We start from the raw sequence: 288,358 nt of genomic DNA on the forward strand, positions 1-288,358 counted from the left end.
ACATTTTGAATTAATTTAGTCTTCTGCTCTTTATGTTTCACCCTTCTACACCAGATTATCAGCTATTATCAAAAACAGCAGGATTAATAGTATCCCAGTCAAACTGCATGCCTGGTGTGATTTTTAATGCAGCAACAGCAACAAATATGCAATAGGTGTTGCTTATTCCACAGAAAATAGAAATTTGGCAATGATGATAAAATCACCTGCAAAATATAATCCTGAATTGCCTCAGTTTGGTTCAGTAATAATAATCTCACTTCTTGACTCATGAGGTTGTTGGTGTAAACCTATTCTCAAGACTAAAACATACAGTTAATGCTGAATCATTGCTACATATAAGGAAGTGCTGGATTCTCAGAAGAACCATCCACGGTTGATAAATGACTGCTTGTTTAGATGGTTTTTAATAAATCTATTGCACCTTTTGAAAAGGAGGGAATTCCAATGACCTATTCGATGTGCATTTCTTGATCGATCCTCAAAACAGATTTTAACATATATCTTGCTACTAATTGTGGGATCTTGCTATGTGAGAAGTGCTAAAGTCCCCTCATTCATCATTACAACTTAAAGTAATTCATGTTATGGGATGCATTTTGAAATATTTCTAGGAGATTTGTTGAGGTGCTATGGAAAAGCAAGTTTTGAAAACTATGCAGTTAATCCACTGAAAAGTCAATGTTTGAAAGTTCAAAGAGCAAAGTATGTAAAATTACTCAGCAGTCTACTGTACTATTATCTGATTTCTAATAATTGGTAAGAGATTATTATCCCATCAGCTCAATCACCAGAGATCTTACAGACAATTAAGTGTTGGCAATAAGTACACGATGATTGCCTTTTTAAAAATCACTCATAGAATGTGTGCATTGCTAGCAAAACCAGCATTTGTTGTCCATGCTAATTGCCCTTGAAAAGGTGGTGGCGAGCTGCCATCTTGAACCTCCAATCTATGCATTGCAGGTGCCCCCACAGTGCTGTTAAGAAGGGAGTTCCAGGATTTGACCCAGCCAAGGAGACAGAATGGTGATATAGTTCCTAGTAAAGATGGTATGCGACTTGAAGGGAACTTGCAGGTGATGGTGCTCCCATGTATCTTCTGCCATGTCGTTCCAGGTAATAAGTGTTGGGGGTTTGGAAGCTGCTGCGAAAGGAGGCTTGGCAAGTTGCTCCAGTGCATCAGAGAATGACGCACACTGCTGCTATTGTGTGCTGTTAGCGGAATATTTAAAGTGGTCAAAGAGGTGCCAATCAAACATGTTTCTTTTTCTTGAATAATTTCAGCTTCTTGAGTGTTGTTGGAGCTGCACACACACAAGCACGTGGAGGGTGTTCCCGCATACTCCTTACGTGTGCATTGTGATGGTGGATATTCTTTGGGGGTCAGGAGATGAGTTGCTCACTACAGAATTCCCAGCCTCTGACCTACACTTGTACTCAACTGCTTTCTATGGTAGCAAATTCCACAGACTTACCATTCTCTGGATGAAGAAATTTCTCCTCATCTCAGCCTCAAATGGTTTACCCTGCATCCTTAGATGGTGATCCCTAGTTCTGGACCCCCACCATCGGGAATATCTGGTCTGCAACTATCCTGTCTAGCCCTATTAGAACTTAATTAGAACCTCTAGCAAATATAATCCTAACTGACTCAGTCTCTCCTCGAAAGCCGGTCCCCCCATTCCAGGAATCAGTCTGGTAAAACTTCATTGCATCCCCTCTATAGTAAACATTTTTCCTCAGATAAGGAGCCCAAACTGCACACAATAATTGCAACAAGACATACATGCTCCTGTACTCAAATCCTCTCACCAACATGCCTCCTTCACCACCTGCTGAACCTGTATGCTTACTTTCAGCGACTAGTGTGCAAGGACACCCAGATCTCGTTGTACATTGCCTTCTCTCAATATAGCCATTCAGATATTAATCTGCCTTCCTGTTTTTGCTGTTTGTCTTGCCTTTGTGATCACAACATACCTGGGCAATTTTCCACATTGCTGGGTAGATGCCGGAGTTGTAGCTGCACTGGAACAGCTTGGCTAAGAGTGCAGCTAGTTCTGCAGCATGAATCTTCAGTGCCACAGCTGGGAAGTTGTCAGGGCCCAAAGACTTTGCTATATCCAGTGCATTCAGCCATTGATATTATGTGGAGTGAATCAAAGCTGCTGAAGACAAGTATCTGTGATACTGGGTATATCATCAATTCAACACTTCTGGAGGTGGTTGCAAGTACTTCAGCCTTGTTTTTTGGACTGACATCATGGATTGCCCATCAATGAAGATAGGGATATTTGTGAAACCTCCTCCTTCATTGAGTTGTTTGATTGTGCACTACCATTCATGACTGGGTATGGTAGAACTGCAGAACTGTGATTCAATCCATTGGCTCAAAGATCACTTAGCTATCTATAGTATACTGCTTCAGTAATTTAACATGCAAGTAGTCCTGTACTTTTTAGGTATGCCTGGTGCATCTGGCATGCCCTCCTGTGCTCTTCATTGAACCAAGATTGGTTCTCTAGCTTGATGCCATTGGTAGAATAAGGGATAGGGCAAACCATGAGGTTACAGATTGTGGTTGAGAACAATTCTGCTGCTGTTGATGCCCCACAGCACCTCAGAGAGGTCCTGTGGGCCATCAGAGGCTTGGTTATGAACTCTCAGGTTTGTTCTGAATCTGATGTGATGTGAAGATGGAACTTTTTCTCCAATACTGTTCATTGGTAACTTTCTGTCATGGACATACAGCTGAGACAGGTAAGATTGGTGAGGATGAGGTCAAGTATTTTTTTTTTGGCTCTTGTTGGTTCTTTCAACACCTGCCTTAGACACAGTCCTGCAGATAATTCCTTCAGAACTCAACCAGCAGTGGTGCTAACAAACCACTTTTGGTGATGGTCATTGAAGTCCTCCGCTCAGAGTACATTCTGTGCCCTTGTCACCTTCAGTGCTTCTTCCAATTGATGTTTAACATGGAGTACTGATTCATCAGTTAAGGAAGGGGAGAGAGCAGGAGGTGGTAATCAGCAGGAGGTTTCCTTGTCCATGTACAATCTGATGCCATAAGACGCCATGAGGTTCAAAATTAATGTTGACGACTCCCAAGGCAACTCCATTTTGATTGTAGCTGTACCACCACCTCTGGTGGGTCATTGACTGTAAGGTATGAATTGGTGAGTATGGCTATATAAGAAATTTGCATGAGTTTTTTATGGAACAGCTCTCCTAATTTTCTCCCCTGATGAGGAGGACTTTGGAGGATCGATTGGGTAGGATATGCCTTTGTTGCTGCCACTTCCTAGGTCGATTCCATGTGCCCTGATTGTGTTTTTTCCTTATTTGGCTTTTCTGTAGAAATTTAATACAGCAGGCTTACTTGGCCATTCACAGAGGTCAGTTAAGAGTTAACCAGATTGCTGTGGGTCTGGAGTCACACGTAATCAGCTAGTTCAGGTCCGGACAGCTGATTCCCTTCCCTAAAGGACATTAGTGAACTAAATGCTTTTTAACGACAATCTGGTAGTTTGATGATCACTATTGACAGTGACAAGGTTGACCCGCGCTCCTTGAAATCTGGCCTCTTGTGCATATTCAATTTTAATTGCTTTCTCAATAATGGCTGTGTCTTCAGTTGCCTAGACACCAAGCTCTGGAATTCCCTCTCTACACCTCTTTGCTTCACTAGCTTCCTTTAAGAGACTCCTTAAAACTCGATGACCAAACTTTTCATTATCTTAATATCGATTGACATGGTTTGGTGTAATACTTTGTTTTATAATGCTCCTGTGAAGTGCCTTGGGACATTTCAATATGTTCAGGGCACGATATAAACTGTTGTTTTTATTCATGAATTGAATTTTAAGTTCCACCAGATCTCCAGAGCAATTATGTTCAGCTGCTCCAGCAACATTATCAGTGTTCCACCATTCCCAACATGCACATTAAGTGTGCAAAAACATGGATTTCTGCAATCATCAGGGAAGTTCGTAACATAAGGAAACCTTTAACATTTTTAATTTCTATGTATAATCTTCTTTGCTGGTCTGCTTAGATTTAGCTTGCTGAAAATCAAACCTGCAAACTTCTTTGCGACTGGGAATGTTACTGGGGTCAGTGTGCCTTTGTGACATGGGAACTGCACAGAATCTCTGTACCTATTTTAATGGTTTATTCAAACACTTGACATCAATGCCAGACTGTTAGCTGGTCTGAGGGGTATCTGTTGCCCATCATCTGTCCTAATGGCTGTACAGTTTGATGTGATGATTATTCCTAAAAAAAATGTAATTTAGTAAGGAATTAGATAAGTCAGGAAGACATTAATATGCTGATATTTTGGTTGCATCCTTGTCTACATGCTTGTTTCCTTTGTTCAACTGGCCAATTAAATGAAATGGATTTTGTAACTAGATAACAGTTTTTTTCTCCAAAATCTATTAGAAGGGCATCATTGGAGCTACAGGCATTTGGTGGGAGCTGAAGGCTTTTTCTACTCCTTAAAGTTTCTGCACATTGATAGATTTGTTTCATTTTGGAAGATAAATTTGAAATTTTCTTTCTTCTGCTCAAACTTCATATCAAGGGAACATATACTCCTTGATCATTAAAGAGAAACAGAAAATACTGCAAACACTTAGCAGGTCAGGTGGCATCTGTGGAGAAAGAAACAGAGTCAACATTTTGTCAGAACTGGAAATAGAGATGTAACAGGTTTTAAGCAAGTACAGACGAAGGAAAGATGGAAGAGATTTGGAGGGGAATCGTTGGTGAAAAGGGGAGCAAAGAATAAAGGGCAAAGTCACATTCATCAATTCTTTTGAACAAGACTAGAGGTGGGGATGGGTGGAGAGGTGGTGGGGAACAATGTGGATAAATAGTTTCATGTAAAGCTAGCATTAAGGGAACTATTTATCAATGGTTTAATATTTTTATCACTTTCGATGTGAGGAATAATTTAATTTCAACTGTTACTTTGAATAAACCTACGCTATAGTTTATAATCTAGACTATTCTGAAATAAAACAGAAAGCACTGAAAAAGCTCAAAATGTCAGGCAACATCTTAGGAGTGATAAACAGTTAACATTTCAAGTCATTGACCTTTCATCAGAAGTGAAAAATGGACTCTGTTTCCTGCTCCATGGTGCTGCCTGACCTGTTAAGTTTTTGCATATTTTCTGTTCTTATTTCAAACTTCCAACATCTTTGTAATAGTGTTTATTCTAAGCTTACTTCTCTTTTATATTGCTACTGTAAATTTGAGAAGTCGTGAGAGGTTGATAGCAATATACTGCAGGTGCAAGATATCGGTGCAAGATATCTGAAATCAAACAGAAGACGCTGGAAACTTGGATCAGGTCAGACAGCAATGGTGGCACAGTGGTCAGCACTGCTGCCTCACAGCGCCAGGGATCCAGGTTCAACTCCTGTGCAGACTCCACACTGTCTGTGCGGAGTCTGCACGTTCTCCCTGTGTCTGCGTGGGTTTCCTCTGGGTGCTCCAGGTTCCTCCCACAGTCCAAAGATGTGCAGCTTATGTGGATTGGTCATGTTAAATTCCCCTCAGTGTACCCAAACAGGTGCTGGAGTGTGATGACTAGGGGATTTTCACAGTAACTTCATTGCAGTGTTAATGTAAGTCTACTTGTGACTATTAAATAAACTTTACTTTTACTTTACAACTGTGGAGAGAGAAATAGAGTTAGGGGAGGAATCGTTTCAACTTAGAAGATTCTCAGATGTTGGGACCATATACGGGTCCTGAACTCAATGGTGTCTGATTCAGGCCCACCTGCCCAATATTTCTGGGGGCAGCCAATTAACGGGCCACCCCTGCAAACTCTTCTATTTAAAAATGGCGGATGTGCCTCTCAGGTGAAAAGGCCAAGTGGAGCATGTGAGGCTGTGGTTGGATGGCAGCCGCACCAGGAGAGGTGAGCACTGCTAATGTAGGTGGGAGACTGGCACCCACTGACAATTTCTTCAAATGTTAAAAGTGCATGTGACTACAGCTGCCAGTGGTCACCAGCGTGGCCTCGCTGGCCTCTCAGCATGTTACTGACAGACTGTCTCCAGGCATCTGCTTTATTTCAGTCTCAGTAGGGAGCCCGACTGCCAGTGGGAAGGTCCTCTCAGTGCCACCAATTCGCTCAAATTGGAGACTTAATAATTAACCAAAAGAGAAAATGCTAGAAAATCTCAGCAGGTCTGGCAGCATCTGTAAGGAGAGAAAAGACCTGACGTTTCGAGTCCAGATGACACTTTGTCAAAGAGAGACATACGGAAATCCTGTCGGAGAGAAGAGCAGTACTTCTTCAAGGTAGACATTCCTGGAAGAGAAGTGGCAGTGAGTTAAACACTGGATAAAAGCAAATTACTGCGGATGCTGGAATCTGAAACCAAAAGAGAAAACTCTGAAAAATCCCAGCAGGTCTGGCAGCATCTGTAAGGAGAGAAAAGAGCTGACATTTTGAGTCCAGATGCTAAAAGAGAATAATTAGTTTCCTGCTGCTCCTGCAGAGGTAGCCTATGCCTGACAGACTCTGCAAGGTCACTCAAAGGCAGGACGCTTCAGGAAGCCACCCCGATGTGACACTTACCTGATTTTACTCCCAGACCCGCTTCCAAACTGCTCTCCATGGGACTGGGCAGATTATTTTCAATGTTTTAGGTCAATAACCTTCCATCAGAATTGGAAGAGGTTTGAGATAAATACAACCAAAAACCAACCAGATAAATACTCTGGTTACAAGACCAAATCAGAAGCTGGGTTTTCATTGGTGAGTGATTCCCCCAAAGCCTTTTCACCATCTACAAGGTTCAAGTCAGGAGTGTAAAGGAATACTCTGAACTTGCCTGGTTGAGTGCAACTCCAACAACACTCAAGAAGTTTGACACCATCCAGGATAAAGTAACCCGCTTGATTGGCATCCCATTGATCACCTCAAGCATTCATTTTCTCCATTACGGGCACACAGTTGCAATGACATGCACCATTCACAAGATGCACAGCGGCGACTTTCAGGCTCCTTCAAGTTCACCTTCTAAACCATTGAACTTTACCACCTGGAAAAACAACAATAGTCGATGCATGGGATTGCCACCACACAAAGTTTCCTCCCCAAGTCGCTCACCATCCTGGCTTCGAACTATATTGCATTCCTTTGCTATAGCTGGATCAAAATCCTGGAACACTCCTCCTACCAGCAATGTGGGTGTATCTACATCATAGGAACCGCAGCAGCAAAGGATGTGGTGCATCACCATCTTCCAAAAAGTAATTATGGATGGACAAAAAAGGTTGGCCCACATTCCAAGAATAAATAAAAACAAAACAGCTTTTAAGCAAGTCCAGAAGCAGGGAAAGTGACAAGACAAGAGCAAAAGGGAAAAGTCTGTGATATGGTGGCGAGCAGGAGTGATTAAATGACAGGTGCAAGGCAAAAAGGAAGTGAAAGTAGGACAAGGCTAGAAACAAAAGATGGGTCAAGAAGTTCCATATTATTAGTCACAGTAGATTAACAGATGGGGAGAGGAAACAGGGATAGCCTTCCCAAATAGAGAAGGCCCTCATTAGCAGAGAATGTGGTCAGTGAAAGGCAGGTAGACTCCAGAATGTGGATGTCTTATAGAGGATCCCCACTCCAAGTACTAGCCCACACCTCCCTCAAAAACATTAGGAAAGGGCTCTGTCCAGTAAACTAAACATAGCAACAAAGTTTCATGTCTTTAAGAAACACTATCTTACCAAACTGTATATATACAAAGCCATATATATTTTTTAAAAAGCTATATTTCAGTTTGTAGGAAGTGAGGGGTTTACTCTAATTTAAGTCTGAGGACAAGAGAAATATGAGAGTAATGATATTGAGGCAAGGCATAAGAGTAACGTTGAAGAGTAACAAGGTCATTGAACAAATACAGCTATAAAACAGAAGTATAAAAGAGGATTTTTAAAAATACAGTAATACCTACTAAAGACTAATTAAATCACCTGTGCAGTGATGGACAGAGAATCCAAAATAAAATAGTGGAATTGGACAGGGAGATTGTGGCATAGTGCTGTTGTCACTGGACTAATAATTCAGAAATCCGGGGTAAATCTGTGGGGATCTGGGTTCGAATGGTGAAATTTGAATCCTATATTTAATCTGGAATTAAAAGTCTAATGATGACCCTGAAACCGTTGTCAATTGTAAAAATCCATCTGGCATCCTTACCTGGTCTACCTGTGACTCCAGATCCATAGTAATGTGTGGTTGACTCTTAAAATGCCCTTTGAAATGATCTAGCAAGTTACTGAGTTCATGGGTAATAAATGCTGGTCCAATATTACTGCCTCTGCCACCATTGTGGCCAAGAGAAGGCGGGAGCAGCTCTTGACAGCAAGTCTGCCTAACTCTGGGAGGCAGAAATCACACTCTCAGCTCTTTAAGGCTGCCCACTGCATGTTATCGCTGCGGGTCAGCCCTTTCTAAAGTTGGTGAGCTGCCATCTGACTTTTCAACTGGGGGAGGGGTGAGCAATTCAACCCCTCCCCCCCCCCCCCCCCCCCCCCCGACCCCTCTCCCTCCACCCCCTACATAAAATTCACCCTCAATGGTTCAGGTCAATAAGCTTTCCTGCGAAAACTTTTTCCATTTCCATTCCAAACAAATAAGTGCCATGCTAAGGGAATTATCTAATATTGCCAGTATATCTTTTGCATGTGTTCTCATCTGAAAGAAAAGCTGGGCTATTCCTCTCCCACTCCCCCCCACCCCCCCCCCCCACCCCCCCACTCCCACCCCCACCCACCTGGGGTCCCAGCCAATATTTCCCTTCAACCAACATCCAAACAGATCAAGTTCAATTTTCCAGCCATTCATGCCAGCAGGATTTTCCAATCCCGCTGCAATGAATGAAGATTTGGCGGAGCGCCAAATTTTCTGTCCTCACTTGCAGCGGCGGTGGGCGGGCCGGGAACAATTGGAAATTCCCAGCCATTATCTGGTTATTTTCACACTGCAGTTTGTAAGAACTTGCTGTTGCAAATTGGTTGCTATGTTTCCTACATTACAACAGCAAATATGCTTCAAAAGCACCCTCAAATTTAAAAATAAAAAGCAAAGTGACATTTCAATTTTGAAAATAAATCTGTGCAAACAATTCAGTGAGCAAGTGATATATTTCTGGGGCAGGTTTCTGGTGGGTGGCACGGCGACACAGTGGTTAGCACTGCTGCCTCATGGTACCAGGGACCTGGGTTCGATTCCCAGCTTGGGTCTTTGTCTGGAGCTTGCACATTCTCCCCGTGTCTGCATGGGTTTTCTCCGGATACTCTGGTTTCCTCCCACAGTCTGAAAGACGTGCTGGTTAGGTGCATTGGCCCGAACAGGCGCTGGAGAGTGGTGGCTAGGGGAATTTCACAGTAACGTCATTGCAATGTTAATGTAAGCCTTACTCGTGACTAATAAATAATAGAACATAGAACATCGAATCCCTACAATACAGAAGGAGACCATTCAGCCCATCAAGTCTGCACCGAGCACAATCCCACCCAGGGCCCTATTCCCATAACCCCACATATTTACCCTGCTAATCCCCTAGCACTAGGGTCAATTTAGCATGTCCAATCAACCTAACCCGCACGTCTTTGGATAAATAAATTTCCCAGGGAGACAGCAGAAATAAATAGTATTGATTTATTCAAAATAAAATTAGATGGGTTTTCTTCAGAAAATAACATTTTGGGATACAGTTAAGCAATTTGAGACAATGGTATAATTACAGCAAGTTTCAGATGAATAGGTGCCTTGCCTCATATGTGGGTGTGTTCCAGACTAATTAACAGAGGTTACTTGCAATAAATATTCAATAACTCTATTCTGTTGCATCACACATCTACCAGTTAAAAGTGAATTTGATGAACCTGGGTCTTTTTACATGTAATAGTTTCTTCATAATAGGCTAATCAGATCTTTACTTACCTAGCAGTAAGCTGAATACTTATTCTTCCACATCTAACCTCACTCTGCTGTTCAGGACCTAATTCGCAGAGACACTGCACTCCTTTCTGCCACCCACTCTCTCATAAATAATCTTCTCCTTCTCCCCATCAATTCAACTTAACATCCATTTCCCACTATAACCTAATTAAGTGAGAAGTTTCTGCACCTTGTTCAATTAGGCACCCTTCCATCCATATACATGTGATACTCTCTTTCATTCCCCACCACAAAGTCATCTCTGATTTCCCCCTTCAGTGTTTCCAGATTCCACCTTCTTCCCTCTTCTCTTCATCACCTATTTCCTACTTCATTGTCATTCAGTGTCAGCTCCTATTACCATCAAATCCCCAGCTTCTTGGTCATCCATTCCACTTGCCGCTTTACAATGTTCCATTTCCCACATACTAGTTTCACCAAGGGCATTGGGTAATCCATTGGATTATAGTCTATGCACACCCACAGTGCTGTTAGGAAGGGAGTTCCAGGGTTTTGATCCAGCGATAGTGAAGGAATGACTATTTGATTCCAATCAGGATCGTGTATGGCTTGGAGGGGAACTTGCAGATGGTGGTGTTCCCATGTATCTGCTGCCCTTGATCCTCTAGGTGGTAGAGGTCACAGATTTGGAAAGCTGCATGAGAGATGCTCTATGGCCACACACTGGGACTCTCACATCGCTGTATGCAGGCAGAGGTAATCCTGCAGACCATGCTTTGACAGCTCATACATTCAGAGAGGCTTTCCTTTCCGAAAGAAGCAGAGACAGCAGACCCAATTAAACCACTGAACTAGAAATGCATGACCAACCACATGCTGGATGCTTCGTTAGAAATAGCCCAGTTATAGAATTTGCACATTTAGTTCTACTGCATGAAAAAAATTGAATAAAACCCTGTGTAGAAAGGCAAGTTAATCTGACAACACCTGGCAAGGCCTGAGTGAACAGAAAACCAGATGAAGAACTGCCATCTGCTGCAACAACATGTTACCATGTAGAATAGGGCTGGCATATCCAGTGACACCAATAAAACAGCAATGAGACAGTATTAACAGATGTGAAGCTCAAACATGGCTCCATTGTTTGCAGACAAGGGGATAGTGCTCGGAAATCACATTAAGAGAAATTCTCCTAGCAATTATTTCAATAGTAATTTACAATACTTACAATAATGCCTCCAGCATCCATCAAAAAGTGTTATTGATCTGTTCATGACAATAATGGTAGGAGTGTCTGCTGCAGATTGTGGATGCCCTCCAGCGTATTGTGTGGCACTATCACTATGCTAGATGGGATAGATCTACATTTCGATTGTTGTGTACCACTTCTTAACCCTTTCTTTTCCTCCTTTGACAAAGGTAACTAATGAGTTTGCACATCCTTTGAATTTATCAGAAAGCTTTCAAAACTTTTGTCCTCTTTGACATTCACCTCAATGGTCGCATTCCCACAAAATTTCATTCACACAGAATTTTCTGTTTCCATCGCTAGGGTGTTCCTTATGACTGTCCAATTTTGCAATTGAAACTAAGCAAGCCCACAATCTCAACTGCTCATTCATAATTGCCCTAAGAAAGTAGTGATGGGAAGATGGTAGATTTGATCTTGTTGGAGATGGCCATTACCATGACTTGCACGGCACAAACGTTACTTACCATTTATCAGCCCAAGCCTGAATGTTGTCCAGTTCTTGTTGCAAATAGGAACAGGAGTAGACGATTCAGCCCATCAAGCCCACTCTGCCATTCAATGTGTTTATGGCTGGTCCTCTATCTCAATAACATACTCCCACTCTCTCCCCATACTGCTTGACAATTTATTGTCTAGAAATCCATCTATATTTTTCTTAAATATATTCTCTGACTTCCCCTCCACAGCCTTATGTGGTAGAGATTTTCACATATTCACCAGAAGTAAATAAATTTCTTCACATCTCAGTCCTAAATTACCTACCCCACATCCTGAGGTAGTGACCCTTTGTTCTAGACCCCCAGCTAGGGGGAACATCATAACTCATAGAATCATACAGTGCAGAAGGAGGCCATTCGGCCCATTTAGTCAGCACCAAACAAAATCCCATCCAGGCCCTATCCCCATAACCCCATACATTTACCCTAGCTAGTTCCCCTGACACTAAGGGGCAATTTAGCATGGCCAGCCCACCTAACCCGCACATCTTTAGACTGTGGGAGGAAACCGGAGCATCCAGAAGAACCCCACACAGACATGGGGAGAACGTGCAGCCTCCACACAGACAGTGGCCCAAGCCGCGAATCGAACCCAGGTCCCAGGCACTGTGAGATAGTGTGCCACCATGCTGCCCTCATCTCTGCATCCAATCAGGATTTTATACCTTTCAACGAGAAAGGACTGCTTCAGAGTCTGAGCAGTCGCGAATGGTGCTAAATATTGTGCAATCATCAACAAATGCCCCCATCTTTGACCTTATGATGGAGGGAATGTCATTGATGAAGCAGCTAAAGATGTTTGGGCCTGGAACTTCTGCAGCAGGGTCCTGGGACTCAGATGATTGACCTCCAACAACCAGTCATCTTCTTTTATGCGAGGTAGAACCCCAACTAGTGGAGGGTTTTCCGTTGATTGGTTTCAGTTCTGCTAGGGCTCCTTGATGCTACACTTGTTCAAATGCTGCCTTTATGTCAATGGCAGTCATTATCGTCTCACCTTTTGAGTTCAGCTCTTCTGTTCATGTTTGGAGCAAAGCTGTAATGAGTTCAGGAGCTGAGTGGCCCAGGTGGAATCCAAACTGACCTTTAGCGAGCAGGTTATAGCTGAGCTTGTGCCATTTGATAACACTCTCGAAGACCCTTTCCGTCACATTGATTGACAGTAAACTGGGGTAGTAGTTTGCAGGGTTTGAGCTGTCCTGTTATTGTGAAAGGACATACCTGGGCAATTTTCCACTTTGTACAGTAGATGCCCAGTGTTGTAGCGGGTGTAGCAGATGATAATCAGCAGCAGGTTTCCTTCTCCGTGTTTGACCAGATGCCATGAGACATCATGGGGCCCAGAGTCAATGTTGAGGACTCCCAGGACAACTTGCTTCCAATGGCATACCACTAGGAAATCATCTCTAGTGGTTCTGTACTACAGGTAGGATGGAACATACCCAAGGATGGTGATGGTGGTGTGTGTGGGATATTTCCGTAAGATGTGATTGCACGTGTATGACTATGTCAGGCTAGTGCTTAACTGTCCAATGAGCATCTCTCCCAATTTTGGCACACGCCCCCTGATGTTAGTCCAAAGGACTTTGCAGGCTGGTATTTAATTGTACCTAAATACCATTTTTGGTATTTAGGTACAATTAAATGACGAGGTCTTTCGAGAACATAAAAGAAAAACAGCAATAGTTGCTCAAAGGCTAATCATTTATGAAGTTTTCAAATTTTTTATATTTAAAAATTATCCTTATGCTGCGATGATGGTTCAGAAGAGTGTTTTTTTAATTGAAATTTCAATCAAAAGAAGAAAGGGAGTGGCTTTGATTAAGGTGAACAGCAATCAGTCATGGGCAGCATGGTGGCGCAGTGGTTAGCCTCACAGCACCAGGGCCCCGGGTTCAATTCCAGCCTTGGATGACTGTCTGTGTGGAGTTTGCATGTTCTCCACGTGTCTGCATGGGTTTCCTCCAGGTGTTCCAGTTTCTTCTCACAGATATGCAGGTTAGGTGGATTGCTAAATTGCACCTTAGTGTCCCAAGGTGTGTAGGTTAGGGGGATTAGCGGGGTAATACATTGGGTTACAGAGATAGGACCTGGGTAAGGTGCTCTGTTGGAGAGTTGCTGCAGGCTCGCTAGGCTGAATGGCCTCCTTCTCCACTGTAGGAATTCTATGATAATCAGAAGGAATCCAAGAATTGAACCCAATCTTTCATTGGGTATAGATCATTTGAACAGAAATTTGAAAAGCTCTTCTATCCTTTGACTTCAAAAACATATATCTTTTTCTCTATATCTGTTTTTCTAGGTCAACTAAGAAGCCACAGTTGTTATTAATCACAATTTTCTGTTAAGGAAATCAGCTATTCATATTGTAATGACTTTAACAAGGTCCATGAGGTGGACCTGTTAGAAAACGAGCTCTCTGTATCGCTGTCCAATCTGGGATTCCTGCAGAGGTATATATGGAGCAGTATCATGGTTACTGGCACTCAGGGTGTTTACTGGGAAGTACCTGTTTAATCATTACTAACACTTGTAAATAAATGTGGATTTGGTGAAGGGACACCTGCCTCGTGGGAGTTATTTCAAATATTTTAAATATGGACTTGTCTGAAATTAAACTTTGTGAAAAAGAACAAAAAAAACCCTTAAATCCCCACAAGGAGGACAGACATATAACTGATTAAATTCGTAAACCTATGCTGCATGCGCTTAGCATAGGAAATAAAAAATCTCTTTTCAAATGTTCTGGTAGAAAAACCATTGTCAAAACTCAGGCTTTTAAAATGAACTGAGACCTTGAAGTAAAAGGTTTTGCTACAGACCTACTCAAATTAGTCATTCAATTTATATTCAAGCACTTCACAGAAAAAAGAAAGAATTGCATTTATATAGTGTTCATTATGACCATGGGACATCTCAAAGTGCTTTACAGCCAATGAAGTACTTTTCGAAGTGTACTCACTGCTGTAATGTAGGACACGTCAATTTGCACACTGGAAACTTGCACAAACAGTAACATGATAATGCGAAGATAATCTCTTTGTGTGATGCTAATTGAAGGGTAAGTATTGGTCAGGCTATTGGAGATAGATTCCCTACTTACCTTCAAAATAGAGCCATGGGATGTTTTATATCCATCGGAACAGTCAGATAGGGCTTTTGCCAAACCCCAGGAGCTCCGACAGGCAGCAGCACTTCATCAGTCACTGGAGTGTCAACCTTGATTTTGTGTTCAAGCCCTGGAGTGAGACTTGAACCCGAAACTATAGACTCAGAAGAAAAGATACTACCAACTGAGCCTCAGGTGACACTTTACAAATATACATCAACACGGGAATTCTACCGCCCCGCCCACCATGGGAATCAGAGCAGGCGAGGGGAGGACAACGGAAAGGTCTGCTGACGTCAGGTGGGATTTTCCGGTCTCAGGTCGAGCGAGGCCATAAAATCACGCCTCAATTGTTAGATGTGAAGACACGATTTGACTGTTTCAACTGTTGGCTGCATTTGCACATGTGAAGTGTTAGCAACAAAGTGATTTGCATGTAGATATAGATCTATATTCAGGAAGAGGATCTCATATTTATCTACCTTCCACATAGAAGTGCATCATACCAGAAAAATGAAGAATTACATTTCTAGAGCACATTTCGCAATCCCAGGACATTCCAAACACTTCACAGCCAACGAGTAATTTGTGAAATGTAACACTATTAGTGTCTGAAAAGTAGAACAATAATAAAATGGGAATCTGTGATTTCAGCATGAAGTCAGCTTGATGTGTTATGGTGTTGCCTTAAGTTGCACAGCCATAGACAGTAATGTTTCATAGAACATGGATATAATGAACATTACCTCTGGTTGGCACAATGGTTAGCATTGCTGCCTCACAGCGCCAGAGACCCAGGTTCCATTCCTGGCTTAGGTCACCATCTATGCAGAGTCTACACATTCTCCCTGTGTCTGCGTTGGTTTCCCTTGGGGTATTCCAGTTTCCCCCACAGTCTGAAAGACGTGCTGGTTAGGTGCATTGTCCAGTCTAAATTCTCCCTCAGTTTACCGAACAGGCCCAGAGTGTGGCGACAAGGGGATTTTTACAGTAACTTCATTGCAGTGTTAATGTAAGCCTACTTGTGACTCTAATAAATAAACTTTGGTTTGCTGTTCATGGTTGACTTGATCCACTGGCTGGTCCCTTGTGGACTAATGCTTGGCTATGCATGCATACATTTTAAACATTACTTGGACGGGCCTGTTTCTGATTGCTGCACGGCTACGCACCTACAGCTCAACGGATCATTGGAAGTAACTTTGCGCAACTTGCATCTGGGGTGAATTCAGAGAAGCCCTTTTTCTTATTGACTCACAAGGCGGTCAGTGTGAATAGAGCAACTTTACTTGACCAATGTCAATATATTATACATTATTGGTGAATAAGTTTGCCTTAAGTTTTACCATTAAGTGAAGAAAATAATTCTGTCTGCGCAAAAGCTCAAGTTCATTAAACAAGAATTGAAAAACTCCCCTTCTCCATAAAGGAAACGTGATGGCAGATAAAACTGTTGTAATCTTCAGGAACAGATGAATTAAAACAATTTTAGGAAAAAGATTCAAATACAGTTTTCAAATTGGTCTACCTAAAGTGCCTGGTACAATAATGGAGGTCAAGCCTGAAACTGTGATACTTTGTTTGCAAACTTAAGAACAACAATATGATGGACTTCAACGGGAAGGAAATGAAAATCACAGATGCTCATGGGTTCGAAAGGGTCAGATGTAAAGAATAAAGTTCAAATCTTGCAGATAAATAAAGCCTCCAGGCATCTTTCATGAACATTGACAACATCAAAGGTTCTCCAATTTAAATAATAAAATGGGAGTTGATGCCAAAATATTGTATGTTTTCAAGAAGGAGTTAGATATAGTTAGATATGGAAGGAGTTATATATAGTATCATTTTAAATATAATTCTTGGGGCTAAAGGGATCAAAGAATAGGGGGATAAAGCACGACAGCTTACTGATTATGGATGATCAGCTATGATCATAATGAATGGTGGAGCAGGCTCGAAGGGCCACATGGCCTACTCCTGCTCCAATTTTCTATGGGTCAAATCTTGCCAGAAAATGGCAGGTGTTGGTTCTGCTGAAAAAAACCATATGCTTTCTCCTCAGATCGTGCAACACTCTGTTACAAAAAAAACAGGTGGATGTGTTTCATGCCTTCATGCAGAGGGCGGGGCCACGACATGCCTGCAAAGCCCAGCTGCACTGAGATTGGAATTCCTTGTTTAAAGGGTGCCCCGATCAGACCAAAAGGGAACCTCATCCCACCATCCTACCAGGAATCTGAAAAGGCAGATAATGTGCTCTATCACTGTGGAGCACCAGCACGGATACCTCATTCAGTCATTGAGTGAGTTGGATGTCTCTGAAAGTACTGATGCAACAGCAGCAAGTACAGCAGTAGACAGCTGGCCAGGGGCCGACGTCCTCTCCCAGCTCTGCTGAGCAGTGCAAAGATGAGGACCAGGGACTTAGCTAACAAAAGAAAACTGCTTGCATCTCTCAGCAGGTTACAGCAGATATTGGAAGGTTTGTCAGGAAGTTTCAGCTTGAGTCTTTTTTGTCTTTTAAAAAGCGTTTAGACAGTTACATGAGTAAGATGGCTACTGGGGGATATGGGCCAAGCGTGGGCAATTGGGATTAGCTTAGTCGTTAAAAAAAAGAGCAGCATGGACAAGTTGGGCCGAAGGGCCTGTTTCCATGTTGTAAACCTCTATGACTCTATGAGTGCTGGAAGCCAAGAATACTAGACATCAGATCAGCAGTCCTGTGGCACGGGAGATTACATCATCATGGGTCTCCCATTCATAAGCCCACAACTAAAAATGCACCAAAACCATCTGTTTTTGTGAGTATAATGTCAAGTGACAAAATATTGATGAGAACATCAAAGTGAATCACAGTGTATTCCTGGTTAGTCATTGTCTTTTAGACTCCTGTCTTTTGCAAAATTATTTTAGATCCAGGCCTCTTCAAACAATTCTGCTGTCTGAACACTGGACAAAAAGAAACCCAGTGCCAGATAGTAGGCAAACCAGCTAAAGATCGGAATTTTCTGTGTAAGACCGGACGAATGGCCATCCTAGTTTCAGCTCTCTAGCTGAAAATATGAACCAGTCTGCTTCAGCCTTTGTGGTGCCACCTTACAGAGTATCAGCACCCAATCGTCACTTTAGCTAATTGATGCGCGACAATCAAGCACGTGGAACAAGGCTTCTGTTATTGAAGGCTTTTATTATCAAACAATGGAACTAACTAACACGAGTACACCAGTTCAGACTGGAGGGGTCCTGCCGGAGCAGAGGGTCTTATACCTCTCCTCCGGAGGCGGGGCCCCACCGGGATGTGCCATAATAACATTTACCACAGGTAAACACCCTAACCCAACAACATTATACAACCCCCACAGTGACAACACCCTAACCCAACAGTAACATAAGAACAACCCCCAGTGGTAACCAACGATGGTTCACCACACTAATGTATACACAGGGCAAATTTGAACAAATAGTCACATTCAAGTCATTGTTAACAGCCTTTGCAGCTTTTATGGAAACTAAAATGTGTGCTTTGAAAACTCTGGGTCCAAACCTATGCTCTGTACTTGAGAGGTCGACATTCATCTTGAAGAGATTGGTGGAACAATTTGGTATGGGATTTCACACCAAGTATCATTCTTCTTCTCCAGTCCCCCCACCTCTCCCCACTCCCGCCATCTATATATCAATGGAAGTGGTAAGCCCCAGCCCAATGGAGTAACAATGACCCTCTCTATATCAGCTTCCTCACACTCCCTAAACTAATACCAAACATAGTGCATGAAAGTCAGCTGGGCCAGACTGCTCTGGCAGCAGCTTAACTACCATAGTAAGCAGCTAGGCATTCACGGCTTCAACTCCTAAGAAGTCCCCGACACAAAATACCCCACATGAGTGAAAGCAGCCTTCCATCAACTTTGCTTAAGCCACTGGCCAAGCACATTGTCAGAGTAGTAGCCTTCATTTAAAATAACCACTAGGGGGTTGACAAAAGTATTCATTAAACTCGTATGTGTGGAATTAAAATCAACACATACATCACATTTGGAACTTTGGTCCAAAGTTGCTTTTCATTACAGTATTTGTGTCAAAATAGAAGCAAATTACTGCTGGTGCTGGAATCTGAAACCAAAAGAGAAAATGCTGGAAAATCTCAGCAGGTCTGGCAGCATCTGTAAGGAGAGAAAAGAGCTGACATTTCTAGTCCAGCTGGCCCTTTGTCAAAGCTAAAAGACATAGAAAGTGGGAGATATTTATACTGTAGGGTGAGGGAATGAAAGATGAGTCATCGTCACAAAAACAAGGGGAAAGGCTGCTAATGGCAGTCCAGAGAGAGGATAGAAGGTGTGAATGGCCAAATGGCAGAGAAGCTGAAATCAGAAGGTAAGCTGTGACAGATGAAGATGTGGGGGAAGGAAGGAGATGGGTGGGAGAGAGGTAAAATTGAAAAAAAGGGGGGAAAAGGGGAAACAAAGGGGGAGAAAAGGTCAGGAAAGGAATAAAATAGGGGGAAAGACTGGGGGCGGAGAAAAAAAATAAAGACTGAAGAAATAAAAGTACAAAATAGTTAAAAATGAAATGAAAACAAAGGGGTCAAAGTGGGGTAGAGCTAATCATCTAAAGTTGTTGAATAATGGGGAGTCTGATGCAATGATAGTTGTGCTTTAAAGCCCTAACTGCAATAATAGATGTATATTTTATTTGTCACTTGTATCTTTTGACAGTCCTATTTTCTCAAGAGTTCAAATATTCCTCTGTCACAATATAACATTCCATACATTTTTCCAGACTCTCCACATCTTGATACAACTTTATAAAACATTGGTTGGGCCACAGATGGTGTATTGAGTGCAGTTCCGGTCGCCTTATTATTGGAAGGATGTGATTGCACTGGGGAAGGTGCAGAGGAGATTCACCAGGATGTTGCCTGGGATGGAAAGTTTCAGCAAAAAGGAGAGACTGGATAGGCTGTCGGGGGGGATTTGATAGGGGTACACAAAATTATGAGGCATAGATAGGGTAGATCGTAAGAATCTTTTCCCCATGGTAGAGGTGTCTAAGAACAGAGAGCATAGGTTTAAAGTGAGGAAGAAGTGGTTTAAAGGAAATCGGAGGAAAATATTTTTCACCCAGAGGGTGGTGGAAATATGGAACATGCTGCCTGTGAGGGTGGTGGAGGTAGGTACTCTTGCAACATTTAAGAAGCATCTGGATCGCCAAGGCAAAGTCGGCTATGGATCAAGTACTGATAAATGGGATGAGTATAAATTGGTATTTGATGGTTGGTATAGACATGGTGGGCTGTAGGGCCTGTTTCTGTGCCGTATGACTCTCTATGACTATTTATCTATGGACATTTAAGTAGTGGTTTATGAAACAAGCACCACAGTTGACATTATTTTGCAAAACTAAATACATTTCTTCAACCCTTCCACTAAAACTTTACAACATCCTTTGCAGGTCAATTCTTTAATTGCGTTTGTACATTTCTGATAGATCCCTGATGATATACATGACTATCAGTAGGTGTATTTGCATGGTGGCATTGCTAAAGACAACAACTCACTAAATAGGGACATGTTAGCACGCATTCAGATATTGTATCCTAGTGCAGCGTCGATGATTTCTTCCTTCGGTTCATTTTTATAATCTATTATTACAGACAGAGTGAGAGAGAACTGCTGAAATCTCTGTTCCCTTCCCAAACATCTGCATTCAGTAAGCTTTTGACTGGAAGATGTATGTGTGTTTTTAACCCCTGAGTGTGTGGACAATTTAAATAATCAGCCGCTAACTTTTCACATTTTTAAATACAGAGGACTTTTATTTACGCGCTCACCCTGAGATCTTTTACTATAGCACTCACTCACACACAAACAGACCCAAAATAAGTATCACTGAAGAGAATAATGCAATTTTAATTTTTAAAAAGTTCATAATTCACAAGAATGCTTTGTTCTGCAAAACTACCTGAAGGCCAATTTAGGTGAATTCTACAGCCAAAGTCATATGTCAGAGTAATTTCAGGATTCTCTCAAAGGTATTGACTTTCTATAAGTTACAAAGTTAACTGCTTGTAGTCTCATTGCCAGGCCAGTATGCTGAATTAGTGGGCCAACAGGTTTGGAGACCTCGTGATGTTATAGCAGTTTTTGTTGAGGTTACTGTCCTTTTTGCTGCTGCTTTCTTTTACTTTCTGCAGCCAGCATTTTAAACCTTGCAAAGGGACAAACATGGCTGCCTTACCTTCATTATGGCAGTTCCTTGTCCAAATACGATAGTGGCCTTGGGTTGATTAGCCACATCCTGGTTTATTGGTTTATGACATTCATCTTGAGGGGGTTAAGACCCATTCAATTCAGGAATGTCTCTTGATGGTCTCAGGACTTTTGCAGTTACCACTTAAAGTTTATTTATTAGTCACAAGTAAGGCTTACATTAACATTGCAATGAAGTTACTGTGAAATTCCCCTAGTCGCCACACTCCGGCACCTGTTCGGGTCAATGCACCTAATCAGCATGTCTTTCAGACTGTGGGAGGAAACCGGAGCGCCGGAGGAAGCCCACGTAGATACGGGGAGAACGTGCAAACTCCACACAGACAGTGACCCAAGCTGGGAATCGAACCCAGGTCCCTGGCGCTGTGAGGCAGCAGTGCCAACCACTGTGCCACCATGCTGCCCACTTTTTTGTCTGGATGTGACTGACCTCTGTCTCGGTTAGACAGTGGGGCAGTTTTTGAGTACGCAAGTCAGGCCTTTTGCGGTTACCTTTGCTGCAAATTGGTTTTTCTTCCTAAAAATGGCCAATTTTAGAGACTACATTGAATAAAGTTATTTTCCTGAAGGTTAGGAATATGAAATGTTTTTAAAGGCATAACATCTGTGCTTTTAATTAGAATGGTTCTCAATCTAAGGTTCTGCACCACCAGGGGTCCATGAAATCTAGCAAGCAAGAGGCTGAAAGAAAAACACAGGGGGAGAAAGGAAAGAAGAAAGAAAAGTTTAGCTTTCCATTTTGTACAAATTAACAGCAGTCTGAGTTCATCTTGCACAATTAGCTGACACAATGTTAGGTTACTAATCTAATTTAAAAAAACCTACCCAAAGACATCTGTTACCGGGCACTCCCTTCAGCGTGACATTTCTCATGGTAATGGGCACACTGGCTACCGTGGTTTTCAGCGGGTGATGCCTCATGTCAGCAGGAGAAGTGGGAAAGTAGGAGGCCAGCTACTGCGGTGATACTTTGATACACTTGATTTGGTATCAAGCAGTCAGCAAGTGCCATTGCGATGTTGCCTGGTCTGCTCAATATTTCCAACATTTTCTATTTCATCTCTTGTGGGTTTGATTCTTGTAGTCATGGAAAAACTGTCAGTTTGACTTGGTTAAATCTTCTATTCGCTGTAATACTGTAAATTACTTGAATAATTAAATAAGACTGAGCCCAGGATTTGCATGTCTTTAAAAGGCATGATGTGGAGATGCTGGCATTGGACTGGGGTAAGAAGTCTCACCACACAGGTTAAAGTCCAACAGGAATCACGAGCTTTCGGAGCGCTGCCCCTTCATCCACTCACCTGATGAAGGAGCAGCACTCTGAAAGCTTGTGATTCCAAATAAACCTGTTGGACTTTAACCTGGTGTCGTAAGACTTTTTAAAAGGCGCGGTGGCACATTGCTTAGCACTGCTACCTCATACTACCTGTATGTGTCAGCATGCAGATTGGCCAAGAAAAATAATAGATCTGAGGATTGGGAGCAGTTTAGAATTCAGCAAAGAAGAACCAAGAGATTGATTAAGAAGGGGAAAATACAGTACAAAAGTAAGCTTGCAGGGAACATAAAGACTGACGCTAAGAGTTTCTATAGTTACGTGAAGAGAAAGAGGTTAGTGAGGACAAATGTAGGTCCCCTACAGACAGAAATGGGGGAATGTATAATGGGGGACAAAGAAATGGCTGAGCAACTGAATACATACTCTGGTTCTGTCTTCACAAAAGAGGACACAAATCAGATGCCAGAAATGTTGGAGAATGCAAGATTTAGTGAGAGGGAAGAACTGAGGGAGATCAATATTAGTAGAGAAATGGTACTGGGAAAGTTGACGGGATTGAAGGCAGATAACTCCCCAGGGCCTGATAATCTACATCCCAGAGTACTTAAGGAAGTAGCTCTAGAAATATTGGATGCATTAGTGGTCATCTTCCAGGATTCTCTAGACTCTGGAACAGTCCCTGTAGATTGGAGTGTAGCGAATGTCACTCCAATATTCAAAAAGGGAGGTAGAGAGAAAACAGGGAATTATAGACTAGTAAGCTTAACATTGGTGGTGGAGAAAATTCTCGAATCCATTATCAAGAACTTTATAGCAGAGCATTTAAAAAGCAGTGGCAGGATCAGACAGAGTCAGCATGGATTTATGAAGGGGAAATCATGCTTGACAAATCTGTTGGAATTCTTTGAAGATATAACTCGTAGAGTTGACAAGGGGAACCAGTAAATGTGGTATATTTGGACGTTCAGAGAGCGTTTGACAAAGTCCCGCACAAGAGATTATCGTGCAAGATTAAAGCGCATGGGATTGGAGGAAGTGTATTGAGATGCATAGAAAACTGATTGGCAGAAAGGAAACAAAGAGTAGGAATTAATGGGTGTTTTTCAAATTGGCAGGCAGTAACTAGTGGGGTGCCATAGGATTCGGTGCTGGGACCCCAACTATTCACCATATATATTAATGATTTGGATGAGGGAACAAAATGTAACATCTCAAAGTTTGCAGATGATACCAAGTTGGGTGGGAGGGTGAACTGTGACGAGGATGCAGAGATCCTTCAGAATGATCTGGACAGGTTGGGTGAGTGGGCAAATCAATGACAGATGCAGTATAATTTGAATAAATGTGAGGTTATTCGCTTTTGAAGCAAAAACAAGAAGGCAGATTACTAACTGAATGACTGTAAATTGGGAGAGGGATGTGTGCAGCGGGACCTGGGTGCACCAGTCACTGAAGATAAGCATGCAGGTGCAGCAGACGGTAAAGAAGGCAAATGGCATGTTGGTCTTCATTGCGAGACATTTTGAGTACAGGAGCAGGGATGTGTTGTTGCAACCTTGGTGAGGTCACACCTAGAGTATTGAGTGCAATTTTGGTCATCTTTTCTGAGGAAGGATGTTCTTGCTCTCGAGGGAGTGCAGCGAAGGTTTACTAGGCTGATTACGGGGATGGCGAGACTGATGTATGACGAGAGATTGACTAGGTTAGGATTGTTTTTGCTGGAATTCAGACGAATGGGGGGGTGGAAATCTCATAGAGACTTATAAAATTCTAACAGGTCTAGACAGGATAGATGCAGGGAGGATGTTCCTGATGGTGGGGAGTCCAGAACCAGGGGTCACAGTCTGAGCATTCAGGGTAGATGATTTAGGATGGAGGTAAGAAGACATTTCTTCACCCAAAGAGTGGTGAGCCTGTGGAATTTATTACCACAGGAAGTAGTTGATGCCAAAACATTGAATGCATTCAAGCGGTGGCTGGATATGGCACTTGGGGCAAATGGGATCAAAGGTTATGGGGAAAAAGCAGGATTAGACTATTGAGTTGGATGACCAGCCATGACTTTAATCAATGGCGGAGCAGGCTCATAGGGCCAAATGGCTTCCTCCTGCTCCTATCTTCTATGTTTCTATGTCAGGGACCCAAGTTCGATTCCAGCCTCAGGTGATTGTCTGTGTGGAGTTTGCATGTTCTTCCCCTGTCTACATGGGTTCCACCAAGTGCTCTGGTTTCCTCCCACAGTCCAAAGACGTGCAGGTTAGATCGATTGACTGTGCTAATTTGTCCCTTAGTGGCTAACAATGTGTAGGTTAGGTGGATTACCCATGTTAAATGTGTGGGGTTATAGGGACAGGAAAGAGGGAAGGCCTGGGTGGGATGCTCTTTCGGAGAGTTGGTGCAAAGTGGGTGGGCCAGATGGCCTCTTTCTGCACTGGTTTTATATTCTCGAGAATGTCATGTTCAAACGAGTAATCTATAGAATTGGAGGGAAGGAAACATTTAAGTTTATTGGAGATTTTTTAATGAATTAAACTAGTAACCGATTTTGAGCTCATTAAGCATCTAAATATGGTGAGACTGCTCTTGATATGTCCTGATGTGGAGATGCCGGCGTTGGACTGGGGTAAACACAGTAAGAAGTTTAACAACACCAGGTTAAAGTCCAACAGGTTTATTTGGTAGCAAAAGCCACACAAGCTTTCGAGGCTCTGAGCCCCTTCTTCAGGTGAGTGGGAATTCTGTTCACAAACAGAACTTATAAGACACAGACTCAATTTACATGAATAATGGTTGGAATGCGAATACTTACAACTAATCCAGTCTTTAAGAAACAAAACAATGGGAGTGGAGAGAGCATCAAGACAGGCTAAAAAGATGTGTATTGTCTCCAGACAAGACAGCCAGTGAAACTCTGCAGGTCCACGCAACTGTGGGAGTTACAAATAGTGTGACATAAATTCTGATTCTAGGATCGCATGATAAAGACTCAGGAGGAAAAAAGCAGAAATATTTATGTGAAATAGTGTGACATAAACCCAATATCCCGGTTGAGGCCGTCCTTGTGTGTGCGGAACCTGGCTATCAGTTTCTGCTCCGCGACTCTGCGCTGTCGTGTGTCGCGAAGGCCGCCTTGGAGAACGCTTACCCGAATATCAGAGGCCGAATGCCCGTGACCGCTGAAGTGCTCCCCAACAGGAAGAGAACAGTCTTGCCTGGTGATTGTCGAGCGGTGTTCATTCATCCGTTGTCGCAGCGTCTGCATAGTTTCCCCAATGTACCATGCCTCGGGACATCCTTTCTTGCAGCGTATCAGGTAGACAACGTTGGCCGAGTTGCAAGAGTATGTACCGTGTACCTGGTGGATGGTGTTCTCACGTGAGATGATGGCATCTGTGTCGATGATCCGGCACGTCTTGCAGAGGTTGCTGTGGCAGGGTTGTGTGGTGTCTTGGTCACTGTTCTCCTGAAGGCTGGGTAGTTTGCTGCGGACAATGGTCTGTTTGAGGTTGTGCGGTTGTTTGAAGGCAAGAAGTGGGGGTGTGGGGATGGCCTTGGCGAGATGTTCGTCTTCATCAATGACATGTTGAAGGCTCCGGAGGAGATGCCGTAGCTTCTCCGCTCCGGGGAAGTACTGGACAACGAAGGGTACTCTGTCCACTGTGTCCCGTGTTTGTCTTCTGAGGAGGTCGGTGCGGTTTTTCGCTGTGGCGCGTTGGAACTGTTGATCAATGAGTCTAGCGCCATATCCTGTTCTTATGAGGGCATCTTTCAGCGTCTGGAGGTGTCTGTTGCGATCCTCCTCATCCGAGCACACGTGGAGCAGTTGAACCAGGAGCGCTCCTCGTCACAATGGATGTCTCAGCACTCTACACCAGCATCCCCCATGACGATGGCATTGCTGCAACGGCCTCAGTGCTCAGCGCCAACAACTGCCAGTTTCCAGATGCAATTTTACATCTCATCCGCTTCATCCTGGACCACAATATCTTCACCTTCAACAACCAGTTCTTCATCCAGACACACGGAACAGCCATGGGGACCAAATTTGCACCTCAATATGCCAACATCTTCATGCACAGGTTCGAACAAGACTTCTTCACCGCACGGGACCTTCAACCGGTGCTATACACTAGATACATCGATGACATTTTCTTCCTTTGGACTCATGGTGAACAATCACTGAAACAACTCTATGATGACATCAACAAGTTCCATCCCACCATCAGGCTCACCATAGACTACTCTCCGGAATCGGTTGCATTCTTGGACACGCGCATCTCCATTAAGGACGGTCACCTCAGCACCTCACTGTACCGCAAGCCCACGGATAACCTCACGATGCTCCACTTCTCCAGCTTCCACCCTAAACACGTTAAAGAAGCCATCCCCTACGGACAAGCCCTCCGTATACACAGGATCTGCTCGGATGAGGAGGATCGCAACAGACACCTCCAGACGCTGAAAGATGCCCTCATAAGAACAGGATATGGCGCTAGACTCATTGATCAACAGTTCCAACGCGCCACAGCGAAAAACCGCACCGACCTCCTCAGAAGACAAACACGGGACACAGTGGACAGAGTACCCTTCGTTGTCCAGTACTTCCCCGGAGCGGAGAAGCTACGGCATCTCCTCCGGAGCCTTCAACATGTCATTGATGAAGACGAACATCTCGCCAAGGCCATCCCCACACCCCCACTTCTTGCCTTCAAACAACCGCACAACCTCAAACAGACCATTGTCCGCAGCAAACTACCCAGCCTTCAGGAGAACAGTGACCAAGACACCACACAACCCTGCCACAGCAACCTCTGCAAGACGTGCCGGATCATCGACACAGATGCCATCATCTCACGTGAGAACACCATCCACCAGGTACACGGTACATACTCTTGCAACTCGGCCAACGTTGTCTACCTGATACGCTGCAAGAAAGGATGTCCCGAGGCATGGTACATTGGGGAAACTATGCAGACGCTGCGACAACGGATGAATGAACACCGCTCGACAATCACCAGGCAAGACTGTTCTCTTCCTGTTGGGGAGCACTTCAGCGGTCACGGGCATTCGGCCTCTGATATTCGGGTAAGCGTTCTCCAAGGCGGCCTTCGCGACACACGACAGCGCAGAGTCGCGGAGCAGAAACTGATAGCCAGGTTCCGCACACACAAGGACGGCCTCAACCGGGATATTGGGTTTATGTCACACTATTTCACATAAATATTTCTGCTTTTTTCCTCCTGAGTCTTTATCATGCGATCCTAGAATCAGAATTTATGTCACACTATTTGTAACTCCCACAGTTGCGTGGACCTGCAGAGTTTCACTGGCTGTCTTGTCTGGAGACAATACACATCTTTTTAGCCTGTCTTGATGCTCTCTCCACTCCCATTGTTTTGTTTCTTAAAGACTGGATTAGTTGTAAGTATTCGCATTCCAACCATTATTCATGTAAATTGAGTCTGTGTCTTATAAGTTCTGTTTGTGAACAGAATTCCCACTCACCTGAAGAAGGGGCTCAGAGCCTCGAAAGCTTGTGTGGCTTTTGCTACCAAATAAACCTGTTGGACTTTAACCTGGTGTTGTTAAACTTCTTACTTGATATGTCCAACAACAGTTTCTACTGAATGCAATCTGTAAACTGATGTATGCCATTAACAGCTAACCTTTAACCACATTAAAGTAGTTCACTTGGCGCACACCATATGTTACTGGAGTTACACTTAACGTTTATCTCTAGTTTACCTGTTTTGTCTCACCATCATCTACATCAGTGAACTAGTCCTCAAAGTGCCACTAATTATCTGTTTTCTTACAAATATTGTTAAAGCACATGCAATACTTCTGTATTATGAGTATTATCTGGCTTTACAGTTTATATGTGGGGGATCTGTGGCTACTCATCCATTGAAAAGAGTTCCTTCAACCAAAAAGTGTGAGAAGCCCATCAATATTTTTAGCTAATTTAGTAAAAACCGTACATGTCCTTTAAGGGAAAAGGTTAAACGTTATTCTAGAAACTGCAAATTGTTAAGTAGATTCTTGACATCAATTTTCAAATCGCTAGATCCAATTATTTGGCTCAATATTCCATAATGCAAGTAGCTGTCAGCAAATCAAAGGTCATGGCAAAAAAAAAGTTTCTAAGATGCTTGTGACATTCAAAATCCTCACTGAAATGAGGAGGGAACAAATGAGAATCTGGTCAGTATTTTTGGAAGATCCGGAAACACTTTCACAGATCATGGACCTTTGCACAGATCAAGGAGAAAGAACATTAAAGCTTACCTCATTTGCAATGAACCGCCCATTTCCTCAACACCTTTTTAAAAAACACATATGAATACACATTAAAATGTAACATGTTAAAGCAGTACAAAAGACTAAGGATGCTGGATATCCAAAACAGAAACAGAAAATTCTGGAAATACTAAACTAGCCTATTGGCATCTTTGGAGAGAGAACTAGTGATCCTTTGTCAGAATTTCATGATCAAGGGTCACGGAACTGAAATGTCACTGCTGGTTCTCACTCCACAAATGCTGCTAGCTCTGCTGAGTATTTTCAGGATTTTCTGTTTTTCTATGAAAGCAGTCCTGAGAAGAATGGTCAAAATTCCCAAAGCCTGACAATGGTTTTACAATTATAAGACACCCATTCCTCTGGACAAAGTCCTCTACTCTGTAACAGCCGTGCATCTGAGTCACAAGATTCCAGGTTGAAGTCCTACCCCAAGGAGTACAAGGAAATCAAGGCTGACACCCTGATGAAGGAGTGCTGCAGTGTCAGAGGTGCCACCTTTCAGATGAGACATAAAACCGAGATCCTGATCTCGCTGTTTGGGTGGATGTAAAAGATCCCATGGCACCAATTCGAAGAAGAGCAAGGGAGTTAACCTGGCCACTATCTATCCCTCAATCCACATCACCATTAATCAATGAATTATCTGGTCATTAGCAATTGCTGTTTGTAGGAGTTTGCTGTGTGTGGACTGCCTGCTCCATTTACTATATTACAACAAGGATTACACTTCAAAAATATTCATTGACTATAAAGCACTTTGAGACATTCAGTGGAGTTTAGAATTGTTATTTCAATGCAAGTTTTTTTCTTTCTATATACATGACCTGAAAGGTAAAGAGTTAGCTATTGTGACCAGAGTGGCTTGGTTGGCCAAGAGTAAACTTTAAAAAGAGAGAGAATCTGATCTCTTTTAATCAAAGCTTTGAACCTACAAATGATTTCCCTCAAGACTAAAGCCACTGGAGTACAGGACACAATGAGGCGGATAGTATATGACTCCAATTACATATTTTGTGTTCCTGTATCAAACCCCGCAATTTTTTTATGCTCGAGTGTTGAGATAGCATCCTAAGCAATGGGGTGTAAGAGAGCAAATGTTAAATTGCATGATTATATTACTAATTATGTAAAAATGTAGTCTGGAACGACCTAGAGAGAATGAGCAACAAATATTCAGAACAGCAGGAATTTATCAAATGTTACATCCTGCCTCAACCAATCATGAATCACTGCTGTCCAACATGTTTGGGGCTGGGATTTTCCGCATCCCCTGCGGTGTGTTTTGTTGCGCAGAGACAGTGTGCCATTGACTAGCAGTGGGATCTTCCTGTTCCCCATTGTTTGCATCCCCCTCCACCCCCGCTTGGGAAACTGTGGCAGGGGGTGGGGGCTTGCCATCGGCAAGACCAGGAGATCCTGCCAGTGGGAATGGCCAAAAACACTGCCTATGGTCTCTTAACAAAATGACTAAACATTATCAGACACACTTTCAGTATTATTGTGATGGTCACAAATATAAGAGCAATGTACAATGAATATTAACTTTTCTCTGTGGTGTTAAAAATGCAGTTTGAATTTCAATATTAGTGGGATAAATCACAGGATCACATCTAAGAGTTCCTGCAAAATGAAAGAAAGGATGCGGTACGGTGGCATAGTAGTTAGCACTGCTGCCTCACAGCACCAGGGACCTGGGTTTGATTCCTGGCTTGGGTCACTGTCTGTGTGGCGTTTGCACATTCGCCCCCGTGTCTGCGTGGGTTTCCTCCGGGTGCTCTGGTTTCCTCCCACATTCTGAAAGAAGTGCTGGTTTGGTGCATTGACCCGAACAGGCGTCAGACTGTGGTGACTAGGGGAATTTCACAGTAACCTCATTGCAGTGTTAATGGAAGCCTTACTTGTGACTAATAAGTAAACTTTAAACTTTGAAATGTAGGTGGTTATTACCATAACTAAAGGTCAGCCCATTTACGTAATAGTAATAAATAAATACCCACCTTGTTGTAGTTTCTTCATTCTTCGAACAAAATGGACACTCCATGCAACTTAGGAATAAAGCTCAAGTTCAGAAAGTATTTCTGAAATAAAAGCTTATAAAGAAATTCTGCTGCACATTTTAAAAAATTCATTTGCTGGATGTAGATATCATTGGCAGTGCCAGCATTCATTGTCCATTCCTAATTGCCCTTGAGAAGGTGGTGGTGAGCTGGTGGTCTTGAACCATTGCAATCCATGTTGTGGAGGTACACCCGTGGTGCCATTAGGAAGGGATTTTGATCCAATGACAGTGAAGGAATAGCAATATATTTCCAAGTCAGGATGGTGAGAGGCTTGGAGCAGGACTTCCAGCTGGTGGTGTTCTCATGTGTCTGTTGCCCTTGCACTTCTAGATGGTTGTAATAGATGCAGATAGAAATATGACACTGCAGATAACTGATGCTGCCCTAGATCTCCTATTTCCATATCATATAAAGTCCTAGTACATACTACACAATGGTTACTTCACCCTGAGCTCAACTTTAAAGATTCATTTAACATTAACTTCCCCTCTCCACAGTGTAACTTTATTATAAGGGATTTCAAAGTAAAGAAGAAAAAAACAAAAATTCCTTTGTTCTGTCACTATAACATGCCATCTGACTCACTACCACAGAAATGGCTTTGTTCTACTTGGAATTATTTGCACATTCCCTGCAAACATGGATGTGGGATAAAATGTTATTCTTTAATCGGACTTCAAAAGTTTTTTGGAAAGTGCAAACAACATGGGACTACAAAAATATCACATTCTGTGTCAAATGTTTTCCAAAACAATCTTCAAATGGTGTTTTACTGTCGCCAAACCAAATGTTTTTAAGTCAACAGAGTGTCTCCAAAATATTCAGTTCCTTGCTTTAATTAACCACTGAGGCCCTCATGGGAGACTTTCTAAGAGTTACTGAAAAGAACCACAACTTTTGGACATGCTTTTTTTTCATTTGAACATTTATATAAAGTTTAGTTATTGTAGTTCAGTGTCTCACTTCTGAATTTCATTCATTTTAGCCTGTGCACATTGGCTGGTGATGTGCTAACTTCACCTTTTCATGTGGAAATAGAAGATATTGGGCAGAATCAGCTGGAATATTGTGTACAGTTCTAGGCGCCACACTTATAGGAAGGACGTGAATGCATTGGAGAGAGTGCAGAAGGGGTTTACAAGAATGGCTCCAGGGATGAGATACTTCAGTTACGAGGATAGATTAGAAGATTGGTACTGTTCGCTTTGGAGAGAAGAAGGCTAAGAAGAGATTTGATAGAGATGTTCAAAATGATGAGGGAGCTGGACAGAATACATCAGAAGCAACTGTTCCCACTCGTAAATCAAGAATGAGAGGGCACAGATTTAAAATGATTTGCAAAAGAAGCAAATGTGATGTGAGAAAAAACTTTTTCACACAGTGAGTTGTTCGGGTCTGGAATGCACTGCCTGAAAGTGTGGTGGAGGCCGGTTCAATCAAGGCATTCAAGAGGGCATTAGACGATTATTTGAATAGAAACAGTATGCAGGGGTACAGGGAAAGGGCAGGAGAGTAGTGCTAAATTATGTTTCTTGTTTGGAGAGCCGGTGCAGACACGATTAGGTAATAATTTCCTGCCTGTTCTGCTGCAAGAATCTGTGAGTTCTTCATGGCTGAACAGTGCAAGGTCACATGTGGTTAGCCATAATGGAAAATACTCCCACTTCTTTGCTCGCCATCAAAGTTGGACTCTAGAATAGAAGATTCCATGCATTGGATATTCTGTATGTTTCTCTAGTAAGTGGATAAGCCCAATGTTTAAAATTCATTCGTGGGACATGGGTGTCGCTGGCTGGCCAGCATTTATTGATGTGGAGATGCCGGCGTTGGACTGGGGTAAACACAGTAAGAAGTTTAACAACACCAGGTTAAAGTCCAACAGGTTTATTTGGTAGCAAAAGCCACACAAGCTTTCGGAGTTCCAAGCCCCTTCTTCAGGTCACCTATCGGGGAACACTTCAGCAGTCAAGGGCATTTAGCCTCTGATCTTCGGGTAAGCGTTCTCCAAGACGGCCTTCACGACATACGACAATGTAGAATCGCCGAGCAGAAACTGATAGTCAAGTTTTACACACATGAGGATGGCCTCTAACGGGATCTTGGGTTCATGTCACACTATCTGTAACCCCCACGACTTGCCTGGGCTTGCAAAATCTTACTAACTGTCCTGGCTTGAGACAATTCACACCTCTTTAACCTGTGATTAACCCTCCCTCCACTTGCATTGCCTGCACCTGTAAAGACTTGATTACCTGTTAAGACTCACATTCCAACCATTATCTTGTAATTGAGTTTGTGTCTATATATGCCCTGTTTGTGAACCCAACTCTCCACTCACCTGATGAAGGGGCAGTGCTCTGAAAGCTCATGCTACCAAATAAACCTGTTGGGCTTTAACCTGGTGTTTGAGACTTCTTACTGTGCCTATCCCAGTCTAACGCCGGCATCCCCACATCATTCCTCAATGACATGAGTGAACCAGATGGGCTGTTACAACAATTGACAATGGTTTCATGGTCATCAGTAGATTCTTAATTCCGGATATTTTTTACTGAATTCAAATTCCACCATCTGCCGTTGTGGGATTCAAACCCAGTCCCCAGAACATTAGCTGAGTTTCTGGATTAATAGCCTAGCGATAATAGCAATAGGCCATCATCTCCCCTCATTAATTGATAAGCCTGGACAATCTAACCTGTAAGTGGCGCAACTATGGATGAGGATTCCAGTTCATAGCAGACTTGCTCAGTTCACGAAAACTGTCAGCTAGCTGTGAAAACAAGAACAAATGTTGAAAAAGCCTGAAGTACAATTCCCACCCCGACTCCAAAGAAAACTACATCCTTGTAGCACCATTGGGGGATGCTTACGATCACTGCTTGGAGAACATTTATTTTTAAAATAAAGATGGCTCTAAATAGTAAGCTTCTTTATTCTGCATCCTCCAAACACCAGAAGCAGAACAAATTGAAACCAATTTGGGAGGGCGGGGGGTGGGGTAAGGAAGCAAACTCTGCAGTAAAGAAATTCTAACACCAGCTGTCAGGATCAATCTGCTAAAGACAATATCATATGTTGCAGTTACATCTGAATAGTAATGTTTAGTAGAAGGCAGTATCAAACTTACAGAAAAAGCATATATCTGCGCAAAGACGGGTGGCAGGACAGAACATAAGAACTAGGAGCAGGAGTAGGCCACCTGACCCTTCAAGCCTGCTCCGCCATTCAATAAGATCATGGCTGATCTTTTCATGGACTCAGCTCCACTTATCCATCCGCTCACCATAACCCTTAAAGTTAAGTTTATTTATTAAGTAAGGCTTACTGTTACTGTGAAATTACCCAAATCGCCACACTCCGGCGCCTGTTCAGGTACACTGAGGGAGAATTTAGCATGGACAATGCACCTAACCAGCACGTCTTTCAGAATGTGAGAGGAAACCCGAGCACCCGGGGGGCACAGATCAGCTCGATAGTCAATATCTTTTCCCAGAGGTAGGGGAGTCTAAAACTAGAGGGCATAGATTTAAGGTGAGAGGGGAGAGATACAAAAGTGTCCAGAAGGACAGTTTTTTCACACAGAGGGTGGTGAGTGTCTGGAACAAGCTGCCAGAGGTAGTAGTAGAGGCGGGTACAATTTTGTCTTTTAAAAAGCAGTTAGACAGTTACATGAGTAAAATGGGTGTAGAGGGATATGGGCCAAATGCGGGCAATTGGGATTAGCTTAGGGGTTTAAAAAAAAAGGGCAGCATGGACAAGTTGAGCCAAAGGGCCTGTTTCCATGCTGTAAACCTCTATGACTCTATGACCTGGAGGAAACCCACGTAGACACAGGGAGAACGTGCAAACTCCACATACACAGTGACCCAAGCTAGGAATCGAACCCGGGTCTCTGGCGCTGTGAGGCAGCAGTGCTACCCACTGTGCCGCCCTGCCACCATGCCGCCCCATAATTCCTTTTACTGTAATTCCTTTACTGTTCAAAAATTTATCTTTCCTTGCCTTAAAAACATTCAATGAGGTAGCCTCAACTCCTTCGCTGGGCAGGGAATTGCATAGATTCACAACCCTTTGGGTGAAGAAATTCCTCCTCAACTCAGTCCTAAATCTGCTCCCCCTTATTTTGAGGCTATGCTCCTTAGTTCCAGTTTCAACCGCCAGTGGAAACAACCTCCCTGCTTCTATCTTATCTATTCCCTTCATAATTTTATATGTTTCTATAAGATCTCCCCTCATTCTTCTAAATTCCAATGAGTATAGTCCCAGTCTACTCAGTCTCTCCTCATAAGCCAACCCTCTCAACTCCGGAATCAACCTAGTGAATCTCCTCTGTACCCTCTCCAGTGCCAGTATATCCTTTCTCAAGTAAGGAGACCAAAACTGTACACAGTACTCTAGGTGTGGCCTCACCAGCACCTTATATAGCTGCAACATAACCTCCCTGTTTTTAAACTCCATCCCTCTGGCAAAGAAGGACAAAATTCCATTTGCCTTCTCAATTACCTGCTGCACCTGCAAACCAACATTTTGTCATTTATGCACAGGGACGCCCAGGTCCTTCTGGCACAGCAGCATGCTGCAATTTTTTACCATTTAAATAATCGTCCATTTTGCTGTTATTCCTGCCAAAATGGATGACCTCACATTTACTCCATCTGCCAGACCCTTGTCCAGTCACTTAAACTATCTATCTCCCTCTGCAGACTTTTAGTGTTCTCTGCACACTTTGTTCTACCACTCATCTCAGTGCCATCTGCGAATTTTGACACCCTACACTTGGTCCCCAATTTCAAATCATCTATGTAAATTGTAAACAATTGAGGTCCCAACACTGATCCCTGAGGCACACCACTAGCCACTGATCGCCAACCAGAAAAACACCCATTTATCCCCAGTCTTTGCTTTCTGTTAGTTAACCAATCCTCTATCGATGCTAATACATTACCCGTAACGTCATGCACCTTTATCTTATGCAGCAGCTTTTTGTGCAGCATCTTGTCAAATGCCTTCTAGAAATCCAAATACACCACATCCACTGGCTCCCCTTTGTCCACCAGGCTCGTAAAGTCCTCAAAGAATTCCAGTAAATTAGTTAAACATGACCTGTCTTTCATGAACCCATGCTGTGTCTGCCCAATGGGACAATTTCTAGCCAGATGTCTTGCTATTTCTTCCTTGATGATAGATTCAAGCATTTTCCCCACTGCAGAAACCAACCAGCCTATAGTTATCTGCCTTTTGTCTACCTCCTTTTTTAAACAATGGCATCACATTTGCTGTTTTCCAATCTGCCAGAACCATCCCAGAGTCCAGCGAATTTTGGTAAATTAATGAGCGCATTAGCTATTTCCCCCACCCTCTCTTTTAGTACCCTGGGATGCATTCCATTGAGGCCAGGAGACCTGTCTACCTCTAGCCCCATTAACTTGCCCTCATTAACTACCTCTTTAGTGATAATGATCGTTTCTAGGTCCTCACCTGCCAGAGCCTCCTTGTCATCAATTTTTGGCATGTTATTTGTTTCTTCCACTGTGAAGACCGACACAAAATACCTGTTCAATGCCTCGGCCATTTCCTTATTTCCTATTATTAAATCCCTCTAAAGGACCAATGTTTACCTTAGCCACTCTTTTTCATTTAATATATTTATAGAAACTTTTGCTAACTGTTTTATAATCCGAGCTAGCTTACTCTCATAATCTATTTTACTTTTCTTTATAGCTTTTTTCATGGCTTTCTATTGACCTTTAAAGATTTCCCAATCCTCTTATTTCCCACTAATCTTTGCCTCTTTGTATGCATTTTCTTTCAATTTGATACCCTCCTTTATTTCCTTAGATATCCATGGTTGATTATCCCTTGTCCTACAGTCCTTCCTTTTCACTAGTACATACTTTTGCTGACCACTGTGAAAAATTGCTTTGAAAGTCCTCCACTGTCCCTCAATTGTCCCACCATAAAGTTTTTTCTCCCAGTCTACCTTAGCCAACTCCTCCCTCATCCCTTTGTCGTCTCATTTGTTTAAGCACAAGAAGATTGGACAGAATATAAACAACAATAAATAATGACAAAAAAATTACTAAGAAGGGAAAAATTGGAAAACGAGAGAAAGCCAGCTAGAAATACAAAGATGGACAGCAAGAGTTTTTATGGATACTTAAATAAGAAAAAAATCAACAAAGTGAGCACTGGTTCTGTAGAAAGCGACTCTGGGAAATTAATAATGGAAAATAAAGAGATTGCAGATGAATTAAACTGGTATTTTGCATCAGTTTTCACTATAGAGAATATAGGTAACTTCCCAGAAAAAGCTGCAAATAAGGAATTGGAAGGGAGGAACTCAGGCAAATTACAATCATCAGGGAGATGGTACTGAGCAAATATCTGGAGATGGGGGCTGATAAATCCCTGGGTCCTGATGGACTTCATCCTACTGCCTTAGAAAAAGTGGCTGGTGAGATAGTTGATATGTAGGTTTTAATTTTTCAAAATTCTCTGGATTTGGAGAAGGTCCCATTCGATTGGAAAATAGCAAATATAATTCCTTCATTCAAAAAGGGAGGGGTCCAGAAAGTAGGAAACTACAGACCAGTTAGCTTAACATCTGCCATACGGAAAATATTGGAAGCTATTGTGAAAGATGTTATGGCAAGACACTTTATTGGAGTTTTTTAAAGGAGTCATATGTGCTGTGGATAAAGGGCTACTGGTGGATGTACTATACTTAGATTTCTAGAAGGCATTTAAGACGATGCCACTTGAAAGGATATTGTGGAAAACAAAAGCTCAAGGTTTGGGGGCTCACATGTTGGCATGGATTGAAGATTGGCTAGTTATCAGGAAACAGAGGGTAGCCATAAATGGGTCTTCTTCTTGTTGGCAGGTTGGAATGAATGGTGTGCCACTGGGGTCTCAACTTTTTACAATTTATATAAATGACCTTGATGAAGGGACAGAAGATATGATTGTGAAATTTTCTGATGATATAAAGCTAGAAAGTAATTTGTGAAGAGTACTTAAGGAGGCTACAAGGGGACATAGTAGGTTAAGTGAGTGGGCAAAGCTCTGGCAAATCGAGTATAATATGGGTAAATGTGAAATTGTCCATTTTGGCTGGAAGAATAAAGAAGATTATTATCTAAACAGTGAGAGATTGCAGAGTCCTGAGACGCAGAGGAATCTGGGTGTCCTAGTGCATGAATCACAAAAGGTAGGTACAGCAAGTAATTAGGAAAGCTAATCAAATATTATCATTTATTGCAGGGGAATAATTGAATATAAAATTATATAACCCTCTTATAACTTTTAGATAATATAAAAGTTAGGAGGTTATGCTTGGGTTTTACAGGATATTGGTGTCCACATTGGGAGTTCTGTGTACAGCATTGATCTCCTTATTTAAGGAAGGATGCAAAATGTAAAAAAACAGTTTCAGAGAAGCTCCACCAAACGAATACTAGGAATGGGCTGGTTGTCTTATGAGGAAAGATTGGATAGGCTAGACTTGCATCCACTGGAGTTTAGCAGAGTAAGGGCTGACTTCATTGAACATATAAGATCCTGAGAAGTCTCGACAAGGTGGATGTAGAGAGGATATTTCCTTTTGTGGGAGAATCTAGAACCAGGGTCACTTTTAAAAAATAAAGGGTCACCCATTTAAGACAGAGATGAGAAGAAATGTTTTCTCTTAGAGAGTATTGAGTCTTTGGAACTCCTTTTCCTCAAAACACAGTGGAAGCTGAGTCTTTGAGTGTTTTCAAAGCAGAAGTAGATGGACTCCTGATAAACAAGAGGGTGAAGGGTTGTTGGGGTAGGTGGCAGGTTACAGTTAGGTCAGCCATGATCTTATTCAATGATTAAACAGGGCTGAGTGAACCATTCCTAACTCATTTGTTTGTACGTAAATGTGTGAGGATTGCTCTGCATTATAGCCTTGCATAGGTTTTCAATTAAGGCCTTGGGAAGTGCATGAAGCAGCTATGGATCCGGTGGAGTAACCAGTAAGCTATCCTCTGGGCTTCCTTCCTGCACTTTGGTAGCAATGTAAATGGATTCATAAATCTATCTGATTGTGTTACTTACCTCACCCAACTTCACTACACTGTGTGCATGACCTCACAACTCAGGGATATGAGTATCTAGAAATTAAAATGATGTTCTAACTTATGTGACAATGGATAAAATAATGAGGTAACTTCTTTATCCAAAATCAATTTGGGAAGAGAATTTAGACAAAACCTACAAATAAAGCCCAAGGATACTTTGTCAGGATGGCAGATTAAAGAACAATAGAGACTTTCAAATAAGGCTGTTTAGATCACTAATGCTCTACATTTGGATGATGTCACCAAGGGGCAACATGTACATGAGAAATAAGATGGGTCTGAGGATTGATTCTTATACATCTTAACCCAGCCCAATGCCCCGCTCCTCCTGCTATCCCCGTAACCTCACGCATTTACCATGGCCAATCCTACTCAACTGCACATCTTTGGTCTGTGGAAGAAACAAGAGCACCCAGAGGAAACCCATGTAGACACAGGGAGAATGTGCAAACTCCACACAGTAACCCAGGTCAGAATCGAATCCGGGTCCTCAGCACGGTGAGGCAGCACGTAGTCCTCGACCTTTATCAACAGGTACAAGGTGTTGCTACCTGTGTGGATGAGGAAGAGGACTTCAGGGTGGTTCATGACGATAATCAAGTGGTGGAAGTGAATTGGAATGTGGTATTGATAGGAAACAATACATCTCAAATGTACTAATTCATTCACCCTGTCCCTGCCTTAATTATCTTACTCCCATATTCCCAGTTTAAAATATGACCAAAACATAACCCACATAATATATTACAATATTTTTTGATATGTCCGTAACAGCAGAAACTGCTTCCAAAGTCTTAGAAATCACCTCTAAAGCAGTGATAGCATGCTTGTGAGCAAAAGCAAGGAAGCAGTTGGTGCAGTTCAGTATTTAAAACCTATTAAGCCTGTCAATTTCAAAGTTAATTCCAAGAGTTGTGCTCTTGCCTTGTTGACCCTGCTGAGTTTTGGACAGCTCCTGAAACCTGTGCACTGGCAATTAAAGCCAGAATCCAAAGTTGAATGCTCAATTGGCTTTTTATGTATTTTAATTGCAAGGTTTCAGGGACTTCAAAACATGCTCAGAGCTAAATGTAGAAATCATGGGAGTGGGAACACAGAGAGAAATGATGAGCACTCAATGCCATGAAGAACAAGTGCTAAAATGGGAATTTGTGGCAAGGAGGTACTCCTGTCTATACATTCTTCAGCATCCAGTGGCTGTTCTTCCTTTGTCAACAAGCTAGGAGATTGTAACTTGCTATTTTTCTTTATGTGTAAACTAATAACTAACCGACTAATTAAATAAGGTTAGACAGACATGGAAGGAATGGTGGCGTGCTGTGAACGCGACATGTGGGAATCTGTGAAATGCTTTGTAATCCCAGAATACCACATCTGTGTCTGCGGCTTACGTAACTTCGCTCTGAATTGCTGAATGGGTGTGAGTTGCAGACATTGCAGAGCATGGGATGGGGGTGGGAGTTTGTCAATGGTCAGACACAGGGGTTTATGCCTGCGAGTCAAGCAGATTTCGGTGATCCGGCAGATGCAAGGTGCTTGTCACCTGTGTGGATGATTCGGATGACTTCAGGGTGGTTCTTGACAATATTCAAGTGGAGGAAGTGAAAGGGAAAGAGGTATTGATAGGCGATAATGTAGTCGGATACTGTTTTCTGCAGTCGCGATAGGGAACTCTTAAGGTTGTGTTGCCTGCTCCAGTGCCAGGGTTAAGAAGATCTCCTAGTGGCTGGAGATGAACTTGCCGAGTGGGAGAGGGAGGATTCAGTTGCCCGGTCCATGTAGCAACTAACGATTAACGCTTCAGATTGTTGTTACTGAGGAAAGAAGTTGTCTCAGAAGATCATGACATGGAATCAGAATGGGTGGAGATTAATAGCAATAAATCAAAAATTACCGACACAAGTAATTTATAGGCTCCTTTACATAGTTGCACAGAGCATTGGAGTGTGTGACAAAGACAATGGCCAAATCCTCCAATGATGACAATGGGCGAATGTTGAAGAATCCGCCACTGCTGCACGACAGGACCCATTTGAAGTCCTGACATACATTCAAGAGCCGGAAAATTTAAACTTTCGATGGGCTGCTCTGTGTTGCCTGTGGCCCTCTGCGAATATCTCTTATGCTGATCCCAGTGTCAAAAACGTGGGCTACATCTGTGCTACTGAACCCAGATGCTTCCCTAGAATTGTTACACTGCTTAATCTCTGGTGTAACACCAGTGATTAAGAATGCAGCTCAACCCACCATCCACCCTCACACGGCCACCCACACCACCCCACCCCCCCCCCCCCCTCCACATGCATCCCTCCCCGCAAACTCCCAACCACCACCTGACTGACTACCCCTAAACCTCCCCAACCTGACTGCGCACACCAGCAATCCCTCACCGACTCAACTTCCCCGAACAGACTGCCTACATGTGCGAGTAACCTCCCACTCATTCACCTACCCACTGACAAACGGCTATATTGCAAAAAGGGGTGTGTCCTCTGAGCTGCTCCTCGTCACTATTCCTCTTTGTGGATAGTAACGCCAAAGCATCGCTGCTACAGCCAGGACAAGCCATGGCCAGAAAGACACAAAAAGATCTGAGTGCAGCAGTCTTGAGTCAGTCAATGGCATCGGTGCTGACTGCAAGATCTGCACCAATGTAATTTTTGTGGGGGGCTTTAATCATAGAATCCCTACAGTGCAGAAGGAGGCCATTCGGCCCATCGAGTCTGCACCAACCACATTCCCACCCAGGCGCTATTCCCGTAACCCCACATTATTTAGCACTAATCCCCTGACACTAGAGTGAATTTTAGCATGGGCAACTAACCTAACCCGCACAACCGGAGCACCCAGAGGAAACCCACAGACACAGGAGGATGTGCAAACGCCACACAGACAGTGACCCGAGGCTGGAATTGAACCCGGGTTGCTGGCACTGTAAGACACAAGTGCTAACCACTGTGCTGCCCTAATCTTCACATAAATGGGACTGATCAAACTGATGGTCGAGGAGCTAAGTTTGTGGAATGTTTTCATGACAATTTAGTGGATCAAAACATTGTGGAACCAACTGGAGGTATTAAGCAGGTTAATTGGTTATCTTATTGTAAAAGATCTGCTGGGAACTAGTGATCATGGTATAATTGTTAAGTTTGAAAGCAACACACTAAGCATTTGCACTCCTTATTTAAGGAAGGACATTTTTGCCTTCAACTCATTACAAATGTTCACTAGGTTGGCGCCAAGGTTGAGAGGATTATCCTATGATAAAAGACTGAATAAATTGAGCGTATATTCTCTAGAGTAGGATGAGAGGCAATCTCATTGAAACATACAAGATTCTGAAGGGGCGCGACAGAGTACACTCAGGATAAGGGGCGAATCATTTAGGATTGGAGATGAGGACCTTATGAGGCCAAAGTTCATTAAGCTCCAAAAGAAACCAAAAGCCCCAGTGTGTTCAGAACACAGGATAATAAGCCTCATCAGCAACATGATGAAAATTATACCAATAATTATTTTGGAAAAAAATAACCAGTCTCGAAGCAGAGACAGATGGTGGTCTGTCAGGATTCAGACCAAACAAAAGGACAACAGAGGGCATCTTTAACTTGAGTAGTCATTGAAAGATATTTGGAAGTGCAAAAACTTATGTATGGCTTATAGACTACGAGAAGGCACTTGATAGAGTACACCATCAGAAAATAAAGGAGTTCTAGAACAAGAAATTGATAGAAATGATAAAAGGATAATTCAGAGTATGTATTGGAATCAATTAACAGTGATGAAACTTGATAGCGACTTGTCAGATAGCTTCCCAATTAAAAGAGGACTGTACCAGGGATGTGTAATGTCCATTGAAGTGTCTGAGATATGGAAGATCTACCAGGGTGCAACATTTGTAACTTAAACATCAACAACTTCAGATATGCAAATAACACTACACTGATTGCAGAATCAGAAGAGGGAATACAGGAAATTGTAAACAAAGTGAAAGGAAGAGTATAGAAGAAGAAAATGGATCAAGAATGAAAGTGAAGATCAAAACAAGTGATAAGCAGAGATCCAACACCAGAAGTACAAATTGAAGTAGACGGGCAAATGCTGGAAGTGAAAACATTCACATACCTTGAGCAGATGATGGCGACATGACTATGAGATTCAGAGGAGACTGAAGATAGCTAGGAGCAGCTTTGTCAGAATGAAGGACATGTTAACATCAAAGAAATTGAAACTTTGAAAATGAATGCTGAGATCTTACATTTTGTCATCCATATTATGTGCCTCCAACAGGTAAGGAAAGATTGAAAGAAAACAAAGGAGAGAAGCAGAGGAGAAAATCAATTATGGATATAATGGACTGAATGCAGTTAACTCGCATGGAATGTGTAAGGGCAGTACAGAGAGATGGAGATCCCCCCGTGGCAAAAAGAGGACACCAACAAACAAACGCCAGAGTTATGGATGCTCCATCACTGAATATAGTTTAGGGCTGGAATGGACAAATTTTGGTGTCTCAGGGAATCAAAGAATATTGGGAGTGGGACGGAAAGTAGATCTGAAGGCCAAGATCAGCTGAATGGCAGAGCCGGTTTGATAAGCAGTATGCTTCACTCCATCTCCAATTTTGTGTTGTGTTCATTGGGTTGCTAGCAGCTTACTTTCAATTTGGCAATTTATTTTGACATTTTAACTCCCCTTGTGCACTGACACTTGCCTGCCTCTTCTTGCAGGTTAAAATTCACCCCAAGCCCCTTTCACCTCTTTTGAGATGCTCCTTGAAATCTACCCTCACCTATTCTAATATCATGTGATTGTGTCAAATTTTGTTTGATAAATATCCTAAGCCATTGCATCGGAATGTTAACTGTGTTAAAGGTGCTATATAGATTCAAGTTGCTGTTGTTTTATATTCTTGCATAACTTACTTCATGTACTCTTGTACAGACTGTAGACTTCCTCAAACTTTTTGATGACAGGCGGCACGGTAGCACAGTGGTCAGCACTGCTGCCTCACAGTGCCAGTGACCCGGTGTTGTACCTGTTAATTCTCAGATACTTTCGACCAGTTTGCTTACTCCAAGGTTTTACCCTGGTGCCCTTATTTGCAAGATGGTCAAAAGACAAACACAAGTAAAGGTTCAACAAGTTTATTAATAATAAGACTATTAACCCTTAAATTACCCACATAAAATAAGAGGATACCCCAGATTCAAGTAGACTACCCGCAAAGATGCTTTGGTTAAAACTGCAGGCTCGATTCTCTGAATCCCTCTGGTCCGTCGTCACGAAGGTGAATCTCGATGGCAGCTTCTTCCTTCCTTCTCTGGTCAGTCTTCCGGATGGTCAAGGCCACCTCCCTCATCGGGTCTTCGCTCCTGGTGTGTCTGAAAATGTGTCCCTTTATCTCCCTGCTTGCTTGCCTTTCCAGAAACTTCTCTGGCCTCCGGCCAATGAGGTCCCAGGAGGGGGTTCCAATACCCAGTGGGTTTCTTGATGTCTGCCTGACAGGACACCAAGGTCTGCCCCCAGGTGTCCATCTCCATGCTGTTGCTTACATGTAACCTGTTATCAGATAAGCTAACTGCAGGAACTCTCGGTGACAGAAAGTCTGGCCCGATCTGGGCTTCTAACAATAGGCCGATGCATTTCAATGGGGTGCAATGATCTCCTGCTAAGTATCAGTAGAGTGCAACGACCTTTGATGAGCGATCGATGGGTCAGGCCCAGACATGTTTGTGTACTTGTACAATTGGTCTGCCCAAGGTTTGACTGTGTTAGATTTTAATATGCCCAATTCTTTAATTTAGGATATCCAGTTTTATCAGCCTTAAAACTAGGCCCTGTTTATATTACCACACCAGGTTTGATTCCTGGCTTGGGTCACTGTCTGTGTGGAGTTTGCACGTTCTCCCCGTTTGCGTGGGTTTCCTCCGGGTGCTCCAGTTTCCTCCTACAGTCCAAAGATGTGCGGGTTAGGTGGATTGGGCATGCTAAATTGCCCCTTAGTGTGAGGGGGACTAACAGGGTAAATACTTGGGAGTTATAGGGGATAGGACGTGGATGGGATTGTGGTCAGTGCAAACCCGATGGGCCAAATGGCCTCCTTCTTCACTATAGGGATTCTATGTTGTCTAGGATGCCCAACACAGGAAGAACATATCATTAAGGTTACAAAAAAGCCACCAATGTGCCACAATGATGCAGATCCTGGGGTTTTGTTCAAATCAGGAATGAGAAGCCACATAAGACACTAACTGCAAGATGATTGTTTTTATGCCTGTGGCCAGCCTGTTTTCAGAACTAGGATGCACTCTTACAAAATACAATATGAAAAATGCTTTGCAGAAAATTGCCACAGAAAGGAAGCATAGTGAAGAAAACCATTTTATTGTAGATAGCAACAATCAAACCAAATATCTGCTGATATTAGATCCTGTATTCTCACTGCAGTTAAACATCATTTTGGATCAATCGGGCAATCTGAACGTAACAAGATATTTAGCTGGAAGGTAATTCAGCTTTAGTACAATAATTACAATAAAGAAAAATGTACAATTGTGAAGGACAATTCTTTACATATTTTGGGATGTTGTGAAACATCATGTTAGTATAATTCAAGATGTAACTAAAAACAAAAGATGTAGCATATTTTAAATTGAAGGAGGTATTCATAAACGTTAACACATCAAAATGCTTCATTGTGTGACTTAAGAATTTTGTCATGCAGATTTGTTCATTATTTCTGAAATACAAATCAATTTATCCACCATAAGAAAAGCAAGTTGACAGCAATACATTTGACACAGTGCCATACTGTCCTGAAAGTTCTCTCACTGGCAGCTCCTGACAATAGTTCATCATTTGCAAGTTTGAATGGTGATTTTTTTCTTCAAGTTCATGTGGATGAATCTGTATTCATATCCCTACACTGTGGAGGCAAACTACCGTCTCTTCAGTACACTGTAAATAATTAAACATTCAAAGCTAATGCAATTTTTAAAAAATATTTAATTTCATTTTCAGAGATGAGTCTTCTGCAAGTTTGAAACCAGTGATATTGGCAAAATTCATACTCATTGTAAATTATTTTTCTAACACATGTTAAAACAGTCCTTAGCACAGTTATGTGGAAGCCTCGAGGAATGCTGTGCAGCATCTTAAACACTGATGGTATACAGCTTCAAAATCCGCTTCATTTCCCTGGGAATAAGAAAATAAAGATTAAAAACACACCTCCAACAGACATAAAAAGGCAAAATACTGCAAATGCTGGAATCAAACGAAAACAGAAAATGCTGGAGAAACTCAGCAGGTCCGACAGCATCTGTGGAGAGAGAATAGAGCCATTGTTTTGAGTCTGGATGACCCTTCATCCTCCATCAGACATATTTACTATTAGCACAGAAAAGGGAATAGAAAATAAGCACACTTGCATTCTGGATTTTTGAATATTTTAAATTCTGCAACATTCCTAAATTATATATATATATAAATAAATAAATTAGAAGCTTTCACTACTTACATAATAGGGATCTTGTATGATAAGATGATTTTGTGGGTCAAATGATCCAAGAAGTTTTATTTCGGACTTGTAGTTCTTCACTTTGTCAGCCATCCTTTTTAAATCCCTGCAAATGTATTAAATATAAACTATATTTTCCCAACACGTTTAAAATGGATCATTCAACAATATGTCTAAGTTCCCCCCACCTTATTCTTCAATATTGGGAAACAAAAAAAATGCATCGATTGTACATAACTTAGCAAACATTTTTAAAAAAACTTTTGAAAATCCCATTTTCCCGTCTGTTGGGCAATTAGTTTTCTTTGGGAAAATCGCCCCCACCGTTTGCCTTCTTTACTACCTGCACGCTTATTTTCATCGACTGATGCAGGAGGACACCAAGGTCTCGCTGAGTATCCACCTCTCTTAGTTTACACCCATTCAAATAATAATCTGTCTTCTCTATTATTGTTATCAAAGTGGATAACCTCACAAATGTTGCACCCAGTGCTTGGCTCCAAATGAATGGCAACTAAATTGTAATTTTGTATGCACAGTTTATAGATAATAGACCAATCAAGAAAAGATTACATGCATTCTATTCCTTTGTCAAGGTACATCTATCCAGGCTTGGTTCTCTTGTCACCATGAACAATACATACATGTCCCAGCCCAATCAACTGCTCTCTGTGGAAAATTACTAAGGGGCAGGATGGAAGCTGAAAAATCTTTGTACCATGGAGCTGCAGAATTTCCTTTCCTGCTTCTCTGTATTCTTTCATGATTGTTATGGTTAAGCAAATTTTCTCACCACGAGATGAGTGTGATTTTTAAAAATCCTCCTCCCAGTGTTTGAACATACTTGAATGGCAGGCTTGGTAGGTGCTGTCGAAGAAGCTTTGGTGAGTTGCTGCAGTGCATCTTCTAGATAGTACACACCGCTGCTACCTGTGTGTCAGTGGTGCTGGGAATGAATGTTTGTGGATTGTGTGCAGGCTTTGTCCTGCATGGTGTTGAGCTTCTTTAGTGTGATTGGAGCTGCACTCATTCAGGCAAATGGAAAGAATTCCATCACACTCCTGACTTGTGCTTTGTAGGTGTGGACATGTTTTGGGGAATCAGGAGGCGAGTTAAACTCCACAAAATTCCCAGCCTCTGACTAGTTCATGCAGCAGCAGTATTTACATGGCTGGTCCAGCTCAGTTTCTGGTCAATGGTAACCCCCAATATATTGATAATGCGGAATTCAATGATGGCAGTGCCACTGAATGTCAAGAGGAGATGGTTGAACTCTCTCTTGTGGGGAGATGGTCCTCGCCTGGTGCAAATGTTACTTGCTATTTAGCAGCCCATGGCTTCTCTCACATTGCCAAATACTTGCCACTCACTCAACTCGGGGAGTTTTCCATATTGTCAGATAGATGCCAGTGTTGGAACTGGACTGGAACAGCTTGGTTAAGGGTGCAGCTAATTCTGGATCATAAGTCTTCAGTATTATTGTTGGAAGGTTGTTAGAGCCTTCAGCCTTTGCAGTATCCAATGTGTTTAGCTGTTTCGTGATATCACATGGAATCAAATTGGCTAAAGGCTGGCATTTGTGATGCCTGGGACCCGAGGAAGAGCCTGAAGTGGATCGTCCACTCAGCACTTCTGGCTGAAGGTGTCTGCAAATGCTTCACCCTTGCACTAATGCTGGGCTTTCCCTTCATTGAGGATGGAGATATTTGTGGAGTCTTCTCCTCCAGTTAGTTTTTAAACTATCCATCACCATTCATGACTGGGATGTGGCAGGACTGCAGAGCTTAGACCTGATCTATTGGTTGTGCGATTTAGCATGGTGGCAGTGCCGCACAGCATGATGGAGGGTACCCTCTACGTGAAGACAGAACTTTCTCTCCATAAGGACTGTGTGGTGGTCACTCCTATCAATACTGGCACAGGGAGTTTAATTTCTTTGTAGGTTTCGCAGCAGCTTGATACAGCCGAGTGGCTTGTTAGGCCATTTCAGAGGGCAGTTAAGAATCAAATTGCTGTGGGTCTGGATTCACATGTAGACCAGACAGGTAAGGATGACAAGTTTTTTTTCCCTAAAAGGATATTTGCAAACCAGATGAATTTTTGCAGCAATCAACAATAACTATGACTGAGACTAGCTTTTTAATTTTACATTGTACGAACTGAATTTAAATTCCACCAGCTGCTGGTGGTAGAATTTGAACCCGCATTTCCATGACATTAGCCCGGGCCTTGAGATTATTCTCTGTGACATTACCACTATGCCACTGTCTCCCCACCAAAGGGAACTTCTATGATAAATGAAAGCTGTGTGTCAAGTGTGCCATTAATAAACAATTTGTAATAAATGTAAACTGGAAGTCTATATCAATTAACATAAGGAAACAAAAATCTCAATTAAAAACCTGAAGGGCACTTTAAAAAACCTGACTCAATTATAAACGATCACACTTTCACCAAACTAGGGCATCTGTTAAAAATTAGGACAATGGTTGACAATATTCTACTCACTTCAAATTGCTTTCATCCATGCATAACATGTAATCAAATGTTAAGAAGTCATTCTTAGTTACCTAGGAAGTAAAAAAAATACTTTAAAAAAAAGTCTGATACTTTTTACCCATTATGTACTGTAACGAATCATTAAGTTTTGATTAATGACCAACAGATAAGCTATTATGTCTTGACGAATAGATCAATGAAAAGCCAGTGATAAGCATTATTTCAATTTGTAAACTAATCATTACTGTCAACTGGCATTGCAAAGCAGAAATTAATTTTAAATGATTTCTCATCAGATCTTGCCAATGCCAGGTAGATATTTATATTAATCCTTTGGTGTCAGCTTCAGTTCATTTTCACCACATGTAATAAGTTATCAATTCAAGTTCCATCTCAGGACTTAATCTTGGCTGATACTCCTGTGCAATACTTGGGGAATGCTGCATGTCCTCTTTTAGATGAGACATTTAGATGAGACATTAGATGACTGTTGCTTTATCTGGACACAAGATTCCATGGCACTATTCAAGGAGCAGAGGAGTTCTCCTGATGCCATCATCAACACTTATCACTCAATGAACACCACTGAAACAGTTTAATTGATCAGTTATTGCACTGTTGTTTGTGGAATCTTGCCACACACAGATTAGCTGCCACCTTTCCCTGCATTACATAGTGACTACCCTTCAAAAGTAATTAATTGGCTTTGTAGTGTGTCACAAAAAATGCTTTATTTCCTCCTATATTACTATATGTTACTGCAAACAAAACCATACCAAAATTGTGCATGAATACTGGTTAATCTCTTCTTTTTCTCACGCAATCCCTCAGGATTAAGGATGACTTACTTCCATTTCGGGGTGTGGGTCCCGATGTGACTAGAAAGTCTAATGCTGGATCCATGCACACTGTCACAGGTGGGGAGGTAGTGTTTGAGGTGGTGGGTGGGATGCTCAAATTCTGTTGCGTTCCTTCCGCTGTTTGCCTCCACCTTGGTCTGTCAGAGATATTCAAAAAGGTTGGCACCATTGCGGTTGCTTCTCCTCCAGTTTGTGCGGTCTGGAGCAAGAGATTTTCAAAAATTTGTGGGGATGTTACATTTTTTTAGGGCGGCTCTGAGGGCATCTCTGAAACATTTCCTCTGTGATCTTGGCAACCACTTGCCAGGAAGCAGCTCAGCAGTGAGCTTGTTTTGGGAGTTTTGTCAGGCATGTGGATAATGTGGCTCGCCCAACGTAACTGATTAACCATAACTAGGAATGTTAGCCAGAGACAGAACACTAATATTGGAGCGCCTATCCTTCCGCTCAATTTGCAGGATTTTGCAAAGACATTGCTGGTGGTATTTCTCCAGGAATTTAAAGTTTCTGCTATACGTTGTCCATGTCTCTGACACATACAGGACAGTAAGCAGCACTGCAGCATTGTAACCATGAGCTTGGAGCTGAGTTTGAGATCTTTGTCATAAAACACTCTTGCTCAGATGGCCAAAGACTGTGCTGGCACATTGGAGGTGATGTTGAGTTTCACCGTCGATGCCTGCTTTCACTGAAAGGAGGCTTTCACGGCATGGGAAATAATCAACACTGTCCAACGGTTCACCATGAATAGTTATACTCGGGAGGGGTAGAGGAGCTAGGTTGCTCAGTGGGAGCAGGCTGTTAGAGGAGCTTTGTCTTCTGGATGCTGGTTAATCTATGATCTTGGTCGAAATAGGATTAATGGTAGTACAGCAGGAAGATAATTCTAAATTTGATGGACTGTAGAGCCATGTTTTAAAAAGAAAACAAAACAAATTAAATTTAGATACAAGGAGTTATCCTATTCAAAAGTTTCTCTTTTTTTAATTGTTATATTGCGCTCTCATTTCACTTTTCAAGAGTACATCAAATGTCTACTCAGCCTTCACAGTTCAGGTACAAAAACAGGCATTGTGGCAGGATTATGCAGTTTCTTTCTGTGTAGCATTCTGCCAAGGAAATCAACCCATCTGCCACGAACAGTCATCCTGCTTTTGTTGATGCTCAACTATTTCAATGTGTTCATGGCCTGCCTCCTATTCTTCAAAATACAAAGCCAAAGGCAGTGGTAACGTGACAAAAAACAAAAGATGTACCTAGGGGAGAGGTGAACAGCAAGATCTGAACAGTTGTCCAAAAGTAAAAGGAGATTAGAGAAATGAGAGAGAAAATATCTACCAAGCCAGCAAAGAAAAAAACAACAAAATGGGCAGTGGAGTTTACAATCTAAAATTGTTCAACTCAATGTTGAGTCCAGAAGGTTGTAAAGTGCCCAGTCAAAAGATGAGGTGCTGTTCCTTGAGCTTCCCTTTAAGTTTATTTACTAGAGTCACGAGTAGCCTTACATTTACACTGCAATGAAGTTACTGTGAAAATCCCCCAGTTGCCACACTCCGGTGCCTGTTCGGGTACATGGAGCAAGATTTTAGCATGGCCTAACCAGCACGTCTTTCGGTCTGTGGGAGGAAACAGGAGCACCCGGAGGAAACCCATGCAGACATGGGGAGAATGTGCAGACGCCGCACAGACAGTGACCCAAGCCAGGAATCAAACCCAGGTCCCTGGTGCTGTGAGGCAGCAGTGCTAGCCACTGTGCCGCTCCATTTGCATTAATGAAGATGCGGTCATTACCAAATATATAAATTTTTAAAGCATACAAGAACTGAAATAATATGCTAAGTCAAGATTTCCAAGACTACATCATTCTTAAAACACTGGTTGGAACTCAGTTGTTGCAGCAGCAGACATGAAGTGGGCAGCTTTACTGGCGGAAACAACTGTCTGCCTACAATCATGTGGCAGTCAGCCAATAAACAGCAGAGATGCAGAACTAGGCCAATTATGCAGGAAGGAAGCTTCTTAAGGTGCCGTCAATTGATGGCACAGGAGGTCGGTGCACAAGTTTTAAGCGGCACTTGGAGATGCCACTTACAGGGCAGCAGATGTTTCCGAGGGAGGTAGGACTCTGCAGAACAGACTTCTAAGACTCAACATATTTCTTTCCCACTTAACCCATGCTCGTCACCCAGACCGAATTACTTATCCTGATCTGCGTCAAGAAGGGAGTGTCCAACTTGCATATGACTGAGACCAGACAAAGGATGGCCCCATGGTTCTGTGATCTCCCTGCAGGCTTTCCTCCAGGCTGCCAAGGAACAGCAGTCTCCCGTAAGACCAAGGAAGCCTGGATGGAGACTGCAGCAGAGGTTAGCAGTCATGGAATCTACAAGCGTAAACAGATACTAGGTACAGAAAAGCTAAATGGATTCCACCTCACCTTCAGGGTATGTTTGTTGGAACAGTTAGAACAAAAATTATTGTTGTGAAGGAGTGCTGTATATTCGATGGCCGACAACTTAGAGGAGCTAGTTGAACTGATTGAGAGCAAGGCGGCCACGCAATCATGGACAGCAAAGGAATGCAGAGAGGAAAACATAGGAGATCTTGAGTTGCCTCGGGTGTCAACCACAGGGTAGGAAGGAGACATGTGTTAGCTTATGAATAACATGAACTTAATTCTGTCTTCTTCAGTACAGGTCTTCACATTCCTGAGGGAGCGCCTGCCCCATCATCCATGACTCTGCCATATGTCACAGGGCAGGAAGAGGGCAAGGTGCCAACATCCTTCTCAGTGCCCCTCCTCCTTTGGTCGTCAAGGACATGCCATTGCACAAAAGAGAGAAGAGGAGGAGTTCCAGTCTGCCTCTCCTGGGGCTCTTCTCAGGTCACTTCAGGGATGATGCCAATGATGCACCCTTGAACTCCAGCAGAAGAGCATTAACACAGAATCAACACAGGTGTGGACTGAGTGAACCATGGATTTGTTGAAAAAAAATTCCGCTGCCTGGACTGTTCTGGCAGAGCTCTATGATATGCAGCTCAGAGGCTCTCTGGGATTGTGCTTGCAATGCTTTGCATATCATTTTCAGTGGGCAGGTCCTGAGTGGAAAGTCCATGTTGCCCAGAATCCATCAGTATGGCGGCCTCAAACCGCTGTGCCGCCAGAGAGTGGAATGGAACGCAAGCAAGAATGGAACTGAGCAGGCACCTGTAGGATACATCTCCAGTGACCACACACAATTGAACATTAATGGAGTTGAAACCCTTTCTGTTGATAAATGCTGCAGGCTAGTTGCAGGGAGCCCTGATTACCATATGTGCAATCAAGGGTCACCCTGCCCCTCCCCCCGCTACTTGTGAGGACTCTGAATCCCAAAATTCTTTCCGCTTGACTCTCTGGGTTCGTCTTGCATTGCACAAATCTGGTCCTCTTTAACAGAGCAAATGTCAGTGATGAGTAGCTGCCTGTGAGATGCTTAACATGTCCCCAATGGAGCCCACAAAGGAGCCAGCTGGCAGTGATATTTAATGCCACTATCACTTTCAAAGCCACAAGCTTTCAGTTCCCTTTAAATCTAGCAGTGCACAGGTCAGTGGCAGCCTCCCAAAAAATTGACAATTATTGCTGGCATCAACTTTCTGACATCTGGTGGGAGCTGAGGTAAAACCTGTACAATCTGGGATGTCGTAATGACCTTTATCTGACTGGCACCTGGCTGGTTCCCTTTAATCACCCTCAAAAGTTTGAACCAGCTGCAGGCTCTTGATGGCCTCCTGACATTTGTGTACCTGGATCCTGTTTTAGTCCCTCTCTGCGTTGCTCCTGCTCCATCTGGGCTTCAGGGACACTGAGTGGATGAGCCCCATGTTGGCTCTGAAAGCCCTGGCAAGGAAATGTTCCCCATTTGGTCCCTGGCCTTCAGGAAACACCGTCACCTGTGTTTGAAGTGCCTCTTCCACAGTCACCAAACTCCTGCAGCCAGTTAAATCTGGTCTTGCCCTCTCAAAATGATCCAAATTGTCATGAGATGATGATCAACTGTGTGGCACTGACCCTTCTCATTCTCCACGATAAATCACAGCAACTTCATCCCTTTTCAAAGAAAATGGCTAAGTTGTGACAGGCAGCTCCAAAAACTTTCACCTGTTCACTGCCAGCTTTAAATGGTTGTGGAACCAAATGCTCAAAATCTCATTTAATTTGAATCGTAATGTTAATGAGTGATAATAGTATGCAAAGACATGGAAATGACCTTTCTACCACTTGGTGACGGTATTGCTTCCTCCCCATTGGCAGGATAATTCGGGCCCTTCATTCTGAAGAACTGGCACAGCACCTCCCACAGGATTCAAAGGTGTGTGCTTGGCCAACCAATGGTACAGCAATTATGATCAGGAATGCATTGGAAGTCAGAATTAGAGAAACTCATGAGTATTGTGAGGTGGGAGGAGATTACAGAGATAGGAAATGGCATAAAGGATTATAATTTAAAAATCAAGATGCTGCTCAACAGGGAACCAATGTAGGTCAACGAGCGCATGAGTGATAGGGGCTTTCCAGCCAGGAATGCTATTTATGAAATAGATTGCCTTGTAGTTTGAATACATGTCAAAATATTACCGTTTACCAAGGCTCTGCAGTCTTGGAGCTAATGTTTAAGCTGAATTTGTAAAATATATAAACCATAATCCTGTCTAAGTTACAAGACCTCCACTTAGCTATGCTAATGTCGGAAGGATCTAAGGTTGTAAATTGCACAGCAAGGAAAAAGTATTAATGTTTTCCTTCGTTCAGAGGTACAAGTTGTTGTCCAATACCACTGTGGCTTCCGATAAAATAGGCTTGCTTTTCTTATATTCTTTTTTTTGAAGTTTGAATTTATACAGTTTATTTTAATGTTTCATTGTTTCTAGTTTTTATTAAATGATGGAGTAACTGACTGGACAATTTGATTTGTTCACATATTCGCTAGATAGGTATGAAAAACTTGTCACTACCAATCAGCAATGAAGGAACCGTATGAAAAATTACTTAAATTACTTATTTCCTCACCGTGCATCCGCAATCTGAAAACAAAAATAAATTAATTTGATCACTCAGATTATTTCACAGATTATATCTCTAGCAGTGGTGTGTCAGCATTAGAGTATGTGATTTTGCATTTCCATTTATTGAAAGCCAATTAAAGCCCACAAAGTGTACAAAGGTGATGCCATGAAGAATTATAGTCACATAGGCCAGGATTCTCCCATCCCGCTGCGCAGTGGGCCGGCAGAATCCCGCAACGGGGTTTGTGCAAGCGTTCACACTCCTCTTGCATCTCCCAGCGCCGGGTTTCCGGCAGCATCTGTTCTGTGCTGGAAATCAACGGGGAGATGCAGAGCATCAAAATGATCATTTCAATATCATTTGAATGTCATTAGCGGGGCTGGGACTGAAGTCTCCGAGCCTGCTAGCATCTCCCACTCTGCCAGAGTATTTCATTCCAGCAGAGATTACACTAGCTCCTCACTTTTGGGTTGCTAGCGGCCCGACCGCGCTGGAGTGAAAGGGGTAATTGGGGGCCCCCCAGAGGGTTGGGCAGCAGGGAGTGGTGCCCCCAGGGCATTGCCCCATGGGCACTGCCAGGGTGCCAAAGTGCCAATGCCACAGGGGACCTTGGCACTGCCCATCAGGCATAGGGCCGTGCCAAGGAGGCTGGGCCTGATGGGGGTGATCGGGGGGTCCCGCTGCCACTCTGCAGTCGGGATCAGTGGGGAAGGAGAAAGGCCAGCGACAGGGGCGGGCTGGGGGGTGTCAACCCCTCCAGCAGGCTGACCAGCGCCCCTCCCCACCACTTATCCCGTCCCCACTCGCCCACCCCAGTCGCTGGCCTCCCTCCTTCCCCTACCGATCCCGACTGCAGAATGACAACGGGTTCCCCTCCCCACTGATCGGCCCCTAGGCCCTGCCTCCATATCCCCAACCCACTTAGCACGGCCCCATGCCCTATGGGCAGTGCCAAGGTGCCCCCTGGCATTGGCACTTTTCCCTATGGGCAATGCCAGGGGGCACAAGCTGGCACTGCCAGGGTGCCAATGCCTAGGGGGCACCCCCATCTGACCCTCTGGGGGGCCCCCACCCGACCCTCTTGGGGGGGGCGCCCCATTTCCCCCCTTCACTTCAGCGGGGTTGGGCCGCTAGTTCCCCGTTAATGGGGAGCTAGTGTAATCCCTGCTGGAGTGAAATACTCTGGCAGGGTAGGAAGCTTCAGTTCTAGGCCCGCTAATCACATGCAAATGAAATTGAAATGACCATTTAAATGGTCTGTGCGTCTCCCTGCCGATTTCCAGCGTGGAGCAGATGCCACCGGAAATCCGGCACTGGGAGACGCAAGTTTGTGCGAAGTGAAGTTCAACAAAATTATCAAGTGTCAATGACAACCAATACTCATGCTTTCTGATACATTTATAATTATTTTTCTCGTCCAGTTTAGGCTGACTTTATTTCACTCTGCACATAACAAAAAAACGAATTATTACTGAAAGTTAGAGAAAACTGCATATTCACTTCTAGATTAGGATTGAAGGAATGCAAAACTGATGGGATTAAAATGCTCTTTTGGCGGTTAAGGGTTCTCATAATTAAAAACAAAATACAGTTTAGACAGACTTGGTCCACTAAACATTGCAGTTTCGAAAGCAATATTCATTCGTATCAGATTCGTAAAATTGTTAGGTATTGCCTGGAGAGCTACTGTAAGTGATTCCCTTGTGGGAGGAGCACCCCCCTCCCCCCCTCCCCCTCTGTAGTCTTCCTGCCAGTCTCAAAATTGATACCCGGTGAGCCTCAACTGAGGTGAGGATAGGTAGACCACCCTAACCCTCCAGGTGAGGGCAGCAGAGCGGCAAAGGTGATTGGCGGTTGCAGGTCACATTTGCATAAGTGCAGTCACTGCGACCAGAAGGTGGTTTGTGGAGGAGCTGCTGTGAAGGGACAGTTAAACCCCAAACACTACTTCAGTGTTTCCCTCCCTACCTCATCCTCTAACCAAAACAAAAAGTCGGCAGGAGGACCAAAGCAAGGGACAGGTGAGTTGAGATTCTTTTATCCTTTTACTTGTATAAGGGCAATATGGCAGCTAGGGCAGTGGCATGCTCCTCCTGCCAGATGTGGGCAATTAGGGAGCAATCTAGTCTCCCTGACAACTGTGTCTGCAGGAAATGTGTCCAGTTGCAGCTCCTCACAGACTGCATTGTTTGGCTGGAGCAGCAGGTGGATGCATTGCGGCGCATACAGGAGGCAGAGAGTATGATAGACACTAGTTACAGGGAGGTTGTCACACCACAGGTTCGGACAGGTAGATGGGTGACCGCCAGGAGAGGCAGGCAGGTGGTGCAGGAGTCTCCTGTGTCCATTCCCCTTTCAAACAGGTATATCGTTTTGGATACTGTTGAGGTGGATAGCCTGTCAGGGGGAGATACCAGCAGCAGCCAGGCCTGTGACACCACAGTTGGGTCTGCTGTGGGACAGGGTTGGGCAAAGAGCAAGCGAGCAGTAGTAATAGGGGACTCCTAATTAGAGGCACAGACAGGCGTTTCTGTGGCCGCACTCGAGATTCCAGGATGGTGTGTTGCCTCCCTGGTGCCAGGGTCAAGGACGTCTCTGAGCGATTGCAGGACACTCTTAAGGGGGAGGATGAGCAGCCAGAGGTCGTTGTACATATTGGTACCAACGACATAGGTAGGAAAAGGGATGAGGTCCTGAAGTGTGAATATAGAGATTTAGGCAGAAGGCTAAAGTGCAGGACCTCGAAGGTAGTAATTTCAGGACTACTACCGCTGCCACGTGCTAGTGAGAGTAGGAATAGGAGGATTAGGCAGATGAATGCCTGGCTTGAGAGCTGGTGCAGGGGGCAGGGATTTAGATTTTTGGATCATTGGGATCTTTTCTGGGGAAGGGCTGACCTGTTCAAGAGGGACGGGTTACACCTGAACTGGAGGGGGACTAACATCCCGGCAGGGAGATTTGCTCGAGCCACTCGGGAGGGTTTAAACTAGTTTGGCAGTGGGGTGGGATCCAAAGCAGTAGGGAGACAGAAGAGAAGTTTGAGGACAGCACAGAAGTTAAAGAGAGCACACTAAGTAGTAAAGGCAGTGTCAGTAATCCTAGTAGCAGACAGATCAGACAAAAGCAAGACATAGAGCAAGGGAAGTCCAGATTAAACTGCTTTTATTTCAATGCAAGAGGCCTGACGGGCATGGCAGATGAACTCAGGGCATGGATGAGTACATGGGACTGGGATATTATAGCAATTACTGAAACATGGCTAAGGGAGGGACAGGACTGGCAGCTCAATGTTCCAGGGTACAGATGCTATAGGAAAGATAGAACAGGAGGCAAGAGAGGAGGGGGAGTTGCACTTTTGATTAGGGAAAGCATCACGGCCGTACTGAGAGGGGTTATATCCGAGGGTTCGGCCACTGAGTCTGTATGGGTATTACTGAGAAATAAGAAGGGGGCAATCACTTTGATAGGGTTGTACTATAGGCCCCCAAATAGTCGGCAGGAAATTGAGGAGCAAATATGTAAGGAGATTACAGATAGCTCCAAGAAAAATAGGGTGGTAATAGTCGGAGATTTTAACTTTCCCAACATTGACTGGGACAGCCATAGTATTAGAGGGTTGGATGGAGAGAAATTTGTTGAGTGTATTCAGGAGGAATTTCTCATTCAGTATGTGGATGGCCCGACTAGAGAGGGGGCAAAACCTGACCTCCTCTTGGGAAATAAGGAAGGGCAGGTGACAGAAGTGTTAGTGAGGGATCACTTCGGGACCAGTGACCATAATTCTATTGGTTTCAAGAGAGCTATGGAGAATGATAGGTCTGGCCCAAAAGTTAAAATTCTAAATTGGGGCAAGGGCAATTTTGATGGCATCAGGCAGGAACTTTCAAAAGTTAATTGGGGGAGTCTGTGGGAAGGCAAAGGGACGTCTGGTAAGTGGCAGGCTTTCAAAAGTGTGTTAACCAGGGTTCAGGGTAAACACATTCCTCTTAGAGTGAAGGGCAAGGCTGGTAGAAGTAGGGAACCCTGGATGACTCGGGATATTGAGGCCCTGGTCAAGAAGAAGGAGACACATGACATGCATAGGCAGCTGGGATCAAGTGGATCCCTTGAAGAGTATAGAGGGTGTAGGAGTAGAGTTAAGAAAGAAATCTAGACGGCAAAAAGGGGACACGAGATTGTTTTGGCAGGTAAGGCAAAGGAGAATCCAAAGAGCTTCTACAAATACATAAAGGGCAAAAGAGTAACAAGGGAGTAGGGCCTCTTAAGGATCAACAAGGTCATCTATGTGCTGATCCACAAGAGATGGGTGAGATCCTAAATGAATATTTCATATCAGTATTTACTGTTGAGAAAAGCATGGATGTTAGGGAACTTGGGGAAATAAATAGTGATGTCTTGAGGAGTGTACATATTACAGAGGTGGTGGTGCTGGAAGTCTTAAAGCACATCAAGGTAGAGAAATCCCCGGGACCATATGAAGTGTATCCCAGGACATTGTGGGAGGCTAGGGAGGAAATTGCGGGTCCCCTAGCCAAGATATTTGAATCATCGATAGTCACGGGTGAGGTGCCTGAAGATTGGAGGGTGGCAAATGTTGTGCCTTTGTTTAAAAAGGGCTGCAGGGAAAAGCCTGGGAACTACCGACCAGTGAGCCTCACATCTGTGATGGGTAAATTGTTGGACGGTATTTTGAGAGACAGGATCTACAGGCATTTAGAGACGCAAGGACTGATTAGGGACAGTCAGCATGGCTTTGTGAGTGGAAAATCATGTCTCACAAATTTGATTGAGTTTTTTGAAGGGGTAACCAAGAAGGTAGATGAGGGCAGCGCAGTTGATGTTGTCTACATGGACTTTAGCAAGGCCTTTGACAAGGTACCGCATGGTAGGTTGTTGCATAAAGTTAAATCTCTTGGGATCCAGGGTGTTGTATCTATATGGATACAAAATTGGCTTCTTGACAGAAGCCAGAGGATGGTTGTAGAGAGTTGTTTTTCAAACTGGAGGCCTGTGACCAGTGGTGTGCCTCAGGATCAGTGCTGGTCCACTGTTATTTGTTATTTATATTAATGATTTAGATGAGAATATAGGAGGCATGGTTAGTAAGTTTGCAGATGACACCAAGATTGGTGGCATAGTGGACAGTGAAGAAAGTTATCTCCAATTGCAACGGGATCTTGATCAATTGGGCCAGTGGGCTGACGAATGGCAGATGGAGTTTAATTTAGACAAATGCATGGTGATGCATTTTGGTAGATTGAACCAAGGCAGGACTTATTCAGTTAATGGTAGGGTGTTGGGGAGAGTTACAAAACAAAGAGATCTAGGGGTACATGTTCATAGCTCCTTGAAAGTGGAGTCACAGTTGGACAGAGTGGTGAAGAAGGCATTCGGCATGCTTGGTTTCATCGGCCAGAACATTGAATACAGGAGTCGGAACGTCTTGTTAAAATTGTACAAGACATTGGTAAGGCCACACTTGGAATACTGTGTGCAATTCTGGTCACCCTATTATAGAAAGGATATTACTAAAGTAGAAAGAGTGCAGAAAGGATTTACTAGGATGCTACCGGGATTTGATGGATTGAGTTATAAGGAGAGGCTGGATAGACTGGGACCTTTTTTCTCTGGAGCGTAGGAGGCTGAGGGGTGATCTTATAGATGTCTATAAAATAATGAGGGGCACAGATCAACTAGATAGTCAATATCTTTTCCCAAAGGTAGGGGAGTCTAAAACTAGAGGGCATAGGTTTAAGGTGAGAGGGGAGAGATACAAAAGTGTCCAGAGGGGCAATTTTTTCACACAGTGGGTGGTGAGTGTCTGGAACTAGCTGCCAGAGGTAGTAGTAGAGGCGGGTACAATTTTGTCTTTTAAAAAGCATTTAGATAGTTACATGGGCATGATGGGTATAGAGGGATATGGGCCAAATGCAGGCAATTGGGACTAGCTTAGGGGTTTAAAAAAAAAAGGGCGGCATGGACAAGTTGGGCCAAAGGACCTGTTTCCATGTTGTAAACCTCTATGACTCTATGACAACTGTGGACAGGTCGCAGACAGATGGGATGATAGGAGGAAGGTCATCTGGGAAATGTTATGGGACACCTCTGCCCAGTAAACCCTCCGGCAAGGGACTGTAAAACTCTGCCTATGGTTTCTTGGGACAGGATGTAAGATTAACTTGCAAGAGATTTAGGACATCTTAAAGCAGCTCTTGTATTTGAATCAATTTTGACTACTTTGAAAGGTGTGACGAAATGCTTTATAAATGTAAGTTGGCTTTCTTGTTCACATTAGTTCTTCCTTTTGAATCTTTTAGAAAATACAGCATGGAAACGAGACTTTTCTTGGGACAGGATGTAAGATTAACTTGCAAGAGATTTAGGACATAAAGCAAGAGATTTTTTATTTTTACACAGAGAGCAGTGAGACTGTAGAATGCACTGCTAAATTTCATGAATGAAAAGAAATCGATGTCAATATTAATTAATGAGGAAAGAAGAATGTGAGAGCAGGACAGGCACGTGGGATCCAGAGTACTCCTCATAGGGAAAATAATCAACATGGACTGGATGGGCTGAAAAGTCTCGTTTCCATGCTGTATTTTCTAAAAGATTCAAAAGGAAGAACTAATGTGAACAAGAAAGCCAACTTACATTTATAAAGCATTTCGTCACATCTAAAGTAGTCAAAATTGATTCATATACAAGAGCTGCTTTAAGGTGCAGTTACTGTTATTTTGGGAAAACCCTGATAAAAAATTTACAATGTACAGATCCATTAAACATCTTGGGTTAGTGAAGATACTGATTAATTGATGTAGAAAGTTCATAAAAACATGAGCTTGCAATGCTCTTACCTTATGAAAAATTGCCTATGTGTTAATGAATATTTATATAATAAAATGAAAAGCCTTGCATTTATATAGCACTTCTTATGGCCACCTCTCAAAAGCTTTATAGCCAATGAAGTACCTTTGAAGTGAAGTCAATGCTGTAACGCAAGAAATGCGGCAGCTAAATTTAGCACACAGTGAACTCCCACAAATAGCACCATGATGATGACTGGATTGAGGGATAAATATCAGCCAGGACTACAGGGATAAAACATCACATTCTGGAGTGTCAATTTAAGGAATAGAATTCAGAATTGGGGAGACAATGACATAGTAGCAATGTTACTGGAGAAGTAATCCAAAGGTCCAGGCTAATGTTCTGCGGATCTGGGTCTAAATCCTACCACAGCAGCTGGTGGATAAAATCAATTATTAAATTTGGAATATAAAGCTAGTTTTAGTAATGGCTACCATGACAATGATCCTTGATTGTTGTAAAAACCATCTGGTTCATGAAATCCATTTCGAGAATGAAAACCGCTGTCCTTCCCCAGCCTGCTTGAGTCCAGACCCACAGCAACTTGTTTGACTCTTAACTGCCTAGCAAGCTACTTAATTGGAGGACAATTAGAAATGGGCAACAAATATTGGTTTGGCCAATAATACCTACAGCCCATGAAAGTATTAAAAAAACATTTTTTAAAAAGTACTCGATCAATTTTAAGAGCACAGATGTACAATAACATAATTTAACAGTTACCACAAAACCAAAACATGAATGATTCAAGCAGACACGAATGATGAAACTACCTTGAAAATCAGTTTCAAAAAAGATTGCTCTTAGAGATTTAACTAGATGGAACAATTAATTTAGATGTATGTACTTTGACAACGACATATTCTAATCATACAACTTATAATGGTATTTTCAGTCACGTGCTTAAAAAGATATGAAAAATTAATTTGTGAAGTACAAAGAAACTCTCCAGCAGCAGAAAATACCAAAGCAACAATATCCATGTGACATGCACCTCTTAGAGTCATAGAGGTTTACAGCATGGAAACAGGCCCTTCGGCCCAACATGTCCATGCTGCCCTTTTTTAAAAAACCCCTAAGCTAATCCCAATTGCCCGCATTTGGCCCATATCGCTCTATACCCATCATACCCATGTAACTGTCTAAATGCTTTTTAAAAGACAAAATTGTACCCATCTCTACTACTCCCTCTGGCAGTTTGTTCCAGACACTCACCATCCTCTGTGTGAAAAAAGTGGGCTTCTGGACACTTTTGTATCTCTCCCCTTAAACCTATGCCCTCTAGTTTTAGACTCCCCTACCTTTGGGAAAAGATATTGACTATCTAGCTGATCTGTGTCCTCATTATTTTATAGACATCTATAAGATCACCCCTCAGCCTTCTACGCTCCAGAGAAAAAAGTCCCAGTCTATCCAGCCTCTCCTTATAACTCAAACCATCAAGTCCCGGTAGCATCCTAGTAAATCTTTTCTGCACTCTTTCTAGTTTAATAATATCCTTAACTCTTAACTAACTATCCCATCAATGATGCATGAAGTCTGACCACCAGCCAGAATTGCAGTTAAATTTTTATATAATTTTATAGCCTTTAATGGACACAGGAAACCTCTGCATTTTAGAAGGGTACAGTATGTTTGCATCATATAAATCAAGGCTGTGTTTCCACTAATTAAATCAGCATGATTTGAGCTCAATCAGCTCAAAAAGGGCACAATTTCTGCAATCTTTCATGTTGGTTCAATCCACTTTGCCAACATCCCAGTTCATAGGAATCACTTAGAACTTGTGCATGAATAAATTGAAATGAACTGAAGGCAAGGCATGACAGTGAAAACTGTCGTGAGAAAGAAGTCTCCATAAATCAATTTGCACACTATTCAGGTTGAAATCATTCAGTGCTTTTAAAACTTATGCATTAATAAATTAAAATTAATTTAAATCAATCTGATTTATGATCCTTGTAGAGGCCATAACTTAAGAAATTTGACCTTCCAGGTAATAGCAGAATAGATGATATGACAAGATTTCGTGAGTTAAGACACTTAGGGTGGGATTTTCTGGCCACAGTTGCTCCAAGGCCAGGAATTCCCGCCCAAGGTCAATGGGCTTTTGGATGGTCCCCATGGTGGATGGAACGGGAAAATTCCACCTTTACTGTACTATAGAAGTACTATTGACTGAACAATATTTTGGTACGCAACTTGTACTTTTACTACAGAACTGAATTTAACACAGCTAACACAACCTACTCTCAGATATGCTACACTGGTCTTTAAGTAGACATTCAATTCTCCCAGAATCAGTCCAAAATTATTCTGAGCTCCTGAGTATTTACTTGTGGTGATCTTCTTTTCCAGCCTGGAAACTTAGCTCCAGGACTGTCCTTCATAGTCCAAGTTTTCCCTCCAGACATCTGCCTCTAACTATAGCTCGGCACCTCTTCCAGCTTTGTTTTATCTGCTCACCAATTTGGTATTTACAATTAGAGTGCAAGCTTCCGCCTGCATTCCAGTGTGGTGAACCATAGAGATTTTAATCTCGAGCCATGCTTTCTCTCTCTCTCCCGGACTTGGACAGACTAATGGTGTCTATGAATTTTCAGGCATATCTTTTAAAATCTTCTCAATCCAAAGCTCATTTCCATGGCAACATAAATCACATGGCCTTGTATCCAGGTGGAATTGCTGATCAACTATCTTTCATCTTATTGGAACTAAACAGACTGTTTATAGCACAATTGTTTCCAACCCAACATTCTCAACACTTTTCTAGGACTTGAGACTCCCAGTCTATCCACTGTTAGTACACACACTTCTGCCATTATCTCCAAATACACCTTCCTCCCAGTAAAACAATCTGGGCTCCTTTAATCCCCAACAATTAAACCGCCTAAAGGCTTACTGTTTGGCAGGTCACATAATCCTGTCATTTTACTTTAAAAACAGTCCCAAATCATGATCGTACAAAACCCAGAATTATCACACACTGCTCTTAAGGCCAGGACCAGGGCAGTAAAACGTTTGCAGAAAAACTCTTACTATTTGATCTTCAGTCTCACTCTGAAGGAAAATTCTCTCAGTGGATTTTATAGGAAGCCCCTCTCAAGATGCTCAAAACCTGATTGGCATCACTCACATTTAATAATCCATATTTGTTTACACTGCTTTGTTGCATTGCCTAAAGTAAATTTTAAATGTGGGATTATGCAAATTCACTTAGGTGGAAACTTAAAGCAAATGTTTTTTGCACCCAAAGTGCAAACTCGATACTCATACTGTTGTGTTTTTAAAAACAGTGCATTCTCTGACTCTGACAAAAACCTTTTGCAACACTGCTCAAAGTAACAAGTTAAGATGCGTCAGTTTTACTTCGAATATCATAAATACCTGTTTCTGTGTCTCAAAACATATTTGAAGAGATGCACTAAATTTAGAATTAAATGGAAAAGTTCAGAATTTACTTCAAAGTAATTCCAGTCAGAAATAAGCTGCTAAATCATACATGTTTTTGTGCTGCAAGATACAAAAAAAGTGCTAAAGAGTTTTACTATCATGTAGCATTTGCGACAGAAAATAGGAATCAGGCTGGTACTTTTTCCAATGTAAACACAACATATGCAACAAGCAAAGTTAATTTGCCCCTTCACACTCCCTTCTCCAAAGTATCATATTTCCCTACAACATGCTGGAACTATGTTGTAGTTTTCATCTGAAGGCTCACATCTGAAAAGTATCACTAGAAAAACAAACTTTTTCCAAAGAAGGTGCACTCCAAAGCATTCAACAGCAATATTCTTTCAGATGTAGGCCGCATTTGCTACGTACTCCAAGCATTTTTCATTCTGGACACATTGTGTATGCTGGAAATTCACGCTTCTTTTAAGTTTTCCTATATTACAAACTCAGTTAATTTATGATGTGAAAATGCTGGCGTTGGACCGGGGTGGGCACAGTAAGACGTCTCACAACACCAGGTTAAAGTCCAACAGGTTTATTTGGAATCACAAGCTTTCAGAGCGCTGCTCCTTCATCAAATGAGGTCAGCTTATTTAATCTCCTGAGCAGACAAAGCTCTGTAAAATCTCTGCTTAGCCCTTCAAAGAAAAGAACTTGCACTTCTCTAGCATTTTTCACAGGATGTCCCAAAGCACTTTATAATCAATAAAGTTTTGGGAAGTAGAATCTTTGTAACATATAAAGTGTTGCAGCTAATTTGCATTCAGCAAGTTCCCAAAAAAAGCAATGTGTTAGTGACCAGAACGTTTGTATCAGCAATGTTGGTTGAGGAATAAAAACTGACAAGGACACCAGAGATTCTTCTTTCAAGTAGAGCCACAGGATCTTAATACACCTACCAGATATAGATGAGGCCTTCGTTTCAAGTCTCATCTGAAAGGTGACACCTCTAACAGTCCCGTTCTCACTTAGTACTGCACTGCGAGTATCAGTCTATATAGCTGAGTTTAAGTCTTTGAGCATCTGACTCAGAAGCAAGAGTGCTATTTATTGAGCCACACTGACACCATAATCTAAATCAACCAACATTATGCAATCCTATATTTTTCCAAGCACATTTAAAGAGTATGCACTGGAAATGGTGTGTGAAGTATTCAATGTTATTATTGACATTAATCAATCTAGAACATTTTAAAAAAAACAGACATTTCATAAGTTAAAAAAGGCTGGTTCGTCTACCTGTCTTGCCTTATGTGTTGTCTCAGTGCCATGCTGTCTTAAACAGTTTAGAGCCCTTGAGTCTGGGGAGTTCCCAACATTGAAGTCAATTACACCAGCACTGTCTATCATCCACTGTAATAAGAAAGAAAATTGATAGCCCACAATAAAACAAATAAAAGCTGGGATACAGTACCTGCCTGGCAATATGATTCGTGGTAATGCCATGTTTCATCAGACAGCTCTGGCCCCGTTGGTCAGCAGGATTCCCTATTTCATACGTTGATGTTGCTGCACTGTCTATTTTCCACTGGAAGAAATACAAGTGCCATGCTGTTTGTTTCCCCATGCAGTCAGTTTTAATGATTATGTTATCAATTATATGAATTAAGATTTAAAAGCGGTATTAACTCCCAACTTCACAAGAACCAGGCTTCAATATAATTATTGCACTAACTTGATGAAAGTCCAAATGATGACATTTTCATTCAAATGCAGCAATTACCACAATAATACACCATTATATTGAACTTAACACTTAAAATCATCTGAAATACAGTGGAGCCCCGATTTAGCGCGAAATCGGATATAACGCGGTGGTGTCATCAGACCCGTTTTTTTCCACTAATAATTGGCAAATTTTGCGCAACCCCGATTTAGTGCGACCCCAACCATTGTGTTATAACGGAGCTCCACTGTACAAATAGAATTACTGCAAACTTTGTTCAGACAAGATTGTGACATGAATTTCTCCCTTTAAAAATATATTAAACAGTGATTTGCTGCTGTCCCAACATTACTAGAAAACACACCAGTGTGCCAAAGCATGTTTTTAAGATGTATAAAAGTTAATTGAAGATTTTGTAACATTTGAAACATATTTTATAGCTCTAGAACCACAAAATACTGAGCTAAAATGTATTTGGATTCCTTTCTGGAAAAAATAAATGAGGTGATACAAGGAAACACTTTGAGGTGTTCACTAAATGTAAACCACAGACAAAAATGTAAACAAAGGTAAAAGATACAACTCTGAGGTAGTTAACTGGCCGGGGGGGGGGGGGGGGGAGAAGAGAGAGAGAGAGAGAGAGAGAGAGAGAAAAGAGGAAAAAACACTTTGCAAGACCTTGAATTGCTTTTCAACATTAACAGCAAGGATATTCAAGAGCAATGCCATGGACATGATTAAACATGGTTTTTAAAAAATTAGATTTGGAATGCAAGCTTCATTGTAAAGGTCAACATTTATTGCCAATTCCTAATCGTCCTCGATCAGTTGGACTCCTTTCATTCTTTCATGTGGTGTAGATACACTCAGTGCTGTCAGGGAGGAAGTTCCAGGATTTTGACCCAACGACAGTAAAGCAAGTATAGTTCCAAGTCAGGATAGTGCATGGCTTTAAGGGGAACATGGAGGTGGTGGTGCTCCCATCCACCTACTGCCCTTTCTTCTAAGTTGCAGAGGCTATGGATTTCAAAGGTGCTTACAAAGAAACCTTGATGAGTTACTGCAGTGCATCTTGTAGATAGTACACACTAGTATGCCAGAGTGGATGGATTGCTGATCATGAGGGCTGCTTTGTCCTGGATAGTTTGAATGTTGTTGGAGCTGCACTCATTCAGACAAGAGAAGAGTATTCCAGCACACTTCTAACTTGTGCCTTATAAATGGCAAACACCCGTTGGCTCCTCAAACCACAAATTATCCACCACAGAAATCCCAGCCACTGACCACAGGTCAGCTTCTGGTCAAAAGTAACCAATAGGCTGTTGATGGATTCAGCAACGGTGATGCAATATAGCCATTCCTCCATTATTGCTGGGTCAAAATCCTGGAACTCCTTTCCTAACAGCACTGTGGGTGTCCCGACACCACATTGACCAGAGAGGCTCAAAAAGCAGCTCACCACCATCTCCTCAAAGGCAATTCGGGTTGGGCAATAAATGCTGGCATAGCCAGTGACACCCACATCTCATGAAAGAATAAAATAAATAGTTCCAAGTCAGGATGGTGTATGGCTTACATAAGAACATAAGAACGTAAGAAATAGGAGCAGGAGTAGGCCATCTAGCCCCTCGAGCCTGCCCCGCCATTCAATAAGATCGTGGCTGATCTGATAGTGGTTTAGTTCCACTTACCCGCCCGCTCCCCATAACCCTTAATTCCCTTATTGATCAGAAATCTATCTACCTGTGTCTTAAACATATTTAACGAGGTAGCCTCCACTGCTTCAATGGACAGAGAATTCCAGAGATTCACTACCCTCTGAGAGAAGAAGTTCCTCCTCAACTCTGTTCTAAACTGACTCCCCCTTATTTTGAGGCTGTCCCCTCTAGTTCTTGTTTCCTTTTTAAGTGGAAAGAATCTCTCCGCCTCTACCCTGTCTAGCCCCCTTCATTATCTTATATGTCTCTATAAGATCTCCCCTCAGCCTTCTAAATTCCAACGAGTACAGGTCCAATCTACTCAATCTCTCCTCATAAGCTCCCCCCTCATCTCTGATATCAACCTGGTGAACCTTCTCTGTACCCCCTCCAAAGCTAATATATCCTTTCGCAAACAAGGGGACCAAAATTGCACACAGTACTCTAGTTGCGGCCTCACCAGTACTTTGTACAATTGCAGCAAGACCTCCCTGCTTTTATACTCCATCCCCTTCACGATAAAGGCCAACATTCCATTTGCCTTCTTGATCACCTGCTGCACCTGCAAACTGAGTTTTTGTGATTCATGCACAAGGACCCCCAGGTCCCTCTGCACAGTAGAATGTTGTAATTTTTCACCATTTAAATAATAGTCCATTTTACTATTATTCCTTCCAAAGTGGATAACCTCACACTTGTCAACGTTATACTCCATCTGCCAGATGCTCGCCCACTCACTTAGCCTATCCAAATCCCTCTGCAGACTTTCCGCATCCTCCATGCAATTCGCTTTCCCACTCATCTTTGTGTCATCCGCAAACTTTGTTACCCTACACTCGGTCCCCTCCTCCAGATCGTCTATGTATATGGTAAACAGTTGAGGCCCCAGCACCGATCCCTGCGGCACGCCACTAGTCACCAACTGCCAACCAGAAAAGCACCCATTTATTCCAACTCTCTGCTTCCTGTTAGATAGCCAATCCTCAATCCACGCTAACACTTTACCCCCAACTCCGTGTACCTTAATCTTCTGCAGCAACCTTTTGTGAGGCACCCTATCGAACGCCTTCTGGAAATCCAAAAACACCACATCCACCAGTTCCTCTCTGTCAACCGCACTTGTTACATCTTCATAAAAATCCAGTAAATTCATCAAACATGACTTTCCCTTCATGAATCCATGCTGCGTCTGCTTGATCGAACCATTTCTTTTTCCAGGTGTCCTGCTATTTCTTCTTTAATGATGGATTCCAGCAATTTCCCAACTACAGACGTTAAGCTAACCGGCCTGTAGTTACCCGCCTTTTGTCTACCTCCATTTTTAAACAGTGGCGTCACATTAGCTGTTTTCCAATCAGCCGGCACTTCCCCAGAGTCCAGCGAATTTTGATAAATTACAACAAACGCATCTGCTATTACTTCTGCCATTTCTTTCAGTACCCTGGGTTGCATTCCATCCGGGCCCGGGGACTTGTCTACCTTTAGTCCCATTAACCTACCAAGCACTACCTCTTTAGTAATAGTAATCATTTTAAGGACCTCACCCCCTACAGTCCCACGACTGTCAATTTTCGGTAAGCTATTTGTGTCCTCTACCGTGAAGCCGACACAAAAAACTTGTTTAAGGCCTCGGCCATTTCCTCGTTTCCCATTATTAAATCCCCCTTCTCGTCTTCTAAGGGTCCAACATTTACTTTAACTACTCTTTTTTGCTGGCATTTGCACCTGCTGTCTTTTTCCTTCCAGGTGGTAGAGGTCATAGATTTAGAAGGTACTGTCAAAGGAGCCTGGGAGAGTTGCTATAATGGTAGATGGGACACACTGCTACTACTGTGCATCAGTGGTGGAGGATGCAAATTCTAAGGTGGTGGATGGGCTGCCAATGAGCTGCTTTGTCTTGGATGGTGTCAAGCTTTTTGAGTGTTGTTGAAGCTGCACTCATCCAGGCAACTGGAGAATATTCCATCACACTCCTGACTTGGTGAGAAGCTCTGGTGAGTTAGGTAATGTACTCACAACGGAATTCCCAGCCTCTGACCTGCTCTTGTAGCCACAGTATTTATATGCCTAATCCAGTTCAGTTTCTACAAACATAGGAAATAGGAGCAGAAGTAGGTCATTCAGTTTCGCATGCCTACTCAGCCATTCAATAAGATCTTGGCTGATCTGTTTATGTTACGTTTCACATTCCCCATCTACCCCCAATGATTCCTTTGCCCAAAAAGAATTTATATCCTCTGCCTTAAAAGTATTTAGTGATTCTGCTTTCACCATCTCTGATCCAGAGAGTTCTAAAGTTGCATAATACAGAAAAAAAATTATCCTTATTTCTGCCATATAAAGGCAATCCCTAATTTTAAAACAGTTCCCCTCGTTTGGGACTTACTCATAAGAGGAGACATCCTCTCAATGTCCACCTTGTCAATACAGTTCAAGATCTTATATATTTAAATCAAGTCACCCCTCACTCTCCTGAACTCCAGTGGAAACAAGCCCAGCCTTCCCAACTTATCCTCATAAGACAACCTGCTCATTCCAAGTATCAATCTAGTAAACTGCCTCCTTTACACCCTTCCTTAAATAAGGAGACCAAAACTGCACACAGTATTTGAGGTACAATCTCACCAATGCCATGTATAACTGAAGCATAACATAGTTAATTTTATGTTCAATTCCTCTTGTAATAAAGGGTAGCATTCCACTAGCCTTCTTGATTACACGCTGCACCTGCATACTATCTTTTTGTGATTCATGCACGAGAGCGCCTAAATCCCTCTGGTCCTCAGCATTCCAGTCATTCTGCATTTAAGTAATATTCTGCTTTTTTATTCTTCCAGCCAAAGTGAACAACTTTGCACTTTCCCACATCATATTCCATCTGCCAGATTTTTGCCCACTTACCCAACCTGGCTATATTCATCTGCAAACTCTGTACATCTTCATCACAACATATTTTCCTACCTATCTTTGTATCGCCTTCAAATTTAACTACCATGCCTTCGCTCCCCTCATCTAAGCCATTGATGTAAATTGTAAAAAGTTGAGTTCCCAGCACAGACCCCTTGGCCCATTTATGCATACTCTGTTTTCTACCAGCCAGAAGTTTAACAACACCAGGTTAAAGTCCAACAGGTTTATTTGGTAGCAAAAGCCACACCATCTACCATCTATCATTCTACCAGCCAGCCAATCTTCAAACCAGGCTAGTATAATAACCCCTACACCAAGAACTTTTAATTCTTTCCAATAACTTTTGATATGGCACCTCATCAAATTCTTTGTGGAAATCCAAATATGGCATGTTTGCAGGTTCCCTTTCATCCACAGCCCATGTTACTCCTTCAAAGAACTCCAAAGCAGTTCAGAGAGCAAAGGGATGATAGGGGGACGGGACTTGGTGTGAATAGACGCAGGCAGCAAAGTTTTGGATGACCTCAAGTTTTTGGAAGGTAGAATGCGGTTCACCAGCCAACACTGGCTGGAATAGGTGAATCTAAAAATAATGAAGGCATGGAATGAAGGTTTCAGCAGCAGTTGAGCTGAGGTAGGGCAAAGACAGGCTATGTTACAGAGGTGGAAACTGGCAGTCTTAGTGATGATGTGTATATGAGATTGAAAGCTCATCTCGGGGTCACCCAAAGGTTGAGAACTTGAAGCTTAATTGCTGAATGTCGTGAGACAGAGAGATGGAGCTGCTCAGGAGTGAAGTTTGGAGCATGGCACCGAAAATAATTGCTTCAGTTTTGCCAATATTTAATGGAGGAAATTTCTACTTATTCAGTACTGGATGTCGGATAAGCAGTCTGGTAACTGAGCAACAGCAGAGTTGAGATAGAGGTGGTGAGATAGAGCTCAGCAACATCAGCCTACATATGGAAAGTACTGCTGTGCTTTCAGAACATGTCACAGAGAGGCACCATGTAGGTGAGACATTAGAGGAGGGGGGAGGCAGGGATGGAGCACAAGGATAGACCTTGTAGGGAAACCAGAAGGAACAGTGTGGGAGCAGGAAGAGAAGCCATTGCAAATGATGCTCTAGCTGCAATTAGAAACAAAATAGGGCAGCAGAGCTAAAGGACATTGGAATATTGATACACAAGTGATTAAAAGCAGCAGAAGTTTGATATAGCCATAAGGAGTACAAACAAAAGCAGATAGGTAACCTTAAATTCATACAGAACCTAGGTTAGGCCACACAGAGTGCTGTGCACAGTTCTGATTTGCATAATACAAAAAGATTAAAACATTGGAATTAGCGTAGAAGAGATTTACGAAGATGTTACCAGAATTGGGAAGATGCAACTATGCTGAAAGATTGATCAGGTCGGGGCTCTTTTCACTGGGAAAAAGACTAAGCAGCCCAAGAGAAGACTTGAAAACCATGAAGGTTTCAAACAGGGTGGATGTGGAAAAACTCTTTCCAAATGTGGATCAGTCCACAACAAGTGGGCATCAATATAAGTTAGCTACCAATGATAGGAACATAAAGTAAACAATTCAGCCCTTCGAGCCTGCTCTGCCATTCAATCAGATCATGACTGATCTCTCCCTGGTCTCAAATCCACCTCCCTACTTGCTCCCCATATCCCTTTAACCCACATTTTAAAATTAGAAATTATACCTATCTCCTTCTTGAAACCATTTAATGATCAAGTAAAGAACTTGGGACACCTTAGGCACGGTGGCACAATGGGTACTGCTGCCTCACAGCATCAGGAACCCAGGTTCAATACTGGCCTTGGGTCACTGTGTGGAGTTTGCACAGTCTCCCCGTGTCTGCGGGGGTTTCCTCCAGGTGCTCCAGTTTCCTCCTATGCTCCAAAGATGAGCGGGTTAGGTGGAGTGGCCATGCTAAATTGACCCTAGTATCAAGGAATTAGCAGGGTAAATGTGGGGTTGCAGGAATAGGGCCTGAATGGGAATGTGGTCGGTGCAGACTTGATGGATCAAATGGCCTCCTTTTGCACTGTAGGGATTCTGTAATTCATTTCCATAGAAGATGGCGATGATATGGGACTCTGCCATATGGGATGTTTGAAGCAGACATTATTGACAAAAACTGGAATAGGGGAACAGTGGGACAAGGTGAGACAAAGTAATTAGAGTGAGAGGAGTTGTGTGTAATATTAACAGTGACATTGGATCAAATGGCCCATGTCTTTGCTACAGAATCAATACAAGAAAATGCTTTTGGAAAACAATTAGTAAAACAATTCTTTACTAATATTGTGATTAACAAGTACACAATATGTAAAGTACATACTTGTTACATGAAGGATTGACTTTCACATACCATAATTTTCATTGTATTATCAACAGTATGAAAATTAAATGCAAGCTTGAGACTGTATGACAATTTCCTGTGTTGAATAAAATCAGAAATCCTCATGTGTCCACTGCCAATAAATACAGCAGTGCAGATTCAGCACAGAGTGATAACAGGGAAATAGCATGAAGCATGATTAGTGACACAGCCAACTTATGCTCTTGATTTGGTCACTTATGAAGGATTATTTATTTATTCTGAATTTTTCTGAAAAAGTGAGCAGGACTTACTTTGTTTATGATACCCCGGTCTGTTGCCAGCTTTCTGAAGATAGCTTCAGCAATTGGAGATCGGCAAATATTTCCTTAAAAAGGAAGAATTTTCTGTCAATGAGTTTTCTGTCAAATTTTATAAGTTTATACTTTGCTATCAAGTATTGTGCAGTTTTAAGAACTTAGAATTCCCGTACTCGAGAAGAGCTAAATAGATTAATGGTTTGCATGCAATTCAATACACCTCCATTGCGATGGATAATTAAAATACATGCTGAAACAAAGTTTCTGAACAGGGGTGAACTTGTTAAGCAGTATTTTTCTTTACACTTAGCTTCTATAGATAGAATCACTGCATAAACCATATAATTTCACTCACAACAAGAATAACTACTGTACTATTAAAGAGCCAAAATCAGCAGTGTGTTTCCTCAGCACAAATCTACCTCAGACAAAGCCAAGTGTGGTTTACAACTCATTCTACATTCAGATGTTGCCGACTTAATAGACAGGATGAGACATTTTACCACCTACACCATTTGGTGACAGGTCACAGGAATAGGACGCCATTTAGTTCCTCAAACCTGTTCCCGCCAATTGATAAATCAGACCATAGCAGATCTTTACCTTAAATCTACCTACTCATCTTTGATTTCTATTCTTTGACATCTTTGCCTACATTCTCTATTGGGTCTAAAGTGTTCCTCTATATGCCAGAGCCATCTTAAAGGGACATGAAGAATTCAATTTGTGAAAAATGCTTTATCACTTTTCTTTATGGCAGGAGGGTTGGTGACCAGAGGAGACAAATTCAATGTATAAAGTTCAGAGAGGATGTAAAGAATTGTTTTTTTTACATAGCAAGTTGTGATATGGAATGCACTGTTTAAAAGGGTAGTGGAAGCAGACTGAAAAGCAACTTCCAAAAAAAAACTGGATAAATACTTTAAACAGATAAATTTGCAGGGTCTCGGGGAACAACTTGGATTTATATATCTTTAACATAATAAGCCACCCCAGGGTATTTTACAGATGTATTACCAAACAATGATGCAAAAGCTTCCTGATGTGGCATCATCAGGGCAACTGACCAAAAACTTGGTCAAAGAGGTAGACATTTAGAACATAGAACAGTACAGCACAGAACAGGCCCTTCGGCCCACGATGTTGTGCCGAGCTTTATCTGAAACCAAGATCAAGCTATCCCACTCCCTATCATCCTGGTGTGCTCCATGTGCCTATCCAATAACCGCTTAAATGTTCCTAAAGTGTCTGACTCCACTATCACTGCAGGCAGTCCATTCCACACCCCAACCACTCTCTGCGTAAAGAACCTACCTCTGATATCCTTCCTATATCTCCCACCACGAACCCTATAGTTATGCCCCCTTGTAATAGCTCCATCCACCCGAGGAACTAGTCTTTGAACGTTCACTCTATCTATCCCTTCATCATTTTATAAACCTCTATTAAGTCTCCCCTCAGCCTCCTCCGCTCCAGAGAGAACAGCCCTAGCTCCCTCAACCTTTCCTCATAAGACCTACCCTCCAAACCAGGCAGCATCCTGGTAAATCTCCTCTGCACTCTTTCCAGCGCTTCCACATCCTTCTTATAGTGAGGTGACCAGAACTGCACACAACATTCCAAATGTGGTCTCACCAAGGTCCTGTACAGTTGCAGCATAACCCCACGGCTCTTAAACTCCAACCCCCGTTAATAAAAGCTAACACACTATAGGCCTTCTTCACAGCTCTATCCACTTGAGTGGCAACCTTTAGAGATCTGTGGATATGGACCCCAAGATCTCTCTGTTCCTCCACAGTCTTCAGAACCCTACCTTTGACCCTGTAATCCACATTTAAATTAGTCCTACCAAAATGAATCACCTCACATTTATCAGGGTTAAACTCCATTTGCCATTTTTCAGCCCAGCTTTGCACCCTATCTATGTCTCTTTGCAGCCTACAACAGCCCTCCACCTCATCCACTACTCCACCAATCTTGGTGTCATCAGCAAATTTACTGATCCACCCTTCAGCCCCCTCCTCTAAGTCATTATTAAAAATCACAAAGAGCAGAGGACCAAGCACTGATTCCTGTGGCACTCCGCTAGCAACCTGCCTCCAGTCCGAAAATTTTCCATCCACCACCACCCTCTGTCTTCGATCAGATAGCCAGTTACCTATCCAATCGGCCAACTTTCCCTCTATCCCACACCTCCTTACTTTCATCATAAGCCGACCATGGGGGACCTTATCAAACGCCTTACTAAAATCCATGTATATGACATCAACTGCCCTACCTTCATCAACGCACTTAGTTACCTCCTCAAAAAATTCTATCAAATTTGTGAGGCACGACTTGCCCTTCACGAATCCGTGCTGACTATCCCGGATTAATCCGCATCTTTCTAAATGGTTGTAAATCCCATCCTTAAGGACCTTTTCCATCAACTTACCAACCACCGAAGTAAGACTAACCAGTCTATAATTACCAGGGTAATTTCTATTCCCTTTTATTAAACAGAGGAACAACATTCGCCACTCTCCAGTCCTCTGGCACATTCCCCGTGGACAGTGAGGACCCAAAGATCAAAGCCAAAGGCTCTGCAATCTCATCCCTTGCCTCCCAAAGAATCCTAGGATATATTTCATCAGGCCCAGGGGACTTATCGACCTTCAGTTTATTCAAAACTGCCAGGACATCCTCCCTCCGAACATCTATTTCCTCCAGCCTATTAGCCTGTAACACCTTCTCTTCCTCAAAAACATGGCCCCTCTCCTTGGTGAACACTGAAGAAAAGTATTCATTCATCACCTTGCCTATCTCTACTGACTCCATACACAAGTTCCCACTACTGTCCTTGACCGGCCCTAACCTCACCCTGGTCATTCTTTTATTCCTCACATAAGAGTAAAAAGCCTTGGGGTTTTCCTTGATCCGACCCGCCAAGGACTTCTCATGTCCCCTCCTAGCTCTCCTAAGCCCCTTTTTCAGCTCATTCCTTGCTAACTTGTAACCCTCAATCGAGCCATCTGAACCTTGTTTCCTCATCCCTACATAAGCTTCCCTCTTCCTTTTCACAATTTAGGAGCATTCTAAAGGAGAAAAGAGAGGCACAGGGTTTATGAAGGCAATTGCAATGTTTACAGCCCTGACAGGAAAATTGGGCGGAGAGGTGGCAGATGGAGTTTAATCCGGATAAATGCGAAGTGATGCATTTTGGAAGAAATAATGTAGGGAGGAGTTATACAATAAATGGCAGAGTCATCAGGAGTATAGAAACACAGAGGGACCTAGGTGTGCAAGTCCACAAATCCTTGAAGGTGGCAACACAGGTGGAGAAGGTGGTGAAGAAGGCATATGGTATGCTTGCCTTTATAGGGCGGGGTATAGAGTATAAAAGCTGGAGTCTGATGATGCAGCTGTATAGAACGCTGGTTAGGCCACATTTGGAGTACTGCGTCCAGTTCTGGTCGCCGCACTACCAGAAGGACGTGGAGGCATTGGAGAGAGTGCAGAGAAGGTTTACCAGGATGTTGCCTGGTATGGAGGGTCTTAGCTATGAGGAGAGATTGGGTAGACTGGGGTTGTTCTCCTTGGAAAGACGGAGAATGAGGGGAGATCTAATAGAGGTATACAAGATTATGAAGGGTATAGATAGGGTGAACAGTGGGAAGCTTTTTCCCAGGTCGGAGGTGACGATCACGAGGGGTCACGGGCTCAAGCTGAGAGGGGCGAAGTATAACTCAGACATCAGAGGGACGTTTTTTACACAGAGGGTGGTGGGGGCCTGGAATGCGCTGCCAAGTAGGGTGGTGGAGGCAGGCACGCTGACATCGTTTAAGACTTACCTGGATAGTCACATGAGCAGCCTGGGAATGGAGGGATACAAACGATTGGTCTAGTTGGACCAAGGAGCGGCACAGGCTTGGAGGGCCGAAGGGCCTGTTTCCTGTGCTGTACTGTTCTTTGTTCTTTGACAGCTTAAAAGGCATGGGCACCAATGGTGGAGTAATTAAAACCAGGCAAGCTCAAGAGTCCAGAAGTGAAAAGTGCAGCTACCTCAGAGGATTGTGAGATTGGAGGGGATTACAGATATAGGGAGAAGCAAATTAAGGGTTTTAAAATTAAGGATGAGAATTTTTAAATTAAGACACTAACTGGGAACCACTGTAGGTCAACAAGCACGGGGTGAATGGGATTGGGGTGAATAAGGACAGTGGGTAACCTCAAGGTTACAGAGGATAAACTGTTGGAGGTAATCAGAAACGTGTTGAAATAGTCCAATCACCTGATAACCAAGGCACAGACCAGGGTTTCAGCAGCATTGATCAGGTCAGAATCAAGAAGCAATGTTCTGGAGTTCAAACAGTGTTTTGCGATGGTGCAGAGCTCGCGATGTAAAAAAATGAAAACAGAAAATGCTGGAAAATTTCAGCAGGTCTGACAGCATCTGCGGAGAGAGAATAGAGCTAATGTTTCGAGGAAGGGTCATCCTGACTCGAAACATTGGCTCGGTTCTCTCCCCCAAGCTGCTGTCAGACCTGCGGAGATTTCCCAGCATTTTCTGTTTTTGTTTCAGATTCCAGCATCCGCAGTCTGTGTGTCAGTCTGTGTGGAGTTCGCACGCTTTCCCTGTGTCTGTGTGGATTTCCTCTGGGTGCTCCAGTTTCCTCCCATAGTCTGAAAGATATGCTGGTTAGATGCATTGGCCATGCTAAGTTCTTCCTCAGTGTACCCAAACAGGCACCGGAGTGCGGCGTCTAGGGGATTTTCACAGTAACTTCATTGCAGAGTTAACATAAGCGGTGACACCAGAATGGTACCATTTAAACCCTGTTAACATGGAAACAAAGAAGATAGAAGCAGGAGGAGGCCATTTGCGCCTGCTCCGCCATTCATTACGAACATAGCTGATCATCCAGCTCAATAACCTAATCCTGCTTTTTCCCCCCATAACCTTTGATCCCATTCACCCCAAGTAATATATCCAGCCACATCTTGAATAGATTTAATGTTTTGGCATCAACTACTTCCTGTGGTAATGAATTCCACAGGCTCACCACTCTTTGGGTGAAGAAATGTCTCCTCACCTCCGTCCTAAATCATCTACCCTGAATCCTCAAAACTGTGACCCCTGGTTATGGACTCCCCACCATCGGGAACATCCTCCCTGCATCTACCCTGTCTAGTCCTGTTAGAATTTTATAAGTCTCTAAGAGATGCCCCCTCATTCGTCTGAACTCCAGCGAAAACAATCCTAACCTAGTCAATCTCTCCTCATACATCAGTCCAGCCATCCCCAGAGTCAGCCTGGTAAACCTTCACTGCACACCCTCGAGAGCAAGAACATCCTTCCTCAGAAAAGGAGACCAAAACTGCACACAATATTCTAGGTATTGTTGGACTTTAACCTGGTGTTGTGAGACTTCTTACTGTAATTGCAACGACACATCCCTGTTCCTGTACTTGAAACCTCTCGCAATGAAGGCCCACATGCCACTTGCCTTCTTTACCGCCTACTGCACCTGCATGCTTACCTTCAGCGGCTGGTGCACAAGGTCACCCAGGTCCCGCTGCACACTCCCCTCTCCCAATTTACAGCCATGTTAAGGGCGAGACAACCCTGTCCCTCCCCCTCTGGGTGACCGCAGGCAGTTAGAGAACCTGAGACTGGGACAGGTGTCGGACATCCGTCAGCCCACTGTCAGCCGCGCGATGTCATCGTCACTGGTCACATGACTCCGCGAGAGCCGTGGTGGGCACAATAGTTCACCCCCCTCCCTCCCCTTCCCCAAGGGGCCTCCCCGGGCCGTGGGGTGGGGGGGAAGCAGGCGCCGCACTCACCCAGACAGACGAAGAGAACCGACTGCTGTCGATCCGCCATCTTGCCCGGGTCTTCCCAGCACTCCACGTCATCAGCTTATGTCTATACTCTTGCCTGCCTGCGCCAGCAACACCGTGCTTCGCTTCGCCCGCTGGCTGGCTGTGCATTTTAATTACTCTAATGTTTCTACACTCGGGGAAATGTGTTAAGATCAGCCACGTCGTCGAGGTGCGGACGTGTCCAGATTTCTCGGCACATCCGCAGACAGCTACTCCAGAGGTCCATTGGGAGCCCATTAGGAAGTGGACAGGTGCAGTAGTTCAGGTAAACTCAGAGAGAGCCACATTAGGATGACATTGTCACAGCTCGCACTTAGAGCTTTTAGCGGATCATTGTTTATAAAAGTAAGTTTATTTACTTCTGCTTTTTAAAAAAATCATAGATTGGTACACATTTTGGGAGAAACACCTGGTGTGGCTTTTCTCAGGTGTAATGTTTTGTGAGGCAACGTGTATATCGGGTTCTACTCCTGGCACAGTTGACATTGACACATCATTTCATACAACCACAGAATGACAACACTGTGGCAGACCATTCAAGCCACTTGCCCAGGCTGACTTTTTGAAAAAAGTTACCAATTCATCCCTTGCTCTCTCTGTCCATTCCACCGCTCCACCCCACCCCGCCTTTCTAGCACTTCTCCATTTTGAAAGTTATTATTGAATCTGCTTCCACCACCCTTTATGCATTCTAGATCATAACACACCATCCTTTCATCAAACTCCCCTCAAGTTCCTTTGACTTAAATCTGTGATCTCTTGTTACTCACTATTCTGCCAGTATTTGCTCTTTGATAATTCCATAAAATCTACTTATAACCTTCCAGACTCCAAGAAGAAAAACCTACATTTCTCTAATCTCTCTACGTAAGTGAAGTTTTCATCCTTTCTAAGACGTGTCTAGCATTTACACAATCTAGTTGGATCCTAACCAGCGATTTCTAAAGATTTAGCATGAGTGCCCTCTCCATATTCTCTGCTTCTATTGATTATAAGGCTGTATGGCTCTTTTTTAAAACAATGTTTGTGACTTGTGAATGTATACCTCCAAGTCTGTAGTCCTGCATCCTCTTCAAAACTGGACAATTTAGATAATTTGCCTTTTATTTTTTCTTCCAAAATGAACTACTTTACACCTTCAAATATTTGTCCTGAGAATTTCTAACTTTAAACTGAAATAATTTTGTTATAGACGTATTGAAGGCACATAGCAAACAACATTGTTATGTAAAATCTCTGCATTTGGAATCTATATAAAATGGATGATGGTTGAGAAAAATTATGGTATTGAAATGTATTTTGTTTGATTTGTTCAAAGTGTACAAATAAATATTAGAAATAAGCAAAGCAGACTTACTGAGAAGGTGGGTGCTTTTTCAACTTGTATAAGTAATTCGATCATTGAAAAACATCAAAATAAATGCTTTTATATTTTCTATGATTTCTGGTAGTGAAAATAGTAGGAATCAGTGAAAAGTATGAGAAGATATCTTGGCTAAAAATATTATTGAAGTTAACTACTTAATAAATTGTTGAATAGAAGAGTATTCCATATTTAGGGAATCCTTGCTTTTGGGGTGACTTACTGAAGCAAATTAATTATAGGCTAATTCTGGGCTCACTTGAAATTTGATAAGATCATTATTCAATTATGGGCTGGATTTTATGCTTCCCTACTGAGTTTGAAGATGGGGATGTACATGTAAAATCCAGCGGATGGCATTGCTGCCACTTACCCACTCGCCCCCGACCTGTCTGAAATCTTACAATGAGTGAGGAAGGTGTCAGGCAGCCTGCCTGCCACTTAAGGTCCTCATCCCAGTGCCACAGATATTTTATCCACAGAGTCTCTAGACTGGACTTACCTGTGTTCCTCACTGTGGTGAGGGTGTCTGTAGTCCCAGTAATGACCATCATTTCCGGCTAGCGCTGTTGGGATGACAGAACTGCCAGCCAGTCAAATTTATCAGCAGCTCTCAAAGGTGAGAGTTTCTCCGACTTTAAAACAATTAATGCAGCTCTTGGTGTTAAATTGTGGCAGCCAACAGAATTGTGGGTAAGCACCCCTCCCAAACCTTTTTTGGTAAGGAGCTGGGGATGGTGGTGCCCCATAAAATACAGCCCTGCATCTCAACAAATAAGAAAACATAAGGTCCACATATTTTTTAATGAACATTATTATTAAATTTTTAAATGAAGGTAATAACTTGATAACTGAGTTATTTCTTTAGACAAAAAAACACTGAAATAATTTTCTATTATTTCAATTCTTTCTCATGGCTATGATTTCTGATCTCTTGTGAATCTTCATTGTATGCTCTCTATAACTTTACTATTATTTTTATAATGGAATGATATAAACAACAATTTTATATATAATTTAATGTAGTAAAATGCTCTAAGGTGCTTTATAGATGCATTATCAACGTATGATCAAACCACATGGTGGGTCAGGTGACCAAAATCTTGGTCAAAGAAATAGGTTTTAAGGAGTGCCTTAAAGAACGAAAATGACGTTGAAATATAGGGAGGGTATTCTTGAGCATGAGACATAGACAACTGAAGACCTGACCATCAATAGTGGTGCAATTAAAATTGGGGATACACAAGAGGCCAGAATTAGAGGGGTGCACATTTCTCAGGGAAGTTGAGGGGCTTGGGGAAATTAGAGATAGAGAGTTACGAAGCTATGGAGGGATTTGAAAACTAGGATATCCATAACTTCAGTGTCCTAAACATTGCCTAGTTCAAATTTATGATAGTCACTTTTCTCTTGTGGACTGTGCGCTGGTGTATAGAAGCCTCAAGTTATATTGGCTTTTATTTATGGTTAAGGAATATGTTGCTTGCATCCAAAGGCCCAAATCTTCACCATGATGAAGAACCTTTCCATCATGGCGAAAATGGTGGAGATGGCCGAAAATCATAAGTCATGCACCCAAACACAGCAATTTCCATTTTCACAGGGACGGAAATGGGTGCAGGGCTGATTTTATGCACGCGCATTTTACAGAGACAGTTGGCCATTTAAATTGTCAGCTGCCTCCTCTCAAGTGGGATATTGATATCCTCTTGAGTATGAAACCTAAAGTTTGTACATGCGACCAAGTAAGAGCAAGTCTGAATTTTGTGGCAACAAAAACAGGAAATGCTGGAAAATCTGAGCAGGCCTGACAGCATGCTGTCAGACCTGCTAAGATTTTCCAACACTTCCTGTTCTTGTTTTAGATTCCAGGATCCACAGTAATTGGCTTTTATCTGAACTAAGTGGATTTGTTTGGATAGACAGAGCACCCCTTTGGAGCGGTAAGATATTCCTTTGGATCTGGTCCTGGGACACCTTTGGTAGAGGTGTCTTTTTCTGTAGGTAAGGTGCCCTTTCGAATTGTTAGAAGTATGCATGAATGTACATAAACTCATTAATGGTCAAGCCTATTAGAACTGTAAACAGAACTGTCAAAAAATCTGTCAAAAGTATCTAGAGGACCTGTCAAAATTGCCAAGCGGACCTGTCAGGAGGCCCTGTCAAAAGAAACAGTCAAAGAGCTTGCCAAAGGGACCTGTCAAGATATCAAGGCATTTAAGTTCTGTCGTTTAAAACTTTGAAATAAATTTGTGGGTTTTTAAAATTACTGCATGCTATTTCGCTCTGTCTGTTGACATAAGCCCGAGGGCCTCCATTACTGGAGTAGTGCTGCATGACTGATTTCACAACCATCCATTACCACGGAAGGGTGCTTGCCATTGCACAGCTTGATTGACAGCTGTATTGGTTATGGACTCTTTGAAGTGGCACTCTGAATTCTAGTGCTTATTTTTAGAAGTGATTGTGCACCTGAATGAAATGTAGAATAAGGTTTATGTAGTTGAAAGAATGTAAATGTTTTTTTATGAATGAGGCCTCGCAGCAGTGAGGTTGTCATTGCCTTTTCTCAATTCCTCCAACACAGTGCATATGGAGTTTATGGGAGTATACAATTTTTGTACTCTATCAATTCTTCTTCGAAGATTTCCCACTGTTGATCTTGTGACCTGTTTGCTAATTTTTCTACTAAGGATTAGATTCATTTTTACCTTCTTCACCTTTTTAGTTTCAATTGGCATGCACCTTTAGCTTTCACTCATTGCCAACCTTTCCTTCACATGTTTAACTTAACTATGTTCCAGTTTTTATTTCACAGTTTTTTTTGTTACATTTAATTTCCCCAACTAAGTAGGGGACAATGTTTCTTTCCTTGGGCTAATATAACAGTGATTTAGGAGCATTTTTGAATGCACTCTATACCTCACTTCAACCAATATATTACTTTATCCTTTGTTTATCTTAGGATAGGGAAAATAATCGAATGCTTTTGCTGTGCTGTACTTGCATGTGCCTCTGCATTGTTTACAAATCTCCACCACTATCTCATCTACACTGTTTGGTTGGTAATGCAAATGGAGAATTGTATCATTTTCTTTTGTAATCATTTGGATTTTGCATTTGCTGCCCGAGTGGATTTTTTAATACTTATATGGCGGCATAGTGGCACAGTGGTTAGCACTGCTGCCTCACAGCGCCAGGGACCTGGGTTATTTCCAACCTGGATGACCGTCTTTGTGGAGTTTGCACATTCTCCCCCTATCTGTGTGGGTTTCCTCCCACAGTTCAAAGATGTGCAAGTTAGGTGAATTGGCCATGGTGAAAACTAATTGTCCCTTAGTGTCCCACGATGTGTAGGTTTGATGGATTAGCCATGGTAAATGTCTGGGGTTACAGAATAATGGCAAGAGAGCCTGGGTGAGATAGTTTGTCAGAGAGTTGGTTCATTTAATGGGCCGAATGGCCTCCTTCTGCATTGTAGGGATTCGATGATTTCTCTCAGCATTTTTTCTTGACAAGAGACATGAAACCAGGGGTTTGCAATGGTGAGTTGCAATGCATATTCATAAGCAAAAGCAGGAAGAACTTCATAGTGATATTCATAGGTAGCAAATTTGATTCAATGGACCAACATCCTCCATTTCACAGATTTACAGCAGCTATCTGAGAAGTCAGTCTATGGTTGTCAATGTATGTTACTTTCTATCCATTGGCCAAAAGGAATAGGCTGTAGGCTCAAAGCTATAACCAGAAATTGTGTACGATGTTTTCTAAGTTTAGGTCAACTAATTTCAAGAGCTGATTGAGGGAAGGTGAGTCAAACTAGAGGGGATGAGCCAAATTTCAACTAGCCAGTAAGTTGCATCCTTATTGTGTAGGAAGATTGACTATTCTCATTGTGAAACTGTATACTATGTGTCACGAACCTGGCTGATGTTAACTGCAAGCGTGTCCCAAATTGGATACACCGGTTTATTATCTAGTATAGTTTTGTCGACAGCAACAGTGTAAGGGGACACATGTGATAACTAGTGAGAACAGCAACCAGCCCAGTCGTAGTATATTATTGAAGATTATTTATTACAATAGACATATGTAGACAAAGAGGACTGATAATCTAAGACAGTTATGTACAAGACTACTAATCACATTCACACAGTTTAAGTAGAAAATATCCTTCTGAACCAAGGTACATTTATATGATGTGAACTTCCCTCTTCCCAAACAGCATCACTTCAAGAGATCTATAAGTAAAGGCCAGCTTATAGTTACCACCCTGTATATGATTGAGTAGTTATTCTGGGCAACGTCTTTTCTTGGTTCAGCGAGGATATGGGTTTTAAATGCCTCCATGAAAGGTGTTTTGCACGCTTGCTTCTGGTCGGCTAACCAGCATTAGTTTACAGTCAGTTCACTGGACTCTGCGCCTCAGGCTGCTCACTGTATACCACCTCTCTCCTTCCACAAAACAATTATATAATTATTTCACTTGAAGATACTCTCTGCATATTTAGCTACCTGTCCTCTCGGCTTCTGTTGGTTCTGATATTAGCAAATGTTTGTCTTTCCTGAATGGTACCATCATCTCTCGTCTTCCTAAAGTATTTCCTATTAATCATAGAATCCCCTCAATGCAGAAGGAGGCCATTCGGCCTGTTGAGCCTGCACCAACAACAATCCCACCCAGGCCTTATCCCCGTAACATAAGAACATAAGAAATAGGAGCAGGAATAGGCCACCCGGCCCCTCGAGCCTGCCCCGCCACTCAACAAGATCATGGCCGATCTGAAGCGAATCAGTTCCACTTACCCGCCTGCTCCCCATATCCCCTAATTCCCTTATCGATCAGAAAACTATCTACCTGTGATTTAAACATATTCAACGAGGAAGCCTCCACCACTTCAATGGGCAGAGAATTCCAGAGATTCACTACCCTCTGAGAGAAGAAGTTCCCCCTCAACTCTGTTCTGAACCGGCCCCCCCTTATTTTGAGGCTGTGCCCTCTAGTTCTGGTTTCCCTTCTAAGTGGAAAGAATCTCTCCACCTCTACCCTATCCAGCCCCTTCATTATCTTATATGTCTCCATAAGATCACCCCTCATCCTTCTAAACTCCAACGAGTACAGACCCAATCTGTTTAATCTCTCCTCATAAGCTACACCCCTCATCTCCGGTATCAACCTGGTGAACCTTCTCTGCACTCCCTCCAAGGCCAATATATCCTTTCGCAAATAAGGGGACCAAAACTGCACAGAGTATTCCAGTTGCGGCCTCACCAGTGCCTTGTACAGTTGCAGCAAGACCTCCCTGCTTTTATATTCTATCCCCCTTGCGATAAAGGCCAACATTCCATTCGCCTTCTTGATCACCTGCTGCACCTGCAGACTGAGTTTTTGCGATTGGTGCACAAGGACCCCCAGGTCCCTCTGCACAGTCGCACGATGTGATTTTTCTCCATTTAAATAATATTCCAATTTACTATTATTTCTTCCAAAGTGGATAACCTCACATTTGCTAACGTTATATTCCATCTGCCAGATCTTCGCCCACTCGCTCAGCCTATCCAAATCTCTCTGCAGACTTTCCGCGTCCTCCACGCAATTCGCTTTCCCACTCACCTTCGTGTCATCAGCAAACTTGAATACCCTAGATTCAGTCCCCTCCTCCAGATCATCTACGTAAATGGTAAACAATTGAGGCCCCAGCACCGATCCCTGCGGCACGCCACTGGTCACCAACTGCCAACCAGAAAAGCACCCATTTATCCCAACTCTCTGCTTCCTGTTAGATAGCCAATCCCAAATCCACGCCAACACCTTACGCCTAACTCCGTGTACCCCAATCTTCTGCAGCAACCTTTTGTGAGGCACCTTATCGAACGCCTTCTGGAAACCCCATATATTTACCTGACACTAATTTAGTATGGCCGATCTACCTAACCCACACATCTTTGGAGTGAGGGAGGAAACCCATGCAGACATGGAGAGAATATGCAAACTCCACACAGTCACCCAAGGCCAGAATTGAACCTGGGTTCCTGACACTGTGAGGCAGCAGTGCTAACCACCGTGCCATCCAAGCAGGATGATGTATTTCTTTTTTGGTCTGTCTACACCTGCTATTTCATCATTGGGATTCACATCCTGTGAAATACCTTTTGAAATGCTGGTGACTTCTAACCTTGTTACTGGGATTCACATCCTGTGAAGTACAGGATTCGAAAACCATAATGCCATGTAACCAGGTGATGGGTATTCTCTAATTGTAATTGATTGAAGTGTGCTTACAAGAGTGACCATTTATGCTTCAGATTTAGCACAAAACTCCAAACATTGTAGCCTCCTCTCATTATTTTCTTTTTCCTCTTTTCCTACTTGCTTGTCACTTTTGCTTTATTTTGTTTCTGCATCCTGTTTTCTTCTTTCCCTGCAACATTAGATTAAACCGTCTTTGACATAGAACATTACAGCGCAGTACAGGCCCTTCGGCCCTCGATGTTGCGCCGACCAGTGGTACCAATCTAAAGCCCCTCTAATCTACACTATTCCAGTATCATCCATATGTTCATCCAATAACCACTTGAACGCTCTCAACGTTGACGAGTCCACCACTGCTGCAGGCAGGGCATTCCACGCTCTTAGTACTCTCTGAGTAAAGAACCTACCTCTGACATCTGTCCTATATCTCTCACCCCTCAATTTAAAGCTATGTCCCCTCGTGCTAGCCAACACCATCCGAGGAAAAAGGCTCTCACTATCCACCCTATCTAATCCTCTGATCATCTTGTATGCCTCTATTAAGTCACCTCTTAACCTTCTTCTCTCTAACGAAAACAACCTCAAGCCCCTCAGCCTTTCCTCATACGATTTTCCCACCATACCAGGCAACATCCTGGTAAATCTCCTCTGCACCCTTTCCAACACTTCCACATCTTTCCTATAATACGGCGACCAGAACTGTACGCAATACTCCAAATGTGGCCGCACCAGAGTTTTGTACAGTTAAGAAGTTATCCTTTTAGCTGGGAAACTAATCAAAACTATATTTGGATGAAACCTGTCCTTTTTGTTTAAGCTTGCTCCTGTTCCAAAACTGATCTCTGTGTCTAGGAATGATTTCACTTGATAGTTTATGCATCTGTAATCTCAAAAGGTAATGGATGGATTTCAACGAAAGGTGGTGCACCTATATAGAATATGGCCCAAAGAAGAACCAATTAGTTTTTGCTGAAGATGCATATCCTGGAATTTTTTAAAGGATCCGTCGATATTGGGAGCTCGAGAACATTGACTTTTTTTTAACAATGCTGTGGGTTTCATTTAGAATGTTGTGGATTGCCTCAGCTGCTGTGGTGAATTTGTCACAGCTGTCAAACTGCAAGCAGAGTTTTCAGAGCAGCTTGTTGGATGTTCATTGGCGTAAAGTCTCCTCAGTGAAATGGAAGCTCTTTAAGAAAAAAATGATGCTCTGTAACTACAAAACTGAAAGAAGAAATCAATCAGGCAGTGAAAAGCCTCAAGAAAAAGCTGTGTAATTATAATAATGTTGAGGTAACACAGCTTGTACTTTTGTCCCTATTTGTTTCCTGCAGAGGTTTTCTTTGTTTTCAAAGTTCAACATTATAAAAACCTGACATTTTACTGCCTCTTGTTTCCTCTCCTCTATCCCTTACCTTTCCTCTCTTTCTTCCTTTTTTAAGGTTCAAAGAATACAAAATAAAAGTTGCATCAGGTCTACAATTAGAATACTTTACAAATGTTCTGTTTTTGAAACAAAGGCACACAGTGTGTAAAACGGGGTCCCATTGTTTTTCAAAAATATTTTAAAAGCTCTTTGTCATAATTTGCCATGAAAGAAAGGAATCCATGAAATCCAATGCCATGGCTGGAATAATGCATCTTGAGATATTTGACGTACTGGGATCCAAATCAACTTACACTTTAGTCTCTGGTCTAAAATAGCGAATCTAAGTGCACACTTTTAAAGAAGCTATGGCCATCAAACATTTAGAAGCAGTTCAGGCAAGAAAAGCACAAATAATGTTTGATGGATGAATATAATTATGTAATTGTGTGCTGATAGTGTGCTTGATTTTATGTTTAAGGGGACTGTTTTAAAGTTTAGTTTTTTTTTTCTACAGATAGTCAGTATGCCTGGAAGGAATGCAGCTCAGATGCTGGGGAAGCAGGATAATTATTTTATTCATGTGTTTACTTGGAAGAGAGAGAGAGAGAGCTAATGGACTTTTGTTTACTAAAAGTAGAGGTCCCCTGGAGTTTTTGATTAAAGGAATGTAAGGTTTAGATTGAAAGGGTCATGTGATAATGTGGTTAATGGGAGAAGCTAGGTATGGAGCAGAGAAAAAACAACTTTTGTGTTCTGGCTGGGGTCAGTTAAAAGACAGAAATCTGCAAGTTGCTCTTCCACAAAATCTCTTTGAAAGCTTCAAGACTGACTACACATCTTATGCCAAGTATAGTTATGGTTGCTAACCATGTTTAAAGTGGTTTTTCACTCTGTAAGATGAATGTTGCTTATTTGGAACTGAAACAGTGGTAAGTTAGAAATTCGAGTTGTTTCTTTTCATGTTTAAATATTATTCAAATGGGTAATAGTTAAGCTGTTTCATTTGTTAGAGCTCTGGTTAAACTGTGTTATTAAATAATGTTTATAAAAGATCCCTAAGTTGTCAGTGGAATTGCTCCTGGAATGAAGCATCCTATCCTCAATTTTATGCCAAAATATAAAAATTGTTGGGGTCTACTCTGGTTTCCTAATGTAATTTGGGACTCTGGTCCAGGGTCCGAACAATTGTGAGATGTGTGATCTTTTAGATTTTCGTTAATTTTGAATATTAGAGTTTGTTTGAACCTCGTGGCCAGTTCCTACAGTCCCTGTGTAAGTAGAAAATTACAGTTAGTGTGTCAACAATTCCTAACCAGAGCACCATTTATGCAAGGTACTGCTGTCTGCGTGGGTTTCCTCCGGGTGCTCCGGTTTCCTCCCACACTCCAAAGATGTGCAGGTTAGGTGGATTGGCCTTGCTAAATTGCCCCTTAGTGTCAGGGGGACTAGCTAGGGTAAATGCATGGGGTTATGGGGATAGGGCCTGGGTGGGATTGTGGTTGGTGCAGACTCAATGGACTGAATGGCCGCCTCCTGCACTGTAGGATTCTGATTCTATGTTACTTGCATTTTGAATGAAATGTGCACACGACGCATGCATTTTAGGAAATAATAAATCAATATTAATTACTGGATTGGTCATTTGTTACTTTTCACTGTTGTGACCGTTTCAATCCTGAACAAGTTATTTTCTGAATATCCTTAGAGGCATTGTAGAGTTTTCCACATCCACAATTTCCTCCCACTATATTTTTTGGATACTTATTTAGATATGTTACAAACCCTGCTATGAAGTACGTACTGACGTGACACAGAAGTTTTTTCTATTGGCTGGGGAGTCTAAAACATGGGAGCACAGTGAAGGGGACAGTTGTTTACAACTGAGATGAGGATAAATTTTTCCACTCAAAGAATTGTGAATCTTTGGAATTCTGTACTGTAGAGAGTTGTGGGTGCTCCATAATTTAATATATTTAAGTCTGGGATAGACAGATTTTTGGTTTCTCAGGGAATCAAGGGATGTGGAGTGAGTGGGAAAGTGGAGTTGTACCCCAATATCTGCCATAATTGTATTGAATAGTGGAGCAGGCTCAGTGGGCTGTATGCTCTACTCCTGTTCCTAAATGGGTTTCTGTTGTTGCATATTTTCAAAAGAGAAGAAGTTTCTGGGAATGGAGACATTGAGGTTCTGGATTTTTTCTAATTTTTGATTCTTGTGATATATGTGCCATTGGCAAGACCACCGTGACTTTTCAGAAGTGACTTGATTTAATTGTTAAATGCAGGATTTCATAATTTCTGCTTTTGTGGCCTCCCATACTGGGCCTCGCATTGTCATAATCTAGACATTTCCCTTAGACATTCAGAGGCTGAGAATTCTACAATGTGTAACTCGAACATGTCCACCATCTGCAAGGCACAAGTCAGAAGTGTGATAGAATACTCTCCACTTGTTCAGGAGCGTGCTGCTGCAGCAATATTTAGGAAGTTCGACATTGTCTAAGGCAAAGCAGCCCACTAGATCAGCACCCTATCCACCATCTTAAAACATTCGTGTCTCCATTGTAGGTGCACCATAAGTTGCATTGTGTACCATTCGTAAGGTTTGTCACAGTGACTCACCAAGGTTCCTTCAAGAGCGCCAACCAAATTATTTTTGACCTCTGCCACCTGAAAGATCAAGAGCGGCAGCTGCAGGAAAACACCTGCGGCTGTAAAGTTTCCCCTCATGTTACATACACACCATTCAGACTTGGAACTATATTGCTATTCCTTTGCTGTGTCAAAATACTGGAAATCGCTACCAAATAACATTATGGGTGTACCTAAGTTATATGGACTGCAATGATTTAAGAATGCAGTGCACTACCACCTTCTCGAGGGTAATTGGGGATGAACAATAAACGGTGGTCTTGCCAATGGCACATATATCACAAGAATCAAAAATTAGAAAAAATCCAGAACCTCAATGTCTCCATTACCAGGAACTTCTTCTCTTTTGAAATCTCTATCCTCCACGTGCAACCAGCTTGTGTCATCAGGATCCAGTTAGACAAAAGGTAGAGAGACAGCGATGTTTAAAGAGGGAATTCCAAAGCCTAGGCCTGAGGCAGCTGAAGGCACAGCCACAAATGGTGGAATAATAAAAATCATGGATGCTCGTGTAGTCAGATTTGGAGAAATACAGAGATCATGCAGGGTTGAAGAAGATACTGTGGTGAACCATCGTTGGTTTCCACTGGATAGTGCTGAGCCAGGGGCTGGCCAGGACTACAAGGATGTACATATGTTACTGTTGGATTGTGCTATTATTGCTGTTGGGTGAGGGTGGGGTTGTTACACCTTTGTACTGTAGTGTTGTGGCACATCCCAGTCGGGCTCCGCCTCCTGGGAGAGGTATAAGAGTCCCTGCTCTGGCCGGGACCCCTTCAGTCTGGGATAGTGTATATAAGTTCTGGTAGCTTCATTAATAGCAAATAAAAGCCTTCATTTACTGAGCTTCGAGCCTCGTGTCTAAATTGATGTGCATCAATTTTATTTACTATTATTAAACTCGCGACGGAAAAAAAAAAGAAGAGAGAGTATGGAGCAAATTCTCAAGCCAGAACGTCTGACGCTAGATCCACGTGCGGTGGGCGCTTCTAACACCTTTGACCACTGGCTGAAGTGTTTCGAAGATTACCTGGCAGCCTCCGCAGCGGTCACCACAGATGATGACAGTCTCCGGGTCCTCCATGCGAGGGTAAGCGACACAGTCTACCTCGCGATCCGTGCGGCCACTAATTACCCTAAGGCCCTCGAGCTTCTAAAGAAGCGCTATACAAAACCACCTAACGAGATACACGCTCGTTACCTCCTAGCCACTCGACGACGGCAGTCGGGCGAAACGATGGAGGACTATGCCAATGAGCTCTTACAGCTAGCCAGGGGTTGTGACTGCAAAGCTGTGTTGGCTGAGCAGAGCATGTACGACCTCGCCCGAGATGCGTTTGTGGCCGGGGTCGGATCGTCGTACATTCGACTTAAACTGTTGGAAAAGGGTAACCTTAATCTTACCCAGGCCATCGAGTTAGCAGAGATGCTCGAGTCGGCTTCAAAGAGCTTAGTCTTATATCCAGAGGACCACGTGGAGACAACGTGGCAGGAGCAGTCGCAAATCCCTCCTCGCCCCTCGGGTTCGAAATGCTGTGTAATGGCGTCCTCCCATTCGGGCCAGACGACGGCTGCAGCCCCGTGCGGCCCGCGGTGCTACTTCTGTGGAGGAGCAAAACATACCCGGCAAAAGTGTCCCGCTAAAGCTGTATTGTGCACCGCATGCGGTAAAAAAGGGCATTATACAAAGGTGTAACAACCCCACCCTAACCCAACAGCAACAGTAGCACAATCCAACAGTAACATATGTACATCCTTGTAGTCCTGGCCAGCCCCTGGCTCAGCACTATCCAGTGGGAACCAACGATGGTTCACCACAGAGACGGAGGAGCAAGGTCACAAAAGGAATTTAAAAGCAAGCATGACAACTTTAAAACAGAGGCACAAATGAACCAGAAGCCATTGTAGGTTAGCAAGCAAAACTGTGACGGTTGAACACGACTTACAGACCACAGAGTTTTATACAGGCTCAAATTTGTAGAAGATGGGAGGTCAGCCAAACAATATTGGAATAATTAAGTGTAGAGATAAAAAAAGGCATGGCTGAGGGTTTCAGCAGATGAACTGAGGCAGAGGGGCAGAGATTGGTATGTTACAGAAATGGGAGTCGGTGCTCTAACAGGGATCAGAAGCTCAACTCGAGGACAAAAGAGACATTGCTAATGGCCATTATTTTTAGTGGAATTCCCATTGCTGCATTGCAATCCTTCTCTCCTTTTCACAAAATCACTGATATGAGACTAGGTGGAAAAAAGCAAGAGCACATAGGGCTAAAAATCTTCATTTCATCCCAATTATATTCTAATACATAAACCAAAGCCTGCCCCCCAAAACAACTTTGAAACATCAAATGAGACCAACTTTCAAACTATTTCTCAGATGCATCTACCTTTATGACCAGTCTTTTGGTCACCTGGGTTCATATCTCCTTTGTATAGCTCGTTGGCAAATTGAATTTGATAAGATTTCTGTGTAGTATTGGAGAATATATCAGTGGTGTCATATAAATGCAAGTTATTCGCCCCTCTGTGATCAAGCTACAAAGATTTTAATTTGTGTAAAATTAAATATTCAGTTTAGGCACTATTCTTAATCCGAGAGATCAGTTTACCACAACTGAAAAACATTTATCTCTGACTAGTTTCACAAATAAAATGAGAATAATTAAGGCTTGGCTCAGGGGCACCAATTCTCTTGAGAGTAGTCATATAGTACAGATGGGTATTTACATTACTGTATACAAGCTACTAAACATAAAGCAAAATACTTATAGATATTAGAAATCTGAAATTAAAAACTGCAAATGCTGGAAACACTCAACAGATAATGCAGCATGAATGAATGATACCACTATCTGGGATGGACAGCTGATGTGCCAGTTTAATTACAAAGGTGATTGTTTAGAGTGGCCATTTAGGACATAGCTCTATGGGTGGGATTTTCCGCCCGTGCTCGCCCCAAAACCAGAAAATTCCATCCGAGGTCATCGGACCTCTCCATGGTCTGCCTCTCGCCCACTATGATTCCCATGGTGGGCAGAATGGGAAAATTTGCCCCTACAAGTTAATACATATTTCTTCTATTTTTACATTCAATTTTATATTGATACGCATTGCATTAAGTCTGAGTCTATAGATTTCATTATTGATTTTCACTTAGATAATTAGCTCCAGATAGGTGGTGTGAGTTTGAAGGAGAACAAAGCTATTTCTTGGACATGCATGAATATTTGATTCAGATCCTCTTTTCATTTGATGTGACGAGGAAGAGAGAGTTTTCACTTTTTCTTGAGTTTATTATTAAACTGCATATCTAGGCCAACATCTGTTGTGTGTTTTAGAATTTGATAGGGACCATTATCCTGTAATTTGTTTCCTCAAGTAGAAACTTACTGTATCATGTTAAAAAAATAATGTTCCTCCATCTCCATAAATTTGTGTTTACAACTTTGACAGAAATCCAATGCAAACATACTTAATTTTAGCTGCTTTGAAAGATTACAGAAATTAGTATTGGTTATATGTATCTCAATAGTTTTTATTGTATTGAAATAAAATGTTAATTTATAGTTGCCTACAGTTGAGATGGTATATTTTACTGTTCCAATAAAGGTCATCATGTCCACTGATTATTTTTCTTAAAATTTCTGTCCTGAGATTCACAATGATATTTACTAACTACTTCAAGTAGCTGTATTAAGTTTAATTTTCTGAAGTTGGCCACACCATTGTTCCAGAACTTTAAAGTGACTTGACTTACTTTCACGCGAAGCCAGTTTGTACTTATTGAGATTTGCACATGTATCATGAAGTGCAATTTTCAACAATCTGGATGCAAAGAGGTCTTGTTTAACATAAATCGGATTTATTTCCTATTGAAATTTGTAGCATTTATATATGATATCTGACAAAGTGATGCACTTCGCTTCTTTCTCACTGTTACAATGGCCCTTAAAATTAACTTCATTTTCAGCAAAAAGTCCAGCCTTTTTTGATGAAATAACCATAGCTCTTTCAGTTTGGGACATGCAATGTAAATTTATTTTGTGGCAAACCAAAAATGCTTCTCAGACTTCCTTCCAAAATTGGTGAGCCTACCTAAACTCACCAGAGAAAAGTAAAGAATTTAGGAATTGCTACATGATGAATTTGGTTTTCCTTCTAAAATTTTGAAAGTTCAATTACATAATGGAGTTGTTAACTAATCATAGCAAACGATCTCTCCATTAGTCTACAACAGACCTAAATACAGAGGAAGGCTTCTGGCTGGAGAGACTTTGATAATGATCTGCAGCAACCCTATGCATACAAGTTAATACTGCAGTCAATGTAACTGTTTATTTTTAATCTTAATAGGGAGAGATAGTTAAGCTTGTAACTACTGTAAATCTAGTATTATTGTTGATGTTCACTTCAATTTACTCTAAAGTTTTTTTTAGCTGAAGTTGCAGCCTAATTTATTCTGTCATTTCCAAAATTGGGAAAGATTAACTGAATGCATTTGCACAGTGGAAGTACAATGAAAATAATTATTTGGACTTGGCACAAGTGACCAAGATACTGCTCAATTAAAAGCACAGTCAGTGTAAAAAACATTTGAGACCTGATAAACACCAGTAGCCCCTCGCATAAAGTGAGCGGTGTAACAGAAAATTTCAGGGCTACCTACCTGGGGATTGGATTGTTTAGTAAGTGAGGACTCACTGTTGGAGTAAGGTGCTGCATGTGGAGGAAAAATATCCAAAATGAAGAACAAAATAATGCAACACCTTTCTCACCACTTACACTGTTCATACTTCGCACAAGCAAACGAAATGCCTGTATCATATGAGTCAATAACAAAGGTGCAACTCTCAGCTTATTAAGTGGCTCACTGTTTCAGGCAGTTTAACAAGTAATTACTCGCTGCTTAACAATTTAAGAAACTGAATTCAGTCAAGATCCAGTCTTGGAAATTGTTTTAATCAGTTGTTCAGTTAAAGTTAAGGTGTTAAAATGCAATTAGCTTCGGAGTTGCATCAAGCATCTTATCATTAATAATTAGAGGCTATCGCTAAGTGAGATGTACTGTTTTATTGTGACAATATGTGGGCTACATACCTCTTGGTTTTATTGTAGACAATATACAGTGGATTAATGTCCTCCTTGTAAATGGCAATTTTATATTTCCTTCATTCTTCTGATTTCTAAATCGCCACAATCAAGATTCTCTAAGTCAGATAGATTTCCCAGTTATTTCCTTGAGTATGGTGGATTAGATACGGTGGCGCAGTGATTAGCACTGCTGCCTCACAGCACCGGCTTGGGTCACTGTCTGTGCGGAGTCTGCACGTTCTCCCTGTACCTGCGTGGGTTTCCTCCGGATGCTCCGGTTTCCTCCCACAGTCTGAAAAATGTGCTGGTTAGGTCATTGGCCGTGCTAAAAATTCTCCTTCAGTGGACCCACTCTGGAGTTGGTGACTAGGGGATTTTCACAGTAACTTCATTGCAATGTTAATGTGAGCCTACTTGTGACACTAATAAATAAACTTTAAAACTGGAAGGTGATCTAACTGAGGCATTTAAGATGATTAAATGTTTTGGTAAGAGTGAGGGGAACTATTGCCTCTGGTGGAGGAATATTGAATTGGACAAATCACCTTCAAATTAAAGTTAGACTGATCATGGCTCAGAAATAAAAACTTACATTTCTGTTGTGACTTTCACAACCTCAAGACATCAAAGCACTTTACAGTCAATGAAGTACTTTTGAAGTGTGGCACCATCTTCACACAGGACAAAAGAAATCTGAAACTCTTTGGAATTTTATTGGGTAAGAGTATTAAGTTATACAGAATCAAGCTAGGTGAATGGAGTTGAGATAAACATCAGCCATGATCTAATTTAATTTGTGGATCAAACTCAGAGTTGTATGACCCACATTCATTTCAAGTTCTTGTGCTTTCTTGGAACAATTGAGATACTCTGAAAACTATTCAGTTCCATTTTAGAAGTAGTACAAAGTACAATCTGACTGTAATTTCTCCAAGTCTAACTCCTATTCCATGTCATCACCTTGTAGGAGACCATGGGCTTAGATGGATTGGCCATGCTAAATTGCCCCTTAGTGTCAGGGGGACTAGCTAGGGTAGATGCATGAGGTTATGGGGATAGGGCTTGGGTGCGATTGTGGACGGTGCCGACTCGATGGACTGAATGGCCTCCTTCTACACTTTATGATTTTATGATTTAATCATTTATGAAGCTGTAACTGAGTCCCAGAGAGAGACAGTCTCCAATACTGAATCAAATGTCACAAAATCCTTGTATTTAGAATTACAATTTTTGTATTTGTAACTTGTCTACACTAATTATATTAAAGTGACATGTTTGTAAAACTATTAATGTTTAGACAAGTAACAGACAAAACCATTACTGAACATATGCAGGATTTTAAAGGCATGAGTCCTGAAATGTGGTAGCATTGTAAGTAGAGTTTCAGTACACACCAGTCTGCAATTTGCCAGAAGGTGGCCAGAGGGGGTTCTGCATCTCCCCAGAAATGGAAGGCAAATTGAAGAATGAATTGTCCTGTGTTGTACAAATCATTTTAATGACCCAAGAGTAAAATTAGCAGAAATCTGGGAGTGGATTAACTTCATTGCATCTGCTAAGGTGGTAAGGAACCGAATAAATCCAGAGTTACAAACATGAAAATTAAAGGGAGAAATTATCAGATTAATATGTAGAGGGGAAAAAACAGAATTATTGACTAGTTGTGGAAGATGATGGTGGTAGTTGGGTCTATATTCCCTAGAGTTTAGATGAATGAAACGTGATCTCATTGAAATGCACAAGATTCTGAAGAGATGCGAGAGGGTAGATATTGAAAGGTGTTTCTGTTAGCTGGGTAATCCAGGTAGTCTCAGGATAAGGCACAATCATTTAAGACTGAGAGAAGGAGAAATTTCTTCAGTCATAGAGTTGTGAATCTTTGGAATTCTCTACTGGAAGATTGTGGATGTTCCATTGTTTATTATATTAAGTCTGGGATATTTCTGGTCTTTCAGGCAATCGAGGGTGTAGAGAAAGAGCAGGAAAGTGGAGGTGACAGCCAAGATCAGCCATAATCATGTTGAATGGTAGAGATGCTCTGGGCTGTGGGGTCCACCGTTGCTCCTATTTCTTGTGTTCTTGTCGTCTTCATGGAGTTCAATCATCAATTAGCATATTACTGCAGGAATTTCTTAGACCACTGTCCTAGGCCAAACCATTTTCAGCTGCTTCATGAATGACATTCTTTTCATTTGAAATACAAATCTTTGCTGATGATTGCACGGTGTTCAGTTCCATCTGCAGATTCTTTAATAATGAAGCAGACCCTGTGTGCATGCAGCAACACCTTTGGCAACATTTTGACTTGGACTGATGTGTGGTGCAAGTGTTACTTGCCATTTAAGTGCCAGGCAGTGACAAGATAGAATCTAACCACCTCCCTTTGGCATTTAAAATATTATCATCACTGAATCCCCACCATCAAAACATGGGAGGTCACCATTGACCAGAAACAACTGGACCAGCTATATAAATACTGTGGTTGTAAGGGCAGGTCAAAGTTTGAAATTTTATAGTGAGTATCTCTTCTCCTGACACCCCAAAGCCTATGTATACTCTACAATACAAAAGTCTGGACTGAGGGAATGTTCTCCACTTGCTGGATATGTGCAGCTCCACAATACACAAGAAGCGTGACACCGCCCAGGAAGAAGCAATCCCATCTTGATTGCTACCCCATCTACCACCTTAAATATTCACTTCCTGCACCATTTGGTGAACCATGACTATAGTGTACCATCTACATGTATCTTTGGCTTATTCCACGATGATGTGCAAACTGTAATCTTCACCGATAGAACCACCACAGACACTATCTCAGTGTGGACTTGAGTCAAACAAGGCTGATTCATCACACCAGCTCTCATTTCCATCTTCCTTACTGCAATACTGCACCTCGCCACCAGCGGACCATCCCCAAGCATGAAGATAATTTATAGAACAGACACAAGACTATTCAATCTACGCCATTTTTAATCCAAAACTAAAGTCAGTCCAATTTCAGTCATTAAGTTCCAGTATGAAGATGATGTTTGTGCATGCATTCACTCAAATGGAGTTCTGGATCATTCCCAGTTCTTCCCCGAAGCATGTGACTAAATGTGAGGAAAACGAAGGTCATCTTCCAACCAAAAAGCCATCCCCACCCTCCACTGTCAATTAAGGTCAAAGTTGAAAACCTGGAAAATAACGAAAACTTTCCATATTCTGGGAGTTGCATCTTGACGAAGGCAGACATGGGCAACAAAATTTGGCTGACTGAGAAAAAGTGTTTTTGAGGAGCAGACTCTCAATCCCGAGACTGTTGTTTAACAGGGAACAGTGATCCCTGTGCTGCTTATACGTTTTGGAGATTCAGACAATCTATAGCAGGCACCGCAATGCACTGGAATAGTATCATCTGCAATATCTTTGCAAGATTCTCAGTTCTGGTGATAAGAAAGGTGATCTAACAGCATCATCCTCACCGAAATATGAACCCCAGCGTTGAGGTGCTAATCATTCAAAAGCAGCACAACCAGGCTCCCAAAACAACTGCTCTGCTCAAACTCCGTCGTGGGAAGAGGAGGACAGGAACATGCATCAGGGATGTCCTCAAAGCAAACACTCTGTTGACTCATGGGAGTCCCTGGCTTATGGAGAAGGTTCATTTTGGAAAGGCTCATAACGCCATTGAGAAACTTAATTGGAGTCATGCCAAGATGAAGAGAGAGGCAAAAATTTCCAAACAACTCGTCTACTCGACCCTTTGAGCATTATTTGCCCCTCCCATGGCACAGTCTGTTGTTTGTGGTTTGGACTTTTCAGCCATCTTGGAACTCATCAAACAGGAGTAGAAGCAAGTCACCTTTGATCCGGAGGAACTTTGCCTAGGTTGCTTCGATAGGACTTTCCAAAACCGTGACGTCTACTGACTAGAAGCGCATGGGAACATATGTTATGTTTGTTTATTAGTCACAAGTAAGCTTACGTTAACATTGCAATGAAGTTGTTGTGAAAATCCCCGAGTCGCCACACTCCGGCGCCTGTTTGGGTACACCGAGGGAGAATTTAGCATGACCAATGCACCTAACCAGCACGTCTTTCGGACTGTAGGAGGAAACTGGAGCACCCGGAGGAAACCCACATGTCACTGGGAGAATGTGCAAACTCCACACAGACAGTGGCCCAAGCCGGGAATCGAGCCTGGGTCCCTGGTGCTGTGAGGCAGCAACACTAACCACTGTGCCCTATCAACTGTAAATAAGTTAATCTGAAAGTAACACCGTCCTAACTTGTCAACATCCCTTCACTGTTGCTGGATCAAAAGTGGGGAATCATTGACAACAACTTCTGGATTTTTACTTTTAACTGGGGAGGGGGGAGCCAGAAGTTGCAGCCGGTTTCACAAAGTAATGATAGTGAACGCTGACAGTTTCATCATTATTACAATCACACAATACAGCCGATATATTTAACATTTGTTTTAGGATAGGCTTTTCAAATAATTTTGAAAGATCTTGCATGAATTGTTTTGAAAGACATAATTACTGAAAATGAAATTTGCATTGATATAGGAAATTTAGCTGACTTGGAGCTTTTTTTATGAAGCAAATATTGTCACGTCAAGTGGGAAATATTCTTGATATGCACTGGACTCATTGTCTTTCCTTTGGGCACTAGCCCTCTGACCTAACTCACTTTTTTTACAGAATCTGTTGATTTTATTGTGTTTTCAATAGAATGACCACACAGAGTTTTCCCACTGTTTTTTTCCTTCTTTAAAGCTGCTGCTTAAAGATAATATCATTATATTTGTTAAAATAATTCTCTTTTTTTTCCTAGTGTCAATTTCTTTGTTTGTATTTCCACGCTCTTACTGCTTTCTTAGCTGATATGGAGGCCACTAACTATTTCACTTTGTTTTCTTTTACAATCGTCTTTTAACTTGACGTTTTCCTTGATTTATTTTAAAGTAAACTTCATGCCATTATGGCATCTATATCCCCACTTTACTCTCAATTTTGCCCAGATTCCTCTTCACAAAAGCATAAGAAATATGAGCCTCTTTATGTTGCAAAACCTAGTAGCTGGTAAATTCTGAAAGTGAGTTGGAGGGACAGTACAGAACACTGCACAGAGAAAGAACTAACATAAGTCAGTTTGTTTGTCTCAATCCTGATGGAGATCTGAATAATAAATACAGTGTACCTGTAATTTTCTACCATGGCACCATCTGTTATTCTGCTCATCAGAGAGGGTTCAGGGTGTTATAAGACATAGGAGCGGAAGTAAGGCCATTCGGCCCATCGAGTCCACTCCACGGCAGTTATAGTACTCTGCCAGTAGACTTCCCACTCTCAAGATTGGCACCCAAACTTTGTGTTGGCTCAGGTTCACTGCACTAAAAGCCGATGAGATTCAAAAAAAGTATAATTTTTGGATGTGTTCAGTTTTTGAATTTACTGATAAAGGAAGCACCAACTCTAACAAAATCTCACCCAGGCTCTCTCCCCTGCCCTATTCCTGTAATCCCTCACATTTACCATGGCTAATCCATCTAACCTATATATCTTGGAACACTAAGGGGCAATTTAGCATGACCAATCCACCTAACATGCACATTTTTGGATGTGGGAGGAAACCGGAGCACCTGGAGGAAACCCACGCAGACATGGGGAGAAGATGCAAACTCCATAAGGCAAGTCATGCAAGGTCAGAATGGAATCTCTGGAGCTGTGAGGCAGCAATGCTAACCACTGTGCCACCGTGTCACCCAACTATCTATAATGTTGATTACAACCACTGTTTGAAATTTGATCAAACCTATCAAACTTTGTATATTTTCAAATGACGATCAATTTTGAAATGACGGGGAGGTATTCACAACATTGCAGAGCTGTTTTCACTCTGATGCTAGAACAATCTTCATTCTTTGTGCCGAGCAGGGACTTTGGCTCAACAGACAATGCAGCTACTGCAGCTCCCACTGCAAGGGAAGGAATTTCTCATTGTAGGCAATAAATCTGATTGGTGGGTCATTAAGCCCGTTTTCAGCACACACAGATAGTCGGGAGAAAGTGTCAATGGCCAATTCAGGAATTGCTGACAAGTGATTTTTGAACCAAACAAAAGGTTGAATTACTGACTTTAAAGCAGGAAGAACAATGGCAAGTAGGTAAATCTAGGTGTGAAAATATTCTTCTGTTCAGTAACGTATTTCAAGTTGAAGAAATTTAATCTTTGTTTCACGATTCTTCATCTCATAAGAATCCTTATCTGCTTTCTGAAAACAAAAGGAAAAGATGTAGTGGAGTATGTAATATTAGCTTCCTGTTCAAATAATAAACAAAGTTAATGTGACCCTGGAATCAGAACAATGTCATTTAATTATAAATTTGGCTCCAAAGGCGCTCCATTTCTGAGGGGACATATGACACTATAAGCAGTTGTGCAGAAAGCAAAAATATCTACATATTCAAACTTATCATGTCTTCAAATACAGAGTTACAGAGGCTTGTAATTAATTGTTTACATTTTGTACGTATTTGCAGCATTTGTTAAAGGTATGGTGGTCAAATGTTGGCCTGATATTTACAAAAATGTGATTTGCATTAGGGAATTACAGACACGAATACAAAAGCAAAATCTAGTGCATGCAGGAAATCTGAAATACGATCAGAAGATACTGGAAACTCAGCAGGTCTGGCAGCATCTATAGGAAGAGAAACAGAGTTAACATTTCAAATCAACACCCTTATAGCCAAGTTTTGCACACATGAGGACGGCCTCAACCGGGATCTTGTGTTCCTGTCACACTATCTGTAACTCCCACAAGTTGCCTGGGCTTGCAAAATCTCACTAACTGTCCTGGCTGGAGACAATACACATCTCTTTAACCTGTGCTTAACCCTCTCTCCACGCATATTGTTTGTACCTTTAAGACTTGATTGCCAGTAAAGACTCGCATTCCAACCATTATTTTGTAGATTGGGTTTGTGTCTTTGTATGACCTGTTTGTGAACAGAACTCCCACTCATCTGATGAAGGAGCAGCGCTCTGAAAGCTTATGGCATTTGCTACCAAATAAACCTGTTGGACTTTAACCTGGTGTTGTTAGAACTCTTACTGGATAAATATTCGCCAGGACATTGGGGAAAACTCCGTGCTCTTTGAAATAATACCAGAGGATCTTTTACATCCAGCTTAGGAAGCAGCCAGAGCCTCAGTGTAACATTGAATCCAAAAGTTGGCGCCCTCAACAGTGCATCACTCACTCAGCACTGTTACATCAATCTGGATTTTTGTGTTCATGTTTCTGGAGTGGGACTTGAACATAACTTTCTACTTCTGAGGCAAGAACATTATCAATTGAGCTATAGCTAACACTACTGCAAGTATTTTATTTTAAACAAAATGCTATGCCTTTCTCGGTTCAAAATATCATTTAGAATAAAACAAGATACTCAAAATACTCAGCAGCATCTGTGGAGAGAAAAGCAGAGTTTTCTGTTCTCTTCCCACAGATGCTGTTTGATCTGAGTATTTCCAACATTTTTATTTCAGATTTTTAATATCTGAAGTATTTTGCATTTTTTTTCATTCATTCGTGGGACATGGGAATCACTGGCTGACCAGCATTCATTCATTGCCCATCCTTGTTTACGTATCATTTAGGATTTTTGCCAGGTATTTGACATTGTTGATTTGGATAAGAGTAAAACATTTTCTATTATTGCTGCTTACTGCATGCTGTGCACTTTATAGAATAAGGATACAACTACTCCTTTCCACCAGTATGCTTAGCCCTGTGCAACCACCATCCAATCCTATCAGAGCATTCTGTTTTGTATCAATAAAATTTATCCTACTGACCTTCTTTACGGCCTTTCAGAGCGTGCCTTTGAGTGATGTGACACATTTCTGCTAAACATTTTTTGTGGTCTGTAGGCCTCTTATCCAAATCAACAATGTCAAGTCTGTAGGTCCTGTTAATGCTTGCTTCAGCTGGGACTTTTTTGTGAGAGCGGTCACAAACTCTTATTCCATCAATCTGAACTAAATTTTAATCCTGCTTCTATAATTAATTTACATAGTTGCTGCAGCGGATTAGAACACTTTCTGCATCATTGGTGCCTTTTAATATATAAATATATGGCTCTTTAAAAATGATAGAAAAACATTTCAGAAACAAATTGTTGAACTTTTTTGTATTGGTGTTCATTTTAAAATGAATAGGAGATATAGGAGTTACATACTGCACTGTATAAAAGAAACTTCCAATAGAACCTAGTGATCAAGTATGTTATTTTTCTGCAATGCAATTCACTTTAACTTCATTTTTAACTGATAAACTGTGTCAAAGGGATTGAAGTTTTGCTCGTCTGATTTCATAAATTGAATTAATTACCAGGGTAATTAATGCCCTGGGAACCCGGGTTTGAATCTCAGCACAACAGGTAGTGAAATTTGAATTCAATAGAAATATAGTATTAAATTCTAATGATAATCATGAAACCATTGGAAATTGTCTTAAAAATCCATCTTTTCATTCATGTCCTTTTAAGGAAAGAAATCTGATATCCTTCCTGGTCTGGCCTATGTGTGACTCCAAATTCACGGCAACGTGGTTGACTCTTAAAACGTCCTCTAAAATGGCCTCGCAAAGCATTCAGCTCAAGGGCAGTTATCGATGGACCAGCCACTGATACCCACATTCCATGATCAAATTTTAACAAATTCAATATAACTAATTCATTTACACTTAACTATGTTATGAGATAGTGTTTCAAAGTAGAAACCTTTGAAATGTTTAACTTTTACAATATTTCTCTATGAATTTGATAAATGATTTGGAATTTATTCATATTAACTGGGACACCAACATCTGTTTAACTCGTAATTAATAGGTTGTGTTTTCTATTTATCTCTGCCTTGCTATCGTAAATTGTCACAGTTGCATATAATAATGTAAACTATAAAGTGCCATCATGGTATCACATGGTTTGCAAAAATCTGAATTTTGGTGTCGCAAATAGTCTTGCTAATAAAACAATTGCACTATTTGCAGTGAATCCAATTCCATCAAACCTCAAGTCTGAAGCCAAGAAAGCTGCAAAAATTTTGAGAGAGTTTACTGAAATAAGTTCAAGAAATGGACCTGATGTAATCATACCAGGTTAGTAAAATAATTACTTGATGCTGAGTTAATTACCTTTGTATTTGAATGTTTATCTGTATCATTGTAGTTTATTAAAAAAATACTTCAAATCTTATGGGTGTTGCACAGTACTATTGTATCTAATATAAGACTGCAGGAGAATATTCTAGGACTTGGAATTGTGGGAACAGAGATTTATAAACAATATTTCTTTTTTTTTGGAGACAAATAGGTGATGAAGGGGCTTCATTCAAGTTTCCAAAATCACTCGTAGCACAGAAAATAGGAAACATGATAAACATGATTTAACAAATTTGAGCAAGACTATAGAATAGACTGATTTTAATTTACAAATGTCTATCAAAAATAGTTAGTGTTACGTCAATTCATTTCCTTAAAAAAAAACTGATGAAAACCCAGTTAAGAATAAATTCATAAGCCATGATGCTCCTTAGTCAAATAACCTACTATTATTCACTCTCCACCTGATGATCAAAGAAACGTGACTAGAGCTAGGTATGGAGGACTGTTGCCATCCATAGACCTACCCCTTCTTACCTTGCATTAAGTTGATCTTTCTCTACACCCTATGCTGTAAAGCGGAGCTACACCAATATGCAAAACAGTAAGGCAATCAGGATATAAAGGTATATCTTCCAACTCTATTGTAGCTCCGTTTACAGCTGACTATAACACTACATTCTGCACTCTCTCATTTCCTTCTCAGTGAACGGTGTGCTTTATAGCGTGCAAGAAACAATACTTTTCATTGCACGTTGATACATGTGACAATAATAAATCGAATCAAAAATCTTCCTCCATGAAGGAATGGAGGGAAATGGGACTGAAGGTTAAATACTACATCTGTTGATGGGTGATCAGTGTGGCTGGGCTGACGGATGTCATCAGTGAGTAGAATACTAACAGCAAACAATAGAGTTGGAAGACATACATTTATATCCTGATTGCCTTAACTGTTTTGCATATTGGTGTAGCTCCGTTTTATTCAGGAATTTGCAGTGTTTCATTTCACTTTGAGTGGAATTAGTAAGGGGTAGCAACTTTTTCCACATGTAACTTGAAGTTTGAGAAGCATTTCCTTATAGCATACTTTCAGAGCATTCTTTGTACCAGTGTTGATGCTAGTTCCAGGGGAATAAGTGTTTGCAAATAGAAAAATAACAGGAAATAATCAGCAGGATGCATGTAAAATGTCAAACGTCCATTTTATTGGCCTTGCTTTAGAGTATGAAGTTCAAAATATCTAATCCAAATCTTAATCTATGGATTGGATTTTTGCCAAGCCATGGTGACTTGGGAGTCCTTTAAAAATGGCAGTTTCTAGGCTGTCGGTCAAGCCTCATTATGTATTTATGGCTGAGAACCAAGACATCCATTAGAGTAATGAAAGACCTGAGCCCCAGGAAAAATGTTGCTTGATTGACAGCTCAGGTTTTCTGATCCATGCTGTCAATTTTACAATCTTTGTTTACAAAGGATAAAGAGGATTCAAGTGCTTGCAGTTTCTGAAATTGATAATTTGAAGATGCTGACTGATTAGCCTGTGGTAAAAAATTACTTTATAAAGTGGAAACTTATCTTTGGCTCTTTTTGTTTTGGAACACATCGTAGTTTCTCGATAGGGTTCATTCCTTTGATATACTGTATGGTGGGTGAATGGGCATGGAACTGCCATAGCTTGGCATGGAAGGCTTGAGGGTTATTGGGGTTGTTAGAAAGGGTATAGTTTGGTGTGAGGTATCAGGGACCATGGGAGTTTTTTGGGATCCATTTCTTGGCATGGGAATTGTGTGTTGAGAGTGAGAGGGCCTTTCTATTTTATCATGGGATGAAGTTGCAGAGCATGGAGTTGGGCCTTAAAAATGGTCTATCTTTGGACCCAGTAGCCCTTGTGGCTGAGGGGCAAGCTGGGAATTTACCTGATGAAGATCTAGTCCTATCTTCTCAAATTCTGTTTCTAGCTTTTTGCAGTATATCCTTTTCTGTTCTTTTTCAATCATTTATTCAATTCCCTTGTGATTGACATCTTTTGCATCAAAAGCTGCTTGTAGTAAAGCATTAAATGTTCTAAGCATCCTCCACATGGACGTAAATCTTAAGTACAGTGAAATAGTGATGAGTCAAACTCGGATGCCACGGAATTCCAGTTATGTCGAAGTCGTTAATAATTCTCACTGGCAGAATAGCAAATCCCACAGAATGATGCCTGTGATGAGCCAAAATTCCACACTGGTAACTCCAGATTAGCTGAATTTGTCTAAACTTGTCACATGATCGCACCAATCAATCAGAGCCAATGCCGCAAAGGCCATAGACATGCCCTGAGATTTTGTGCTACAGGACAGAAACACCGAAAACATGTTGGCCTGCATTGACGACATGGTGGATTGTATCTCGCACATCTGAAGACAGCACTGTGATTAAAAGATTATGGAGCTTTTCTGGAGCTGACTCCTGACGTTTTTTTCAATGCAAAGCTCTGGTCTTTTACAAGGTCAGGCCATTATAAAGTGTGAACAAATTGATAGACGTTCTCACACATTTACTATTCTGTGGTTTCATTAGGCATTTGAATCTGTTATTTTTGACACGAATCACATTTGTAGGGATATCGGGTTACATAGAAATGCATTCATGTGGGAATGCGACCTCCTCAGCTGTTTACCATAGATTTGTGGGTGGATCCCCTGGGATTTGACTCATCAGGATTTTACTTATCCTTTACATTAAGCTTTCCCAAATCACTCTTATAGTAGCCTGTGCCCCACTGTTACAATTTGCGAACCAGTGGAAACAATCTGACTATTTACCTTCCATTACTTTGAAAACCCCAAGATTGCTGCTCTGTTTTTCTTAGACAATTATTAGACACTTTCCTAATTTTCTTTCCCCTAAATGTCTTTCAATGTCTTTCTATCCCCTTAAATTGCTATTTGTTATGCAGCTTTCCACCCTATGCTTCGGTTACTTGCTTGAACCCTGAACCGTTCTCCAAGATTTTCAACTTTCCTTTTATCTCTATCCTCAGTCCGCAAACACTTTTTCCAATAAATATTTGTATTTCTCTATAATATGGGTATACAATTATATTTTATCCTTAATTTGAGGAAAGAGTGTAAACCACCTTGGGACACTTTCCTCTAGGTCCTGGTCTAGCCTTGTTTTGTATGGCTGGCTTTTTGGAATGTTCTGCCAGATGTTCAGATTTGGACATTGTGGGCTGGACTTTAAGTCAGGATTCAAGGATCATGTCCAATTTTCGACAGGCCCCATTTTTACTAGTAGAGGGAAGGGTAGGACAGGAATCTCACATGAGGGAAACCCAATTCAGCACAACCTCTTGAACTTAATTCTAAGTTCCTCCCCACCCCCGTGAGGCCCTCCACGAGGTCCCACCACCGTGGCTCTGCCTGATGCCCAGTAGGCAGTGCCAAGGTGCCCCTGGGCAATGACACTTTGCCCCTTGGGCAGTGCTAGGGGGCCTAGGCTGGCTCTGCCAAGGTGGCAGTGCCCAGTACCTAACAGTACCTAAGTGCGAGGTCGTACACTTTGGAAAAAAGAATAGAGGCATGGACTATTTTCTAAACGGTGACAAAATTCATAATGCTAAAGTGCAAAGGGACTTGGGAGTCCTAGTCCAGGATTCTCTAAAGGTAAACTTGCAGGTTGAGTCCGTAATTAAGAAAGCAAATGTAATGTTGTCATTTATCTCAAGAGGCTTGGAATACAAAAGCAGGGATGTACTTCTGAGGCTTTATAAAGCACTGGTTAGGCCCCATTTGGAGTACTGTGAGCAATTTTGGGCCCCACACCTCAGGAAGGACATACTGGCACTGGAGCGGGTCCAGCGGAGATTCACACGGATGATCCCAGGAATGGTAGGCCTGACATACGATGAACGTCTGAGGATCGTGGGATTATATTCATTGGAGTTTAGGAGGTTGAGGGGAGATCTGATAGAAACTTACAAGATAATGAACGGCTTAGATAGGATGGACGTAGGGAAGTTGTTTCCATTAACAGGGGAGACTAGGACGCGGGGGCACAGCCTTAGAATAAAAGGGAGTCACTTTAGAACAGAGATGAGGAGAAATTTCTTCAGCCAGAGAGTGGTGGGTCTGTGGAATTCATTGCCACAGAGGGCTGTGGAGGCCGAGACGTTGAGCGTCTTCAAGACAGAAATTGATAAATTCTTGATTTCTCGAGGAATTAAGGGCTATGGGGAGAGAGTGGGTAAATGGAGTTGAAATCAACCATGATTGAATGGTGGAGTGGACTCGATGGGCCGAATGGCCTTACTTCCGCTCCTATGTCTTATGGTCTTATGGTACTCTGGAGGGTCTCAATTGTCCCCCTTTACTCCAACGGGGTCTGGCCACAAGTGAGGAGCTATAGTAAACCCCACTGGAGTGAACCATACTTAAAACAAATTTAAATATAATTTATGCAGCTCCGTGCCAGAAATTGGTGCGGAGCTGACAGCGCCGGAAATCCAGCTGCCGGAGACGCACGAAGGCTGTGGCACCCAGTGGGGAGCCATTGAAACGGCCTCTGCTTGAGGCCGGGAGACTGGCTACAAAAGCAGTGCTGGCTGGGAGAATCGTCCCCTGAGTGTTTGAGCATTGTAAGAAATCTCACAACACCAGGTTAAAGTCCAACAGGTTTATTTAGCAGCACATGCTTTCAGAGTCTCGGCCCTTCTTCAGGTGAGTTGAAGAGTTGTGTTCACAAACAGGCCATATATACACACAAACTCAATTTACAAGATAATGGTGGACTGCGAGTCTTTACAGGCAGTCAAGTCTTAAAGGTACAGACAATGTGAGTGGAGAGAGGGCCAAGCACAGGTTAAAGAGGTGTGTATTGTCTCCAGCCAGGACAGTTAGCCAAATGATAGCCAGGTTCTGCACATATGAGGACGGCCTCAACTGGGATCTTGGGTTCATGTCACGCTATCTGTAACCCCCACGACTTGCCTGGGCTTGCAAAATCTCACTAACTGTCCTGGATGGTGGGTCATTGAATATATTCAAAGCTGAGTTGACAGAATTTTAATCTACAAGGGAGTCAAAGGGAATGGGGAACAGGCAGGAAAGTTGAGTTGAGGCCATAATCAAATCATCCATGATCTTACTGAATGGTGGAGCAGGCTGGAGGGACCTATTGTCTTATTCCTGCTCCTACTTCTTATGTTCTTGTATACCCAAGTCAGAAAGCATGCATACCATGGAGATCATATATGTGTTTCCCCAAAGACATTGATTTCCTCTCATATATGTAAAGAATCATGCCTGCTGTCAGCGCCAAACTTACCGACTCTTTGTATCAGGAGCACAGCCTTGGTAGTGGCTGAATTGTTTTGTTCCTTGAGGTTTTCAGCAGTCAATCCATGGGTGGCACAGTAGTTAGCACTGCTGCCTCATAGCGCCATGGACCCAATTTTGGCCTTGGGTCACTGTCTGTGTGGAGTTTGCACTTCCTCCCCGTGACTGCATGGGTTTCCTCTGGGTGCTCCGGTTTCCTCCCACTGTCCAAAGATGTGCGGGTTAGGTTGATTGGCCATGCTGAATTGACCCTAGTGTCAGAGGGATTAGCAGGGTAAATGTGTGGTGTTATGGGAATTGGGTCGGAGTTGGATTGTGGTCGGTACAGACTCGATGGACCGAATGGCCTCCTTCTGTACTGTAGGGATCCTATGATCAGCACTGTATCATTGCATTCAACAGATGATTACTACCCCTTGGCAGTGGGCTTCAGTCTTCGTATCCTTCATCATGGACTCATCAAAGCAACAACATTGAAAACTTAAATATTATCAAGTAGCTGGATTCTACCACGTCCAGAGTGGTGTTGATGCCACCTGTGCTCTATTAAAGGCCCCAATGGCCCTGAATCTCATCAAAAGGAAGGATCTTTGCAATAACAATTGTATTCATATAACACCTTTAACATAATACAATGCGCCATGGCACTTATTGAATGAGTATGCAGCTTATTAGTGATGTTCATTCTGGTTTGCTATGAGTGTGCTGTTACATCATCATTCTGTATGAGACTGTATACTACTCTCATACCATGATTCTTTTGTTCTCTGTCAGTAAAAGACACCTACATTTTTCGTCAGAGCAATGTGTCAGGACAGTTGCTTGGAGACCAAGGCTACCCACCTCAACCATGGCTGATAATACCACTCCATCGTCAGAGGACAGATGGTGACAGCAGATTTATTTAAGTCTTATATGTTACACACAATATTATTGAACAGATCATAGGGTAGTCTGAAGTAACCATTTTCAATGCTTAAACAGCTCGAGACCAGCAAGCTGTATGCAGCATAATTCTGCATTTATGAAGGGACTGGACCTTATATTTTCAAAAGTTGAGGGAAAGAAAATGGAGTCAAAAGCATCCTGATCAACACTAAGATACCTGGATGGGTGAGCGAGGGAATGAAACATCACAAAAGATTGGTTAGAAAAACATCAACTACTTACAGAAGAAAAATGTTCTATCTTCAGAAACTGTAATGTCATTTGTTGAGCCTTTACATTGTTTGGAATATATCACAATACATCACATATCTTTCTGAGTAAGAACATTTAAAACCATTATCGATCAAATTAAAAATGAATTGAAGGTTTTCATATAAAAGAACTCATCAACGCAACAATGCAAAAGAATTTCACATTTACTGATCGTCTTCATTCTGTCATTTTTTTATTTCTTATGATTGTTACTACTCCTTGTACCTAAAACTCTTCTCACATATGGGCTCAATCCTTGCATGACTTTACATTGGCATCAGGAAGTTCTGAAGTTTGCAGCTGTAATTTTACCAATGGAACCTTCAGTTAACAAAAATATCAGTAATGCTGATGTCCTTGAGCAGTTTCAATGTCAGCGAGCTTCGGTATCCATTACCTATTGGACCAAGGCCAGAGGCTTATTCCAGTGCTGTCACCCAAAGGGACTGGTGTGATATACATACCTTGTTATTTATTATGAGAAACAGCCAACACAGGTTCCCATTCTTTGCAGTTTATTGATGCTGAGTCCGGCTATTGGTCTCCATAAGATCAAATAGAATCACTTGGACTGAGTTATGAAAGCCCAGAGTGCTATTGCAGGTGTCATGAAAAGAAGTCAGTCATATTTGCCACCCCAGGAGCAATAATTATAGATGCGACTGAATTTGCTTCAAATTCCATGCTTTCCAATGAGTTTTGAATGTCGGACATGTCTCTTCCATTGTTTTGGAAATTCCTCCAACTTATCCAACACCTGAGAAAAGAGCATCAGCACATAACATTTATCTGCATGGGAATCCAGATTTTCACACACTTACCTTGAAAGTAAACCTGACTGACAAGCTTGACTTTCAGTCAAGTGGGGAATGCTGAAGAGAAACCTCAACAAGTCAGGAGGTGGGGAAAGACCATTGTAGGGTGTGGGTAAGAGCCCTGAGGAGCCATAGGGAAGAAGGTGGGGAATCAAACTGGGGAGGAGGATTGGATGCCTGAGATGGCAAGGGGCACTGGAAACCCGAGAGATTGAAGGTTGATGAGGTGGTAAACTGATCCAGCTGATAACTGGAGATGCTTCCTGGATCCAGCAGTTTTCACCTTCCTGGTGTTGTAGGGAAATATCCCTTTACCAGTGCAGAATAGAAGTTGAGTCGCAAATCGAGGTTCAAAGCGTGTCTTTATTGTACAATTACTGGGATCCCAGGGAGAACCAACGTAACCAGCTCAGAAACAGTGGCTTGGCCACGTTGATCTCAATCCTTTCACATCAGCTCTGGATCTTTATAGGGATCCAAATTCGAGCGGGAACATTTGATTATGCATTTCTACAATATGTATAAAGTGGTCTGTCAGTTTAAAAAGTCCCTAGGAAGTTTCATCGATTAGCATTTGTATGGTGTGTGTTCGTGTTAATGGGATTACTTGGTCCTGCCCCGGTGTCTAAATGCGTTTCCCATTATCTTCTCTATGTGTCCTCTTATCTGAATTGATCTTATTGTTTCGTGTCTGTGTTTCCTGCTTGTGAGATTGAGTGTTAATGTCATCCTGTCCTGTTGGATGTCTGGAGTATTTTATTCTAATCTTTTATTCTTATATCTTAGTTTATCAGATTTTTATGTCTGCCTTGGCCGAATTGGTAATATTTCAGTGATAGCTTGGTTTTGATAACCCACTCTATGTCTCGTTTCATAGGGATCTTGATCATCCTTGGCCAGGTTAAAATGCAGCTGCGCGCTGTTGCTAGGCAGATTAGGGATCTTCCGTAGTCTTTGAAATTCGCGAGTCTCTCAGCTGTGCAGGGGGGGACCCGATCGAATATCCATCCGGGGGTGCCCCTCTGCATTGTTGGCCCGTTATGAGTGGTGCCAATTAGTCCAATAAGTAAATATGTTTGATGATGCAAAATATGGTTTTCTGGAAAATGTTCTCCTTCACTGGTGTTGCATCAGGGAAACCTGGCCATCCAGAATTAAATTGCAAATTGTTGGTAAAAATGAGGCAAACAGTCTCATTTATAATAATATGAATTGCCAACCCACTTCTTGGGAGTGGGCTGATTGCCCACTGCCCATCTGGCCTTAGTTATAATTGGAATTGGACAGGTTGGTGTTCAGATTCAGATTTTGAATACTTCAAAGTCCCACTCTACCCAATCCTATAGAATCCGTACAGTGCAGAAGGAAGCCATTTGGCCTATCACATTTGCACCGACTTTCTGATAGAGCATCTTACTCAGGCCCATCCTGCCTGCCCTATCTCTGTAACCTCTCCATATTTACCCATTGATTCCCCCTAACCTACACATCTTGGGACAATTTAGAATGACCAATCCACCTAACCTGCACATCTTTGGACTGAGAGAGGAAATTGGAGCACCCGGAGGAAACCATCGCAGACATGGGGAGAATGTGCAAACTCCACACAGTCACCCAAGGCCGGAATGTAATTTCCTGTCTGAAATTAAAATCTTTGAGCTGAAGGGTGATGGGTTAAAAGTTGAATGTGGCCATTTGGTTACTCTTTCAATGGTAGGTCAAAAATAGAGTATTTATGTACTTTACACTTTTATACTTGCACAAACCTGTTATGTTACAGTAATAAAAGAAATGGAATGAACATGTTTTATGGTATAGATATAATTACCTGACACTAAATGGTTTTGAGTATCTGAGCCATGTCTTGAATAATGTATAATCATGTCAGTAATACAGATGGAATATTAGATAAGTCTATTAATATGTTCTTCCTTTAGATAATTAATCTCCGTTCTAATAATTATTATATTAAGAGAGCATACGAGAGTCTGGGTGCACAGTCCATGCAACAATCCACTCTTCATTATTTCAATTATTGAAAAGATGAAGATCAGTTTATGTTCAGTTCTTGTAAATACCATCTGTCAAGGTTGCTGAATTTTATATCCCAAACAATCTAGTGAACTCGCCCACAAAATTTGTCTGTATGATTTTGCATTTACCTGACCACTTTAACTCTGACATTAACTCTTTGTATTGTTTTGAGAGTCTGGTAGGGGCAGGGCCAATTGAGGCTTTCAGAAGGGAATTGGATCATTGTCTGAAAAAGAAAAAAAAGGCAGGGCATTGGACTAGATGAATTGCTCTTTCAAAAGGCCACAACAGACACAATCGACTGAATGGCCTCCTTCTGTGCTATGATTCTACTTAACAATGGGGCTCTGTAAAACTGGTTTTGAGCAGAATTTAAATCTTTTAGCACAGCATTAGATTTACTGTGTTAATTGGAGGAAGTTCACTATTGTGGGTGTTTCGGAGGAATTCCTGTGGTTCTTTGTCCCTGTGTCCTTTTCAGGAAATTTTAAATATTTTAATTTTGTGGCGAACAGCTGAGAGGTGAGGCTGGATTACCCTGCATTGTTGAAAATGAAGGGTTTTGAGAGGAAACTCCAATCCGTGATATGTATTTTCAAAATGTCTAAAACATAAGGAAATGCTTTTAGTTCTGTCTCGCCAAGGTTTGCATGACTGAAAAAGTTTATTTGGGAATTTGCTATGACACTTTCAAACCAATTGAGTTCCCTTTGGAGGCAGGAGGGATTACAGGATGAGTTTTATAGTTATTTAAAAAGTAGATTGATCAATGTTTTATTTTATAAAGTGACTCATCAATTCACCTGTTATTCTCTGTTAATTTTAAAGCTCACGTGATAGCGAAAGCACAAGGACTTGCTATCCTCTCAGTGATTAAAGCTGGATTTTTAGTAACCGCTCGCGGAGGCAGTGGAATTGTGTTGGGCCGCCTGCCAGATGGAAGTAAGGGTATTCGATACTTGATTTTTTAATATATATTTTTGTCAGCCTTTAATTTAAGAAAAAAAGGAAAATTATGCTAGGGAAAGAATTACAATGTTGACTGCAATGCCGATTTGGGAAATACCTACCTGTTTTTAAACATTGAGATGAGCACTTAATTCTGTGTGAAGCATGGAAATGTGATCGAAGGAATGGAGAGTGTGGTTTGCTGGGTGTGATGGTGAAGGAAGAGACCTTGCAGCAAGGGACATTCTTTCATCATCACTTTCTAATGTTGATATAGACCGATTGTCCTGACAAGGGAGTGCCGGAGTATTAGCTCGGCACCTGGCTACCTTGTTTACTAAGGTTTGCCTCTATGGCGGCAGTTGTATAAATGCAGTAACGTTACTGTTTATCTGAGATTATTGTGCAGATTTGGCACAGGTTTAGCAACTGTGAATAAACATATTCCTGGAGCTTTAATCACTTGACTGCCCCCACCCCTCCAATCTCCAGCCATTAGTTGGCCAGCACGTTATCCTTGTGACCTTCTATGCCAATTAGGAAACAAAAAGACTCATTATCCAATCCAGGTGGTGCTTGATGACTGTCAGCTAAACAGCCTCCAGCCCCCCACAATTTTCTGTAATTTTACAATGAAAGCAAAATACTGCAGATGCCAAAGATCTGAAATGAAAATGGAAAGTGCTGGAGAACCTCAGCAGGTATGGCAGCATCTGCGGAGAGAGAAACAGAATTCATGTTGCGAGTCCAATATGGCACTTCTTCAGAATTCTGTCGTGAATGTTTTTTATATCTGGTAAGGAGAAATATTCAAATGAAATGACAAAAAAAACATCTTTAATGTTCCAATGATTTTTCTCCAGAGTTGCACACAACAGTGCCTGGAGATTGGTCTTCAATTCCGGAAGAACCCAGGCCCATCCTGGAAGGTCCCGTAACCAAATTTGGTCGTTTATTGGTGCGGCAGTTGCCGGTCCCATATTTGAACTGCATTACCTCATTCTAAGACCAATATTTTCTTTTGCACGCACTTTTGCACAGAGTCGCTTCATCTTTTCTACATATCTGAATTCAAATGCATTTAATGGATATACAAAGCCTCTTTTTAAATAAAATGTTAATTAGTTAAAAATACCTCCTCTCTTCCAGAGTCTGGTTATAATTTGAACAAAAGACATCAGCCATAACTAACCCCCACCATCAAGTAGCAATATTACTTCAGCATCTGATATAAATGTCAAGTTGCAAAAGTCTAAGTATCAGCGAGTGTTAAACATTTAAATGACCCATCACATCTTTATAGACAATAAAATTATTTCACTGCTGTTGTTTTGTGTGGACCTTTCTATTGTTATTGGTATAAGGTTTCAGCACTTCAAGGAAAAAGTTGCATCTGCAGCCTCAACATTGATCTGCTTGCTGCTGAACCACTTTTAACTGTGAACCTGGAAGCTGACTCAGGCAAACTGCTTCAGGATTGAAAATGAATAAGAGGTGTTTTGTTTTAGTCATCCTTTTGCTGTATTCATAGTTAAAACATGTGAATTTGTATTGGGTTCATGCAGGATGGTCTGCTCCCTCGGCAATAGGCATTGCTGGTCTTGGTGGAGGTTTTGAGATTGGAATTGAGGTAGGTCGTTTTTGCTTTGTAAACTGTTTCACATAAATATTCCACCTGCAACAGGTAGAGATCTGGGAAATCAGATGCTATGTAACAAACCTTTTTTCTTATATTTCCGCTCAAGAAATTGCACTACAAACATACATAATTCATACAACAATTTAAAAAATGATCCGATGATAACTAATGCCCAAATTTCATGCTTCTGCTTCCAGAGCTTTGAACAAAGATTCACATTTCAGTGTCCTTCACAATTCTGTAATCTCTATACCCGGATTGGTATCTTACCAAATGTCCAATTTAGTATCAATCATTTGTTTCAGTTTTAAGCTGTCTCTGCTAGAAGCAAGCGGGTGCAAACAAGGCTGCTGTTTATTTGAATGCTGCTTGTTACTTCAGTAAATTAAGTGTCAGAATTTAAACCAGCTTTAAAAGTATATGATCCTCTCCAACACGTTTCCTGTAGCACAAAATGTGGAACGCTTGAAGCTCCATATGTCACGTTCATTTGCTCGAAATTCAGAATTTGCCATCAATTTTAAAACGTATATCAGATTTTGATCTGGTCTTTCTTTAGAATTCCTTTTTAGAAATGGGCCTACAAGGGCAGCGAACTTGTAAGCATTCTAACATTTGCAAACTGACTTCTTGCCTTAATAGCTTCATGTTTTCATTTGGTTTTCACCAAATTTGGTAAAGGAACTTATCTTCATTCTTAATTTCCTTGTGTTATTAGGTGACCTGGAAACTGTTCCTGGCTGTGTTTATACATTCGTAAATACAGACTCGTAAGCTGTATAAGATAAAGAGCAGTCAGTTTTAATCAATCTTCAAACACTTGATTTGTTTTAAATTAGCAAGCATTGGGGAAGCTTTGATTGACAGTTTAATCCTTTCAAGAGGCTCAAATTACAGTTTTTAAAATCTCCAAATCTAGGACTACTGTACAATCTCATTTTAAAACTGACACCAGTATATTCATCAAATAAGCTGGAAAGTATTTTTTCTATTCACACCCATGGCCCTGCTGGTTTACATGCCTTTTTCATGTTTTTCTGTACTTGGAATAGTTCATTGATTTTCATGAACAATTTTCATAGTTATTAGTCCTGATGAGCTTTTATCATTTTGTTGTACATGCTTAGTTGGATGATTTGTGCTCTTGAGCAAAATAAATAGAATCTTATCTTGCTGATTTAGAAAGTAATAAATTTTGCATTGTAAAATAATACTGTAAGTTAGATAGTATACATTTTTTGTTTTAACTTTGGCTTTTTACAGAATCCAGTTTCTTTTCTAAGGACCCAAATGTGTTCCTCTTAAGAAGAACTTATCCCCTAAGATGTTAACTGTGGATCAGTGGTCGCAGGTTGTGAATTTAAGTCCTACTCCAGAGACCAGAGATTTGAGCACTTCAGTGCAGGACTGAAGCATTGCTGCATTGTCTGAGGTGCTATTTTTTCAAGATGAGATGTCACATCAAGGTCATGTTTGCCCTCATTGTAATGATCCCATAGCACTATTTGAACAGCACAGGACTAGGGTGTCCTGTCCAATATTGATCCCTTACCCAACATTTCATGCTATTTGTGGGGCAATGCATAATGCAAATTGGCTACAGTGTATTCTACAAGTGAACAGTAACTACACGACAGACAAAAAAAATCACAGTGCATAATTGGTTGCAAAACGCTTTCGGACATCCTGAAGTTGTGAAAAATGCTATAAAAATATAAGTTCTGGGCGACCTTGAAGTTCTATTTTGACGGTTTGATCTTTGCAGAGTTTAATGACTCAAGAATTAACAATTACCCTTAATTGCAGTAACGTGTTTAAAAGAATTGATGTAGTCTTGCACTACAGTACTCTTTTCAGACTGGAATGTAAACGATAGGTCATTTTTATATGCTAAAGTAATTGAAAATGTTTTCAATTAAATGAAAATATAAGATAAAAGAATTTGACAAATACTATTGAATGCTAATTATACTTGCATTTAATTTTCTAATGTCTTTACTGAATTGGTTTCCTGTTCAAGTAAAATCTTATAACAACAATATGAGGAATAACAAATTCCCCCTTTTGCCATCCAAGTATCTATTAGATTTAAATCATGATGAACATAATAAAATTTAGCAACATGAGAATAATATTTTTGAGCAAATTATTTTACTCAATGGGGAACTGTTGGACCAAAACAGTTTTTAAAAATTATTTTTCCTTTTCCTGGCTGAAAATGGTTAGGAGACAGGGTCTTTATCTTCAATGTTGTTATTTGATTTCAACCATTGACATTGACAGGCATTTATGGGTCTTGAGTTTGGGAGCATCACAGGTTAACCAATTTTGTGCTTAAGCCAGCTGGCAACCAAATAACTAGTTTTCCATGAGTATTATTTTGATTGATTGCAAGGATACTGCTTTGTAATTTTAGGCATCTGTCTTTGGGATTTCTTGCAGACAGGCATGTTGTTTGTTGTTCCAATATAAGTAACGTAATACTAGTTGACAGTTTCAATCAATGAGGCATGGAAGCAGTAATACTATCAAAGTCTGTAATTTTACTTCCCTGTTATCACAATGAAATTAATTGGGGGCTCTTATTACCTGGGATTATACTGGAGCTGACTTTCCAGCAAAAGTAGCGATAAAAAAATCCACCTGATCTATGATGTGATGCTGTCGTACCCAGTGTGGAAAACCTGTTTAACTGTCCTCCAACAGTCCTTTTAATTCTTCTCAAAGAATATTCAGTGGCCTAGTATCTTCTTACACTTGGACTTGTATGGAGTTAGAGTCTCCTGTCCTTTCAGTTGCTGATTTTCCCCATACCAAAATATTGCCAGGATTTTGCTCATCCTGTGGTAACAATAAAGCACAGCGGTGAGCCAATGGGAGTGTTTCGCTAAATGCATGGGTATAGTTCTCTAGTGTACCATATATGATTTCCTGTTGCAAATCCAGATATGTCTGACCCTCTCGGTTGAGAGGATGCCAGTCTGGGCTGGCTTTACGGTACTGAGTTTTCTTCTTACAGCTCCAGTGAAAGAGTGCATGGATGCAGATTAAAATAGAATGACAGTTATGCTTTATTGGGCACTTTTGTGTGATCTAGTTATAGGCATTACCTTTTTTCAGAGAGTGAACCAAACAGATGAAGCTATTAAAGACTGTAAAAGCACAACAGTGATCCGTTCCATGTTCTGTAGTTGATCTGGGTCTATTCACCTGTCACTACATTAAATAGTAAAATACTCAACAGGTTTGATAGCATCTGTGGAGAGAGAAACGGAGTTAACGTTTCGAGTTAAATATGACTTCACTAATTGTGTATTTCACCCCTAAAACCCTCTTTGCTTCTCGACCGCATTTAGACTCTTAGGTAATTGTAACCACTCCCTTTATCTTAAGTGTCTTCATTTTAAAAAATCTTTTCTAATGCATTGTCCACCTTTTTAGACTCTTGTAAATACAGAGGTAAAGTAACTGTTCAACACTTCTGCTACTTTCCTAACATTACCTGTAGGTTTATCTTTTGCATCCCTCAGTGGAGATATCCTCAACCTGTTTTATCTTATTCAATTGTTTGTAAAATTATTTACTAATTATGTTAATATACCTTGATAATTTAGTTTTTTAATTCCTCTTTGCTTTCTTTATCTTGTTTTACTTCTAATCATAAAATATGTCTTCCCATCTCTGCAGCTCACCACTGATGGCTTTGGTCACCACCTACAGTTGCTTTGATCTCTCTAAAGATTTCTCCCCTGCTCTTCATTTTTCTTTGTCTTTAAATCCTTAGAAAGCTTTTAAAACTCTAATTCTGCTACTAAACATCCCTTTTACTCTTCCTTCTTAGCCTGGTGTCCTTTTCTTCATGTTATTTTTTAATTGTGAACGAAGTTTATCAAAATGCAATTATTTAATTCAAATAAATTTGTCTGCCATTTTACTTCATTAAAGTCAGTTCCAAATGACATTTATAACAAACAACATATGAAACAAAACCTCTGCCATTCTGAAAAATAGATTATCCACAATATTGATTGTTAAATGTTAGAAGCATCTGCATTAAATTCATCATATTGACCAGATCCATTTTTCTGGAGTCTAAGTTTACATTGGAAATTTCTCCTGTTCCATTGGTGCTTCATCTCCCCAGACGCTTTTTTTTGTGCATAAATGAGAGGAAATTAAGTGGGAGCTGTGATTTTCCACTTCAAAAGTGCTGCCGTGGAACTAAAGTGTGCACCACAACAAATCATGTCAGGCAGTCTGGATTTGCGTCACTGCTGTTTGTGTTAGGGCGTGTGATATTTGAACGCAAACAAATGCCATGTAGAAAGATTGCAAATAACTTCTATGAGGTGTGAGTGGTGGGGATCAAAGAACTTTTTTCCCTAGCATTTTATTTCCTTGAAGATATTTAAGGGAATCTCTAAGTTAATGCATGAAATTAATTATTTTTGAGGCAATTAATTGTTGCTGAGGTAATCTGATGTTTGCTCTATGGCCTGAATGTTCTTTAGATTTCCCCTGATGTTGACCTTGAACACTACAGCTAAAACTTGTCAGGCCTGGACAGCAAAAATTTAATTTTAAAACAAAAATCTTTCCTGGCAATGGAAAACCACAAGTGTTAAAAATCCAATGGAAAAGGGAAATAAGAGATTTTTTTAGATTAAGTAAATATCTGGAATATGTTTAAAGCAAGAAGAATTTATAAAGTATTACAAGTGTACTGTAGGAGGGCAATTCTGTTACATATATTGTAACGAGGAAAATGTTACTTGTATCTTAAAATTTTGTAACACAATTTAGTATTGCATCCATAGCCTGTATCTTCCATTCGTAGGAAATTTAGCAGTTTTACTTAATCACTTGTTGAAGTATTGCCTCCATATATTTTCCATATTATAAAGATGAACCAAAAACTGTGGGATTTGGATTGCAACGGGATAAGATTAGCCATCAGAAATGGCATTCCAAGTCATAAGCAATGTGATGTGGAGATCTACTCGTTGCTTCTAAACTCTTGTCTCTTTTACCATCCTAAAAGTTCCAGCCGTACTTAGTTTAAGTTTATTTATTATTAGTCGCAAGTAGGCCTACATTCACAATGCAATGAAGTTACAGTGAAAATCCTCTCATCGCTACATTCCAACACCTGTTTGGATACACTGAGGGAGAATTTAGCATGGCCAATTCACCTAACCTGCACATCTTTGAACTGTGGGAGGAAATTGGAGCACTCGGCGGAAACCCACGCAGACACAGGGAGAACGTGCAAACTCCACACGACAGTGACCCAAGCCGGGAATCGAACCCGGGTCCCTGGCGCTGTGAGGCAGCAGTGCTAACCACTATACCGCTGTAGTTAACACTACCACTAATTTTGCTGCTGAGCTTTAGAAAGAAAAAAGCTGTAAGGACTGGATTGATATTCCTTCATTTCATCAGCATTTTAGGATTTACATGTGATCATCAAGTCAGAGCAGTTCAAACACCAGCAACATCGTGGAATGTAAGTTTATACCCCTGTGTAACCTATACAGTCATAGAGGTTTACAGCATGGAAACAGGCCCTTCGGCCCAACTTGTCCATGCTGCCCTTATTTTTATTTTTAAACCCCTAAACTAATCCCAATTGCCCGCATTTGGCCCATATCCCTCTATATCCATTGTACCCATGTAACTATCTAAATGCTTTTTAAAGGATAAAATTGTACCCGCCTCTACTACTTCTGGCAGCTTGTTCCAGACACTCACCACCCTCTGTGTGAAAAAATTGCCCCTCTGGACACTTTTGTATCTCTCCCCTCTCACCTTAAACCTATGCCCTCCAGTTTTAGACACCCCTACGTTTGGGAAAAGATATTGACTATCTTGTCTATGCCCCTCATTATTTTATAGACCTCTATAAGGTCACCCCTCAGCCTCCTATGCTTGTTATATGTTTTCTATTGGTGTGACAGCCTTCAATAATCTGTCTCCAGTTTTACTAACACAATTAACTTTATTAATTATATTTACCAACAAAATTAATTTACTCATAAAAGATGTTACTAACAAATTGATGAAGGAGAGTCGATAGACATGGTATATTTGAACTTCCAGAAGACTTTTGATAAAGTCCCTCAGGAAGTTGATTAGAAAACTAAAAGTGCATGAGATAGGAGGCAACATACTGTTATGGAGTGAGGATTGGCTAACAGGAAGAAAACTGAGATTAGGACTAAGTGAGTCATTTTCGCGTTGGCCGGCTATGACTCATAGAGTACTGCAAGGAGTAGTACTTGGCCAACAGCTGTTCACAATATATGTCAATGATTTGGATGTGAGGACCAAATGTAATACTTCTAAGTTTGCAGATGATACAAAGCTAAGCGGGAATGTTTTGGGAAAGGTGCAAAGCAGCTACAGAAGGATTTGGACAGGCTTAGTAAGTGGGCAAGAACATGGCAGATAGATTACCTCACATTTTTCCACGTTCTATTCTATTTTAGTAGAAGGGTCTGATGTGCAAAGTATTTCTTAAACATTAAGAAATTAGAAAGTGTAGGTGTACAAAGGGACCTGGGTGCCCTCGCCCATAAGTCACTGATGGTTAGAATGCAGCAAGCTATTAAGAAGGCTAATGGAATGTTAGCCTTTATCGCAAGTGGATTTGAGTACAGTAGTGAGGTCTTACTTCAGTTTTATAGCAGCTCGGTTAGATCACACCTGGAGTACAATTTTGGTCCCCTTACCTCAGAAAGGATAATATTGCCATAGAGGGAGTGTAATGAAGGTTTACCAGACTTGTTCCAGGGATGGCACGGCTGTTTTATGAAGAGAGATTGGGCAAACTGGGCCTGTATTCTATAGAGTTTCAATGAATAAGAGTTGATCCCATTGAAACCTCCAAAATAGTTAAATTTCCTTTCAGGCATTTGTCCACAACTCCTTTTGAAAGCCAGTTTGGATTTGTCTCACTGCTGTTTTGTGTTACATGCCCTAACAAATCGCTATTTTAAAAAAACAAATGTTCTGCAAACTCTTGCTTTCAATATCACTGCTACTGAAAAGACCTTACAGTTACTGATTCAAAAGCCAGTGAGAAAACATATTTTCATTATTGAAAACCTTGATACTATAGACCATTGCTATCATATCTGACCATAAACTTTATTATTCAAATGTAAAGGGTTTCCATTTCTCTAGTCTATCCTCCATGGCTAAAGCCTCCTTTGTTCTTCATTCCTATTATCACCTCAGTAAGTACTTCCATTAACCTAGTGCTTGGCAAGGTCCCCAAAACTAAATTTCCTATTTTAGATATCACCCAGCTTTACCAGTTTAGTTGTAGTTCTCTAGTTAACCTATTTGAAATCTGCAACCTACATTAACTCTTTGATGTATATATTTTGGTTATGATCTTAATTATTTTGAGTATCTATTCTGCTCTATTATAAATGCAATTATTGTCTTTCCTCCTTTTAATAATTGAAAATCCTACACTTGAGACCTGGTTTATTTGGGATTTTAGACTTAACAAAGGAGTAAGCCTTTCAACCACTAGAGCCTGCTGTATCACTCATGTAGGTCACGGCTGATCTATATCTTAATTCTTATCTATCCACTTTGTTATTTAACCCCTATCCTTGCCTAACAGTATTAAAATCTTGTGCTTAGCATTCTTCCCGTAAAGTCCCAGAGCAATTCGGATGCAAACTAATCTAACAATGTCAATAGGGATATTTTGATGAAGCAATTGAAACCAGGGAAAGAAGTAGCGAAGTCGAAGTAATTATGCTGATTGTTCCAGAGTATGGAGCAGTAATGGCAGAAATCTCTGTGTCCAATAATAAATGATGTGGAGATGACTAGGGTAAGCACAATAATTTTGGTTCCCTTACCTCAGAAAGGATATTATTGCCAGAGAGGAGGTGTAACAAAGGTTTACCAGACTTGTTCCAGGAATGGCACGACTGTCTTATGAAGATAGATTGGGCAAACTCCAATAATACTCCAATAATTACTCCAATAATAAAGCCAAGGGAGTTGAAAAATAGGCCATGTTGAACAGCAGAAGGTGTGTGCAGGAAAATTGGCTGTAGAAAGCAGCAGAGTTAGGGAGGGATGAGGCTGGAGAGGGACTTTTGGACGAAGCAAGAAATGTTGAATTTATACATGGGTGAAGGTTGGTTAACATAGGGTAACAGGAGAAGTGGATTATTGCATGGTATGAATTGTTTGCTTGGCATAGTTTTAGACGGTTTGAGGGTGGCAGAATTTTGAACAAATTTTAAATATGTCTGCTAAGCTCATGCTTATTGCTGGACATTCTTATCCTGTTAGGTATTCAAAGAAAATTAGATGGGCCAAGAGGTATTTACTCTAGTACCAGCTAAGAAATAAATACCTCTGCAGTTGTTTTTCTTCACGCAGATATTGAAATATAAATAATTTCAAGAAGAAAAACAACAACTTGCGTTTATATAGTGCATTTACTACAGTAATCAGATGAAATTTGATAACCCCTAAATACAGATGGGACCTTCAGAAAGACCTATTTTCCTAGGCCTTGCAATTTACTCCCAGACCAGCTGGTATTGAAGATTTATAGTTCATTGAACCCCCACCCCCAGTGGACAACTCTGCTGTATCCTGTTTCTAACTCCAGTTATCCATTTGACAAAACCATGGCGCTGAGAGCCTAAATTCCTGACTGTTTATTTTCATAAACTCTTTGGATCCAAATAAATAAAATTGAGTATCTTTGTGCATAAGATGATTGCTATGGCTAGACTTGCCATGTATTCATGAAAATTAAAGCATTCATATACTTTTATATGAACATTTCCAGGTTGACCCTTTTCTATTATAGCCCCTATCCTGCCTTTAACATATCTTGTATATAATTTTGGCGACAATTACGCCAATAAGCTTAAATATAGTTTGGATGTTGTCCACTAAAGAAGTTAAATGGCATTAAGATTTGATTTCTGTACCTTCCCCAGTCAAGTTGTGGCTTGTTGCTTGAGCAGCAATGGGATAATATTATGACAGCTGAATGTCATAATGTTATTATGTTGTTCGCAAACTTACTAATGATGATTAGTAAGTTTGTGGACGACACAAAGGTTGGTGGATTTGCGGATAGCGATGAGGACCATCAGAGGATACAGCAGGATATAGATCAGTTGGAGACTTGGGCGGCAAGATGACAGATGGAGTTTAATCCGGACAAATGTGAGGTAATGCATTTTGGAAGGTCTAATACAGATAGGAAATATACAGTAAATGGCAGAACCCTTAAGAATATTGATAGGCAGAGGGATCTGGGTGTACAGGGACACAGGTCACTGAAAGTGGCAATGCAGGTGGAGAAGGTAGTCAAGAAGGCATACGGCATGCTTGCCTTCATCGGCCGGGGTATTGAGTTTAAAAATTGGCAAGTCATGTTGCAGCTTTATAGAACCTTAGTTAGGCCGCACTTGGAATATAGTGTTCAATTCTGGTCACCACACTACCAGAAGGATGTGGAGGCTTTGGAGAGGGTACAGAAAAGATTTACCAGGATGTTGCCTGGTATGGAGGGTATTAGCTATGCGGAGAGGTTGGAGAAACTTGGTTTGTTCTCACTGGCGTGACGGAGATTGAGGGGAGACCTGATAGAAGTCTACAAGATTGAGAGGCATGGACAGAGTGGATAGTCAGAAGCTTTTTCCCAGGGTTGAAGAGTCAATTACTAGGGAGCATAGGTTTAAGGTGCGAGGGGCAATATTTAAAGGAGATGTACGAGGCAGATTTTTTACACAGAGAGTAATGGGTGCCTGGAACTCGTTGCCGGGGGAAGTAGTGGAAGCGGATACAGTAATGACTTTTAAGGGGCGTCTTGACAAGTACATGAATAGGATGGGAATAGAGAGACATGGTCCCCGGAAGGGTAGGGGGTTTTAGTTAAGTCGGGCAGCATGGTCGGTGCAGGCTTGGAGGGCCGAAGGGCCTGTTCCTGTGCTGTAATGTTCTTTGTTCTATGTCACATGGTCCCCCAGAAACCAATGTATCTAATGAAAGTGCATGGAAGGCATTTAGGTATTGGAAGTAGTACAAAGGATTTGCTTATCTGCAGAGTTTACGGCTGCATTATGGGTATGCTTGAACTTTTAATCTCGGAAGGTGTTGTCGAACAGGTGACCTTACAACAGTATGTGCTAGTGAATAGGGTGGACAGAGTAAATCCAGATAACTCCTTTTAAAATAAAGTACCAGATTAGGACAAAGCAACCAAGGCTTAAACTAGTAAAGTACACATTTAAGACCGATATCAGGAACTTCCTCACAGAGTGATCATTAAATGAAATGGACTCGCAGATAAAGTACTGGAGGCAAAGCCCTAGAATCCATCAATTAATAAATAACCTGTTGGGGCACTGAAATAAAGGACTGTTAGGGTAATTCTGAATGGATAAATTAGTTGGGCTAGATGATAACTGTTATTTGAATCATAAGTTAATTAAATGTCTGATCAGGCCCTGTGAATTAATTTTTGAAATGTAATATATTTATTTGCTTATGGATGCCAGTGAGAACAAACCAAGTTTCTCCAACCTCTCCGCATAGCTAATACCCTCCATACCACACTTTTCTTCAATTCTCAGAATCACAATCCAGGGAGTCTGTGATGAGATGCGTAGATGTATTTTTGATGCATCTTTCTTGTGCTTGCCCCTTCAATTTAATAACAGTTTTCGTCTAGACTTTTAAAAAAGCCAACCTTAGGAGTCAAATAGTCTGTAGTTCTTGTGTTTAATTGTATTCTTAACAGCTTCAATAAAAAATCAAGGTTGCTTGCTTCAATTCATTGTATAACATCAACCTTCCTCCGTCACATATTTTAGTAATGTCTGAACCTTTATATATCACACAATCAATTGCCATTTCCTCTCATTCATTTAAATGGTAGAAAGCATTTATGGACTACTTCTAAATTTTCACCAGTGACAGCAGGGAATCCAATATTTCTCTGTACTCCAGAAGTAAATTTTGATTTTGCCAAATAGAAGTAGTGTTGGGAATTTATTCTCAGATTATAGAATTTATTTATGTGCTTTAATATAATAAAAGTATGTTTGCACATTTCCATTGTTATGTCAGGCTTGTGTTACATTAATTATAGGTAAAATTCTGGGCACACTTCCTACAGCACACTTATTAACTGACATGCAAGCAAATTTATTTTTCATAGAATAAAAACCAATTGGAAGTAAACTGAATCAGCAGCAATCAAACCCAAAAGTACAAGTAAAAACTTAAATAAACTTAAGATAAGAACTGCCGTTCAATCAATCAATTCTAAATCATACTCTTAGTTGTAAAATTATCTGTATCCTCTTCTGAGTCCCTGGAATTTGTTCCGATCTTCAATTGCTTCAGTGACACCCTCACTTCTTTCCGACCCAACTTGAGTGAATCCAAAACTGCATTTCTCCTTCCCATCACATGACAACACTCCACCTTCTCTGCTCAATAACACCAATTCAAAACTTCAGCTTTTTCCTTGTGTCCACTCTGCTATTCAATAGGGTGCAAGTCAAGTCATCCCAATGTTTAACTGGGGAATATTCAGAATGCTGGGGTATTCAGATTGGGAGGTATTCAGAATGCTGATAATTTTGAAGGTTCCTTGAGAATTGTGTAGTGTTTTGTTAATTAATTAGAAATTAGCCAATTTATGATTTTATTGTATAATAAAGAGCAGAAAATGTCCATATTGCCCAAATGCAAAATTTCTGAGGCTGGTATCTGTTTTATGCTCCAAAAGCAATTTGATTGTTCATTTATTAGTTGTTGGTGCAGTGTTGCCCATTAATGTCCCAAGATGTGCAAGTTCAATGGATTAGCCTTGGGAGATGTGTGGGGTTACAGGGATAAGGTGCAGGAGCGGGTGTAAGTAAGATACTCTGCCAGAGAGTTGGTGCAAGGTCGATGGGCCGAATGGCCTTTTCTGCACTGTAGGGATTCTATGATATTTTTTATATGCTCTGCCTTTTCGAAGAGATTTATTTGGAATAAAATGGTGTGCAAATCACAAGTGATGTATGAAGAAGTCTTTTTTCGGGCAAAGATAATTATAATCTTCAAATCTCTACGGTGCAGAAGGAGGCCATTCGGCCCATAGAATCTGCACTGACAACAATCTCACCCAGGCCCTATCCCTGTAACCCCAAGTATTTACCCTATGAATCCCCCTGATACTACAGGACAATTTTAGCATGATCAATCCACCTAACCTGCACATCTTTGGACTGTGGGAGAAACAGGAGCACCCGGAGGAAACCCACACTGACACTGGGAGAACATGCAAACTCCACACAGTCACCCGAGTCTGGAATTGAACCCAGGTCCCTGGCACTATGGCAAATAATTAAAATCATTTAGTAGTAAGTAATTTTATTTTCAGATTTAAATATGATTTAAGAACCCATGGCATAGTCATATTTACTTTCTTTGTTCTGTCACATAAAGGTCAAATCACCATCGTCCCTCTGAGGGAGAGAGATTTTAACCTGAGGATCACCATACCTCAGGCACGGAACAAGGTTGAGAAGGCAGGATTCCATGAATAATATAACCTCATCCAGTATGCGAATTGAACCCACGCTCTTGGTGTGACTCTCACAATTCAGCTGTCCAGCCAACTGGTCTCATACAGTGACAGCTGGGGTGAATTGCACAAGGAGAGGAAGTACTACTAACCCACATTCCCCCCTCCCCACCACATATTAGAAAAGTTGGTCACAAACCGCAAACTAACTGACTTTTTCTTTAAAAATGGCCCTGCAGTGATATTATGCTACAGGATGCTTAAGTAGCTCAGTGTGGGACTTCCACTCTTCAGTAGAAGGAATTCCTGCTCCAGAGAGCTACAGGCAGTCCCATGAAGAAGGCAGCTTGGATATCAGATACTGTTAAGTTTGGGATATTTGGGCATTGAGGGATCAGGCATCCTAGGGAGGGGTGGGAGGGATTTCTTTTGATTTTTTTTCATGGGATGCGGGTGTCACTGGCTTGACCAACATTTATTGCCCATCCCTAATTGTCTCTGAGAAGAGTGTGGTCAGCCATTCTTGAGCCCAGCAGTCCATATGGAGTGGGTATACCCACAGTGCTGTTAGTAAGAGAATTTCATGCTTTTGACTCGGTGACAGTGAAGAAATGGCTATATAGTGCAAACTCAGGAGGGCAATTTGCAGGTGGCAGTATTCCCAGTTACCTGCTACTCTTGATGATCTAGGTGCTAGAGATTGTGGGTTGGGAAGTTGTGGGGGTGTTGGGCAGGGCAGGTTTTGAAGGTTGGGAATGGAGACATAAAGGGAGGGTGCAATCTTTGGAGGAGGTGAGGGAGGACTTTTACCTCTTGTGCAGTGTACTCCCCAGCACCAAGGAGGTACCCCCATTTCATTCCCACTAGTCTGCACCTCTTGTCTGCCTTTCTGTGTCAACCATATTATGGTGGCAGTGGAGGGATTCGGCCCTTAATTTCCTCTTCATTGGGCAGTTAAGGGCCTCAATAGACCCAAGTGAGGGCAGAGTCATGAACAACATATACAACGTGTCTATTATGGGGAATGGATTTTGGGTGGGCAGCCCACCAAGAACACCATCCAGTAGGGAATCATGAAGTCCAGCCTCTTATTTCCTTTATGCCCAGAACCTACGTAAGCATCAACCAGACCCTCCACTTTGGTGCTTTCAACTTTTTGTCAGAAGTGGCTCAATCAGTAACACTCAAGTTTTTGAGTCAGGATTACATTCCACTCCAGGACTTGAGCACAAGAATGAAATGCAGTGTGAAGGGAGTGCTGCACTGTTGGAGTTTCATTTTATGGCTTTAGGATGCAAGCCTTCCCTCTTATGTCGATCTAAAGGACAGTAAGAAGTCTCACAACACCAGGTTAAAGTCCAACAGGTTTATTTAGTAGCACAAGCCACAAGCTTTCGGAGCGCTGCCCCTTCATCAGATGAGTGGGAGTTCTATTCACAAACAGGGCATATAAAGACACAAACTCAATTTACAAAATAATGGTTGGAATGCGAGTCTTTACACGTAATCAAGTCTTAAAGGTACAGACAATATCAGTGGAGAGAGGGTTAAGCACAGGTTAAAGAGATGTGTATTGTCTCCAACCCCAGGCAAGTCATGGGGGTTACAGATAGTGTGACATGAACCCAAGATCCCGGTTGAGGCCATCCTCATGTGTGCGGAACTTGGCTATCAGTCTCTGCTCAGCGACTCCGTGCTGTCGTGTGTCATGAAGGCTGCCTTGGAGAACGCTTACCCGAAGATCAGAGGCCGAATGTCCGTGACCGCTGAAGTGTTCCCCAACAGGAAGAGAACACTCTTGCCTGGTGATTGTCGAGTGGTGTTCATTCATCCGTTGTCGTAGCGACTGCATGGTCTCCCCAATGTACCATGCCTCGGGACATCCTTTCTTGCAGCGTATCAGGTAGACAATGTTGGCCGAGTTGCAAGTGTATGTAGCGTGTACCTGGTGGATGGTGTTCTCACGTGAGATGATGGCATCCGTATCAATGATCCGGCACGTCTTGCAGAGGTTGCTGTGGCAGGGTTGTGTGGTGTCGTGGTCACTGTTCTCCTGAAGGCTGGGTAGTTTGCTGCAGGCAATGGTCCGTTTGAGGTTGTGCGGTTGTTCGAAAGGCAAGAAGTAGGGATGTGGGAATGGCCTTGGCGAGATGTTCGTCTTCATCAATGACATGTTGAAGGCTCTGGAGAAGATGTCGTAGCTTCTCCGCTCCAGGGAAGTACTGGACGACGAAGGGTACTCTGTCCGCCGTGTCCCGTGTTTGTCTCCTGAGGAGGTCGGTGCGGTTTTAAAATCTAAATGCGGATCTAAAGGACCCCTGTGGCACCTTTTCAAAGAAGAGCAGGGAGTTCTTCCCGGTGTCCTACCCAAGATTTATCCCTCAATCAATTTCATCAAAACAGATTATCTAGCCATTGTCTTATAGGAGCTTGCTGTGCACAAATTGGCTGCTGTGTTTTCTATACTACAATTGTAATCACAATTCAAAAATATTCAATTGGCAGTAAATGCTTTGGTGCATCCTGTGGTGCTGTGAAAGATGCTATGTAAGTTTCTTTATAGTTTGTTTCTGTCTAGCCTCTTTCCAAGTACTATTCCATTTGGTTAGCTTTTAATATCTTGTTATTATGTTTATTTATTTCAAAATAATAGAATACCACATTATGCAGTGCATAAACAAAATAAGTGCCAAATAATCTTCATTCATAATATTAACCATTTTATGTAATGCCCTCCACATTTCCTATATATGCTCCTTGTCTGAAAACAGGACACTTAAGTATTGGCATTGACTCCGGTGCAACAGATTTCAGATTTCTATTTTTTGAGGAGTCATAAATAATTCCTTCTTTATAAGTTTTGCCTTAACCAAGACAAATGGTAATTTCAGAGAAAATTTCCTTTTAATTAAAAAATGCAACATACATAATTAACACTTTAAACAAGACTTAAACAAAAGTGGAAGCCAAAGAAATAAATCACTGTCCTTCACTATTGATAATCTGAATTGTGATGCTAATCTTTTGGTCATATTATATTTTCAGTACATTAGGTGTAGTTTAGTTGACTTGAGAAAAATATATTAAATATCGCTGGTGTAGAACGAGCATTTTATCAGTTGCTACATTGTGCACCATTACTGTGTCTTTTGAAATTAGTGTGTGTGATATTAATGTCTGAATGTTTAGCACATTCGTATGACATTACTGTCTTATTTATGAGTGGTACTCATTTGTTTCAAATAAATGGGTTCATGTCTTCAAAAGAGAATGAAGCATTGTCATAGAAATGCAATAAGTATCTGTATACATTAATGTTTAAACTGTGAACTCTGAATTGAATCATTGTCTACAGGATGTGCTGCAGTGACTCACCAAACTTTCTTCATGTGGATGTATCTTAAATTCTCGTTTCTCACTTCATTTCTTTTGCTGCCACCATTCAGTCACATAACATGTTAATCACTGGATGGAAGAATGTAAACTCTGCTTTGACTTTTCTTTAATGATTGTTCAGCAAATATATTTTTTCCCACTATCACTGATGTTTATGTGCAGTGTCACGATCACTATGCGAGAATTCTACTTGTATTTCCAAGGATGTCAAAGCAATAAAGCCTCTAGAGATTTTGATAACATTTCACATGCCAAAATAGCTAAACAACAGTTTATGCATAATAAAAGGCACAGAGTTCACAATAAAGACAAATTATTAGACCCCTACTGTCCCATACCCAGCCCAATGCACATACTCTGCCCCAGAGTTCTAATGTTTATAAAATCCAAAGCTTTATTCTCATTGGACCAGTGTCCATGCCAAAAATCTCAACTGGGGGGAGTGTGTGTGTGTGTGTGTGTGTGTGTGTGTGTGTCGCTCGCGCGCGCGCGCGCGCTCTGGTTGGCTTGCAAAAGAAAGCAGGCGATGATAAATACACGATCCTCTGTTTAAGAAAGCAAAGAGTAAAATCCCTCCGGGTTCTGTTCTGTATCAGTTGCCATTCACACATTTTTCATTAATTATATGGTACTGACTAGTTTCCCAATTTGCAGATGGAAAAGTTAAGTGACGTGTACGAAGCTGATTAATAGCATTCAAAGATCAATTGACTACATAGGATTAAAAAAAAAGGGAGGTGTATTATAATATGGATAAATAAAAGGTAATACAGAATTCAATGGGAAACCTGATGAAGAGTTGTTCTTTGCTGAAGTTGATGGATGTGTTTAGGCCTGTTGACTTTTACTGAAAATATTCTTATAGATATTATGCTGTTGCTGTGAGATGTTTTTGTGTTGGAGTAGATGATATCCCATTCTTGTATTGCTTGTTGGTGAGACAGCTTTTGCAATATTTTTCTGTAATTTTTGGCAACCCATTCATGGGCTGGATTTTGAGGCTTCAGATCAACACTTGTCTTCCAATCCCTCCCATCCCAGACATAGTTAAAATAGGATATCATGATATGGGATTGGCAATGCAACATCATCATTCCAGTCTCCAACATCAGGAAGGCAAGTGGGCCCAGAAATCGGAAGCCTGTCTGCCATTTTGAAAATACTAATTAACAAGAAATTGAGCTTGTTAACATTTTAATCATCTGCACCTTTTGTGGGCAGCTGCATTTTCAGACAGCAGGGCTAGGAGACACCAACGGGAGGCATTTCACGAGTTTCCCAAGTGGTTTTTTTAGCGCAATCAGCTCCACGCCGGAAATCAGCACAGAGCTGATTATCATATGGAAATGTGATTGAAATTGACATTTCCATATGATTAGCGGGCTCTGGACGATATTCTCCGGGCCTACTAGTGTCTCCCCCCACCTGGCCGGGAGTAGTTCCCACCAGCGGGGTTTACAACTGCTCCCCAGTAAGGTAGAATAGGCTTCCTTACCTCACTGGTGGGGACAATGGCAGTCGGGGGCAAGGGTGAGGATCCCTTGGGCAGTGCCAGTCTGGCACCCTGGCACTGCCCAAGGGGCAAACTGACACAGTTCAACAGGCATCTTGGCATTGTGCATCAGACGTTGCCAAGGGGCAGGGCATACTGGAAGGTGGGGCCTATTGGCGATCGGTGAGGGGGAACCACTGCCACTCTGCAAGTGGTATCAGTGGGGGAAGGAGGAGGGCGATCGGTGAGGGGGAACCACTGCCACTCTGCAAGTGGTATCAGTGGGGGAAGGAGGAGGGCAATCGGTGCTGGTCATTGGGATGGGGGGGTGGGTCGGGGCTGGCAAACGGGAAAGGGGAGTTCGTGGTTGCCAGGGGGAGGGGTAGTGGGAGATTGAGGCTGGGGTGGGGGAAGATTGGGGCTGGCCCGGGTGGCGTCCGCAAGGCCAGCACAACTGAGGTGCCAATATGTGTCTAGGGTAAGCTTGGAGTGAGGGGAGGTGAGGAAGGAGGAAGTTTACTGCACCTTACTGAAGGTTAGTGTAATGAGGAGCACGGTCAAAATTCTGAATAAGACAAGAAACCATCTACTGACGATAAGTTTGCCTCAAGATTTTCAACAGATTCAGGAATGTCTGCAATGTTTAATCAGAAATTCTGATCCACCTCAGTTCCCTTTCTTTTGCCCCACCTATTCAATAATTCTCCAGGAAAATTAGGAACAACAATTTTATTGTTATAGCCTTTGATTTAGGTTGAAATTATTTTATTTTAAGCCTCAAAATATCTCCCACAGTCTATAGATTGATTGATTGCAGAAGACCTCAGCACTTGACTGAGTCAAATGAATAAACATAAAATATATTTAAAATAAACAGTTCAATCAAAAATCCGTTTTCTTCAGCCATCGGAACACAACTATAAGTGGAACATTTCATAATTGAAGGAAATCACTGGCTAATCTTTACCAAAAACTTTAGCCTCTTTCTCCCATCTAAGTAAACAACACCTGAAGTATTTGTTGTTTTCAATTTTTCCCAACTTTACCCAATGAATGAATTTATTCCGTGTTTAACATAACATAAAAAAATCTGTGAATTGTGCTTTTACCAGTTCCTCAAAATAATTTAAGGATTTCAGAAAATTATGTTATACCAGTTTCAAATCTTTTCTCTGCATTCTGGCCAAAATTCCCGATTTTACTGTGGCTGTGTTAAATGTGGTGTGGCTACCCCCTGAAGTTCTTCAACGCTCTGCATGCTCAACAGAAATTGCTCAACAGAAATTGCTCTCAATGTGGATTGCAGCTCAATATTGCATCTTATCTTCATCAACCATTGTTTCCGAAGATTTCTGCTTCCTTTCAGTCAACAATTTAAGAATAAATCCTAATCTTTTTAAGCAAAGACATCTTTTTTGTAACATAATTCAATATCTAAATAGCATGTAAAAAGGAAAAAAGAACCTTTTTGCCTTAAATGCAGGAAAATCCTTTTCTCCTGATCTGCACCTGAGTAGCAGCATCCCTGAATTTTCCATATGTTTTTTCAGGTGGCTCTACCCAAAGAGGATGCAGTCATACATATTATGTGCAAATGAATGTCAGATGCCTTTGAACACAGATTTCCTGTGATAGCGCAGGATGCAGTTCAAAGCAGACTGCTTCCAAAAAATCTGGCACGGCTGTTTCAGAGTTGCCATTTAGGCACTATCTATGTTAAAGGGACATTCTCGTATTGTCAAGAGCTCTCGCATTCTGTTGTTTTGAATTACAAATGTCTTTTTTCTGCTTGCTGCTGAACAATGTCAGTCATTTTAATTCTCTTAGAGAGTCAGTGTTTAGAGCCATGGATCTGCTGCTACCCCTTTTGCAAGCTGAACAGGAACAGCTGTGGGGAAGCCACTGTCTCGAAGATGAGGTCCTCCTTCCGCCGCTATGTGGGGACCAGAATTTAGTGCTTAGCCTTTCAGAGAAAGATGCTTTCTGAACATGTGACATAGTTTGGGATATTAATTAATCTGCCCAGAACAAATGGCAGCTATATCTGGAAGAGTCCAGAAACTATATGAGTTGAGGTGCTGAGGGCAGAGTGACATTTCCAGGACATCTACTGCCCCTGCCAGACACATTGGGAGGGATTTTCCAGCTGTGTTGCCCTAAGACTGGAAAATCCCGCCCGACGTCAAAGGACCTTTGCATGTTCCCCTTCCCCCGCTACAATTCCTGTGGCGGGTGGGACAGGAAAATTCCACCCATTGTGTGGATGGCTTGCAAAGTTGCCAGCCAAACCCAGAGAGCACTACAGTAAATCATGATGTGGAGATGTCAGCGTTGGACTGGGGTAGGCATAGTAAGAAGTCTCACAACACCAGGTTAGAGTCCAACGGGTTTATTTGGTAGCACGAGCTTTCGGAGCACTGCCCCTTTATCAAGTGAGGGGCCCACTCACCTGATGAAGGGGCAGCACTCCGAAAGCTCATGCTACAAATAAACCCGTTGGACTTTAACCTGGTGTTGTAAGACTTCTTACTGTGTCTACAGTAAATCATTAGCAAGTTATCGATGAACTCCTCGAAGGGAATGTGAGATCATTTCCATTGTGGGCTGCTTTTCCCATGAAATAAAACTGGAATAATGATGATTATTACATGATTACAATACTGGTAGTCACGAGCACATCACTCCACACGTCCCACATTCCACCCATCACTGACATGAGCTTTGTAAGAAAGAAGTAGATCTTGTGGTTGGAAGATATGCAAGCTTGGAAATGTTTAACAGAGACTGTGTTTGTTCTGGGGGGAATAATTGGTGTTCAGGAAAGACATAGGAACTGAAGGCTTTTAGGCCCTTGTAGAATGTTGCAGATTGTGAGGGACAGAATGCAATGAACTGCACACAACAATTACTTTATGCTTGTTTAAGACATTGCTAGTCAGTGCCCTACACTGTTTCTTCTGATGAGGTCAATGAACTTTTTGAGCGCTACATCTTTGTTACTGTATGGTATTAGCTGTAATTCACCTTCAATACACGGATCAGGGCCCTCAGGAAATTTAAGTGCTAATTCCTTCCTGGAACTCGGCACACTTGTGTTGCATTGCACTCTGATTACACTCACACAGGCACACTCAGGAAAATCAATCCCATAATCTTTAAAAGTTCCGTGCATTCTTTATTACTTGCTGGTGGGTGTGCAGCAAAAAATAATTAATTAATTTGCCCATAACTGCTACTCTGTGTCCACTTTGAACTTCTGCATGAGGATAATTCATTGGTAGACAACTGTGATTCCAGAAAGCTTTAAGATGAATTACACAAGTCAGTACTGGGTATGGAGCACTACATTGCTTTGTATTAACATTAAGAGTTAACAGTTTCCCCTTTTTTATACATGTAGGTGTTTTTGATCATTTAGGTAACGAATGAATGCAGGTTATTTTATTAAATTTGCACCAGACCTCAGAGGTCTGGCGAAGAAACTGGCTGTGAAAGTAATAGCAGCATTTTTATTGGTGTCACAAAGGCTACACGGATCAATTCAACATAAATAGTGGACAAGTGAGACCCAGGCGGAATAAATCAACCATTTTCCTGGCAGGTAATTTGCCTTGTGGAATTTCAATGAATTTCAATCACTTCCACTTCCCAACAATAACATTCTGAATTAGGTAAAACTGTTTGATTCTGTAAATTTCCATTTCTGGGCAATCCATTAAGGCAGATGAGGGGTTTAGAAACACCTTGTCTGCTATATTACTTCTACTCGTTTCTTCTACATCAACGGTATGGCTACACATTGAATTGTTATATTTTTAATGATAATCATGTGTTTTTTCCAAGCACAATAACTGCTATTACAAAGTCTTTAACAAAACTCATTTTCCTAGTCAATGATGGAGTAATGCTCATTTAATTGGAATAAAATTATTTTAAGTTGAAACTTTTATTTTCCTAGTTAGTCTTTTGCAGTTATAAAACTATAACATTTACTGTTTAATTTAAGTACAACTTTATAAGTCCAAAAATGCAACCTCCGATTTTTAAAGACCATGTCTGGAATTCTCTGGCCGTTCACACTTCACCACCGTCGTAGGCGAGGATGGAGAATTTGGCACTCAGCCAAATCTCCGTTCACTGCAGTGGGACCAGAGAATCCCGCTAGCGTGAATGACCAGAGAATTGAAGCCCATGGGTGGAATTCTCCCATCTGCGACTAGATCCCGTGACGATCATGGGGAGTGTTTCCCACTGCAGAGGCTGGTGGGAAACCATGCCACATCAACCAGCCCCATCTCATTAATCGTACACCATGGGGTTTAGTGCCATATTCCATGGCAGGGTGGACATGTTGACACAGATCATATCTGCGTGCCCACGTATAAAAGGTGCCCAATATCACTGATCCATCATTGAAGAAAGAAAATGGACCTCATTAAAAACCAGATGGATCTCCATGAACACACAGAGGCTGGAAAATGGAGCTGCTCAATGGCAGTGAAGCTGGAAGATCCATATGAAAGATGCTCCCTCCACCCACTACTTTGATGCTCCAGGGTCTAGCGTTGCAGGCAGCCTCCATCCTGAACTCCGGAGGCAGTCCCAGGCATTCTTCAGGTAAGTGAGGACTTCTGCACACCTTGTTGTTCCAGATGTGTTCTGGACTGGCGTGTTTTCCTGCTGGCATCGCAGAGAATTGGGAGTGGGGTGAAGATTCCAGTCAGGCCTTTATCCCATTAGGATGCAAATCAGTTTCATGATTTATTCCAATGAGTTTCTTCATCCACCACAGCAGGCACCAATAGAAGATCCCGTGGGAAACTCTCAATGGTGTGAAACTGATATTTCGACTCCCACCAAATCTCCCCCTCCCCCCGTCGGTTATTGAATCCACCAGCGACGGCACTGGAGAATTCCACCCTATTTATTTAATTGCTACGTTTTGATTCATGAATCAAACTCTGCCATTTACAATAAAGGTGGTTCATCCTATAGCTTCTTAATGTTGAGAAGATTGTGCGCCTAGACAGTGCATGTACATTTTGACCAGATAAACACAAGTATTGGCAAGGTCAAAAAGCTAAAGAGAGCCAGAAGGTGTTGCTAAGCCTGACGGTGAGACATTTGGAGCTAAAAGCTTGCTGGGTTACTAAATTCCAGGAAAGTTAATTCAGCTGCTTTTATTAGCAGATGCTTTAACTTTTCCAAGACACTTCCGAATAAACTGTTTCAAAATCTTAGTTTGATGAAAGAGGATATTGCTGATATCTCATCAATTTCTATTATGTATTTACAGATCCTGATGATCTTGATAGTTTTAAAATAATTACTTGGGTACTTTTCGGGAGAAGTATGAGAATATTTCTGCATCTCACTATTATTTTCAGCTGCTTACACTTTACTGTGTGCCTTACTTTGAAGCATCTTATATAGTAGTGGACAAAAAAAAATGGAGGACAGTGTGGAGCGAGTGAGAAAAGCATGCTGTAAGGGAAAGATATTCAGGAGACTTATTGAAAACATGTTGACGGTAAACATGAGCTAGATGTCTTGAGTAAAGCAGTTAATCAAGCTGAGCTCAGAGTAACTTGAATGGATGAAGAAATTAGGTATGAATTGGTGTTGTGGAGTGCATGCTGGGATGTACAGCTGAAGAGAGAATGCTCAGGAAGACTGGAGAAAGGCTGGGGAAGAACTTAAAGGTGAGAATGAACATCTTTATTCTTTCAATGGGAGTAGAGAGCCACTAAAACTTAGTGAGAGCAGGGTGATGAAATCTAATTTATCCATTTTAATAAATGTCCCCACTTGTGAGCCTACTTTTTAAAGATTGGTGTACACACAGAATGTCTTGATTACTTCCAACAGATTGACGACTCATCCCTTTCATATTTTTCAGTCCTTATTGCTGGAATACTATACAAATGTTTTTAAGGGTCCACATGCATTGGTACCTAGTGTGTGCTGTGCTGGCTATAATAATCAATCTGTACGCTGGGTATAGTTAATAGATATCTAGGGCCTGAATTTTCCAGCCCTCCCAGCCATGGGTTACCACATGGTGGGACCGGTGAGCCATCAAAATCTCTGTTCACATTTGCAGGACTGGAAGATTCTGCTGGTGTGAAGGGCTGGAAAATTACGGACCTAAATACTGAAATAAATGAAAAGGCTGGGAAATCTCCCTGATTCTCATGCTGCCTCTATTAGCATTATTCTCAGTGATTGTAGCCATTATTAAGATATATAGTTGCCCAATTTCACTAAATTGGAAAACTATCTTTGCAACATTCAGGTGGATATATGCTGCAGGAATGAAACTTGCTAATATTTAAAGGGAAGAGTATAGGCCAGCAAATTGGACATATTTATCTTTAAAGGATCATATGACTTAGTGTGAGGTAACGTATGACTGGTAAAAGCAAGTTTAGAACTATGCATAAAATATGGATAGCAAGGAGGGGTGCACAGAATTTCAGTGGTGAGTTGAGTGTGACTGTTCTTGACATCGAGGTAGCATTTGACCAAGAGTGGCATCAAGGAACTCTCAAGTCGTTGGGAATTGGGGAAAACGTAGTGTTCATTGGAGTCATACATAGCACAAAGGAAAATTATTGTTGTTGTTGATGCCCGTTTATTTCAGCCCCAGGACATCACTACAGGAGTTCTGCAGGGTCATGTTCTAGACCCAACCATCATCAACTGCTTCATCAATGACAACCCCTCCATCATAAGGTTAGAAGTGGCAATGTTCACTGATGATTGCACCATATTCAGTACTGTTTGTGACTTCTCAGATACTGAACCAGCCCAGGTCCCATATGTAGCAAGACTTGGACAACATTCAGGCTTGGCTGATAAATAACACCCTCTCCAAGGGAGAATCTAACCACCTTCCCTTGATATTGAACAGCATTACTATAGCTGAATCTCGCCACCATCAACATTCTAGGGATTGTCATTGACCTAGCTATATCAAAACACTGGCTACAAGAGCAAGTCATAGACTGGGAATTTTGCAGTGAGTAACACACCACCTGCCTTCCCAAAGCCTGTCCACCATCTACAAAGCACCAGTCAGAGATTGGATAGAATATTCCTAATTTGTCTCAATAAATGCCGCTCCAACAACACTCAAGAAGCTACACACCATCCAGTACAAAGTAGATCACTTAATTAGTACCCAAAAACCACCTTAAACATTCACTCCTTTCACGATTGACACACAGTGGCAATAGTGTGTACCACGTACAAGATGCACTGCAGCAACTTGTTAAGGCTCATTCGACAACACCTTCCAAACCCTTTTGACCTCTATCCCCCAGAAGGTCAAAAGAAACAGGCTCATGGGAACATGTTCCCCTTCAAGCCACACACTATATTGCCATTCCTTCACTGTTGCTTGCTGCGTCAGAATTTCGAAGCTCCTATCCTTAATAGTACTTGTGGATGGATCTACACGAGATGAATAGTTCAAGAAAACAGTTCACCACCCCTTCTTGAGACAATTAGGGATGGACAGCAAATGCTGGCCTAGCTCACGTCCCATGAAATAATATTTTAAAAAGGACTGATACTTCTAAACTATAAGGCTACCTCATACTATTTGATGCACCTAGAATCTGAATGTAAATGATAACTACAACTGCTACTGAATATGAACAGTTTTATCTTAAATATTTCCAGTCATACTTCTCTTAACTAATAAGGAAATATGGCTGCATTTCCAACCTTTTATTATGACTGAAAATGGTCGGAAGTGGCTTATTGCCTTGTCACCACTCTCACTGCAGCCTTGATGATGTTCAGTGGGGCTTATAATGGGTGATCATGGTGACCTTCTGAGTCTGATGGTGGGTCCAATTAAAATGAAAATCAGAACCAATGACATCCACCTCTTCCAAACATCCTCATGACTGAATGGATCTATATTTTTTTGTCCAAACAACCTGGTATTGTGCTAACACCTCTACATTGAGACAGCTGGACGTGGCTGATTTTCAATGTAAGTGAGATTTGACCCTCAGTTATAGACCAGGCCTCCTCCTGAAGGGGTATGTATGAGGGGAACATTTTCCATTGTGTCTGATGGTAATTTATAAATATATGTTTGTATTTCCTTTGATGGTCTTATACTTAGTTAATGTGAAATAAATGCTTACAGACCTGACAGCAACCTATTAATCTAATATGTGAAACAAAGTTTAAAATGAGCTCAAAGTATGTATCTCAGACATTTTTCTTACTTTTTAAAATGATTTGAATGTATACACGTGATAACTGAGTCTAGTTGAATAATCTCACAATTTGGTCTCTTTGTCAAATCATAAATATTATAATCCCTTTGCTTATGTGATTTAGCTCATTGATCTTTAAAGCTTCTTTGCCGTAGTTTTTTTTTCTTTTCTGTGGATGACCCCTTAATTTTGTAATTAGATGAGAAATGGTCTTTTCATTAAATGTGCAAAGATGTTTCATTTGGAGTGTTAGCATTGCATCAATCATTTTTGGCAAAAATAAAGTAACCTTTCATTTATTCACACATGATTGATCGCCATTGTCAATTTGAAAGCCAGTGGTAAGATTACCTTATCACGTCAGCATTTTAGCTTGACTGAAAAAGTGACGTGTTTGTTAGTATTTTGCTGAAAATGAAAGTGGCAAAGGAGCCATAAATTTTAGTATGTAGTCTTGAAATTAAAAAGTGTAAAATAAATCAACAAATTCTACGTCATTGAACACAGATGACTCATCTTTTACCCTTAACTCTTAGCTCTTCAGAAACTTCTTTGCGCAATCACTAAAAATAGTATAACTAATACTCTGTAAAAGCAATTCTATGACTAACAGACAAGTCAGCTGCAGCATTGATATATGCTTTGTATTGAATGTATTGATTTTAATTGAATAACCTTGCTTTCCCAGTTATGTCCACTTAATTTTAGGAAAGCTATGAAAAAAATGTCCTAAGCTTTAAACGAAATGAAAGCATATAGGGGTGTTGTGAAAAGCTTTGTTACAGGTTTATGTTTCCAAAGTTCACACATGCTCCAGTGAATATTATGTAATAAAATTCTTAAATCACTCAATGCACCAATGCATTTATGGGATGATTTTGAAAACAATCTCGATTATTATTTTGACACTGAATAAGTGTATTTTAATCTGCAATTTTATCATGAGACACCAGAAAATTAACATTTTTTATTCCCTCCTCACCTCACCATTTGTTGTCACTTTCCATTTGTTGCTGGTTCATCCTTTCCATTTTTACCTGTCTCTTTCTGCTTTTCATCTGTAGCCTTTCCATCCTGCTAATACTTAGTAAATTTGAAGTATGTGTTTTCACTCTGCACTTCAATTTCTCATAGCCTGTAACCTTTGACAACCCATTCATTCCTCCTCTATTTTAAACAACTTCCACATACAATGAGCAAAGGTCTTCAATCAATTGGGCTAAAATGACTTGAGGAATAGATGTCCCATTTAATTATTCATGCATTCACTGTGATGATGACCCTTTTCCCTTATCCTGCAGATTCATTACCCTACTCTGGTTGCATTTTAGTTTATTCTTTCCACAACATCTTTGGGGGGATGAGGGGGGTTACCCCTCCACACCCCCATCCTCAGTACCCCCTGTGGCATATTTCTCTGTGTTGGGAAACCGCCTGCCATTGGCAAGTGGCAAGATCTTCTGGTCCCACTGCTGTCAGTGGGATTTCCCATTGCATCTGCTCTCTGCCACTGGGAAACCCACAGCAGAGGTTCAAAGTTGGCGGGACTAGATCCTGCCAGCAGGAAGAGCCTCTCCATTGTATGAGAGCAGCGTCTTTTACATTCATCAATATGCTGGAACTTTTAAGCTTGGACACCTATTAGCATCATTTTCTTTGTCTTGGACCTAAATCGTTGTATTGTTTGAAGCCAAAAGTTTCATTTTATTTTACTGTTGGTGTAATTTAGTTCATGCTAATGCCTCATTTCAAAGGTCACTGATCCCGATGCCTTCCTTCTAGTCTTTAAATTTCAGTGCATTCTACTACTGGTAGAAGAACTCGCAGTGACCACAAATCTAGCTGAGATAGATCTTCAATGCTTGATTTTTTTTTTTCTCTGCTTGTAGGGAACCAACAGGTCCCAGTTTAGCAAGAACAGCTTTCTGCCAGATCTTAAAAGGACTGAGCACAAATCAGAAGTTGTGCTATTAATGCAGATATTGATATCCTCTTAGAAAGATGATGATGGTCATTGGAGGCTCATCTTTACTGTAGAGGTTCCCCAGGGCAGTGTTCTCAACCCAACCATCTTCATGAACTGCATCATGAAGTCAAAAGTGGAAGGTGTGGCTGATATTTGCCTGCTGAATGAGATCCAATTCCAGTGCAGGGAACTCTTTTCTAGGCCAGTATCTGAATCACTAAAAAAGTGGGTCAACACTGAGTGCTACATTGGTAGATAGCTCACGGCATGAAACCAACTTTGCAGTAGCAGTAAGGAAAGCCAATTGGACTTTGTTTGAACTTGTGAATTGTATTACATTAATTGTGTTTAGAAGTTCATATCCACAGTGCGAATATAAAGGGCTGTGCTTAATATTTGTTGAACAGTATTATTACGTGTTAAAATACCGTAATTGTCAATGGTCCAGTTGTAACCATGCTGATAAATCAATGAGTATCCTCCGTTTTCATGACTAATTGCTTTTTCTGTCCTCATAAATGATCAGGTATCAGCAGCATAATTCCTTGGTGACATTTTGTGCAAAGTTTAATTGCAGTTCCACCAATTAAGCCCCTTTTAACTGTTGTTATAGGTATCTGACTTGGTGATAATCCTGAATCAGAAGCGTGCGGTTGATGCTTTTGCAAAGGGGGGAAATCTCACACTCGGTGGAAATTTTACTGTTGCAATTGGACCCATTGGCAGGTGAGCTATCATATGTTTTGTTGCATTGTCTAGTCTGAGTCAAAATACAGTAAGGCTTTATTCTCACAAGCTTGCGGGAGAACCCGACCCCTGAAAGCGGAAGTCCAAAGTTCTCCCTGAACACAGAAAAGTGGGGATATATATACAGCATGGCTCCCAATACTAGTCACGAAGCAAACTCCAGACTAGTCACGACTCAAAAGTACAATTCACAACTGCTGGTCACGAAGCAAACTCCAGACCAGTTACAAATCAAAAATACAATGTATAGCTTCTGGTCACGAAGTAAGCTCCGGCTTCCTGCTCTTCCGCGGTTTCCCCTTTGACGTTACCGGTGCATTTGCAGCTGTCTCAGCAGGGAGTCTTCCTGTCAAACGGCTGTATCGCACTCCACATCATGTAATTGCTTTCTTTCCTCAAACCACACACAAGCTTGTAGAAAAGGTAAGACTTTACAATTAACATTCACATTGACTGTCTATCGTTATAAGAATAAGAGTTTAAAGAATGAATAACTTGTATTAATGTCAGGAGTAGTATAAACAAGGGGAGATTAGCCACAATGAAGGGTTATGTTGGTGATACATTCTAAGTACAAAGTTCAACCTTTTAGGTACAAAATACATTAACCGTTTCCCTTTAGGTACAAAATACATCAACCCTTTCCCTTCTTCAGTTGGTATTTGATGAATGGTTAAATATTCTTTCATCACAAAATGTTTTTGTCATCAAAATGTTAACTATTTCAGATGGTGTCATAACAATGTTGTCCCTTGATTTATTTTTTAAATGTAGCCTGTGTGAAGTTTGTGCTCATTTTGTCTAATTTCTAAACATCAGCGAACTCATCTCTGTCAGATAATGGCCCAGTCTTCTGTGAAGCGGCAATCATTGTCAGATTGCCACTCTGCTTCAACTTTCCCCTGCATTGACACTGCCCCACATTTCTTGCTGGGTCTTCCAAGCCCAATTTCCCAGAATTGCAGAGCATGGCATGCCTTGGGGAACTCAGTGACGGTACTTTTGAGAAGGCAGGGGTGGATGGGATTGGCAAGATGCACCCTATTTTTACAACACTAGCTTTCATATGGTAAGTTTAAATGACCAGTGTGAATGTTAGTGACTGGGTGAATGTATGCATGTTATTGAAGGGGTAGGGTGGATAGGTGAGTACTTTGCTGGGGGTTAATAGTGTGGACAGCATTAGTTGGGTCAGGTCCTGGGTGGAGTACAGTTCAGGGGTTGAGTGGGGAGTCATGAGAGGGGTTCTCTGTGTGTGTGATTGAGGGGGGGGGGGTACGTTTTGTGCTGACCCATAAGTTAGACTAGGATTTTTCTGTCTATCATTTCCTGGGTAACTATTCAGGTATGTCCCACAGAACCGCCTGAAGCCTCGGACTTCAACTCAGAGTCAGAGACATTTGCATAAAGTCCCGTGAACCAGAAGAATTGCCCATCAGAATCTGAAGCTCACTGAGCACTTAGCACAGACATGTGCATGCCAGAACTTTCATGGGGTCCTGATGCCCATCACGAGTCATATCCCTCTTCTCCAACAACCTGGAGTCTGCAAAATCTGGGCCAATAATTTTAAAGACGAAGGAACATCTGAGGTGAATACTCCCTGTTCAAATGAGCTTGTCTTTAAAGATAGAAAACACCATTGACCCTTCAGTTCTTGCAAACTTTAGCTCCATCTCCAATCTCCCTTTCCTCTCTAAAGTGCTTGAACATGCCCATCTTTCCCTGAATTCCATGTTTAAATTCCTCTAATCAGGTTTCCCCGCTGAACACTACTGAAGTATGCTTTCATCATAGTCACCGATCATATCCTGTGGTAAACTGTTCCCCTTCAATCTGTGTACAGCCTTTGACATGGTTGATCACATCATGCTCTTTCAATGCCTCTCCACCATCATCAGATGGGCAGAACTGCATTCACTTTGTTTGATTCCTCTTATTCCAGCTTTAACCAAAGAATCATCGGACCTGGGTTCTCTTCCTGGACCTGCATTGTTACCGTTGGTATTCTCACTTACATGCTGTTCCTTGGCAACATCATCCAAAATTACAACATCAGAATTCCACATGTATGCTGACAATACCTCGCTCTCTGCCTCGCCACCATTTCTCCCAACACCTCCACAATGTCTCTAAATGCTAAGATTGCATCAATATAAAAGCCAAATGCTGTGAATGCTGGAAATTTGAAAAAACTGATTGTAAGAAATAGTCAGCCAGTCTGATAGCATCTGCGGAAAGAGAAGCAGAATTAATGTTTCATGTTGGTGATCTTTCATGAGAAAAGGAAGAAGTCAAGAGATGTATCAGGTTTTAAACATGTACAGTGGGGTGGGGGGGGGGGGGGGGGGGCAGCAGTAAATATTCAGTCCTGTGGGAATGAAATAGAGTCTTTACTGGAAACAGAGTGGGAGGAAGTATAGTCACTAAGCTAGAAGAACATTACCTCATTATTTGATTAAATGCTTTACAGCTTTCCACACTTACCAAGAAGTTCAACAAATTCAGATCATTATCTCTGTCCCAAGTTTTGTTCACACGGCGGTTATTTGAGATGATTCTTCTATAATCATTTACAAAAGACACATCTTTTGTTTCTTTACTTGTCTCATGGTCATCTCTTTTTACCTTGACTATCGTCTCTGTTTTATTAGAACCTAAAATACTCTGTTCCCTGGTTGGTTCCATAATCTTTTACTCCAACAAATCATTCCTTTCAACTATACGTTTGCCAATTTGATTTGCCCAGTCTATACGAAGATAAAAGTCCCCCCAGAATTATTGCATTGTCTTCCTTCTTAAACAGTACACTGCTCAACCGGATAGATACTGCTGGGAACCTGATTACTGCTCACCCAATGTTTTCTGCCTATTGTCATTCATTATCTCCACCCAGGATTCTCCCCACCCACCCCCATTGCTTTCCATTTGGTCTGTCTATTTGAAATGTCAAATATCCTGAGGATTGAATTCCCAACTTTGGTCATCATTCAACCATGTCTCTGTAAGGGTTATTATGTCAAACCCATTTAATTATATTTATACCATTAGTTCATCTAATTCATAATTGTTATGAATTATTTGTGCATTCAGATAAAAGTGTCTCTTTAACCTTGGTCACTGATACACCATTAAATACAGTGTCCCATCCTGCCACACTCTGCATAACTTTACTCAAAAAGCTACACAGCTTTATGGCCTTAACTTTTCTCTTGAGATTTATAGATTTCCCCTCGCCTACACGACCACCACCTCCCCCCCCCCCCCTCTCCCCCCCCCTTCGCAAAGCCAGATCTACAATCTTAGTTATTTAATTTGCTAGAACATCATTCCTAGCCCCAGTTTAAGTGGAGCCCTTCTCAAGTGAACAACCTCGCTTTCTTCAGTGCCAATTTTTCATAAATCAAAACTGCTTTCTCACACACCATTCTTTGAGCCAGGCATTCAACTCTCTGATATGTTTGGCCCTATGCCACTGTATGCGTATGTCAGGTAGCAATCTGGAAATTATTAGTTTCTCTGTTCTGCTTGTTAATTTGAAGGTTAGTTCCTCAGGCTCCCTCCATTCCTTGTCATATCCAAGTTGTTGGTTTCCATCTGGATCATGACAACTAAATTATCCTCCCTCCCTTATGAAATTTATCCCAAGATGTTGTGGGAGGCTAGGGAGGAAATTGCAGGTCCCCTAGCAGAGATATTTGAATCATCGACAGCCACACTTAGGTGCCTGAAGATGGGAGGGTAGCAAATGTTGTGCCTTTGTTTAGGAAGGGCTGCAGGGAAAAGCCTGGGAACTACAGACCTGTGAGCCTAACGTCTGTTAGGCCCTAAGACAGACCCTTGTGGGACACCACTATCGCATCCTGTCAATTTGAGTACCTCCGTATTATCCCTACTTTCTGATACCTGCCACTCAACCAATTTTCCAGCCATGTCAGTAATTTGCCCTCAATTCCAATGGCTTTTCCCTTAGTTAACAATCTCTTATGTTGAACTTTATCAAATGCCTTCTGGAAGTACATATAAACAACAACCATAGACATTCCCCTGTCCACTACCTTAGTCAGCTCTTTAAAAATTCAATGAGGTTTGTTCGGCATGACCTGCCTGTTGTGACTCTATGCTAGCTCTTCTGATTAACTGAAAATTTTTTGAGGTGTTCAGTTATCCTTGATTATAGACTCCAGTAATTTCCCCACCACCGATGTTAGACTAACTGGTCTGTAATTCCCCTTTCACTCTTTTTAAAAAGTGGAGAAACAGGAGAATGAAAGATAATGAATATGCTTCAGAGACTTCAAATTATGTCTTTTTTCGACTGTCTGAGCATCAGCTGAGTGCAGCACAAGAAAAAAAATCCAGTGGTTAAGATTACATACCTGTTTCAGAACCCACTCCATTTTCTACGCTCTACCCAGGTATAGTTTGTGCCCAAGTGGTAAAGACCCATATCTTGGTTTGGGTAGCTAGAGACATTCTATTTTTCAGCATCCATGTAGCTTCAAAGGAAGTGATTTGCTTTTCCATTCATTAAATGTATGGGTTGGAATTTTCCAGCCATTCACGTCCTGCTGCTGCCGCAAGGAGGATGGAACATTTGGCGCTCAGCCAAATCTCCATTCACTGCTGTGGGACCGGAGAATTCCATCCTTAGAAGTTATAGTTTGATCCCTATACTCAACTGAGTTTTTTACAGAGACATTTTCACAGTTCCTCAGGATTTTTAAAATCCATCGATTATGTACAGCGTTGTATTCAGTGAGGCATACATGGAAGACCTTCATTCAATGAAAACCTTCACTATGCTTAATTTTGAAGGAACAAAGGTCCAAGAATTATATTGAATGTATGGGGAAAATTTTCATTGCATTGTCTGCTGCAACATTGCTTTCAGTGCAGGCTTGTGATTTTTCACCTTTTCTTTTGATTAAAGCTAATTGCATGCCAATTTGCATCTTCTCGTGATTTTGGCAGAGAACCAAAATCACTTCATAGTGGCTACAGCTAGGAGTAAGCTCAGTGGGATGAACAAAAGCATTGTCAAACAGAGGTTTCCAAGAGATGTCTGAAGGAGGAGAGAGAGCGAAAATACAAAACTAACATGGTTCGGTTCCATCACTGAGTTAAAATGTTGAAGATGCCAAGAATTTCAGATTCAGGACAATAAGGAAGCTTGTTGCAGATGGGGTTGGAGAAAGTTTCTTAAACAAAAGCAAAGCGGCAGCGATGTGAAGAAGGATTTTAAGTTTTATGGAGTTTGAGGAGCAAATGGAAGTTCTCGAGTCCAGTGGTAATATGGGAGCAAAGCTTGTTGGATGTGCAGTTGGTAATGCTTTGGACAACCTGCAGTGTATAAGGGGTAGAAAACAGGAGAGCTTTCAAGGAAGGTAAAAGTGATGAAAGCCTGTCTTGGGTGGAAGAGGGTTTCATTTTAATTCATTTATGGGATGTGGGTGTCACTGGCTAAGCCAATGCCCATCCCTAATTGCCCTTGAAAAGGTGGTGGTGAGTCATCTTGAACCTTTGAAGTCCATGTACTGTAGGTGCTCCCACAGTGCTGTTAGGGAGGGTGTTCCAGAACTTTGACTCAGTGATAGTGAAAGAACAGCGATATATTTCCAAGTCAGGATGGTGAGTGACTTGGAGGGGAAATTCCAGGTATTCCCAGATACCTGCTACCCTTGTAGGGGATTTTCACAGTAACTGCATTGCAGTGTTAATGTAAGTCTACTTGTGACACTAATAAATACACTTTTCTCCTAGATGGTAGCAGTTGTGGGTTTGAAAAGATGCTGACTAAGGAGCCTTGGTGTTTCCCAGGTGGAATTAGGCGTGGTGGGAGCTGCAACATGGGGTTTGAATCACAACTCAGATGCCCAGAGCTTCATGATTTTGCAGTGTCTGGTTCAGCCCAAGCAGAAAAAAGGATTGCCGTGTACCCTTTTTGGCAGAAACTGCAAAGGATAACTTTAGTCTTGGTTATCTTTAGTTGATGAAAGTTCTTACTGATCCATGAGGTGATGTCAAATGAGCAGTGTGATAGCAATGTGGTAGTGTAGTCATAAATGGTAGCATTGAAAGTATATTGGGAATTAATTTAGTGTTAGGGCCCCACATCAGAACCCCAAGATATGTTATGAAGCCAGAACTGACCGCAAAAATGTTTCTGTTTTGGCATAAATGTGAGGAAAGGAATAATTTCACTGACAAATTAGGGATCTTTTATCAAAAGAAGCTTTATTCAAACACAGTTTAAGCATAACTAACAAAATGAAGCAGTTTAACTCTTAACCGTTGAACAATCTTTAAACGTGAAAAGAAACAACTCTGATTTCTAACATCACCATTTCAGTTCCAAATAGGTAACATTCTTCCTACAGACTTAAAATCCACCTTAAATACCGTTAGCAAACCCAGGCATACTTGCTATAAATTAGCGAAGAAAGTCTTGAAGTTTTCAGAGAGAGAGAGAGAGAGAGAGCAAACTTCTGTCTTTAAACAGCTCCAGCCAGCAACTGAACACACAAAGCTGTTTCTCTGCTACAAAACTAGCTCCTCCTATCAACCGCATGATCATATGACCCTGTATTCCTAACTCACCTTCCATTCTTTTGGTCAAAAAAAAATCCAGGGAACCTTTCAATTCATAAACAAGAGTCCATTTAACCCTCTACTAAATGTACACTACATGGCTAAAATGCGTAATCCTCCTGCTTTCCAGTATCTGAGCTGCATGTGTTGCCAGACACACTGACTGCCTGTAAAAAACACTGAATCTTAAATCAGTGTCCCTTAACAAAAAGTATATGCTTAGCACAGTATCATTACCATAGCATTAAATCAGTGCAGCGATGTACCATGCTTACAAAATTCATGAAGTTCTTATGAGACAGTATCATTACTTCAATCTTATTAAAGGGAAAAAGTACATATAACCCATAATTATTTATCCTGTAAAATTGTTTTATTTTATAATGAACTTGCATTTGTTTAGTAATTTTCAAGACCTCAATGCATCAAAGTGCTACATAGTCGTAAGTTACTTTTGAAACGTAATCACTATTCATAGAATCCCTACAGAAGTAGGCCATTCAGCTCATTGAGCCTGCACCAACAACAATCCCACCCAGGCTGTATCCCTGTAACCCCACATATTTACCTTGCTAATCCCCCTGACAAGGGACAATTTAGCAGGGCCAATCAACCTAACCCGCACATCATGTCAAGAAACATGACAGCTAAATTGTACACTGCATGAGCTCCCGAAAAGCAACATGATAACGATCATATCATCTGTTTTAGTCATGTTTGACCTGGTGCCATGGAATCTTTTATATCCGCGCAAGAGGGCAGATGGTCTCAGTTCAACACCCCTCTAAAAGATAGTACAACCCAACTAAAGACAACCCAGCAATATTGTACTGATAATAAGCTCAAATATCTGGAGTGGAATTTGGAATATGTTGACTTAGAAGCAACAGTGAGCCAAGGCTGATGCCATTATGACTGAACGCAGTGAAATAGTACCTCTCCTATGCATTTTTCAATTTTCTTTATTGTGCGCTTTATAAACATCTTGCAAAATGTGCATTGTTTTCCAGAAACTTGGAGGGAGATGTTGCTGTAAGAAGTTCAGCTGCAGTGTACACCTACTGCAAATCACGTGGCTTGTTTGCTGGAATATCATTAGAAGGATCTTGCTTGATTGAAAGAAAAGAGACCAATCGCAAGTAAGTTTCAGTTAGTCCAAAGAATTGCTCTTTGTTCAAAGTATTGCATTAATTACGTACAGCATATTGTACAAAAATCCAATGACACATTTACGTTGGCATGCTGTACCACAGAGTCATAGAGTGCATGTTCTGACCTTGGAACTTATCACATGATGAGTAAGCAATTCCAGAAGGAGATATAAGAGAGACACCAAGTGGTGACTAAAGCATATAACAGTTAAAGTTTGGCTGTCCTAAGTGTAAAATCCATATGTTAACTGTCAATATATCTTCAAAGAATCATAGTGCAGAAGGAGGCCATTCAGTCCATTGAGTCTGCTCCGACTCTCTGAAAGCGTATCTTACCCAAGCCCTCTCCCCTGCCCTATCACCATAACCTCACATCTACCATGGCTAATTATTCTGATGTACACATCTCAAGACACTAAGGGGCAGTTTGGCATGGCCAATCCACCTAATCTGCAGATCTTTGAACTGTGGGAGGAACGCGGAGGAAACCCACATGGAAATGCCACACAGTTACCCAACACTGGAATTTAACCCGGGTTCCTGGTATTGTGAGGCAGCAGTGCCACCGTGCTGCCTTTGTATGTTCTTGTGATATATCTTGTATATTCTTTATGTTTTGAATATTTTCATCTGACACTGTCTATCTACAGGTAAAATCTTTATTTTACATTTGTTCTTAATTGTAAACATTTTTCACTACTAATCAACAGAACAATATGCTTTTGTTGAATTAAAACTTGACTTAGCACCTGAATAATCATCAGCATTGTTGATGTTAACAAAGAAACCTAGAATACAGGCTTGTAAAATAGGGGACTGATTTTAAAGATCCAGTTTGAAATGTGTTTTGAAAGGCCAGAAGTTCTTTTTTCTGTTGCATTAACTATATCCTAATGTGATGATATTATACCTCTAACAGATGTATTTTGTCATGGTTCTGTGCTGAATGTGTTTACTAGTCCCTTCCGTTTTATCAGAGTTATTTTGTCTGGATTCAGAAGCGTTGTTTGTTACTGCAGCAACAGAATTGATCTTAATTGCTTCAATGTTTGTTTAATCTGAACTAATGCAGGGTTTTGTTGTTTTATGTTTTTCCCTGGGATATTGCAGAGTAGTGCTTCATTTAGGTTGATTGACAGATAAGGTCATATGAATGGGTACAGCTAGGCTTTCACAGAGAACTCGAGGCAGTCTGCTTTGGCGTTTCTTAGAGGTTGCTTTCTCTGTATCTCTTGCTCTGTCTAAAGTGGAGACTAATCTGCCAAGAAATGAGCTCTTTCCTCTGAAATTTTACCGTTTGGGGTGGAGCTTTCTCTGGAAGTTGCTACATGACAATTAGAAGGCAAGCGTCCGTCTGGTTAAAGATGGTTGAAAACACCTTTGCCTTGACATTCGTTCTGATCAACTGGCCCCTGCCATTTTTGAGGATGGAGATGTTTATGAGGCCTTCTCCTCCTGTTAGTTGTTTAGTTGTCCATCGCTGTTCATAACTGGATATCTTAGTACTGCAGAATTTTAATCTAATCGTAGGTTTGCATGTTGCTTCTCCTGTTAAGCGTGCATTTAGTCCTGAGTTGTAGTTTCGCCAGTTTGCCATCTCATTTTTTGATACTTCTGGTGACACTTGTGGCATGCTTTTAATTTCTTATTGAATCAGGTTTGGTACTCTGGCTTGATGATGATTGTAGAGACAAATATATCCTGAACTATGAAATTACAGAATGCAGTGGCATACAATTCTGATGGTCCACACTGCCTCATGGGTGTCCAACTTACAGCTACGAGATTTGTTCTGAATCAACCCCATTTAGTGTGGTGGTATTGCCCCACAGCATGGAGGAGAGTGTCCTCAGTGTGAAGAGGGACACTGTTACAGTGGTCACTCTCAGCAGTCGTGTAATGAACAGATGATTGTATGATGGGTAGATTGCCAAGGATGAGGTCAGAAGTAGGTTTTTATGTAATCTTGGTTATCCTACCACTTGCGGAAGGCCCACTCTGGTGGCCATGCCCTCCGGCACCCTGTGAGTAATGCTGCTGCTGAATCACTTTGGGGATGGACATTGAGGTCCCCCACAAAGAGAACGTTTCATTTCCATGGTATCCTCAGTGCTTCCTTCCTGGTGTTCAATAAGAAAGGATACTGATTCATCAGCTACCGAAGGTTGTAGGATGGCAATCAGCTGGAGAAATCCTTGACCATATTTGAGCTAATGCTATGATGTTTCATAGATTTGTGACCAATGTTAAGGAGTCACTCCTTTCCATCTGTATAGCATGGTACCACCACCTCTGGTGGATCTGTCCTGCTGGTGGGTCACCCCATTTTGGGTGTAATTTCCCGAATTATGGCAAAAGCAGAGATCTTCCCCAGTGTATTGACTCTCTTTTAGCTTTACTCCTCAGAGACATTTCAGTCTGTTTAGTTTGTCATTATGCTATATTGTTCACACGTAACTCAGTCGACTTGTTATTTCTGTATGTAAGGAATATTCAAGTTTACAATGCAAAACTGGATTGTGGGCATCTTTCTTAATGTACGACTGCATACTATGTATGAAATCACATTTCGCTCTTTGTTTTTCTAAATCTTTCTGCATAAATGTATATATGTTTGAAAATGAAACATTTAAAAATGTATGGGATAAGGATAAGTGAATAAGTGGGAAGTTCTTTCACAAGACTGCTGAAGAAGCATTAGGCTGAACCGCTTCCTTTGATATTGTTCATTTCTTTGATTCTATGTAGACTTCCTTTACTAAAATAACATCTATGTGAGATGGCTTTTAGCTCTATATGTAATAATATGTTTATAATGTACTGTTTGGATTTTTGATTAATTTGTCATATGAAATAATTTCATGTTTGTGCAACAGTGTGTAATGCAGAATATTCTATGTATCTGAAAAATATTTGTCCGTGAAAATATTCTTAAAATAGGTTTTACTGCCAGGACATCCGAGCATGTTCAATTTTGTGTGGAGATGTCGAGCCTCCAGCTGTCGCCCAGGAACTGTATGAGGTACTGGGCACTTTCACTGAGCAGTACCAAAGGGAGGAACAGCGTGGAAATAAGAGAAAAGTAGCAAAAGCGCAAGCAAAGGTTTGTTACCTGTTTTGTTATGTACAAAATAGGATTTTTTTTCATTCAGCCAGTTGAAACACATTTTTCAGTCCGATTTCTCTACTAATGTCAAAGTAAAGATTCCACTTGAACCGATTGCATTGTACCCTGGATTTATTGGATTGTGTCCAACTGTCCTTGGAAACCTTCTAAAGGGGGACATTTTAAGAACTGTATTTTAGACTGCTTCCTCACTAATAAGTGAGCAATAAATGCCAGAATGTTTAAAACAGAAGTTGTTGCAATAAGCAACAAGATAATTTTACTTAATCCAAATCCTGAACAATTAAAATGTTGCCTATCTGCCTTCATGCGAGCTTAAGGATAACTGACTCAAAGAAAGAACCTTTCTCTTTGTGTCATTTACCTTAACTCAGGCATCAGCCTTGGATCAGTTGGTGGTATTTTTTCTCTGAGTCAGAAGGGCATGTGTTCAAGCCCAAATGCATAATCTAGGCTGATGCAAGTGCTCAGAGTGATATGAAAAAAAACATAAAAGGTCAATTTTCACTATTAGTGCCTGGACCAAATGCAGAAAGGAAAAGCTGAATTATATGCTCCTAACAGAACCCATTGAAACTAATAGAATGAAAATCCAATGGAAGGCAGATCTGAATTGTTATGTTAGCAGTGTTTGAATCTGCCAACCGATCATCCTTTGAGTGCTTTGCCCAGGTAGTCGAGGCGAAAGTCTAGTCTATACTTCCAGCACTATAATTGGGCTCAATGGCAGTCAATTGTCTGACATGCGAGATAAGAGTCCAGAGAAATATTTCCAAACCCAGTAATACTTGAGAAATGAATTCAAAGAAAGTTGTAAAAATAATTAAATAACTCCAATACTTAAGAATATTTTGAATTTGTTTTTAATACTGTTGAGCAGTAAGGTATAAGAAAAGGAAGTAGTTACAGTTGTGTAGAGCTCATAGCATGTCCTCAGGATTTTGCAAAAGCAACAGATTAATCTTAAACTGTGGTTGCTGTTATGTAGGGAAACTTGGCAGCCAGTTTGTGTGAAGTCCCATTAAAAATCAAATGAGATAAGAGTTCATCTTTTTGATGATGTTGGCTGAAGGACCAGTCTTACTGAGTCTCCACATCAAATTATATGCTGTTCATTGAAAAGTGCCATGACGTATTTTATGTCCAACTGAATAGTCAGGCAAAGCCTTCATTTAACTTCTCAGGACACCCCCAACAATGCAACACTCCCTCAGGATTTCACTGAAATACCATTTTAGAATACATGCTGAAGTACAGAAGTGGGGACTGAATCCGCAACCTTCTGTTTGGGAGGCTGCAGTTTTGTCAGATAAGCCAAACTGACCCAACGTTTAACAATTTATCCAGTTTCTCGTCCTAATTGTCATCTTTGCACCATGGACGTCAAGTCTCTGCACTAAGTTGAGGTCTTGCTATTTCTGCTACTTTGAATGGAGGACAAACCAGTCCCCATCAACCACGACCACCTGCCCTCTGGCTGAACCTCTTCTCACATGGAACAGTTTCTACTTTGACTCCACTCACTTCTTCCAAATAAAAGGTATATGCAGACCCCATATGTGTCCGAGCTATGCCTGCTTTTTTGTGGGGTGCGTGGAACACTGTTTGTTCCAGTCCTACTCGGGTCTCCTATCTTACCTGTTCTTTCTGGTAAATTGATGACTACATTCATACCTTTTCCAACTCTCACTCTAAACTTAAAAATGTCATCAACTTTGCTTCCAAGTTTCACCCTTCCCTCAATTTCACATGGTCCATTTGGTGCCACACTCGGTCTAATACTGCCTTGATGTCTGACCTGTGGAATTCAGCTTTCATGGTTGAATCAAGCTGTAATGAGGATTGGCGTAAAGTATCTGAGCAGAGCCCTAACTGAGCACTGGTGAGGAGGTTATTAATGAATAAGTGCCACTTTTGATGACAACTTTCATCACTATGCTGTTAATTTTAATTAAGAAATGATTAATAATCAAAACAAAAGTAGAAACTTTAATTATATGCCTCTTCCTTCTGACTCAGGAGATACCAGAAGCCTGTGTCTATCCAGAAGGCTGATGGGGTAGCAATTGGCCAGATTGGATTTTTGTGGATGAATATCCACAAGACAAAACATGTGGTCATCTCTGGTACGTTGCCGGTGCCACGTGATAGTGAGTTGAGGAACAGGGAGAGAGTGCAGTTAAACATGTGGTTGCAGGGATGGTGTAGGAGGGAGGGCTTCAGATACGTGGATAATTGGAACACATTCTGGGGAAGGTGGGACCTGTACAAACAGGACGGGGTGCACCTGAACCAGAGGGGCACCAATATCCTAGGAGGGAAATTTGTTACGGCTCTTCAGGGGGGTTTAAACTAATTTGTCAGGGGAGTGGGAAAAGGAGTTGTAGTCCAGAAGTCAGTGAGGGTGGTGAGGTATTGGGGAAGGTATCAGGGTCAAGGGTGGGTACCGGTAGACAGGAAGGTGGGTTGAAGTGTGTCTACTTCAATGCAAGGAGCATCCGGAACAAAGTAGATGAACTTGGGGCGTGGATTGGTCCTTGGGACTACGATGTTGTGGCCATTACGGAGACGTGGGTAGAACAAGGACAGGAATGGTTGTTGGACGTTCCGGGGTATAGATGTTTCACTAAGTGTAGGGAAGCTGGTAAAAGAGGTGGAGGAGTGGCATTGTTAATCAAAGATAGTTTAACGGCTGCGGAAAGGCACTTCGAGGGGGATCTGCACACTGAGGTAATATGGGCTGAGGTTAGAAATAGGAAAGGAGCGGTCACGTTGTTAGGAGTTTACTATAGGCCCCCAAATAGTAATAGAGATGTGGAGGAAGAAATTGCTAAGCAGATTATGGATATGTGTGGGGGTCACAGGGTAGTTGTCATGGGGGACTTTAACTTTCCAAATATTGATTGGAACCTTTGTAGGTCAAATAGTTCGGATGGGGCAGTTTTTGTGCAGTGTGTGCAGGAGGGTTTCCTGACACAATATGTGGATAGGCCGACAAGAGGTGAGGCCACATTGGATTTGGTACTGGGAAATGAACCGGGCCAAGTGTTAGATTTGGTTGTGGGAGAGCACTTTGGAGATAGTGACCGCAATTCGGTGTCTTTTGTTATTGCAATGGAGAGGGATAGGGCCGTACGGCAGGGCAAGGTTTACAATTGGGGGAGAGGTAATTATGATGCGATTAGGCAAGAATTAGGGGGCATAAGTTGGGAACAGAAACTGTCAGAGAAAGGAACTGATGAAAAGTGGAACTTTTTCAAGGAACAAATACTGGATGTCCTTGATAGGTATATCCCTGTCAGGCAGGGAGGAAATGGCCGAGTGAGGGAACCATGGTTCACGAAAGAGGTGGAATGTCTTGTGAAACGGAAGAGGGAAGCTTATGTAGGGATGAGGAAACAAGGTTCAGATGGCTCGATTGAGGGTTACAAGTTAGCAAGGAATGAGCTGAAAAAGGGGCTTAGGAGAGCTAGGAGGGGACACGAGAAGTCCTTGGAGGGTCGGATCAAGGAAAACCCCAAGGCTTTTTACTCCTATGTGAGGAATAAAAGAATGACCAGGGTGTGGTTAGGGCCGGTGAAGGACAGTAGTGGGAACTTGTGTATGGAGTCAGTAGAGATAGGCGAGGTGATGAATGAATACTTTTCTTCAGTGTTCACCAAGGAGAGGGGCCATGTTTTTGAGGAAGAGAAGGTGTTACAGGCTAATAGGCTGGAGGAAATAGATGTTCGGAGGGAGGATGTCCTGGCAGTTTTGAATAAACTGAAGGTCGATAAGTCCCCTGGGACGGATTAAATGTATCCTAGGATTCTTTGGGAGGCAAGGGATGAGATTGCAGAGCCTTTGGCTTTGATCTTTGGGTCCTCGCTGTCCACGGGGATGGTGCCAGAGGACTGGAGAATGGCGAATGTTGTTCCTCTGTTTAAGAAAGGGAATAGAAATGACCCTGGTAATTATAGACCGGTTAGTCTTACTTCGGTGGTTGGTAAATTGATGGAAAAGGTCCTTAGAGATGGAATTTACGACCATTTAGAAAGATGCGGATTAATCCAGGATAGTCAGCACGGATTCGTGAAGGGCAAGTCGTGCCTCACAAATTTGATAGAATTTTTTGAGGAGGTAACTAAGTGTGTTGATGAAGGTACGGCAGTTAATGTCATATACATGGATTTTAGTGAGGCGTTTGATAAGGTCCCCCATGGTCGGCTTATGATGAAAGTGAGAGGTGTGGGATAGAGGGAAAGTTGGCCGATTGGATAGGTAACTGGCTATCTGATCGAAGACAGAGGGTGGTGGTGGATGGAAAATTTTCGGATTGGAGGCAGGTTGCTAGCGGAGTGCCGCAGGGATCAGTGCTTGGTCCTCTGCTCTTTGTGATTTTTATTAATGACTTGGAGGAGGGGGCTGAAGGATGGATCAGTAAATTTGCTGATGACACCAAGATTGGTGGAGTAGTGGATGAGGTGGAGGGCTGTTGTAGGCTGCAAAGAGACATAGATAGGATGCAAAGCTGGGCTGAAAAATGGCAAATGGAGTTTAACCCTGATAAATGTGAGGTGATTCATTTTGGTAGGACAAATTTAAATGTGGATTACAGGGTCAAAGGTAGGGTTCTGAAGACTGTGGAGGAACAGAGAGATCTTGGGGTCCATATCCACAGATCTCTAAAGGTTGCCACTCAAGTGGATAGAGCTGTGAAGAAGGCCTATAGTGTGTTAGCTTTTATTAACAGGGGGTTGGAGTTTAAGAGCCGTGGGGTTATGCTGCAACTATACAGGTCCTTGGTGAGACCACATTTGGAATATTGTGTGCAGTTCTGGTCACCTCACTATAAGAAGGATGTGGAAGCGCTGGAAAGAGTGCAGAGGAGATTTACCAGGATGCTGCCTGGTTTGGAGGGTAGGTCTTATGAGGAAAGGTTGAGGGAGCTAGGGCTGTTCTCTCTGGAGCGGAGGAGGCTGAGGGGAGACTTAATAGAGGTTTATAAAATGATGAAGGGGATAGATAGAGTGAACGTTCAAAGACTATTTCCTCGGGTGGATGGAGCTATTACAAGGGGGCATAACTATAGGGTTCATGGTGGGAGATATAGGAATGATATCAGAGGTAGGTTCTTTACGCAGAGAGTGGTTGGGGTGTGGAATGGACTGCCTGCAGTGATAGTGGAGTCAGACACTTTAGGAACATTTAAGCGGTTATTGGATAGGCAGATGGAGCACACCAGGATGATAGGGAGTGGGATAGCTTGATCTTGGTTTCAGATAAAGCTCGGCACAACATCATGGGCCGAAGGGCCTGTTCTGTGCTGTACTGTTCTATGTTCTAATATGCCCGGGGAATGTTCTACTTTGACAGCTAGTTCTGAAGCACAAGCCAATTTCCCTTGGTTGAGGAATTTAGACTATGATCTAGTTTTAGATCATAGTCTAAAACTTAGAGCCAGAGTGAGAGTTGGAAAAGGTATGAATGTAGTCATCAATTTACCAGAAAGAACAGATAAGATAGGAGACCTGAGCAGGCATGGCTAGGACACATATGGGGTCTGCAGAGTAATTAATACCTTTTATTTGGAGGAAATGAGTGGAGTCAAAGGAGAATCTGTTCCAGGAGTGAACGTAGGAAACACTTTACACATAAAAGGCGATAGAAGTTTGGAATTCCCTTCCACAATGATAATTGATGCTCGATCATTTATTAATTTTAAATCTTAAGGTTGATAGATTTTTGCTATCCAAAGGTATCAAAGGATATGGAAAAAGGACAGGTTCTAGAGTTAACGTACAGATCAACCATGATCTCATTGAATGGTCAAATAGTCTCAAAAGTCTAACTGGCCTATCGCTGTCATTGTGAATATCTAGTTCATGGTTCATGTTAATAATTCAGAGGTAATGTTTAATTCTGGGAAGATAATTGTCGTGAAGGTAAGGTAATTAAAATACTGATCCTTAGTGATTGCCAGAACATCTTAACAAAAAGCCAGTTCGAAAGGTTACCTATGTTTTTTGAAAAGAGTCAGAATAGAAGAGATATGGTTTGGCGGGGGGGGAGGGATTCTCCCAGCCTGCTGCGCTGCTTTTGCAATACAGCGGGCCGGGTGACACAAGTGGAGGCCATTTCACGAGGCCGGATTTCTGGCGCCGTCAGCTCTGTGCCACAAATTGGCGTGGAGCATCATAATGTATACCCCCCCCACTCCCCGTCGCCAGGAGTACTTCACTCCAGTGGGGTTTGTAAAGCTCCCCACTTGCGGGGGCAATTGAAGGAGGGCCATCGAGGTCCCCCAGAGGATCAAGGCCCTGTTGTGGGGGGTGACGGGGGGTCCTGGGCATTACCATCTTAGTAGTGCCAGCCTGGGCCCCTAGCACTGCCCAAGGGGGCACCTTGGCACTGCCCTCTGGGCATAGGGGTGGGGCTTGGTTTGGACTGCTGGTGGGGCAGGATAAGGAGATCAAGGCGGGCTAGGAGTGGGGGGTGTTGAGGCTGGCCCGGACATATTCTGGGGTCCAGCAATCAGGCCATGGCAGGGTCGGAGGGCCAGCGATGAGAGGGTGTTGCGGTGCTGGCCAGTAATCGAGCTGCCCAGCAATCGGGAGGACAGCACTGCGCATGTGCCTATCTCGGCGCTGACAGTGGCTTGCTCAGCACCATCCTGCCGGCCTCTGCAGCAGGAATAGGTCCTGCCCACTGAATTTTATCATGATTCACATTAGTGCACTCTGCACTGCAGAGTATGGGCGATTCATTTTGTAACTCCCGCTGAAAAAAAACAGCGGGATTTACTCCAGTTTTTACGTGAATTCGACACTTAGAATATTTTTGGGAGCATCATCCCCCTTGTTTAATAGCTCTGTGGGCTTACTTCATTCGAGCAGTTGAAAATGAAGAATAATTAGCTTCAAAGACAGCTTGAGGATAGCCTGGAGCAGGCTGCATCATCACGGAAATGGGTGAAACTTAGGAAGACTCTCTTGTTTCAATTTATCTGGTTGTTTGCTGGGGGAGGTTTTTAGTTGTAGTTTGCAATTCATAGAATCCTTACAGTGCAGAAGGAGGCCATTCGGCCCATCGAGCTTGCACTGACAATAATCCCACCCCGGCCCTATCCCCATAATCCCGTATATTTGCCCTGCTAATCCCCCTGACACTGATGGACAATTTAGCATGTCCAATCAACCTAACCCGCACATCTTTGGACTATGGGAGGAAACCGGAGCACTCTGAAGAAACCCAAGTGACCCAAGGCTGGAATTGAACCCAGGTAGGTCCCTGGCACTGTGAGGCTACAGTGCTAACCACTGTGCCACCATGCTGCCCGTCAAACTGAGAGAAGTTACCCAAAATAAATGATCATTAGACAGACCCCAACGATGAAGAGATTAAAACATAACTTCATCATTGAATGTGTGGCTGTGTGGTAGGCAAGTGAGGCTTAATCTCAGTTTGAATTTTGTGAGGGGCAGAAGCTGAAAGTTTGCCGAGTTTGAAGCGAGTAGAAAAGTCTCCCTCTGAGAAGAGCTGGAACTGAGGAAAATTATCCAGAGGGACTGAACCATACTTATCGGTGGTCCCCAGAGAATTAAAAAACTTCAAGATTTGTGTGTTTTATAAGAGAATTCTTGGGGGGGGGGGGGGGGGGGGGAAATAGGAAGTAAACCTGAGTATATGATGAATATAGTTACGAACCATAATGTTAAGTTTAATATGCTTGCTTTGTTTAATTCTTTTATATTGAATAAAGTTTATTTTTTAAAAAAGCAAAAGTTTGTGGTGTAGTTCTATTGGTTAAAACAGGGTTCTTGGATATCTTTTCAAATATTAACATTCCGTAACTGGATCATAACATTGTTCCTGTATACCACTATCGTCGGGGCCCTTAACCTTCACTATATTCAATGTGCTCAGCCATTTCTTGCTATCTTATGGAATGAATTGAATTAGCTAAGACTGGTGTATGTGATATTGTGGACCTGAGAAATAGACTGAGATAGATCATCCAATCGGCAGTGCAAGCTGAAGATAGTTATAAATGCTTTATCCCTATCTTTAATCCTCACATGCTGGGCTCCACCATTACTGAGGAAGTAAAATTACAATTTCTTTGTTCTGATTAAACCCATTGTTTTCTTTAACTCTGCAGACCAAAGAATCACAAAGATCTTCACCCAGACCACAGCCTACACTGCAATCTATGAATGGAGGATTAGGAGGTATCTCTAATAGTTTCATTATAATGTGTTGTATTTGGACTTTTGTGTGTGTTTGATCCCAGTCATACATGCATCCATATAGACCATTGTTTGAGTTCATAATCATAGCCGACGCTCTCCAGTGTGATGCTGCATTGTGGCAAGTGCAATCCTTTCGTTGAGATGTTAAACTGAGGTCCTATCTGACTTAACTCTGGGAATATTGATGATTTTTATCTCAAAACTTGAAGTAGTACAGGGTGTTCCGAAGTCCTGGCAACAGTTCTGCTTCAGTCAATACCACTGAAAAACTGATGACCTGCTCTTTTAATTTTATGACTTTGTGGGCCACAGCACCAAATTGCTGCTTTTGCCTCTGCAACAGCAGTCATTACATTTAAAAAGGAATTTTATGTTAAATGCTTCAACTTGTTTTGAGGTGATAAGTTTCTATAGAGATGTAGATATGAAAATGACTGGAGCTCCCACCATAGTCAATATTGGCTGAAATAGTTCTCTCCTGAAAGGATGAAACTTAACCCACATGAGCATGTTTAATATGTAACTATTATCACCTCTAAGTTATTCAAAATATGATGATGTGTTAAATACAAACATATGAATAAATAATGGATTATTCTATTTCAGGTAACATATTACAATACTGCTGAAAAGTGAGATGTGTTGTGGAAGCTTTTCATCTTGCATTATTCAGGACAAATGCAAGAATGCCAATTTGGAAATGATCACAGCAATTTATACTACAGGAGAAAAGATCGCTAGTTAGTTGGCAAATCAAGTCTGATTCTTGAAATGGAGAACTATAAGCCTCCCAGGAAATTTTTTAAAAGGAGCAAGGCTTGAGCATATTGCTTTTTCTGGTATTGAATAGGTTCCCGCCTATGAATGGATGTTGCTTCTAGCAAGGGTAAATAAACTATGTTATGAGCTTAACTGTTTATCTTAAACTTTCTGTTAGTGTAGCAATCAGCACACCCAGGATTGTTCAATAAGTGCTGCCCAATCACGGAATCATATCTAACAGAAGACATTTTGTTTTGGGTTTTGTAAGTGTGGGCTGGTTGAGTACAGTCTGTACCCTACCTATTTTGGACTGGTGGCAGCTAGTTCAAAATACATCAAAAATATAATATCCAAAATACCACTCATGCAGCCACTGCACAGTAGCAGTGTGAAACGGTTTCCTTAACCAGTTATTTAAAATTTTTGAGATGTTTTGCTTTTCCAGGGTAATTTGAGGTAGACCGGACACGTTTCAGATGCGAGTGGCAGCCCTTGGCCCTTTTCTAAGTATGTGTTATACACAGCAAGCAATGATCTGATCAGGAGAGCTCTTGTTTGCTTTGAAGTGCTCTAGCTTGCAAAATGACCGGGTGTGATGTCAGATGCAGATCGTACTCTACCTGCCTGAGTTTGCAATACCAAAACAAATCATTTACTGTTGCATCTGATTTCATGATAGTGGAGCACTTGTTGAACAATCGTGAGTGCAGTAATAGCTGCACTCACAACCAATTTAAGATTATCAGTTCAGCTTGTAATGTGGCCCATTTACACTTGTTAGAAGTGACATACGTTCATTAATAGGCACCCATTCTCTGCAACCAAAATGAATATGTTACCCTAAAGTCTAGCGAGCCAAAGGTTACCCATTGCTTTCCATGGCAATGCCATTTCCAATCTGATTTGATTTGCCAACCAATCGGCACCTTTTTCTCCTGTCGTTCAAGTTGTTGTACTTGTTTGAAATTTGGCATTTGTGCATTTCTGATGAGTGCAAGACTAAAAGATTTGGCAGCATGTCTCTCTTTTCAGCAATATGCAAGTGCTTTGCAGCTAAGCAACAACTTGCAACAGCCTGTGCATCACAATGTATCTGCTCCCCACCAATTAATTCTTTTAAATTATTGGGTTGGGGATCTGGCCATTGCTGGCAGAGCCAGCCAGCATTTCTTGCTCATCCCTAATTGCTCTTGAACTGAATGGTTTGCTAGGCGATTTCAGAGTTAATCACATTGCTGTGGGTCTGGGGTTGCATGTAGGCCAGACCAGATGAGGATAGCTGATTTCCTTCCCTAATGGAAGTTAACGAACCAGATAGGTTTTTAATGACTATCAGCAATGGTTTCGTGGTCGTCATTAGACTTTTAATCCCAGATTCAAATTTCACCATCAGCCATGGTGGGTTTCAAATCCAGGTCCCGGAGCAAATGTAAATACTTCAACTAACAGTTTCAAGATCACTTTTAATCATTATTTTCATTTGTGGTATTTTGAAATACCACAAATGGGGATAGTTTAGATTGGATACTTGGTGAACAGTAAAATTTGCTCTATTTTGCTACCAATGGATGCTAATTTATAATTCTGCAGTACTCCAAATGTGGGACTATACCTCAAAATGCTTTACATTAAAGAATGCAAAACATTGGATGTTAAGCAGGCGAGGCCAGTGAAGAATAAAGAGTGATTGGGAAATGAAAGGCACAACAGAAATGTTATAAAGCAGAAGAGGGTGTAAAGAACTGAACAGAATATGATGCAGCATAGAAGGAGGCCATTCAACCTTTTGAGTTTGGACCAGCTCTTTGTCAAGCTATCAAATTAATTCCATTTAAATGCTTCTCCCCATAGCCCTGTAAAATTTTTCTCCAAGTTTATATCCAATTGCCTTTTCAAGTTATTGTCAAATCTATTTCCACCACCCTTTCAAATAGTGCATTCCAGATCAAATCAACATGCTGGCTGGGATTCTCCCAACCTGCTGCGCTGCTCAAGTAGTGCAATGGGCCAGAAGACAATAGCGGAGGGCCTTGAGCGAGATTCGTGAATGGCCTTCTCGTGAATCTCCAAGGTGTTTTTTTTTTCATGAAATCCGCTCCGCACCAGAAATCAATATGATTAGTGAGCCCTGGGACGGTAGTCTTCAGGCCCGCTAATGTCTCCCACCCTGCTGGGGGAGGTTCCCACCAGCGGGGTTTACAAATGCCCCCCGTCCCCCCCACCATAATAGGAAACGGATGTCCTCACCCCGCTAGTGGGGACAGATGCCATTGAAGCCCCCCTCCCCCCGGGAGGTCGGGGGCAGGGCACGGTGCCCCTTGGCAGTACCAGACTGGCACCTTGGCACTGCCCACTGGGCACCGGGCAGTGTCAAGGGGACAGGGTCAGAGGGGTGTGGGGACTACTGGTGGGGGGGGGGGAGGGGGTGGCGAGGCCTATTGGGGGACAATTGATGGTGGGGGAAGGAACCCACAGCCATCTGCAAGTGCGATCGGTGGGAGAGGGAGTGAGGTGGCGATCAGGGCTGGTCATCGGGGGGCAATTGGGACTGGTCATTGGGGGAAGTGGGGGGGGTGATTGGGGCTGGGTAGGGGGTAATCTGGGCTGGTCCTGGAGGGTCCGGTAGGCCAACAACCGGGAGGCCGGCGGTGGGGATAAATTCTCCTGTTTTCCCACCCGTTGGGCATTTAGTTTTGTTTTGGGGGAATCCCGGCCGCTGTGTTTAAAAAAAAATCTCTGATACTTTTAACAATCCCCACAAATCTGTGTTCTCTGGTTACTCGCCCTTCTGCCTTTGGAAAAGGCTTCTTTTTTATTCGATCAAACGCTTTCATGATTCTGAATCGCTCTATTAAATCTCCTTTTAGCCTCTTGCTTCATGGAGAACAATTCTCCATTTTTGTTTGCTGACTATGTGGGTAAACCACTGTTACCCTTGTCCAACAAAGGCAGCCATAGTTACAATTTGTTGCAGCTTCCAGCATTGCTATGTAAGTGAAACTCACCCTATCAGAAGAGTAGGGATTGCACTGTCAGAAAGGTGGAGCTGCACCAGTTTACAACAGCGCTGGAACTGGATCAGATTAAGATTAAGGGTGGCACAGTGTTTAGCGCTGCTGCCTCACAGTGCCAGGGACCTGGGTTCAATTCCAGTCTTGGGTCACTATATGTGTGGAGTTTGCACATTCCCCCTGTGTCTGCATGGGTTTCCTTCGGGTGCTCTAGTTTCCTCCCACAGTCCAAAGATGTGCGGATTAGGTTGATTGGCCATGCTAAATTGATCCTAGCGTCAGGGGATTAGCAGGGTAAATATGGGAATAAGGCCTGGGTGGGATTGTGGTCGGTGCAGACTCGATGAGCTGAATGGCCTCCTTCTGCACTGTAGGGATTCTATATGTTCTATATAGATGTTGTTGGTCAAGATTTGTGTCTCATGTTTGGAGACCAGGTTTGGGGCTGCTGTATTGGGCGCAATACACCTGGCCCCACTGCCACGTGCACTTCTATTTGCTACTCTGTTACTGCAGGACATGACACCAGACTTGTGCTGAGGGTTTCTACTGGAAGGTGGTGTTGGGCACGCTATGGTTGGCCAGGGTTGTGACGTTATAGCTTGTCAGAGAGTCTATGGTGGCTGTGGAATAGTGAGACCCATGACCTAGAAGAGGCTCTTAGTCTCTGCCTGGATATAGGACACACCCCAGCCCACCAGCTCTGAGAAGTCCTGATAAGTGGAAGTGATGGTATTTTGAGTGGCTTCAGGAGAGCGAGGCTGCATCAAGGTCAAGGATTGGTGGGATTATCGTGGCTAAATGACGGACCATCAATAGTGGGGAAGTGAAAAACAGCAACAAGCTTGGTGTCAGAGGGGTGAAGGGATCATGCAGGAGTTTGAAAATTAGGCCAAAAGTTCAAGTCCACTCCCTTGTGATTTTGTAGTGTCCAAGCCAAGTGAGAGAGTGAAAAGCACAGTAAGCAGTCTAGCTCCTCGGATCACCATCTCTAGTCTCTTCCCCTGTATAATACAACCTCTTTAAAAAAAGATCAGCAGCAACTTCCATGGGAACACCACCACCTGGATGTGCCCCTCCAAGTCACTCACCATACTGACTTGGAAATATATCGCCATTCCTTCCTGTTTCTGGGTCAAAATCCTGGAGCTCCCTCTCTAACGCACTGTGGGTGTACCTATACCTCCAGGACTATAGTGGTTAAAGAAGGCAGCTTGCTACTATCTTCTCAAAGGCAATTAGGGACGGGCCATAAATTCTGGCCTCGCCAGTAAAGTCCACATCCCATGAATGAACTGAAAAAGCTTTGAGGTCTTGCAGGTCTACTCACTCTAAGCAGATGGCTAATCAACCAGCTCCCACAACAAATAGCAGCAGCAGGAAAATCCTGAGATTTCAGATTTCTCTTGCAGGATCATGAGTGATACTAAATTTGGCTGAGAAATTGTGACTCTCACAATCAGTTTGCGACTGTTGGCACGTCTGTAAATGGGTGCTGAGGGTGGAGCCTGTATAAATGTGTTTTGGTAGCGAGGTTGGCACCAACCAAACAAAGTATGCTACACCAGATAGGTTCAAATATTATTGTAATGGTTGGAACTGGTTTGTCCAAAAATGAATCTTGACTGGCTATTTTCCTTCATGATTCAGAACAGAAGCCCACCAGCAATCTCTACCCTGAACTGCCCAGATACGAGAGTGGTAAGTTAAATATTTTGGAAATTAAGTTTTGATGCTAAAGATGCAGATAGCTCTTGTGCACTGTATGTCATGCAGAATTTGTGAAATCAAGCTTTGTTCTGACACAATGGGCCCGATTTTACCATTTTGATTCTAAGTGCCGAATCTGGGCGTAGTACACATCCGACCTTGGAATACGCTCTCAGATGTGCCCATACACTTTCAGCCGGCTCCAGTCTGATCCGCGCTGTGGGCGGGGCTTAGCGCTGCCAGAACGATCGGAGGTCTGAACTGTGCATGCGCAGTTCGAAAAAAATTTGAAAAAGCGCGCCTGGGTCGGGAAAGAAGAAAAAATGCAGAAAGCGGAGAGAGCGGCTCTCTGACACAGATCATCCTCGCGGGGGGGGGGGGGTGGAGAGGCAGGTCAGATATATCTCTGGGCGGGGGGGGGGGGGGGGGTGGGAGGAGGAGGAGGCGGGTCAGTGATGCGGATCATTGATGTGCCTTGCACTGGAAGTCGCTCCTGTGCTAATTTTATTCTGGTAGTCACAGGGAGATGGAATCTTGTAACCCTGTGATGACGACTTCCACGATTAGGTGAAAGAGAGCCCGAGAGTTTTAGAGAGGTTCTGCTGTAAAGAAGGCAGAAAACAATAGTTAGCTCATTCAGGTCACTGGTATAAACCTTTGATCAGACAAATGAATCTTGCAGGCAGTTCTCATAGAGAGGAGATTGCTTATTGATCTATATCAAAAATTTCATGCTAATCCTGGGCAGTGGAGAGTATTTTCAAGCAGAGTTAATAATCTGATTGCTGTCCTGTCTAGTGCAATTCACTGAACCCGGAGCTCTAATCAGTCTGCGGTCTTGCAGTCAAATGTATCTCTCGGGGGGAGGGGGAGGAGGGAAGCGAGTCAGAGCATCCTCTGGGGGGGAGGAGGAGGAGGCGGGTCAGATGTATCTCTGGGGGGGGGAGGCGAGAGGGCTGATCATTGTCTAGTGGTGGGGGGGAGGCCCAATCGCTCACTGGTGGGGGGGGGTGGGGCGGATGGATCTCTGGTGGGGGGGGGGCAGGGGGGTCCGCTGCCACTCTGCAGGCGATCGGTAGGGAGGGAGGGGGCAGGAGTGTCTGCTACCACTCTGCGGGCGATCCCTCCTCCCCACCGGAGGAACGAATCCCTCCTTCCGGAGTGGCCGCACGTCCACTCCGGGAGGAGGGATTCGTTCCTCCGGTGGGGAGGAGGGATCGCCCGCAGAGTGGCAGCAAACACCCCTGCCCCCCCCACCAGAGATCTATCTGCGCCCCCCCCACCAGTGAGCGATCGGGCCTCCCCCTCACCACCAGACAACGATCAGCCCTCTCGCCCCCCCCCCCGCCCCCCCAGAGATGCATCTGACCCGCCTCTTCCTTCTCTCTTCTCCCCCCCCCCCCCCCCCCCCCCCCCCCCCCCCCCCCCCCCAGCGGATGCTCTGACCCGCCTCGCTCTTCTTCCTTCCCCCCCCCCCTCCCCACCAAGAGGATGATCTGGGCCAGAGAGCCGTTGCAGGCTCTGAACCCGCTTCGGAGGTTCCCCTGCAAAATAAAAATCAGCTTCGGATTTTTATTTTGCAAGTCGCTAAAAGCACGAATCCGGAATGGAACAGAAGAAGGTAAAATGGGAATTGATGATAGAGTTGGGCGGTTCATTAAATAGACTTAAATGCATGCTAATGCATTTAAATCGTCGGGCCGCCTGATTCGGGCGCGGAATGGATCAGCGCCCAATCGGGTGTCAGTAAAGTGGCGATCTGCGCATTCGTGGGTGCAGATCGCGATAAAGGCCTCACACCCGACTTTACCGCGATATCGCGCCCGAAAACAGGTGCAAATTGTTGGTAAAATCGGGCCCAATATCTTAACATCAACCTGCATTTAATATGAAAAGTGTCCCAAGGCATGTCATAGAGTCATTGAGACAAATAAAAATCAAAGGAGGAGATATGGGGTAAGGCAAATTGGTGAAAAGGTGGGTTTGAAGGAGAATCTTAATGGAGGTGGATTGATTTGTTAGCCAGTGAGCACTGGTGAAGTGCAAATGGGACTTGGTGCAAAATAGGAATTGGGCATCAGAGTTTTGGATGATCTGGATTTTGTGTGGGGGCCATTTGGTCGGGTGGCAACAACAAGGTAAAGTTCAGCCTCAAGTCTTTGAAAGATGGATGATACGAGAAGATATCTAACTGGAGGAAATGGCAGCCCATCCAGGAACAGATATCATAGAGGCAGTCAATAAAGGCAGGCAGTGGATAGGTGGAGAAAAATGGTGGCGGTGACATACAGTGCTACAACTGATATTGTGGTATAAATATAGAACTTGACCCCATGTCTTCAGATAATGTTGCCAAGGAGCAGCAAATAGATGAGGAAGAAGTGAGGATTTGATCCTATTGAGATCTACAACTATAGAATATTGAAGATGCATTATACTGTTAGTCTTAGAGTCAAAGTCATACAGTACAGAAAAGGCCCTTAAGCCCATCAGGTCTGGACCGACAAACCTATGCTACATCTAAACTAATCCCACTTGTCCCATAGCCTTGAATGTTATGACATTTCAAGTGCTCATTCGCGTACTTTTTAAAGTTTGAGGTTTCCCGCCTCTGCACCTCTACTCTGTGATTGGGATTGTGGTCGGTGCAGACTCGATGGGCCGAATGGCCTCCTTCTGCACTGTAGGGTTTCTATGATTTCTATGATTACTACCCTCCCAGACAGTGCATTCCAGACTCCCATCACCTGCTGGGTGAAAAAAAGTTTTTTTGAGAGCAGATTTCCACTCCATCTGACGAAGGAGCAGCGCTCCGAAAGCTAATGGCATTTGCTACCAAATAAACCTGTTGGACTTTAACCTGGTGTTGTTAAAATTCTTACTGTGTTTACCCCAGTGCAACGCCGGCATCTCCACATCATGACTTACAATCTATTCCATGACTGACACCTAATAACCATGATGGTTCCATTCGTTTTCATGGTGCAGATTATGACTGTGAGCTGATTGTGATTGATTCTGATGGTATACCACACCCAAAACTGGCACATTTCTTCCCTTGGCAGCACATTTTCTTCCAACTGATTGTTAAATTACAAAGCACATTGTTGTCTTATCTGTTGCTGAACAAGTCTGTTGATAATTCTGTTTCTTTGCCCTTTAAAGTTATCCAAAATATCGAATTAAGCAATCTGCGTGTTAACAAAAATGTATGAATTTAGTTTTTAAAAATTGAATGATCAAATAATTTGTATCAAATGACTTTGGACTTAACAGAATGTCCACAAATTGAAATGAAGTAGGATTTTACCAATAACATCAGTTGTTTTCATAGAAACATAGAAAAACTACAGCACAAAACAGGCCCTTCGGCCCCACAAGTTGTGCCGAACATACCCCTACCTTTTAGGCCTACCTATAACCCTTCATCCTATTAACTCCCATGTACTCATCCAGGAGTCTCTTAAAAGACCCTATTGAGTTTGCCTCCACTACCACTGACGGCAGCCAATTCCACTCGCCCACCACCCTCTGTGTGAAAAACTTCCCCCTAACATTTCCCCTGTACCTACCCCCCCCAGAACCTTAAACCTGTGTCCTCTCGTAGCAGCCATTTCCACCCTGGGAAAAAGCCTCTGAGAGTCCACCCGATCTATGCCTCTCAACATCTTATATACCTCTATTAACTCTCCTCTCATCCCACGTCTCTCCAAGGAGAAAAGACCGAGCTCCCTCAGCCTATCCTCATAAGGCATGCCACTCAATCCAGGCAACATCCTTGTAAATCTCCTCTGCACCCTTTCAATATTTTCCACATCCTTTATATTGTACTCCTTCATCCCATTTGACCTGCCAAAATGGACCACTACACATTTATCTGGGTTGAAGTCCATCTGCCACTTCTCCGCCCAGTCTTGCATCCTATCTATGTCCCTCTGTAACTTCTGACATCCCTCCAGACTATCCACAACCCCACCAACCTTCGTGTCGTCGGCGAACTTACCAACTCATCCCTCCACTTCCTCATCCAGGTCATTTATGAAAGTGACAAACAGCAAGGGTCCCAGAACAGATCCCTGGGGCACACCACTGGTGACCGACCTCCATTTAGAAAAAGACCCATCTATACCCACTCTCTGCCTCCTTTGGGCAAGCCAGTTCTGGATCCACAGGGCAGCAGCCCCTTGGATCCCATGCCCTCTCACTTTTTCTAGAAGCCTTGCATGGGGGAGCTTATCGAACGCCTTGCTACAATCCATATAAACCACATCTACCGCTTTCCCTTCGTCAATGTGTTTAGTCACATTTTCGAAGAACTCCACCAGGCTCGTAAGGCACGATCTGCCTTTGACAAAGCCATGCTGAGTATTCTTGAGCATACTAAGCCTCTCTAAATGCTCATAAATCCTGTCCCTCAGGCTCTTCTCCCTCAGCGTACCAACCACTGAGGTTAGACTCACCGGTCGGTAATTTCCTGGGCTATCCCTATTCCCCTTCTTGAAAATAGGAACCCCATCTGCAATTCTCCAATCCTCCGGCACCTCTCCCGTCTCCATCGACGACGCAAAGATAATCGCCAGAGGCTCTGCAATCTCTTCCCTCGCCTCCCACAGAACCTGGGGTACATCCCATCCGGACCCGGCGACTTATCTATCTTGATGCCATTCAAAGATTCCAGCACAACCTCTTTGTTAAAGTCCACATACTCAATCTTTTCAGTCCACCGCAAGCCCGCAGTACATCCACCGAGGTCCTTCTCCTCTGTGAAAACCGAGGCAAAATACTCATTAAGCACCTCTGCCATTTCTACTGGTTCCGTACAGATTTTCCCGCCTTCATCTTTTATAGGCCCTATTCCTTTCATAATCTGTTCGAACACTGAGCAATTCTGCTTTTAGTAACATTGTAGTTTTGCTATGGAGCATTATCCATAATAATTGGTAGAAATACTTTGGAAAGTACACGTCCCAGCTGTGCTACAATACTTCCTGAAACTATCAATCAATTTAAGTTATTAAAAATCATCCCACTGCACCTGCCTCTGTCTCATGGGTCTCTTTCACAGTAACACTGAAATCTCTTTTCCTTTCGGAGATGCTGTCTACTGTCAGTTGTGCATGTCTGCATGTCACAGAACAACTTCTGACATGAATGCCAATCAGCTACTCATCTGGTAAGCTACGCAAGGGAGGCCACTTACTTCTGAGGCTCACCAATCTATATGAACATAAAACAGTGGGCTCATGTGAACCCTCCGAATCACTGAGATGTCAGTAGCTATTCTCCAGTTGTGTTGAAACTGCATCCTGCAGGCTTACAAACACTTTAGCCAGAAGCAGATGTGAGAGATTCACATGATGCTTATGGGGGAGGTAACTGAGGCCACCATTGTGGATATATGTCATGTTGACTTACTGGCAGACTGCAATGCAGACAACAGTTATTCCAGGACATTGTTCATGAGAACTGGCAGTACATATCTGAGTATTGACTCTTCATACTATGCTGACCACCATTTACTGTTTCAATAAGATGCTAAACCCAGATTCTACCTGTTCTCTCAGTGGACATAACATTTCAATTAAGATATCACATTGATCTCATTGCCTAATCGAATATCAAGTATCCTTTCGAAGTCTTTCTCATTTCCTGTTGGAAAGGCACTTTAAGGAGCAAAAGATTCCACGAGCCTTTCCTGCTATATTGTCAGCTGGTTGAGGATTCAATTTTCCAGTGGCACCGGGACGGCACAGTGGCACAGTGGTTAGCACTGCTGCCTCACAATGCCAGGGACCCGGGTTCAGTTCCAGCCTCGGATCACTGTGTGGAGTTTGCACTTTCTCACTGTGTCTGCATGGGTTTCCTCTGGGTACTCCGGTTTCCTCCCACAGTCCAAAGATGTGCGGGTTAGGTTGATTGGCCATGCTAAATTGACTGTAGTGTCCGGGGGATTAGCAGAGTAAATTGGGGATAGGGAATAGGGCTTGGGTGGGATGTGGCCGGAATAGACTCGATGGGCTGTATGGCCTCCTTCTGTAGGGATTCTATGATTACCAACAATTAGTCAAGCACCACAGTGAGACAGAAATAACATCTTTGACTTCTATAAAGGTGCACCCGTCAATTACTTTCAACAATCATGCATGAAAACAAAGTTTACTGAGAGCTGGATAGTTTAGCGAAGAAGCTATGACCAGAAAGTCACTAAATTGCTAGACTAAAAAACAAATTTAAGAAAAAATAGCATTGAACGTGAGCAACCTAATTTACATAATACTCCTTATTTAGAACTCCTGCACAGAACACTTTTGCAAAGTCGGGAGGCAAGAGGTAATGGCGGTAGGAGAGGCTTGGATTTGATTTGATTCATTACTGTCACATGTGTTAGTATGCAGTGCAAAGTATTGTTTCTTGCATGCTATACAGACAAAGCAAAAGGTACATAAAGAAGGAAAGGAGAGGGTGCAGAATGTAGTGTTGCAGTCATAGCTAGGGTGTTGAGAAAGATCAACTTAACGCGAGGTAGGTCCATTCAAAAGTCTGATGGCAGCAGGGAAGAAGCTGTTCTTGAGTTGGTTGGTATGTGATCTCAGACTTCTTCATCTTTTTTCCCAATGGAAGAGTGTATGTCCGGGCTGCGTGGGGTCCTTATTATGTTGGCTGCTTTTCCAAGGTAGCAGGAAGTGTAGACAGAGTCAATAGCCAGGCTTTGTTCACAACTCTTTGTAGTTTCTTGTGGTCTTGGAGAGAGCAGGAGCCATACCAAGCTGTGATACAACCAGTAAGAATGCTTTCTACGCTTCATCTGTAAAGGTTGGTGAGAGTTGTAGTGGACATGCCAAATTTCCTTAGCCTCCTGAGAAAGTAGAGGCATTAGTGGGCTTTCTTAACTATAGCATCAGTGTGGAGGGACCAGGACAGGTTGTTGGTGATCTGGACACCTAAACACTTGAAGCACTCGAGCATTTCCTCTTCTTCGCCATTGATGTAGACGGGCAAAACTTACATTATGCTTCCTGAAGCCGATGACTATCTCCTTTGTTTTGTTTTCATTGAGGGAGAGATTATTGTCGTCACACCAGTTCACCAGATCCTGTATCTCTTTCCTGCACTCCATCTCATTGTCTGAGATCCGACCCACTACAGTGGTGTCATCAGCAAACTTGAAAATCGATTTGGAGGGGAATTTGAAGGTATAATTTGGCCAACTCACTTTGTAATTTCTGAACTGCACCTCCAGGATGTGTATCCTCAAATTTGACCAATTTGTATTGAGTTTCTAAACTCAATTTATTGATGTGGACCCTGGGGCATTTCACTGAATGTTCAATCCTCCCACCCTTCCACCCACCTCTTCTAATAACTCATTGTTTTCAGACACGTTACTAAGGGGTGAAGTGTGACGGACAATTGTTGCAAAGGTGCAAGTAAACGGCATTAGGGATGGATCATGGGTGGATATGGCAACCTGCGAGTCAAAGGGACATTAAAAGCTGAATAAACAGCCAGGGACGTTGGTTGAATTGCTGCAAGATGATCTTGGTGCTGGTGAGAGGTTCAATTTTGCTTAAATTAAGCTCAACAAATTTGCAACTTACAGTAAGCAACACGTGTGATGCTCGACAATTGGAGTTGGTAGACATGAAGGTCTCCATGCTGGCAAATGAACAGGAGACAACTACGGATGGATTCTTTAGGCACAGAGATTAATCACTATGTGAACCCAAGGCAAAAATGTTTGAGGAAATGTATTGAATACGTTGGGATAGGTAGGAATGGAACCACAAGTGGAGAGGTTCTATGGAGCTGCATGGTGAAGCAAATGTGATAATGAATGAAGAAAGTGTGACTAATGATAGTAAAGATTCTTGAATCTCAATTTTAATATAAAGTATGATCCTGTTTGTCAATCACAAACTTTACTGGGAAAAATGTACTGTTTGGCTATAATGTATATCAGCAAAATCTAATTATCTCTATCATTTTGTTTATCATAGGACAACACTTGGTCAGTGTCAATGTTTATAAGAATACATTTTTTTCCTCCTTGTGCTTGGACATGTGTTACAGCACGCATTTTTGGCACATAGATATTGGAGAAGATGCTCTTGGTTTGCAAAACTATCTTTGTACATTGTCCACATACAAAAATAGATAAATAGTCATAATGTTAAATGAAGCCAACATTACGCTGAATATGTAGTTCAACAGGAATAATAGTAAGATTGAACTGTAAAGGTCGGCTACTGCTAAAGGAGAAATTTCGTTAGTCTTTTATTACAGCAGATCTTAAAGTGATATAATCAGTAATATTTGGTGTTGCTTTAGGAAATGAGGTCAAAGGCTATTCAAAACCAATTTGGGGAAATAGCTTTTACTTTGGTGCCCAGTGGAACAGAAAATGAGGACAGCTGTTAATTCACTATCACTCATTTTATACTTCAATATATTTTAGCTCATCTACAAAGAGCATTAGCTGTTGAAATAAATAGGATGAAACATTTTCACAACTTGGGGAATTATCTCCTCCCTTTGGGAGCAAGTCTTAAAGGAAAGTATTTAAAAACAGAGATTAACATTTGGTATTGGAGTGTATCTTCTTGAATCCAACAGATGACAGTTATAGATTGATATATTTGTGGATAACTCTTGAGTTAACATACTTTCTTGAGGCTATCTGCAAGATTGTAATCTTAATAGTTCTGTACTTTGTTCCAAATCATTAGCGATTTAACAGTTTGGAGTGATGAGCTTTGACCCTATGATACTAAAGGCCTGCATGATAATGTTTCCTTGGAGTAGAGAATTTTGAAATGCTCTTATCGTGTATTGAAGTCAAAGAAACAATAACAGTTTATGAATTAACTATCTACCAAATTGCACAATATTCAGTACAAAGCCTTATGAGCAGTAGATTGGACTATGATCATCTCATCTTTCAGGGAACTAATTTCTTAAATGGATACCATCTCCAATATTATTTTCTCCTATGGGATAATGACATTGTCCTGCTTAGTGTCATTGAACCAATTGTACAGACTGAAAATGAAATGAAAGCAGAATACTGTGGATGCTGGGAGATCTGAAATAAAACAAAGTGCTGGAAAGACTCAGTGGGTCTGGCAGCACCTGTGGAGAGAGAAACGGAGTTAATGGCCAGGATTTTCCAGCCCCATCATGGCGGGAGCCGCCATGGGAGATTTGGCCACCAGCCAAAAGTCCATTAACTTTCAGCAGGACGAGACAATCCTGGCAACTCCCATCCAATATGACTCTTTGGAACTTTCTTCTGAAATGATCATGCCTCTAGTAAGAAAATAGTCCTTCTTAGCATTACATTCTATTTTTATTTATTTGAATAGTTTCTAAATATTAGAAGCTCTTGGAATTTTTCCTCTGAATATCCTGGAAATTCTGAACAGTGTTGCCCATTCCTTGGAATAGTACTGGGTTAGGAACAAAGAACAGTACAGCACAGGAATAGGCCCTTCGGCGCACCAAGTCTCTGCTGACACAGATGCCTCTTTAATCTAATATTTTCTTGCCTCTACGTGGTCCACATCCTTCTATTCCTTGCCAATTCATGTATCTATCCAGATGCCTCTTGAATGTTGTTATAGAATCTACTTCCACCATCTCCTCCGGCAGCACATTCCAGGCATTCACCACCCTCTGTGTGAAAAACTTGCCCCTTACATCTCTTTTAAACTTTCCCACTCTCACTTTCAACCTTTGTGTCCAATAAATTGACCCTTCAACCCTGGGAAAAAGACTCTGACTATCCACTCTGTCCAAACCTGTCATAATATTGTAAACCTCTATTAGGTCCCCCCTCATCCTCCGATGAAAACAACCTAAGTTTGTTCAACCTTTCTTCATAGTCCATATCCTCCAAACCAGGCAACATCCTGATAAATCTCTTCTGCACCCTTTCCAATGCATCCAGTAGTGTGGCGAACAATACTCCAAATGCAGCCTAACTAAAGTCTTATACAGCTGCAACATGATTTTCCAATTCCTGTACTCGGTGCCCTGACTGATGAAGGCCAGCATGCCGTATGCCTTCTTGACCACCTTGTCCACCTGAGTTGCCACCTTCAGGGAACTATGGATCTTCACACCTAGATCCCTCTGTATGCCAATATTTCTAAGGACTCTACCATTTACTGTATACTTTCCTTCTGCAGTAGACCTTCCAAATTGCATTTGTCCAGTTAAATTCGATCTGCCATCTTTCAGCCCAGGTCTCCAGCTGATTTATATTCTGCAATATCCTCTGATAATCCTCCTCACTATCTGCTATTCCCCCAATTTTTGTATCATCTGCAAATTCACTAATCAGACTACTTACATTTTCCTCCAAATCATTTATATATTGCAAAAAATAGAGGCCCCAGCATTGATCCTTGCGGAACACCACTTGTCACAGACTTCCAGTTAGAGAAGTACCCTTCCACTGCTACTCTGCTTTCTATGCCCAAGCCAGTTTTGTATCCATCTTACCAGCCCACCTTGCAACCAATATGCCTTCAGCTTCTGTATCAGTCTACCATGAGGAACCTTATCGAAGGCTTTATTAAAGTCCGTGTACACAACGTCCTTTGCCCTGTCCTAGTCAATTTTTCTTGTCATTTCCTGGAAGAGGTCAATTAAGTTTGTGAGACACGACCTACCCTTCACAAAACCATGCTGCATATCGCTAATAAGCCTATTCTCTTCCAGCTGTGAGTACACCCTGTCCCTAAGAATCTTCTCCAATAATTTCCCCACCACTGATGTAAGGCTCACAGGCCGGTAATTTCCCAGAATATTTCTTCTGCTCTTCTTAAACAGAGGAACAATATTAGCTACTCTCCAATCCTCTGGTACCTCACCCATGGTTAAAGAGGATACAAAGATTTTGGCCAAGGCCTCAGCAATTTCTTCCCTTGCCTCTCTCAGTATTCTGAGATCGACTCTATCTGGCCCTGGGAACTTGTCCACCTTAGTGTTTTTTTTCAAAACCTCCAATATCTTCTCCCTTTTTACCTCAACATATCCTAGAATGTCAACATCCTCCTTTCTATACTCACCATCCACCACATCTTTCTCCTTTGTGAATACTGATGCAAAGTACTCGTTAAGGACCTCACCCACTTCATCTGGCTCCCACACAAATTCCCCCCACTGTCCTTGAGTGGACCTACCCTTTCTTTAGCTGCCCTCTTCTTCCTTATATACTCATAGAAAGCCTTGAGATTCTCCCTTAACCTTGCCTACCAAGGACATTTCATGGCCCCTTTTTTACCCCCCTCCCCGCCCAGTCCCTGTTTGAGCTCTTTCCTGCTATCTTTGTATTTTTCAAGAGCATTATCCAATTTCAATTTCCTGAAATTTATGTATGCCTCCTTTTTTACTAAGCTCACAATTTCTCTTGTCATCCAGGGTTTCTGAATCTTGCCATCTTTATCCTTCATTTTTACAGGGACATACTTGTCCTGAATTGTTAACAACTGTTTAAAGACTCCCACATATCGGATGTGGATTTATCCTCAATCAGCTGCCCCCAGTCTACATTTCCTAGCTCCTGCCTAATGCTGTCATAGTTAGCCTTCCCCAGTTTAGTACTTTCGCTCTGGGACTGCTTCTATCCTTTTCTGCAAGTATCTTGGAACTTAAAGAATTGTGATCACTTTTCCCAAAATGATCCCCCACTGAGCCATCAGTCACCTGTCTGGGCTTGTTTCCTAAAAGCAAGTCTAAGATAGTCCCTTCCCGAGTTGGACTATCTACACATTACCTCAAGAAGCACTCTTGGACACTGAACAAATTCTGCCCCATCCAAGCCCCTGGCACTAAAGGTATCCCAGTCTATGTTGGGGATGTTAAAATTGCCCATCACAACAACCCTGTTGTTTTTGCAGCTTCCCATGGTCTGTTGACATATCAGTTCCTCTACTTCATGCTGGCTGTTGGGACATCTGTAGTGCAACCCCCACAGCTGTTGCACCACTCCTGTTCCTGAGTTCTACCCATATGGCCTCACTGCACGATCACACCAAGGTGTTCTCCTCCTGCATAGCTGTGACATTCTCCCTGATCAGTAAAGCAACACCCCCACCTCTTTTATCACCCTCTCTATCTCGCCTGAAGCATCTAAATCTTGGAATGCTAAACAAAGAACAACACAGCACAGGAACAGGCCCTCCAAGCCCGCGCTGCTCCCTGGTCCAAACTAGACCATTCTTTTGTATCCCTCCATTCCCACTCCGTTCATATGGCTGTCTAGATAAGTCTTAAACGTTCCCAGTGTGTCCGCCTCCACCACCTTGCCTGGCAGCGCATTCCAGGCCCCCACCACCCTCTGTGTAAAATATGTCCGTCTGATATCTGTGTTAAACCTCCCCCCCTTCACCTTGAACCTATAACCCCTCGTGAACGTCACCACCGACCTGGGGAAAAGCTTCCCACTTCCAGTCCTGCCCTTCTTTCATCCAAGAATCCAAGCAAGTGATTTCTTTCTTTCTCTGCACTTATTGAATATCGAACCGAGTCAGAGCAATTTGGGCTATTGATGGGAAATGTGCTGAATGTAGTAAGAAGGGTAAACATTAGGGAACACCCAGGAGCAAAAGATCATTGTACTATAGAATTTGAAATGGACTTTGCATTATATAGATGGACTAGTAACATACCCAATATTAGACTTCAAAATAACATGCATTGAAGGAATGCAAGATACATTGACATTTGATTTAAACTTTTAGAGTGGGAGAAATCTGCACTTGGAAATGGAGAGAATGTTCAAAGAAACTAGTTGATCTCTGACTTTGCACATGGGGAGTCAATTAAGTACAATGCAATAGCCAAGTGGGGATAGAAGATGTGGGCATAAAGAGTGAGGAAATATAAGGGGATGGGTAATTGGAAGCTGGGGAAGAAGAGAGAGGAAAATGGGAAAGAATGGAAGTGGAGAACAGGACAGGCATGCAGAATAGGTGGACAGAGATGAGGGCGGGTGGGATGAGTGGAAATTTGATGCAGCTGAATGAGTGAATAAAGAAGGGGTGAATAATGTTTGGATGATTGAAGCAGTGGAGAGGCAACAGTTTCCCAGTGAACATTATGTGGAGGGTGGGGGAGCTTTATGACCCAGAGCCCAGAGATGATTGATATGTATAATGGAGTTTGGATGGAGATATCGAGGAAAATCACAGCCTTGATGGCCAAACTTTGCAGGAGCGTATTTAACATTGGTAAAGCCCCATCACATCACCACTTGTGGCGGGATCTGCAACCTGCAGCTCTAAGAGCCACATTGAAGACTTGTATGAGGCTCCTAAATTTGCTTGGTCAAGCCAATTTTGATGGCTTGTTTCAGATTTTTTAAAAACTTCTATTAATGTTATACTTGTGCAAGCGTTTAGCTAATTAGTCTTCTTAAACCTTTAAGCAACTAGCTACTGTGGCCCATAAACATCATGGTGCAGAGGCTGGCTGCAGTTTATACCTGAATATGCCAGGGAATTGCAAAGGAATCACTGGCACCAGTGGAGCCATGCTTGCTATGCAGTAACATTCAGTCAACCTTTTTCTAAAAGCTTTTGAAATGTTGTTAAAATGTGCCTGTCTTTTTCATCATCATTGGCATTTAAATGACATCATTGCAACTTATAAGATGTTGAGTTTTTAATTACATTTTTTAAATGTCTCTTTTGTTATTAAGGTTGCTGATACCTGCCTTAGTGGCACAAATGGCACTGCAGTTGTATATTGACTCTACAATGGGTTGCTATAGATGAAGCTGGATGGAGGGCTTACAAATGCATTTTGGAGGTGGAATACTCCAATTCATTGCACAATTTTAATAGTTGATGACTGGAGCCTATCTGATCAAAATTCCTCTGGGTGAAATCAAAACAGCTAAAAGGGCTAATGTGCTCAGTGGAGTTGTGAAAATTAGTATAAAAAGGAATCTATTTAAGGTGCAATAAGAATGAAGAATCAAAAGTTATTTCATGAAGTTTCAGATCAAAATAGATAAACTGCAAAACAAAGCATTGGGCTGCAAAAATGAAGTGTGTGAATTGCAGCTATACAAGATGTTGTTGGAGGTCTGTCAAAGGCCATATGGTTCGCTTCAGCCTCAAGTGATGCTCCCTTTAGGTAAATTGAGCTGTTCCAGTTCCATTTGGCCTCACCTACAGCAGATGTTGAGGATGGTGGAGGTACATTGTTTGCCTCTGCGAGGTTATAAAAATCAAACATGGTGAACAAGTACAAATTTTAAGAGATAGTTTTGGAGAGTACTCCCATGTAATTCTCTTGTCCCTTTGAGTAACTGGTACATATGTTACTGATAGGTTTCCAAGTAAGCATGACTGTAGCTAGTGTATGTTATTTGAAGTTAATTGCAACTGCAGTCAACTATTTCAAATATGCCCCATCTGGAACCATTATTCCAAGGAAAGCTATCAAGAGTAAAAATGTCAATGTCTGTCCTTGTGGAATTAATCATATTGCACTATTCAGCACAAATCCCACTTGTATCTGGATGTTGCTTTTGTTTCTTCCCAGATGGATTGTTTCTTGTCAAACCAAATCTGGCTTGTTGGATACTGTTGGAAAAAAAACTGGCATCAGGTGTCTATGTGATGTTTGGAATAATAAGATAATGGATGCAACAATCCAACACCGTAATATCGCAATAATGTATAATAGCCGGAGGTGGATATATTAAATCTGCTTTGAATTTACAATAAATACAACTGAGAGTTCATTTAATAGTTTCACCTGAATGTGTTATAACAATCAAATTATGAAAAAAAAATCTAAATAAACAGTTACACTACATAAAACCTATAACATAGAAACAAGCCATTTGGCTTAAGTTGTTTATGCTGATGTTTTATCCAGTCTAATTGCCTTTCCTCACCTACCCCCCCATATTCTTCGGGTTCCACATCTTTTAGAAAATCCTGCCCAACGTTTCACATTCTTATTACTTAGAACCATTTTTTCTAATTTTCTTTTGGTTTTGTTTAGTTCCTTTCTTAAATTTGTACTCACTTTGTTCTGAACTCTTGCACAAGGAAAATTAGTTTGTCACATCCACCATATATAATTTTAAAGGCAGCTATGTGGTTTCTTCTTCGTTTTGTCTTTTCCAGAAAAAGAAAACAGCCTGCTCAATCTTTCTTGATACTTACGATTGCTCAGTTCTTTCTTGTAAAAGTAATGTCTGTAATTCCTATAGTGCTTCAATCACCTCTTGTACTATGGAGAACTGTACATAGTACAGTGTGGTCTAACCAATGTTCTGTATAATTTAACATTTTCTCCTGACTTTTGTATTCTATTTCTTTAGATATTAACTGAGTAATATCAAATTTAGAACTCATCGATATTTTTCAAATATATATATATATATATATATACTGTGGATAGAGGAGAAAAATTGTCATAAGGTTAATTCCACAAGGATGTATTCTTAATTGTATTGTAAAACATTTTTACAATACATATTGTTTTAACCCTTCTGCATCAGAATTTTTATTGGAACGTAGTCAGTATATTTTTTGGAACAATGTGCAGCTGACTTTATTCTAACTAAATGAACTGCCATGTAGACACTCAGAAACTGCTATATCATTGTCTCCGTATGCTGGTAAATATTGGACTTTACCTTTTATCTGAATGCAAAGCCTTTCTGGCGATTTGTGCCTTTCGCAGCTAGTAACAGACACTTTTTTGTGCTTCTGATTGATTGTAGCGAATATCTATGCTGCAAAGTGTGCCCTTAGAACTTAGTGTATTTTCTAAAACCTTTAAGTGATTAGCTAGTATGGCCCATAAACAGCATGGTGCAGGGGCTGGCTGTAGTTTACATCTCAATCTGCCAGGGATTTGCAAAGGGATCACTGACACCAGTGGAGCCATGCATACTATGCAGTAACATTCACTCATGGCATTCCCAGCCACAGTTACTGAAATAATAAATCTGTCTCTTTGTGACTGAAAAGATGAGATTTGTCAAGTGGTTTAGGTCAAGTGCTTTAGGTTATTATTAATGCGCTGGATGCTAGCTGGAAACAAGAGAGTACCCAGGTTTTAAAAAGGTGACAAAATGGGCAACTGCCGATTCATTCGTTTTGCATTGAAACTGGGTGAAAAAATGGAAATAATTTGCAGGAATAAACTTACTTGTCTTATTGATTTGAAAAAATGACAATCTAAACAAATTGCTGAAAATTAATCACTTTAAGGGTGTTGCAGGGGCTGGGGATGGGATAGAGTTCCAGCTGGATCTTCCAAGGTACTCTTTGTATCCACTCTGGGTTGGAATGAGGTATATATGTATGGTGGAATTCGGGGAAAGATACAGTGCAAGTACAGATGTCCCAGTGAAGGACTTAAAAAGGTAAAGCCTTTACCAGGAAATGTTTGGAGGTGGAATACGTGGAGGAAGCAACTACAAGGTCCTCTCCATCCATGGAGGCACCTCAGAATCATTACTAATGCTATCTGGGGCTGAAAGGAGTCGTGTGAGTCCTTTTCAGAGTCCTTTTCAGAGTCTCACTTACATTTGAAGCTGCACCCTGGGGAGAGAGCGGGTAAATGGAGTTGAAATCAACCATGATTGAATGGTGGAGTGGACTCGATGGGCCGAATGGCCTTACTTCCGCTCCTATGTCTTATGGTCTTATGGTCTTATGGTCTTAACAGGATTGAGTGTTTTAAATCAGCAATTTTATTGAGTATTGATTGTAATAATATGACAATCTTGGGACGCTAATAAATAGAAACTAACTATAATTGACAATACATATAAAACGAATAAATGAAAGATAATCCACACAAAAAGGAAAAAAGTTAACTTTATTAAAAGGAGAAAGCGCTTTGCATATATCTGAAGAAAATAAGACAGATGTTTAAACAGAAACAATAACCCCCAATTTGGTCTGTTCTATGATAGCCCTCCCAAATTGGTATACACATTACCATCCACTCAATCCATACATTGCCAAGTTACTGAGTAACCCCAATAGGTGGGCACTATGGTCAGTCAGTCTATTTCTGGCCCTTCATCCCATTGACTGTGGTTGACTGTTCTACCCAGCTACAGTCCCGAGTCTCTGAAGCAACATCCTTTTAAACATACTTTGGCTTCATTCCAGTCTTTGGAAGCCTGCTATAAAGTATTTCCCAGAACAAAACTCAGCTCTTGTCAAGAACAGAAAATGATTATTATCGATCAATTAATCAAAGCACAATCATAGCTTGGTTAAGATCAGTGGCTATTAAATGAGAAAATACCAAATGACTTTAAATATTAAAAAGCAAAGCAGAAATAAAACACAAAAATTAGAGGCTGCAGGCCCACAAGAACTAACACCTTTGCCATGTCAACCCTGCAAAGCAACTGTAACTCGGGTGGAAAGGAAAGAAATTCATTGGAGACTCATTTGCTGTGATTTACATATAAAGGGTGGAAAGGAGTGCTCGGCATTGCAAGGGGAGGGATATCCTCGAAGGTTGATGATGACCACACACAAATGAGGTTAGGATGCAGGGGTTCAATCTTCTCTTGTGATAAAATCTCACGCCAGCCTCCTTAGATGCCTGTTCATCTTGTGGTCAGGATACAGCCTGCCCATACACTGCAATGGTGACACAACCTGCTGAAGAGACATTGCAGGACCCTGGTGCGGCACTTTGATTAGAAGAAACTCGTGGTACCACAGTGCAGTCAAGCATCACTAGTGACCCTAGCCCATTGATCCCAGCGCAGTAGTTAAATAGAATTGGGAGTAGCATAGAAAGCAGAAGTAGGTATGAGAAGCTTTTAGAAAAATCTATGTGTATAGAAAATCTTGTGATAGCAAGTCCAATATTCTGAGGCAAGTCTTTGTTTCCTTTTGTTTGGGAGTATGGTTGGAGGTCAGTCTACAGCAAAGGACAGAATTTTTCGGTCTTGAGCATATATCTTCTGAGAGATAATTGAAGAAGTAACTTGATCGTTAGGCACTGGTGACAGGATACTTCCTCAGTTGATCACCTTGCCTTTTTGTGTACTCTTGCCCTTCTTCTCTGCAGAATTAAATGATGACGAGCACAAATCAAATCAAATGTGAATTTTGTAGACCAAAAACATTTGCCAATCTGAACCGACACACATCCAGGCAAGTGGAGGCTATCCAATCATACTTCTGACTTGTGCCTTGTAGATCCTGGACAGACTCTGGGGAGTTAGGAGGTGAGTTACTCAGTACAGAATTGCCAGTCTCTGACCTCATTGTAGTTGCAATATTTATACTGCTGACCCAGTTCAGTTTCTGGTCAATGATAACCCCTAGGATGTTGATAGTGGGGGATTCAGCAATGCCATTAACTTTAAATGGAGAAGTTTAGATTCTCGCTTGCTGGATCTGGACATTGTCTGATATTGTGGCACGATTGCCTGACATTGCTATTTGCCTTTTATCAGCCAAAGTCTGAATACTCTCCCGGTCTTGCTGCATATGGACACAGCCAGAGAATCCCAACCACGGGCGAGAATTCCGGCCAAGGTGTTATATGTTCAAGTACATCCACTAAAATCAATCAAAGCTAATTAAGCATTGTTTGTGCAGTTCAAATCTTGCGATAACATGGGTTAGTCTTTGCTTATCTTGTACGAACAGTAATTTCCAGTTAAAACCTCTAACTTTAGTTACAAAAATCACATGGGGCGACATGGTGACACAGCAGTTGGCACAGCTGTCTCACAGCGCCAGTGTTCGATTCCTGGCTTGGGTCATTGTCTGTGTGGAGTCTGCACGTTCCCTCCCTGTGTCTGTGTGGGTTTCCTCCGGCTGCCCAGGTTTCCTCCCACGATCTAAAAGATGCGCTGGTTAGGTGTATTGATTCGAAGAGGCGCCGGACTGTGGTGACTCGGGGAATTTCACAGTAACTTCATTGCAGTGTAAATATAAGCCTTACTTGTGACTAATAAATAAACCTTAGTCATCTATTGTCATACTTCAGCCTGTCAATTATAAAATTGCTGATGATATACTCATTTCTGGATTCCTTTTCACATTTCCTATGTTCACAGCATGTTTAAATATCAACATTGCAAGCTGCAAACACTCAATACATCGGGCAGGGTTAGGGTTAACATTTCAGCTTAATGAATTTTGCCACAAAAAGAATATACGGTGGTTTTTTGTTTGCCACAATGGTCACCATGGCAGGGAAATTTGCCAATAAAGGTACCCAGTGGCCCGTAAGTTCCTCAGAACCATTTCTGGTCTGCCCCATATCTCGCTAGAAATCCCATTTTTAATGCATGTATACAGAATTTCCACTGCACACCCAGCCAAGTTTGGACAGCAGTGTGGGAATAGCTCCAATAAAATTCACACCAAATGATTTCACTTGTGTGAAAAGTGCCAGCAGAAAATATATCTCTCTTTTAACCTCCGAAAAAAAATTATGATTTGATAGAATGTGTGATCAACTTGAAATTTATACTTACTGAAACAATCTAGCCTCTTCAAAAGCTGAATATACAATGTTGCATTCAGCAAGGCAACAGTAATTACACGCTATTGAGATTCTGCCCACCTTTTTTAACAGTATACAACCATTTGAATTTAAACTCTTTTCCAAACGTCTGAACAGAAAACAATTTTCAAATGGAAATGCCCCATATAAGTCCATATGATATAGGAGCAGAATTAGGCCATTCAGCCCATCGAGTCTGCTCTGCCATTCAATCATGGTTGATATGATTCTCATCCCCATTCTCCTGCCTTCTCCCCATAACCTTTGATCCCCTTATTGATCAAGAACCTATCTACTTCTGTCTTAAAGACACTTAATGACCTAGCCTCCACAGCCCTCTGTGGCAATGAGTTTCACAGATTTACCATCCTCTGGCTGAAGAAATTCCTCCTCATCTCAGTTTTAAAGGAGTGTCCCTTCACTCTGAGGTTGTGCCCTCGAGTCCTAGTCTCTTCCACTTGTGGAAACATCTTCTCCACATCCGCTCTATCTAGGCCTCTCAGTATTCTGTGAGTTTCAATTAGATCCCCCCTCATCTTTCTAAACTCCATTGAGTATAGACCCAGACTCCTCAAACCTCCTAATATGACAAACCCTTCATTCCTTTTATCATTCTTGTGAACCTCCTCTGGACCCCCTCCAAGGTCAGCACATCCTTCCTTAGGTATGGGGCCCAAAACTGCTCTCAATATTCCAAATGGGGTCTGACCAGAGGATCCAGTTGTTGTAGTCCACGTTGGGACAAACAACATAGGCAGGAATAGGCAGGAGGACCTGTTTGGGGAATATCAGGAACTAGGAACCAAAATAAAGAACAGATCCTCAAGGGTTATAATCTCTGGATTATTACCCAAGCCACATGCAAATTGGCGAAGAGAAGAAGATTAGTGAGGTAAACACGTGGCCAATTTGCCAGCAAATGCATCATCACATTATTGTTATATTAATCTTTAGCAACAGAATAAAATGCACTTAAACCAGCAGACCTGAAACGTATTCATTTTGAGGCCTCAACCACAAATAAGTTTTCATTTGAGGGTTTTTCTTTCTGTTTCCCTGGTATGTTGCAGAAATGCTTAATATATGTACACTATATATAAACAGCCATCTGGTGTTGTGCAATTACATATCGTGCCTTAATTCCAACAGTTAAATCAAGAAAAAGGAAATCCCAGAAAATTATGTTCAGAGAATGATTTGATTAATTTCTCCATATGTCTAAAATAAAAATTGGATCATGTCTATCATTTATTTTAAAAGATGCATTATTTTAAAAATGTGCACTACTTGTAACATGTCCAAAATTAGGGAATCATAACCAATGAGGTTATAGTTTCCTTGTGCCTAGATTTGTGGTTTAAGCAAAAGCGAAGCAAGCAATTAGTACATAGTTCAAGAACTAAGGAGATTTAAAACACAGCAGATTATGGGGTTGCAAGCATGATAACTGTGGGCAATACATTCTGTACTTCATTCTCTGATAATTCCCTGTTAAAATAATAACATAACAAAGGTTTCCTATATTTTAAATTTTTAAGTATGTAACTCTTTATTACAGTATAAATTCGCCTGCTTGAAAGCTTAAAAAACACAATGAATCACTTTTGTTCAGGAAAAGCTTCAGACCCCAGATTAAAAGGAGATTTTATTACATTTCCCTCCTACAGTGGAGTGTCTTTACATGCCAGGAATTTAGGAATTGAAGTAAGTGTGCTCTACAGAATTAAAATTAATGAACAGAAAATCTTGTGTAAATCTTGTGTGTAACAGGAGCGTCTATGCAGAAATTCCTCATATTCACTCCCAGTCTATTTAAATGTACATCAGTAGCACAGATGTGGCTGCTTTTTGGTGGTTTTTGATTTCAAAGATCCATTTCGCTTATGCTGTAAGTGTCGATACAAAGCTGTTTAAACGGATGAAGCAAAAAAGTTTTTGCATTTGTTGTAAAATTCTCACTCCCTAGAAAAAAAAGGCACCTTTACAAAATGCCTTTCTCAGCCTCAGGATGTTCTAATACTCTTTTCAGCCAATGAAGTACATTCGAAGTGCAGTGACTGTAATGTGGGAAATGGAATAGTCAGCTTGCGCACATCAAGCTCCCTGAAGTAGCAAAGTGATAAGCAAATCATCCTTTCTGTAGTTTTGGTTGAAGGTTATATATTGGCCATGACACCAGGGAGAACAATCCTGCTCTTCAAAATAGTACCTTGGCATCTTTACGAGAGCCTGACGAGTTCTTGGATTAACATCTCAATTGAAACACAGACTCCTGCACTCAAAATTGTTGTCACTAAGGGCAGAATTAAATTATGGTGCATGCCAAGAAGTCTTAGTAAAGGGCCCATAGGACACTGGCAAATCTGAAAAGGGAACATTGTATAAATTTAAATATAGAGGCAGCAGTTTTGATGTTCAGAGGCTTGCCACGTTTAGATGGGCGGGAAGCCTAGGGGAGGTAAGAAAGTCCACAGTTTAAAGGCATTGACAAAAAAAAGCATAGATTTTGAAGCATTACAATGAATTTTAATTTCAACAGATTATCAGAAATCTGAGTTATAAGGATGCTATAATTCGGTAGACAGTATTAAGATGATTGTCAAATGTAAGTTCTGTGACATGTTTGCTTAGTAATAACATCAGAACCCTGAAATTCAGTGAATTTAACAGCCCAGATCTGTTCTTGCCTTCACTATGTAACAAATACATTTTTCTGAGATTTCTATTGGAATTTCTGAACCTGTATCTGTCCATTTCATTACTTAGATTTCCAGGTCTCTTTACATTATGCGAAAAGAGGAGTTGAAGATTATGACAACAGGTATAACTGAAACCAAATTATTATCTCTTGATAGGGTATGTCTTTCTGTAAAATACTCCCGTTCTCTAGGCTATAAAACAGGCTGGTGGTAGGGTTGGCAAATCAGTGTCAGAATCTGTGGGTATGAGAAATTAAAAATCACCATAATTCATAGTCCCAATTACGAATGAGCATTTCTGGAGGAAGTGCTTGTGTGTGGATGTTTGGTAAGGACATGTTGGCAATGGTACCTTAGATCTTCCTGCTCCATGTTGAGAAGTCAAAGTTCTTTGTAAAGTATTTTCTGTAAAGAGTATTGAGCTATTAGAGATTAAATAAGGAAATAAGGCACTAATCAGGTTTATACATGAGCTGTCAATCTATATTAGTTTGTGTTTGGGGGGGAAAAAAAGGCAACTTATCATTTTCATACCAGTTATAGACAGGGTCAGGAGAGAAATGGAACCCTTGTACTTTTTCCCTGACTATCAATAATTGGTATCAATATGGGATTTTTTTAAAAAGAAGATGCGTGTATATTTTAGCCCCAGGAGTGTTTGTGTGATCAATTTAAATAATAGTAGCAAGCTTGGGCAGCACGGTAGCACAGTGGTTAGCACTGCTGCTTCACAGCTCCAGCGACCTGGGTTCGATTCCCGGCTTGGGTCACTGTCTGTGTGGAGTTTGCACATTCTCCTCGTGTCTGCGTGGGTTTCCTCCGGGTGCTCCAGTTTCCTCCCACAGTCCAAAGATGTGCGGGTTAGATTGATTGGCCACACTAAAAATTGCCCTTAGTGTCCTGAGATGCGTAGGTTAGAGGGATTAGTGGGTAAATATGTAGGGATATAGGGGTAGGGCCTGGGTGGGATTGTGGTCGGTGCAGACTCGATAGGCCGAATGGCCTCTTTCTGTACTGTAGGGTTTCTTTCTTTCTTTCTTTCTTTTGTGAGTTTAAATAAGGAGGATTCTTTATTCACCCTGAAACAACAAGAAAGATTAGGTTTAAGAATCTAATGCACTTTTACAAGTTGTAAATGGAAGAATTGTTCATAGTTAATTTGTTTGGCTCATTGTAGGAAAAAACATCTTTGCAGGCCCATTGAAGGGAGTGTTTTCATTCCAAAGGTGTAATTTAGTTATTTTTTATAGCTGGTGTCCTATGTCAGAGTTGTTGCAGGATTTGCTCAAAGAAATGAATCCTCAACAGGTTACAAATTTAGTTACTTGTAATATTCTTACCCGAAGGACAGGAATCTTTACAGATGGATTTGGATTAGGAATGGGGTGGGGAGACTTTTTTTAAAATGTTGCAGCTGATATCCTGAAATAGAGCTCTTTGCAGACTGGATGTTTGTTTCTTGTCCTTTGGATAATAAAGGATTTTAGAATTCAAAGCCAGTTTTGGTCACATCAATTGCTATTGTCCGCCTAGAATGGTTTAAAGCTATTTCTATACAATGAAGATATTAGAGAGATTCACACCTACTTGTGGTTAACTGGTTTTACACAGTTCTCCTTTTGTTAAATTGTAAACCTGGAGACACGGTGGCACAGTAGCACAGTGGTTAGCACTGCTGCTTCACAGCTCCAGGGACCTGGGTTCGATTCCCGGCTTGGGTCACTGTCTGTGTGGAGTTTGCACATTCTCCTCGTGTCTGCGTGGGTTTCCTCCGGGTGCTCCGGTTTCCTCCCACAGTCCAAAGATGTGCGGGTTAGGTTGATTGGCTATGCTAAAAATTGCCCTTAGTGTCCTGAGATGCGTAGGTTAGAGGGTTTAGTGGGTAAATATGTAGGGATATGGGGGTAGATTGGGTGGGATTGTGGTCGGTGCAGACTCGATGGGCCGAATGGCCTCTTTCTGTACTGTAGGGTTTCTATGATTTCTACGATTATGACATGAAGTCTGGAAGGCCATTGATTTTGATTTTGGAGTAAACCAGGTGAATTTTGTGGAGGGATTCCTCCATATGGGTATGTCCATTCAAGGGGGAGGCCCTTGACATAAGGAGGTTACAGATGAGCATATATAGATTGAATGAATAGGCACAAATCTGACAGATAGAGTGTAATGTGGGAAAATGTGAAGTAGTTCACTTTGGCAAGAAGAATAAAAAGCAAAGTACTAATTAAACAGAGGTGCAGAAGGCTATCTGTGTTCTAGTGCATGAGTCACAAGGTTAGTATGCAGTTACAGCATGTAATCAAGAAGGCTAGTGGAATGCTATATTTTATTATGAGAAGAATCTAACATACAAGTAAGGATGTTAGGCCTCAGTTATACAGGGCATTGGTGAGACCACATCTTGAATACTGTGTGCAGTTTTGGTCTCCTTATTTAAGGGAGGATGTAAACATGTTGGAGACAGTTCGGAGGAGCTTTATTAGATTGATACCTGAAATGAGTGGGTTGTCTTCGGAGGAAAACTTGGACTTGTTTTCACTGGAGTTTAGAAGAGTGAGAAGTGACTTGATTGAAGTATATAAGATCCTGAATGCTCTTGATAGCTGTACATGAATTTCCTCTTATGGGTTACTCCAGAAAGCGAAAGTGGCACAGAACAGCTTGAGAGCAGAAAGTAAAGAGAAATTTTAAAATAGACAAAGCAGGGAAAGAAACAGAAGATGAAAAGGACAGAAAGGGAGAAACAGAAGAACATTGTAAGGAGCAGAGAGAGAGTGAGCTTGTGAGGGAAGCAGAAGAGTAAAGGAAAACAAATGGCAACACAAGGCATAAAGGACAGATGAGATGAACATGTGTCTTGCATCTTTTTGCATTGTACACTATAGAAGACCAGCAGTGAATAAGTCACCAACAACTAACAAGAAGAGAAATGGAAACCAATACTCTAACAAATGTGTTTTTTAAAATCTTTGTGATCATCACGTTGTTTAGTCAGTAACTACAGAACATTGTAATAAGGGAACTGAAATTCTTGTTCAGGCCAATGCAATACTGAAGTAGACATCACTCAAAATAACAACAAACAGAGAAACCAAGCTGGAATTTTATACTCAAGATTTCTAACGTAATAACATAGAACATAGAACAATACAGCACAGAACAGGCCCTTCGGCCCACAATGTTGTGCCGAGCTTTATCTGAAACCAAGATCAAGCTATCCCACTCCCTATCATCCTGGTGTGCTCCATGTGCCTATCCAATAACCGCTTAAATGTTCCTTAAGTGTCTGACTCCACTATCACTGCAGGCAGTCCATTCCACACCCCAACCACTCTCTGCGTTAGGAACCTACCTCCTGATATCCTTCCTATATCTCCCACCATGAACCCCAGAGTTATGCCCCTTTGTAATAGCTCCATCCACCCGAGGAAATCGTCTTTGAACGTTCACTCTATCTATCCCCTTCATCATTTTATAAACCTCTATTAAGTCTCCCCTCAGCCTCCTCCGCTCCAGAGAGAACAGCCCTAGTTCCCTCAAACTTTCCTCATAAGACCTACCCTCCAAACCAGGCAGCATCCTGGTAAATCTCCTGTGCACTCTTTCCAGCGCTTCCACATCCTTCTTATAGTGAGGTGACCAGAACTGCACACAATATTCCAAATGTGGTCTCACCATAACACTTCATTCATGACAACATTTTGAACAACATTTCAAACACGCCTTAAACAATTTATGCTTTGGATGAAATATCTCCATAATTTCTAGTTGAGGACTATCCCTGGATTAAAGTCTGGAGTTTGAGTTCAGTTAAGCCAAATAACAGACGACTAAGAAGTATCATCATCACCCTGCCCAATGCACTAGACAACTTAAAATAGCAAAACAACCCAACTCCAATTCAATTGCAGAGATCTATCTATTATTAGTGAACTCTCAATGATTTGTTTTCATTGTCAGATGTCCCTCTATGCGGGAATGATATCTACCCAGGATCGCAAGTTTTTACCATGGGTTTTTATGTGATTGAACAGGCTGATTGTTAACCCACGGATCTTTGGGCACATGGAGCAGGATGTCCCACAAGGGAGTGGGATCCAAAGTGCAGGATTTGCTTCCCTTATGTGCCATGCTCGATCTCATCATTAAGGTATTTGGACTCGAAGCATGATGCAGCTTGATGGATAAGTTTTTTGCCATTTTGAACAATTGGTAGAAAACCCCTCCAAGCTATGAATGTCAATGTCACTGTGCTTCAAAGGGAGCTTCAAACTCCTCCCTGGAGTGTTGGCTATTTGAAAGTTGAGAAAATAGCACTGGTGAGGCAGATGCTTTTCAACCATCTGGACACAGTGTCAAGTCCAGTTCATTGGAATTGATTCTGCAGGAGTCTTGCCTGAATGTTTATGAATTTATCTTCAAGAAGGGCATTAACATTTGTTCATCAACCTTCCATTAAACTGGAGGATGCAGGGGAGGCATTGCTGATGGAATTTCTCTAACATTCTTATGTGCCACTGATGCACAATCCAGATCTGACTGCAGTACAGGAGTGTGGTGACAACTACTCTGTACACTAGGACTTATGTTACTTTCAGAGATGTTTGTTGTCAAACACTTGCTGCTGTAATTTGTAGAAGGCTGAGCTGGCGCAGCTGATCCAGTGTTGGATCTACTTGTCAACGGTGGCCTTTTGAGAGAGGGAGCTGCCAAAATATGGGAAGCACTCAACATATTCCCAGAATCTCCTTCAACATATATTTGAGATGGAATATTTGACTGACCAGGCATGACTTGATATGAGTTTTGTTTTGGCAACATTGAAGAACATGCCAAATCAGAATTAACATGCAGAATTGAAGAGATAAAGAGTTGCTTGAAAATCTGCTATGAGTGGGTACTGTATTCATCAGCAAACTGCAGATCATGTGGTCTATAGTGGTCAGTTAAGTTTTCTCATGGAGGCAACTAAGGTTAAGAGTTTCCATCTGCATGGCATTTAAAACTCACTTAACAAAGCATTTGACTACATAAGTTGCAAGGCTATGTTGATTATGCTGCAAAGACTTGGATTCAAAGTAATTTCATCGCAATTTAGCAATTGCTTGATATTGATATAACTGCAACTGTCTTGACTAGAGGATTTGAAACAGATGCCTTCAAAATCTGGACCAATAACAAGGAAAGCTCTGTAATAACCCACATAATATTTACAATCCACCTGTCAATGGCTATTTGCTTTAACATAGATCAGTTGCCCTTCATGGAGGTAGGTGAACGCAATGGAGATTTCCAGGGGTTGTTCTCAACATTTTTCTTGGATTTGTCTGGCAACAAAGATTTGTAAGAAGTTTAACAACACCAGGTTAAAGTCCAACAGGTTTATTTGGTAGCAAAAGCCACAAGCTTTCGGAGCCTTAAGCTCCTTCCTCAGGTGAGTGGGAATTCTGTTCACAAACAGGGCATATAAAGACACAAACTCAATTTACAGAATAATGTTTGGAATGCGAATACTTACAGCTAATCAAGTCTTTAAGTTACAAACAATGTGAGTGGGGAGAGCATCAAGACAGGCTAAAGAGATGTGTATTGTCTCCAGATAGGACAGCCAGTGAGACTCTGCAGGTCCAGGCAAACTGTGGGGATTACAGATAGTGTGACATGAACCCAATATCCCGGTTGAGGCTGTCCTCATGTGTGCGGAACTTGGCTATCAGTTTCTGCTCAGCAACTCTGCGCCGTCGTGTGTCGTGAAGGCCGCCTTGGAGAACACTTACCTGAATATCAGAGGCCGAATGCCCGTGACCGCTGAAGTGCTCCCCAACAGGAAGAGAACAGTCTTGTCTGGTGATTGTCGAGCGGTGTTCATTCATCCGTTGTCGCAGTGTCTGCATGGTTTCCCCAATGTACCATGCCTCGGGACATCCTTTCCTGCAGCGTATCAGGTAGACAACGTTGGCCGAGTTGCAAGAGTATGTACCGTGTACCTGGTGGATGGTGTTCTCACGTGAGATGATGGCATCTGTGTGAGATGATGGCATCTGTGCCGATGATCCGGCACGTCCCGATGTTGTCCCGAGGCATGGTACATTGGGGAAACCATGCAGACGCTGCGACAACGGATGAATGAACACCGCTCGACAATCACCAGGCAAGACTGTTCTCTTCCTGTGGGGGAGCACTTCAGCGGTCACGGGCATTCGCCTCTGATATTCGGGTAAGTGTTCTCCAAGGCGGCCTTCACGACACACGACGGCGCAGAGTCGCTGAGCAGAAACTGATAGCCAAATTCCGCACACATGAGGACGGCCTCAACCGGGATATTGGGTTCATGTCACACTATCTGTAATCTCCACAGCTTGCCTGGACCTGCAGAGTCTTACTGGCTGTCCTGTCTGGAGACCATACACATCTCTTTAGCCTGTCTTGATGCTCTCTCCACTCACATTGTTTGTATCTTAAAGACTTGATTAGCTGTAAGTATTCGCATTCCGACCATTATTCTGTAAATTGAGTTTGTGTCTTTATATGCCCTGTTTGTGAACAGAATTCCCACTCACCTGAGGAAGGAGCTTAAGACTCCGAAAGCTTGTGGCTTTTGCTACCAAATAAACCTGTTGGACTTTAACCTGGTGTTGTTAAACTTCTTACTGCGTTTACCCAAGTCCAACGCCGGCATCTCCACATCAACAAAGATCTGGTCAGAGGTTCCACTGGAAGGTGTAAAGCCTGACTTGTCTCGGGGGAATTTCCTCAGCCAAGGAGGTAGGCAATTCAGGAGAATGTGTCAGGACTTTTCCTGCTTTGGACAAGAGGGAAATGCCTTGATATTTTCCATAGCATGATTTATCTCCCTCCCTGAAGATAGTTACCGTTGTCACATTCCTGAAGTCAGAAGTTCTTTTACCTCCCAGATCTGTAGAAGGTTTGGGAAGTGGAAATCCAAGACATCCAACAATATGGTGAATATTATGAAATGTGAATTTGTTTAATTGTTTTATCTGACTTACAAAAGATTTATTTTCCTTTCTCTTCATAGGCTTGTCTGAGTTATATTACTCATCACGCAAGGTTCTCTTTCTTTTTTGTGCAGCAAACAAGTAGTATGTGCTACACACCAGAATAATGAGTGTGTTTCACTTTGTACACTGAGAATAATTGGCAACATCTTGGACGTAAATTTAACTTCTATCACTTGGCAATAGCGATGCAGCCACCTCATTATTTTCTATTGAAGTGAAAAGTAGACCTGGCAGACTTAGGTCTTGAGAAAGGATATACTGGCATTGGAGGGGCTGCAGAGGAGATTCACTAGGTTGATTCTGGAGTTGAGAGGGTTGGCTTATGAGGAGAGACTTGAGTAGACTGGGACTGGAATTCAGAAGAATATGGGGAGATTTTACCGAAACATATAAAATTATGAAGGGAATAGATAAGATAGAAGCAGGGAAGTTGTTTCCATTGGCAGGTGAAACTGAACTAGGGGGCATGGCCTCAAAATAAGGGGGTGCAGATTTAGGACTGAGTTGAGGAGGAACTTCTTTACCCAAAGAGTTGTGCACCTGTGGAATTCCTTGCCCTGTGAAGCAGTTGAGGCTACCTCATTGAATGTTTTTAAGGCAAGGATAGATACATTTTTGAACAGTAAAGGAATTAAGGGTTATGGTGAGCGGGTGGGTAAGTGGAGCTGAGTCCATGAAAAGATCAGCCATGATCTTATTGAATGGCAGAGCAGGCCCTAGGGGTCAGATGGCTTACTCCTGCTCCTAGTTCTTATGTTGTGTTAGTTAGCATGCCATGCCTTGCAATGCCGCAAAGATTTGAAACGGCATCTAAGTTACCTCGCATCAGTTTTATAATTACTTGGCTAAAAGTTGATTGGAGAAAATAGACGTTATTTTCTCTCCCTTCTCACATGCTAAGCAGGACTGCCGCAAGGCTAGAAAAGCAACAATTTTATTATGATTTATTTGTTCTCTCAAATTTCCCAGTCAAAATGTAGCTATTAGCAGTAGTAAATTAGTTGAATTTTGTCAGCATTTAGTTGTTTAGAATTTAGAATGGAAGACCAGCAAACCAGTTCTCCAACCATTTAGTGCACAATGCAATTTTTGCTGATAATTTCTTCTGTCACATGTGGAGTATAGCAATTTATTAACTTGCATATGATTTTGTGCTCTTTTCCCAAAGTCCAGGAGTACCAGAATGGATGGCCATTTTATGTGGGTCTGTTTCTGAAATGAAACATTGCAGGATCATTAGAAAACACATTTCAAGTGGGTGTCCATGTTTGCTAAGGCCTGAGCTGCTAGTAGAAGTATTTTAGAATTGCAACAACTTGCATTTAAGCAGTTGCTTAAACATGGGAAACCAACTTGGGATGCTTCACAGAAGCACTAATGGAGAAATTGTGACTACAGAGACACATAAAATGATGTTAGGGCAGGCTTCATCAAAGAGATGGGTTTTAAGGAGGGTCTTGAAGCAGGAAAAAATAAATTTAGAGTGGGAATTTCAAAGCATAGTGCATAGACAAGTGAAGGTACTGAGGAGGGATGAGCGAGTGAGCATGCAGTATGTATTACTATTTACAATGTATACAAGTGATTTGGAGCTCGAGATATAAAACTATTTAAGGTGACAACAAAATGGGTGGGGTTTCAAAGAGGGGGCAAATCACATAGGAAAGGACCTTTTCGAAGGTACATGGCTGTGTAGCAAAAGGCATATCTTATGGACAAATGCAAGGTACATACAATGACAGGGCAACAATGCTACAAATTCGATGGAAAATGCTAGAAGCACTCGAGCAAATCAGGCAGCATCCATAGAGTGCAGAAAAGTTAACATTTCAGTTAACTGGAGTTTTACAGAGCATCCAGACCTGAAAGTTTAAATTGTCTGTTCTGCTGAGTGCTTCTAGTATTTTTTTTGTTTTTGAGGAAAAGCAAGCTCAAAAGATGTATTCAAAGTTCTTAAAGAAATAAATATTTAAGCCCCAGTGAAATATCCAAGATTTCTACAAATTACAGAACCATTGACACAAGTTGAAGCTCAGTGAACAGATTTATGTTTAACTGTGTTTATGTAGAAGGTGACAAATGTGTGGCATGAATTCCCTAGGATGGCAGCGGGCATTAATCATGTGGAACAAAAATGAAGTGAGAATTGAATTGTTATCTGAGCTAGTAAGTGATTGAGATATTAGTTTTTAGATTGGTCAAATGGATTGCAGTCTTTCCGGTTTTGTACTTTTCTATGTTTCTACCTATGAACCAAGAAAGGTTCTTGACCCACAACTGTTGGTGAAGGAAGGGGTTAATCTATTTTAAAGTTAACCATGGAAATATGGGGATGAATAGATAATTTGGAGTTCATTTACTTAATGTTGGGAACCAGTGTATTATGTAGACTTTTTTTTAAGAGGCTTTCATGGGTCAACTACAGTCCAGTATAGAGCAGTATACACGTTGCTTTAATGTTGAATCATGCTCTGCTTAATATGATTTGCTGACATTGAGAGTGAAACAAATCCCCAGTACTGAAATATCTCACTTTGATGCACACTAAAAATTTGTTATGTATATTTTAAAACCACACAGGAAAAAAAAATAATGTTCCAAATCCAAACAACAGTGTTCTGAAGTGGACTTAGAAACAAAAATAGGTCATTTTGCACCCACCCCCAAACCTATTCCTGAATTCAATGAGAGGATAGCTGACCTGTAACCAAACCCTATATACCCACCTTTGCCCCATATCCACTGACACCCTGGGCTAATAAAAATCTATCAATCTCAGTTTTAATATCAATTTCCATTTGCAGAAGGGCGTTCCAAACTTCAACCATCCTTTGTGTGAAGTAGCGTTTTCTAATTTCCCTCCCAAAGGTTTTGTCTTTTTTTGACTATTCCTTCTGGCCCTAGAATCTCCAACTAAAGGAAATAATTTCTCCCAATCCATCCTATCTCTTCCCTTTAATATCTTGAAAACTTGCATCAAATCACCCCTTAACCTTCTAAATTCCAGGGATTTCAACCCTAGTCTGTGTAATCTTGTCTTGTAAAATTTAAGTCTTGCAATCCAATTATCAATCTAGTGAATAAACACTGCACTCTAGATAAACCATCTATGTAGCATATCTTGCATCCTCTGATATAAAGGCCAACATTCCATTAGCCTTTTTGATTATTTTCTGCACATTTTTATGACATTTTAATGATCTGTGTACTTGAGCCCTCACCATTCACTTACTTAATCTATTAATATCTCTGATTTCGCTTGCATCTGCACTGTTTACAATACGACCTATCTTTGGACTGTTATTGAGTGTAAAACTTGTAATCTACTCTGCTGTATTACTGATATTATTTGAAGTATTTGCATTAAGATGTTTCACAACTGTTCCACATTCTGTTCAAAGTTAAGTGCAGCAAGTGATGGCTATGGCTACAGGGCAAATGTTTTAAGAGTTTATAAACAGAGTTTAAGTTTTGACTGAAGTCCCACCTGGAACCACACTACTTTACATTCCCCCAGCAGAGCAAATATTAATTGCTGCAGCCATCTCCTGAATTTGTGGGTGGACATTACGAGACAGATGTGCCAATTCATTTTGATCTTATTCTGTGGGGGTGTGTGCTAAAGTGAATTTAATCAGCATTGAGCTCAATTCTCACAGGCAAACTGCATGCTGCTGCAGTCTCAGAATATATCAACTTCACAGCAGGTTCAAATTTGACAAAATTATTACCTGTCATCTCCTCAGAGAATGGAAGTTTGAGCATTTCTTTTCACGATATAGTTGTGAAGTCTGTAGTGGCTGTGCTACCACCTAGTGGGATTCCTTGGGAAACTTGGAATTGAATTTTTGTTGTTTTTTTAGCAAAGCAATAACAAATGCCTTCTGTGTAGCAATACATTTTTTTTTCAAATTTTCATCGAACAATTGTATTACCAATATTGTAAAAAAAAAAGTGTTTGCACTGGTGTAGTTATTCCATTGTGATTACAATCTGCCAATATAGGTAACATTACAATGGTGTAAGCCGCTTCAGCGCCAATGTAATGTACAGACTAACCAAAGGAGTATTCGCAAGGTTTTGCTGGTGATGTTATTTGCTTAGTGTTAATAAGTCTTACGATATATTCACCATTAGCATGTCAACCTCGGGGATACATTAATTGGATATTCTCTGCTGGTCAGTAAGGAGTCCGTGGTCACATTAGCTGATGTTTTTCTTTTCTAACTTGTTTATTCACTGATGTGAAACACCACTTGGAAGTCATAATTTATTGCCCATCCCTAAATGCCCTCAAGAAGGCGGTGAATTGTCACCTTAAACCACTCTTGCTATAATCGATATAGTGAAGGTATTCCCAAAATGCTGTTGGATAGGGAGTTGCGAAATTTTGAGTGACAGTGAAGGAAAGGTGATTATGTTTCCAAGTCAGAATGGTGTGTAATCTGGAGGGAAACTTGAAGGTGGTGCCCTCATGTGGCTGCTTCCCTTGTTCTTCCAGATATTAGGGTCTTGGATTTGGGAGGTGCTATTGAAGAATGGTGTGTTGCTGCAGTGCTTCTTATAGATCACATACTGTGCAACTACACTAGTGTGCTAGTGATGGGGGGAATGAATGCTTACATTCACAGAAGCATATAAAGTTGGAGTTGGCTGTTCAGCCCATTGAGTCTGCTCCACCATTCAATATGATCATGGCTGATTCTTTATCTCAATACCTATGCTCCCACTCTCTCCCCATATGCTTCAACACCTTTAATGCCTAGAAATGTATTTCTTTCTTAAATACATTGTGACTTCGATTCACAGCCTTAAGTGGTAGAAAATTCACCACTCTGAGTGAAGAAATTTCTCCTCATCTAAATCCTAAATCCCCTACCTCATATCCTGAGTGAGCCCTTGTTCTAGACCCCACCAACCATTATCCCTGCATCCAGTCTGTCCAGCCCTATCAGAATTTTATATATTTCAATGAGATCCCCACTCATTCTTAGAAACTCCAGTAAATACAGGCCAATCACTGCTCAAAACGACAATCCTGCCATCCCAGGAATCAGTCTGGTGAACGTTTGCTGCACTCCCGTGATGGCAAGTATATCTTTTCTTGGGTAAGGAGACCAAAACTGCACACACTACTTCAGGTGTGGTCTCACCAATGCGCTCTACAGCTGCGGTAAGACATCCTTGTTCCTGTACTCAAATCCTCTTGCAGTGAAGGCCAATCAATGGATTGTTATTTTTTTCTGGATGGTGCTGAGCTTCTTGAATGTTGTTGGAGCTGCACACATCCAAACACGTGGAAAGTATTCAAACACACTCCTGATTTGTGCCTTGTAGGTGGTAGGGAGTCTAGAGATGGGTTTTTCAATCCTGAAGTCTGTCTCTGATCTGCCCTGTAACCGCAGTATTTATGTGACCAATGCAACTACGTTCCGGTTCATTGGTGACTTCAAGATGTTGATAGTGGGGCGGGATTTAAAGATAATGACGTTACTGAATGCCAAGTATAAATGATTAGATTCTCTCTTATTGAGAGGTTCATGACTTGGAACCTATGTAGTGCAAGTGTTATTTGTCTAAGGCTGAATGTTCTCTAGGTCTTGCTGCAGGCAGGTACAAACTGTTCATTTTCTGAGTTATTGTGAATGGAGTTGAACACAATACAATTATCAGCGAACATCCCACTTCTGACATTGTTTTGCATGGAATATCATTGTTAAAGCAGCTAAAATGTTTGGGTATAGAACTTCAGCAGCAATGTCCTGAGGATGAGATGATTGACCTCCAAAAACCACTGTCCTCTGCTTTTATGTAAGATTTGTATATCTTCAGACTTCTCAAAAGTGGCAAAGGAAAAGTAAAGTTATGTGGAGTCAATTTCAGTAACTTCATGCAGCAGCATCATGTCTTATTCAAGGCTCTCCTACATCCTCAAATAAAGGAAGCACTGCATTTCTGCACCATGGATTTTGTGGAGGTCTGAAACTATTTATTAGCCTGGAAGACTAGAATTTGTTGTATTTTAAAGCGCTGTTGTGGTGTCAGATTATTAATATAATGAGAAACATATCCTATATTTGGAGGGGAACGGTCTGAATGATCTAACATTTATTTGCAAAACATTTTGAACAGGCTTTTCATTTTTTACTTTTTGTCACAAATTAAGTACTGGATTTAGAAAGTATAACAATATAATTATTAAAAACTGTTTGAACCCCTGCTGTCAGTTGCTCCTCTTCTATGAGCTATAGCATAAAGATGTAAAGCACGCACGAATGTCTTCTGTAATCCCACTGTTTCTAGGCATAATCCTCGGAATGCCTATGCTCCCGGCCTCACCTCAGTAAGGCTTCTCCAGATTAATATTCCCAGTTAACAGGATGGACCAGGCTGCACCACTGATTCAACTCAAACCTTGTGTTTTGCCCTTTGCCTGCTGTAGTCAACATTCCCAATCAGGGGGCTGTGGATCTCTAGGGATCTGTAAGAAAGTTTCACGAGATCTGTCAAATCTTCAGATTGATCTTAAAATTTCTTTCACCTTGACTTCATATATATACAATGCACTATATTTGGTGATCACTGAGGGCATCACTGTTGATGATGCAATTCCTTGAATTGATCACCTTTCTGTGGGTAGATGCAGGATTCAAAGAATTGACAACTTCTGGAGATTTTGGTACCAGGCGTGGAGAATATTCCAGATCTATCATTAAATAATGTAAATATCCTGGTCTGTGTCCCACATTTCAATGTTATTGCAATATCTGGTGAATTGGAATGAGATTTCTGTGCATTTATTTCAAAGTCTTATACCTGCTCTTTATAAATAGATTGATATTATTACATGGAACGTTGAAATAGTCTTTCCTCCAGATGAGCAATTTGAAGGATGTTACCATTTGTAAATGACAAAATAATGGATCAACTTTCATACATTAATAACAGACAGAAGGAGGCCAGGTGGCCATGGTATCTGTGCAGCTCTTTGTTTAATTGTGAAACTATTTTTTGGACAGAAAAATATACTTGTATACTGGGAATCTGTGGAATTGTGACACAGAAGGGGGGACCTCAGATGCACAAATTTTGAAGAACCACTACCCTAGATCTCATTTTTTCTCAATTGTTCTGGATGGTGCTGTGCTGTCTTCCCTTGTGACTGCTGCACTCCCCTTACATAGCTTCATTTCGTACACAATTGTGCCACTATCCCCAATCATTGTCCCATGCTCCTATGAGCAATGACATGGGAGTTTTACTGGTGTTTTTAGCATAGTCGGTCGTTGTCCCTTCATTCGAGGATAAATTCCACTCGGGGTCACAAGGATTTGCTTCCTTTTCTTTCCTTCTCTGTTGCCACTCTGCCTCATCATCAAGGCATTTGGACTCAAAGCATGATGCAGCCATTATGAATGATTGGTAGCAAGCTTTGTGCTTCAAGGAGAGCTTCAGCGTGTCTTTAATGCATTTTTTATGATTTGTCCTCCCCTGGAATATCTACCATTTGGTAAAACCATTCGGGGATTTTCACAGTAACTTCAATGCAATATTAATGTAAGCCTACTTGTGAATAAATACACTTTAAACATTTGAGAGATGACAGAACATGACTTGTTGTGCGAGAGTATTTTCAGTCATCTGACGGTTAATGATCCCAGCTGATATTATTGGATGAATCGGAACCCCGAATGGAACGTGGCTTTATAGATCATCATTTTTTATTAAACCATGGAGAGTATTTACTGAACAGATTCACAGGAGTCTGCTGTTGACTTTTTAACAAAAGATAAAATATTTATTAAGCAAGCAGCATTAACTATATTATGTTAGACAAACAAAAAAATGTTGGAAACATTTCAACAATGACACCAAGAAGAAAATGATTCGAACTCGCGCTATCCCTTTTATCCCAGCAATATCCTTACTGACCCAACCCCCCAGTGAAGAGGTACCACTATTTCCACACCAAGGGGAGAGCTGTTTCAGTTGCAAAGAGCTTTCTTTTCCAGTGGACTTCCGAACTTTCACTCGAAGTCCTTCTACAATTGGTATTTCCCTCGACATCCAGAAAACTAGCTCCAAATTCGCTATTGCCCTGGAGCAATGCACACGAGTTCCTTCAGCTCATTTCTTCAGCAGTTGGGCATCACCTTCAATTGGAGAGAACCTTAGACTTTTCTGCCTTCACATTATGGTATATCCATACCAACTGAATCTAAAACTCCCTCACACTTAACCCGTTGTAAGCCTCACACCCACAATCCTCAGCTTGCACAAACTGTCAACTATTCAAGCTTGACAGTCACATCATCCAAATATATTGCACCACACTCACTGACACACTTCCCTCTCTCTTGCAGGACATGATGGCGCATAATCAAAGGCATTGGTAGGAATAGGCATTACTGACTGCATGCTGGCCTTATTGGCAAGAGCATCATGTCCTCTCTCAATTACAACATTTGCCCTCCCACTGCTGCCACACCACTAGTGCCTTTGCCAGTGTGGTGAGACCATGCCAAGATAGTGCAGTCCGAAACTGGTCCCAGAACTGTTCCAGAGTGTACTCCAAGAGCATCAATAGTCTCCTCCACTGAAAATCTGCAACTTTCCATCAGTTATGCTGAAGCCACTGTGATATCACCTCATGGCAACCTTAGGACCGACAAAGGCACATGGAAGACAAGCACTAAGGCAATGCATGAGGCTGATTAGCTTATCCCTGTATGCAATGTGAATGCTTTAATTTAATAATATTGATTAGACTTTTTGTGTTGGCTATTATTTTTGCTGTGAAGGCAAGGGGATGGTCAGTGTCAGAGGGAGGGTAAGGAGTATGGTTCTGTCGATGCACTGGAATTGCCTTTAAATTAGTTGTTTACATGCAGCTGTGGCATCCCTCCCTCCTCTTCTACTGCCTCCTCTTTCTTATCTTTGTTCTTCTGATCCTCAGCTTCGCACTTATAGGGCAGTGGTGGAAAGGGCTGTTCCTTCATGATCGCAAGATTGAGCAACATGTATCATTCAAAACAAAGCTTGAGACTGCTTCAGCCAAGTTATGCAGCGCTCCTCCATCGGAGTGTGGGCAGTGTTTCAGGAAATGAATGGTCAGCTCTCTCAGATTTTATATGGCAGCTGGGCTCTTAGTGTGTGCATGCTGCCCATGAGTGGGTTGCGAAGCAGAGTCATGAGCCGTGTCATCAGTGGATAGGCGTTGTCGCCTAGTAGTCATCCTTTGGTTTGCTATGGTGTTTGAGATATAGCTGGCACAGTGGACTACCACAGAATAAATGCACCATGATAGTGAACAGGATACCAGGCAGTGATCTGCACAATGCATGGTCTATGATCACACACTGGCTGCATATTAGAGAAGCGGAATTCCTTTTGGTTCAGGTACGTGGTAGACATGAAAAACTGTGCACACAACAAATAGTGCCCTCCATCATAGGGAAGCTTTCAATGCTTGCAAATCTGCCTGCTACTCTCTAGCAAGAGTGACCTCCCTTATGTGACAATCTACTGCAGCCCGTGAGATGTTCCCGATAACTCCAGCAGCAACAGCCTTGAAGGAGCCAGATACTTAAAGGATCATAGCAATGGTTACCTTCTCAGCCAATGGAAACTTGGTCTTTCCCCTGCCTAGGTTAGAGTTGTAGCTGCAGCTAGTGTGAGACTTTGCTGACCACCTCCTCTGTGAAGTGTAGATATCTCAAACACTCTTCATAAATTTCAAGTAACAGAATTGCTCCCTGGACAACTTGGGTGGATATAGTTTCCTATTCCTTCTCTCCACCATCTTCCACTTCCATCAGCTTGACGTGTTCAGTGTAGACTCTGTTCAATTTCCAAACAAACTTCTATTCAGTAACCACTGTCAAAGACAGCTAATTCTGTAATAGCTTCTTTAAACTGCCAATCAAATTGTGAACTTAACCATGGGGGAGTGGGGGGAGGTAGCTAAGTCCCTTGGACTAGTGTAAATAGGGTCTATTTGAACTTGATAGCTTTCAAGTAGCCCTGCAGAGTTCAGGTTTCCTGCCTGTGTGATTCATGCTCCACCTGCAGAAATGGAATCTGTCAGAAATGGGGGAGGGACTTCCCACATCTGGATACCACCCACCATTTAAATCCCACTTGGCATTTTAAAAAATCTCTGAAGTTGACCCAACTCTGTGAAAATCCAACCCAACGTTTCAGGTCAGGGTCTCCACACAGCTGTCTGACCGGCTTAAGTATTTCTAGCATTTTCTGTTATTGCTTTGGTATTTTTCTATAGTGACAGGGCTCAACAGCCTCTCTAATGACTGCAGCAATGTTTGATGCTCAAAAAGCATTCTTTTCAAAAATAAAATGATTCCCTTGTGGTCTGGATTCCTGCTGTCATCAGCCAGGATAAAAATTATTAGTTAAAACTCCAGCCAACTGGTTCCAGTTCCTCCTCCTCCACCTGATCCACCTCACTCCATATATCACCCAGTGTACTCTCCTAACCTAGCTGTCAGTGTGAATAATGCTTGGAACAGTTAGATGGAGGTGGGGGCTGCTGATAAATGTGAGGTTCTGTCTGGCTTGGTATGTATCAGCAGTCCCAGAATCAGATTTAGTTTCATGTGACATCCCTGAAGAAAAGGATGTTACAATTGTGTATTCAGTAGAACTTTAGGACATTATTTACAAGAAAGATCAATGGGGATTTGTACTGTGGTTTATGTTAAAGAGTCAGCAAGTGAGTAAGCAAATAGCACAGGGAATAAGAGCAGTGAAAGTGTACTGCAGACCTTCAGCTGGGAGTGTGCTTCCTATTATTCAATCCCTTCTCTTCTCAGTGGCCGATCTGCTGAGGATCATCATGGCTGACTCCTCCGTAGAAGCACAAAAATAGATGGCAGGGCCTCGTCTTTTACGATTTCTCTCTCCTGTTGAGCATCAGCTTTCAGAAGGTGTAGATTTGGGCAGCAATTGAAAGTTGTCAGTAAGAGCATGCAGGAAGAGCATACAGTAATCATAATTATAACCATGTAGCACCCAAGTACAACGGTTGTTAGAGGGAGAGGCATGTTGTTAGAGGAAGGAGCCTTTGGAAGAAGAAGATTGTTGCCATGAGCATAACCCTGTTTCATAGTGAGAACTATTCGAAGTACAAGAAGACTGTGCGAGGGAGGGGGTAGCTGTGTGTGTGTAATCTGTGCCTCACGCATTCTAAATATCTTTAAGCTATTTTTTCTTTGATTCCTCTCATGGTAACAATGCTGCTTTTAACCATTTTCTGCTCTCCAGTTAAATACCTTGCAGGTTATTTGATTTCTTTATCTGTTTGTGTTGCTTTTTTCTCCCTATCTATTCCTCATTCCAGTCCATCTGTAATATCTTGAGAAAAATTGATACACAAGGGCAGCTTACCTGCCCCCCTCACAGAGGCTAACTGGCCTACTGAATGTTTCTCAAATTTTCACCCATAATTTCCCATTGAATGTATCCCTTTCAACTGCTACAGCCTTAAAACACAGTTGCTGGGAGCTCAGTCACCCCTGGAAACAAAGGTGGATCGGCACACTAATGGTACAATGTATGCAGATGCCACAATTCTCATTTTCTGTCCATCGGAGGCTCCACCTAAACATTGGATCTTTTCATTTTTGAATGGAGAGTGAATGTAATTCGGTTGAAGGAATCAAAAACAAATGGATATATAACAGCTCAGGGAGGGGAAAAAAGGGGTAAGTTTTGATATCAAGATGAGAAATAGATGAAATTGATCTTCATAAATCTGCAACATAGTCACAAGCAGTAGGATAAACTCTATGAACTTTTATTCACTCATGCCTTCCTCATTTTCTTATAGGATTTGTTTGGCAATAACCTTTCCTTTGAAGTTCAAAATATATTAGAATCATAGTCTTAAAGCACAAAAGAAGACCATTCCTCACATCATCCCTCTGCCGGCTCTTTGAAAGCATTTCCATTTGGTACCAGTCTCCTACTCCTTCCCAATAACCTCTCACTTCAAGTATTTATCCATTTCCCGTTTGAGAGTTACCTTTGCTACTTCGTATGTTTGAACCTAGCAAAATTATTTCCCATTCAATTTGAATATTAGACTGCATAAAGTTGAATTAGAGAAACCAATTAAAGTTTCTTCAAATGTAAGAGTCAGGAGCAATTATACCTTAGCTGTATTTTTGATTTGATGTTGAAATGTTAATACGTCCTGAAAGGTTTGATATTAATAAATAGGGTTTGTATACCCTACTTGAATTTAGTGCACTCAAGGCAAATTATCTCAATGTCACTTCCATCTCGCATGATAACATAATTGTTGAAAATGGATGTTTGCTGGGCTTTGTCCTTTTTAAAGTTTGTTTATTAGTGTCACAAGTAGGCTGACATAAACACTGCAATGAAGTTACTGTGAAAATCCCCTCGTCGCCACACTCCGGCGTCGATTCAGGGACACAGAGAATTTAGCATGGCCAATGCACCTAACTAGCATGTTGTTTGGACTGTGGGAGGTAACCGGAGCACTCGGAGGAAACCCATGCAGACTCAGGGAGAACATGCAGACTCCACACAGACAATGACGCAAGCTGGGAATTGAACCCGGGTCCCTGACGCTGTAGGCAGCAGTGCTAACCGCTGTGGCAATGTGCCACAGCACCATATACTGCTGTTTGCATAACAATGCATTTTTTTAAACTTCTAACAGTAAGCAGCATCTCAGGAAAAAACTGAAAATAGTACATCTGCAAGTAGAAACATACGTTGTTTTGATGCAAACAAAAGTAATAAGTTGATGCATCTAAGGACTACAGTAGCACTCTCCAGTCTGCAGACAGAACTGCTGGACAAATTATTTCATTTTGGTTCCCCTTAGCCTCTGCTTAGTTAATAATTATAATGTGACCTTATACCTGTCCTGAAAATAGTTCAATTTGTTGCAAGAAGGCAGCACAAGTACATTTTAACCCTTAAAGTGCCAAACGTTTGAGCACAATACATCGTTCATTTCATATTATAATATAGAAGAGTGAACCTTATCACAGAATGCATATTAGCAAATGTGAGTTTGGCGTTGGCTGAATGATGTTTCAATATCTGTACATGTTCATCCTGATAGATTTCAATGGCAATGTTAATCGAGTGCACTGGGTGAGACATGCAGCATGAGTGAGCTGGTACAGAGGGCAGTGGCAGAGAAGGAACAGGAATCAGCTGTACAGAGAGTCACACCTCTGCAAAGAGCAGGAGAGTTGCTTTTTTCAACCAACAACAACTTGCATTTATACAGTGCCTTTAAACATGTTAAAACATCACCAGATGTTTGCATTACCATACAAAATTTAACACTCAGCCACATAAGAGGATATCAGGATTGGTAACTAAATGCTTGACCAAACAGATAGATTGACAGGATCATCATAAAGGAGGTGGGGAGGTGTTGTGCGTGACAATTCCAGAGCTTGGGCCTTAGGCAGCTGAATACACAGCCACCAACGATGGAGTGGTTAAAACCTAGAATGCACAAGACTCCAGATTTGGAGGAGTGCAGAGAGCTTCAAGCATTGTAGAGCAGAGGAGTGAGAGATGAAACCATGGAGGGATTTAAAACCAGAATGAGAATTTTAAAATCAAGGCATTGCAGGATGGGAGCCAATAGGTTTCATTGCATTACATACCTTTCCTGAAACACTTCCTCTTGTACAGTTTCTCACTGAGTGGCGGTTGCAGGCAGACTCAGCAGATATCACAATACTTGTTCCAACACAAAACCAGGATTGGGAACTCGGGAATCTTATTAGTCACGTGCAGGGAAGAGCGTGTGAACTTCTTGAAAGTTGAACTTTAAATCGTCTAGTCGATGCACTCCTGCCTCGGAATGATTTTACTTGATTGATTTAGACTGGCACAGCCAATTATTGACAAATACTGACTTGAGGGCAGAACAGTGATGTCACTAGAACTTCCTGAGTTTGCAATGCGGTCAATGATTGGAAGCAGCCTCATGGCAACAAGCTAGGGGAACCAGCAAGGCTCCTTTTAGCTTCTGCCCCCACCTCAGAGTGATGGGTGGCAGAGGATTACAGTTCAGCTGCAAGCAATTCTACCATGGGCTCCCTTTTATAAGGGTGGCCATGCTTATTTTAACCGTTTTCTCTAAAGTCTTTGGACGATGCCTTCTTGTTGAAACAGCCTCATGGTCCTCCACCTACATTTCCCACTTGTCCTGATGGAGCTGCCGACAACCCACAACATTTAGCATTCCAATTGGCCCTCCCACATACCCTGCCCATCATTCCTAATTGGACCCAGGCATTCTATAAATTGGTCACCTCTGGGAAGATTGTGTAGGCAGGCGGGATTTATGCCATTAGCTTTGAAACCTGCATGTGGTCCTGAAGCCTGAGTATCTTGTAAATTGGAAAGAGTCCACCCCAATTCTAATCTGTACAGTGCAGCCCCGTTTTAACGCGATGGTTGGGGTCCATAAAATGTTATCGCGAATGTTATCGGGGTCGCGCTAAATCACTAAACCGGAAATAGCAAAAAAATGAGTCCATTGCGTCATCGCGTCATGTCCGATTTCGCGCTAAATCGGGGCGCGTAAAATCGAGGTTCCACTGTATTTCCTTATGTTATGATATGGAGATGCCAGCGTTGGACTGGGGTGAACACAGTAAGAGTTTTAACAACACCAGGTTAAAGTCCAACAGGTTTATTTGGTAGCAAATAGCATTAGCTTTCTGAGTGCTGCTCCTTCGTCAGATGGAGTGGAAATCTGCTCTCAAACAGGGCACAGAGACACAAAATCAAGTTACAGAATACTGAGTAGAATGCGAATCCCTACAGCCAACCAGATCTTAAAGATACAGACAAATGTGAGTGGAGGGAGCACTAAGCACAGGTTAAAGAGATGTGTATTGTCTCCAGACAGGACAATCTTGTCTGGAGACAATACACATCTCTTTAACCTGTGCTTAGTGCTCCCTCCACTCACATTTGTCTGTATCTTTAAGATCTGGTTGGCTGTAGGGATTCGCATTCTACTCAGTATTCTGTAACTTGATTTTGTGTCTCTGTGCCCTGTTTGAGAGCAGATTTCCACTCCATCTGACGAAGGAGCAGCGCTCCGAAAGCTAATGGTATTTGCCACCAAATAAACCTGTTGGACTTTAACCTGGTGTTGTTAAAACTCTTACTTTCTTTATGTTAACAGATCTTGTATTTCCCACAATGACCCTTAAGTTCATTAGTACTTTCAATTTCCCTTAAACTTCAGTCATGTTAGTTTTGTTACACAAACGCTTGGCTAGCTTAATTAGGTTATTTTCGTTATTTGTTTCGGAGTCGGTTTCTGTGATATTCCATTATGGAATGAAATATTTGTTCCAGCTTTCCACCTTCTCGAAGTAGTTTGAGGACAGATGTCCCCCTTTCTGCAGGCTAATCTTTCAGGTGTGGGCTCTTACCTTTTTGTATCTGGTCGGTCCTCAAACCCTGGGAAGTCAGCAGCTCTAACATATCTTCCTGAGTTATCAATAGTGACACAGTGCATCAGTTCCTATCTTTCATATAAAAATGTCATTTTGCTCTAAAGTGCTATGATTTGGATGTTATGCTATCATGTTATCTTACATGAACTGAGACTTAATAATACGAGACTGTAGAAATGTTAACTGCTAATGAAAGTTCCCAGACCTATGGAATCACTGCTGCAATTATCATGATGAATCCATCTTGTAGTCACCATTACTTTGCTATTTCCTAATATTTCATTGATCAGTATATTTTGGCTGGGATTCTCCAGCCTCATCCGCCACTGGGATTCTCCAGTCTCGCTGCAGTGAATGGAGTTTTAGTTGGGTTCCAAATTCTCTGTTCGACATTGGTAAATTCCGGCTTTTATCTCCCAATAAGATGTGTACCACCAGCAGAGGTACTGAGCAGAGTGGAGACACTGCATTAGAGCAAGTTTAAAGAAAGTCAAAGGGCAAGTCACTTGGGGCTACTTCTGTGCTTGCTCTTGCTACTTGACAGTATTAGAAGAAGCCTGAAAACATCAAACTCTTCTGTAAATTGTGGAACAAAATAAAGGGAAGGGATGAATATGTTTAAAGGGGCATCATTCATATGGAGACTGGCAGCCTTTTTTGGTTTGATGTGGGAGAACTACCAGTGATGGCACAACTGAACTGCATAATGGAGGGTCAAACTGTTGGGGGACAATTCCTGCTGTCAATTAACTTGATGCAATAGTCAATGTGATAATACTTTTAAATGAAACCAATTCATAATTCTATCAATCGGCATTATTGAAATAAAGTATGGCAGCCAGCATTTCTTTCATCTCCTGCACACGTTTAACCATTGTAATATTATTGCACATTGAATGACTTTAAATGTCACAATTTCACTATAACTGATTGCTTGAGATGTTTTAAACAATTTGGAACACAGAATTATTTTTTCTAGTAGTGTATAATTACGGTGGTTGAATCTTCCCCTTTTAAAGTAGAAATGAAGATGCATCAATATATGAATCATTTAATTTATCAGCTTTTCCACGCTAACCTTTTCTTAAAACATTCAAATTGAGCGACATGCATCTGTTTTCCATTTACATTGTATTAAAGTCTGCTTGATAGAGGTTGAATAATATATTAGTTTAAACAAGAGTTGGGTGAAGTTCAATAATAAGTGACCCCAATTTACTGGAAATGGGGACTTTGTGGTATGTCCCCCCCCCCCAATAAATTGATGCAAGTGGGAACTGATAATGCCAATGAGATATCTAGACCCTTGGTGACTTAGAGGACTGATTGTCTATCCCCTTAGACATTTAAGGATTGAAAAAGAAACAACAGAATTATTGAAAAAGATGGTGAATTAAAATCAAGTACATGATAAAAAATAGAAAATTGGATTGAGATGGAGGAAAAACAAAGAAAACAATTTTATTAATTTTAAAAATCTCTAATGCCAATTTAATACCTGGTGGAACAAGACCCCACAGTTTAAATTGTCGACCTTGGGCCAGAGACATTAGGCCCTATTTTACCATTTTGATTCTAAGTGCTGGGGAGACTTGAGTGTTTCAGATTCGACTTTTAGACCCATTCTCCGGCACCCCCATCCGCACTCTGCCTGCAAAAGTATCGGCGAGTCCGAATCGCATTGCACAAGCCTGTGGGCAGGGTCTAACGCACCCAAAACCCTGCAGCTCCGATCGGCGCCTCCAACTGCGCATGCTCAGAAAAAAAAATTATAGAATGCGGCTCCCCTACCACTTCGCCCCCTGAGCTGACAAACTAAAAAATTAAATAAAAAATTGCTTGCAATGGAATACATTTTGGTTTCTTCCAGAAAATATGCAATTGATTTGTGTGGAAAATCTTGCCAATTGAAGGACATGGGATTAAAGGGGAAGTAGATGTGTGGATCAGAAATCGGCTGTGAGATAGACAGCAAAGAACCATAGTGAACTCTTATTACAAAAATAAAATACTACCAATGCTGGAAATCTGAAATAGAATTACAGGTGGCATAAAACTGGGAAATATATTATACAGCGGGGAGGACAGAAGCAGTCTTCAAGAATACGTATAGACAGGTGAAAAGAGCAGGCTCAGAGTAGATAAAATTTAATTTGGCACTAAGTGTGAAGTGATGCATTTTGGAAGAACAATTGACAAGAGGCAATTGGAATTAAATAGAATATGAATTAGTATAATTTTTTAAAAGGCTGCCAGAAAAGAGAGAACTGAGAGTTCACACATGCAAATTTTCAAAGGTGGCGAGGCATGTTCATAAGGTAATTTAAAATAGAAATCATGGAATGTTTGAGTCTTTATATCTAAACTCTAGAGGAATAGAATATAAAAACGAGGAAGTTACAGCACAGTTTGTGAAATCATTGATTGGACCTCAGTTGTGTCCAATTCTGGATATTACACTTTAGAAGGACGTCAAGGCTTAGGAAAGGGTCCACTGGAGATTTAGTAGAATAGTCTCAAGGATGAGAGAATTTGGATATGTGGGAGACGACCAAAACTTTTTTAAAAATTCTTTCATGGGACACGGGCGTCGCTGGCTGGCCAGCATTTGTTGCTCATCCCTAGTTGCCCTTGAGAAGGTGGTGATGAACTGCCTTCTTGAAACGCTGCAGTCCATGTGCTGTAGCTTGACCCACAATGCTATTAGGGAGGGAATTCCAGGATATTGACCCAGCAACTGCAAAGTGTGCCCCAATGTTTCTTTATTTTCAAAACAACATTTCAGAGAAGAAATAAAAAAGGCGCATATCAACAAAGAACAAAGAAAATTACAGCACAGGAACACGTCCTTCGGCCCTCCAAGCCTGCACCGACCATGCTGCCCGACTTAAACTAAAACCCCCTACTCTTCTGGGGACCATATCCCTCTCTTCCCATCCTATTCATGTACTTGTCAAGACGCCCCTTAAAAGTCACTACCGTATCCGCTTCCACTACCTCCCCTGGCAACGAGTTCCAGGCACCCACTACTCTCTGTGCAAAACATCTGCCTCGTACATCTCCTTTAAACCTTGCCTCTCGCACCTTAAACCTATGCCCCCTAGTAATTGACTCTTCCACCCTGGGAAAAAGCTTCTGACTATCCACTTTGTCCATGCCTCTCATAATCTTGTAGACTTCTATCAGGTCACCCCTCAACCTCCGTCGCTCCAGTGAGAACAAACCAAGTTTCTCCAACCTCCTCATAGCTAATGTCCTCCATACCAGGCAACATCCTGGTAAATCTTTTCTGTACCCTCTCCAAAGCCTCCACATCCTTCTGGTAGTGTGGCGACCAGAATTGAACAATATATTCCAAGTGCGGCCTAACTAAGATTCTATAAAGCTGCAATATGAATTGCCAATTTTTAAACTCAGTACCCCAATGAAGGCAAGCATGCTGTATGCCTTCTGATTACCTTCTTCACCTGCATTGCCACTTTGTAACCTGTGTACCTGTACACCCAGATCCCTTTGCCTATCAATATTCTTAAGGGTTCTGCCATTTACTGTATATTTCCTATCTGTGTTAGACCTTCCAAAATGCATTACATTACATTTGTCCGGATTAAACTCCATCTGCCATCTCTCTGCCCAAGTCTCCAACTGATCTATATCCTCTGATGGTCCTCACCGCTATCCACAAATCCACCAACCTTTGTGTCATCCGCAAACTTACTAATCAATCCAGTTACATTTTCTTCCAAATCATTTATATATATATTACAAACAGCAAAGGTCCCAGCACTGATCCCTGAGGAACACCACTTGTCACAGCCCTCCATTCAGAAACACACCCTTCCACTGCTACCCTCTGTCTTCTTTGACCGAGCTAGAGGACATGAATATAAGATAGACACTAATTAATGCAATGAGGAATTAAATAAAAAAACTTATTTCCTCAGAGTGATTAGAATATGGAACTTGCTTTCACAAGAATTAGTTCAGGTGACTAGTAAAGATGCAGTCAAGGTGAAGCTAAATAAACAGATAAGGGAGAAAGGAATAGAGGGATATGTTAATTGGGTTAGAAAAAGAATGATGGGAGGTATCTCACGAGGAGTATAAATGCCAGCATCGACCTCTTAGACCCAATGGCCTGTTTCTGTGCAATAAATATTTTGTAACACAGATAAACTTTTATTGAGCATCCATGTAACTGGTTTAAACTATTTGCCTGTTACCAGGAGATCAGCAGTCATAGAAACCCTACAGTGCAGAAAGAGGCCATTCGGCCCATTGAGTCTGCACCAACCACAATCCCACCCAGGCCATATCCACTCACTAACCCCTCTAACCTACGGATCCCAGGATATTAAGGGACAATTTAGAATGGCCAATCAACTTAGCCCGCACATCTTTGGACTGTGGGAGGAAACTGGAGCACCCGGAGGAAACCCACGCAGACACAGGGAGAATGTGCAAACTCCACACAGACAGTGATCCGAGCCGGGATCGAACCCAGGTCCCTGGAGCTGTGAAGCAGCAGTGCTAACCACTGTGCTACCGTGCCGCCCTTCAGGCCTGTTTAACATTAATGATTTTAGTCCAGATTGCCAATTTTGCTTCTTTAAATTCCTAATATACAGATATAGTTATGAATGAAAAACGGTCTCCACTGCTTTAATTGACATGCAGAGACTGATTTTTAAAACCCATCTTTCAATGTATCCTGGCTTGGCAGCCTCTCTAGTTATTGATTGTGAACTAATCAACATTGCAAAAAAGAATAAAGAGAGCTTCCTGCACATTTTAATGAGCAGAAATGTGAGAATGTGGAACCCAGCCAGAGATTAAAGCTGACCTTAAAGTGACAGAACAGACTACACCTTTAGACAATATTTTATCAATTTGTATTATGAATCGAATAATGCACACAGCTCTCAGCTCCAGTTTGCAAGACAGGACACCTTCTTGATTAGTAATTCTTTGAAGTACGTTTTGAGATTTATAACTGTTGATTTCCAATCAGGATCTTTTTTGCTGGCATTTCACACAATAAGAAGTTGTTCAGAACTTACAAAAAGGTTGTATTCAGTAAAAAGCTCATAGGTTTTGATTTGTTTCAGATAGTGGAAAGAGGATTAAGATGGAAATATCATTTGGTGCTTTCAAATTGAAAGACATAAATAATGATATAAACTTCTTTAGTTCACTTCACATAAGAACCTGAGAGAGTACAAAATTGATTAGTCGCAAGCCATGATTTTTATTTTGATCGCTTCCTCCTGCAGTGACTTTTACATGTTTCAGTTACTTGATGGACCATTATTTTCTCGAGTACCTGACACTTCCACGGTCATCGGTGTACTGCAACTGATCTACAATGTACTATCCCGTTGGTTTCCTGGAACTTGCAATTACCTTCACAGTCAAGACTATCTTCGCTGAGGGTGAAATCATGCTGTGAGATATTGGTTCTGCGTGAAGTCCCCCAGTCAACTATATTAATTTAAAAATTTTATATTTAAAAGTGGAATTCTGGGGACCATATCCCTCTATTGTATGCGACTATCATCCAGACTAAATTTATCTTCTACAAGACCCCTATGAGTCCCATCTCTGGTGCCATCAGTATGTTTTGTAAGATGCAGACTTACAGTACTTCTCAGTATCAGAATTAAGTTCACAAGTGTTACAACTTGCTTTCGCAGTCTAAAGAGATTGAAGATAAAAGTTGATTTTGCCAAGTGAAAACAGCCTCCCTAATAAAGGGCAACTTGCTTTGATACTTCAGTTGTCAGCTAAGTGACTGGACAATGATGTGTCTTCCTGCATCCGCATTCATCCTCCATTCCTTCTTGCGTCCTCTCCACCAACCTCACTGCCCCAGCTGTGGTGAGACTGCTGTGGATAAATTGCTGGGAGCAGGGAATTTTATTTATGCAGGATCGGGCACATTACTCCACAGCTGTAGATCTACTTCATGTGGCAGTGGACTGGGTGAGATTATGGATTTTGCAACACCATTCTGTTCATATGTAATCATAATTACATTTGTTTCCTGCCTTACAGAAAGTCCATGGGAAATGCCTCCAGTAGTGACAGCGATACATTCATTTGAGGGACAAGCACCAGGTGACCTGAGCTTCCAAGCGGGTGATAAAATCACAGTGACATCCCGAACTAATTCTCAGTTTGATTGGTGGGAAGGAAACCTCCGAGGCAATGTTGGCATTTTTCCAGCCAACTATACATCTGTTCCTCAAGACTATTGATTGTGAATCACACATTTAACATTGCCAAATAGTGCCCTTTGGTTTATTATAGCGTTTATAATATTTACTATATTGGATGAACAAATTTGATCTTTAAATATACACAACAAAATAGATACCTGCAGCTTTAATAATTTCATCTTCATAAACCAGAAGTGCCAAGCTTACAAGATTCTTAAAGGGTTGCACTACATTCTAAAGTCCTCACTTCATATTTTGATATCAATGACAAAACAAATTATGGATACAATTTCCACTTATGTGAAATACCTTTATTAACCCACTAAGCAATGGTATATACTTACAATACCAGTTTCTTAGCAAGATCCCCATGCAGGAGCTCATTCCCGGGTTGTTGGATCACTGAACAGTTTCTTCCACATAACTTCCCATGACTGGCTGAGTCACACTTCCTGTCTGCAGCCACAATATCCTTCAGAGCTGTGGCTTTACACTTTTCTGACCCTGGTCTCTTAGCGTATAAGGTAATATCTTAAAATCGAGTCATCTGATTGAATTAGCAATCCCATCCTAGTATTGAAAGTTTGTTTATTAGTCACAAGAAGGCTTGCATTAACACTGCAATGAAGTTACTGTAAAAATCCCCTAGTCGCTACACTCCAGCACCTGTTCAGGTACACTGAGGGAGAATTTAGCATAGCCAATGCACCTAACCTACACACCTTTCAGACTGTTGGAGGAAACCAGAGCATCCGGAGGAAACCCACGCAGACACGGGGAAAACGTACAAACTCCGCACAGGCAATGACCCAAGCCCAGAACTGAACCTGGGTCCCTGGAGCTGTGAGGCAGCAGTCCACCTGAACGAGGTCATTTCCGACTCTCACAAGGGATTGTCTCCAGGTATCATCCAACAATAGATGTGATTTCTGTATCTTGGTAAGGCAGAAAGAAAACCATTCACACACATCTGAGAGGCCAGTGTGTGTGTGCGTACTCTGCCCAACTGCTATACTTTCCTGCAGGTCAGCTATAGGCCTCAGCATTGACTGCGATGGGCCACAATCTTTTCCCTTTGTCCGATGTCCCACCACCTGGTGTTAAGGTCAGGACTGATCCATCTCACAAGCATAAAGATCAAACAAATTAAAAGGTAAGGTGGCCTTTACAGCATAACATGAATACACAATTTTAGATGCCTTGCAGTACGCATGACAGAAATTCATAAATGGCTGGATTCCCCCTCCCTCCATGCTGCTGAAAATCAATGGGCTTTTGGCTGGTCCACCTCAACCCCACAACAAACCTTGCCAGGATGAGGCCAGAAAATCCTCACTAAAATAAAATAGTGCCTTAAAAGCTGAAGGTGTTCATCAATATTACATAAATGCCAAGATTAGGTTGCTTAGCATTGACATTTTTATTTCTCTGATATACATTTTCTAGAACATGTTTATACACTTTGTACAATTAAAATTGATACTTTTGAGGATCGTCCGGCACACCTAAATAGAACCAAATGGCATTAACAGCTCACTCGTTTGTGACAAAAATTTATGTTCAAGTTGGAATGGAAGATTTGTACATAATAAATATTCATTCTAATTCTGTAATGTTTAATCAAGAAAATACAGTGGTCATTCGAGCAATAAGTAAAAGAATTGCCAAAAAAGGTATAAACATAAAATGACAATTTATCTACAATTATCTAGGTCTACTTTGAAAATTCTTACTGCACTTTTTAAATTTAAAATACAGAATTATGGTGGTGGATTATTGCAAAATGATCTTAAGGCAAAAATCTGAATATTAAATATGTTGACAAATGGCACTTAAAATGCAATAAAGTGAGATGATAAAAATCACATGTTTGGAGAAGTAATTAATTATAATCCAAGAACCGTAAGAGTGTGTGTGTGTGTGACCTCTCTGGGATGTAGATTATCAGACCCTGGGGATTTATCAACCTTCAATCCCATCAATTTCCCCCAAACCATTTCCCTACTAGTACTGATTTCCTTCAGTTTCTCCCTCTCACTAACCATTTCAGTTGTGATATTTGTGTCCTTCTTTGTGAAGACAGACCCAAAGTATATATTTAGTTGGTCAGCCATTTCCTTGTTCCTCATTATAAATTCCCCTATTTCTAACTGTAAGGGTGTCTTCATCAATCTGTCTCTGTTCACATGCCTGTAGAAACTTTTACAGTCAGTTTTTACATTCCACACAAGCTTACTCTTGTACTATATTTTCCCCTTCTTCATCAATCCCTTTGTCCTCCTTTGCTGAATTCTAAACTGATCCCAATCCTTAGGTCTATTTAGGCCATTTTGTATGTCTCAACCTTAGGTCTAATACTATCTCCAATTTCCCTTGTAAGCCGCGGATTGACTACCTTTCCCGTTTTACTTTTGCGCCAGACAGGAATGAACAATCCTTGCAGTTCACCCATGTGCTCTTTGAATGTTTGCCATGGCCGATCCACCATCATCCCTTCAAGCAATATTCCCCAATCCATCATAGTCAACTTGCACCTCATACCACTGTAGTTTCCTTTATTAAGATTTAGTAAACTAGTCTCAGAATCACTCTCCATCTTGATGAAGAATTCGACATATTATGGTCACTCATCCCCAAGGAGGCTCATACAATTAGATTGCCAATTATTCTCTTCTCATTACACAATACCCAGTATAGTTGCTTTCTCAACCTATTGGTCCAGAAAACCATCCTGTACACTCCAGAAATTCCTCCTGTACAACATTGTTACTAATTTATTTGCCCAACCTATATGCAAATAAAAGTTATTTATAATTCTAGATGTTCCTTTATTGAATGCATCTCTAATTTCCTGTTTGTAATTCCCAACATCTCCACTACAGTTTGGGGGTCTATAAACACCCCGTCTATTTTTGTTCCTTGGTGTTTCTCAGCTCTTCCCACACAGATTCCACATTGTTGGAGCTAATATCCTTCCTCACTATTGCGTTAATTTCCTCTTTAACTAGCAATGCAACTCCACTGCCTTTTCCTTTTTGTCTGTCCTTCCTAAATACTGAATACCCCTGATAATTTCTTATCCCTGGTCACCCTGCAGCCATGTCTCCCATAATCCAGATGATATCATACCTGTTTGTATCTATTTGCACAAGTAATGCATCTATTTTATTGTGAACACTCCATGCATTAAGGCACAAGGTATCATGCCAACTGCCTGCAGACTCAAGTGAAGCTTGCGGACTCGCACATACAGAAACTATTTGCAGTGGTCAGAAAGGAGTTTGTCACTTAAACTGATACCCCTTTTGGTTAATGTGCCTCTCCCAATTCCACTTTGGTGCACTTATCACCATGCAGTCAACCGTACCCAGCACCCGGGGAAGTCTGCAACCAAGTCAAATCCTGTTGCCTTCTGTCTGCCATGCAGCGGCTGTCTTGAATGAGATAAATTGTCCCACCCTGGCAACAAAGGGCATCTGTGAGCTGATGAATGTACCCATGTGCTGCTGACTGGAATTCCACAGAGCTAAACTGCAAAGCCTCAGAATGGGCTGCCACAGAGAAATATCAAAACTTCAAGGCGATCATGAGTGTAATTCTCTCAAAGCCCCTTTGCTGCTGTCTTGTTGCATAAGGAGGCAAAGCTCAGCCACCACCTCTCTGGAAGATGCCACCTTTCCGGCATTGCCTCTCGGTTATGTTCAGGTAAGTTACTCTGTTCCTGTAAACCCTTTTGCGTGAGTCACCAACCACTACCTCATCGTCTTTTCGCAAGCACTCGGCTTCTTGGTTCCTTCTGCCCTTGGACCTCTGAATACGGAGAATAAGACATCTCAGAATGATGCTGCACCTCTGCCTCTGTACTGAAGGTAGCCTAGCGCTGCACTCATAACAAAATTAACATTTGTAAAGGGGTTCCTAACTGGTGAAGGTTCTGAGGCTGCAGCTGTGCTGGGTGTAGCCTACACAGCCTCCTCCATTCACTCACCGCCCACCCCTCTCCCTCTTCCTCCCTGGCAGAGAATCCTTGGCTTGCAGACAAGCTTTGGCAGTTTTAAAAGTTCAGAAATAAATTGCACCATTCCAATCCAGCATTATTCCCAAGCTGGCGAATCATCACACTTCGAATGAGGAGACCTGTTTTTTTTTTACAGGTTCATGAACCGCGTTTAATGGTGTGCATTAGGAAAAACGATTTTCAATTACCTTTCGTTATGGTCACTCCCTCCAACGTCAGCAGAGGTGAGTGCACATTTTACACATGAGGCCTTCCCAACCCACAGACTGACACAAAAATGATATGGGTCAGGAAGGCACAGACAAATTTTCTCCTGCAAAAAAGAAATAAATTCTATGTTTTGCAAGCCGATTCTGCCTCCGCACGGAGACAAAAATATGGTCTCCAGGTTTCCCTATATGACACAAACCATCCTCTCGGGACAAAGATTTGAGGAAATGGAACAGAATCAAGAATCCATCTTCAGTTGGCAAAAACACAGGCCACATCGCAACCAATGGAATTCCGAATATGACCACCAGTGATTCAATAGAATAAATAAGTGCCTGTGTTCAGAAAGCTTGATCTTCACAGTAAGCAGAGACCCAAGCGCTATCTGCAAGTAATTGGGATTCGATCTATATCAGTTTATCAAGTTTAGTGCACACACAATGTTGATAAATGCCTGATAATTGGGGTGCTAAAAGCAGCGCACAAGAATTTGAACGCCCTGATCTCTATTGCTCAATTTTACACTGGAATAAACACGGCAAGTCACCAAGAGGACATTCAGAACAATTAAAGAAAAATTTACTTCCATCAATTAATAACCTTCCTTTCAGGAATTCAAATTCCGTTACAATATCCTTATACTTTCGCCTAAACTGTGAAACCTTGACCGTAATTGTCCTTTTTAAACTAACATTTCTGTAACTACTATTTGTTTGTTGTTGTCTCACATTGAGGGAAACTCAACTCATATATTTTTCTTTGTTCCGTCAGATAAATAGCAATTTACAGGATATTCTGATTGGAAATTGACAGGACAAACTGGTAAACGAAATCAAGAAAACTAACATCTTAAACTAAGAGTGAAATGTGAATTGTTTCAATGCTATTGGAGCTGTGAGATTCAATTTCTGCATCAGCTGTCTGCTTATAAAGAAGAATAAAAATCAACAGCAAAAGGTATTAGCATAAAAGCAAAATACTGCGGATGCTGGAATCTGAAACAAAAACAGAAATTGCTGGAAAATCTCAGCAGATTTGACAGCATCTGTGGGGGAGAGAATACGAAGGGTCATCTAGACCCGAAATGTTGGCTCTGGTCTCTCCCACAGATGCTGTCAGACCTGCTGAGATTTTCAAGCATTTTCTGTCTTTGAGCCAAATGTATTGATTGGTGCCGAGAGGATTTTTGTTTGGATACCACTATTACCTGATTTACTCATATTTATATAATTCTATAGCAATTTTGTGTTATGGTGATATAATCATTTGGATTTCCTTATCTTTACCTACTTGGAAATTCTTCCAGTTCATTTCTATCCATTACCTTCAACTTTCATTTAGCTTCTAATCAGGTTTTAATAAAAACCATTGGCTTTACATTTACAATTCTGTTGTGATGCCAAGGTTATCTTCCACAAATTTGTAGAAACATAAGGAGTGCCAAGAGACAACTGTGAAATGTTTTGTTTTATTGAAACCAGTTAGCATTGGCAATAATGGAGGAAATGAAGCAAAGCATCTGGAAATATGTTTTCTATCATACGAGGGAAAGCATTAATAAGGGAACTCTGTATTAAAATCTATAATTAAAAGTCAACAACTACAATGATGAAAGTAGGAATAACAAATTTTATTTTGGTTTCCATTGATTTATACTGCCAACAGACTTTGGAAAACAATGGGCTGGACTTTGCAGGCAATTGCTAAGCAACGGCACTCATTGTTAACCTCAAATAAAACATTTAAGAAAGCTCTAGCAATTTTTGTGGCATAGATTTCCACTATCCTAACATCCAATTGAATTTGGTACCAAGTCAAGGTTCCCAGCAGCAGTAACATCATCAAGTGGGGTAAGCAACCAATCATATCATATAGCGCCGGGACCTGGGTTCAATTCCCGGTGCCGGAGTATAGCGATAAAGGGGGTTTTCACAGTAACTTAGAGTCACAGAGGTTTACAGCATGGAACCTCTTCGGCCCAACTTGTCCATGCCACCCTTTTTTTTAAAAAACCCCTAAGCTAATCCCAGTTGCCCGCATTTGGCCCATATTCCTCCATACCCATCTTACCCATGTAACTGTCCAAATGCTTTTTAAAAGATAAAATTGTACCCGCCTCTACTACTACCTCTGGCAGCTTGTTCCAGACACACACCACCCTCTGTGGGGAAAAAAATGCCCCTCTGGACACTTTTGTATCTCTCCCCTCTCACCTTAAACCTATGCCTTCTAGTTTTAGACTCCCTTACTTTGGGAAAAGGTATTGACTATCTACCTTGTCTATGCCCCTCATTATTTTATAGACCTCTATAAGGTCACTCCTCAGCCTCCTACGCTCCAGAGAAAAAAGTCCCAGTCTATTCAGCCTCTCCTTGTAACTCAATCCATCAAGTCCCGGGAGCATCCGAGTAAATCTTTTCTGCACTCTTTCTAGTTTAATAATATCCTTTCTATAATAGGGTGACCAGAATTGCACACAGTATTCCAAGTGTGGCCTTACCAATGTCTTGTACAACTTCAACAAGACGTCCCAACTCCTGTATTCAATGTTCTGACCGGTGAAACCAAGCATGCCGAATGCCTTCTTCACCATTCTGTCCACCTGTGACTCCACTTTCAAGGAGCTATGAACATGTACCCCTAGATCACTTTGTTCTGTAACTCTCCCCAACGCCCTACTAGTAACTGAGTAAGTCCTGCCCTGGTTCAATGTACCAAAATGCATCACCTCGCATTTGTTTAAATTAAACTCCATCTGCCATTCGTCAGCCCACTGGCCCAATTGATCAAGATCCCGTTGCAATTGGAGATAACTTTCTTCACTGTCCACTATGCCATCAATCTTGGTGTCATCTGCAAACTTACTAACCATGCCCCCTATATTCTCATCCGAATCATTAATATAAATGACAAATAACAGTGGGCCCAGCACTGATCCCTGAGGCACACCGCTGGTCACAGGCCTCCAGTTTGAAAGACAACTCTCTACAACCACCCTCTGGCTTCTGTCAAGAAGCCAGTTTTGTATCCATTTAGATACCTCACCCTGGATCCCGTGAGATTTAACTTTATGCAACAACCTACCATGCGGTACCTTGTCAAAGGTCTTGCTAAAGTCCATGTAGACAACATCAACTGCACTGTCCTCATCTACCTTCTTGGTTACCCCTTCAAAAAACACAATCAAATTTGTGAGACATGATTTTCCACTCACAAAGCCATGCTGACTGTCCCTAATCTGTCCTTGCATCTCTAAATGCCTGTAGATCCTGTCTCTCAAAATACCTTCCAACAATTTACCCACCACAGATGTGAGGCTCACTGGCCTGTAGTTCCCAGGCTTTTCCCTGCAGCCCTTTTTAAACAAAGGCACAACATTTGCCTCTCCAATCTTCAGGCACCTCACCTGTGACTATCGATAATTCAAATATCTCGGCTAGGGGACTCACAATTTCCTCCCTAGCCGCCCACAACGTCCTGGGATATACTTCATCAGGTCCCGGGGATTTATCTACCTTGATGCGCTTTAAGACTTCCAGCACCTCCTTCTCGGTAATATGTACACTCCTCAAGACATTACTATTTATTTCCCCAAGCTCCCTAACATCCATGCTTTTCTCAACAGTAAATTAAGAAAACACTTCATTGCAGTGTTAATGTAAGCCTACTTTTGACAAATAATAAATAAGTAGTATTCCAACAGCCAATAAACCAAGAAGTAAAAACCACTTAAACTAAAACTGAGTCATGATTTGTACATTTAATAGATAAAATAAATTCAAACATACACCCTTCATTAGGTTAGAAGCTAAAATATAATACATTTTTAAAAAGTGAAAAGTATTTTCTATAGAAATGTTTTAATTTCTCCCCCAGAGGGAAACACATATTTTAAAAATGTAATTAACTTCTGAACTCAACAACTGAGCATACATAGCTCCCTGGGGTAGATAATGCCAAAGATTTACAACTTTTAATATATAGAAATTTCCCTTTATCTCAGTCTGAAATCATCCATTCCTTATCTTGAGATTGTGTCCTCATATTTTAGATTCCTGAGCCAGGGAAGACATTTTCTCAGCATCTTAAGAATTTTCAAGCCCCTTAAGAATTTTCTATGTTGCAATTAGGTCATCTCCCATTCTTCTAAACTCCAAGAAATATAGGCCCAATCTACTCAATGTCTTCTCATGGAACAACCTCCTCATCCTAGGAACCAGTCCAATGTACATTCCTTGCACTTGCTCTAAAGCAAGTACGTCTTTCCTTAGGTAAAGAGACCAACATTGCACACCGCATCCCAGGTGTGGCCTCACCAATGCCTTGTATAATTGTATTAAGACCTCTGTTACTCTTGTATTTCAATCCCTTTGTAACAAAAGCTACCATACCATATGTCTTCCGAACTGCTTACCGTGTGGTTAGAGTTCATTCAGAGAGTCTGAGTTGCTGTGGCAACATGCACTTTTGTATTCATGTCTGGAGATATGGAGATATGGATTGTGATGGTGGAGGATGCAGTATTCTTTCCATTGCATAGCTGTTCAGGAATCTCTCCTCTCTTACCAACTGCAAATGGCATGTGTTAGAAGGATTTGCAAATTGATACTCAATCAGTTTGCCTGCATTTTGAAGCACTTTCCTTGGCCATCAGGATCTGTGGTGGGACTCAAGCCCAGAGCTTCTGGCTCACAGACAGAGGCACTACCCTCTACATCACAAGACCTACTCCAATTGCTTGCTATTATCTTGTGATCCATGTGCAATTCCTTGGAGTGCAAAGATTTTCCCCCGGTCTCACCATTCAAAATAGCTTTTGCTTTTTTGTGTTTCCTATCAAAATGGATAAACCTCACACATCACCACATTGTATTCCATCTGTTATATCGATATACTATTCACCCAACCTAGTATTATCTTTCTGCAGCCTCTTTGTACCCGCTTCAGCGTTTACTTTCCCACCTAACATTGTATTGTCAGCAAACTTGAATATATTACACTCAGTCCCCTAGTCTAATATTAATAAAACTGGTATATAGCTGAGGCCTAAGTGCTGATCCTTGCAGTAGCCCTACTAGTTACAATCTGCCCACCTGACAGTGTCAGCCCATTGCTTTTCAAAAGCCTTTTGGCAAATATAATTTCCTATTGAAAGCGGAATAACATTTGTTATTTCAACCTGCATCATTTTAATTGTTGACCTTTACTTCATACCCTCTATTTTCTGTTCATTAAGGCAGGTTGAGAGTCCCATTCCCACGAGTTCTATTCTTGTGTAATAACCTCTTGTTAACCTTTATCAAACTAAAGATGTTACAAACATATAACATTTTCTTTCCCTGTCTTGCGTACTAATGATATTTCATTCATTTTATTCCTTACAACCCTCCTTTCCTCAACTCAATCACCTTTTTAATTGATCCAAAAGGATCACATTGGGTTGCCTCAGTGTCATCAACATCATGACATGTGCCCTGCTACTTTTTTTTAAAGGGAAACTACTCAAGAAAGAAATTATAGGGTTGCATTTAATGTCCCCCCTCCCCCAAACCCCTGGGAGCAGGCTGAGAAGCGGTATACTGTGGTCAGAAGGATTGGGGTTGAGAGTATACTATCTTCTTGATTCCTTCCATTTAAAGCTGGCATTGAAAGGGTTGAGGATAACCTTCCCACCCAGAGTCCAATTGAGGCCTTTTAAGTGATCACATCCCATTGCCGCTGGTATTCTATCAGCAGCTGGGGTTGGGGGTGTTGCATGCATAGCCGCGAGGTGGACCTCGCCCTGTGACCAGGCGCATGTATATAACCTGACAGGCATACCAGTGTCTGCCCACCATACTTAACTACATCCCAGGACTCCAGCAACAATCATTCCTCTCAGGCCCACTGCAGTATTGGCAAAATGGCCACTGCTTGTGGTGACACTGCTTGTACCCAAGATCTGCCCAGTAGGTGGGAAATTTGCCCTGCAGAAACCCTGGTTGACTGACTGGTTATATCCCTTCAGGGCTACCAGAAAAAGCTATGGTGGCTTTGCCACTGGCAAAGACCATGGCCATTAAATGCTGATGTGGAGATGCCGGCGTTGGACTGGGGTGAACACAGTAAGAGTTTTAACAACACCAGGTTAAAGTCCAACAGGTTGGACTTTAACCTGGTGTTGTTAAAACTCTTACTGCATTAAATGCTACCCATTAGAGTTAGTTTTCAACAAAACAGGAAATGTACAAAACTAAATGATAATATTGTTGCTTTTTTCTACTCGACATCATTTATTGCAGTGCCCCCAGAGCAACAATGAATGTGTCACCTTCATTGTCTATCGCTGCCTTTTCACTTTTTCCTTGTTAATCTCCTTCTTTACATCTAACTTTCTGAATCTTGTCTCTATTCGCTTTCCCTTCAGTTTCTTAGGCCCAGAATTTATGACATTTAATACACTAGTCTGAAACTCTACTCTCACAGTATTTGGCCACTCTACGATGTAAAGACTATTGATTGTCTTTGTTCGGCTTCTGATTTCTTTCCCTGTCTCCTCTATTGTATTTCTTTGTCTCTCTTTTCAATCTTTTACATTCCATTCCCAAAACATTATTTATTTGCCTCCTCGATCCCTTTGCATCTTCTCTCTGATACCTTTCTCCATCATTTTCTGACTAACCTAGTGCAATACAACCTGTGGAAAGGAACTGGTCACGTTTGAATAAACAATATGCACTGTGACATCAATTGTGGAGTTTTCTGAACAATCTTCATGATTTAAAGAGGTCTTTTAAAAACTGCAGTCCAAGCTGGCTTTGTGGAAGGAATTGGTTTGCTTGGCGGAGTGATATTTTTTTGGACCATTCTTCCTACTTTCTTATTCCTGCATTCCAGATTGCAGTAAATTTGTTTGGGGCCATGAAGGTCACTTTAATGCGGACCAGGTTATTGGTGTAAAACAGAAAATGCTGGAGAAACTCTGCAAGTTTTGCAGCATCTATGGAGAAAGAAATAAGAGTTATTGGGGTGAATTTTCCTGTTCTGCCCACCACGGGAATCGCAGTGGGTGAGAAGGGGTGGACCATGGAAAGGTCTGTTGACCTCAGGCAAGATTTTCCGGTTTCGGAGCGAGTGCGGCTGGAAAATCCCACCCAATGTTTCAGGCCTGTGACCTTTCTCCTAAAACATAACCCTGAGGTTCATAGGTTTTTCAAATACTACATTTCTGTGTTTTGTTTCTTATCTGGAAAATATGGAAGCTGAAACGTTAATACTTATCCTTAAATCTCAAGTAATCTGGCCTGTTTCTAAGCTGTCTGAACTGCTATAAGAGTTAACATAGAACATAGAACAGTACAGCATGGAACAGGCCCTTCGGCCCACGATGTTGTGCCGAGCTTTATCTGAAACCAAGATCAAGCTATCCCACTCCCTATCATCCTGGTGTGCTCCATGTGCCTATCCAATAACCGCTTAAATGTTCCTAAAGTGTCTGACTCCACTATCACTGCAGGCAATCCATTCCACACCCCAACCACTCTCTGCGTAAAGAACCTACCTCTGATATCCTTCCTATATCTCCCACCATGAACCCTATAGTTATGCCCCCTTGTAATAGCTCCATCCACCCGAGGAAATAGTCTCTGAACGTTCACTCTATCAATCCCCCTCATCATCTTATAAACCTCTATCAAGTCTCCCCTCAGCCTCCTCCGCTCCAAAGAGAACAGCCCTAGCTCCCTCAATCTTTCCTCATAAGACCTACCCTCCAAACCAGGCAGCATCCTGGTAAATCTCCTCTGCACTCTTTCCACCGCTTCCACATCCTTCTTATAGTGAGGTGACTAGAACTGCACACAATATTCCAAATGTGGTCTCACCAAGGTCCTGTACAATTGCAGCATAACCCCACGGCTCTTAAACTCCAACCCCCTGTTAATAAAAGCTAACACACGATAGGCCTTCTTCACAGCTCTATCCACTTGAGTGGCAACCTTTAGAGATCTGTGGATATGGACCCCAAGATCTCTGTGTTCCTCCGCAGTCTTCAGAACCCTACCTTTGACCCTGTAATCCACATTTAAATTAGTCCTACCAAAATGAATCACCTCACATTTATCAGGGTTAAACTCCATTTGCCATTTTTCAGCCCAGCTTTGCATCCTATCTATGTCTCTTTGCAGCCTACAACAGCCCTCCACCTCATCCACTACTCCACCAATCTTGGTGTCATCAGCAAATTTACTGATCCACCCTTCAGCCCCCTCCTCTAAGTCATTAATAAAAATCACAAAGAGCAGAGGACCAAGCACTGATCCCTGTGGCACTCCGCTAGCAACCTGCCTCCAGTCCGAAAATTTTCCATCCACCACCACCCTCTGTCTTCGATCAGATAGCCAGTTACCTATCCAATCAGTTGGATCATGGTTTATTGGAAATTCCTCTCATGCTCCATTATTGTCTGAAGTACCTAATAATTTATTGGCATGGCTTCTCTAGTCATAAGCCTGACCAATTCTGCTTGTAACCAAATGCTCTACTCAACAACTAAAGGTCTTAATGATGAAGGTCCACAGAATGAGATTGCCAGTGGCAACCCTATTGCACACAAGATTGGATGTTATTGATCAAATTACATGGAGAAACAAAAATACAACATCAAGTCGTGCTCTGTGCATTTGCAGGGGAAACAGAAACCTTCTATTATTCTGAACCTTAATAAGGAGTTACTGTTGTGTTATGATGGAAAATAGAAAACAAGAAGTAGTAGATTAAATTTGTTTTTACAACATTTCATATTCTCAGGGCCCCCAAAGTACTCCACAGCCAATAAAGTGCTGTAAAAGTCTGGTCACAGTTGTAATGTAGGTAAAGTTGTTATCTGATTTGTGCACAGCAAGGTCAAAGCAATGGGATAAACCCTCAGTGCAGTTGTGGTTATCATTTGCACTTTTGCACATTTTCAGAGTAACTGGCTGGAGTTTTACCACCCATGAGGCAAATTCAAATCAGTCAGAGATTGCTCCAAGAGGTTTGCCATCTTGTGGCTTTATTGCTTCAGTGGGGGTGCTGTTCCTTTGAATCAGAAGGTTGTGGATTTAGGTTCCCCGCCCCCAAGTCTTGAGCACATAACCTGAGTCCAAACATGTGTAGGTTAGGTGGATTAGCCTAAATTAGTGGTAAATGCACAAGGTTACAGGGTAATAGGGCAGTGGGAGGGGAGGGGAGCTGGGTAAGATGCTTGTTTGGAGGGTTGGTGCAGTCTCGATGGGCCAAATGGCCTCATACACTGTAGGGATTCTATTCTATGGAATGCTGCTCTTGTTGACGGTGCTTTCCTTTCGATGATCTGTTAAATCCTGTCTGCTGTCTCCGAGAGCTGTAGAAGATCCCACGACACTATTCTGAAGAAGGAAAAGTAAGTTCTTCTCAATATCCTGCCTAATATTTATCACTCGTTCAAAATGCTTGAAAGGATCGGATTATCTGGTCATTATCATCTTGCCCTTTGTGGGATTTTGCTGTGCACTAATTGGCTGTTGTGCATCCAACATTGCAACGGTGACCACTTTTCAACACTATTTAATTGGCATTGTGCTTTGGGATGCCCTTTCGTAATGAAAGGTGCTGCATAACTACTGCCATTTTTATGATGAAGCTGTCCCATGGTGAAAGTAACAGTATAATTGTAACTTTAAAGTCTGTCTGCTTTATAAAATGGAATCTTTGATGAACTAGGAATAAATAGAACATAGCACATTACAGCGCAGTACAGGCCCTTCGGCCCTCAATGTTGCGCCGACCAGTGAAACCAATCGAAAGCCCATCTAACCTACACTATTCCAATATCATCCATATGTTTATCCAATGACCCTTTAAATGCCCTTAATGTTGGCGAGTCCACTACTGCTGCAGGCAGGGCATTCCACGCCCTTACTACTCTCTGAGTAAAGAACCTACCTCTGACATCTGTCCTATATCTATCACCCCTCAGTTTAAAGCTGTGTCCCCTCGTGCTAGCCATCACCATCCGAGGAAAAAGGCTCTCGCTGTCCACCCTATCTAATCCTCTGATCATCTTGTATGCCTCTAATAAGTCACCTCTTAACCTTCTTCTCTCTAACGCAAACAGCCTCAAGTCACTCAGCCTTTCCTCATAAGACCTTCCCACCATACCAGGCAACATCCTGGTAAATCTCCTCTGCACCCTTTCCAATGCTTCCACATCCTTCCTATAATGAGGTGACCAGAACTGTACGCAATACTCCAAGTGCGGCCGCACCAGAGTTTTGTACAGCTGCAACATGACATCATGGCTCCAAAACTCAATCCCTCTACCAATAAAAGCTAACACACTGTACGCCTTCTTAACAACCGTATCAACCTGGGTGCCAACTTTGAGGGATCTATGCACATGGACACCGAGATCTCTCTGCTCATCCACACTACCAAGTATCTTACCATTAGCCCAGTACTCTGTATTCTTGTTACTCCTTCCAAAGTGAATCACCTCACACTTTTCCGCATTAAACTCCACTTGCCACCTCTCAGCCCAGCTCTGCAGCTTATCTATGTCCCTCTGTAACCTGCAACATCCTTCCGCACTGTCCACAACTCCACCGACTTTAGTGTCATCCGCAAATTTACTAACCCAGCCTTCTACGCCTTCATCCAGGTCATTTATAAAAATGACAAATAGCAGTGGGTCCAAAACAGATCCTTGTGGTACACCACTAGTAACTGAACTCCAGGATGAACATTTCCCATCAACCACCACCCTCTGTCTTCTTACAGCTAGCCAACCTCTGATCCAAACCGCAAAATCACCTCAATCTCATACCTCCGTATTTTCTGCGATAGCCTACCATGGGGAACCTTATCAAACGCTTTACTGAAATCCATATACACCACATCAACTGCTTTACCCTCATCCAGCTCTTTGGTGACCTTCTCAAAGAACTCAATAAGGTTTGTGAGGCACGACCTACCTTTCACAAAACCGTATTGACTATCCCTAATCAAATTATTCCTTTCTAGATGATTATAAATCCTATCTCTTATAATCCTTTCCAAAACTTTGCCCACAACAGAAGTAAGGCTCACTGGTCTATAATTACCCAGGGTTGTCTCTACTCCCCTTCTTGACCAAGGGGACAACATTTGCTATCCTCCAGTCTTCTGGCACTATTCCTGTAGACAATGACGACATAAAGATCAAAGCCAAAGGCTCTGCAATCTCCTCCCTAGCTTCCCAGAGAATCCTAGGATAAATCCCATCCGGCCCAGGGGACTTATCTATTTTCACACTTTCCAGATTGCTAACACCTCCTCCTTATGAACCTCAATCCCGTCTAGTCTAATAGCCTGTATCTCAGTATTCTCTTCGACAACATTGTCTTCTTCCTGTGTGAATACTGACGAAAAATATTCATTTAGCGCCTCTCCTATCTCTTCGGACTCCACGCACAACTTCCCACTACTGTCCTTGACTGGCCCTAATCTTACCCTAGTCATTCTTTTATTCCTGACATACCTAGAGAAAGCTTTAGGGTTTTCCTTGATCCTACATGCCAAAGACTTCTCATGTCCCCTCCTGGCTCTTATTAGCTCTCTCTTCAGGTCCTTCCTGGCTAACTTGTAACTCTCAAGTGCCCTAACTGAGCCTTCAGGTCTCATCTTTACATAAGTCTCCTTCTTTCTCTTCACAAGAGATTCAACTTCTTTAGTAAACCACGGTTCCCTCGCTCGACCACTTCCTCCCTGCCTGACAGGTACATACTTATCAAGGACACACAGTAGTTGTTCCTTGAACAAGCTCCACGTTTCAATTGTGCTTTGAATAAAACAATTCTGGCTACAATACAATTAATTTCAAAGTTAGGATGATATATACCCTGATTTGGTATGCCCAGCTGTTGCACATATGGACTATGACTGATGTCCTGATTGTACTGAAACCTTGGCTATTTGGCATGCTAATGTTTAATTATTGTAACCTGTGTTATAGAAAATCTCTGTAAAGTAATTCGGTATTTAAAAACATTTGCATAGTAGTCATTGACAAATGTTCAAAAATATCCCTATGGTCTATTAAACTGTTCGTAAAATGTACATAGTTTAGTTATAAAATCCAAATTTTGCAAGCACATGGGACTGGACTTTCATTGCGGAGTGGTAAACCTGACACACGGATAAATTCAGAGTCTGAATTCCACACCCAAATTGTGTCACATTTGAGGCAATTTAAAATATGAATGGCCTAATGAGCAAGGAGGTGAGCTCTACACCCCCAAGATTCAGGAGCTGCCTGCCTGGTGCCAGCGCAAAGGAAGACAGTGGCCATTTTGGGGGCTGCCGTTACCTTTCTGATTAGAGCAGTTAACTCCAGAAAAGGCCGTTTAGGTGGACTGAGGCAGCGTGTAGTCTAACATGACAAGGTAAGGACCAACATTCATGACAGCAATTGTTTATCCCACAAATTTGGTTCCAAGCCAAATTTCAAATAATTTTTTTTAAACATTCCACGGTGAACCCGAGAGCTGTGCACTGACAGGCTTGCCAGAAATAAATTTTAAAATATCAGAGGAATAGACAGGATCTTTAGCAAGCTTCTTAAGGAGTTTAAGGGGTAGTTAATTGGTAGTGCATGCAGTCCCTGTTCCCTTACACCACCAGCCCTTTGAAAATTTGAAACTGCCCATGCAGAGATGTTAGGATCTGAATACAACCACCGATTTCATGATTTTCAAAGGTGACCCTTGGAAAATCCCAGCCATATGACCTGTAAATATTATTTTACCTTGCTTTCATTGGAACTGCTTCATTGTTTATTGTATTCCTTTTAGTCATTACCTTGGAAATGGTGCAGAGAAGATTTACGTATTGGTACCAGGGATGTGGGGCGTTCATAATGTGGAAAGGTCAGAGAAACAGGGATTGTTCTCCTTACAGGAGAAGAGATTGAAGACAGATTTGGTAAAGTTGTTCAAAATGATCAAGGGTTTTGATAGACAAACTGTTTCCTGTGGGCAGACAGATTGCTAACCCGAGGACACATATTTAGAATGTGGGATAAAAGCAAATTACTGCGGCTGCTGGAATCCAAAACCAAAAGAGAAAATGCTGGAAAATCTCAGCAGGTCTGGCAGCGTCTGTAAGGAGAGAAAAGAGCTGACGTTGAGTCCAGATGGCCCTTTGTCAGAGCTTTGACAAAGGGTCATCTGGACTTGAACCGTCAGCTCTTTTCTCTCCTTATAGATGTGGCCAGACCTGCTGAGATTTTCCAGCATTTTCTCTTTTGGTTTTGGATTCCAGCATCCGCAGTAATTTGCTTTTATCCAGTGTTTAACTCACTGCCACTTCTCTTCCAGGAATGCCTACACTGAAGAAGCACTGCTCTTCTCTCTGACAGGCGCTTTGACAGAGGGTCGTCTGGACTTGAAACATCAATTCTTTTCTCTCCTTACAGTTGCTGCCAGACCTGCTGAGATTTTCCAGCATTTTCTCTTTTGGTTTTAGAATGTGAGACTCGTTCAAACCAGTGGCGACATGAGAATTTGTATTGTTTCATGCAGCGCATTGTTATGATCAGGCATCTGTTGCCTGGAAGAGTGGAAGTAGTTTCAAAAGGGAATAGGATAAACACTTGGAAGTAGAAAATATTTCTGTGGCTATAGGGAAAGAAAGAGGAGGGGAGTGGAAATAGTTGGATAGCTCTTTCTTGATGATCTTTACAACCTCCTGTGTTATACCAATCTGAGATTAATGCCTTGATGAAAATCGGGGATACCTTCATGCCCATCCTGGCTGACAACTACAACCACTTAAAATGAGCAAACTGGTTAGCATGCTGCCTGCTTTAGAAGCAGCAATAGGGGGTAATCCAGCATCACCATCCTTGGGAATATTTTCAGGCTTTGCCCAATTTTACGGTTCGTAAGTCCACAAAATGTCCAGGTACATGGAACTTTAATGGGTTACACAACAACTTAACCTGTTTTATCTGTACATATATTAGCACCAACCAGACTTTTTTGCACTCAACCATACTAATTCTGCAGATGTTAATTCAACACAGGTAAGTTCAAAGAGTTGGGCAAACTGCATTTAAGGTGCATCTTTCATCCAAGAAAAGATGGAACATTACTGCAACTATGGATCTTCCTGCTCCTTTGCATGTTCTATTTCATTCCAAATTGCTTACCTATATCCAGATGTATTTATTCTCATTTGCACACAACTGCTACGAATTTTACTTGCACACAAATCTTAACCCAATGATATCCTGTTGCTTTCCACACACAATACAAAAAAAATGACACCATATTGAAAGTGAACCAACATCTGTCAGAATGATTTATCAGAGAAACATATTCCTGCAATATATCATGACTGCATCACCTCTTCACATTTTTGCAATCATTTCAGATGTCTAATGATTTATATTTTAGAAACAGACATTACATCATAAATAATTTAGAAGAAACAAAGACAAAAGATGCAAATTTGAGCAAAAGGTTTCTTGTTCTTTGGCTTTCATGTTCAGTTTTTTTGCCATTAGCAAATACAAAAAGCCTTCACGAACAATAATTTCAACAATCAGTTTCTCTGAGAACAGTAATACATTGGCTGAATGGACAATTTCAACAAGTGAGTCACTTCTGATTCTCTTGACAACACAATGTTAATAACTAGAATTGCATAAATGTGGAAATGAAGTTGGACAATAAATTTGGAAGAAGTGGAGTGAAATTGTACGGGAAACCTCAACTCTGGGCAGGATTTACTGGCCCTTCTGCAACATGTTTTCTGGTGGCCAAGGCACCTCGCCATATCGGGCGCCGGAAGGATCTTCTGGTCCCACTGAAGTCTACGGTATATTGTATGGCTCACCCATCCCACCAATAGGGAAAACAGGAGGGGGTGGGGGAGTGGAAATAGGTGGATAGCGGGGTTGCCTTTGCTGGAACCAGAATATTCCGCCAGTGAGAAGGGCTGAAGAATCTCGTCCCCTGTTATCCTCTCCATTGTTTCTGCAGATCTCTTCTGGATATCAAGGAATGGCTGAAGACATCTGCTGGAATTCTACCGCCTTGCCTTGCCCGGAATTGGAGTGGACGAGGGGAAGGTCCGTAAGACTTCGGGCGGGACTTTCCAGTCTCGGGTCGAGCGAGGCCATAAAATCCTGCCCATTGGATACTGCAAAGGCAATGGGACCAGACAATATTCCAGTAACAGTACTGAAGACTTTGCTCCAGAACTTGCTGCACCCTAGCCAAGCCGTTCTATTGCAGATACAATACAGCAATGTGCAAAATTGTCCAGGTATGTCCTGTACACAAGAAATAGGACAAATTCAATCCAACCAATTACTGCCCCATCAGTCTACTCTCGATATCGGTAAAGTGATGGAAGGGGTCATCAACAATACTATCAAGCGGTACTTGCTTAGCAGTAACCTGCTCAGGAACACTCAGCTTGGATTCCACCAGGATCACTCAGCTCCTGACCTCATTACAGCCTTGGTTCAAACATGGACAAAAGAGCTGAACTCCAGAGGTAAGGTGAGAGTGACTGCTCTTGACATAAATGCAACATTTGACTGAGTATGACATCAAGGAACCCTGACAAAACTGGAGTCAGTGGGTATCGGAGGAAAGATCCTCCACTGGTTGGAGTCAAACTTTGCACAAAGGAAGATGTTTGTGGTTGGCTGTCAATCATCTCAGTCCCAGGACTTTGCTGCAGGAGTTCCTCAGGTTGGATCCTAGGCCCAAACATCTTCAGCTGCTTCATCAATTACCTTCTTTCCATCACAAAGTCAGAAGTCGGGATGTTTGCTGATAATTGCATAATGTTAAGCACCATTTGGTGACTCCTCAGATACTGAAGCAGTCTCTGTTTATATGCAGAAAGACCTGGACAGGCTTGGGCTGATAAGTGGCAAGTAACATTTACACCACACAAGTGCCAGGCAATGACCAACTCCAACAAGAGAGAATCTACCCATCTCTCATTGACAGTCAATGGCATTACCATCGCTGAATCCCCCTTCTACATCCTGGGGATTTCCATTGATCAGAACCTGAACTGGACTAGCCATATAACGACTGTGGGTACAAGAGCAGCTCAGAGGCTGGGAATCCAGCAGTGGGTAACTCACCCCCTGACTCCCCAAAGCTTGTCCAGAACTTGCTGCACTGTAGCCACACGGTACAAATCAGGGGTGTAATGGAATACTTTCCATTTGTCCGGATGAGTGCAGCTCCAACAAAAGTCAAGAAGCTCAACGTCATTCAGGACAAAGCAACCCACCTGATTAAAACCCCATCTACCATTTTCAACAACTACTCCCTCCACTACCAAGTCTCAGTGACAGTAGTGTACATCATCTACAAGGTACACTGCAGCAGGGGTCAGGTTAGCTCAGTTGGGTGGAGACCTGGTTAGTGATGCAGAGCAATGCTAATAGTGTGAGTTCAATTCCTGTGCTGGCTGAGGTTATTCTTGCATAACCTTGCCCCTTACCGGAGGTGTGGTGATCTTCAGGTTAAATCACCACCAGTTGCAGTCCATGGTTATCTGGGATTATGGCGAATTTAGCTTTACACTGAAACAATGCACCAAGGCTCCTTCAATAATACTTTCCAGACCTGTGACAGCTACCATCTGGAAGGACAAGGAAAGCAATAGCATGGGAATACTGCCATCTGCAAATTCCGCTCCAAGTCACACACCATCCTGAATTGGAAATCTATCGTCATTCCTTCATTTTCACTTGGTCAAAATCCTGGAACTTCCTCCCTAACAGCACAGTCAGAGTACCTACACTACATGGACTGCAGCATTTCAAGAAGGTGGCTCAGGACTACCTTGTGAAGGACAGTTAGTCCTTCCTTGTTCCTGGTATTTCTGTCATCAGGAAGTCTAGTTCAGGAATGTCAATTGTCCTTGTGTTTCACAGCGAGTTCAGCCAATAGCGGGTGTAAAGTTCATTCGGGGAGCTGCCTTTAGCCATGTCTCTTGGCAAATTCACATTCGGAAGTTTCAGACGTGGCAAATCTGTAGGTCAGGTGACTTCTGCAGCCATTTAAATCTGTCTCTTGGCTTCACAGGTGCCCTTTTAAAGGCGGTTTTACATACATCAGCCAATGAAATTCAAGATTAATATTCCACTTTACACAACACACATCATCGTGACACTCCGTCTTCTAGTTTCCCAAATCTCTCTGTGTCTACCCTGTCAAGATCCTTCAAACCCTTTGGTGTTTCAGTGTGACCACTGTTCATTCTTCTAAACTCCTGACAGCATAGACACAGCTTACTCAGTTAAAAGAAAATTACTGCAGATACTGGAAACAAAATGCTGGAAAATCTCCGCAGGTCTGACAGCATCTGTGGAGAGAGAACAAAGCCAACATTCTGAGTCGGGATGACACTTCAGAGGACAATCTCTCCATCTCAGGAACCAGTCTAATGACCCTTCACTCGCTTCTAAGACAAGCATATCCTTCCTTATCTGGCATATCTGTGGGGGGTGGGGGGGGGACCTGGAGATCGAGGCTCGCCCAGGAATTGTCATGGGGCCGCGATTGTGTCGGGCGGGGCAGTACTGTGGAGGTCCTAGGCTGGTCAGCGATTGGCGAGACTGACAAATCGGGGCTATTACGCATACACAGAGTTCCGGAGCTGTCAGCCTCTGGCATGAATAGCAGCCCCCCCCCCCCCCCCCCCCCCCGCCCCAGTTTTTAATGATATTCACGATTGGGACCCCTGCAGTGCACAGAGTGGGAAGGTTCAGGTCTGAAGTTGCACTGAAAAAACAGTCGTGATCTAGACCAGTTTTCTCACCAATTCAGCACTTTTGGGAGAATCGCCCCCAGTATTTGAGGTGTGGTTGCATCAAAACCTTTTACAATTGTTGCAATACTTCCTTATTGTATTTCAATCCCATTGCAAAAATGATCAACAAGCCATTAGCCTTTTTGATTGTTTACTTGCAAGCTAACTTTCTACATTTCTTGAGTTCACCCAAGTGTTGCTAAACACCAATTTTAGAAAGTTTCACATTTTTTTTTTTAAAAAATCTGCTTTTCTGTTCTTACCAAAGCTCACATGTCTCCACATTATACTCTATCTGCCAACTTGTTATCGATTCACTTAGCCTGTCTGTATCTTTATACAAACTCATTGTGTCCTCCTCACAGCTTATATTACCACCCAGCTTCATTTCATTCACAAACATGGATATATTGTTCTAGCTCTCTTTACCCAAGTTGTGCCTACAGATTAAAAAAATTGAAGACCCCAGATCTGATCCTTGTGGCACTCCTCTGGTTATAGCATGCCAACTCAAAGTGTTCTTTTTATCCCTATTCTCGACTTCCTTTCCATTAACCAACCCTTCTATCCATCCATGTATTCGCTTACACCGAAGTCCATGAGACTTTATCATGGTGCCTTATCAAAGCCCTTTCTGAAATCCAACGATACTACTACATCTGCTGGCTTTTCTTTTTTCTCACATTGTTTGTTACATCCTCAAAAAATTTGAACAAATTTGTCAAACATTGCTCCAGGGCCAGGTGCGCAGAATTGGGTGAATTCCCAACTCTGTAAACCCAACCTTTTCAAGTGGGGTGGGGGGGGGGGGTGAAATCGGGGACAGGGGGTGGGATGCAGGCAACTTAGGAAGAGCTGAGGAAGATGCCGGGTGCGGAGGATAGTGCCAGAGCCCTGAGGCATGTCCAAAGTTTAAAAATCCGTGCTAACCCATGTCATTTCACACTCCCACCCCCATAACACCTCAACCTACATACCAACCTATGCCCCTCCACCCATGTCCATGGCCTTTCATAGCCCTATGCAAACCTATGCCCATACAGCCAACCCCATAGTCCTTTATAGCTCTGTGCCAACACATGCCACGCTATGCTGTCCCCCCACCATCCAATACCATTTGCCAGCTACCATTGACAGGTGCTTCTGACAGTTTTGACAGTATATGTTTATGCACAAAAGAGAAAATGCTGGAAAATCTCAGCAGGTCTGGCAGCATCTGTAAGGAGAGTGCGTGTGTGACATAAATGTGTTTAGAACTATTATAAGTGGACATAAATGTGCATAAAGGGCAACTGACCTCCTCCAGAGGTGTCCAATGAGCAGATCCAAAAAGGTACTTCTTCAAAGGGGTACTCTGGTTATTTGGCAAGTTCAAACCAGCTCTTACCAGGTCTATCTGCACGCTTCAAGTTTCCGAGCCAATCAAAATTCTACTTCTGTAATGAATTAGAAGGCCAGATACCTCTGTAAACCAGCATGCCATATTTCCACCTCTGAAAAAAAATGGGAAGTGTACTTGGGATTTCTGGCCACTTTCACCACAATGGGGAAGCTCTCCATCATGGCAAAAATTTGGAAAATGATGTTGCTGGTTAACTCAGTTTGATCATACTATGGTTTTCTAAGTGCATTACTAGGACTTCCTTCACAATAGATACCACCATTTGTTTCATGACTGATATCAAACTAATTGGCCTGTAGTTCCCCATTTCTTGAATAGTGTTACATTTACTAATTTCAAATCTTTTAGAATCTTTCCAGAATCTAGGGAGATTTGCAAAATTATAATCAATGCATCCATTAGTTTTTCAATTACCTCTTTTAGAACCCTGGGATGTAGGCTATCAGCTCCTGGGGATTTGTAACTATTAGCCCTTTAAATTTCTCCAATATTTTTTCCTCTGCTTATATTAATTACTTCAAGTTCCTTCCTCTTATTTTACCCTTTACCTCTGGTATGTAATTTGTGTTTCTTATTGTGAAGGCAGACACTAACGATGTAAACCTCCAACCTTGTCCATGGCTGGGATTCTCCAGTCCCGCTGCAGTGAATGGAGTTTCGGCTGTGCGTCAAATTCTCCATTCTCGCTGGCAGCAGTAGCAGGGCCTGAATGGCTGGAGAATTCCAATCTACCTTTGGCAATTTAATTGGTTCAGTCTATATAAAGATTGAAGTCCAACACAATTGTCACATTGCCTTTGTTATTATTTTCTGCTTAATGCTTTGTCTAATGATATGGGGTTATGGTGGTGATGTCACTGGTTGAGTATTCCAGAAACCAAGCTAATAATCTAGGTTCAAATCCCACCATGGCATGGAATTAAAAGTCATTGCCAATTGTCTCATCTAGTTTACTAAGGTCCTTTAGGGAAGGAAATCTGTCATCCTTACCTGGTCTGGTCTAGATTTCTTTTTATTCATTCTTGGGACATGGGCTTCACTGGCTGGCCAACATTTATGGCCCATCCCTAGTTGCCTGAGGGCAATTGAGAGCCAACCACATTGCTATGGCTGTGGAATCACATGTAGGCCAGGCCATGTAAGGACAGCAGATTTCCTCCTCTAAAGGACATTCGTGAACCAGATGGGTTTTCTGACAATTGAACAATGGTTTCATGGTCATCATTAGATTCTTAATTCCAGATTTTTTTTTACTGAATTCAGATTCCACCATCTGCCGTGGCGGGATTCAAACCCAGGTCGCCAGAACATTAACTGAGTTTCTGGATTAATAATCTAACGATGAAACCACTAGGCCATTGCCTCCAGATCCATGGTCATATGGCTCATCCAGATCCACAGCAAGGCACTCAAAGCCCCAGCTAGTGGCACCCATATCCCATAAAAATTGAACAGCACCATTCAGGGGCCTAAAAAGTGCTCCCACCAGAGTTTCTTGACCCTTATTATTTCTAATCTCCACCCACACCGATTCTGCTTCCTGATCTTCGGAGCCGAGATGATTTCTTACTGCTGTCCTTGTGTCCTCCTCTCCTTCTGTCTGTCTTTTTAAAATGTATTTGCCTTGCTTTAAGTTTCATCTTAAACTCATCATTATTTGGACACCTGCTTACACTCCTCTCCTAGTCCCAGTACAACATGCCACTGGTCAGACTGTTCTGTTACAAGAACTACATAAAACGATCATTTATAATTTTTCAGCTTTCAGAAAAATCTGCTGCTAAAATTGATTTTGCTCTTGTTTGTAAATCCCAAATTGCAGCGCTCACAATTACAAATCTGAACAACTTTTGACATCAATTTTTGAATGTTTGTCCCATTCCTCTTGGAACAGATGTTCTGGCAGAATTTACTTAAAACGAATAAATGGCAGCTAAATTCTCCCCATCTAAGCGAACCTAAATTAACCAGTTATATTCAAGCTCAGATTACATTGTTGGTTGAAATTTGCCACCAGTGAAGTGGGTGGCTATGACATCAAGTTCCTTTGCAGAAGCTAAAAAATATATAAATTGCTAATCATTCAGAACCAGAAAATAGAACTAATTAAAATCCTGACTAAAACTTCATGTACTCTAAGATCCAAAGGAGACTTCAGTTCCACGGCAGCAACAGCAATTAAAGGAACAAAAAGAAAAATGAAGACAGCAGTGATGAAAGGGGTGGGTTATTGGTTTTCATTTTCAAACTGCCATTAATAATACATTCATACTTTATCCAGCAGTTCAAGTTGCTGTTGACCATCTGAAATCAATGTTGAATTTCCCAATGGGTCAAACTTTGCACATCTCCCAGGGATAGCTTATAAACAAAGAGAAAAATCTGATCCTGGTTTACCTAATTTTCAGATAATTAAATGAAACACGGCTGTTAAAACCGATCACGGAGTAATTCTCTGAAGCTGTAATGCATGGGCTCCTGAGATGGGTTCCTGATGAAATCTAGTCGCCCACGACAAAACGTTGGAATTATGGCATGATAATTCCCTGGTTTGTGATAATTATAATTTACTTATTTTTTAAAGTGAAGGCACCCCATGACAAAATGTTAGGATTATGGCATGATAATTTCCTGGTTTGTAATTATTATAATTTCCTTTTTTGTTTCAAGGTGAAGGCTCTTATGCCATTAAAACGTGACAAATTATACCTGTATTTGCAAACCTTCCAAATGAAACATTGCAACTTGATGAAAGCAAGTTCAGCAGAAGATATGCTACAGGGATGGTTTGACGCATATTTGAATATTTTCAGCGTCCTCAGATAATTAAGTAAACAGCTCGCATCTTCCAATATCCGGATTCACCTTCAACAAGTTTCAATCATTATTTCATGCTTTTACCAAACCCACACTGGCTGTCCTTAATTATTCCATCCATCTTGAAACACTCACTATTATGATCTTGAATTCTAAACCCACATCTGACATTAGACTAACGGATCAATGAATTTCTTTTCCTCTATGTTCTTCAAATGTTACATTCACTGCCATTCAATTCCCTTGCACTATTCCAACATCTAGGTCTTGTGGCAGAGTGGGTAGCGTCTCTGCCTCGGACCCAGAAATGCCAGATTCAAACCCCACTCCAGGACTTGATGGCCAAGGAAGGTGTGTTTAGAATGTAGGCGACAGGTTGAGCATCAACCTGCAAAACCCTTCCAGCACACCAATGGCAGTCAGTAGGAGCGGGAGAGATTCCTGGTCAGCCATGCTTGATGCAGAGTGGCACCGCGCAAGTTATAAGCCTCTGACAACAGACTGGCAACCTGTTCCAGGAATAACCAGCTCTGAAAACAGACAAAAGCCTACTTTAGTACACCAATAGGTGGGGGAAGAGAATTGGAGTCCCAATATCAGTTTAGATATTTGTTATCCCCTTTCTGACTTCTTTCAATAGCCATACCATCAGGATTTGGACCCATATTCACTTCCTGTTCTATTATGTATTTTTCTGGAATAAATACTCAATAATTTTCACTAGAATCATAGAATCAGTGCAGAAGGAGGCCATTCAGCCCATCGTGTCTGCACTGACCACAATCCCGCCCTTGCCCTATCCCCATGCATTGACCCTAGCTAGTCCCCCTGATACTGAAGGGCAATTTAGCATGGCTAATGCAGCTAACTTGCACATCTTTGGACTGTGGGAGGAAACTGAAGCACCCAGAGGAAATCCACGCATTCATGGGGAGAATGTGCAAACTCCACACAGACAGTGACCCGGACCGGGAATCGAACCTGGAGCCCTGGCGCTGTGAGGCAGCAGTGCTAACCACTGTGCCACCATGCCGCCCTTCGAACATACACCAATGACAGACAGTAAGAGCGAGAGAGATTCCTGGTCAGTCATATGATAGAAACAATTTGAGCCTCTCCCATCACTATCCATGGCTCCATGGGTAGTGAATATAAAAGTTTCTGTTGCCACAGCAGCTTGGATTCCTTGTGGGGTCTGGCTGGCCGGTGTGGATCAGATTGGTGCCGACAGCACGGGGTTCAATCCCCATTCTGGCTGGGGTGGATTTGGGTTCTGTCTCTTTGCCCTACCCATGGCGGAGATCCTGATATTTGTGGGTCAGACCTGCCTTCAGGTAGAGAACACAACAATAAGAAGATTGTGTGTTCTGGCTCCCAGTATTAGATAGATCAACAAACATTCTGTCTAACTGCTAATCCCATTCAGAAGAGACAAATAATTCTCTTGATTTGAGTTTGCTGTGTGTAAATCATCCCCTTGTAAAAGTGTTTCCAAAATCCATCACTGTCAGTCCTCCTGACAGGGAGCACCACGCGCGCGCGCTGCTGCATCGCTACCTATAAAGATGGCGCTACGCATGCACTTTTCTACACATTGCCCCCTACAAACACTAACAGCTGTTCTCCTCCAGAGCACCAACATTCTCACTTCCGTCAATGCATTTGGATTTGCATCTGATGAAACTCCATTGAACTGAATGAGACAGAGTTTTATGAATCAGCTCAATTCAATGTCTATTGGAGGGTCTCCAGTGTGAAATCCCATGTAAAATGGGAGGACTGTTGTGTGTGCTTAGAATTTTGAGTGCAACCTTTAAAAAGCTTTTTTACGTTATACCATTCGTAAACATTATATCACAGCTCTCAATAGATACCAGCGTTTCTCAATCTCCAATTATAGTTTAAATACTGTGTGCATTCACATAAATATTAATCCAGATTCCAATAATTCAAAAGAAAAATCACATTTCTCCCTCTTATTATTGCTTTTCTGTTTATCTCATTTTTCCGCACCTTTTATTATTCCTTATATTTCCTAATTCTGTTACTTCCCTTTTCTCCCACCATATTAGTTGAAACTCCAGCAACTAGCCCAATTGTTAGTATGGATATCGGTCTCAGGCAACTCAGATCTGGTCGGTCCCTACAGGTCATTCCACTCTCATGATTACAAGAGACCAGCAATCTCTACATTTATGTCCCACACCATCTTTTCAGCCTCATATTTACTTCCTGATCTGGCTAAACTGATTAGCACTGAGAGTAACCCTGATTTAACTACACTTTCACTCTTCAATTCACCGCCTAATAGCTGAAACTCCATTTACAGAACCTTATTCCTTCTTTCATCATTAATTCCAACAGGCAGCATAAATTCTGGTTGTTGTTCTTTCTGTTCCACAGTTTTTTGTTTGCTTGTTTATATCATTTTTTCTGTAAGGCAACCATTTCTGGGATTGCACATCCTGAAAACACTGCAATTAACCAATCAGGTGTTCCAAATTGTAAACCTTGAACTGAAGCATGGATTGGAGACAGTTCCTGTGCTGTGCTCATCCCGGTCAGATGAAACATTGTGGAACTTTCAGGCATGTAGATTTCATAGGTATCACTGGTCTCTTAATATCATTTTGCAGTTCCCAGTGCTTCTATTATTTCCTTTTCTGTTAATGTATCGTTCCTTATTAGTAATAGCATTCACCCACATAACCTAACAGAGCTCACCTTACAAAGCCTTCTGTGAGCTCTTGGTTGTACATAAACAGACAAATTAGGAGCAGGAATAGCCAATCGTCTCCTTGAGCCTACTCCGCATTCAATAACATAAGGAAATTTGGCACGTCAGCTACGACTCTCACCATCTTTTACAGATGCACATCGAAAGCATACTTTCTGGGTGTATTGCAGCTTGGTACGGCTCTTGCCCTGCCCAAGACCACAAGAAACTACAAAGAATCATAAACGAATCCCAGTCCATCACTCAAACCAGCCTCCCATCCATTGATTCTGTCTACACTTCCTGCTGCCTTGGAAAAGTAGCCAGCATAATTAAGGACCCCATGCACCTCGGACATTCTCTCTTCCACCTTCTTCATCGGGAAAAAGATACAAACGTCTGAGTTCATATACCAGCTGACTCAAGAACAGCTTCTTCCCTGCTGCCATCAGACTTTTGAATGGACCTATCTTGCATTAAGTTGATCTTTCTCTACACCCTAGCTATGACTGTAACACTACATTCTGCACCCTCTTCTTCTCTATGTACAGTATACTTTGTCATTATAGGACTATGGGCTGCTTTCCCCTTTGAGGGAGAGCTGACTAGTGGTGATTTAACCTGAAGGTCACTACACCTCAGGTGGGGCCTTCATGCATAACCTCGGCCTGTATGGGAATTAAACACGCACTGTTGGTGATACCGTGCATCACAAACCAGCTGTCCAGTCAACTGAGCTAACCATCAGTCAGGATTGAGGTTTGGGCATGCAGGCACACAATTTTGAGCTGTCGGCATTGACTCCTTGACCAACCTGACCTCTAGCCATTTTCAATGTGTCGAATCGGCTGCCTGTTGGGCAATAATTCAGGCCAATTAATGCTAATGACTATTAAGGCTCTGTTTCCACATTGACTGACATTTTGGTCAGAATTTTACCACCACGTCCACCCCAGAATCGAGGCTGACGCAACTCGCAGAACGGAATTCTCCGTTGGCCTCGGGTGGGATTTTATGAGCCTCGCCTGAGCAAGGTTGTAAAATGCCAGCCTTTCAGTCCAGGCTCAAGAGCAGGACGTGGGTTGGGAAAGGAAACAATAGATCACACTAGGCACTCCCTTCAATCCTTAATAACTGTGGGGCACAGTTGAGACGGTTAGCCGTCCCTTATAAAGAGTGCTTTCCACAATCATAGCCAGGCAGCTACAGCCATTTAAAATTTTTTAAAGGAATTCTCCATCGGGTCCCTCCATGTTCAAGTACCCTCCCTCATACTAATGAGATTGTGTGGTTCCCACTTTGGCCTGTAGTGCTGCCAATCTGTCCCATTTGCCTTCCCACCTCAGCGACTCGCCTACCGTCCTTAACTAGGCAGTGAACCTGTTCACTGTCATTAATTAGCCTGACCCTGTAAAAATGCCAGTGGACTGGAACACACCGTATGGCACTGAGACTCAGAACTCAATTGGCCGCTGGTTTCCTGACCCTGAATGGAAAATCCCAACCAGAGCTTCTGATTCATGATGCATTCTCTTTATCAGCTGTTTCACCTCTTTACTGCTCTTCTCTCAAATACTTGGGACAACTCTAAGGAGCAAAGATGTGGAAAAATCAACTTCGGAAATTTATTTTTCATTCATTGTGAGCTAGCAAAAATTTATAATGAAATTCTTCCAGCCAACAGAGAACCAATAATTAGAATATTTTTTAATTCACTTGAGCAAAAATATGTGCATGGTATTATCACAGACACATTACAACATTTGTTGCAATATAATAATTTCTTACTGATGAATGTACATCTTAGAAGAAAACAGCATGTATGGCTTACCAGAATCAGGAAGATCAGACAATGTAGTGGCTCACTGCCCAGAATATTGTCAACCTTTCCACTACTGGCCATATAAGGATATCGACCCCTGATGGACCTCTCCACTAAAGTCAGCTGTTTTATATTGAGTTCAATTTGGAATCAATCCACTGAACCAGTTTCTCAAAATCTGAATTCATCAATTGGTTTGCTTTGAAGAGAGTGAATATTATTCACAATTCAGCTTCTTTTCCTTTCAGGAAGGTGAGTTTTACCATGGTCAGAGAAGTTTTTGTGCTCAAAGCAATCTTTTTAAACAGATTGTAGCTCAAGTTCCAAGTATCTTAAGCTGAGACTGTCTTAATTCAAAGAACAAAGAAAATTACAGCACTGGAACAGGCCCTTCGGCCCTCGAAGCCTGCACCGACATGCTGCCTGACTGAACTAAAATCCCCTACCCTTCCGGGGACTATATCCCTCCATTCCCATCCTATTCATGTATTTGTCAAGACGCCCCTTAAAAGTCACTATCATATCTGCTTCCACTACCTCCCCCAGCAGCAAGTTCAAGGCACCCACCACCCTCTGTGTAAAAAATTTGCCTCGTACATCTCCTTCAAATCTTGCCCCTCGCACCTCAAACCTATGCCCCCTGGTAATTGACTCTTCCATCCTGGGAAAAAGCTTCTGACTATTCACTCTGTCCATGCCCCTCAATCATGTAGACTTCTATCAGGTCACCCATTCACAGCACTGTTATGTAATGATAAATTTATATGGTACAAAAATAGTTTTGGACTTATAATTATCAGTTTATATGGTCAGGCAGATAATTCTGTGCAATAATATACATGTCAATTTACATCATTCATCATAAACTAGGTCAGTGCTAACTAATTGAAACCAGGTTGTGAAGTTAGTAGGTGTGTTTGGATCCAAGACCGATTAGTATTAGAATTCCTCAGGTTGGATTCTCAGTGTGACCTCAATATACTCGACATAAAAGACTTTACACTTAACTTGTAACAAGGCAGAAATACAAATCATACACATTATTGTGCTGTTTATTCTCAACAAAAATCTACAGAATAAGCATCACATGAGCCTAGTCTTGATTCTAGTGGTCTGGTCAAGTTAGTAGTCCTTGGAATAAAAAGAAAACTATCATAGCCTATGAATCGGATAGTCGCTGAAATCGGGTATGCATGATGTACTTGTGGCATACGACTCCGTTGCATGTGATAGTCATGCTGCCCGTTCATTTTAAATGATGCAAATGTGCACCCAACCTTATTAACATTCTTCATGACTGCAAGGAATGAGGGAGTGTCAGCTATTAGGTGTCTACGAAACCATTTAAAAGGCAGCCGTCATCTAACAGGATACTCTGGCTCCAGAATTGTTACGGTGCAGGAGGGGGCCTGATAGATTTAGTGCCATCACCTTGTCTTTTCTACATATCTGCTCACTAATGCCCTCTTGAATGCCTCGATTGAACCTGCCTTCACCACACTTCCAGGCAGTGCATTCCACATCTGAACCACTTGTTGTGTGAAAAAGTTTTTTTCCCCTCACATCACAACCCAAAGTGTCAAATTTGTGTAAAAACTGGAGTAAATCCCAATGGTTTTCTCAGCGGGAGTTTCAAAATGAATCTCCCACACTCTGTGCACTGCAGAGTGCATTAGCATGAATCATAGAAATCATTGGAACCCTACAGTACAGAAAGAGGCCATTCGGCCCATCGAGTCTGCACCGACCACAATCCCACCCAGGCCCCACCCCCATAACCCTACACATTTTACCCACTAATCCCTCTAATCTACCCATCCCAGGACACTAAGGGGCAATTTTAGCATGGCCAATCAACCTAACCCGTACATCTTTGGACTGTGGGAGGAAACCGGAGCACCCGGAGGAAACCCACGCAGACACGAGGAGAATGTGCAAACTCCACACAGACAGTGACCCAAGCCGGGAATCGAATCCAGGTCCCTGGAGCTGTGAAGCAGCAGTGCTAACCACTGTGCTACCATGCCGCCCTTGCGAAAAATCTGGGGGTGGGGCCTATTCCCACTGAAGAGGCTAACAGTCTAGTGCTGAACGGGCCACTGCACATGCGCCAATCTGTCATAGCGGAGATCGGTGCTTGCGCAGTAGCCCCACACTGCCGGCCTCCCAATCGCTGGCCAGCCCAGCAACCCTGCATCACTGGCACATAAACCCCCCACGGCCCCCTCTACCTCCCCCCCCACTGCCAGCCTTGACACCCCTCCCCAACAATCCTGAGTGTGACAGTGAAGAAACTCTGAAAGGAGAAAGGGACAAGTTTACCAAATGGTGACAAGAGTACCTGCCGCTGCTCCACATTTCAACCTCAAACTATATCCAAAAACTGAGCTAGTTCAGCCAGCTTTAAAGGGTTTGTGATGAAAGGACTTTGATCGCCCATCCCAGCCTGATTCCCCTTCAATTCCCAATACTCAGCGTAAGTCCTGCTTTAATAACCAACCAACACCCACCCCCCACCCCCATCTCGTCCCCATACCTGACCCGAATCCAGTTTAAACTTTGTAATCTGTTGTTTTTTTTAAAACTCCTATGTCCCTGTGAAAGTCATTGCATTGTCTTTTCTTCTGCAGGAACTGCAGAACTCAGTTTAGATATACCCTTTAAGCCCCTCCCACTTCAGCACCACCCCTTCCCCACTCCCAACAGCAGTGCAGCAACAAGTGAAATTGACCTGACAGAACGGCTTTAAAATCGTACTGTCCAGCTGAAAGTTCAGATTTTTATTAAAGCCAGTCTGCCAGGCTCGAAGCTCTGGCTACTTAACGTGAATGATGAGAATTTGTTTTTTTTTAAAAATTGAGCCTCGCCACCATGTTTGGAACCATCTGCACCACTTTCTCCCAGTCCCTGGTTGGAAGTACTGGAATGGAGCTTCAATGGGTTCCAACAGTATTCAATCCCAAGGGAAGCCTCCATTAGCAGCTTCCTTTTATTATCAAGTGCCTTCCCCCAGTCCCCCCCCAAAAGAACTTGCTCTTTGCAGGTCCTCCCTCCGCTCCCTGCCCTCTATACCAACAGTCCCATCTTGCCCTGTCCTCCCCCTTGAGCCTCAACGCCCCCCCCTCTGAGACCCCCAAAACTTACCTGACCCTGGACTCCTGGGTCTGTGGCTCTGGGGACTGTTTGCAGTCACAGCCCTGTCCATTGCAGCTTCTGGGACTGGTCACCACCTCGCTGAGGCAGGACTTCTTTCTGAGTGAGGGAGCGGAAGTCCTGCCTCCAGCCAATTAGCACTCTCTGGATTGTTAAATGGCTGGCGTCAGGCATTATTGGTGGGGGTGTGTTATCCTCTGACTCATTGGATGGCAGGAAGGCAAAATTTGCCTTTCTAAAAATCCTCGCCAATATAGAAATCGCTGCAGTGCAGAAGGAGGCCATTCGACCCATCGAGCCTGCACTGACAAAATCCCACCCACGCCCTATCCCCTTAACCCCATGTATTTTTCCTGCTAATCTCCCTGACACTAAGGGGCAATTTACCATTACTAATCAACCTAACCCATAAATCTTGAAACTTTGTTCCCCCCAAATCAGCTCTTAACTTTAAAATCCAAGAAATATACTCCTAGTTTGTGTAGGGAGTGGGATAGCTTGATCTTGGTTTCAGATAAAGCTCGGCGCAACATCGTGGGCCGAAGGGCCTGTTCTGTGCTGTACTGTTCTATGTTCTAATCTCTCCTCGTAATTTAACTTTTATCATATTTCTTATGTTCCTACCAGCATGTAAAGAAATTTGTGAATTGCTGGTGTATCTCAGCATTTCATTGGATACAGAACTGCTCTCTCTCCTCAATTTCATTCAAATCCAGGAAGCCAAACCAGTCAGTTTGCTCCAAATGCATCATTAATGATTAAGGCACCATATTAATTTTGATCATTCCTCCGTATTTGCCATTTCCCATAAGTTTTTCAGATACTGCACAATTCAAGAATGTGGAGGGCGATTTTTCCCAGAAACAAACTTACCTCATGCCTTGTTTTAGTCATTACAATTCCCAGAATGGCGTCACTTGATCTTTCAACTGCTGTTCTTGCAAACTACAACTTTTTAAATGCATTTTATTCTTCCTCCGATGCATTATTTTTAATGAATGCTATTGTACTCAACAGCAACACATCTAAAAATAGGATTGCTTACGTAGTTGTTTTGAATATTTGATCTCCTCCGGGCATGAACATTTTAGTTTAAAACATTTCACATTTTAATGTCTGTGTGATTCTTCGTCAAATTGTGCATTTGGGATTTAAATTGGAATTAGTGTTTACTGAAGGAAAAATCATCAAATTATAAAGCGACCTGTGTTAACCTGTGATGTTAGTGCAAGTGAGTGAAGAATTCAATAAAATTATTTTCAATATATAACATGAATTCCTCCCAAAAATATTGTTGCAAAAGTCAATATTTGCACAAGATAGGGGAAAAGACATTGCAAAGGAAGAGCTGAAAATATAAATCCAAGGAATATTCTAGCAGGTTTCTCTGCCTGCAATGACCTGTCAGCAGTGACTTTGGTCCTACACTTTTTTTAAAAATCTTTTAAATTTTAAACGACTGTATCCTGCCACTTGCTTTACTAGTAAGCTCATGTTCAAATGTAACCAATTATAACATTGGACCTGTTGTAGTGTGACCAATGGTAACAGTCTGTAAGGGTCAGCTGACCCAGTAAACTATGTAACTAATGGCAAAATGATGTGGTCAGCTGGCTCAGTATAAATAAGAAGCTGCTGGAGCTTGTGGGAGCTTGGAATGGCCCAGGGTGAGGCCTCAAATGTTGGAGTAATTAAGTTTCTTTATTAAACCTTTCTCTTTGATTTCGAAGTTGTAGTAAGTCTTGTTTCATCTTATTGCCTACAACTGAAGAGTTCCTTCTGGTGGATAAACAGCTCAAATGCTACCAACAAACCCTGAAGACTTGAATTGCTCACAGTGCCATCAAGACAGTAACTGAGTCCACAGCTCCAAGTTTAATGCAAACTGCAACAGGTTATGGAAAAATTGGGGGGAGGGGGGGGGGGTGGCTGCTGGAATTTCCTTCCCCTGCAGGTGAAAAACAGACATTTCTCTAGGGAGCTCCAGTGAAATTTAAAGCAGAGTTTCAAATACTTGCTTTCTGATAGCTCCTGATAGTGAATTTGCCCAATCATTTCTAGGAATTTTCAAGGCCAGGGTAGCTGTTGTGGTTTCCATCTTCCATTAAAGCGGAGAATACTCGTGTGTGTGAGAGAGAGAGAGAGAGAGAGAGAGCACCGAAGGAGTTCTCACAGAGACAATGGGCTATAGGAGCTAAGGGTTTGATTTGATTTATTACTGTCACATGTATTAACACAGTAAGAAGTTTAACAACACCAGGTTAAAGTCCAACAGGTTTATTTGGTGGCAAAAGCCACACAAGCTTTCGGAGCCCTTCCCAAGAAGGGGCTTGGAGCTCCGAAAGCTTGTGTGGCTTTTGCTACCAAATAAACCTGTTGGACTTTAACCTGGTGTTGTTAAACTTCTTACTGTGTTTACCCCAGTCCAACGCCGGCGTCTCCACATCATGACATGTATTAACATACAGTGAAAAGTATTGCTTCTTGTGGCTATACAAACAAAACATACCGTTCATAGAGAAGGAAACGAGAGAGTGCAGAATGTAGTATTACAGTCATAGCTAGGGTGTAGAGAAAGATCAACTTAATGCAAGGTAAGTCCATTCAAAAGTCTGACAGCAGCAGGGAAGAAGCTGTTCTTGACTCGGTTGGTACGTGACCGCAGACTTTTGTATCATTTTCCCCAAAGGAAGAAGGTGGAAGAAAGAATGTCTGGAGTGTGTGAGGTCCTTAATTATGCTGGCTGCTTTGCCGAGGCAGCGGGAAGTGTAGACGGAGTCAATGGATGGGAGGCTGGTTTGCGTGATGGATTGGGCTACATTCACAACCTTTTGTAGTTCCTTGCGGTCTTGAGCAGAGCAGGAGCCATACCAAGCTGTGATACAACCAGAAAGAATGCTTTCTATGGTGCATCTGTAAAAGTTGGTGAGAGTCGCAGCTGACATGTCAAATTTCCTTAGTCTTCTGAGAAAGTAGAGGCGTTGGTGAGCTTTCTTAACTATAGTGTCTTAACTATAGGAACGTAGAAGAGAAAGTAAGAATGGACAAAATACATGAAGATGAGCTGGCATCCAACAATTTCTCCTACATAGCCCCTGGTAATACCTCTGGTAGCCCCATGGGTATGTGTACTGCATTTTGGAAACCTCTGCCCTATGACCAGTACACATTGCTGTGCCCCACTGTCTCTTTATTTGCTCCACAGTATCTTGGATAAGGTTTAGACTCCATTTAGTTGTGGCATCATCCTCCCTGGCACTCAGGGCCAACAACCCTCCATTGCTTTCGTTTTCTTCTTCATACTCTTGCTGGATGGTCACCCGCTTCCCTTTTATCATTAATTTAATATGCCTATGATGTGCATCCCAGAAAACTTCTGTTTGGGCGGCACGGTAGCACAGTGGTTAGCACTGCTGCTTCACAGCTCCAGGGTCCCGGGTTCGATTCCCGGCTCGGGTCACTGTCTGTGTGGAGTTTGCACATTCTCCTCGTGTCTGCGTGGGTTTCCTCCGGGTGCTCCGGTTTCCTCCCACAGTCCAAAGATGTGCGGGTTAGGTTGATTGGCCAGGTTAAAAATTGCCCCTTAGAGTCCTGGGATGTGTAGGTTAGAGGGATTAGCGGGTAAATATGTGGGGGTAGGGCCTGGGTGGGATTGTGGTCGGTGCAGACTCGATGGGCCGAATGGCCTCCTTCTGCACTGTAGGGTTTCTATGATTTCTATGATTTCTTCCAGCCTCCTATTAGCATGGGACTGTTCTCAGTAACTCTAATTCAGAAATGTGCACTTCAAAGACAAACAAGTATGGTCAAGAAAGACAGAAAATACTGGATAAACTCAGCTGGTCTGGTAGCATCTGTTTCTCTCTCCACGGATACTGCCAGACCTGCTGAATTTATCCAGCAGTTTTGTATTTGTTTCAGATTTCCAGCATCCACAGTATTTTGTTTTTGTACAAATCATCGCCATGAAGCATTCAAGACTTCCCATTCAGAGCCATAGAAAAGTTACAGCACAGAAGGAGGCCATTCAGCTCATCTTGTCCATGCCAGTCTGAGGAAATCCAGGTGCCCTTTCTAATCCCACTTTCCTGCACCTGGCTTATAGCCCTGTCGCTGACAGTACTTTCAGGTGCAGATCCACATAGGGTCTCTGTCTCCACCACCAACTTGGGCATTGAATTCCAGGCACCCACTACCCTCTGCATAAAATAATTCTTCCTCCTGTCTCCTCTACACATACTGCCACTTGTCTTGAATCTATGTCCCCTGGTTCTAGAATTCTCCTATCCTGTCCATTCTATCTCTTCCTCTCATAATTTTGTACACCTCGATCACGTCACCCCTCAGCCTTCTTTGTTCCAAGGAAAATTACCCAAACTATCCATTCTTAGCTACACTTTTCTAGCCCTGGTAACATTCTTGTAAACCTATGAATGTATTGTATATCACTGGCTCAGCTGATCCACCCAAACTAAACAAGATTGCTTTCCTCCAAATTTTCAGCTGTTTTCACTAGTTTAAATTTGCCATTGAATCAAGGTTCAGTACTAATTTAGTATCTTCATTTATCTTGCTAGAAATAAACCCGAGTGCTTTTTATGGCATTATTAAGCTGCCTCAAGTGATTGCTATATTTGTATTCTAGATTCCTCTGCTCTTTGACTCCATTTGTCTTTTAATTTCAACTCATTCACAGGATATTGCAGTGCAGACAAGGCCAGCACTTATTGCCCATTTGAGCACATTGAATAATGTGGCACAGTGGTTAGCACTGCTGTCTCAGTGCCAGGGATGCAGGTTCGATTCCAGTCTTGGGTGTCTGTGTAGAGTTTGCACATTCTGCCCCTGTCTGTGTGGGTTTCCTGCCACAGCAGGCCACAGCAGAGTTCCAGAGGGCGTGGCCGAGTCACAGCAGACCACAGCTGAGGTATCGGACAGGCTTCGAGATTCTGTGGCTCATGGCTGAGAAGCTCGAGAGCTTGCAGGAAACCCAGGGGGTTATGGCAGCAGCCTTTGAGAACATGGCCCAGTCACAGAGGGCCACAGCTGAGGGATTGCAGAGCATGGTCCAGACTCAGAGAGCACTTGCTGCGGCTATTTGCAGGTGGCCCCCCCACTCAAGTGGCCATCGCAGAGGGCTCAACCACCATGGGTAGGACTCAGGTGGTCCTCCAGGACTGGCAGTACCAGGTGACGCCGGAGCTTCTGGAGCTCACTGAAGCATCATTGTCTCATGGAGTGACCCAGGGGGCCACAGGAACCCCAAGGGAGGAGGAAGAGCTCGAGCCCATGCCAGGGCCTTCCAGCCAGGAGACTGTGGCTAACATCTTCTGACTCCCCGCTTCCTGACACCGGAGCCTCTCAAGGGCAGCGAAATGAAGAGGGTGTCATGGAAACATCCCAGACACCGGGAAGCAGGCCAGGGCCCTCAAGGTCCAGGGCCTCCAGAGGACGCCCGCCACGCATATCACAGGCCACGGGGCGAGGTAGGCAGCTGGCCCTCTCCACTTCCGATGTACATTCTGGGGAGTCACAGACGTAATGGCAGGCCACATAAGGTTAGGAAGTTGTTGTTGCACTGAGATGGCACGGGTGAAGGGCTGCACTAGAAAGAAAGATATTTAAGCACCTTAACGTTTTCTGTTCACAAGTTTTCATGTTAGAACGTCTTATTTAAACACCTTTTATTGTAAATAAAATGTTTTTTCGCCTCTAATTTGTCTCGATTATGAATCCTCTTCCATTGATGATCGCCTGAGGGATGCTTCATGTTGAAGTCAGCTGGGGAGGCCCCTCAATGCTGTGTCACTGAGAAAAGGAAGGCATGGATTCCCCAGATCCCACAAGCAATTCCCTCCCCTCCCCCACCCCAACCGCCCCAGGGCCCTGTATGGGGGTTTCAGGTCCCTTACCCACTACACAGACGTGGGCCCAGGTGCCAGTGTGCATGCAGAGCTCAGGTAGGAGCCAGACTAGTTTGCACCAGGGCGGTATCATCATAATGGTGCTTAGCGAGTCGTCATCACCCTCCTGCCTGCCAAAAAACTCACTAACGCAGAGTACCCAAGCCCACCACTCTGGTGTGACAAATGTTGCAGGATATAGAAGGAATTTGGGAGGGAGGGAGGAGGGGGATGGGGGGGGGGGGGGGGGAACGGAGAAATGGAACCCCCAGACACAAACCTCTAGTGAGTGAACCACCTGGTGATCAGGGCCTCCCTTCCGCCCTCGCATGCCTCATTTGGACTGCCAGTCCTCGAGCACCTGGTTGGTGTTCCTCGGCATGCTCTTCTTCATGTTCCTCCTCCTTTTCCTCCTCCTGCTGGTCATCCTCCCCAGTGACAGCCAGCTGGTCAGCCTTTGCATCCTCCTCCTCCTCCAAGAGGTCACTTCTGTAGAGCCAGATTGTTCAAGGCACAGCACTCGGCCACAATGCGGGAAGAGACCACTGGGCTGTATTGGAGGGCCCCCCAGATCGATCCAGGCACCAGAATCTCATCTTAAACAGCCCAATGCACCTCTCCACTATTGCACGGGTGACTACATGGACCTCATTATAGCGGGTCTCCGCCTCAGACACAGGCGCCATCAGCCATGTCCGAAGCGAGTAACCCATATCACCCAGGAGCCACCCCCGCAGGCTGGGCTCCTCCTCAAATGCCTCTGGGATGTCCGAGCTCCTGACAATGAAGCTGTCATGCAAGCTGCCTGGATGTCTGGCGCAGACGTGCATGGTGGTCATACTATGGTTGCGCACTAGCTGAACATTCAGGGAGTGGAAACCCTTTCTATTTACAAATCTTCGTGGATTCTGTAGTGGGCCCTTGAGGACGATGTGTGTGCAGTCGATGGCCCCCTGCAGGTTAGACATCCCCGCAATGGCTGCGAACCCTGCAGCCCGGGCTTCCTGCTGCGCCTGGTCCAGGTTGAAGTTGATGAACTGCCCAGCCCGGGCATACAGGGCTTCAGTGACCTGCCTCATACAGGTGTGTATGGCAGATTGGGAGATGTCACAGACAACTCCACTCCAGGTCTGGAGAGAACCAATGTAGAAGTTTAGAGCACCCGTCAATTTGACAGCCACCGAGAGTGGGTGCACCCCAACCCCCCCCCCCCCCAGCCCCCGACCTCTAGGTGCCAGGTCCTGCAACAGGTGTTGCACTGTCTCCTTTCGGAGTCGGAGACGTCACCAGCACACGATGTCCGACATCTGCTCGAAGGATACTTGTACACGGAACTGCCGGGGTCTCTGCTCCCTCCTTCTCTTACCACCCCCCCTCTCCCCCCTGGGTGAATGGAGGCTACCTTCTGCCTCTGGTGGATGTCTCCCTCTGGTCCTGGAAGTGGTAAGGCCAGGGTCTCCTGTGCCCGCAATTCTTATTCCTGCTCCTCAGCTCCAGCAGCAACCAAAAGGACAGCTACATTGATTGATTGCATAGAAAAAGCCATGTTGTCATTCTGAAGGGGGGAGGGGGGGAGGTGGAGGAGAGATGGAGAGGAACACATGTAGATGTCATGGAACACTGCTTGCCCCTAGCACATCAACAGTCACTGTCCATACCCCCAATCCCCCCAGCCACATGCTCCTCACAATTAACCCCCCCCAATTCCCCCAGCCACATGCTCCCCACAATCACAGCCCCCCAAATCCCCAGCCACATGCTCCCCACAATCACAGCCCCCCAAATCCCCAGCCACATGCTCCCCGCAATCACAGCTCCTTGCAAAGTTAAGAGGCTGCAGCAGTGCAATTTGCAAGGGCTTTGTGCACATTCTTCAGCTGGAAGTGAACTGAGTGCACTAGGACCCAGCAGCACTGCAAGACCCGAGGTCAGTCCTGAGACCTGGGTCCGTGCTGTAAGTCGCACATTGGAGACCCGAGACAGAAAATAGCCACAACAACAGGATACCCGTGAGTAGCAGAGAGCCATCGGACCTACGCACTTACCTCCTCACTAATGGAGTGCTTGAATTGGATTTTTATTGAGCATGTCTGATTCGCACCGATTCCCGATTGGTGAATGCATGATAAAGGGGGAAGTGCTGGTAAAGTTGGGTGTCCAGCCCATTAATTCAATTTAAATGCATTCAAATACATTTACATTGCTGTTGTGTCTGTTTCGGGTGCAGTCCCGATCACGGCCATTTTAGGCGCTTGGTAAAGGGGGAACTGGCACGGAACTGGTCGTGGATCGCGCTACTCGCCTCACAGCCGACTTTACCAAGTTTTCGCACCCGAAAACGAGCGTAGCACGATGGTAAAAATCGTGCCTGTTGAGTCAAAAGGCCTCCTTCTGCACTGTAGGGATTCCATGTTTTGAAATTAAAATGTACTAATATGACAATGCATTGTAGAAATTTGTATTAATTCACCATATTACAGAGAATTAATTAATCTTTTCAATGTTGGTTCATGTTGCCCTAATTAAAATCAGATTATAAATATTGATCTGAGTTTCCCTCAGGCTCAGTTTTCATCTATCACCATGCACATTTTCCAAGATTGGGATGCCTCACTTAAGCAGATCGAACTCCCAGCAGTATCATTCCCCCCCGATAGGAAGCTTGCCATAATCGCCACACGCAGCCTGATTTAAACAGGAGAAGAGCCCTGGCGATTTGCTGGAGAACTGCACGCAAGACCTCAGACTGAGACAAACTTGAGATACAGCATGGGCTTGGAGAGAACGAGCGATTCGGGGCTGCCCGATGAAAACCTCACCCATCCAAAAGGAGCTTCAGTGAGTTTGCTGCTCTGCTGAGGTCCGTCACCCACCTCTCTTGCTGGTGTCTGTGGTTAACAACCCTGTCGTGGAAAGCCATGAAATTGGGTAGATTTCTGGCCATTGTCTGCCTGCCATCACACGCATTGAGGAACGTTCAAAGGGACAGCAGCTATCTGGGGTGAGGGGGAAGAACATTCACATGGCATTGATAAGGGTGCGGATGTGATAGTCTTTCCAGGACATTTTCCTTTAATGTTCAGGGGATGAAGCAGAGGAAAACGCAGCCTATCATGCATAGTGATAAAGAATATATATAGCAATAAAGAATTGTGTCATGATATGACCAGCTAACCATTTGGTACACATTAGAACACAAATACACCCAAGATTTGCTATTCTACTTATTTTTGTGAGGAAATTGTAATCTTAATATTCCCTTTTTGCATTAGCATTGTCATATTGCCTTGTACTAGGCAACAAGCTTGTATGGGTGTGAAGAAGGGGATTTCTAACCAGCTAATAAGATTCATAGGCAGAATTTAGTCTTTAAGAGGACAAGAAATCAGTAAAGAGTTAAATTGATTAGAAAAAAGTACAATTGATCTGTACTTCAGATCTTTCAGAGAGGTTTTATAGTTCTATTCCCAGAGCTGTTTAATCCTTTGGAAGACTCCGGTCAGCTGTATGTTTGTTTTGTATTGTTCTACGTTTTATGTTAAATAAATTTTCTTATGCCTTTGCAGAGCCTTTTATTTGCCTTGCGAGTTTTGAATTGTTTAATTTAAGATACTATTGGCTACCTTCAAATTTCTCCACAACAAGGTGCGACTGATTTAATTGAATCAGAGACAGTAGACTGCAAAGATGTGAAGGTAACTGGTAATGAAAAGAGCCAGAAGAGCTTCAATATGAATTTACATTAGTCAAATAAGAGAAGTGGTTTGAAGTTGGCTGTTGTATACCAAAAGGAATAAATATAATTGGAAGATTGTAAATAGGAGGCAAAGTAGTGTAAATTTACTTTTAAAATGTAATGGTGTTCGGGTGCCAGATCAGAAACCAAGATATATTATGAAGGCAAACTGGATGCCAGAAATTGGTATTTTTGCTATCAAGGTGAGGAAAGGATGCTTTGTCTCAGGAATGATTCCACTAACAAATTAGGGACCTTTTCATCAAAACAAGCTTTATTCATAACACAGTTTAAGTATAACGCTAACAAAATTAAACAGTTTAACTCCTAACTGTTGAACAATCTTTAATCATGAAAAGAATGAACTCTTAATTGCTAACTTATCACTGTTCAGTTCCAATTAAGCAATATTTCTCTTACAGGCTTAAACCCCACTTTACAAATAATTAGCAACTCATTGGCTTGGGTTAACACCTTTGGAGCTTCCAGCGGCATTTTGTAAAGAGCTGCTTGTAGGCTTCTAATCTTTAAAACAGCCCTCTCCAGCAACTGAACTCAGAAAGCTATCTTTCTCAGCTACAAGCCTAGCTTCTCCCATTTCTAGTATCACATGACTATATGACCCTGTATACCCAACTCATCTTCCATTACTTTAATCAAGAAAATGTCCCAAGGGTCCTTTTCTTTGGTAAGCAAAAACTCATCAAGTCTTATGCCAACTGCTTTCCAGCTTCTGCTGTATTCCCTTCCAAATAAACTAACTGCTTATAACAAAACATTGCGGGCGTGATTTCACTGGCCATTCCCACTGCAGCGTGGTCAAAGAATTTGGTGCCCAGACAAATCTCTGTTCACTGCAGCAGGACGGAAAAATTCCATCAGTGTGAACGGTGGTAACATTACGGCTTGCATCTTAAAGCAGCCCCCTTAAACAAAAAAATATGTTAATAGTACACTATGGTCACAGTCGTCAAAAAGTGAAAAAAATTCTGGGGAAAGGAACTTAAGAATTGTAGAAAGAGTATAAGATCAAAGGGAAAAAAAACAAACAGATCATGAGCGGGTCACCCTATTTCTCATAGTAACATCATTGCAATGATAATGTAAGTCTACTTGTGACACTAATAAATAAACATTACAAAAAAGAATCAGCTCAGGGCAGAGCAGGAAACTACATCATAAAGCTACAGTCAAGCAAACAGCCATACTAATCAACAATAATACATTGAAAATGAAAGACGGACTCTCTCCAACCTATTGCAACTTCAGGTTCACCTGAGGGCCAACCTTCTGGAAATTCAATTACAAGACGTCTTGCCACCTGTTTATAAGACATTCACCTCAACTGTAAGAATCAATTCACCTAAGAAACTACAGGTCTGCCATGAAAAAGAGACAGACAATTATACATTATAATTGCATTGTTTTACTTCACCTATATTTAATCTTGGTGTGTGATATTGGGAGAGTATCAAGTGAGTGATAATGAATAACCATCACAATTTTTAAATTGACAAAGAAGCTTGCTGCTGGTATTATTTAAATTGGGCATTCACTCTGAAGATAAGGAAACACTTATCGCGGTCAGTAAGAAACCCCATAAACTTTATCTGCGATACCAGCTTGACATGATCCTGTGAATATCGGCATTTATTTAGTGGGTCTCATATCATCGAAGGATCCCTGTGTGGCTGCATCTCGGTTACTTTGACAGCAATTGTAGGGATGCTGTCAGTAGTGGCACAATAAAGCACACTCAGCATGAAGTTATTTTATAAATATACAGTAGTAACTTTCATCTCAATGTTACTAGTGAAGGAACTTAATAGCTCCATGTTGCTTTATTAATATATAGATGTACACATGGTGTTTGTGATCTAAACAGAACTGGAATAATTACTCAATTTTATTGAACAGCAGTGAAATCTGTGTTAATGCACTAACATTTAACTGCAAGGAATTGATCTAATTTAACAGTTATGAGCAATTTCAGGCAACAGTGTAGATCAATGCTGGGCAATCTGTTGCTTAGGGTGCATGTGTGGCGCATCTGGATTCTGAGTGCAGCCCACAAGACATTTTGTTGATTTTTGCCCATGTGCAGAGTTTCCACATTCTGCTGATATCCATCTGCGTAGATATTTTCTTGCTGGAATGGCTGAAGTGATACACATGTAAAGCAAGGGCAAGTGAAGTGAGGTGCATGATAATTGATGGTGAGAGCCATGCTTCCAATGTGTAAATATTTTTACCATTTGATGTTAATGATAGTTCTGCTAATATATAAATGATTGAGCAGCTTCTCTAACTCATTATGAAATATTTTGCATGTATTAAATTAATTTAATCTTATTCATAGGGTCATGGTTAATGAACAAGTTTGATTTCAATCTTGTGGCCCACTGAGAAGAAGGGCCACTCATGCAGCCCACTGATGAGCCTAGATTGCCCATGACTAATGTAGCTCTTCACTTTCACCCACCCCCTGTCACTGCAGCTGACTTGTGTTAATGTAACATCTGTGTTGAAAAAAACTCTGTGACAATGTGTTAAGTTGGCCCCGCCCTTTCTAAAGGATTTTACATTCTTTCATGCACTCTCTCTTCCCTTCCATAATACCTACTGTGGATGTTACAATGGGAGTGTGAGGAAAAGTCCTCTTCCCCAAGTTTTCTCAAGCACGTTGCTCACTTTAATTCACAAAGATGCCTCCGAACGAAACATCAATGGGCCATTCAATTCAACTATGGTTGAACCATGCAATAGCTTCATTAGTTTGTTAATCCTTAATGCTCTTGCCCACTAAAAAATCTGTTTTGAAATGTTCATTTGACCTAGCCTCGACATATTTTTGGCCGAGTGAGTTCCAGGTTTCCCCATCTGTGTGTGTGAAGAGGTTCTTCTGAGAGATTAATTCTGAACTGATTTTAATGTTGTTAATTCTAATTTTAAGTTTGTTCTGGACTGCTCCCCAGAATAAATAGTTTTATTCTACTTAATGTATCAACTCAATTATCTTAAACGTTTGTTAGATTGCCCTTTAATATTCAATATTTAAAGAAATACAAGCCCAGTTTATGGTAACTAACATTCATAATTAACCCTTCTCGCCCAGATATCATTCTGATCCAATCATGGATTCCACTTGTGCACTCGACAGTCCCTTAAGCAATGCCAGAGGGAGCTCTTTGTTCCTGGTAGGGTCACCCATGGCAGCAAGTCCAAAACATCCTCAACGGCAGAACAGGCAAAAGGGTGACTGTGTGTCTCACCAGTTTGAGACAGAAAGAAGGTTGCAGCAGCAAAGTGATCCCAGTCAACGTGATTCAACACATCACCAAAATCTGATCAAAATGCCACCATAAGGTCCCCACATTAAACAAAGTCACACACAGGCTTCCACCAGAGTCCATTTGCGAAGTCCTGTGGTGATGGAGAACTGGGGATGGAGATAAGGCTGTGAACCTGAGAGTCCTCAGTCAAGAATCTGCACATTAGGTTGTTGGACCCGTGTGTTGCGGCAGGGGTGACTTTGGACAGCAGCATCTGTTACTGATCAGTCCTCTTCAGGATTCTCTGTTTGCCCCAAATAGGGAGGGGGCTAGAAAAGATGCCCTAAAAATAGGCTGTCCCACTTTGTCCTAACTGGGGAACAACACCACCTCCATTGTTAAAGAAAGAAAACTTTAAACGTTGTTCCTTGGGATATTAGAACACTCATGGATAAGCGCAGGAAAGAAGAGCTGCAATCGTAATGCACGAATTATCAAGACACCAAATTGACATTGCTGCTCTCAGGGAGACCCAACTTGCTGCGAAGGGGCAGAGATGCACCTTCTACTGGAAAGGAAAGGGTGACGGTGAGTCACAATTCCATGGAGTTGGTTTTACTATCTGGAATAGGATTTTGGATGCACTGCCAGAATTGTATAATTGAAATGCTCAGGACACTTTGCCCACAGCTCAGCCGTAGTCAGTATGTCACCATCATCAGCACTTGTGCCCTGATCCTCCACTCTGATGAAGATGTTAAGTAATAGTTCCATTCTGACATTGATAAAGTCCTCACTGCCATCCCAAAAAAAAGATAATTCTTCTGGGGGACTCTAATGCCAAGGTTGGCCATGACTCCAATGTCTGAAGTGGAACCATTGGGAAACAGCAATGCATAAGGTGTCCTCCTGCTTGGGATGTCTTGCACCTGCTCCAGGTGATGGGTTCTGAGAAGGCTGATTTTAAAAGACTAAATTTACAACAGGTTCCTCAAACAGTACAGTACAGAGCAGTACCCCTGTGGTGGACCTCAGTTGTGCCTTTGTCCTATTTGGACCACCGTTGTGTGTGTTTGTCATACCTGGACACATCCCCTTCCGGTTTGGTTCCTCCCCTCGGCACCTAGTATAAAGGTGGCTGTCTCCTCCCCCTTGTTCAGTCCAGGTCGGTTATTTGTTGGGATCTGCTCCTGATTCTGTTGTGAATAAAAGCCTACACTTGTATTGGCACACAGGTAGTCTTTCACCTTATTGATAGCGCATCAATTTTATTCACAACAGTTACTAGTATGGAGCAGTTCCTAAAACCCGACAAGTTAGCATTAGACCCTCAAGAGGTTGGAGCCTCTGATAAATTTGATCATTGGTTGGACTGCTTCGAAGCATTCGTCGACACCGCTACGGCCATCGACACCGACGCTGCTAAACTCCACGTGCTCCGCGCCCGGGTAAGCGAAGCTGTCTACGGTACCTTCCGGGACGCTGCTACATACGCGGACGCTATCGAACTCCTAAAAGGGCAGTTCCGAAAGAGCCTTAACGTGGTCTATGCCAGACACCTCCTAACTACCCGCAAACAGCAGCCAGGAGAATCGTGCGCCCAATTTCTGCGCGCCCTGCGGGTCCGAGCTCGAGCTTGTGACTGTAAGGCTGTTACAGCAGCTCAGAACGCGGAGGACCTGATCCGCGACGCCTACGTTGCGGGCATTGAGTCTACATACATCCGGCAGCGTCTGCTTGAACAAGATGGCCTGGATCTCCGGAAAACGGCCACGATGGCTGAAACGCTAGAAGCGGCCTCTCACAACCTCGGGTCCTACCCCGCATCCCGTTCTATCAACGGCTCCACTGCGACGGCTGTTCCGGCAGGGCCCAAATGTTACTTTTGTGGCCTATCCAAGCACTCTCGGTGTCGCTGCCCGGCGAAGGACGCGATTTGCTCCGGATGTGGTAAGCTAGGCCACTTCGCTAAAGTCTGCCGGGCAAAGCCACTTCCGAAGCCTCGTGGCGCCACCTGTGTTCTGCGGGCGCAGCCATCTTTAAGGCAGGCGGCGGCTGCGCGCAAATCGCCATCTTTAATGCAGTCACCGGAAGTGCGGGAATCGCCATCTTTGATGCGGTCACCGGAAGCGCGGGAATCGCCACCTTTGAGACTGGCATCAAGACGCGCCAAGCAGGAAGCTTTATCCGTGACGTCATCAGACGGGGACGAAGATGGATTCTTCTTGGATTCGACGGTGGCATCGATTTGCCTGGACCAGTCGCAGCCTCATCAACTCTCCAAGTCAATAATGGAGATCAAGGTAAATGATCATGCAGAAAACTGCCTGTTCGACTGTGGGAGCACAGAAAGTTTTATACACCCTCGCACAGTGCGTCAATATGCCCTTCCCGTGCGACGCTGGAGCCAGACCATCTCCATGGCCTCGAACTCCCACTCAGTGGAGGTCCTCGGGTGCTGCTTGGTGACGCTGACGGTACAGGGGACAGTCTACGAGCGTTTTCGGCTCCTCGTGCTGCCGCGACTCTGCGCAGCTGTACTGCTGGGGTTAGATTTCCTCAGCCATTATAGGAGCGTCACCCTGCAGTATGATGGCCCTTATCCCCCGCTCTCCGTCTGCAAGGCGCCGTCACTACAGCGCCCCTCGCACACCACCTGCAGTCTCTCGACCCTCAAGATCACCCCGCCCCCCTTATTTGATAACCTCACCCCGGATTGTAGGCCTATAGCCACCAAAAGTAGGCGCTATAGTGCAGATGACCGGGCCTTCATTCAGTCCGACGTACAACGTTTGCTCCAGGAAGGGATTATCCAGGCCAGCACCAGCCCCTGGAGGGCGCAAGTGGTCGTAGTTAAATCGGGGGAGAAACACCGCATGGTGATTGACTACAGCCAGACCATAAACAGGTATACCCAACGAGATGCGTACCCTCTTCCCCGTATCGCGGACATAGTCAACCACATCACGCACTATAGGGTTTTCTCTACGATCGATTTGAAATCGGCTTACCACCAGCTCCCTATCCGCTCGGAGGATCGCCCATATACTGCCTTTGAGGCGGACGGCCGCCTCTACCTGTTCCTCCGAGTCCCCTTTGGTGTCACCAATGGGGTCTCAGTCTTCCAGCGGGCCATGGATCAAATGGTAGACCAGCACGGGCTACGGGCCACTTTCCCGTATCTGGATAACGTCACCATCTGTGGCCATGACCTGCAGGACCATGATGCCAACCTACAAAAATTCCTTCGTACGGCCACTCTCCTGAACCTCACATATAATGAGGCGAAGTGTGTTTTCCGGACACGCCGCCTCACCATCCTTGGGTACGTGATAGAAAATGGTGTCCTTGGCCCCGACCCAGCCCGTATGCGTCCCCTTATGCAGCTTCCCCTCCCTACTACCCTCAAAGCACTGAGGAGATGCCTGGGCTTCTTCTCCTACTATGCCCAGTGGGTTCCCCGTTACGTGGATAAAGCCCGTCCGCTTCTAAAATCGACCTCTTTTCCCCTGGCGGAGGAGGCCCATCGGGCCTTCGACGACATCAAAGCGGACATCGCGAAGGCCGCGATGCATGCTGTGGACGAATCCATCCCATTCCAAACTTTGCCCTAGCCGCCACCCTTAACCAGAGGGGCCGTCCAGTGGCCTTCTTTTCCCAGACCTTACAAGGCCCTGAGATCCGACACTCCTCGGGCGAGAAGGAGGCCCAGGCCATCGTGGAAGCCGTCCGGCACTGGCGCCATTATCTTGCGGGCCAGCGGTTCACCTTAATTACGGACCAGCGGTCAGTTGCCTTCCTGTTTAACAACAGGCAAAAGGGCAAGATTAAGAATGACAAAATCTTGTGGTGGAGGATTGAGCTCTCCACCTACAGATATGATATCATGTACCGGCCCGGGAAGCTCAATGAGCCCCCAGATGCCCTGTCCCGTGGATCATGTGCCAGCGCCCAACTGGACCAGCTACAGTCCCTCCATAACGACCTCTGTCATCCGGGTGTCACCAGATTTTTCCACTTTGTCAAGTCCCGTAACCTGCCCTACTCCCTCGAGGAAGTCCGGACGATTACCAGGCAATGCAGGGTCTGCGCTGAGTGCAAACCACAGTTCTACCGGCCAGGTAGGGCGCACCTTGTAAAGGTCACACGCGCGTTTGAGCACCTTAGCATTAATTTTAAAGGCCCTCTCCCCTCCTCTAACCGCAATGTTTATTTCCTGAATATCATTGATGAATACTCACATTTCCCTTTTGCCTTCCCCTGCTCGGACATGACCACGGCTACAGTGATTCGGACCCTGAACACGCTCTTCACCCTGTTCGACTTTCCAGCCTATGTTCATAGCGATCGTGGGTCCTCTTTCATGAGTGACGAGCTGAGGCAGTACCTGCTCGCCAAAGGCGTTGCCTCCAGCCGCACCACTAGCTATAACCCCAGGGGAAATTGTCAAGTAGCTTGGGAGAACGCAACCGTCTGGAAGGCTGTTCTATTAGCGCTACGGTCTAGGGGCCTTCCAGTCAGCCGTTGGCAAGACGTCTTCCGGACGCATTACATTCCATTAGGTCACTCTTGTGCACAGCAACCAATACGACCCCTCACGAGCGGATGTTTTCGTTTCCCAGGAAGTCCTCCTCGGGTACTTCACTCCCGGATTGGCTGATGTCCCCGGGGCCCGTCCTGCTTCGGAAGCATGTCCGGACCCATAAGGCAGATCCCTTGGTCGAGGAGGTCCAATTGCTCCACGTTAATCCTCAATACGCTTATGTAGCGTACCCTGATGGGCGGGAGGACACGGTTTTTGTCCGTGACTTGGCACCCGCGGGTGCCCCTGAGGTCACCACGTCCTTCCGCCCCACGGTCCCCGGTGTTGTCCACTCGGAGATTGCTACGCCTCTTCCTCCCTCAGTCCCTGTTCCCAATGTAGTGTGCCCAGAGCCTGTTGTGGCCCCCCATCCCCCAGCTCCGGTTCCCACTGTTCCCCATACACCACCAGGGCCACAGCCCATTCCTCTCGCCCCTGTGTACAGCTCGCTTGAGTCGCCGGAGCCGTCGCCACGCAGTACCCGACGACTGGACGGGACGACGGATCGGTCCGCTTCACACCACCTGGCGCCTTCTCTCGACGCTCACTGTACGGAGCCTGGGCCGACATCGCTCCCTGATCGGACGACTCTGCGACCTGCACTACGACGATCGCGACGGCGGATCAAGCCACCGGTTCGTCTGGACTTGTAATATTGTTTCCGCTTCACCCCCGTGTTGTTTTTTTTAAAGGAAGGGGTGAATGTGGTGGACCTCAGTTGTGCCTTTGTCCTATATGGACCACCGTTGTGTGTGCTTGTCATACCTGGACACATCCCCTTCCAGTTTGGTTCCTCCCCTCGGCACCTAGTATAAAGGTGGCTGTCTCCTCCCCCTTGTTCAGTCCAGGTCGGTTACTTGTTGGGATCTGCTCCTGATTCTGTTGTGAATAAAAGCCTACACTTGTATTGGCACACAGGTAGTCTTTCGCCTTATTGATAGCGCATCAACCGCTTTATACAAATACTTAAAAACAGAAGTCCACAGTGTTTCCTCAGATATGTATTGTATAAAGTGAATTTTGAAAAACAAAATTTACAGTAATATCTTCACTGTTTACAGTACAGAATATTTTCTTTCAAAAAAAACAAAGTCCAAAGAATTCCTCAACTAGTACAGGGTACAGTAAAATAAATTGAGAATTTGTTTTAATATGGGAGGCGTCCCTGAAAATGCAGCAAAAAAAAAATGTTCCTTCAATGTACAGCAAGGGCAAGATGGTGCTAACACAATCACAAGTCAGACTCCACTTTCAGAATTACTGGGCCTGGTCACATGATGATCTCATGCCAGGCACGTGATGGCATCACAGTGCCCACACCCATTGGAACAGGAACACTGCATTTTAAGTGGCAGACATAAAAAAGGCTTTAGAAGGGGGCTTGAAATACTCAGGACACTTCACCCACAGCTCAGCTGTTGTCAATATGACACCATCATCAGCATTGTGCCCCGACTCTCCACTCTGAAGATGTTAAGGAATAGCTCTATTCTGACATTGATAAAGACCTCACTGCCATTCCAAATAGAGATTTACTTTTGTATTTAAGGAAAGATGCTAAAATGCATTGAGAACTTCCAAAACTTTGACAACTACTTTTCTCAGAGGCAAGCTCACCCAACACCGGGTCAGCTGTGCCAGCTCAGCTTTCTGCAAATTATGGCAGTGGGTGGTTGACAATAAAGACTTTCACAAGTCAGTAAATGTTTTAGTTTACAGAGCAGATGGTGGGTGGGATTTTCCTCCCCCTCAGTGAATATTCTGTGGCAGTGGAATATTATGATCCTGCTGTTGTCAACAGGTTTTCCCACTGAATGCACCCTTGCTGCCAGGAAACCCATGGTGAGAATGCATCACGAGCGAGACCATAAGGTCCTACCTGTGTAGATGGCAGCAAGGTTTTGGTGAGTGTTGCCACACTCCTGTACTGCAGCAAGATCTGGACAGTGAATCAGCAACACGCAAGAAATCCATCAGCAATGCTTCCCCTGCACTCTCTGGGTTCAATGGTTGGGCCATTGAATAAATGCTTGTAATCATCTTGAAGCCAACTCCACAAGCATTCAGGCAAAACCCATTACGATGGACTAGACACTTTCTGAATCACTGAAAAGCACCATCCCTGCCATGTCCTGTCTTCTCAACTCTGAAATGACCAGTGTCCCAGGGGAGAACAAATAAATGCTCAAAGAAGCTGTAACTCTCTTGGAGGTATGGCAGCACTGACATTAATAACTGGGCGGGCCTTGCTACAATTTGGTCAAAAATGACAACAAACGAGCTGCATCATGTTTCGAGTCCAAACGCATGAAAGTAAAGCAGTGGCAAACAAGGAATGAAAAGGAAGCCAATCCTGCATTCCAGATCCCGTTACGTCATGGGATGTCCTGTACAAAGCTCTGTGGGTCAAGAATTTAATTGTTCGGTCACGAGAAAACTCATGGCAGGAACTCACAACTCTGCGAAGACATCATCTTTGAATCAAGGGACAGCCCAACAAACATTCTGATGAATTTGAGCTGCAACTACTCCAAGCCCAATTTATTCTCACTGAGATGTTGTGTCCAATACAACACTGTACTCAATTGGGTCTTAATATAATGGTAACATCACTTCCATGCCTTTTGTATTCCAGTCCCCTTAAACCAAAGGTTAACCTTCCATTAACCATTAGCTTGTCGACTATATTTTATTATCTATACCTGGAGCCCAGAATTTTTTACTAGCTTCTCGCCATGTAGAAAATATTCTGATCTATTAATCCTGGACAATGTCAGAAAAAGGCACAGAAATAAGAATGCGTCAACGTGATATTAATGACCCAGAAATGTATTCCAGCAGCTCAGGATGTTCACTGTGAACTGTAGCCACCTGCGTTAATGTTGGAATAGAATTCAGAATGGAAAAATATTAGTGCTCTGTAAAACTGTTGCATTATTGTTTTATGAAAAGCACAGGCCCAATGTCTATAGTTGCAGCAAAATCCGTTTAATAATCGCCTCTTTAAAGAGGCCAAGCTTTGAAACAGCCAAGGCTACAGCTGCAATATTTTTGAAATAGTCAACTTTTTGGTAAAAAGTATTTCAGACAATTCTTTCAAACTGTGTTGTTTAATGAAAGCCAGCATGGAGATATTGCCACAGTGCGACCACAAGCAAATATATTTAATGACCTGCTAAATACTAGATGCAACTTGTCTCATTTTCTTCAGGTTGTACTTTTCAGCCAAGCCAGGTACAAGCTGCTCAGCTAACAATTCAAAACACATGGCACTTTGTTTTGTTTTTTTAAACAATGTTAGTGGACTGAACAGATTTAGATTCAATGTGCATGCCAGTGAGGCGCAAGGTATCCGCCACTAGTAAACAACCAAACAAATCCCAAGAATATAGCTTTTCAAAGTATTATCTTTATCTTAAAATGTTAAATATACACCTACTTAAATAAAGTCTAGTTACAGGATTATTTAGTTAAATCATAGAACCCCTACAGTGCACAAGGAGACCATTCAGCCAATCAGGTCCACACCAACCACAATCCCACCCAGGCCCTATTCCCATAATCCTGCATATTTACCCTGCCAATCCCCTGACACTAGGGTCAATTTAGCATGGCCAATCAACCTAACCTGCACAACTTTAGACTGTAGGAAGAAACTGGAGCACCCGGAGGAAACCCAGACAGAACTTGCAAACTCCACACAGACAGAGACCTGAGGCTGAAATTGAACCCGGGTCCCTGGCGCTGTGAGACAGCAGTGCTAACCACTGTGCTGCCCCAATGATATTAATTTATTAAAGGGGAACATCCTTGGGGAAAATTGTTTAGATAAATTGTTACTACTTTACAAGGGAGATAAATTAGGTAAAATTTCCAATAAAGAAATATTGAAGTTTAACTCTGAAAATTGAGTCAGAGGTATATAGCACAGACAAAGGCCCTTCGGCCCAGTCAAAGACAGACTAACTATTCTAATCACATTTTCCAACACTTGGCCCATAGCCTTGTATGCCTTGGCATCGCAAGTGCACACCTACATACTTCTTAAATGTTATGAAGGTCGCAAGTACACATCTAAATACTTCTTAAATGTTATGAGGTTCTCTGCCTCCATCGCCCTTTCAGGCAGAGAGTTGAAACCATTTTTCCTCCCATTTCCTCCAAACCTCCTGCCCCTTACCTTAAATCTATGCCCCCTAATCATTAACCCCCTTGGCTTAAATCTATGCCTCTAATCATTAATCCCTCCACCAAGAGGAAAAATTTCTTCCTGCCTACTTTATGTCCCTCATAATTTTAGACATCTCCATCATGTCCCCTCTCAATCTCCTGTGCCCTAGTCTATCCAATCTCTCTTCATAACTAAAATTTTGCGTGTTGCCACCTCATCTGAGCAGGTGTGGGTATCACAGTGAATTGCACACCTGGACCACAGAATTGGGGAAAGCAATTTTTAATCTATAATATCTCCTGTATAGTGACTAACTAAACATTAACTTGTTAAGTAATCCATATCAATTCATCAATATCAGGCACAACTGTAAATATATATTTGTCAAGCTGTTAATTTTGCATGGCTGTGATAGAACTGACTTCTTCGTAACCATTTATTTAGTTCATCAATTGACTCGACTTGTTGATGAATTACATACTCAATGTTTAAATTTAGATGCTGTTCACTATACAGTACGTGTAATGTTTCACTGAGTGAATAAATCTATCCCAAATAAAGGCTGGCTTTGGATTCTTCCTTCACCATCTGGTTCTCAGGAGTAACCTGTAGGCTGGCGTGTGCCATCATGACAATTCATGGTAGCAGCAGCTTAACAAGTGACAACAAACAGGTAGCAACACTGACAGCAACAACAACAACCCACAATGACACCATAACCACTTATATGAGACACTTGTGGCAGAACCTATCTCTTATGGATTGGTCTCTTCAACCATCAGTAAAAGTGCATCTATGAAACTATCTCATCCCCAATTACTTTACTGCTTAATCTTACATAGATAGAAGGATGACAACAATAGTTAAACAATTGTTAGTTCTGGACTTTTCATTCGAGAAGCATAAAAAGGAATTATTCATTCACTAAGTAGTGTCTGAGAATCCTGATAAGAAGTCTGTAGTCTAAGTGCTAATGTATTCCAAACTGGTTGATGTAACACAATTCAGTGAGGATAATGTAGGCATCATTAACTCCAAGGCTTAAGCTGGTTGACAACTCAAATGGTTTCATGCCAAGGAATTTCAGTATTGAAATGAAAGACATTGCCATCGATAAGTCTTCCTGTCAAGTTATTAATCCAAGTTTCTTACAAGTAACAAGGTATCAATTAAAAAAAATTAGTAATGTTAAAACATTAATAAAAATGAAAGGCAGAGCAGCATAAGATTCCTGCTCCAAAAATAAATTTGTTTTTCTTCAGAAAGTAGAAGCCAAATGTTTATTTTATGAACAGCCATTTACTCAAGAATAGAATTGTAGGAATACAAATACAAAACTACTGGAAATTTAGTATTAAGAGAAAGACAGGGGTAGCATTGTGGCTAGCACGCAGCCAGGGACCGGGATCGATTCCCAGCTTGGGTGACTGTCTGTTTGGAGTTTGCACATTCTCCCAGTGTCTGCATAGGTTTCCTCCGGGTGCTCCAGTTTCCTCCCATAGTCCAAAAATGTGCAGATTGAGTGGATTGGCCATGCTAAATTGTCCCTTAGTGTCAGGGAGATTAGCAGAGTAAATATGTGGGGTTATAGAAATCATAGAAACCCTACAGTGCAGAAAGAGCCATTGGGCCCATCGAGTCTGCACCGACCACAATCCCACACAGGCCCCACCCCCATATCTCTACATATTTACCCACTAATCCCTCTAACCTATGCATCTCAGGACACTAAGGGGCAATTTTAGCATGGCCAATCAACCTAATCCACACATCTTTGGACTGTGGGAGGGAACCGGAGCACCCGGAGGAAACCCACACAGACACGAGGAGAACGTGCAAACTCCACACAGACAGTGACCCAAGCCGGGAATCGAACCCAGGTCCCTGGAGCTGAGAAGCAGCAGTGCTAACCACTGTGCTACCGTGCCGCCCATTTATAGGGATAGGGCCTAGGTGGGATCGTTGTCGGTGCAGGCTTGATGGGCCAAATGGCCTCTTTATGCACTGCAGGATCTCTGTGATACCACGTCACGCACTGTCATTTGGTCACCCACATCCATTTCTTCTTCCAACAATATACAAAACAGGAGCAGAAGTAGGCCATTCAGCCCCTGAGCCTCCTCTGCCATTCAAAAAGATCATTGCTGATCAGTTTGTGTTTCTAAGTCTACATTCCCACCTGTACCAAAAACCTCGGCAAGAGGTCAGATCCATGTCAAGAGAGCTCCAAAGGATGGCTCAGTCCCTGAGGATCATGACTGAGGGCTTCAACGGCATAGTTCAGACAATGGTGGGCCTCCAGGACTGGCAGTACCAGATGACATTGAGGCTTCTGGAGTTCACACCAGCTGTCCCTCCATTCCATGGAGTAACCCAGGGGCCCATGAGCACCCGGAGGGAGGAGGATCTGATGGAGCACATCCCGGGGCCTTCCACCCAGGAGACAGAGAGTGATCAGCCAATCTGAACCCCACCTTCCTGAGAACGATGCAAGTCAGGCACAATGGGCAGAGCAGGGAGGCGCGACAACATCAGTGCCACTCAAAAATAGGCCGGAGCCCTCCAGAGGATGCCCGCCAAAGGGCATCTCAGGCAACAAGGTGCAGAAGACAGAAGGCAGCCTGTACCTCTGATGCACATCCTGGGAACACGTGTAAGTGGAGGGTATGCAAATCTAAGGAACTGTAGGGACACAGCATGGGCTCGGGTGAAGTTAGGCACAGGTAGTTGGGAGGACATTATCAATCGTTACCTTTGGAAATGTCACTGAATATTATTGTTCATCACAAGCTTAACACCTCAGAATCTTTAACCCTCCTCCCAATGGTATGGTGCTTCTCCCCATTAGGACATAATTGTTCTCACTCGTCCTCCTTGCCCGCCAAACAATTAGGCCCTCTCAGAACTTTGCAGCAATAGGACTCAAGCATAACTCATGAACCCTAGACCATCGTCCCTAATCTCCCTCTAGAGCAAAAGGACTCCATTGGGAGTCCATTGTGCATACATAATGCCTTGACGCAGAAAATTCAAAAGGTGGGCGTTGTGGGAAAAATCCACTAGTAGTCAGAATTCGAGATTCAGAAAACACGATTTATTTAACGGAGCTCCGGGAGACAAGGCACAAGTTAGTAGTAGACCTTCTCTCGGTAAAATGTCGGGAGCAGTCCATCTTTCTACTTTTTACACAATGGATGGACCAGTGATTTGAACATTATCACATCGTTTAGGCAGGTACAAACAGATATAGACATTTAACATAGTATTGTTCTTATAAATAGGTATATTTCCTTATGTCTGTATCTATCAATGGTTGGTTTTGGCTCATTCAGGTGTTAATTGGTTTCCTCGCATTCATATTTTCCCGCCCTTCCTATGGCTAATCTATTCCCCTTGTTTCGGGTTTTCCTTATCTTAAAAGATGTCTCGACCCTCGGCTTGGCTTCCTGAGGTTATTGTTTTACTTTGAGTCACTGTCTGTGATTTAGAAATGGCTTGTCTGTTAGGTTTTGATTTAAAGTGATTTCTGAAAAGTGGGAGCCGGTATCTGCTTTTTTGGCTCCTTTCCCAGTTAACTCTTTATGTGCCAGGCAGCCATTTTAAAGTGTGCTTTCCTTGTATTTTCCCCTTACAGTGGGTGAAAGTTCCACCCTGCAGAGAAGAAATTTTGCCCACCAGATATACATAGCTCACAAAGAAGCAAGGTGATGAGGCATCAATGGAGGAACATGATTAACTTTGGTTCAGGTTTAGGAGTATTAACACTGGTGCAGGTTTGTAAGTATTTTGCATGTTGTCTGCTGAGCTTTCATTTTACCATCAACTTTTAAGTCCTAATTTCCAACCACTTCTCTGTGTTCTGCCTCCCACAACAATTTTTTTGAATTCATTCATGTGGTATGAGCATCACCAGCAAGGCCAGCACTGTGCTGGAGAAGATGAAAGTGGACAACCTTCTTGAACTGCTATAGTCTGTCTGGCGAAGGGTAGTCTCAGTGCTATGAGGTAGGGAGTACCTACATTTTGACCCAATGGCAATGAAGGAAAAGCAATATAGTTCCCAGTCATGATGGTATGCAATCTGTTTAGACCTGCTAAATGCACATTCTACCAAACCATTAGAATTTTGGGTTTTACTCTTCTTATTCATTTCTACCTACAATATTTTGTTTGGTGAAGCATTTCACCAAATAAGCAGAAGCATAATATGTCTTATGTAACCCACAATAGCCTCAAAAGCTCTTTTGCCAAATTGAAATTTGCGAATACTGATGGTTTCATAAATTGCAGTACTGATTGCATTTGGTTCCTCTCAAAATGATCCAAACTCATGAAATATCAGTGCAAACACGGAATTGGAAACAGATGGGAAAGGGCATTGACTTTTTACTTCTGGGACTTGTTCCAATGACCTGGGCTAGATTTCAACAACAGTTTTTCACTTGGATTGGGTATTACACTCCAAGGGGGTGAATTCAACCTTGTCAGGAACACAAAACCCAGAGTAGGGAATTGGCTGCCTGACGTGCATTTGACTGCAGCTATAATACCAAGAAACAAGAGAGAGCAGAGCGCCTTAAGCATTGTGGACAGTACAGTGAAATTGTTGCAAATGAAATAGAACTAGTATTATAACAGGTAGGCAATGACGGTCCAACTGGTGAATGGTACAACTTACCCTCCATAACTGCACAGCAGGGCAATAATAAAGGAAATTGCTAATTATTTCTGAGGAAACATTTTAGTGATGTGAGGAAAGGGCAGGGGAATCAAATGGATTGTCCTTTCAGGAAACTGACACAGGTGTTTGAGCCAAAAGCTTCCTCGTGGGCTGTTGACTTTGTCAATAGATATATAGACTTTGTTGCACTTGGTTTAGCTGATGTGTTGACACATGCAGTGGAATGACATTCAGAATTGGGGTGGAATTTGGAGTGGCATCAGTACCAGGGATTGGACCTGGATCCAAATCATTTGTCCAACATGGGATGGGATACATCAGATTGGACTGTGATCTGCACAAAGTCACTCAAGAGGTTAAATCTTATTTTCAAGGCAGCTCTCCCAATCTTTCAATCTTCTTTGCAATCATTCATGCCAGGATTGCTTGAAAATCAAAGAAGAGTGAAAGGAAAACTTTCATTTTCACTGATTAATAATGGCACACTTACAGCACAGTAAGAAGTCTCACAACACCAGGTTAAAGTCCAACAGGTTTATTTGGTAGCAAAATCCACTAGCTTTTGGAGCGCTGCTCCTTCGTCAGGTAAGTCCCACTTACCTGACGAAAGAGCAGCACTCCGAAAGCTAGTGGATTTTGCTACCAAATAAACCTGTTGGACTTTAACCTGGTGTTGTGAGACTTCTTACTGTGTTTACCCCTGTCCAACGCCGGCATCTCCACATCATACTTACAGCAGCCATGAACACAGGTGGAGTGCAGATGCAACGAAGTCAATGCAACAAGCAAGTTCATTACTGAGCATGCCATTAGCATCATGTCTGAAGAGATCAAGGTGCCCCTAATAGTGCAGTGCCTTTCAACCCAGGCGGGAAGATCATTGTCCCCCTGACTTTGCTGAAATTGACAGAAGCTTGACTACAGCATGGACTGAGTATTGGTCAGCCAACAAGAAACAGTACGTATGAGTGGGTTGGCAGGATGTGATGAATGGTGTGCTACAGGGATCAGTGCTGGGGCCTCGAATTTTGCAATTTATATAAATGACTTGGATGAAAGGACTGAAGGTATGATTGCTAAATTTGCTGGAAACACAAAGAGAAGTAGGAAAGCAAATTGTGAAGGGCACATAAGGCACACAAAGGGACACGCATAGGTTAAGTGAGTGGTTATCCCCCTTTCTAACAAGTATTCTGTTTTGGATATTGTTGGGGGGGGATGGTCTATCAGGGGATGACAGCAGCAGCCAGAGCAGTGACACCACGGCTGGCTCTGTTGTTAGGCAGGGAGGGACAAAGAGGACTAGAGCAATAGTTATAGGGGACTCTACATTTAGGGGTGCAGATAGGTGCTTCTATGGACATGAAAGAGACTCCAGGATGGCATGTTGCCTCCCTGGTGCCAGAGTCCAGGATGTCTCTGAACAGACAGAAAGCATTCTGAAGGAAGAGGGTGAACAGCCAGTGGTCGTGGTACATGTTGGTACTAACGACATAGGTAGCAAGAGTGACGAGGTCTTGCAGCAGCAGTTTAGGGAGTTAGGTAGAAAGTTAAAAAGCAGGATCTCTAGCATTGTAATTTCTGGATTGCTCCCTGGGCCAGTGAGGCTAGAAATAGGAAGATAGTACAGCTGAACACGTGGCTAAACAGCTGGTGTAGGAAGGAGGGTTTCAGATATCTGGCCCATTGGGATCTCTGCTGGGGCAGGTGGGACCTGTACAAGAAGGATGGGTCACATCTAAACTGGAAGGGCATAAATATTCTGGCTGGGAGGTTTGCTACTGTCACACAGCAGGATTCAAACTAGTTTGGCAGGGGGTGGGAACCAAAGCAAAGATGAATAAACTGAAGGGGAACCAGAGAGTAGGGCCAGTAAGACTCAGAAACAGCAGGCAGGGTGGGTGGTTGCTAATCAAAGAGGGTCTGGTGGACTGAAGTGCATTTGTTTCAATGCGAGAAGTGTAACAGGTAAGGCAGATGAACTCAGAGCTTGGATTAGTATTTGGAGCTATGATGTTGTTGCTATCACAGAGACTTGGTTAAGGGAAGGACAGGATTGGCAGCTTAACATTCCAGGATACAGATGTTTCAGGTGGAATAGAAGCAGATGTAAAAGAGATGGGGGAGTTTCACTACTGGTCAAGGAGAATACAGTAAGAAGTTTAACAACACCAGGTTAAAGTCCAACAGGTTTATTTGGTAGCAAAAGCCACACAAGCTTTCGGAGTTCCAAGCCCCTTCTTCAGGTGAGTTCTGGTGTTGTTAAACTTCTTACTGTGTTTACCCCAGTCCAATGCCGGCATCTCCACATCAAGGAGAATATCACAGCTGTACTGCAAGAGGACACCTCGAGGGCTCATACAGCGAAGCAATATGGGTAGAGCTCAGGAATAGGAACGGTGTAGTCACAATGTTGAGGGTTTACAATAGGCCGCCCAACAGCCAGTGGGAGATAGAGGAACATATATGTAGGCAGATTTTGGCAAGGTGTAAAAGTAACAGGGTTGTTTGGTGTGAGTTTTTAACTTCCCCTATATTGACTGGGACTCACTTAGTGCTAGGGGCATGAATGGGGCAGAGTTTCTAAAGAACATCCAGGAAGGCTTCTTCAAATAGTATGGAGATAGTCCAACTAGGGAAGGGGCCGTACTGGACCTGGTATTGGGGAATGAGCCCGGCCAGGTGGTCGACATTTCATTAGGGGAGCAGTTCGGGAACTGTGACCACAATTCAGTAAGCTTTAAGGTACTGATGGATAAAGATAAGTGTAGTCCTCAAGTGAAGGTGCTAAATGGGGAACGGGGGGAGGGGGGGTTGCGGGGGAGGCTAACTACAACAATATTAGGCAGGAACTGAAGAATGTAGATTGGGGCAGATGTTTGAGGGCAAATCAACATCTGGCACATGGGAGGCTTTCAAGTGTAAGTTGATAGGGATTCAGGACCGGCACTTTCCTGTAAAGATGAAGGATAAGTATGGCAAGTTTTGGGAACCTTGGATAATGAGAAATATTGTGAGCCTAGTCAGAGAGAAAAAGGAAGCATTTGTCAAGGCTAGGAACACACGAAGCAAGTGTGGAATACAAGGAAAATAGAAAGAAACTTAAGCAAGGAGTAAGGAGGGCTAAAATCGGTCACGAAAAATCATTAGCCAGCAGGATTAAGGAAAATCCCAAGGCTTTTTATACATATAGAAAGAGCAAGAGGGTAGCCAGGGAGAGGCTTGGCCCACTCAAGGACAGGGGAGGTAACCTATGCATGGAGCCAGAGGAAATGGGCGATGTATTAAATGAGTACTTTGCGTCAGTATTCACCAAAGAGAAGGATTTGATGGATGATGAGTCTGGGGAAGGATGTGTAGATAGTTTGAGTCATGTTGAGATCAAAAAAGGAGGTGGTATTGGGGGTCTTGAAAAACATTAAAGGTAGACAAGTCCCCAGGGCCTGATGAGATATACCCCAGAATACTGAGAGAGGCAAGAGAAGAAATTACTGGGGCCTTGAGAGAAATCTTTGTATCCTCACTTTCTACAGGGGATGTTCCAGAGGATTGGAGAATAGCCAATGTTGTTCCTTTGTTTAAGAAGAGTAGCAGGAATAATCCAGGTAATTACAGGCCGGTGAGCCTTACGTCAGTGGTAGGGAAATTATTGGAGAGGATTTTTCAAGACAGGATTTACTCCCACTTGGAAATAAGTGGACGTATTAGTGAGAAGCAACATGGTTTTGTGAAGGGGAGGTTGTGTCTCACTAACTTGATCAAGTTTGAGGAAGTGATGAAGATGATTGATGAGGGTAGGGCAGTGGATGTTGTCTACATGGATTTCAGTAAGGCCTTTGACAAGGTCCCTCATGGCAGACCGGTACAGAAGGTGAAGTCGCACAGGATCAGAGCTGGCAAGGTGGATACAAAACTGGCTCGGTCATAGAAGACAGAGGGTAGCAGTGGAAGGGTGTGTTTATGAATGGAGGGCTGTGACAAGTGGCGTTCCTCAGGGATCAGTGCTGAGGGCTTTGCTATTTGTAATATAAGATGTACGAGGCAAGTTTTTTTTACACAGAGGGTGGTGGGTGCCTGGAACTTGCTGCTGGGGAGGTAGTGGAAGTAGATACGATAATGACTTTTAAGGGGCATCTGGACAAATACATGAATGGGATGGGATAGAGGGATATGATCCCCGGAAGGGTAGGGGGTTTTAGTTCAGTCGAGCAGCATGGCCAGTGCAGGCTTGGAGGGTCGAAGGGCCTGTTCCTGTGCTGTAATTTTCTTTGTTCTTTGAGTGGGTAAAAATGTCCATTTTGACAGGAAGAATAAAAAAAGCTTATTATCTTAATGGTGATTGATTGCAAAGGGATCTGGTTGTTTTAGTGCAAGAATCACAAAAGGTAGAGATACATCAAGTAATTAGGAAAGCTAATAGAATATCATTTATTGTGAAGGGAATTAAACAAAAGTAGGGAGGTTATATTTCAGTTGTACAGGGTATTGGTGACACCACACCTGGAGTACTATATACAACATTAGTCTCCTTATTTAAGGGAAGGTGTTATGTTAAAAGCAGTTCAGAGAAGGTTTACTTGACTAATACCAGGAATGGGTGGGTTGTCTAATGAGGAAAGGTTGGCGAGGTTAGGTTTGTATCCAAAGAGTTTACAAGTGTCAGAGGCAACTTGATCGAACCTTGAAGATCCTGAGGGATTTGAGGATGCATGTGGAAAGGACATTTTCTCTTTTTGGAGAATTTAAAACTAGGGGTCATTGAGAGGCCTCTGGAATTCTTCCTCAATAGGCAGTGGAAGCAGTGGCTTTGAATATTTTTAAGGCTAAGCTAGATAGATTCTTGATTAACAAGGGAGTGAAAGGTTATCAGGGGTAGGCAGGAATGTGGAGTCAAAATTACAATTAGATCAGCAATTATCTGATTGTAAGGGTCGAGCGGCCTACTCCTAATTTTTTTGTTTATACACAGAAGGCGAAACCACAATCAAAACCAGACTGTATGCACTCACTGAATTACGATTGTTAAATTCTCTGAACCTTTTTATAAGATGCCAAGTTCTTAATGGATCTGATTTATTAAGAACATTGCTGCTCATTACATTTAACACGGTAAGAAGTCTCACAACACCAGGTTAAAGTCCAACAGGTTTATTTGGTAGCAAATACCATAAGCTTTCGGAGCACTGCTCCTTCGTCAGATAGAGCGGAAATGTGCTCTGAAACAGTGCAAACAGACAAAATCAAGTTGCAGAATACTGATTAGAATGCGAATCCTACAGCCAGCCAGGTCTTAAAGGTACAGACAATGTGGGTGGAGGGAACATTAAACACAGGTTAAAGAAATGTGTATTGTCTCCAGACAGAACAGCTAGTGAGATTCTACAAGCCCAGGAGGCAAGCTGTGGGGGTTACTGATAATGTGACATAAATCCAACATCCCGGTTTAGGCTGTCCTCATGTGTGCGGAACTTGGCTATCAGTTTCTGCTCAGCGACTCTGCGCTGTCGTGTGTCGCGGTGTTCATTCATCTGTTGTCGTAGTGTCTGCATGGATGAATGAACACCGCTCGACAATCACCAGGCAAGACTGTTCTCTTCCTGTGGGGGAGCACTTCAGCAGTCACGGGCATTCAGCCTTGGATCTTCAGGTAAGCGTTCTCCAAGGCGGCCTTCACGACACACGACAGCGCAGAGTCGCTGAGCAGAAACTGATAGCCAAGTTCCGCACACATGAGGACGGCCTAAACCGGGATGTTGAATCTATGTCACATTATCAGTAACCCCCACAGCTTGCCTCCTGGGCTTGTAGAATCTCACTAGCTGTTCTGTCTGGAGACAATGCACATTTCTTTAACCTGTGTTTAATGTTCCCTCCACCCACGTTGTCTGTACCTTTAAGACCTGGCTGGTTGTAGGATTCGCATTCTAATCAGTATTCTGCAACTTGATTTTGTCTGTTTGCACTGTTTGAGAGCACATTTCCACTCCATCTGACGAAGGAGCAGTGCTCCGAAAGCTTATGGTATTTGCTACCAAATAAACCTGTTGGACTTTAACCTGGTGTTGTGAGACTTCTTACCATGTTCACCCCAGTCCAACACCGGCATCTCCACATCATTACATTTAACCGCAGCAATACTCTTAGCAAGTTTCTAATAGCTGTAGAAGGAACTTTACTACACCCCAATTATTTTTGGTGACCTTTTTAAAATCTTCAAAGGGACCAATAGGTGTTGTTTGATCTAATTTTTCTGTTTGGTTTCAGCATGAAATGTTTCTTTCCCCCCCCCCCCCCAAAAAAAATTTGAAGCGGTCCATAAAATTCACTGGACAAAGGAGTCAGATGTTTTGACTGCTCTTGTTTCACACACGAGGCTATGATAT

At 42.2% G+C, this 288,358-nt stretch overlaps 2 protein-coding genes across 8 annotated transcripts; one reads left to right on the forward strand and one right to left on the reverse strand.

The window, feature by feature from the left end:
- Positions 1–45,177: 45,177 nt before the first annotated feature.
- On the reverse strand, positions 45,178–79,903 carry acp1 (acid phosphatase 1). Of its 6 annotated transcripts, none has more exons than XM_078213219.1 (6): positions 79,820–79,903; positions 73,988–74,061; positions 66,317–66,421; positions 48,842–48,903; positions 46,334–46,439; positions 45,178–46,011 (listed from the first exon to the last, which is right to left on the reverse strand). In XM_078213219.1, the coding sequence occupies exons 1-6, from the start codon at positions 79,857–79,859 to the stop codon at positions 45,934–45,936; spliced, it is 465 nt and encodes a 154-aa protein (XP_078069345.1). In that variant the 5' UTR covers positions 79,860–79,903; the 3' UTR covers positions 45,178–45,933. The 6 variants fall into 6 exon arrangements, with proteins under 6 accessions (XP_078069345.1, XP_078069343.1, XP_078069344.1 ...); XM_078213217.1 differs by having other exon boundaries at positions 66,308–66,421; positions 79,820–79,902; XM_078213218.1 differs by lacking the exon at positions 66,317–66,421 and adding an exon at positions 66,483–66,596 and having other exon boundaries at positions 79,820–79,902.
- Positions 79,715–223,526, forward strand: sh3yl1 (SH3 and SYLF domain containing 1). Of its 2 annotated transcripts, XM_078213215.1 has the most exons (10): positions 80,098–80,203; positions 105,641–105,748; positions 115,953–116,066; positions 117,638–117,702; positions 145,990–146,102; positions 153,725–153,853; positions 156,806–156,968; positions 165,133–165,202; positions 170,647–170,697; positions 221,506–223,526. In XM_078213215.1, coding segments are annotated over exons 1-10 (1,017 nt in total). In that variant the 5' UTR covers positions 80,098–80,202; the 3' UTR covers positions 221,709–223,526. The 2 variants fall into 2 exon arrangements, with proteins under 2 accessions (XP_078069342.1, XP_078069341.1); XM_078213216.1 differs by lacking the exons at positions 105,641–105,748; positions 115,953–116,066; positions 117,638–117,702 and having other exon boundaries at positions 79,715–80,123.
- The last annotated feature ends 64,832 nt before the right edge of the window (positions 223,527–288,358 follow it).

Source organism: Mustelus asterias, chromosome 5 (genome assembly GCF_964213995.1).
Source record: "Mustelus asterias chromosome 5, sMusAst1.hap1.1, whole genome shotgun sequence".
Classification (NCBI taxonomy): domain Eukaryota; kingdom Metazoa; phylum Chordata; class Chondrichthyes; order Carcharhiniformes; family Triakidae; genus Mustelus; species Mustelus asterias.

Coding starts and splice junctions, on each gene's coding strand:
- acp1 (XM_078213217.1), bottom strand. CDS start 79,859: ATGGCGGATCGACAGCAGTCGGTTCTCTTCGTCTGTCTGG. Junction 74,062..79,819: donor GGTTCTCTTCGTCTGTCTGG/GTGAGTGCGGCG, acceptor TTCCTTTTTAAG/GAAATATTTGCCGATCTCCA. Junction 46,012..46,333: donor TCATACAAGATCCCTATTAT/GTAAGTAGTGAA, acceptor TCTTATTCCCAG/GGAAATGAAGCGGATTTTGA.
- sh3yl1 (XM_078213215.1), top strand. Junction 117,703..145,989: donor GTTTTGAGATTGGAATTGAG/GTAGGTCGTTTT, acceptor CTGTTGTTATAG/GTATCTGACTTGGTGATAAT. Junction 146,103..153,724: donor GCAATTGGACCCATTGGCAG/GTGAGCTATCAT, acceptor ATTGTTTTCCAG/AAACTTGGAGGGAGATGTTG.